Here is a 275,862-nt window from a genome sequence, read left to right on the forward strand (position 1 = left end):
CCTCCCTCCCTTCCCCTTCCCTCCCTCCCTTCCCCTTCCCCTCCCTCCCTTCCCTCCTCCCTCCCTTCCCTTCCCTTCCCCTCCCTCCCTTCCCCTTCCCCTCCCTCCCTTCCCCTTCCCCTTCCCCTCCCTCCCTCCCTCCCTTCCCCTTCCCTCCCTCCTCCCTTCCCCTTCCCCTCCCTCCTTCCCTTCCCCTTCCCTCCCTTCCCCTTCCCCTTTCCCTCCCTTCCCCTTTCCCCTCCCTCCCTTCCCCTCCCTCCCTCCCTTCCCTTCCCCTCCCTCCCTTCCCCTCCCTCCCTTCCTTCCCCTCCCTCCCTTCCCCTTCCCCTCCCTCCCTTCCCCTTCCCCTCCCTCCCTTCCCCTTCCCCTCCCTCCCTTCCGCTTCCCCTTCCCCTTCCCCTTCCCCTCCCTCCCTTCCCCTTCCCCTCCCTCCCTTCCCCTTCCCCTCCCTCCCTTCCCCTTCTCCTCCCTCCCTTCCCCTTCTCCTCCCTCCCTTCCCCTTCTCCTCCCTCCCTTCCCCTTCTCCTACCTCCCTTCCCCTTCTCCTCCCTCCCTTCCCCTTCTCCTCCCTCCCTTCCCCTTCTCCTCCCTCCCTTCCCCTTCTCCTCCCTCCCTTCCCCTTCTCCTCCCTCCCTTCCCCTTCTCCTCCCTCCCTTCCCCTTCTCCTCCCTCCCTTCCCCTTCTCCTCCCTCCCTTCCCCTTCTCCTCCCTCCCTTCCCCTTCTCCTCCCTCCCTTCCCCTTCTCCTCCCTCCCTTCCCCTTCTCCTCCCTCCCTTCCCCTTCTCCTCCCTCCCTTCCCCTTCTCCTCCCTCCCTTCCCCTTCTCCTCCCTCCCTTCCCCTTCTCCTCCCTCCCTTCCCCTTCTCCTCCCTCCCTTCCCCTTCTCCTCCCTCCCTTCCCCTTCTCCTCCCTCCCTTCCCCTTCTCCTCCCTCCCTTCCCCTTCTCCTCCCTCCCTTCCCCTTCTCCTCCCTCCCTTCCCCTTCTCCTCCCTCCCTTCCCCTTCCCCTTCTCCCTCCCCTTCTCTCTCCCCTTCTCTCCCTTTATCTCCCCCTTCCCTCTCTCCCCCTCTGCCTCCCTCCCTTCCCTTCCCCCTGCCCCCCTCTCTCCCTCTTCCCCCCCCCCCTCCCCTCGCTGTCAGAAACACAGACACTGACAGACAGAGAGTGAGGGACACACAGACATACAGAGAGATAGAGACACTGACAGAGACACACTGTGTGGGGCGGGGGCGGGGGGGGGGGGGGGAGGGTGCTGTTGGAGGGCTTCTTGTGCTGCAGTCGGTAAGTAGAAATTTTTTTATTTATTGATTTTTTAAAAATGATTTCTTAATTTTTTTTGATTGATTTATTGATGTTTTTATCATTTATTATTGATAATGGCTCTTTATTTGTAAAACTGAAGTGTTTAATGTTTGTAAACTTCCCTTTAACCCCCCTGCTCCCCATTCCCTACGCCTGATTTGTAACCTACGCCTGATTTTCTAAAGTGTAGACAAGGTTTTTTCGAGCGTACAAAAATCTTCACTTACTCCATTCTAAGTTAGTTTGGAGTAAGTTTTCACTGCCGAAACTTTGAAAACAGGCATAAGTGGCCGGACACGCCCCCTTTTGAAAAAAAAATTCTGTTCCAAAGTGAAACTGTTCTAACTGACTAGAACTGGAGCAAACTAAATGCCGAGAATTTGAATTTTTAAGATACTCCATTCTATACCAGTTGCTCCAAAAAATCAGGAGCAACTGAGGCTGAAACTTGGGCCCTATATCTTTTTTATAATATGGCCACCAGAACTGTACACAGTTTACTGTTTCCTTTTCTTTATTTAGGAGGTTAGTGTGATAGCTGGTGATAAGCTATTAATAATGTCTCCAGAAAAATCAATGGCTGCTCCATTTTTTGTGTAGCTGAAATTGTTAGTGTTCGGAGCTTACTCCGATGAGAGTATTTCCTGTGTATTCAATGCCATTTGTTTGGAGCTTGGAGTTTTCCTTTTAAGTGTTTTGTCTTCTAGTAATGGGCTTTTTTAATGGGTTGAATGAATATTTTGGTTAGTTTTTATATTGGCTGTTACTTAGTGAGGTGCGCTTTGGAGAGCAATTGCAACGCGCACAGTAGAAATGTGCAAATATGGCTGGCGGAATATGTGTGTTGCTTCCTTACAGATAGGAGAGAAGCAGTTTAATTTTCTGTGTCCTGTATCAGCTTGGATGCCCTGGTGCCCTTTAATAATTGATATCGATGGTTATGGCTGACTCAGCTTCAGGCTTCATAATGCTTAGCTGCAGATGCAACCCTGTTTTCCAAGTCCCATCAACCCTCGAAACTGGTTAATATTTTACAACTTGTAGATGTATTTATGGACATTTAAAATTTATGGAGCTGTGATAGTGGGTAAATTGCACAATGAAATAATGACAGTAAAGAGATCACGGTTAATCAGTGTGAGGGAGAATGGGAGGGAAAACGATCCATTGCTAATGTGGTACTGAAACCAAATGCAATCTCCAGCTGCATTTGTTCAATTTTTTTTAAAGAAACTAGTTTATTAAGAATGCTACATAACTGGAAAATATCAAGGAATATCCAGAAGATCAGACGCTGGATTTTCTGTTTCCACGATTTATATTGAAATGTCTTGAGTTGTAACTTTGGTCGGCGTTCTCTTGCAGTGACCATGCAAATCAGAAGTTTCTTGGATCTGTAAGCCAGGTAGCAATGCTAGAGCAGGCAGGTAACTCATGCTGAGGATTCTGCCTTTAGCATTTCTCCTTCTTCCTAATACTTCCTCAGTGATGCGGACCAGGATTGGGAACTAGTCCTGTGGTGTATCGTGTGCATCCTCACCTGTGACACACATTGGCACTTGATGCAGTGTGCCATCTCGGCAGCTGGCTTTTAATTCGGTTTTTAGGGATTCCATCCCACCTACAAATCTTACCCCTGTTAATTTTAATAGTGCTGTATTTCTGGTTACCTGCTGTATAAGTTTGGATATTTATTGGTATGAGCCCAAGAGACTTGTGTAATACTATTATTCATGTGCACAATTTAGGTCAGGCGAAAAAATTCAGGAAAGCTGCTGTTATCAGATAATCCTGGAGAAAGATGAGAAAGTGAAAGTGCCAACAGTCCAGTTGCTCCTGGAGAGATCGTTCCTCTCTTGTGACTTGAAATTTGAGGAGGTTGGTTACAGTCTCTTCAAAAACTGTTGAGACCTTTTTATTTACTTTTTGATCTCTTGGGTATTGAGGATATTCTTGTGTTACTTCACCAAGAAATGTAATGACAAACTGCATCGCAAATAAAAATCTTACCTATCTTAATTACACTTCATTATTGCTTAGTGAGATGCTTTCAACATGATGCAATTAACTTGTGTTTTGGAACTTAAAAACGCCCCCTCAAAGAAACCAAATACAGTCTACCTCGGATCATTTCTATTATCAGAAGTCCTATTATGTGCTGTCACGGGTGTGGTATTATAATGAAGTTCACTTGTGTTTATTGATATTAAACCATTTATGCGTTGCAATCAATTACCTTTGTCATGTTATCATTGAGGCTTGGGTTTGACTTATGCCCAGATTGATGGGATCAGTGCCTCTTTTCCCTGTTGACGGAGTTCAATTTAGGGCAGTCTCGTGCACCACCTTTCTCCACACCCCCCTTCCCCCAACCTAATAAGTTGGCAGTAACACTATGGCTGGTGTGGATAATATACATGTTGCACAGGTGTGGTAGGGTGAGGTTGAAGTGTCTCGAGGCTGGACTTGAGGCACATTGGCGCAATCTCCCCCCCCCCTCCCTCCCCCCACCCACCCTCACTAAAGTGTGCGGCTGCGTGGCCATGCAATGATCGCAAGGTCCCGCGCAGGCCGCTCATCAGCTGCCGCCGCTGGAAGAAATACCATGCACGCGGCCACGCAGCAAATTTAAAGAGCCCACATGGGGAAACAAAATTAGAGGGGACATAGGTAGAGAGGTTCTAACCTATATGATGTTGAGCTGAGAGTACTTGCTCTAATCCTCTTAAACTATTTTTGGCTTGGTCTGTTTCAGATCCCATCGTGCCTATTGCTTCAGATGCCACGGTTCGGAAAACAGTTTAAAATGTTCACACAAATCATGCCCTCGCTGGAAATAGATATCACAGATCTACTTAGTAACAGTAAGTATCTGCTCCATGTTGGTAATTCTGCCACTCGTATCACAAGGCAGCACAGTTTCCTTTTGCATGATGGCATGTAAATATAAAGTGGATGAACTAGCAGCAGATGTCTCTGTAAGCATGTCATTAGAACATAAGAAATAGGAGCAGGAGGAGGCCATATGGCCCCCTGAACCTGCTCGGTCATTCAATAAGATCGTGGCTGATCATCGACCTCAACTCCACTTTCCCGCCCGATCTCCATATCCCTTGATTCCCCTAGACTCCAAAAATCTATCTATCTCAACCTTGAATATATTCAAAGACTCAGCATCCACAGCCCTCTGTGGCAGAGAATTCCAAAGATTCACAACCCTCTGAGTGAAGAAATTCCACCTCACCTCTGTCTTAAAAGGCCGACCCCTTATCCTGAGACTGTGCCTCCTAGTTCTAGACACTCCAGCCAGGGGAAACAACCTCAGCAACTACCCTGTTAATCCCCTTCAGAATCTTGTATGTTTCAATGAGATCACCTCTCATTCTTCTAAACTCCAGAGAATATAGGTTCATTTTGCACAATCTCTCATCATAGGACAGCCCTCTCATCCCAGGAATCAATCTAGTGAACCTTTGTTGCACCGCCTCCAAGGCAAGTATATACAGTCCTCCAGGTGTGGTCTCACCAAGGCTCTGTACAATTGTAGCAAGACTTTACTCTTATACTTCAACCTCCTTGCGATAAAGGGCAACATGCCATTTGCCTTCCTTATTGCTTGCTGTACCTGCATGCTAGCTTTCTGTGTTTCTTGCCCAAATCTCTGAGCGCCAACATTTAAAAGTTTCTCACCATTTAAAAAATAGTCTGTTTTTCTATTCTTCCTACCAAATTGAATACCCTCACATTTCCCTACATTATACTCCATCTTACTGCCCACTCACTTAATCTGTCTATATCCCTTTGCAGACTGTGTGTGTTCTCCTCATAGCTTACTGTCCCACCTCGCTTTGTATCGTCAGTTAACTTGGATACATTACACTCTGTCCCTTCATCTAGGTCATTAATATAAATTGTAAATAACTGAGGCCCCAGCACTGATCCTTGTGGCACCCCACTAGTTACTGACTGCCAACTTAAAAAAGACCCGTTTATCCCTACTCTGTTTTCTGTCTGTTAGCCAATCCTCTATTCATGCTAATACATTACCTTATCTTGTGTAATAATCTTTTATGTGACTCCTTATCGAATGCTGTTTGGAAATTCAAATATACTACATTCACTAGTTCCCCATTATTTACCCTGCTAGTTACAGCTTCAAAAAACTCCCTAATAAATTTGTCAAATACGATTTCCCTTTCATATTACCATGTTGACTCTGCCTAATCATGTTATGATTTTCTAAGTGCCCTGGTACCACTTCCTTAACGATGGATTCCAGTATTTTCCCGATGACTGATGTCAGGCTAACTGGCCTGTAGTTCCCTGTTTTCTCTCTCCCTCCTTTATTGAATAGCGGCGTTACATTTTCTACCTTCCAATCCCCTGGGACTGTTCTAGAATCTAGGGAATTTTGGAAGATCAAAACCAATGCATCCACTATCTCTGCAGCTACCTCTTTTAGAACATGAGGATGTAGGCCGTCACGCTCAGGGGATTTGTCGGCTTTTAGTCCCATTAGTTTCTCTAGTACTTTTTCTCTACTTCTCTACATTAAGTTCCTCACCCTCATTAGACCCATGGTTCCCCACCATTTTAGGTATGCTTTTTGCATCTTGTACTGTGAAGACAGATACAAAATATTTGTTAAACGTTTCTGCCATTTCCTTATTCCCCATAATAATTTATCCTGTCTCAGCCTTAAGGGACCAACATTTACTTTTGCTACTTTCTTGCTTTTTTACGTACTTGTAGAAGGTCTTCCAACCTGTTTTTATATTTCTAGTTTTCTCTCATCTATTTTTTTCCCTTTTTTTCAATTTTCTCATCATCCTTTACTGCTTTCTGAAACTCCCAATCCTCAAATTCCTGTAATTAAACCCAGCTATCCGTATTAGTGCTGCACTAGAGAGAGAGCATCATTGTTGCATGACCAGTGTGCCAAGGCAGCTTCTGTCATAAATTATTGCTGTAAATGCAGATTTTGTATAGCTGCCACACACAGCATAGGGATTGAAATAACTTTCGTCGGCACGCATTTTATATTGTGAATACCATCAATTATTGCAGTTGATCTTGTAACCCACTCACCACCGATTGTTATGTACATCTATCAATCAGCCAATATCCCAGGCTGCTACACCATCATTGCTGGGTCTGTCCTGTCCCACTGGCAGGATAGACCCACCAGAGCGAGAAGCACGTACAGAAGATGTACAGTGGGGTGGGAGTGCCAGCAAACTTGCCAAAAGTTGTGATGGCAAATTATATGCTTTAATTTGTATAAAGAAAATGGCCATCTGGTTGTTTGCAGCTCTGAGACAATGCTTCATCTGTGGAGAAGTGGCAGGGTATGAATGTGTTCAGTGTCTTCTGGACCCAACTCTTAATCCAGGTGCTATAAAACAATACTGCGACATTTGCAATAGTCAGGTAAGAATATTATTTTTAAAAATACTAAAAGTGAATAGGTTGAATGCCAAGTCTGGTGGAGCATTTTCTTCAATTCTGGGACCTGGGTTTGAATCCAATCCATAATGAGGGGTGAATTTTTTTTGAATGCTCTCCTGTGAAGCGCCTTGAGACATTTTATTACGTTAAAGGTGCTATATAAATACAAGCGGGTTGTTGTTGAATATCTCTTCTCTGTAGGCTGAGAAATTGGCTAGTCCCAGTAGGCTCTGTTTCATAGCTGTCCAGTATTTGGCATTAATGTTAGTCTCACGTGGGCTTCAGGAATGGTTGGAGTGGTCGATGGAAAGTCCAGAGTCTGCGCTCATTGTTTGTAGGGAAGAGTGAGCTTTGTTTTGCATCTGACTTGTGCTGTACCTGACTTTGATCATGGATCCAGCCTTACTTTGAACACAACATAACCATTATATATATTTTTTTACATTTTTAAAAGTTTCACACCTCCTGTAGTAATCGTAGGGTTCACTTATACATTTTACATTGTTCACTAATAAAAGCTGTACATTTGTGCTGTGTAATCTGCTACCACTGTTACATCTTTTCTCTTGAAATTTCCCACAGGTTCATTCCCATAAGGACAGGAAGGATCACCAATCCCGAAAATTTCCATATCCAAGAGACATTCATGTCAGACCCCCTTTTCCACGACACAAGATGGAACTGTTTGCAGTGCTTTGTATTGAAACCAGCCATTATGTTTCTTTCGTGAAATATGGGCCCGGCAAAGATTCGTGGCTTTTCTTTGACAGCATGGCTGACCGAATTGGTAATTTCTATTGGTTGCACACACACAGCAAATTGAATAGGGATTTAAACAAAAGATTCTCCTTCTAAATTAGTCATTAACTGCCTATAATGGGAATAAAATGTGTTTTTGGGGGGAGAGCAAGAGCTACCTGATAGAACTGAAGCAACTCTAGTGCTCAGCAGCATTATCCACACGACCCTGTTAAGTGGGAGCTCTTTGTAAATTGCATAGTTTCTCATTTGGATTTTAGAATAATACCAAAGTATAGTTGATTTGGTGGACACTGGAAATTAGGTTAACATTCGCAACACCTCTTCCCAGCTTACCTTTTTCCTAAATCTATCTCTATTAGCTGCTGATTTAATTATCAGCTTAGTTTGGTGAAGTGAACTGTACATTTGACGGCATGTCAAATTTTGCTCTGGTAATGAAGCCTCTGTGGAGCCGAAGGCAGATCAATACACATGCTGAGCCAGGATCTCGAACTATCCCATTGGACCTGTTCTTGTGGACAGTATGTGATCTTTCCTATCTACAGCCCAAACCAGTTTCTCCTTCCTTTTTCTGACGTCTCTCTTAAAAATATGTCTTTTGGCCCGATGAGCCTGTCTTTGAAGTAAGGCACGTTGTTTCAGTATTAGTCAACTCCAATCTGACATCAGTCCTGAATCAGTCATCCCTTCCTACAACTCAACGTCTTCAGAACTGAAGCCATCCTGTTTGACTCTCAACAGCACCTACCTGCCTGTACTGTAAAGATGTTATGATAACACCATTGGGTCCCATAACTTCCCTAATATTTATGTTAAGTTACAGTTTGCCTCAATGGTAATGCTCTCATCTCAGAGTCAGAAGATTGTGGTTCAAACTAAACCCCAGGACTTGAGCATATAATTTTGGCTGACATTTCAATGCAATACTGGGGGAGTATTGCATTATCGGAGGTGACATCTTTCAGATGAGACGTTAACTCGAGACCTCCATCGGTCTGTTCAGGTCAACATTAAAGATTCCATGACACTAGTCACAGAGAGCAGGGAGTTCTTCCAGCGTCCTGACCAGCATTTAACACCACCAAAAACAAATTAACAGGTCACTGATCTCAAGTTTATGGGACCTTTTCTGTGTGCAAAGTGGCACAGTGAATTTCCCTACATTTCAAAAAGCAGTTTGTTGGTTCTAAAGCACTTTGGGATGTCCTAAGAACATGAAGGACACTTCATAAATCAAATTCTTTTTTAAAATAAGTAAAGCCTGGGACTGAGGCCATTTGACCCACTAACGCTTGCCTATTAATTTTTCTGCACTATGGCAGATTATTTCAAACACATTGCTCTGAAGTTCTTCCTAATTGTTGTTTTGAAACTCGCCTGTCACAAATTTAAATCCACTTTCTTGGCTTACTCTGAAGTAATCTGAGTTTGTCTTGTATATAAGTATGTTATGTGCTTTAATGACATGAGTGCAAAAATTCTATACATTTAAAAAGTACTGCTTTCCACAGTGCAAGCATCTATTCCTTGTGTACAGACTGATGCAAGGTTTTTCCACTGACCAACCTGTTCTCTTTTTAGGTGATGAGAATATTCCAGAGATAACAGATTGTCCACAAATAGGTGATTACCTGATGATGTCAGAGGACAAGCTAGCTTATATGGATCTGAAGCAGCTTAATGGATTTGCCAAAAGACTTTTCTGTGATGCCTATATGTGCATGTATCAGAGCCCAAGGATGTGCTTGTATAAATGACGCACAACAGTGCAAAAGGCTTAGTGAAACTGCACCTTCCCGTTAGTGAATGGAAATAGTCTTATATTCTACATTCTTGTGTGGAGCGGATCATTCAGCGGAAAATAATATTTGACAAATGATCGTATACTGTCTTTATCAAATTGTCTGCTGTGCATTATGAAATAACACGGTGAACAAGACCACCTGTTTGGACTTTCGAATTAAATCATATTTTGAATGAATGTTGGGATGCAATTAATTTTCACCTAGTGTTTGGCACATTAACCTTTAGTCTTTTAGGGAAGGAAATCTGCCACCCTTACCTGGTCTGGCCTCTGTGACTCCAGACCGACGGCAATATGGCTGACTCCTAACCCCTCTGAATGGCCTAGCAAGCTGCTCCGTTGTACCAAACCGCTACAAAAAGATCAGCGGGTCAAGAAGGCAGCTCACCACCTTCTCAAGGGCAATAAATGCCGGCTTTGCTGGCAACACCCACAAACGAATAAATGTTTAAAAAACACAAATGTAACACCGCTATTCAAGAAAGGAGGGAGAGAGAACACACGGAACTCCAGATCAGTTAACCTAACATCAGTTGTCAGGAAAACGCTGGAATCCATTGTTGAGAAAGTGGTATCAGAGCACTTAGAAAATCATAACATGATTAGGCAGCATCAACATGGTTTTATGAAAGGGAAATCGTGTTTGACAAATTTATTGAGTTTTTTGAGGATGTGACTAGCAGGGTAGATAAAGGGGAACCAATGGATGTAGTATATTTGGATTTCCAAAAGGCAGTTGATAAGGTTATTACACAAGATATGGGCTCGTGGGATTGGAGGTAATGTATTAGCATGGATAGAGGATTGGTTCATGGACAGAAAACTAGAGAGTAGGGATAAACAGATCTTATTTCAGGTTGGCAGTCTGTAACTAGTGGGGTGCCGCAAGGATCAGTGCTGGGGCCTCAGCTATTTACAATCTCTATTAATGATCTAGATGAAGGGACCGAGTGTAATTTTTCCAAGTCTGCTGATGATACAAAGCTAGGTGGGGACAGTAAGTTGTGAGGAGAGCACATCTGCAAAGAGATATAGATAGACTTAAGTGAGTGGGCAGTAAGGTGGCAGATGGAGTATAATGTAGGGAAATGTGAGGTTATTCACTTTGGTAAGAAGAATAGAAAAACGGAATATTTTTTTAAATAGTCAGAAACTTTTAAATGTTGGTGTTCAGAGAGAATTGGGTATCCTTGAGCAAGAAACACAGAAAGCTAGCATGTAGGTACAGCAAGCAATAAGGAAGGCAAATGGCATGTTGTCCTTTATTGTAGGGGGTTGGAGTATAAGAGTAAGGAAGTCTTGCTACAATTGTACAGAGCCTTGGTGAGACTACACCTGGATTACTGTGCACAGTTTTGGCCTCCTTATCTAAGGAAGGATATACTTGCCTTGGAGGCGGTGCAATAGAGGTTCACTAGATTGATTTCTGGGATGAGAGTGCTGTCTTATGAGATTTGGAAGAATGAGAGGTGATCTCATTGAAACATACAAGATTTTGAAGGGGATTGACAGGGTAGATGCTGAGATGTTGTTTGCCCTGGCTGGAGTGTCTAGAACTAGGGCACAGTCTCAGGATAAGGGGTCGGCCTTTTAAGACCGAGATGAGGAGGAATTTTTTCATTCAGAGGGTTGTGAATCTTTGGAATTCTCTGCCCCAGAGGCAGTGGATGCTGAGTCTCTGAATATATTCAAGGCTGAGATGGATAGATTTTTGGAGTCTAGGGGAATCAATGTATATAGAGCTCGGGCGGGCAAATGGAGTTGAGGTCGATGATCAGCCATGATCTTATTGAATGGTGGAGCAGCCTCGAGCCTACTCCTCCTTTTATGTTGTTAAAACACAGAAGTGTACAGTGAATTTTTTGACTCACAAAATAAACCAAAATGACGCTGCTATATTTTGCAAGGGCGACCTGGTGTAATTTTGATTCACAAGCAAACGAAATTGCAGACCATATAGTACTGACCAACAGAGTAACAGCTGGACTTGTGTAACAGCTTGCATATCAAGAAATCAGAGAATTTATAAAATCAGTGTGTGAATACTGTAGGAATATATAACATTAAAACAATGTTGGTATCAGTTGGACTGCACATATAATTGCTCCCATACATGCTTGCTCAACACACCATTGGCACACTGTCAGGCATAATTTTCTATCTGGATAAATTTACTTATATAGAAAATAATACAACTTGCTATAAATTTTATGAAATAGTACTTTTAGTTTTCTTTAGAAATAGACTTGCTGGTCGCCTTCCTGCTAAAATTGTGATGGGATACGATGGCTCATTCCACAGGCTCACAATACCCGATTTGTAGTTTATTAATTGAAATCGTTGGAAAATTGGACGGGAGAAGTAAATGCTTTTAAAAGGTGGATGGATGGCGATCTGAATTCAGTGATGGGAGTCACTGAGTTATGCTGACTGAGTCAGTCAAATTCGGGGGGAGTTTTACATTTAGATTTCAGAATTTTTACCAGTGTTTTAGGGGAATCATATTTCCAATTCCATCCATTCCTCTGTGAAAACCGAAAACTAATGGCCTTGCTGTTTCTAAAAGATTAGAGGGGAGTTGAGAACTTTTTTTCACCCAGAAGGTGGTGGGGGTCTTGAACTTACTGCCTAAAAGGGTGGTAGAAGCAGAAACCCTCATCACATTTTAAAAGTACTTGGACGTACACTTGAGGTGCGTAACCTACAGGGCTACGGACCAAGAGCTGGAAAGTGGGATTAGGTGGGATAGCTCTTTGTCGGCCAGCACGGACACGTGGACCGAATGGCCTCCTGTGCTGTAAATTTCTATGAAATCAGAGTCACTGATGACTAAATAAGTCAAATTTCTTTTGTGTTAAGTGGGATTCAGAGTTCAGAGATTCCTGTGTTTAGGGAATGGCATTTAATAATTTCATCTGCTTTCTGTGGAGTACTGTGTGCAGTTCTGGTCACCACATTACAGGAAAGATGTGATTGCATTGGAAAGGGTACAGAAGAGATTTACAAGAATGTTGCCTGGACTGGAGAATTTTGGCTCTGAGGAAAGATTGGAGATGCTGGGTCTGTTTTCTTGAACACAGGAGGCTGAGAGGAGACCTTATTGAGGTGTATAAAATTATGAGGGGAGTGGATAGGAAGGACCTGTTTCCCTTGGCAGAGGGGTCAATAACCAGGGGGCATAGATTTAAAGTAATTGGGGGGAGATTTAGAGGAGATATGAGGTGAAATTTCTTCACCCAGAAGGTAGTGGGGGTCTGGAACTCACTGCCTGAAAGGGTGATAGAAGCAGAAACCCTCAGCACATTTTTAAAAATACTTGGATATGCACTTAAAGTGCAGTAACCTACAGGGCTACGGACCAAAAGCTGGAAAGTGGGATTAGGCTGGATAGCTCTTGGTCGGCCGGCGCGGACATGATGGGCCGAAATGGCCTCCTTCCGTGCTATAAATTTCTGTGATTCTATGAAAACAAAAAGTAGTGTGGTTGCTTTGTTTTGTGCCTTGGTGATCTCACCAGTGCCAAGAAGCAATAGAATACTGATTTTCTATTCACTAATCTCCATGAGGAGCAAGGGAAAGCTAGAGGATACGACAGCCTGAGAAAGTTGGATAGATGCATACTGTATCTAACTTGTGCTGGGTTATATTTCACTCATGAGGATTTTTTTTTATTAAGCAATTTTTTGATGTAGATTCCAGGCACTGATTTTTTTTGTAATTTCATGTTCAGAGCAAGTTTAATTCATCATCTTTTATAATTGCTCAGAGCAGGCAGTGGCTGCTGTGCAGAAGTGTTCAGCAGCTTTGTGTCATTAGATTGTAATGTTAGATTTTTTTATAATCGCATATGAAGAAATAAAGGATGAAACGTGTTAATGGCTGCTATTTCTACAAAATCTGTAGATCACAAAGAAATATCATCAGGCCAGGAAATGACACCCTGCTTGAGGTAGCGACCTACACAATCACTATTACTGATCAGCCATGCTATAATTGAATGGTGGAGCAGGCCAGAGGAGCTGAATGGCCTACTCCTGTTCCTGATGTTCTTGTGCTAAAGCCATTAGTGGCTCCCTTGTAATATTCTTGTACTCGCTCATCTTTCACCCCCTTTAACAACCTGCAACTTTGGGCACTCCATTGCTCCCATTACATACCCTGCCCTGTTTTGATAATGGGTCTACACCTATCTGCGACAGCTACAGGAAAATTGCAGGGAACAGCACCAGCCCTTATACATGGCCTTCTTCGATCTTACAAAGGTCTTTGACACTGTCAACCGCGAGGGTCTATGAAGCGGCCTCCTCCGTTTCGGATGCCCCCAAAAGTTCGTTACCATATTCCGCCTGCTTCACGACCACATCCGGACCGGGGTCAAACAGGGCTGCGTCATCGCCCCAACCCCCTTCTCAATCATTCTCGCCATCATGCTCCACCTCACAGTCAACAAGCTCCCTGCTGGAATGGAATTAAACTACAGAACTAGTGGGAACCTGTTCAACCTGCGCCGTCTCCAGGCCAGGTCCATGGCCACCCCAACCTCTGTCGTCGAGCTACAGTACGTGGACGACGCCTGCATTTGTGCACATACAGAGGCTGAACTCCAAGACATAGTCGACGTATTTACTGAGGCATACGATAGCATAGGCCTTACGTTAAACATCCGTAAGACAAAGGTCGTCCACCAGCCTGTCCTCACCGCACAGCACTCCACCCGTGCCCTCCCCACCCCAGTCATCAAGATCCACGGCGCGGCCCTGGACACTGTGGACCACTTCCCATATCTCGGGAGCCTCCTATCAACAAAAGCAGGCATGGACGACGAGATCCAACATCGCTTCCAGTGCGCCAGCGCAGCCTTCGGCCGCCTGAGGAAAAGAGTGTTTGAAGATCAGGCCCTCAAAACTGCCACCAAGCTCATGGTCTACAGGGCTGTAGTAATACCTGCCCTCCTGAATGGCTCAGAGACATGGACCATGTACAGCAGACACCTCAAGTTGCTGGAGAAATATCACCAACGATGTCTCCGCAAGATCCTACAAATCTCCTGGGAGGACAGACGCACCAACATCAGCGTCCTCATCCAGACTAACATCCCCAGCATTGAAGCATTGACCACACTCGATCAGCTCTGCTGGGCAGGCCACATAGTTCGCATGCCAGACACAAGACTCCCAAATACAAGTTTTCCTCGATTCCGAGGGACTGCCTATGATGATGACACCTATCTGTTCTCTTCTCCGTTGTTGACTAATCTGTTAAGTATTTTCAGCAAATTTGTTTCCTTTCCTGAAGCAGCCTGTTAAATGTCCCAAGTGGACCTCCGCTCTGCAGATATTTTACATTGCTGCTATCATTTAAACTTTGGGAGAAATTACGAAGACTACAGGGAAATGTCAACGGGGCATCTGTGACCTCATGGATGTTAGTCCCAATGGTTGAAGGATAGAGAAAGAAACAAGAGCGAACAATGGAGATGGAAATGAGGTGAATTAGAGTCAAATTAGATACAGAAGGAGAAATGAAGAGAGGGAGAGAAAAAATTCATTCATGGCCTCGCCCCTCATCTCTGTAACACCATCCAGCCCTACAACCCTCCGAGAATTCTGTTCTTCCAATTCTGGCCTCATGTGCATCCCTAAAATAGATTATCTGGTCATTATCACCTTGCTTCACCCCACCATTGGAGGCCGTGCATTCACGTCTAGGCCCTAAGCTCTGGAATTCCCTCCCTAAACCACTCTGCCACTCCCCCTTTCCCATCTCCTTGAAACCCATCTCTTTGACCAAGCTTTTAGTCACCTGTCCTAATGTTTTTTCTTTGATTAAGGTTCTGTGAAGTGTTTTGCGACGTTTTACCACATTAAAGGCACTATATAAATGTAAGTTGTTATTAACTTGAAACTTAAAAGAACAAGCCAGGTTGCTTGTATATATATATATATATATATATGTTTTAATGACTATGTAATTAAATTAAAGGCATTCTTTTTCTTCCATGTGCATTTTTTACACTTTTGCTTTTTCAACATTTTTTGGAGAGCCTTTTATATAATAATTTTCAAAACAAGGTTTAAGGTGTGCAAGCAAATAAAACCATTATTAGGCTGCAAAAATGCTGAAACTTTCGGAGCAGCCGAGGACATTTGCCACTTGGGTATTTAACAATTGCAGAATGAATGTTTCGGTTCTGAAAGTGTGTTTATTTATTCAGCTAAAATCGCAGTGATGCAAATTGGAACGTTAAATATTTTTAAATCCCCGGTTGGGCTTCTTAGTTTACTTTTTATTGTAAATTCGTCAGAAATTATAGGATTGCTCGAAGGAACAGGGATAGCAGCACACAGACGAACGAACCTTTGTTGAAGCGTGTTTTTTTTGGCGGATATCGGTGGAATTAAAAAAATGGAAAAGGAGATGAATAATTTAAACCTTATCCGGTGCTCTGCATTTACTGAAACTATTAATGTTTTCTGTAGTAACTGAGCGAGTAACAACAAATATTAATTTCATCCAGTAATTAATACCCATAAATCTGTAGCGAATACACTTGTCAAGTCCAAAGAGGCAATGGAGTCTTTCTTTTGGAGCGCAAATGCTTCCATCAAAACTGTGGGATAGGTTAATGCACTCTGCTCTAAAATTGTTCCTGATTTCTGTGACATGTATGCACATTTCCTGTAGTAGTGCAGAATCTAATTATAGAAGAGCGAGGGAAAGAGTCTGAATCAAGGTTTTGACGTCTCTTTGTGAGATCAGTTGGCTCCATTGAATTTGAGTTCAGTGAACATTTATTTCTGTGCTTAAGATGTAGAGATCCAATGCCTGCACAAAATTCAGTCGGGATTTCAGGACGCTCTGACCAGAATCCAAGAATTTGTGTACAATCATAGTTTGGATTGTTGCAAAGGCAATCGGTCCTTTGCAACAACTGGTTCTCAGAAGCTCTCGCGCGACATCTGCTGGCGCAAAGACACTCAAATTACCAGTGAGCTAACTTTTCCAGCCAATGAAATACTTTTTGAAGTGTGGTCTCTGTTGAGGAAAGGCGGCAGTCAATTTGCGCACAGCAAGCCCCAACAGCAATGTGATAATGACCAGATAATCGATTTTAGCGATGTTGGTTGAGGGATGAATATTGGCCAGGACACGAGGGATACCCTGCTCTTCCAATAGTGCAATGAGATCTCTTACATTCACCTAAGAGAGCAAGCGGGCCCTCGGTTTAATATCTCATCTGAAAGACGACACCTCCGACACCACCTCAGCACTCCCTCAACACTGCACTGGGAATGGCAACCTAGATTTTTGTGCTCGAGTCTGTTGAGTGAGACGTGAATCCACAACCTTCTGTCTCAGAGGTGAGGGTGCTACCCACTGAGCCATTGCTGACACTATACGGTAACTGGAATAATATTTGCAAACTGCCGGTGAGTGTCTGTGATCAAACCTCCAGGAATACCTTCACCCAGAGTTAGCGACCCTAAACTTTCTGCTCCTAGAAAATACTGCTAGAAAATACCTGAACCAGTGGAGCACGCAGATGTTGTCTTGGTTTAACGTCCCATTCGAGCAGGAGGCCATTTAGTCCCTTGAGCCTGTTCCGCCATTCAGTGAGACCTAACTCCATATACCCACCTTTGGCCTATAATACCATGGGTTACCAAAAATCTATCAATCTCAGATTAACAAATGACCCAGCATTAACTGCCTTTTGCAGAAGACAGTTCCAAACTTTTACCACCCTTTGCATGCAGAAGTGTTTCTTAACTTCACTCCTGAAAGGCCTTTTGGCTATGTACCCCAGTTCTAGACTCCCCAACCAGCAGAAATAATTTCTCTCTATCTACCCCATCAGTTCCCTTTAATATCTGGAAACCATCGATCAAATCACCCCTTAACCATCTAATTTCCAAGACGATCCAATAAACAGCACTCCTCTGAAGTACTGCCTTAAATTATGTGTTTAAATCCTGGAGTGGGGTTTGAACTCATAACCATCGGAGTAGAGAGGAGAGTATTACCAACTGAAGCTGACAATTTACAAATGCAGCCAGAATGTCATCGCAGCCATCTGGAAACAACTGTGATGACATTCACATGATGGCCTGCCACAGTGAATCACACCGGGATACACTCATTATATAAATGGTGTATCATCATAATCATAGGCAGTCCCTCGAAATCGAGGAAGACTTGCTCCCACTCTAAAAGTGAGTTCTCAGGTAGCTGTACAGTCCAATGTGGGAATTACAGTCTCTGTCACAGGTGAGGCAGTGATTGAAGGAAAGGGTAGGTGGGGAGCCTGGTTTGCCGCATGCTCCTTCCGCTGTCTGCGCTTGATTGCTGCATGCATGCTCTTGGCGACGAGACTCGAGGTGCTCAGCGCCCTCCCGGATGATTTTCCCTCACTTTGGGCAGTCTTGGGCCAGGGATTCCCAGGTGCCAGTGGGAATGTTACACTTTATCAAGGAGGCTTTGAGGGTGTTCTTGAAGTGTTTCCTCTGCCCACTGGGGCTCGCTTACCATGTTGGAGTTCCCAGTAGAGCGCTTGCTTAGGGAGTCTCGTGCGGATGATGTGGCCTACCGAACGTAATTGGTCAAATGTGGTCACTGCTTCGATGCAGGGGATGTCGGACTGAGCAAGAACACTGACATTGGTGCGTCTATCCTCCCAGTGGATTTGCAGGATCTTGCGGCGGCAGCACTGGTGGTACTTCTCCAGCGCTTTAAGGTGTCTGCTGTATATAGTCCATGTCTGTGAGCCATATAGGGCAGGTATCACTACTGCCCTGTATACCATAAGCTTGGTGCCAGATTTGAAGTCCTGGTATTCATACACTCTCTTCCTCAGGTGACCGAAGGCTGCGCTGGCACACTGGAGGCAGTGTTGGACCTCGTCATCGATGTCTGCCCTTGCTGATAGTAGGCTCCCAAGGTATGGAAAATATGGTGCACAGTTTTGATCACTGTACCATCAAAAAGAAATTTGATCCATTAAAGGAGCCTCAGACTAATGTGACGGGGATGATTTTTGGACTTACGAATCATGGAGAGAGGCTCACAGAACTGAACTTGTTATGGTTAAAGAAGATTGAGAGGAAACAAGATTTTAAACTGCTAAAAGGACGTATTATGTAGACGCAAGTGGGCTATTTAACTTTGACTCTGAGCTGAGATTAGCAAGTCTTGTATTAACCAACTTCAAGCAAGACTAGAGATTAAAATCATGAGGGGTCTAGACAGAGTAGATAGAGAGAAACCGTTCTCATTGGCGGAAGGGTCGAGAACCAGAGGACTCAGATTAAAAGTGGCAAAAGAACCAAAGGCGACATGACGAAAACCTTTTTTATGCAGCGAGTGGTTAGGATCTGGAATGCACTGCCTGAAAGGGTGAAGGCAGCAGATTCAATCGTGGCTTTCAAAAGAAAATTGAATAACTACCTGAAGGGGAAAAAAAAAACTACGGGGAAAAGGGTGGGGAAGTGGGACTAGCTGAAGTGCTCTTGCAGAAAGCCGTAACCATTCTATAATTCTATAACGATCTCTTCCCCCAACTCCCACTAATGGATTTGGGGATATGTGGAACAGACTGCCAGATAACACAGCTAATGAGTATTTAGTAGAAATATGCTTCCTCTTTAAACTGGCAGCGCTAATTTCTGTTCTTGTTAACCAAAATGAAATTATCTATTCAAGCTCAAAATACAGATTTAAGACTGTAATCTTCAGAATCTGATTGGGTGAAAAGACTGACTCATGGGACCGTGGCACAAATGAATACATTTCAATCCACTTTTGCCTTCAGAGTAGATGGGTGGAAGAAGAAGAGGGGTAACCTTTGTTAAGTAACATGCAGCTGTTCAAAGTTCATTCATCAGCCTTTTGGGTAGGAGTTAGCGTCTAAGGCTGTATCAGCATTGCTCTGCAGCTAATCCCGAGACCAGGGTGTAGTCGCAATGGTCGAAAGGTTACTGAATTGGGTAACATTTTTAGCTTTAACAAAGAAATATTTTCATTACATATAATAAAAAGAACTCTTACGATGGCATTAGCGCACGTGTCAGATTTGGTTTTAATAGCCAATTCGCCATTTTACATATTTTCTTATTTTCATCCTGGATTAATATTGCTAGTGTTGTGACATTTCATTATACAGGTTGAACCTCCTTTATCCGGCACCCTTGGGACCTGACCTGTGCCGAATAAGGAATTTTGCCAGATGAGGGGAGGTCAGCGGCTCGAGGTTGGCGAATGGCGGTGGGGGAAGGTGGTTGGCGCCCCAGGCAGGCCTGAAGTGTTGGCGGGCACTTGGTGGCCCCAGTGACGGCACGGCCCCAAAGTCGGGGTGGAGGTCGGCCACGTTCTGTGCATGCGCCTCCGGCCGCCAGAATCATGCCGGACGAGGGGTGGTGCCGAATAAGGGAAATCCAACCTGTATCAAAATATTAGAATTGCTCTCCTGCTCCCTTTCTTTCCCTAGGGAACTATTATTCCCTCAAGCAACATTCCCCTTTATCAGCGCTGCCAGGACTGTTTTGGTGCATGAACAAAGCAATGCAATTTAGAACTGACCAGTCAATCGTTTCCTTAGAAGTGTAACAATGCGGAACAAACAAGAGAGAGATAAAGAAAGAGAAGAAAATATAGCACATTATCATGTCCTCGGGATGTCCCATATAACTTCACATCCAATTAGTTACTTAGAGTGCAGACAATGTTACATAGGCAATTGTAGCAACCAATTTGTACAAAGCAAGGTCCCACAAACAGCAAATGATATTTTGTTTGAAAGGTGTCCATCAGTTCTGGTGATGTTGGTTGAGGAAGGCATGTTGGTCTGGTCACCAGCAGAACTCCCTGCTCTTCAACAAACTGTGGCATTGGATCTTTTACATCAACCTGAACAGGCAGATTGGCCTTGTTTTCATAACTCATCTGAAGGATGGCCTCTTCAACAACGCAGCATTCTCTCTGTATTACATTGGTGCCAACCTAGATTATATAATTCACTTCTATAATGGTACGTGAACCTTCAAACTTCAAACAGAGGCAAGAATGGCACCAAACTAATGTGACACTTCATAGAAACATGGCCACAGAATAAAAAACATCACACGTAAGGAGGATCAGACAATCTTTGCATTCCGATCACGTCTTTGCTTACTTGCAATAATGCAAGATAATCAGTAGTTTCAGGCAGTAAAGCAGACTGTATCACCACCAGCTAAACATCTGTAAAATAGATTTTTCACAATAGAATCACGTAATCAAAGTAAATCGTATTTTTATTTTGATATGTACACTATGTTCATGCTTAAGACAGGATACAATGTGCAAGAACATCTTTAAATTGAATGGAATATTTCCACACTCGTTTTTGCAACGCCTCTACAGTAGTGATCAGCATGGTTCCACCACACTGAACCAGGGGCTAAGTTCTCCTTAAGGGATATGGCTGCCCTCCCCTCCCTAAAATGGCGCTCCCTAACACACACAGTGCCACACAGAATTGCTGAAATGTACCCAATGAGAGTAAGACAGCTCAGATGACTATTACAGCTCCAACTCCAACTCAACAGGAGTCTGCTTAAACTCAAATGCACAGTGAAACATCTACTTCCTGCACACTGCATTCAGCAGTGCCGCCACAGCAGAGATCAGTGGTGAACATGGACACCATTTACAGAGCACAACCCAGAAGAGTTTCCAGTTCTGCTGCCCAAACTAAATGTTTCCCTTCTTCACACGGTCAGTCCTCGAACATCCATCCACATCTTGTCCATCAGGCTAAAAAATATCTCTAGATCATTTTAAAATTACTAACTATTTTAGCTGTGCATCAAACTAAAAAAAACTAGAGGAAAGTTTTTTTAGTGACTGCTAGCAAAACCTAAAGTCAGTTTGAAACACAGCCTGGAGACCCACAGATTTTATAAAGGACAAAAATGGTCAGAGCAAGAGAATACTGACTGTAGTTAGACACCCAGGTGCTGAGCAGCATTTGAACATTTAGATACATAGCTGTGATTTTATAAGATTATTTAAATGACATTTTAATACTGCTAATTGAGGTCACTTCTATTTTCATATGCAGGTAGAGCACTTACTACACTGGCCTTCATCAAAAACACTATCTAGTAGATCACACACATTGCATACCTACTGGTCCCACTTCAGTGCCTCATTCCTAAAGTTTTGCAGTCCACTTAAACGTATTAAAAATATATTTAGTTATCGAGGTAAGCTTAAAGAACTGGGACTCTACACTTTAGAGAAGCACAGATGTCGGGGCCGATCTGATTGAGGTTTATAAGATGATGAAGGGAATAGATTGTGCAAGTCGAGAGTTTGTTCCAATGGGGAGGGACAAGGGGTCACAATGTTAAGTTGTGTAAGGCCAGGGGTCACAATGTTAAGTTGTGTAAGGCCAGGGGTCACAATGTTAAGTTGTGTAAGGCCAGATCTAGGTTAGATGTCAGGAAATGGTTCTTTCCCCAGAGAATAGCGGACCTCTGGAACAGGCTGCCGTCTCGTGCGGTGGACACCAATTCGCTGAATTCCTTCAAGCGAGAGCCAGACCGGTTTCTGGCTGGGGCAGAGATCACCTCTTACAAAAGGCAGGAACTGCAGGGAATTCTCAGGGCCAGAGTGATCTCCTGGGCTGGCTTCTAGCCTAGGAGGGGTCGGAAAGGAATTTCAGATTTTCCCCGCCCAAATTGGCCTGGGTTTTTAAAATCTGGTTTTCCCAAGAGGTCACAAGGTTTTTGGGTGTTGGGGAGGGGGGGGGGGGGGGGGGGGTTGTTGGAGGCGTATATATTGTGAGGCACAAGGCATCACAATTGTGTGGGACAGGCTGGATAGACCAGAGAGTCGGTCTTGCCCTGTCCGTCGATGTTCGCATATATTTTGGGAGCAGAGGTGGTCTCAAAGCTTTGGAAATACTGTACACCAGAGCATCAAAGTGTTTGACATCTATCCATGTAATCAGATACATATATCAGTACTAAAAGAATAAAAGGAGGAAGACAAGAGTAGGAGCCGGTACGAGAAACTGCGAACCTGGCAGTTCATCTGCGAAACATCGGAACCTTACCGGATGAGTGAAATTTTGAAACGCTGGCTGAAGCACTTCGACTTTTAAAGCAGGTACAAAACAGTCTTGGTTTGTAAGTTTAATGCTACCAAGGGTGCAATCATTTTCCATTATAAAGTCTGAAATACAAACTCTGAAAGATGTACAAGTCAAAAATCAACGTTTCATCTCCAATTCTACAGGTCATTTACATTAGTTAAATTAAAACAGATACTAACGACTAGAGTAGCGACATTACAGGGCATGACACTGGGAAGCTGCACTTTGATATGGTTGGTGTCAGACTTCAATGCTGCTGGAGCTCTTAAAACAGTCGCAGCCAAAGAGATCCATGTCTGGTAAGATTCCTGGGATGTTCCATATATTATTGCAGACATTAAAACCGCCTCAGTGGGAATACTGCTTCCAGCAAGATATCCCAAGGTTTCTTCACAGGTCCCGTAATTTGATGGTACAAAAGATTCTGAACTAGTTTTTTTAATAATGTAAACCCAGTAAAGTGTTTCGATTCCTCTCCTTTCGCAATTTAAAACTTGGCAGGAACGGACAGCAGTTCTCAACTTTTAATCAAAGTGAATTGCAGTGTAAAAGATTATCCAAACAACCTGGAATAAAATCAAAGGTGAAAATTAAACAAGCTACAGCTGAAAACAGAATAGTCAGTTAATGTAATCACTCACAAAAGCCTATGACAGACCTAGATAAAAGAAATTTACTCAGGTAGCACCAAGTTATTTTTACGTCAACATTTAGATATAATATGAACAAACAGCAATGGAGTTTTAGAATTTTTTTAAAAAAGCATTTTAACCTGCATTTGGGCGTTCCACCCTCTCATATCCTGAATGCGCCGACTCATGCTGGAGTGTAATTTTGCAAATGCCAACAACACTCCAGTATGTAACCTAGTCAAGCAATGCTTCATCTGTCAGCGAAGACAGTACAGTGAGTGTTAACAGGTTAACAGTGTCAGGCATGGCTCAGTGGGTAGCACTCTTGCCTCTGAGTCAGAAGGGTGTGGGTTCAAGTCCCACTCCAGGAACTTGAGCACATAAATCTAGGCTGAACTGTCGGAGGTGCTGTCTTTCGGATGAGACCTTAAACCGAGGCCCCGTCTGCCCTCTTCGGTCGATGTAAAAGATCCATGGCACTATTTCGAAGAAAAGCAGGGGAGTTATCCCCGATGTCTGGAAGAACTTGCATTATATAGCGTCTTTCATAGCCTCAGGATGGCGCAAAGCGCTTTACAGCCAATGCTTTTTTTGAAATGTAGTTCCTGTGGTTGGAAACTGCTCATTTTCACACTGCAAGCTTCCACAAACAGAAAATAAATAATGACCAGATTTTTTTTCATATTAGTTGAGTGGTAAATATTGGCCAGGGAGAACGCCCCTGCTCTTCTTTCAATAGTGCCATGGGACCTTATATGTACATCTAAAAGGCCTTGATTTAATGTCTCATCCAAAAGATAACAGCTCTGATAGTGCAGCACTCCCTCAGTACTGCACTGTAATGTCAACCTGGGTTATGTGCTTGGGTTTCTGGTGGGACTTGAGCCCTCAATCTTGGGACTCTGAGGCGAGAGTGCTAACACTGAGCCACAGAGGATCAAAGCAGGAATCATTTGGTGTCTATAATCAAGTGCTGCACTATGTGCCACTTTTCCTCACTAAGACAACAGGTGAGCTCTCAATCTTGAAGCTGACTTTTAAAGAAAACACTTCCTGGTAGGTGCCATTTCTATTTTGGCTGCTCCACATTTCTGTAACTGGAACATAACCAGATACTCCCACCATCCCTCGTGCCACCCTCCCCCCCCACTCCGCAACCACTCACTGCAGTCACACACAACTCCCCAGCTAATACATCCCACAGATAATCTGCTCCCAAGCCTCTCATAGAAACATAGAAAATAGGTGCAGGAGTAGCCCATTCGGCCCTTCGAGCCTGCACCACCATTCAATAAGGTCATGGCTGATCATTCAACCTCAGTACCCCTTTCCTGCTTTCTCTCCGTACCCCTTGATCCCTTTGGCCGTAAGGACCATATCTAACTCCCTCTTGAATATATCCAACGAACTGGCATCAACAACTCTCTGCGGTACAGAATTCCACAGGTTAACAACTCTGAGTGAAGAAGTTTCTCCTCATCTCGGTCCTAAATGGCTTACCCCTTATCCTTAGACTGTGTCCCCTGGTTCTAGACTTCCCAAACATCGGGAACATTCTTCCTGCATCTAACCTGTCCAGTCCTGTCAGAATTTTATATGTTTCTATGAGATCCCCTTTCATTCTTCTAAACTCCAGTGAATACAGGCCCAGTCGATGCCATTCTAAGCCAGCAAAAAGCAGGTATGCAGTTGCAGCCTTCCTTCCCATACCTAGGTGTGACTGGAAACCCAACCAATAGTTTAAACCAACTTACTTCAACTCTTTAGCACAGCTCAGTTTAAAAAAAAAAGTAAACACACTCTTCATCAATTCCTTTATTAGCTTCTCTGGCAAACCGCTCTTTTATGTACAGAAATAGAGTAATACATTAAGTGGATAGTTTTATAGCCCAATTAATTGTCAGTCTCTACCCTTCAAATGCTGATCTGTTATTTATCTACGTACTACAGTGCAGCCACCATGAATGACCTACTCAAAGCCCTTCCAGTAATATTGAGCTATTCGATTGTACACAGAAGATAGGGATTTCCCAAATAAATTGCACTTTTGAACCACAGTGCATCATACATCTATTTCCTTTCAGTGTATAAAGCCTAATGGATTTAGAAACTGCTCAACAGCCACTAATAGTCGCAGCGTGCCTTTTATACAAGTGAACGCAGGAGTCAAGCCGCTTGAGTCCATGTGTCATTCCACATGTGGGGAGGATACAACTGAAGTATTGAAATTTAGTTTTTCCAAAGTATAAAAGAAATCTGTTACCAAAAACAATGCAAAAGATGTCATGAATCCCTCTTTTGTTAGTTCCCATGTTCCGCCGTACTCCTCCTCGTCTACTTGCTGGAAGCTGCTAAAGTAGAGGTACAGGACCCCAGCATTGATCAGACAAAATCTGGAAACAGAAAACCCAGACAGCATTTACACAGCTGCCCAACACACAAAGACTATATAAACTAAACAACAAAGAAGCAGTTGTATTATTTAATAATCACAAATTAACTGTTTCTCTCACAAACTGATCCGTTAATGCACGGTCCCAATTAATGGGCGGTATAGACCATTCAAAATTTAGCACATGCGCAATGTCTCCCATTTGAAAAGCCAGTCCTCCGGACAGCTGAGCAACTTAGCAGGACCGTTGACCCCGCACCCCCCAACGCTACCCAAGCAGCCATTTTTCCATGTGTGAATCTAGACAACGAGTATCAAACTAATCTATCATGGGGGACACTACTTCCATTTGCAATCTTGTCCTCACCCATCCACAAACACTTCCCAGCAGTGGTTTTTGGATAGCAGTATGGCTGATTTTTCTCCCTCCTAGGCCAGGCATGCCAAGGACGATTCGAGTGCTCCTCTTTCCGCCCTCTCTGAGATTAGCGCTGAGAGGAAATCGACTGGCACCTTCAGAAACTGTACCAAATGAGCCATCAGAGCACTCAGATAATTTACTCCAAAACCGCATGCTTTTAGACAGAGAAAGCACAACACAGTAGCACCTATCATTGCAAAATTTATCATATTCCTGAAGACAATGCTACTCTCCTTGCAATTACACTCTGAACTGGAACTGAATGACTCAGAACAGCAGATTATTGGCAGACAAGTCAATACAGAAATATGTGTATCAAGCAGACTTCCTCTCAACAGTCTCGGTGTTCTTGACAACTGCTTTACTTGGCCTTCTGTTATAAAGCTGGGCTGAAACCCCGAAGACCACAATGCTCTTTGTGGATGGGCTTGAAATGAAGCCAGGACCACTGGATATATGTGTTTGTGTCTTTCTGCTGCGTGGAAATTAACTGGAATTATGTGAGCCTTGACTTCAGTTGACAAGTAAAACATAGGAAAGGCCAAAATATGGGTTTTTAATTGTTTACAATGTTGTCCGACCCGGTGTTTTATCTATTTCATGCGGCTAACACACAGACAGAACCATCCTCAGTTTGGATAGTACAACCCAATGTACAATGCACGAGAGAAATGGCATATTTTGTAGATAACGAGACCGATGCTGACCTGACTCAAAATCCTGACTGGGGATGGGAAAATGAAATGCCAGAAAATTGGGGTGCGGAGGATGGGAGGGGGACTGTTACTGATTCAAGACTTCCCCCAGTTCGTAGTGTTTGGCTTGAGCAGAATTGGTATAGCATCGTAGCCAATCACCAATTGGCTTCCTTCCCAATTGGTTGAGGACAACGTTCCTGTTCAGCTGGGCAGGGGTCTGGAGGCCCCGCGTAGGTTGCTCACCAGCTTTTCAATGCAAGAAACCGCACAGGCACAGTTAAAGGAACCACGCACGGAAAAAAATTAAAGCGAACAGTAGTTGGGGAATGTCACATGGAATTTTTTTTAAAAAGCTAGTACCATGGAACTACCGGATTGCCGTAAAAACCCATCTGCTTCACTAATGTCCTTCAGGGAAGGAAATCTGCCGTCCTTACCCGGTCTGGCCTATAATGTAACTCCAGACCCACAGCAATGTGGTTGACTCTTAACTGCCCTCGCAAGCCACTCAGTTGTATAAGGTGGCTCATCACCACCTTCTGAAGGACGATTAAGGCTGGGCAATAAATTCTGGCCTTGCCAGCGACGCTACATCCCGTGAATGAATAAATTAAAAATTAATTTCCGGGGGGGGGGTTGGAATAATTTACAGGATAATTTAAAAAAAAATCAAAAGCAAATCCCATTGAACTGAAATTAGTTAATAAGGATGGTGAATTGGAAATCCACAAAATAAATCTGACTCAATTGTAAATATTTGACTCCCATTTCATTAATAAAGGAACACAACATGAACAGCAACAAGACTTACATTGCTATTCCCAAGAATCCTTTAAGTGGAACAACTCCCCAGATAACACCTAAAATAATTGCAATTATTTGCCGAATCCAGTAGATCACATCTAGAAATTCATCCTGTAAAGAGGGAGAAAGAAAATTCAATTAACTTCTCTGCAATTCACAGTCCACCACTCTTATAAAGCAACTCGTAAAAGGATTATCATCAGCGAAGAATCCGTTAATTCCAATAAGCTTCACTTCAAGACCAACTTTTCAAAGGATATTTTGATAGAAATGTGCAACAAATCAGAAATTATATAGTAACGGAATCTTGTCTGAATGTACAGCACACACTTTTGTACCACAGTGAAAATGCACTTGTACAGCACACAGCTGGGTGGAAATCCTCGACAATTTAAACCTTGCAGCTGAACACAACCCTCCTGATTTATGCACATGGTCCTATTTCTCAAATTGATGTGCTAGCTTTTCAAGCAGTAATCTCTAATCTCAGGATTTAGTTGCTCAGTAGTATCCAACTCCCTAGTTAAAAGCAGTGCTGTGCATCCTATTACAAAAATATGCTGTACATCATGTACCGTGCATTAAAAAAAGATACATTTTACCTCATCTACATGGTTTAATATGTGTACAGTATTCAGCAAAGAACGTCCCTAACTGGTTTGCAGGCATCAGGAAACTCCTGCTCTCCAACAAACCCAGAGATGTGGAATCTGTGAGCCAAGACTAGGACATTTTAGAATTTATCTTCCAATTCCAAACTCATGTGCCAGCAATTTGGATTTCAATCTGTAGTCTGTGTAAAACACAAAAGGCTAAATAGATAATTACTGTCTGCACAAGTAGGGTTTTTCTTCAGCTCAATTTAAATTTCACAAGATTATTTTTATTCCAGGTGAGCATGAATACGTGTTACACAAAATACTTCTGTGACTTTTTGCATTTCGTTGGTTATGAGACATAGAAAAGAATTGAGTGATGTTGGTAAACCGTGCGATTTTCTGAGTGTCAGTTTTTGGGTGAAAGTCAAGGAAAACTGATTAGGTACGAAACCTGGGACTTATTAGTGGAAACCAATAAATCTGGGACAAATACTGCAATGATTAGGTCAACCTTTATATCGCTGGCTGGTCCAGGGAAATTTCTATCTCACTGGGTTTATTTTTTGAATATAAAGTTTCCAGCCTATTCTTCTCTTAGGCAATCTCTCGAATCGAGGATGATTTGTTTCGCCAAAAAGGGATGAGTTCAGTGAGTTCACAGGTGTTTCAATGAAGGACCTAATATTCCAGGTCCCGTGCTGCATACTGAAGGGTGGAAGATGCCTGTGCGTGGATTTTTTAGCGTGTGGCGGCCGTTGCACACCAACCACCACACGGGCTTGACAGGGCTTGACAGAGCTTGGTCTTGGCCCAGGGCAAGGGTTAACCAAGACGACTGGAGACCTGCTCTGCTGCATGGAGCTAGTGCGCACACGTATCACAATGTGGACTACATAGTAATGCTGACTCCAAGCCTATTACAGCAATAAAGCTAGCTCAGGTTTCACAACTGTCCTCTATTTGTAGCATTAACCCTTTACAATCCAATACATATTTAAATTACTTGCTCCTGTCTGCCGCTCCCCAGTGTTTTCTCTAGTTTAAACTTTATTTTATTTAATCTGTAACTAATAAAACCAAATCAATGCATTCAAATCTTTTTTTTAAACTTTAAACATGATTACTTAACTGTTTCCTTTGCTTCCCAGATCCCACTGACTATACTATCCAGTTCCCAAAAAGTTGTTTTTCTTCAAACTTGAAATCCTTGATGCCATTAGAGTTGCCAGAGTTAGGGTAGAAAACATGAAATACCTTGGTACCACCCCATGGATTGCTCTTTAACTATTACTAGATATCTTCAGCGCAGCCTCCCCATTTTTAAACAATACCTAAAAATCTGCCATGGTGTTGTTTACAACAACTTGCATTTATATAGCACTTTTAACAAACAACTTGCATTTATATAGTGCCTTTAACGTAGTAAAACATTGCAAGGCGCTTCACTGGAGTGTAATCAGACAACATTTTACAGCATGCCACATAAGGAGATAATGTCACAAGTGACCAAATGCCTGGTTAAAAAGATAGGTGTTTAAGGAGCGTCTTAAAGGAGCAGAGAGGTGGAGAGGTTTAGGGAGGGAACTCCAGCACTTAGGACTGAGGCAACGCATTGCACAGCCATAGGTGGAGTGATGAAAATCAGGGATGCAGAGTCTGAGGCCCAGAGAATGGTAAAAATATTTAGTTGGTAACCTGAACTATCTCTCCAAGAGTATTCCTCAGGTACTTAGAATCATAGAATGATACAGCACAGGAGGCCGCCATTCGGCCCATCGTGCCTGTGCCGGCTCTTTGAAAGAGCTACCCAATTAGTCCCACTCTGTTGCCGTAGCCCTAAAATTGAAAGTTATTATTGAATCTGCTTTCAGGCAGTGCATTCCAGATCATAACAACTCGCTGTGTAAAACAAAAAATCATCATGTTGCCTCTAGTTCTTTTGCCTATCACCTTAAAATCTGTGTCGTCTGGTTACCGACCTTTCTGCCACTGGAAACAGTTTCTCCTTATTTGTTCTATCAAACCGTTCATGATTTTGAACACCTCTATCAAATCTCATCTTAAACTTCTATGCCCCAAGGAGACCAACCTCAGTTTCTCCAGTCGCTTCACATAACTCAAGTCCCTCATCCATGGTACCATTCTAGTAAACCTCTTCTGCACCCTCTCTAAGGCCTTGACATCCCTCTTAAAGTGTGGTGCCCAGAATTGAACACAATACTTCAGCTGAGGTACTTTTTGTAGGGAAGTGGTGTAGATAGGTCCTTTGTCCAATGTTGTGGTCATTGAAAGCTCGTTTGGACCAACACACAAGTGACGGCACTTTACAAGTTGTCTTGGGTCTGGAGCAGGATTGTGGTTTTTGGTTGCTGAACTGCTGTGTCACTAAGATTACTGCTTTAAATAGGGAAATACAGCCAATTATAACTACTGGGAAACTGAGGTTAACCAGAGGGCAGTGTAAATTTCAGCAATTTGGCTTCCTCTCTGCAACCAAGTGTGATAACTACGCGTGAGGGATGGCACAAGACCTTTAGATAGATAAAGGCCGACGACAATAGGGTAACAATTAGTGTGTAATAGTAAAAATGCTAGCAAAGCTCAAACTTTTCTACAAAACAAGACTGGCTATACTAAATGGCAGGACACAGATGTGTAGAGGAATAAAAGGACCATGGAATGCATGTCCACAGATCCCTGAAAGTAGCAGGCCAGGTAGAGAAGGTGGTTAAGAAGGCAAACGGAATGCTTGCCTTTATTAGCTAAGGCATCGAATACAAGAGCGGGGGTGGGGGGGGGGGGGTTATGCTTGAACTGTATAAAACACTGGTTAGGCCACAGCTGGAGTACTGCAGCAGTTCTGGTCACCGCATTACAGGAAGGACGTGATTGCACTGGAGAGGGTACAGAGGAGACTTACAAGGATTTTGCCGGGAGTGGAGAATCTTAGCTTTGAGGAGAATCTTAGCTATGAGGACAGATTGGACAGGCTGGGTTTGTTTTCCTTGGGACAGAGGCGGCTGAGGGGAGATCTCATTGAGGTATATAAAATTATAAGGGGCCTAGATATAGTGGATAAAAAGGGCTTATCTCCCTTAGCAGAGGGGTCAACAACCAGGGGGCATAAATTTAAAGTAATTGTAGATGGTTTAGAGGGGATTTGAGGGGAAATGTTTTCACACAGAGTGTGGTGGGGGTCTGGAACTCACTGCCAGAAAGGGTGGTAGAGGCAGAAATCCTCCACATTTAAAAAGTGCTTGGATGTGCACTTGAAATGCCATAACCTGCAGGGTTACGGACCTAGAGCTGGATAGTCTCTTGTTGGCCGGCATGGACCGAAATGGCCTTCTACCGTGCTGTAAATTTCTATGGTTCAAGAGAGGACTCTTAAGACAAACATTGAGAGGCAGGTTCAGAAAACAGACATTTCAGAAATTCTTTCAATCTACTTGGAATTCTGAGACCTTTGGAAAAATAACTCGATGTCACTTGTAATATGTTGTAGAGTCAGGCAGTTTATGTAATCAAACCGGGCTTCTACCTAAATTTATCGCTTCTATTTAAATTAATGATCAGAAAATAACTTTCTCAAGTGTAAATGAGCTGATCTTGCATGACTATTTTTTATTGTACAGGAACTGTCACATTTATACAGATCTCTCATAATACTAAATCATAAGCTGCACTTGACTAAAATTCAGTCACACAATCTTAAAATCTTCTGTTGTCATAACAGCATAAAAGTAATTCTCAAGACTGCACCATTTATGTGATTTGTTTTACTCAGTTGTGTGACAAGTCACTTGCCTTTGTAGGCCCACACCCCTTCACAACACTCAATATCACGCGAAATAAATCAAGGCATCCATCTAGCATTCATGTCAGTAGTGGCTCAGTGGGTAGCACCCTCGCCTCCGAGTCAGAAGGTTGTGGGTTAAAGGCCCACTCCAGACTTGAGCATAAAAATCTAGGCGGATCTCCAGTGCAGTCCTGAGAGAGTGTTGCACTGTCAGAGATGATGTCTTTCGGATGAGACGTTAAACGTCTGCTCTCTCAGTTGGAAGTAAAAAATCACATGGCATTATTTTGAAGAAGAGCAGGTGAGTTATCCCAGTGTTGTGGCTAATATTTATCCCTCAATCAAAATCACTGAAAAACAGATTATCTGGTCATTATCACCTTGCTGTTTGTGTGAGCTTGCTGTGCGCAAATTGGCTGCCGCATTTCCTACATTACAACAGTGACGACACTTCAAAAGTACTTTATTGGCTGTAAAGCGCTTGAGGCGTTCAATGGTCGTGAAAGGTGCTATATAAACCCAAGTCTTTCTTTCATAAGTCATAGGCACGTTTAATTACTTGTGCATTATTTCACATGGAACGGCATTATTTCCTTAAAAATATTTCCCATTTCACTGAGATGGAATTGTATTTGAGAGTTGGCACAGTAAAAACATTTTTCTACAACAGTACTGAAACCAATGTTTGAATCACATCAATATAAATGCAAGTTCTTTCTATTCTTAGCATAGTTTGTATATAAAATAATCATCAATTCATTTGGTCATTTAATTACTTATAAAACATGGCGTAAACAGAATACATAATGAAAATTCATAGGATACACAGACACAATGGGTCAAATGGCCTCCTTCTATACTATAATTCTATGATAGAATTTATATTCCACAAGATGGATATAACGTACATCTTGTGGCTAATCAGCTACCTTTCATTTTCTATCATATCACAGTGTTTACATACACTCCTACTGTCTCAGACATAGTCTACCGACTGACATTTCAGAAGTACTGCAGTTGAAGCTTACAAATCTATAGTGGTTATCTCTTATCCCTGCTGCATCTAATTATTTTTAATAGTCACTTCAAATTTCTCATTTTTATGAAAGGACATGCAAAGGGGATGGAGTATAAAAGCAGGGAAGTCTTGCCACAGCTATATAAGGTATTGGTGAGGCCACACCTGGAATAATGCGTGCAGTTTTGGTTTCCATATTTACGAAAGGATATACTTGCTTTGGAGGCAGTTCAGAGAAGGTTCACTAGGTTGATTCCGGGGATGAGGGGGTTGACTTATGAGGAAAGATTGAGTAGGTTTGGGCCTCTACTCATTGGAGTTCAGAAGAATGAGAGGTGATCTTATCGAAACGTATAAGATTATGAGGGGGCTTAACAAGAGGATGTTTCCATTGATGGGGGGAGACTAGAGCTAGAGGACATGATCTTAGAATAAGGGGCCGCCCATTTAAAAGAGAGGTGAGGAGAAATTTCTTCTCTGAGGGTTGTAAATCTGTGGAATCCGCTGCCTCAGAGAGCTGTGGAAGGTGGGACATTGAATAAATTTAAGACAGAAATAGACAGTTTCTTAAACGATAAAGGGATAAGGGGTTATGGGGAGCGGGCGGGGAAGTGGAGCTGAATCCATGATCAGATCAGCCATCATCTTATTGAATGGCGGAGCAGGCTCGAGGGGCTGTATGGCCTACTCCTGCTCCTATTTCTTATGTTCTTATGACAGTTACACCACACTACTCAAAACCTTAATTCTAACTTATTAACTAACCACTTCCAATCAAATTCTGTTTCAATAAAAGATCTAAACTGAAATAACAATGTTGGAATAGCATCTGTAAAGAGAAGAGAGGTTTTGATTTTTCAGACGTGTACCCTTCATCAGAACTTTCATCGGGAGTCCTAAACTGTCCGCTCACTATGAGCAACATTGCTTAACAACCATCATTTTCACACTTGGGGTATCATCAGCGTTTGATGTGCATACTGATGCGTAAAGCTATATACACATATAGATTAAACGCTTCAATTTTTCATAATAGTCATTTCTTTGTGATAAGCTTCACGTCCTTATAAAAAATAATTCAGGTAAACCTTTACAGAACTACTACACTGTAGATTTAACACAAACCTTCTTTTCCTTTATTTGCAAATTGCTCTTTGGTTACAACACGTTGATAGTCCCTTTTAATCTCCAAATCTCTGAAATTTGAGGTACAGGGTATTTCAATTCCTGATCAACGTCCATTTATAAGGAAGCAACAGAACTTTACCAAATACATTTTCATGAAAATGGCAGCCATTTAACATGCTTCCCATTGTATTATAATTTATAAACCAATTGTATTATAATTTATGATTATTACAGACATTCTCAGCTTTGACAAAGTTGTTACTGGACACGTTCAGCCTATTGGTACCAATACACTACAAGAATAATTTGCACTTAAGCCAATACTCTTTAACTTGTGTGATGCTCTTGATTCAGTATCTCAAGTTGCTGTCACAAGTGACAGACCTGTAACTTGCAGTATCTCACCCGTGTGTCGTGTGGCTAAAAAAAAAAGGCTTTTTCCTAAACAGCTCAAGTTTGGAAGGGGATATCCTCCTGCAGTGTAGTTCTAGGAGGTTTTCCAAAGGCCATAGAATGAAAATTTATTTAAATTGAGGCAGATAGGGTAGTGTGAGGCTATTAAGAGATTTGAAAATGAGTACAAGGATCTGAATCAATTTTTTAGGACTAACCAAAAATAGTGCACACACGAAGGACAATGGGTATTTTTGCAGATTCCAAACTATGCCAATTAGATTTAGGAATGGTTCAATTACTGGTAAGTGTTGTCTTTTGTTCAGGCTGATGGGAGTAGCGGAATGCCTCCAGAACAATGTCATAAGAACATAAGAAATAGGAGTAGGCCATACAGCCCCTTGAGCCTGCTCCGCCATTCAATAAGATCATAGCTGATCTTCGACCTCAACAATTTCCCGCCCGATCCCCATAGAGTCCAAAAATCTATCTATCTCAGCCTCGACTTAACGATTCAGCAACCACAGCCCTCTAGGGTAGAGAATTCCAAAGATTCACAACCCTCTGAGTGAAAAAATTCCTCCTCATCTTGGCCCCAAATGGCCGATCCCTTATCCTGAGACAATGCCCCCTAGTTCTAGACTCTCCAGCCAGGGAAAACAATCTCTCAGCATCTATCCTGTCAATCCCCGTCAGAATCTTATATGCTTCATTGAGATCATCTCTCATTCTTCAAAACTACAGAGAGTATAGGTCCAACTTCAAGCACTTCTGTGCCCCCAGAAGGAGGACACTGCTGAAATGAGGATGACAGCATTGACTGCCCTCAAATAGAATCACAGAACAGCACAGAAGGCAGCCATTTGGCCTATCGAGCCCACACCGGCTCTATGCAAGAGCACCTTAGCTCGTCCCACTCCCACGTAGCCCTATCAATTTTTGTCCTTCAGGTACTTATCCAACTCCCTTTTGAAAGCCACGATTGAATCTGCCTCCATCACCCTCTCAGACAGTGCATTCTAGATCATAACCACGCGCTGCGTTAAAAAGTTTTTCCTCATGTCGCCTTTGGTTCTTCTGCCAATCACCTTAAACCCTTATCCTCTGGTTCTCGACCCTTCCACTAATGGGAACAGTTTCTCTCTATCTACTATGTCTAGATTTTGAACGTCTCTAGCAAATCTCCTCTCAATCTTCTCTGCTCCAAGGAGAACAGCCCCAGCTTCTCCAGTCTATCCATGTAACTGCAGTCAGGAGCCTACTAACAGCAAGGGCAGACATCGACGACGAGGTCCAACACTGCCTCCAGTGCGCCAACGCAGCCTTTGGTCGCCTGAGGAAGAGAGTGTTCGAAGACCAGGACCTCAAATCTGGCATCAAGTTTATGGTCTACAGGGCTGCAGTGATACCCGCCTTCCTATATGGCTCAGAGACGTGGACCATATACAGTAGACACCTCAAATCGCTGGAGAAATAACACCAACGCTGTTTTCGCAAGATCCTGCAAATCCCTTGGGAGGACAGACGCACCAACGTCAGTGTTCACGATCAGGCCAACATCCCCAGCATTGAAGCACTGACCACACTCGACCAGCTCTGTTGGGCGGGCCAATTCGTCGGCATGCCCGACACAAAACTCCCTAAGCAAGCGCTCTACTCAGAACTCCTACACGGCAAGTGATCCCCAGGTGGGCAGAGGAAACATTTCAAGAACACCCTCAAAGCCTTCTTGATAAAGTGCAACATCTCCACCGACACCTGGGAATCCCTGGCCAAAGACCACCCTAAGTGGAGGAAGAGCATCCGGAAGGGCGCTGAGCACCTCGAGTCTTGTTACCAAGAGCACGCAGAAAACAAGCACAGGCAGCGGAAGGAGCGTGCGGCAAACCAGACTCTCCACCACACCTTTTCCTTCAATGACTGTCTGTCCCACCTATGACAGAGACTGTAATTCCCGTATTGGACTGTACAGTCACCTGAGAACTCACTTTGAGTGTGGAAGCAGGTCTTCCTCGATTTCGAGGAACTGCCTATGATGATGAGTCCCTCATCCCTGGAACCATTCTCGCAAATGTGTGAATCGCGGCTCAGCGGGTCGGACCCTCACTTTTGAAGGTTGTGGGTTTATGTCCCCACTCCAGAGACTTGAGCACAAATATCCAGGCCGACACTCCAGTGTCATCTGGAGTCGGATGAGACGTTACACTGAGACTCTGTCTATCATCTCAGGTGAATATAAAAGATCCTATGGCACTATTTCAAAGAAGAGCAGGGAAGTTATCTCCGGTGTCCTAGCCAATGTTTATCCCTCAATCAACATCAGTAAAAAGAGATTATTTGGTCATTATCACATTGCTATTTGTGGGAACTTGCTGTGTGCTAAATTGGCTGCTGTGTTTCCTAAAAAGAAAAGTACTTAATTGGCTATAAAGTGCTTTGGGACATGCGGTGGTCGTGAAAAGAGCTATATAAATGTAAATATGTCTATTTTACATCTTTTCTGCACCCTCTCTAAGGCCTTGACATCCTTCTGAAAGTGCAGTGCACAGAACTGGACACACTACTCCAGCTGAGGCCGAAGCAGTGTTTTATAAAGGTTCATCATAACTTCAATGGTTGTTATGTGTCACTCACTCACACAGAGCGCTGCTGGCTCGGGCCTTCTCCTGCTCCAGGCCCGGACCCCTCTGCCTCACACACCCACCCACTCGGCTCTCACCTTATCCTCCCAGGCCGCGTTACTCTTCAGCACTTTGCTCCAGGTCGACACTTTCAAACCGCCGTTGGCCAGGAGGTGCTCTCTGGACTTGGCCCCACTCATTCTTTCCCGTCACCCCGGCTCCTCGCTCGTTCTGCCCGCCCGCGCGCTCGCTCGCTGACTCCGCTCCCGCTGCATCTGCGCATGCGCGCCCGCCGGGCCGGGCCGGCCCTGCCCTCCAGTATACCGGCGTGCACTGCGGCGCGGTGAGGCTGGCATAGCCGCCGCCATCTTCTCCCTTGCCAGGCCGGCTAGCCCCCTGGTCACGTGACGAGTGCCCCTTGGCTCTCTGTCAAGCAGCATCCAATGTCTTCATCTCCTCCTGTTTGAAAGTTACATGGTATGGAATAGCATTTTTTCTGAAGTCTTGATCAATGCAAAGTGTGATTAGAAAAAAAAGGTGAGTTAGTGGGTGAATGCATCCTATGGTTTGCCAATACAACAGAAGCAGGAAGACAGACTTGCATTTATATAGCGCCGTTCATGCCCACCAGACATCCCAAAGTGCTTTACAGCCAATTAAGTACTTTGTTTTTGACGTGTGGTAATGTAGCAAACGCAGCAGCCAATTTGCACACAGCAAGCTCCCACAAACAGCAATGTGATAATGCCCAGATAATCTGTTTGCTTAGGAATATTGATTGAGGGATAAATATTGAACAGGACACTGGGGATAACTCCCCTGCACTTTTTCGAAACGGTACCGTGGGATCTTTTACACCCACGAGAGAACAGACAGAGCCTCGATTTAACGTCTCATCTGAAAGACGGCACCTCCGACAGTGTAGCACTCCCTCAGCACTGCGTTTCCGACAGTGGAGGAGGAAGGTGAAGGTCTGGGACAATTATTAGTCTGTGTTTAGTTAAATAATCTCAGGGGAAAGTCTCTGTACCCTGGCCAGTGAGAGAAAATTTTACTCGTGTTTACAATATTTCTGTAGTACAGAGTACTTTACCAGACCAAGCAAACAGTGGACACTGACACAAAAGGAATGATAGAAATGTTGGGGGGGGGGGGGGGAAAAAAGAGAGGTTTTTAGGAAGCTTTTAAAATTGGTAGTGGGTTAACAAAGCAGAGGGAGTTACAGGGGAGTACTGGCTGAAAAGGTACCCAGTGACAGTAGAGCAGCATAGAATTATAGAATGGTTACAGTTAGAAGGCCATTTGTCAGTCGAGCCCATGCCAGCTCTCAGCTAGTCCCACTCTCCTGCTCTTTCCCCGTAGTCCTGCAAATATTTTTCCTACATATACTTATCCACTTTCCTTTTGAAAGATAAGATTGAGTCTGCCTCCACCACCCTTGCAGGCAGTGCATTCCAGATCCTAACCACTAGCTGTGTAAAAAGATTTTTTTTTGTCTTTGGTTCTTTTGCCACTCACCTTAAAAGCATCATCATGGGCAGTTCCTTGTATCGAGGATGACTTGTTTCCACGCCAAAAAGGGATGAGTTCACAGGTGTTTCAATGAAGGACCTAATATTCCAGGTCCTGAACTACATCCTGAAGGGTGGAAGATGCCTGTGCGTGGATTTTTTTAACGTGTGGTGGCCGTTCCACACCAGCCACCACACGGGCTTGACAGAGCTAGGTCTTGGTCCAGTGGTAAGGATTACCCAAGACGACTGGAGACCAGCTGTGCTGCACGGATCTAGTGCGTGCACAAATCACAGTGTGGGCTGGGTCCGTGCTGCCCCTGGACCCACGTATGAAAGCATAACCAGGGAACGAAGAGTAATATTTAAATGCAATTTCTTTCTTTCTTGAACCTAGTATCAGCTGATGCAGGTAGGGTGGTGTGAGGCTATTAAGAGATTTGAAAATTAGAACAAGGATCTTGAAATCAATTCTTTGGTTAGTCCTAAAGATATTGCACCCATGAAGGACAATGGGTATTTTTGCAGATTTCAAGCTGTATCAATAGGATGTAGGAATGGTTCAATTTAAGTGTTGTCTTTTGTTCAGGCTGGAAGAGGTAGCCCAATGCCGCCTCCAGCGCAACTTCAAGCACTTCCCTCCCCCCAGAAGGAAGGAGGACACTGCTAATAAATAATGAATATATTGTTTAAACTCAAAATGCATATCAGTGAAATCTTTTAAGCTGTAATTTTGTAATTTGAGTAGCTGAAACAATTGATAACCTTCAATGCTTACTGGTCATTGGAAGGCTTCAAGTAAACCAGCAGACACTTTGATCCTATTCCACAGTCACTTGATTTTCACGAAAAAAAAGATGTAAACATGTTACAGACGTCCTAAATGGGTGAACTATCAAGGGAGCTTTGTAGGAAAAGTTCAAAGCATGCATTGTTTAAACCATCAAGACCTGGGTTACAGCCAACTTGCTGATCAGCATGAAGTGCAAACGTCTCCTCGAATTATGTCTTTGAATTGGCAGCTCCTTATTCAGAGGCCTTCTGTTTGAAATATAAACTGCATTTCTGAATATCTTTAGTTCAGTTTCTAGAATTGGCGCACGGATTCCATGGGCCAAAATGCAAATCATGTCACCTACTTACAGCACTGAATCATTGAAGTTCTACAAAAGACTGGTTTCATTTAAAAACCTTATTGGGTAATAAACTGTGCAAGACGTACATTCTAGAAACCAGCATTTTAACTCCTTGTGAACTGATGCTATATATTTTAAAGATTTAGTATCTCCCTGTGTCGTACTGATCTGTATATTATCTTACTTGGAAATAAATATTCTAACAGTCTGACAATGTGATATTTACCGCTTTTAAAATAGAAAACATGGTGAGTATCCCATGTAGCCTGCAGTGTGACATACTGTAGGTAAGGATTAATAGTCGCCTGGAATGCTATCCTACTCATGGCATGTACAAGGTTGCTGGTTCAGTACATGGAAGGCTTGTGCTGTTTATAGAAACTATCTTTTTACGGTGAACCCAAACAACATTTTGGGAGAAATAAAATAAAACGTGCAACAGGTTTAGAATAGAACTGCCCCAGAGGCATTCCTGCCACACCACTACATTATCTCCGCTGTCATCCTTGCAGAAAGTGCGAGCGACCCTTGCAGAAAGTGCGAGCGACAAAGCCAATTTAAAGACAGATTATGGGCAGTTTTGGGCTTTGCGGAGTCTTGCTCACAACAAGCATCTTGGTTGAAACCCATCAAATTTCATGTAGATCTCTTACAGCTAGCGAAGACAGAAAGACTTTCACTACATATACAAATCCTGGTAAGATTTGAACTTATGTTGCAGAGGTGAAAGGATGGTGTACTTATGGCCATGGGAACAAATATAAGTGGTTCGGATGCAGAAATATCACTTCCTGCAAGAAATTACTTTAAAAAAATATTTATATAGCGTCTTTCATGACCACTGGACATCTCAGAGCACTTTACAGCCAACGAAGTACTTTCGAAGTGTAGTCACTGTTGTAATATGGGAAACGACAAACTTTTGGGGAGAGCCGAAATGGAGGATGCTCCATAGTCCCTCACGGTTGACAGTGGCAAAGGCCTTTGTGATGTCAAATGCGGCCATGTACAAGAGTTGATGGTGTTCCCTGCATTTCTCTTGTAGTTGTCGCACGATGAAGATCATGTCGTTGTACCCCTTAGTGGATGGAATCCGCATTGTGACTCTAGGAAGAGCTCTTCAGCCACACGATGACATGCAAGCCGTGATCCCGACCAACAGATCCACCGTAGACCCAATCCACGTCCAGACCGGAGTCAAGCGAGGCTGCATCATCACACCAACGTCCTTCTTAATCTTCCTTGCTGCAATGCTTCATCTCACTCTCAACAAGCTCCCCGCTGGAGTGGAACTAAACTATAGAACCAATGGGAACTTGTTTAACTTCCGCCGCCTCCAGGCTAGATCCTCTGTCATCGAGCTACAGTACACGGACGATGCTTGCATCGGCGCATACTCAGTGGCCAAACTCCAAAGGCCATCAACACCTTTATCGAGGCGTACAAAAGCATAGGCCTTAGACAAAACATCTGTAAGACAAAGGTCCTCCACCAACCTGATCCCGCCATACATCAAAATCCACGGCGCGGCCTTGGACAACGTGGACCATTTTCCATATCTCGGGAGTCTACTATCAGCAAAGGCAGACATCGATGACGAGGTCCAACACCGCCTCCAGTGTGCCAGCACAGCCTTCGGTCACCTGAGGAAGAGAATGTTTAAAGACCAGGACCTCAAATCTGGCACCAAGCTTATGGTCTACAGGGCAGTAGTGATACCCGCCCTCCTATAGGGCTCAGAGACGTGGACTATATACAGCAGATATCTCAAAGCGCTGGAGAAGTACCACCAGCACTGCCTCCGCAAGATCCTGCAAATCCACTGGGAGGATAGACACACCGTCAGTGTTCTTGCTCAGGCCAACATCCCCAGCATTGAAGCACTGACCACACTCGACCAGCTCTGTTGGGCGGGCCACATCATCCGCATGCCTGACACAAGACTCCCTAAGTAAGCGCTCTACTCAGAGCTCTGACACAGCAAGCGAGCCCAAGGTGGGCAGAGGAAACATTTCAAGGACACCCTCAATGCCTTCTTGATAAAAGTGCCACATCCCCACCGGCACTTGGGAATCCCTGGCCCAAGACCATCCCAAGTGGAGGAAGAGCATCCGGGAGGGCGCTGAGCATCTCGACTCTCGTCGCCGAGAGCATGCAGAAACCAAGCTTGTGGCAAACCAGGCTCCCCACTCACCCTTTCCTTCAACCACTGTCTGCCCCACCTGTGACAGAGAATGTAATTCCTGCATTGGACTGTACAGCCACCTGAAAACTCACTTTTAGAGTGGAAGCAAGTCTTCCTCAATTTCGAGGGACTGCCCATGATGATGATGGGAACTGCAGCAGCCAATTTGCGCACAGCTATCTCCCACAAACAGCAAATGGGATAATGACCAGATGAACTGTTTTGTTATGTTGATTGAGGGATAAATATGAACACAACCATTTGTACTAAGAAAATGGCCACTGTGTCTCTGATTGGCTCTCCATTATCACATGGCATATTGCTGATTGGTCCCCTTGGAGGATAAGCCACACCCTGAAGTTTTTCTGGAATATGTAAATGGAACTGCCCAGCCCAAGGTCTCACTGACTTTGCAAATTGTAATTTGATCCATTCTGACTTCTGAAGCCAGAGGGCAGATCTCAAACCCAGCAAAAGTCCCTTACCCCAGCGCAAGTGCTGCCTCTTCCAGCCGATCTCCCTTATCCCAGCACACCCCCAACCTCACCATAGATGGGGCACTGTGTGTGAGTCACAGCTTGTTAACAGATTTATTGGGTTTGAAGTGAATAGTGACAATGTCGTGACTTCTGGATATCATCCACTCCAACGATGTCCCTTGTAACACACGCACCACACTTTGAGAAATCGGGTGTAGGTGTAAAGGGGGTTGGAAGAACGTGATCCGTCTTCCCGGAGTTCTCTCTCTCCTGCCGGTCCGTCCGTCCGTGTCTCTCTCTCTTTTCTCCCCCCCCCTCCCTCCTTTCTCTCCCCCCCCCCCAATAAAAGGAATTAAAGAACATAACATTTCATTTTGATGCAACAAAGCTCAATTATTTTATACAAAAAGCAGCAGTCCATCTTTATTATGCAAAGCCAGTCAGAAGCAGAAAATATTGATATAGTGGTAACACAAAGTCCATTTGGTAGGCTATGCCAATCCCTCTATAGGATGGGAAGCAGAGGGAGAAAAAAAAACACAAGCTAATCCACATCAATTGGATGTGCTTTCTAAGGCTGATTTTTTTTTTTTAAAGTGTGAAGGGCCCTGAAGTGTAAAGCAGCTCTTCAGGAAGACTTTGAGCACAGTCCTAAAAATTCTTGAAGATTTTATTACAAAACAGATTATACACTGTCAATCACCAATTTGAAAAAGGGGAATTAAAAAGACAAAAATATGAAGACAGAATCTTAAAAGAATTAAAACTTGACATTACCCGGAGTGGTTAGAATGTGGAACCCCACCACAAGGAATAGTTGAGGCGAATACCATAGATGCCTTTAAGGAGCAGTTAGAGAGGTACATGAGGGAGAAAGGAATAGAATGATATGCAGATAGGGTGAGATGAAGTACGGTGGGAGGAGGCTCATGTGGGGTATAAACACCAGCACAGACCATTTGGGCCGAATGGCCTGTTTCTGTGCTGTAAATTCTACATAAACCAAAACAGCAGCCAGCCAGCTCTTGCAGCCCATCCGAGTAGAAGATGCTAAACTTCAACATAGCCACATTGATGCTACAGTTCAATTTGAATTGCATCAGAAACTAAGAGAAGCCATGGAAATCCAACATTTTGGTTAATTAATACCAAAGACAGATTTTTCATTCATGACATCTGAGTGCAATTGCAATTACCTGGACAACCGCTAAAGAGTTTGTTGGTTTGCAATCTTATTGCTGTTTTAGGAGCCCTGATTTTGTTTTGTCACTTCTGAAGACATCTGCAAAAACAGTAGATTTGAACTTTTCTTCAGAGATCCCTTTACATTCCTGCTTTTTCCAATAATTCTGAAGCCATAATTATGAAAGGTTTTGATGGAGTGGATAGAGAGAGAATGTTTCCACTTGTGGGGAAGAGCATAACTAGAGGCCATCAATAGAAGATAATCACCAAGAAATCCAATAGTGAATTTCTTTACCCAGAGAGTGGTGAGAATGTGGAACTCGCTACCACAAAGAATGGTTGAAGCGAATAGTATAGATGCATTTAAGGAGAGGCTAGATAAACATATGAGAAGGGAATAGGGGGTTATGCTGAGTTAGATGAGGAAAGACAGGAGAAAGCTCGAGTGGAGCATAAAAGCCAGCATGGACTGGTTGGGTGAATGAAAAAAAGACTTGCATTTATATAGCGCCTTTCACAACCACCGGACATCTCAAAGCTCTTTACAGCCAATGAAATACTTTTGGAGTGTAGTCACTGTTGTAACATGGGAATAATGGCCTGTTTCTGTGCTGTATACCCCATGTAATCCAGCAGCGTATAACCCGTTTTGATGTTTCTTTTGAACCCTTTCCTACAGATCTGTCCTCTTGCACAGAATGAACTATCGCAGATAAAGGGAGGGAAAATACAGAAAAGGACAAAAAGAAAAAAATCCACCCATCAGTAACTGTAATAAAATTCATTTAAAAAAAAAATTGAACTCACAAAAATACATGGAATCACACAAATTTAAACTTTATTTTGTTTTAGATTTTGATCATTATTGAATGATGGTGCAGGCTCGAAGGGCCAAATGGCCTACTCCTGCACCTATTTTCTATGACCAAGGCTTTGAAAATAAAAAAGTTAAAAGAACAAAATAAAACTTTTGTTTTAATTAAATAAAATCATTTTGACTATCCAACCATTGACCTCTTCCTCCCTCTCTGTCGAACTTCATCAAGTTTTTTAATCACGGGGCCTGACTTTTTAGAAGTGGTTGAATAGCTCCTCAGAATGACTTTGAACACGCTTTCTGTGTTGGGGTGACTGCTCAGGAAAGCTTTCTCCAAAACATAAAGGTCGACTCCTTTATCCTCTGGCAGAGCAGAGATAAAACTCAGGCCAAAATCTATCAGCACCAAACTCAACTCTTTCTCAGGCTGCCGTATCATCATGTTCGAGGTAGTGAGGTCCCCGTGAACGACATCCTCATCATGCGTTTTCGCCAGGATCTGCCCAATTCGTTCAGCCAAGGGAAAAAGCTCTGCTGTGTGCTTTGCAGACATCTGAGTGGAAGCTATATAATCACGGACAGTTACAGCCCCAACTAAATCTTCGAGGTAGATGCAATTTGCATTGTAGTCCACAAAATACACCACAGGAGTTGCAATACCTAAAAATAAAAAAAAAAGAGAAATTGACTTTCTACATATTTTATATGAACTCGGTCCATTTTCTTCCTCCTCGTCTGAAAGGATTGACTCCTGCTGAAATATGGTTTGAGCGTTATCGGGTCGCCGCCTTCTACTGTGCCCAAATGGCTAATGTAACTGTGCGAGGCCATACAGCGCGTGTTGACAGGCCGATTTGACTGTATGGGGTATCACAGCCGAGCCTAATATTGTCCCACCCAATATTTACACTTGTACATACTTTCCGTGAACCCTGGCTGATCTTGCCTTCGCTGGCCCAGCTCCAATGGTCGGTTCTTATGCCCCTGCTGCGACCTCAGCTGAGATCAACTGACACAGCACAGGCAGAGGATTGAATCCAGCCATTATGATCAGGATAGCTCAATTATACACACCTCTTACTAATTGAGTCATTGGGGGAGCCATAGATTCACCTCATGCAGAACTTTGAGATGGGATTTTAATTAGAAGGAAGAGATCCAATGTATTAAGTGTCAGCCATGGCTCAGTTTGTAGCACTCTCGCCTCTGAGCCAGGAGGTTATGGGTTCAAGTCTCACTCCAGGGACTTGAGCACAAACAAATCTGGGCTGACACTCCCTGTGTAGTACTGAGGGAGCGCTGCACTGTCGAAGGTGCGACTTTCGGATGAGACGTTAAATCGAGGCCCCGTCTGCTCTCAGGTGGACGTAAAAGATCCCATGGTTCTATTTCGAAGAAGATTAGGGGAGTGCTGTCCTGGCCAATATTTATCCCTCAAATCAACATAACAAAAAATAACAGATTATCTGGTCATTATCACTTTGCTGTTTGTGGGAGCTTGCTTGTGCGCAAATTGGCTGCTGCATTTCCTACATTATAAACAGTGGCAACACTCCAAAAAGTACTTCATTGGCTGTAAAGCGCTTTGAGACGTCAGGTGGTTATGAAAAATGCTATATAAATTTAAGTTTTTCTTTTTTTTCTCCCATATTATATATATTTACTATTACAGGTCACTGTGCTTTTAGTAAGTATTACCTCAGATCATATCTCCAAAGTATGGTAAAAGACACCCAAGCCTCAAAATTACTGTTGGCACATTAGCAGATGAACATTAACAGTAGTGATACCTACCCTCCTATATGGCTCAGAGACGTGGACCATATACAGCAAACATCTCAAAGAGCTGGAGAAGTACCACCAACACTGCCTCCGCAAGATCCTGCAAATCCACTGGGAGGACAGACGCACCAACGTCAGTGTTCTCGCTCAGGCCAGCATCGAATCACTGACCACACTCGACCAGCTCCGTTGGGCGGGCCACATCGTCCGCATGCCCGACACGAGACTCCCAAAGTAAGCGTTCTACTCGGAACTCCTACATGGCAAGCGAGCTCCAGGTGGGCAGAGGAAACGTTTCAAGGACATCCTCAAAGCCTCCTTGATAAAGTGTAACATCCCCACTGGCACCTGGGAGTCCCTGGCCAAAGACCACCCAAAATGGAGGAAAAGCATCCGGGAGGGCACAGAGCACCTCGAGTTTTGTCGCCGAGAGCGTGCAGAAAACAAGTGCAGACAGTGGAAGGAGCGTGCGGCAAACCAGACTCCCCACCCACCCTTTCCTTCAACCACTGTCTGCCCCACCTGTGACAGAAACTGTAATTCCCATATTAGACTGTTCAGCCACCGGAGAACTCACTTTTAGAGTGGAAGCAAGTCTTCCTCGATTCTGAGGGACTGCCTATAAATGATGAGATAAACACAGTGCTTTCATGCAAGACTTCTTTGTTCACTATTAAATATAGATGTTAATCACTTTATTTAAATAGATTAACATCGCTGCTAAAATAGCAAATTAATGTCAATAAGCGTATGTCCGCTAAAATCGGCTACAGAACTTTCTAGATCCTAGAGACAGAGGCTGAGATTGTCTATTTTGGTGTTGCTCAACCTGCAATTTTCTGCCCATTAACATGAATGGGTGGATGATCACTACATCATTACAATGTTAGAACAGTGACTGCACTTTGAAAAAAGTGCTTAATTGGCTGTAAAGCGCTTCTGGACATCCTGAGGTCATGATAAGAGTTATATAAATGGAAGTCTTCCTTTCTTTATTGCAGCTCATCCTATCTAAAATTGAATTCCCCAAAATGAAGACAAAAATCTGGATCCCAATTTCAGAATGTTCACTTGGGAGCAATAGGCAGCACACTGCACTTGGGGCAAAAAAAAAAGACCGGAGAAAGCACAACAAATTCATAAACTATGGCTTTTGTAATCATAGAATCATAGAAGTTCACAGCCCATCGTGTCCGCGCCAGCCAACAAGAGGCTATCCAGCCTAATCTCACTTTCCAGCTCTAAGTCCGTAACCCTGCAGGTTACGGTACTTCAGGTGCACATCCAAACACTTTTTAAAATGTGGTGAGGGTATCTGCCTCTACCACCCTTTGGGGCCAAGTTTCGGCCTGAGTTGCTCCTGTTTTTTTGGAGCAACTGGTTTAGAATGGAGTATCTTAGAAATTGCAATTCTTGTCATTTAGTTTGCTCCAGTTCTAGTCAGTTAGAACAGTTTCAGTTTGGCCTGCGGGGGGGGGGGGGGGGGAGAACGGGGATGGTGGTTGGGGGAGGGGGGGGGGGGGGGGAGGGACAGGAACATAAGAACATAAGAATTAGGAACAGGAGTAGGCCATCTAGCCCCTCGAGCCTGCTCCGCCATTCAACAAGATCATGGCTGATCTGGCCGTGGACTCAGCTCCACTTACCCGCCCGCTCCCCGTAACCCATAATTCCCTTATTGGTTAGAAATCTATCTGTGATTTGAATACATTCAATGAGCTAGCCTCAACTGCTTCCTTGGGCAGAAAATTCCACAGATTCACAACCCTCTGGGAGAAGAAATTCCTTCTCAACTTGGTTTTAAATTGGCTCCCCCGTATTTTGAGGCTGTGCCCCCTAGTTCTAGTCTCCCCGACCAATGGAAACAACCTCTCTGCCTCTATCTTGTCTATCCCTTTCATTATTTTAAATGTTTCTATAAGATCACCCCTCATCCTTCTGAACTCCAACGAGTAAAGACCCAGTCTACTCAATCTATCATCATAAGGTAACCCCCTCATCTCCGGAATCAGCCTAGTGAATCGTCTCTGTACCCCCTCCAAAGCTAATATATCCATCCTTAAGAAAGGTGACCAAAACAGCACGCAGTACTCCCAAGTGCGGCCTCACCAATACCCTGTACAGTTGCAGCAGGACCTCCCTGCTTTTGTACTCCATCCCTCTCGCAATGAAGGCCAACATTCCATTCGCCTTCCTGATTACCTGCTGCACCTGCAAACTAACTTTTTGGGATTCATGCACAAGGACCCCCAGGTCCCTCTGCACCTCAGCATGTTGTAATTTCTCCCCATTCAAATAATATTCCCTTTTACTGTTTTTTTTCCCCCCAAGGTGGATGACCTCACATTTTACGACATTGTATTCCATCTGCCAAACCTTAGCCCATTCGCTTAACCTATCTAAATCTCTTTGCAGCTTCTCTGTGTCCTCTCCACAACCCGCTTTCCCACTAATCTTTGTGTCATCTGCAAATTTTGTTACACTACACTCTGTCCCCTCTTCCAGGTCATCTATGTATATTGTAAACAGTTGTGGTCCCAGCACCGATCCCTGTGGCACACCATTAACCACCGATTTCCAACCCGAAAAGGACCCATTTATCCCGACACTCTGCTTTCTGTTAGCCAGCCAATTCTCGATCCATGCTAATACATTTCCTCTGACTCCACGTACCTTTATCTTCTGTAGTAACCTTTTGTGTGGCACCTTATCGAATGCCTTTTGGAAATCTAAATACACCACATCCATCGGTACACCTCTATCCACCATGCTCGTTATATCCTCAAAGAATTCCAGTAAATTAGTTAAACATGATTTCCCCTTCATGAATCCATGTTGCGTCTGATTGATTGCACTACTCCTATCTAGATGTCCCGCTATTTCTTCCTTAATGATAGGTTCAAGCATTTCCCCACTACAGATGTTAAACTAACCAGCCTATAGTTACCTGCCTTTTGTCTGCCCCCTTTTTTAAACAGAGGAGTTACATTAGCTGCTTTCCAATCCGATGGTACCTCCCCAGAGTCCAGAGAATTTTGGTAGATTATAACGAATGCATCTGCTATTAACTTCCGCCATCTCTTTTAATACTCTAGGATGCATTTCATCAGGACCAGGGGACTTGTCTACCTTGAGTCCCATTAGCCTGTCCAGCATTACCCCCCCTAGTGATAGTGATGATCTCAAAGTCTTCCTTTCCCACATTCCTGTGACCAGCAATTTTTGGCATGGTTTTTGTGTCTTCCACTGTGAAGACCGAAGCAAAATAATTGTTTACGGTCATGGTTAAATCATGGTTTAAAAACTAGCATTAAAACACTCTACCTAAACGCACGCAGCATTCGAAATAAAGTAAATGAGTTGACAGCACAAATCATTATAAATGGGTATGATTTGGTGGCCATTACAGAAACGTGGTTGCAGGGTGGCCAAGACTGGGAATTAAACATACAGGGGTATCTGACAATTCGGAAAGATAGACAAGAAGGGAAAGGAAGTGGGGTAGCTCTGTTAATAAAGGATGATATCAGGGCAGTTGTGAGAGACGATATTGGCTCTAATGAACAAAATGTTGAATCATTGTGGGTGGAGATTAGAGATAGTAAGGGGAAAAAGTCACTGGTGGGCGTGGTTTATAGGCCCCCAAATAATAACTTCACAGTGGGGCGGACAATAATCAAGGGAATAATGGAGGCATGTGAAAAAGGAACGGCAATAATCATGGGGGATTTTAACCTATATATCGATTGGTCAAACCAAATCGCACAGGATAGCCTTGAGGAGGAATTCATAGAATGCATACGGGATTGTTTCTTAGAACAGTATGTTACAGAACCTACAAGGGAGCAAGCTATCTTAGATCTGGTCCTGTGTAATGAGACAGGAATAATAAACGATCTCCTAGTAAAAGATCCTCTCGGAATGAGTGTACACAGTATGGTTGAATTTGTAATACAGATTGAGGGTGAGGAAGTAGTGTCTCAAACGAGCTTAAACAAAGGGGACTACAGTGGGATGAGGGCAGAGTTGGCTAAAGTAGACTGGAAACACAGACTAAACGGCACAATTGAGGAACAGTGGAGGACATTTAAGGAGCTCTTTCATAGTGCTCAATAAAAATATATTCCAGTGAAAAAGGGCGGTAAGAGAAGGGATAACCAGCCGTGGATAACCAAGGAAATAAAGGAGTGCATCAAATTTAAAAACCAATGCGTACAAGGTGGCCAAGGTTAGTGGGAAACTAAAAGATTGGGAAAATTTTAAGCGACAGCAAAGAATGACTAAGAAAGCAATAAAGAGAGGGCGCGGGGGCGAAGAGGGGGCGCGGGGGCGAAGAGGGGGCGCGGGGGCGAAGAGGGGGCGCGGGGGCGAAGAGGGGGCGCGGGGGCGAAGAGGGGGCGCGGGGGCGCGGGGGCGAAGAGGGGGCGCGGGGGCGAAGAGAGGGCGCGGGGGCGAAGAGAGGGCGCGGGGGCGAAGAGAGGGCGCGGGGGCGAAGAGAGGGCGCGGGGGCGAAGAGAGAGGGGAGAAAGAGAAAAGAGAGAGGGGAGAAAGAGAAGGGAGAGAGGGGGGGGGGGGAGAGGGGGTGGAGAGAGGGGGAGAGGGGGGGGAGAGAGGGGGGAGAGAAAGAAAGAAAGAAAAAGAAAGAGAGAGAGAGAGAGAAAGAGAGAGAGAAAGAGAGAGAGAAAAAGAGAGAGAGAGCGAGAAAAAGAGAGGGCTAGCGGCTGCGTGCTTCGGGCCCCTCCCACACAGTTTTGGGCGCCTGGAGCTACTGCACATGCGCGTCCACTGTAGCGCGCCTGTACAGAGGTCCCGGCACTGTGTTCAGCGCAGGGACCTGGCTCCGCCCCCACACAGCTCGTGCTGCGCCGTGCCCAGCTCCAGAGGACCTGCAGGGAGCCGGAGTATAGGTAAGTTTTTTTTAGGCGTACTTTGTGGCACGATAAACGGGCGACGCATCCCCGAGTTCCAGACCCCCATAACCCTCTGCGTGATGAAATTTCCCCTCAAATCCTCTCTAAATCTTCTACCAATTACTTTAAATTTATGCCCCCTGGCTGTTGACACCTCTGCTAAGGAAAATAGGCCCTTTCTATCCACTATATCTAGGCCCCTCATAATTTTAGACACAAAATTAAAAGTCTTCCCACAAAGGGTCTTCATTTGAAACGTTAACTGCTAGTTTCTTTTCAGATGACGATGGTCTTCCAGCATTTCATTTGGGAGAAAAATCCACTATTAGATACTCACCAGCTTTCCTGCACCGGAGGATAGATCGCACTTCCTGAGCCGTCCTGCGATGTGTGAGCTTCTTGTCCAGAGCAGAATGTCGGTACGATTTGGGGAATCTCTCCTTCACAACGGTTGGCTTCCCAAGAAAATCGCCCCTGTAGATTCTGGCTTCGGCACCTTGCTTGACCATCTGGAAATGCTGAAGGAATTCTTGGACTCGCAGCCTCCCGAGCACTTCCAGGTCATCCTGCTGCGGAGTTTCTGCCATTATTGTGTGAGAAGCGCAAAGGATTGTCTGCAATCAAAATCAGACCACAGCAAAACAGTGAATCAAAAGTACAATAGAAGGTGCTTTCTATTAAATGAATTAAATGAATTAAAAAAATTCATTCACGAGCCAGCATTTATTGCCCATTCCTAATTGCCCTCAACTGAGTGGCTTGCTGGGCCATTTCAGGGGGCTAAGAGTCAACTACATTGCTGTGGGTCACATATAGGCCAGACCTGGTAAGGGCAGCAGATTTCCTTCCCTAAAGGACATTAATGAACAGATGTTTTTCTTTTACAACAATCCGGTTGTTACTTGGTCACCATTACTGATACTAGCTTTTTATTCCAGATTAATTTATGAACTTCCCAATTTAAATTCCCCAGCTGTCTTGGCTCCGGATCATTAGTCCAGGCCTCTGGATTACTAGTCCAGTAACATAACCACTATGCTACCATTCCCTGCTGTGGTGTACTCTTGCTTATTATGCTACAAAATGGTGGGCCAAAGGTTTCCATCCAGAATTACTAACACAGCATGTTCAGCAAATTTATGTTTTAGGTTAATTTTTATGAGCATCAAAGTGAAGATGTGCAGTGCTGTAAAATGGAACATTTTTCCACTTTTGACACCAAGTATCGGCATTAAGCGTTCCCAAGTCAAATATAGCATATGTTCGATGCAGAGCAAAGCCTGCTTTGGTCTGGTTGAATGCCAACCTCAGACAAGTACCTCCTATTGCAGCAATGTGATTTTTTTTTGTTGCCTGTTCCCATATCTAAACATCTCCCAATAGTCACTACACCACTGGCCTGCACCAGCTCCTTGACGAACACTTCAAACAAACAATCCCTGCTTCCAGCTCCTTGACGAACACTTCAAACAAACAATCCCTGCTTCCCTGTACATCTCTCCCACTCCTTCCACGCTCAAATAAACTCAATCTGCCCGAAGACCAGCAATGATATATACATAGAATCTATGGTACAGAAACAGGCCATTCGGCCATGGGCAATTCCTATTTTTGTTTGGTGAGCCTGAAAAGAGATGCATTACTTTTGTTGGATGCTGCAATTCAGCACAATTGACATCATTGCATTTGTAAGTAAATTAAAAAATGGCTGCCAAACACTTTCACGAAGACAATGTGGCCCTATCAATTATATTCAAGGTATTTTAACCCTTGAGCTTTGCCTCCCTCTCCTACCTTCTCCTCATAGAATCTTTTGGCACAGAAGGGGGCCGTTCGGCCCATCGTGCCCGTGCCAGCACTTTGAAAGAGTTGTCCAATTAAGTCCCACAGCCCAGTTTTTTCCCATAACCCTGCAAGTTAGTTCTCTTCAAATAACATGTCCAATTGCCTTTTGAAAGTTCCTATGGAATCCAATTCCACCACCCTTTCGGGTAGTATGTTCTAGATCATAACAATACTCTCAGTCAAGTTAATTCTCCTCATTTCCCCTCTAGTTCCTTTGCCAATTATTTTAACTCTATGACCTTAGTTAATGGACTCACTTGTCAGAGAAACAGTTTATCCCTATGTGTTCCATCAAAACCCCTTATATTTTTGAATAGCTCCATTCGGTCTCCCTTAACCTTCTCCGCTCTAAGGAGCACAATCCCAGCTTCCCCAATCTCTCTACATAACTGAAGTCCCTCATCCCTGGTATCATCCTAGTAAATCTCCCTCTCCAACTCTCCTCCTCCTTCTCCCCCTTTTCTTCTCCTCTCCCCTTTCTCCTGCTCCAATCCCTCCCTTTTCTCCTCTCCTTTATTCTTCTTCTTCTCCCCTTTTCTATACTTCTTCTTCTTCTTCTCCACCTCCTCTCTTCCCCTGCTCCTCCTTTCTTTCTCTTCCCCTCCTCTCCCCATGCTGACCTGGGTTGTCCCCCTGGGTCGCTGAACCTCAGGCTCCGGCCTTTCCCCCTTGAGACCAAAAAGGGTTTTTACTCCCTCTCACAGACCTCACCCTCCTGGGCCTACCTCGGCCTTCCCCCTCTCACAGCCCCACAACTCTCACCTCACCCTCTCGGGCCTCGGCATTCGACGCCAATTTATTCCGAACCACAACTTTCCAACCCGCCAAGAGTGGGAGGACCAAAAAGCAAGCCGCCGATTCTGCGCATGCTCCCGTGTACCCACGGAGAGGAGAAAGATTCCGCGGCCGTCCTCCAGTATCCCGGCACCAACCGCGGCTGTCTGAAGCTGACATGGGAGCCGCCATCTTTAATCCTGGCATTTGGCAGCTGTCATTATTCTCGGAAGTTGCCTGTCCGATTACAATTAGGCAATTGTCTAAACTACTTAATTTGTGTTATATCCCAAATATCACGCAGTAAAACCAGGCCCTACTATTGAATTCCCCCTCAAACGTCTCCATATTCCTCTCCTCCTTTAAGAGCTTTATTAAAACTGAACCTCTTTGACCAAAATTCTAGTCACCCTTCCCAATATCTCCTTCTTTGGCTTGGAGTTTATTTTTATCGGATTTTTCTCTTGTGAGGCGCCTTGCGAGGTTGTTCCACGTTAAAGGCGCAATATAAATGCAAGTTATTGTTAAAAATGAGCATCTACAGAATACTTGTAAGCCCAATATATATATTTTCGAAATGAACTAAAAAGAACAGTTATATTTATTTTCAGCTTAACAACAATATTATATTTCTCGTCAGATCTCTTGAATGAAATCAGTTCATATCATTGATTCTCTCCTCTGAGTCCAAGATCCACTCCAGAGACTTGAGCACGTAATTTAGGCTGACACCTCAGTGCAGTACTGAGAGAGTGCTGCACTGTCGGAGGTGCCGTCTGTCAGATGAGACATAAACTGTCTGCCTGCTCAGGTGGACGTACATTCAATATCACAAAAGCAGATTATCAGGTCATTATCACTCTAAGGTCCTGTCCCCTCAGTACAGATTCACACGAGGCATGTAGTGAAGTCAAGGTCACTCTGGACCTGCACCTTTTATTTCACAGCTCTGGAATGCTGCACTTGCCTGAGACCTGTGCTTATATACCTGTCTCTTGCAAGTGCACCCCCGGTGGTAAGGTATGCTGGTGGTTACAGGTCATATTTTATTACAGTCATGTATAGCATGTTGGGATACAGTTTTATATAATAATGTAAGATACATGACATCACCCTCCCCCAAGGTCTTATTGCCTTTATAAGTTCAGTCTCTCAGGTGGTCTACGCTCTCGCGTCTGAGTTGTGGTTCAGTTGTTTGCCTTGGTGTCTGTTTTTCTTTGGGTGTGGTTGCTGGTATCTCACCTGGGCTGTCTGTTTCGATTGGTGTGATTGTTGTTGACTCGCCTGGGCTGTCTGTTGGGATTGCCCTTTCCTCAGGTTGTTCCCTCTGTCTGTCCACTAGGTGTGGTGCGAGTTCCACATTGTAGTCTGCCTCTGGTTCCGCAGTGTTGTTGGTAAATCTGCTTTTGACTTGGTCTACATGCCTCTGGCAGGTTTTGCCATTGTCCATTTGTACTACCAGTAGCCTGTTTCCTTCCTTGCCCATTACAGTCCCTGCAAGCCATTTGGTACCCCTGCCATGGTTTAGTACCAACACTTTGTCCCCTATCTCATTCCATCTCCCCCTCGAATTTCTGTCATGATAGTCAGTCAGCTTACGGCGCTTTACCTCAACGATTTTGTGCATGTCTGGGAGGATTAATGAGAGCCTTGTTTTTAAAGTCCTTTTCATCAACAGTTGCGAGGGGGGATCCCAGTCAGTGAGTGCGGACGAGATCTGTATGCCAACAGCAGTCGCGACAGGCGACCCTGCAGCGTGGGACCTTGGATTTTAAGCATGCCTTGTTTAACGATTTGCACTGCTCTCTCCGCCTGGCCGTTGGAGGCCGACTTGAACGGTGCCGTCTTGACGTAATTTATGCCGTGGTCAATTATAAAGTCTTGGAATTCTGCGCTGGTGAAGCACGGACCATTGTCACTGACTAATATGTCAGGGATTCCGTGCGTTGCAAACATGGTTGCGAGGCTCTCCACAGTGGTGGAGGTTGTGCTCGAGTTTAAAATGGTGCATTCGATCCACTTTGAAAATGCATCTACAACTATGAGGAACATTTTGCCCATGAATGGGCCCGCATAGTCTACATGCACCCGCGACCACGGTTTGGTAGGCCTGGGTCAGGGGCTCAGTGGAGCCTCCCTGGGGGCATTGCTGAGTTGGGCACAAATGGTGCACCTTCGGACGCAGAGCTCCAAGTCCGCGTCAATACCAGGCCACCAGACGTGGGATCTGGCTATGGCCTTCATGAGAACGATCCCCAGGTGCTCGCGGTGGAGCTCCCGGACAAATGCCTCTCTGCCTCGCAGAGGCATGACTACTCGGCCGTCCCACATCAGGCAGTCTGCTTGTAGTGATAGCTCATGCTTGCGCCTGTGAAAGGGTTTTAATTCCTCAGGGCAGGCATCGCGAGCCTCTGCCCAGTCACCGGTTAGGACACATCTTTTTACTAAGGATAACGTGGGGTTGCTGGCCGTTCAGGCTCTGATTTGGCGAGCCGTCATGGGCGACCCTGTGGACTCAAAGGCATTGATTGCCATGACTATCTCACAGTTCTGTTCATCAGACCCTTCCGTGGTCGCCAGGGGTAGCCTGCTGAGCGCGTCGGCACAGTTGTCTGTGCCTGGTCTGTGCCTTATGGTATAGTCGTAGGATGCCAGCATGAGTGCCCACCGTTGAATTCGCGCCGAGGCGTTGGCGTTTATTGCCTTGCTCTCGGTTAGGAGGGACGTGAGGGGCTTGTGGTCAGTTTCTAATGCGCACTTGGCCCCAAAAAGGTATTGGTGCATCTTTTTGACACCGTACACGCACGCGAGCGCCTCCTTCTCTACCATTCCGTACCCGCGAAAGTGACCTGGAGGCATAAGTTATGGGTTGTAATTTGCCCGCACTATTGACATGTTGCAAAACGCACCCGACCCCATACGCTGATGCATCGCATGTGAGAACTAGCTTTTTACCTGGGTCAAAGAAAGTCAAAAAACTGTTGGAACACAGAAGGTTGCGTGCCTTATTGAAGGCGCGTTCCTGGGCGTCCCCCCAAAACCAATCGGACCCCTTCCTGAGTAGCACGTGGAGAGGCTCCATCAGCGTGCTTAAGTTCTGCGTAAAGTTCCCAAAGTAATTGAGTAGCCCGAGAAAGGCGCGCAGTTCTGAGACATTCCATGGCCTGGGTGCCAGGCGAATTGCTTCTGTTTTGAACTCTGTTGGGCGGATTCCATCAGCGGCAATCCTTCTGCCCAAAAATTCAACCTCGGGTGCGAGAAACAGGCACTTGGATTTCTTGACTCGTAGGCCTACCCGATCCAACCGCTTTAGTACTTCCTCCAAATTATGGAGATGGGAGTCGGTGTCCCTGCCCGTGATAAGTATGTCGTCTTGAAATATAACCGTCCCCGGGATGGACTTGAGCAGATTCTCCATGTTGCACTGGAATATGGCAGCTGCCGACCTGATGCCGAATGGTCATCGATTGTACATGAAAAGGCCTCGATGTGTGTTGATGGTGGTGAGTAGCTTGGATTCCTCGGTCAATTCTTGCGTCATATACGCAGATGTGAGGTCTAATTTTGAGAAAAGTTTACCTCCAGCCAATGTGGCAAATAAGTCCTCCGCTCTGGGCAGCGGGTACTGGTTTATGGTTTATGGTAGATTTGTAGTCCTCACAGATTCGTACGGATCCATCAGGCTTCATGACTGGGACGATGGGACTTGCCCAGTCGCTAAATTTCACAGGGATATAATGCCTTCCCGCAGAAGCCTGTCTAGTTCGTGTTCAATCTTTTCCCTCATCACATAGGGTACAGCTCTGGCCTTTGTGATGGACCGTTCTAGCATCCTGTGTGATATAGATTTTGCCTTTGGCCCCTTTAAAAGTGCCCACACCTGGCTGAAAGAGATGTTCAAATTGCTTTATAACTGTTGAGCAGGAGGTCCGTTCCTCTAATGACATGGCATGGACATCATCCCATTTCCAGTTTAGTTTTGCCAGCCAGCTTCTCCCCAGCAGTGCTGGGGGGTCTCCGGGGACAATCCACAGGGGAAGTCGGTTCACTGTCCCTTTGTGTGTGACAGAGAGCATGGCGCTGCCGAGGACTGGTATGATTTCTTTGGTATAGGTCCTTCGTTTGGTGTCGACCTTTGTGAGTTTTGGTCTGTCTCTTTTATGCGGCCACAGTTGTTCAAATTGTTGAGCGCCCATGAGAGATTGACTCGCTCCTGTATCCAGCTCCGTGTTGACAGATATCCCGTTGAGTAGGACCCTCATCATTATAGGAGGCGTCCTGTTGTAGGAGCAGCGGCCATTGATCGTGTTGACCCGCTGTACATCGGTGTCCCGGGTACTGTCCCCACCGTCTTCTGGTCCGCTTTCTGACCCATCCGATTCGTATACCAGCCGAGCTGCCGGTGTTTTTTGCACATGCGGGCCAAATGCCCTGTATATTCACAGTTCCTGCAAACAGCCTGCTGAAATCGACATTCCCTTGACGAGTGCCCACCCCCACACCTCCAGCACAGACTGCTTGCAAAGAATGAGCTGCATCTGGCTGATCTCTCTTGAGCTTCTCTCAGTTTGTAGTTGATTGCTCTCATTGTGAGTTGATGAGGTGTGAACGGCCGTTCCTGTGGCCCTTGATGGCTTCTGTTGCCACTGCTTGCTGTCGAAAGCCTGTTCTGCTGGTTTTGTCTGTGTGTGGGGGTAGCAGCTTTTCTAATGCTGTGAACTCCTTGTTCCATTATTTTGTTAGTTGTTGTACCTGCATTGTAAATCAACCTCGTTTCTTCTTCCCCTACCAAGAATGTCTGTGCAACCAGTGCTGCTGCCTCTAAGGTCAGGTTCTTGGTCTCTATGAGCTTTCAGAATATGCCTGCGTGGCCTATTCCTTCAATGAAAAAGTCTCTCAGCATTTCTCTCCTCAGTTCATCGGAGAACTCACATAAACAAGCCAACCTCTGAAGTTCCGCCACGAAGTCGGGTATACTCTTGCCCACACAGCGTCTGTAGTTGTAGAACCTGTGTCTGGCCATGTATAGGCTGCTCGCTGGCTTCAGGTGGTCTCAATTCTTCAAACCACTTGCTTGCTGGTTTCTCAGGTGCCAACAGATCCTTCATTAAAGTGTATGTTTTCGAGCCACAGCTGGTCAAGAGATGGGCTCTTCTCTTGTCTGCCGTATCGTCGCCTAACCAGTCTTTGGTTACAAAGCTTTGCTGGAGCCTTTCTATAAAGTCCTCCCAATTGTCTCCCGCATTGACTTTTCATCCCATCCTCATTGCCACTGTAAAGTCCTGTCCCCTCAGTACAGATTCACACGAGGCATGTAGTGAAGTCAAGGTCACTCTGGACCTGCACCTTTTATTTCACAGCTCTGGAATGCTGCACTTGCCTGAGACCTGTGCTTATATACCTGTCTCTTGCAAGTGCACCCCTGGTGGTAAGGTATGCTGGTGGTTACAGGTCATATCTTATTACAGTCATGTATAGCATGTTGGGATACAGTTATATATAATAATGTAAGATACATGACAATCACGTTGCTGTTTGTGAGAGCTTGCTTTGTGCAAATTGGCTGCCACGTTTCCCTAAATTACAACAATGACTGCACTTCAAAAATACCTCATTGGCTCCAAGCGTTTGGGACGTCCTATTGTTGTGAAGGGTGTAATATAAGTTATTTCTTTACTATGTTTATCAATGAAATTGATCAATGCTTGATTTTGACTGGACAGTGTCTTTTTTGAGCAGGCTAACATTCCATTAGCCTTATTGATTAATTTTTTGTACCTGAACACTACATTTTAGTGATCTGTGTACATGAACCCCTAAATCTCTTTGGATGTACACTGTTCCTAGATTTTCATCATTTAAAAAATAATTTTCTGGTCCAAAATGGATGACCTCACACTTAATTGCACTGAAATCCATCTGCCACAGATTTGGCCACTCTCTTAACCCATCAAAGTCTCTTTGTAATTTTAAACTCCCATCTACACTATTTACTATGCCACCAATAATTGTATGATCGTGTATCTCTATTGTGTTATCTAAGTCATTAATAAATATAGTGGATAGATCAGGCCCCAGCACAGATCCTTGTGGGACACCACTAGTCACTTCCTTTCAATTTGAGTACATACTCATTAACTCACTGTCTTCTACCACCTAACCAAACTTCTAACCAGGCCAATACTTTGCCTTAAATTCCATGAGGTTTAATTTGAGCCAACAGTTCATTCCTGTTTGTGGATTCAGGTGGTCGATTTTTCAACATAACTGCTGCACATGCCTACGTAAGTGTTGCAGGAAGAAAGAGCCCTTGCCTACAGCTGTCACTCTGGAAATGCAATCAGCCCCATAGCGGGCACATCAGTTTGCCAAAGTCTTTCACATGAGAAGCTGGATAAAGCAGTCGGTGATGAGTAAACCTGATCGATGGTATTCGATTTCAATGTAGCTGACACTTCACAAGTTGTATTACGTAGGTCCTTTCACCACATTGAAGGCAGATATCTATTGTATGGCTTATGAGGAAACTCTGAGAAGAAAGAAAAACTTGCATTTATATACTGTAGCACCTTTCACGAGTCATGAAGTACTTTTGGAGTGTAGTCACTGTTGTAATGTGGGAAATGCAGCAGCCAATTTGCGTACAGCAAGCTCCCACAAACAGCAATGTGATAATGACCAGGTAATCTGTTTTTGTTATGTTGATTGAGGGATAAATATTGGCCAGTACATCAGGGAGAACTCCACTGCTCTTCTTCAAAATAGTGCCATGGGATCTTTGACATCCACCTCAGAGAGCAGACGGGACCTCAGTTTAACATCTCATCCAAAAGATGGCACCTCTAATAGTGCAGCACTCCCTTAGCACTGCCCTGGAGTGTCAGCCTAGATTTTTGTGCTCAAGTCCCTGGAGTGGGACTTGAACCCACAACTTTCTGACTCAGAGGCAAGAGTGCTAGCCACTGAACCACAGCTGACACTCGAAGACAGCTGCTGGGAGGTGTCACTGGATATGAGAATATGTGCTCATGTGTCAAGATTTTGATACCTACTGTAATTGAGTTGTAGACAGGCAAGCTGATGTTCTGCACCCTAAGTAGTAGAACCACCATGTGAATGGAGAATGTTGTGGTCAGGACAACAACTCGGTGCCTCATAATTCAGCATGTATCTACCGTTGCTTTTTGAGGTGGATCTATATATATTTATTTTAATTCTCCAGTTTTTCAATTATCATGCAATGGCTTTAAACTACCCATTCTCCAAATATTTGTGTTTTCAGCCTGGTAAATGGTATGTGTTCCTAATTTATCTAAAGCAAATGCCAGCTAAAGCATGTTAAATGTTTTAGGGACATAGGGACAGGTGTAAGTCATTCAGCCTTTTGAGCCTGTTCCACCATGCTAATAGATCATTGCTGATCTGTACTTCAACTCTATTTACCCGCCCCTTTCTCTGTATCCCTCGATACCCTTGATACGAATAAAAATCTATCAAACTCAGTCTTGAAAATTTCAATTGATCCAGAATCTTTTTTTTGGGGGGGGAAGAGAGTTTCAGATTTCTGTATGAAAAACTTTACATAACTTGCAGTTCCCTGTTTCAAAATAATAAGATATCTAAAAGCTCTACCTGATATCAATGCCAACTGGCCAAGCTCTAATTTTAAGATTATGCCCTCTTGTTCTGGATTCCCCCAGCAGAGGAAATAATTTTTCTGTATCTACCCCATCAAATCTTTTTATCATTTTGAACCCCTCAAATAGACCACCCCTCAAACGTCTAAACTCAATGGAAACTCATGCCTAGCACAAATACATCGTTCCCCACGTTAAAACATCTGCTTTTTGAAGTAAATATGTCCTTTTGCACACATTAATTTGAGATGGCACACTTCAGAGTAAACAATTATTCCTTTTAACAATGAGAACATAAAAATATAAGGAATAGGAGCAGGAGTAGGCCATTTGGCCCCTCGAGCCTGCTCCACCATTCAATAAGATGATCTTCGACCTCAACTCCATTTGCCTACACTATCCCCATATTCCTTGATTTCCTTAATATCCAAAAGTCTATCGATCTCGGTCTTGAATATACTCAATGACTGAGCATCCACAGCCTTCTGGGGTAGAGAATTCCAAAGATTCACAACCCTCTGAGTGAAGAGAGTTCTCATCTCAGTCCTAAATTGCCGACTTCTTATTCTGAGACTGTGATCCCTGGTCCCAGCCAGAGAAAACATCCTCCCTGAATCTACCTTGTTAAGCCCTGTAAGAATTTTGTATGTTTCAATGAGATCACCTCTCATTCTGCTAAACTGGAGAGAATATTGGCCTTGTCCATTCAATCTCTCTTAAAAGGATAATCCCCCCATCCCAGGAATCAGTCTGGTTAACCTTTGTTGCGCTCCCTCTATGGCAAGTATATCCTTCCTTAGGTAAGGAGACCAAAACTGTACACAATACTCCAGGTGTGGTTTCACCAGGGCCCTATATAATTGCAGTGCTTCGATGCTGGGGATGTTGGCCTGGTCGAGGACACGAACGTTGGTGCGTCTGTCCTCCCAGGGGATTTGCAGGATCTTGCGGAGACATTGTTGATGGTATTTTTCCAGCGATTTGAGGTGTCAAAACATTGACCACACTCGACCAGCTCCGCTGGACGGGCCACATTGTTCGCAAGCCCGACACGAGACTCCCAAAGCAAACGCTCTACTCGGAACTCCTACACGGCAAGCGAGCCCCAGGTGGGCAGAGGAAACTTTTTAAGGACGACCTCAAAGCCTCCTTGATTAAGTGCAACATCACCACCGACACCTGGGAGTCCCTGGCCAAAGACTGCCCGAAGTGGAAGAAGTGCATCCGGGAGGGCGCTGAGCACCTCGAGTCTCGTTGCCAAGTGCATGCAGAAACCAAGCGCAGGCAGCGGAAGGAGCATGCGGCAAACCAATCCCACCCACCCTTTCCTTCAACGACTGTCTGTCCCACCTGTGACAGAGACTGTAATTCCCGTATTGGACTGTTCAGTCACCTAAGAACTCATTTTTAGAGTGGAAGCAAGTCTTCCTCGATTTCGAGGGACTGCCTATGATGATGAAATAATTGCAGTAAGGCGTTTTTACTCTTATACTCAAATCCTCTTGTAATAAAGCCCAACATACCATTTTCTTTCTTGATTACTTGCTGTACCTACATGTTAACTTTCAGTGATTCGTGTACAAGTGTACAACTTTTCCCAATCTCTGTTATAATGAGATACTACCAATGTAGGCTCCGGGTCTCTCCAAAGGATCACTGAAGAACACTTTACAGACTGTATATGCCAGGCTACAATTGCACATCAGGTTTATTAAGAAGTAAAATTATACAGAAGCAAAATCAAACACAGCGGATTGCAGAACTTTACATAACTTGCAGTCCCCTGTCTCAAAATAATAAGATATCTAAAAGCTCTAGCTGTTCTTTGCAATATCACATTTCTACTTTGGGCCAGCGTCTGTGATGCAAAGTTTATATTTGAAATCGGATAATCACAAGGTGTTCTACTGGCCTCAGCTTGTTAGTTGCCTTGTAAGGAAAAGATTGTGCGACGATAGCTTCAAGAATTATAGCCCTGTTGGCTTTAACGTCCAAATTGGGACAAAGGAAGATAAAAAGGGTAACTGTCACAATTAAATCGAGCTGTCAATGTCAAACAGGTTTTAAAGGCACACAGTAACTGCCTGGCAGGTATTCCTGATATAATGTGTATGAAACAAAGCAATTCTTATTTTGAAAAAAATCATTGTCAGTATGTGGACATTGTTGTTATTTATTGACCATTCCTAGTTGTCCTGAGAATGTGTGACGGATCTTGGTGGCAGTTTGATAATGGGATGTGCTTGCTGGGCCACTTCAGAAGGCAGTTAAGCAGTGACAACTTTGCTGTGGGACTGGAGTCACACATAGACCAGACCAGCTAAGGGCATAAGAACTAGGAGCAGGAGTAGACTGTATGGCCCCTCGTGCCTGCTCGCCATTCAATAATATCATGGCTGATCTTCCCGCCCTATCCCCATATCCCTTGATGCCCAAAAGGACGGCAGGGTTCCTTTCCTGTGGACCAGTTGAGTTTTTACGACAATCCAACAGCTTCATGGTCCCTTTTACTGGTGCCCAATGTTCCCTCTAACTGCAGGTGCGATCTTTCCATTTAAAAGCCAGCGAGGCAGCTATGTAAGACCTCAAGACCCCTGCGTGGCCGTGCAGTTTGGAGAGAACATTGCTGGTGCCAGCTTTTTAACTCCATTTAAAAAAATTGAATTCACATGCTCAAACTGCCATGGTGGGATTTGAACTCACATCCTCTGCAAATATTAGTCCAGGCCTCTAGAGTACTAGTCTAGTAATGGGACCACTATGCTACAGTTCCCATTTTTATATAATGATAAAGTTCCTCGTTGGTAGCTGGCAATCCCTACTATTTACAGGACACACCCCTGGGACCCCTAATGAGATAGTTGGAAATGCTATCGACCAATGTAACCAAATAATAGGGGCGAAATTGCCCTGCGTCCCGTTTGGGGACGGTAACCCGCTGGGGTGGGGACTTCCTTCACCCGCTGCAGAAGTCCCGTCCCCGCTGCTAAATTGGGCTTACCACCCTTCAAAGGAATTGGAGCACGATCTTGTGCCCTCCACTTCCTTTAGGGGTGGGGGGGCGGGTGCCGGGGTAATGCTGGGGCAAGTAATGCAGCACTACGCAGATGCTCCACGTGGAGCTGACGCGCTTCATGTGCTTCAACGCCTCTCCCTTTCGCTTAAAGGGGAGGGCCGCTGTGCACTCTGCATGGACACTGATGGGCATCCACTCGGCCACCAGGTCAGCGTGGGACCAGGCCTGCAGCCCAACACCCAAAACGGAGGAACGGACCACGCTAGGGAGCAGTTCCTCGAGCCGACCCGATGGCGGTGCGGGGTCTTTAACTTCCGCCCCGTGAGCGGATGTCGGCCATCTTCACTACCCGCAAAATTGGTGTTGACAACTGCTCACACCAGCCTTGCAGGTCAAGGAGCAATTTCCCCCACAGGGCGGAAAGGGGTCAGCACGTGGCGCTGAGTGGTCAGCGCGCACAGTGGTGACATCATCACCGATTGCACATGGCCCGGGGCGCTAACTGGAGCGCCATGGCTATGCCTCCACAAACCCCCTGGGCGCAAAGTGTCTTCCGCTAACGGGCCTCTGAAAAAGGGACAATTTCTCCCTCAATAACTCAGTGATCAATTTCTAACACTTGGAATTAATTTCACATCTAGTTCTCATTAAATAGCTTGTCTGGACAAAGGTGACTTACCTGCTATTGACACAACACAGGCCATGTGTTTCCATGTACACACAGACAGGCTGCTTTCAGCAAGCGCTAATCAAATTAAAGTTCTACAGGAAGTCACAAACTACTCATAAAAAAACATAACGTAGGGATTCTTGTGATATTAAACAGTGCAGAACTTCAGTCAATCACACTGAGTCTGATGGAGCGTTTTTATACAAGAACATGACCTTGTTTTCTCTATTAGTTAGCTGTGGGCTTTCTGTTGTTATTTCAGATTGTACATCATCTAAACCCAACAGCACAGAAAACATTTTTGGTGTCTGCTGGGTTTTTTTTGGGCATCCAACCTACATTTTAAAAGCTTTGCGCTCCTAAAAAAATCGAATCTGATACCGGTGGAGCTATGATGTAGTCATTCAGGGTTGAATAATGCAGGTTGTGAATATTCTATTGTTAAATACTGGAGTTTTTCTCTCAATTGCCTTTAGGAATCAGCGGAGAAAGGCCACAAATTTTCTTGGAAATGTTACCAGTTGTGATATGTTTTATAAAGGAAATCAAATAAATTGGGAAGGCCAATGCTAGTGCACATTATCAATGGATGACTGAAAGGAGTAGGCTCCGTGGATTTCTCTTGTTTAACTGTTTTTTTATGAGAGCAGGGATGGTCTAGCTCCCCCCGAATGGCGCGAGATTCTTAGTAATTCTCACGGAAAAGTGGGGGGTGGGGGGAGGGGGCGCCAATAATTCACCGTTATGGTACCATTTATGGGGTACTCGGGATATCTCCTGATTTCCTATATGGTCAGTCCAGCCCAGAGTAATCATCAACAACAACAACTTGTATTTATATAGCGCCTTTAATGCAGTGAAACGTTCCATGACATTTCACAGGATTATTATGAGGTAAAAAATTTGACACAGAGCCACATAAGTAGAAATTAGCGTAGGTGACCGTCAAAGAAGTAGATTTTAAGGAGCGTCTTGAAGGAGGAAAGAAGACTAAAGAGGCAGAGAGGTTTAGGCAGGGAGTTCCAGACCTTGGTGCCTAGGCAACAGAAGGCACGGCCACCAATTGTTGAGCGATTATAATCAGGGAATGCTCAAGAGGGCAGAATTAGAGGAGCGCAGACATCTCGGGGGGGTTGTGGGGCTGGAGAATACAGAGATAGGGAAGGGATTTGAAAATAAGGATGAGAATTTTGAAATCGAGGCATTGCTTAACCAGAAGTCAATGTAGGTCAGCGAGCACAGAGATGGGAGAGCGGGACTAGGACACAAGCAGCTGAGTTTTGATTCACCTCTAGTTTACATAGGGTAGAATGTGGAAGGCCATCCAGGAGTGTGTGGAATAGTAAAATCTAGAGGTAACAAAGACACAGTAAGGGCTTCAGCAGTGGATGAAAAAAAACGTACCTAAAAATCGTAACTAATTGAGTTACTTTGGTGCAAATTGATCGGGGAAACTTGGATTTTTTAAACTTAGGCCAAAAAAAGGTGTCCTACTCTTTAAAAGAAAAAAGGCGCAAATCACTGGGGAAAATTGAGCCCTCATCTTCTGTAACCGCAAAGGCTACCACTCACTGACTGTCCAGTTGGTGTGCGATTGATATACGATTGATATACTGCAGGAGACCAACTTTATTAGTTTGTGAATCATAGTACAAAATGTATTTTTATTAATTGATGCATGTTATAAATTGTGTTATTGTGGTGATAATTGTGGAGAGTGTTTTTAGATGATTCCGGTGAGGAGAGGCTTGAGATGCTCAGACTTTTTTCACTGATGTAGGGAAGGATGTGAGATAGGCCACAAATGAGGCCAGGACCCAGATATGCTGAGTCTCGGCCTTATGGCTGAATTCCACAATAGTCTTTTGGAGACATAAACAAGGATTAAACAGGGTCACGGCTGGGGGCATGGACTCACTATGTTAAGGGACCTGGCATTGGGTAACCAGAGATACGCCTAGTGAGACATATCTTGCCAATACCTTTGAATGTGGGGCACATCTGGGGGTTCAAGGCTGTTATCGTGTTCTGAGTTCCTGAAGAGAAACCAAATTTTATTTTTAATTAAAGGCAGCCCCTTATAAATGGGACCACTGAGAGCCTTCTGTTTCCGAGGTGAAGACACCTCCCCCGGCCTGATACTTTCCGGCTACATCCATCCACCGTGGCTCCATATCCCTTAATACCTTTGTCTAGCAAAAATCTATTGATTTCAGATTTATAATTATTATTTGAGCTAACATCTACTGCTTTTTGTGTGAGAGAGTTCCACACTTCAAGCACCCTTTGTGTGACGGAGTATTTCCTAACCTCTTCTGGCTGGCCTGACTCTGATTTTAAGGTTATGTTCCCTTGTCCTAGGCTTCCCCACCAGCAGAAAAGGTTTTTTATCTACCGTAATAATTCCTCTCAAATCCTAAAAATCTCAATCAAGTCACCTTCTATATTCCAGGGAAAACAAGCCTAGTTTATGTAATCTCTCCTCATAATTTAACTGTTGGTGCCCTGGTAACATTCTGGTACAGCTATGGAGAGAACCCAAGCATGGGATTCATTTCGGATTGTTCGAGCAAATGCAATGTGCCGAATGGCTAACTTGTCTCAGGGACTGGAAAAGTTAGATGCGGGAAGAATGTTCCCGATGTTGGAGAAGTCCAGAACCAGGGGACACAGTCTTGGGATAAGGGGTAGGCCATTTAGAACTGAGATGGGGAGAAACTTCTTCACTCAAGAGAGTGGAATTCCCTGCCGCAGAGAGTTGATGATGCCAGTCCATTGGATATATTCAAGCGGGAGTTAGATATGGCCCTTACGGCTAAAGGGGTATGGAGAGAAAGCAGGAAAGGGGTACTGAGGGAATGATCAGCCATGATCTTATTGAATGGCGGTGCAGGCACGAAGGGCCGAATGGCCTACTCCTGCACCTATTTTCTATGTTTCTATGTTTCTATGAGCTGAGGCAAGGGCGAAGAAGGGCGAAGTTATGGAGGTGGAAATAGGCAGTCTTAGTTATGCTGCGGATATGTGGTCAAAAGCTCTTTTCAGGGTCAAATATGACACCAAGGTAGCGAACAGTCTGGTTTAGCCGCAGACAGAAGTTGGGGAGAGGGATGGAGTCAATGTCTAGGGAAGAGAGTTTGTGGCGGGGAGCAAAAACAATGGATTCGGTCTTCAAAATATTCAGTTGGCGAAAATTTCTGCTCAACCAGAATTAGATGTCGGACAAGCAGTCTGACAATTTAGAGACCGTGGAGGAGTCTAGAGAAGTGGTAGTGAGGTAGAACTGGGTGTCATCAGCGTACATGTAGAAACTGACGCTGTGTTTCCGGATGATGTCGTCAAGGAGCAACATGTAGATGAGATATAGGAGGGGGCCAAGGATCAATCCTTGGGGGACACCAGAGGTAATGATGCAAGGGCGAGAAGAGAAGCCATTGCAAGTGATTTTCTGGCTACGATTAAATAGATAAAAATGGAACCAGGCGAGTGCAGTCCCATCCAGCTCGACGATGGTGGATAGGTGTGGAGAGGGATAGAGTGGTCAACCGTGTCAAAGGCTGCAGACAGGTCGAGAAAGATGAGGAGGTATAGTTTGCCTTTGACACAGACACAAAGGTGTCATTTGTGACTTTGATGAGAGCCGTTTCGGTACTGTGACAGGGGTGGAAACCGGATTGGAGGGATTCAAACATGGAATTGTGGGAAAGCTGTGCACGGATTTGGGAGGTGACAACACATTGAAGGACTTTGGAGAGGAAAGGGGAGTTGGAGATGGGGCAGTATTTTCCAAGTACGGAGAGGTCGAGGATTGGTTTTTAGAGGAGAGGGGTGATGATGGCAGATTTGAGGGAGAGGAGGACAGTACCTGAGGAGAGAGAACCATTAACAATGTCAGCTAACATCGGTGCCAAAAAATTAAGTTGGGTGGTTGGCAGTTTGGTGAGAATAGGGTCAAAGCTGGAAGTGAGTCCCATGGACAGGATAAGCTCGGAAAGATCATGAGGAGAGATCAGAGAGAAAATGGAGAAAGATGTGAGGTCAGGGCTAGGGTAGAGGGGATCCTTATAGGAAGTTTGACCTGGAGGGCTAGGGGAAGGAAGGGAAGAGGCAAAGATGGCCGAACGGATGGTCTCAATCTTAGAGACAAAGAAATCCACGAGCTCCTCATTGAATAATGTGGAGTGAAAGAGTTGCTTTGTGTACAAGTTGAACCTATTTTTGTTTGTGTGTGTGATAGATGAGTCTGTGTTAAGTTTAGTGGCTCTCTTAAGTGACACCAACCAATGTAATTATCAAGATTTGTGATTGAATCTCCTGAAAGTGGAAGGACAATAATCACCCAACATTTTGCCTGGAATGTGTAATTTGATGTTGTGAACAGAACCGTGTGTGACTGTACAAGGGGTCCAACTCTGGGGCTGTCCCATTCCAATTCTGTGGGATGTTCCACATTGATGCAGAGTACATTGGTATAAAGTACAAAAGTTTGGAAATTATGATGAACCTGTATAAAACACTGGTTTGGCCCCAACTGGAGTACTGTGTCCAATTCTGGGCACCATACTTTAGGAAGGATGTGAAGGCCTTAGAGAGGGTACAGAAAAGATTTATGAAAATGATTCCAGGCATGAGGGACTTCAGTTACGTGGATAGACTGGAAAAGATGCGGTTGTTCTCCTTAGAGCAGAGAAGATTGAGAGGAGATTTGATAGAGGTGTTCAATATTATGAGGGGTCTGGACAGAGTAGATAGAGAGAAACCGTTCCCATTGGCAGGAGGGTCGAGAATCAGAGGACACAGATTTAAGGTGATTGGCAAAAGAATCAAAGGTGACATAAGAAAAAACTTTTTTATGCAGTGAGTGGTTAGGATCTGGAATGCACTGCCTGAAAGGGTGGTGGAGGCAGACTCAAATGTGGCTTTCAAAAAGGAAGTGGATAAGTATCTGAAGGAAAGATATTTGCAGGGCTACGGGGAAAGGGCGGGGGAGTGGGACTAGCAGAGAGTTGGCTCGACGGGCCAAATGGCCTTTTTCTGTGCTGTAACCATTCTATGATTCTATGATTATATGATGTACTCTTACTGCAATGAATAGTGCACTAACACTGGGGCCGGGCTTGAGTGACATCAAACATGCCGCGACATTGGCCTGGCGGCTGCGTCAATATTCACGCCAAATTTTTAAAATGTTATTTCTACTCCTCTGATGTTTTAATATGTATCCCAAAAAGCCAAGCCAGTAGATCAGAGTCACATGTTGCAGTGACTTTCAAAGGTCACATTGCACTGTTCTGACACAGTGAAAATGGCCATCTTGTTTGCGAATTGATCTTCTGAATCTTGCAGCATCTTTTGGTGGAGATAGTTGATCCTTTCATCCTCCCGTTGCTCAAAGAAGGTTGAGGAAATTTTCCTTCGTACACGCAAGGCATAGGTTTCCAAAAACACTGTTACATAAGCAATAAAGTACAGCAGGCTGACCACATAGATGATTTTGATGTTTGGGGGAGACGGCTGGAACATGCAATGATCGGACACAAAGATGAACTTCCAGTGGAAATCAACTTCCCGTGTTAGTAGGTTTTGTCTCTCGGGGATTACTTTAAAAATGTCAGCTATCAAAAACACCATATCTACCTGAAAAAGACCAATTCATGTTTAAAGTCCTGTCATAAATAAGAGCATCAACTATACAGAAACTAGATAAACTACAAAGAATATTTCAAGGTGATCTCTTTCCCAAGATAGCGTGTTGCAATTGTTACATTATATTATAGTGATAGGGAAGGATTAATTATATTAATGATTTAACAATCCCACTGACTGTAAATACCCACCATGCAAGCTTTATATGATTCAGTAGTCTTATTTGATGGCTAGCAGTATAATATATTGTGGTCAGTCTGGCTTCCCAGATGTCATGTATTCAACCAGCATTGTAACCTATGTATAATCTGACCTAAGTTGTACACTGTGAGAACACTGACCACTAGGTGGTGAACTTGTGGGAGACACTCCTAACCTAGACCTTCAGATATAAAAGGGGAAGCTCTGCCCACTTCCAGCACTTGAGTGCTATGAAATAAAGGACAGGTCACAGACTGACCTTCTCTCAAGCATGGGCCTCGTGTGCATTTATACTGTATAGTAAGGACGTATCAATGGCGACAAGAAACTGGGAATTAAACCACGCGAGAATGACCACTAGCAGAACAGACGAGAGGTACTGTGTTAAGGAATGGTTGGGACAGAGATTCAACATTGTTAAAACAGCACACAGTTCTCCAGGCAGACAAGGGCAGTCGGGCATGCCCCAACATGTAGTCGAACCCAGAGGGGGAGTTCGACAGAGACAATGGCAAGTTGAACGGCGATTCACGCCATTGCAAGGGACAATGCGGCCAGTAATGGGGCCATCAACACCTGTTAATGGCGCACTCAAGGACAGGGGCAGTCAGGGACGATCGACTGGCAAGGGACCTTTTGTTTCAAACATGCTGGAGGTGTGGAGGCACACACTCAGCCAGAGTTTGCAGAGGTGAGCAAAATACATGCAGAAATTGCAGAAATGAACACTGGGGGAAATCGCTGGAAGCTGAAGTTCAGCGAGTTCATGTGGAGCACGTATACAGTTCATACACCAGGACACCACCGATAATGATGAAAGTGCTCCTCAATGGCATCCCAGTATCAATGGAGCTAGACACGGGGGCCAGCCAGTCCCTGATGGGTATCAAACAGTTCGAAAAGTTGTGGGTGTCCAAGGCCAGGAGGCCAAAATTATCGCCGATTATGCCGGTGCTTAAGGCGGATGGGTCGGTCAGGATATGTGGCGATTACAAGGCCACCATCAATCGGGTGTCACTCCAAAACCAGTACCCGCTACTGAGAGCGGAGGACCTCTTTGCGACGCTATCCGGTGGCAAACTTTTTTCAAAATTGGACCTGACCTCAGCTTACATGACCCAGGAGCTGGCGAGTGAGTCGAAGAAGCTGACTACCATCACGACACACAAGGGGTTGTTTGAGTACAACAGATGTCCGTTCGGGATTCGCTCGGCCGCCGCGATCTTCCAACGAGATATGGAAAGCCTCCTCAAGTCGATTCCAGGGACGGTTATTTTTCAGGATGACATCCTCATTACGGGTTACGATACTGAAGAACACCTCCACAACCTGGAGGAGGTGCTATGCAGACTGGACCGGGTCGGGCTGTGACTGAAAAAGGTGAAGTGTGTCTTCCTAGCTCCAGAGGTAGAATTCCTGGGGATGAGAGTAGCAGCAGACGGGATCAGCTCCACTGCATCCAAGATGGAAGCGATCCAGAGAGCACCCAGACCCCGTAACACGACGGAGCTGCGTTCGTTCCTGGGGCTCCTGAACTATTTTGGTAACTTTCTTCCCAAATTGAGCACGCTGCTAGAGCCGCGACAAGTGCTCCTACGCAAAGGTCACGAATGGGTCTGGGGGGACAGCCAGGAAAGGGCTTTTAATAGAGCACGCAATTTGTTATGTTCCAACAATCTGTTAACGCTATATGACCCATGTAAGAAACTTGTGTTAACGTGCGATGCGTCGTCCTATGGTGTCGGGTGTGTGTTGCAGCATGTCAATGCCAAGGGTCAGTTACAGCCGGTAGCTTATGCCTCCAGAAGTCTATCCCAGGCAGAAAGGGGCTACGGGATGGTAGAAAAGGAGGCGCTCGCATGTGTATATGCGGTAAAGAAAATGCACCAATACCTGTTTGGCAGGAAATTTGAGCTGGAGACAGATCACAAACCCCTAACGTCCCTTTTGGCCGACAACAAGGCCATAAATGCAAATGCATCGGCCCGCATACAGAGGTGGGCACTCACGTTAGCCGCCTATGACTACACAATTCGGCACAGACCGGGCACCGAAAACTGCGCCGATGCACTCAGCAGGCTCCCACTAGCCACTACTGAGGGGGCTACCGAGCATGCTGCTGAGATGGTCATGGCTGTTGAAGCGTTCGGAAGCGAAGGCTCACCCGTGACAGCCCGTCAGATTAAAGTCTGGACAAATAGAGACCCGCTATTGTCTCTAGTCAAGAAATGTGTCCTGAATGGGGACTGGGCAGCCACGTACAGGGCATGCCCTGAGAAATTTAAACCATTTCACAGGCGCAAGGATGAACTCTCGATTCAGGCTGATTGCCTACTGTGGGGAAACCGCGTAGTCATGCCCCAGAGGGGCAGAGAGGTGTTCATCAGAGAACTCCACAATGGGCACCTGGGCATTGTCACGATGAAGGCAATTTCCAGGTCACACGTTTGGTGGCCAGGGATAGACGCAGATCTGGAACTTTGTGTTTGCAGGTGCAACACGTGTGCCCAGCTGGGCAATGCGCCCAAGGAAGTCCCCCTTAGCCCCTGGCCATGGCCCGCCAAGCCTTGGTCATGCATCCATGTGGACTACGCAGGTCCTTTCATGGGGAAAATGTTTTTGGTTGTAGTAGACGCCTACTCCAAATGGATCGAGTGTGACATTTTAAATTCAAGCACATCCTCTGCCACGGTAGAAAGTCTACGGGCAATGTTCGCCGCCCACGGTCTACCGGACATCTTGGTCAGCGACAATGGCTCGTGCTTCACAAGCACTGAATTCCAGGACTTCATGGCAGGCAATGGAATTAACCATGTCAGTGGTGCAGTCTTTCAGATGAGATGTTAAACCAAGTGCTCTCTCAGAGGGATGTAAAAAATCCCAAGGCACTATTTCGAAGAAGAGCAGGGGAGTTATCTCCATGTCCTATATTTATCCCTCCAATGGCCCCGGCCTACTGATGGCCATTGGAGAGAGCAGCGTGCGGTGGCTGGGCCCGGAAATCGGCATGGTCCTGGCCTGCAAGACCATCAGCAGGCCGGGGCCATTGGAGGGAGCAGCGTTAGGCGGTATACCACTGCAGGGAGCAGCGCGTGCTGCTGCAGGAGGGCGATGGCTACGAAGCCAGGTCGCTGATTGCAGTGCGGGCAGGCACAGCAGGAGGGACGAAGGAGCGGCAAGAGTCTGTAGAGGGAAGTGACCGGGGCCCAGGAGAGGCGTGAATCTGGGGCCCAGAGGAGGCGAAGGCCCAGGGGCAGCACGGGCCAGCCCACACTGCAATATATGTGCGCGCTCGGTCTGTGCAGCAGAGCTGGTCTCCAGTTAGTCTTGGGTAATCCTCACCACTGGACCAAGACCTAGCTCTGTCAAGCTCATGTGGTGGCTGGTGTGCAACAGCCACCACACGTTAAAAAAAATCCAAGCACAGGCATCTTCCTTCCTTCACAATGTAGTTCGGGATCTGGAATATTCGGTCCTTCATTGAAACACCTGTGAACTCATCCCTTTTTGGCGTGGAAGCAAGTCATCCTCGCTTCCAGGGACTGCCTATGATGATGATATTTAGCCCTCAATCAACATCTCAAAAACAGATTATCTGGTCATCATTACATTGCTGTTTGTGGGGAGCTTGCTGGGTGCAAATTGGCTGCTGCATTTCCTACATTACAACAGTGACTATACTTCAAACGTACTTCATTGGCTGTAAAGTGCTTCAATGATCACAGTGATAAAGAGTGATCAAGACTTGAATCGATGTTACTCATTTCCTTGAGAAAGATTACTTGTTTGTAATGATATGTATTAAATTAATTAAATACATAATTTACTGGAATAACATTACACTTGTCAGAATTTCTGGCCCCAAGTTTCCACACGCGGCAAAACAGGCGCCCCTCCGAGCTGGGCGCCCATTTTTCGCGCCGAAAACGGCGCCTGAAAAAAAACGGGCTATTCTCGAGCGCTTTGCAGCTCGATGTCTGCTTGGCGCGGCGCACAGGGGGCGGAGCCTACCACTCGCGCCGATTTTGTAAGTAGGAGGGGGCGGGTACAATTTAAATGAGTTTTTTTGGTGCCGGCAACCCTGCGCGTGCGCATTGGAGCGTTCGCGCACGCGCAGTGTGAAGGAAACATTGGCACTCGGCCATTTTAAAAAGTGCTGCAGAAAAAGTAAAAATTTGTTTTTTGAACCCTTGCAAAGGCTTGCATTTTAATTTTCTTGATATTTCTGTGTGTGAGGGTGAGGGAGTGCATTCTGTAATTAAAGATAGACTGTGATAAACGGGACACGTGCACTTGTTTGAGACTATTCAAATTCTTTGTAGCTGTTCAATTTTTAACATTTTTTAATAAAACCACATTGCCCTTCCATGATCAGCACTGAGGCTTCTTGCAGCTTTCTCCCCCTGCCGTCCGTCAGGCCCGACGGCAAATGGCTGCCTCAAGCACTGAGGCTTCCTGCAGCTTTCTCCCTGCCTCCCTCCCCCCCTGCCGTCGGGAACGGCTGCCTCAAGTGCTGAGGCTTCCTGCAGCTTTCTCCCTGCCTCCCTCCCCCCCTGCCGTCGGGAACGGCTGCCTCAAGTGCTGAGGCTTCCTGCAGCTTTCTCCCTCCCCCCGCCGTCGGTCGGTCCTGACGGCAAACCGCTGCCTGAAAGGCCTGCCCGAAGCACTTTCACACAGGTAGGAACATGGTTTATTTAATCTTTTCTTTGCTTATAAATTTTTATTCAGGTTGGATTTATTTGTACAATATTTGTATAAGTATAACTAAGGATTTATTGTAGAATTTAATGACTTCCCTTCCCCCCCACCTCGTTCCCGACGCCTAATTTGTAACCTGCGCCTGATTTTTTAATGTGTAGACAAGGTTTTTTCAAGCCTACAAAAATCTTCACTTGCTCCATTCTAAGTTAGTTTGGAGTACGTTTTCACTGTGGAAACTTTGAAATCAGGCGTCAGTGGCCGGACATGCCCCCTTTTGAAAAAAAAATTCTGTTCAAAAGTGAAACTGTTCTACCTGACTGGAACTGCAGAAAACTTAAATGTGGAGAATTCCGATTTCTAAGATACTCCGTTCTCCACCAGTTGCTCCTAAAAATCAGGAGCAAATCATGTGGAAACTTGGGGCCTCTATTTCTAAACAGATCCTCATTTCCTTTCAGTTCCAATCTTTAAAAGCTTTATTATTTGATATAGTTTGCCAGTGTTACTCCTCTATATGTCCAACGACCCTCTTCCGTTTTGACAACATAGCAGCATATTACTTCAAGCGCCTAGTATGCTGGTTATAGTATCAAGCTGAGAGGGAGTTTAATGAGAGAGAGAGATTGTTATTAGTGGTGGGAGGCATTTGAAATGGTTAAAAAATTTTGAAATGCAGAGAGCGGGATAGGGGGAGAAATTTGGGAGTGCCCCGTTTAGGGCACTAACTTTCAAAAGTTTGATAAATTAGCGCAGGTGCTAACGGTTTCAAAGTTATAATAAATTCGGCGTTGAGCTCCACTTCCTTCCCGGAGCGCAATGGGCAGTAGGCGAGGCAGTGAGTGGAGCAGCGTTACGCACTGGGCGTTGCAGCGCTACCGTGTGGAGAGGCTCCGTCCCTCCCTTAAAGGGAAAGGCCATCGCTGCAGGCTCTGCAAAGAAAAAAAACATACCTTCTCCACAACGGCAGCTGCGATCCCACTCGATCAGCCCGGCACTCAAGCAGAAGGAGATTGCGGGCGCAGTGCTGTACCGTCGCCGCAAAAACATCGCTGTTGGTGGGAGCTTGCTGTGCGCAAATTGGCTGCTGCGTTTCCTACATTACAACAGCGACTACACTAGCAGGAAAGGGGTACTGAGGTGATGATCAGCCATCATCTTATTGAATGGCGGTGCAGGCTCGAAGGGCTGACTGGTCTACTCCTGCACCTATTTTCTATGTTTCTTCCTTTTCTTTTTAAGTATTGCTTGGAGCAGAAGCTAAATAAAAAGGTGACACAGTGAGGCAAGCTGATAGTGCCAGGATGCAGCACAACAAGAAACAAGAATAGTAAATCATCCCAGAGTTGCAGAGGGCAAACGCACTTTTTCCTCAGGTAAAAATTGTACAGTTAAAGTAATCCCTTTTAACTTCACACATATTCCTAGCACAGCAGAAGCAGAGAGCCCTTGTGAAAATGTTATCTGCCCATCATCTCAATTTGGGCATGGGAGGGACCTGAGGAAACAAAGGAAATATAATTTACCAAATAAAAATTTGGGGAATGGTAAGAATTTTGCGTGATTAACGCGTGTAAACTATGGTAACTGCACTTGTGAACATTTTCTCTAGTCAGCATATCTAGCAAGATCATAAATGTGTTCTTTTAGAACTTATTTACAATTTCATTAGAACTAACAAACTCGGAAATCATCAATTTCCTTTCTCACTCATGTGTTTATCTAGCTTCCTCTTAAATTATGATGATGAAATGCATCGATACTAGTTATCTCAACTTCTCCTTGTGGTAGTGAATTCCACATTCTCACCACTCTCTGGGTAAAGAAGTTTCTCCTGAATTCCCCATTGGCTTTATTAGTGACTCTCTTATATTTATCGCCCTTAGTTCTGGTCTCCCCACAAGTGGAAACATCTTCTCTACGTCTACTCTATTGAACCCTTTCATAATCTTAAAGACCTCTATCAGGTCACGCCTCAGCCTTCTCTTTTTCTAGAGAAAGGAGCTCCGGCCTGTTCAATCCTGACAGGTATAACCTCTCAGTTCTGGTATCATTTCTAGTAAATCTTTTTTGCATCTTCTCCAGTGCCTCTATATCCTTTTTGTAATATAGAGACCAGAACTGTGCAAGTGTGGTCGAACCAAGGTTCAATATAAGTTTAACATAACTTCTCTGCTTTTCAATTCTATCCCTCTGGAAATGCACCCGAGTATTATGCTTGCTTTTTTTCATGGCCTTATTAACCTGAATGTCAACCAGAGTCTAATCTGGTCTCCGGGCGAGAAACAGAACCAAAAAATAAATATATAGTAAAGTCACGTTTACTTTGTATGTAAATCCCACGGTGATCGGTACAGGCGGAATATCACCGGTTAAATGCAGGACCTGTAAGGTGAGGCTGAAGACAACAAAATCTATTGTTATGACGATTGCAGACAGGGTTAAGTACGCTGTGCTGATCACCATTTGCTTCACACATCTGGCGATTTCATCGGAGGACATTTTCAACCCTGTGGATCTGATAAGCTTTTTACTGGCGGTCCGGCACAGTATGGGCTCCCCCTTGCTCATCTGTAGCCGCTGGGCCAGTCTGCTCGTTAGGTACATGTTGTCAAACTGCAAATTCGTCAGGTAGCCCTTGAGATACGAAGCTGACCTTATAATCAGGTAAAAGAAAACGAAGCCAGCAAGTGCTCTGTTGGTGTTCAGAGTGATCTCGCTGAGTATGGTCTGAATTGTAAAAAAGTTGCCTTGGATTTCTTTGCCAACAGTTTGTAGATGGGTCTTGATTGCTGACTGATTGATGTCCGAATTAAAATTCCATTTAGCTTTTGACGTAGCAACCTTGCTCTCTGCGATTTTATCTACGACCGTGATTAAATCTACATCCAGCACATCCTTAATCTCCCTCACAATGTTAGTCGAGTTCACAAGGCTTTCGGTCGAGGTCAGGGCGATGCACTCGAGCATTTGGAGAATCATCTTGATATTGTCCATAATATTGGGGATGATGTTGATGGCCACAAGCATGAAGCAGGTAGAAAGTAGCAGATCGCGGCCTTGCTTCGTGCCCAGCGTGGGGATCGCGATGGTGAACACGCAGCGCACGGGATGCACCAGGAAGAGAAGGAGGAACATGGTGCCCGCGAACAGGCAGGTTATCGTACTGCACACAACTACTGCGTACTTCAGGGACGAAGACATCCAGTTGTGGAGTAGGCCACTGGTGATTGCGCATATACTTGAACATGACAGAAAGAGGACCAGCAGCTCTCTCCAGCAGCCTGGAGTAGGCTTGCAGTAAGCAGCCCACAAGAACAGCATGATTTCCTTCATCTTCTCAGCCCATTTGTTCCCGCAAAAAAAGGAGGTCTTCGAATCACAGCATCTGTGGGGGAAAGAAACAAATCTTTAGGCAGCTAAAACGTGAGGGTGTTTATGCTGGAGCATTAAATATAAATCCATAATGATCATAAGTCACGAGACCACCTTCACTGTAGGCAGTACAGTTGGAATTATACACACACTCCTTCTAAACTCTGCTTCCGTCTCATAACACTCGCCTCTGAGTCAGAAGGTTATGGGTTAAGGCGAGGACCCAGGGGCAGCCCACACTGCGATATGTGTACACGCTAGATCCGTGCAGCAGAGCTGGTCTCCAGTCGTCCTGGGTAATCCTTGCCACTGGACCAAGACCTAGCTCTGTCAAGCCCTTTGCAACGGCCACCACACATTAAAAAAATCCACGCATAGGCATCTTCCACCCTTCAAGATGTAGTTCAGAATCTGGAATATTAGGTCCTTCATTGATACACCTGTGAATTCATCCCTTTTTGGCGTGGAAGCAAGTCATCCTCGCTTCGAGGGACTGCCTATGATGATGATGATATGGGTTCAAGTGCCACTCCAGGTACTTCGGCACATAAATCTAGGCCGACACTCCAGCGCAGTGCTGAGGGAGTGTTGCACTGTTGGAGGTGCCATCTTTCAGATGAGACGTTAAACCGAGGCTCCGTCTGCCCTTTCAGGTAGATGTGAAAGATCCCCATGACACTATTTCAAAGAAGAGCAGGGGAGTTATCCCCATGTCCTGGCCAGTATTTATCCCTCAATCAACATAACAAAAACAGATTATCTCATCATTATCACATTGCTGTTTGTGGGAGCTTGCTGTGCGCAAGTTGGCTGCCGCGTTTCCCACATTACAACAGTGACTACACCCCAAAAGTACTTCATTAGCTGTAAAGCGCTTTGAGACATCCGATGGTCGTGAAAGGTGCTATATAAATGCAAGTCTTTCTTTCTTTATAATTTGTGATATTCTACGGGGATCTTGAGAATTTTCCCTCATTAAATTTACATTTTGTAATTCAATAGTTTTCCCACAACCAACACCACCAAGAACAAATAATTTGGTTGTTTATTCGGTTGTTGTTTGTGGGATGGTGCTGTGTAAAATTGGCTGCTGCATTTGCCTAAACAGTGGCTGAACTTCCAAAGTAATCCATTGATTGTAAGGTGCATTGAGACCTCCTCCGAATGTGGAAGGCACTTCAGAAATGCAAGTTCTTTTTTTTAATATCACACCTCCTTGTTGATTTTAAATACTTTCTACTTCACGAGAGAGGCAGCGGCCTATAAAAGGCTCAGCAGTCCGGGGAGCGTCGAGAGAGGCGGGAGTCGAGAGAGGCAGCGGCCTATAAAAGGCTCAGCAGTCCGGGGAGCGTCGAGAGAGGTGGGAGTCGAGAGAGGCGGGACTTGTGCAGCTCCAGCTGAGAGAGAAGGCAAAAAAGAAGTAGAAAGAAATCAAAAGGTGACGTCACAGCCAACGTGGTAAGTGATTGGCTGCTGATTGGTGAGTAGTTTTTCTTTTTCTTTATTAGTCAGTAACTTTTAACATTGTTGTCGGCAATTTAAGTGTATCTAAGGGTTAAGTCATGGCAGGACAGCTCGGTCACGTGATATGCTCCTCCTGTACCATGTGGGAACACAGGGACAACACCAGTGTCCCTGACGACTACATGTGCGGGAAGTGTGTCCAACTCCGGCTACTGATGGTCCGCGTTGCGGAGTTGGAGCTGAAGGTGGATTCACTCTGGAGCATCCACGATGCTGAGAATGACGTGAGTATCACGTGTAGCGAGTTGGTCTTACTGCAGGAGAAGGGTCCACAGCCAGCGAGGGAATGGAAGACCAGCAGGAAGAGTAGTGCAAGGAAGGTAGTGCAGGGGTCCCCTGTGGTCATCCCCCTGCAAAACAGATACACCGCTTTGAGTACTGTTGAGGGGGATGACTCATCAGGGGAGGGCAGCAGCAGCCAAGTTCATGGCACCGTGGCTGGCTCTGTTGCACAGGAGGGCAGGAAAAAGAGTGGAAGAGCGATAGTGATAGGGGATTCAATTGTAAGGGGAATAGATAGGCGTTTCTGCGGCCGCAACCGAGACTCCAGGATGGTATGTTGCCTCCCTGGTGCAAGGGTCAAGGATGTCTCGGAGCGGGTGGAGGACATTCTAAAAAGGGAGGGAGAACAGCCAGTTGTCGTGGTGCACGTTGGTACCAATGACATAGGTAAAAAAAAGGGATGAGTTCCTACGAAATGAATTTAAGGAGCTAGGAGCTAAATTAAAAAGTAGGACCTCAAAAGTAGTAATCTCGGGATTGCTATCAGTGCCACGTGCTAGTCAGAGTAGGAATCGCAGGATAGCTCAGATGAATACGTGGCTTGAGCAATGGTGCAGCAGGGAGGGATTCAAATTCCTGGGGCATTGGAACCGGTTCTGGGGGAGGTGGGACCAGTACAATCCGGACGGTCTGCACCTGGGCAGAATCGGAACCAATGTCCTCGGGGGAGTGTTTGCTAGTGCTGTTGGGGAGGAGTTAAACTAATATGGCAGGGGGATGGGAACCAATGCAGGGAGATAGAGGGAAACAAAAAGGAGGCAAAAACAAAAGACAGAAAGGAGATGAGGAAAAGTGGAGGGCAGAGAAACCCAAGGCAAAGAACAAAAAGGGCCATTGTACAGCAAAATTCTAAAAGGACAGAGGGTGTTAAAAAAACAAGCCTAAAGGCTTTGTGTCTTAATGCAAGGAGTATCCGCAATAAGGTGGATGAATTAACTGTGCAAATAGATGTTAACAAATATGATGTGATTGGGATTACGGAGACGTGGCTCCAGGATGAGCAGGGCTGGGAACTCAACATCCAGGGGTATTCAACATTCAGGAAGGATAGAATAAAAGGAAAAGGAGGTGGGGTAGCATTGCTGGTTAAGGAGGAGATTAAGGCAATAGTTAGGAAGGACATTAGCTTGGATGATGTGGAATCTATATGGGTAGAGCTGCAGAACACCAAAGGGCAAAAAACGTTAGTGGGAGTTGTGTACAGACCTCCAAACAGTAGTAGTGATGTTGGGGAGGGCATCAAACAGGAAATTAGGGGTGCGTGCAATAAAGGTGCAGCAGTTATAATGGGTGACTTTAATATGCACATAGATTGGGCTAACCAAACTGGAAGCAATACGGTGGAGGAGGATTTTCTGGAGTGCATAAGGGATGGTTTTTTAGACCAATATGTCGAGGAACCAACTAGGGGGGAGGCCATCTTAGACTGGGTGTTATGTAATGAGAAAGGATTAATTAGCAATCTCGTTGTGCGAGGCCCCTTGGGGAAGAGTGACCATAATATGGTGGAATTCTGCATTAGGATGGAGAATGAAACAGTTAATTCAGAGACCATGGTCCAGAACTTAAAGAAGGCTAACTTTGAAGGTATGAGGCGTGAATTGGCTGAGATGGATTGGCGAATGATACTTCAGGGGTTGACTGTGGATGGGCAATGGCAGACATTTAGAGACCGCATGGATGAACTACAACAATTGTACATTCCTGTCTGGCATAGAAATAAAAAAGGGAAGGTGGCTCAACCGTGGCTATCAAAGGAAATCAGGGATAGTATTAAAGCCAAGGAAGTGTCATACAAATTGGCCAGAAATAGCAGCGAACCTGGGGACTGGGAGAAATTTAGAACTCAGCAGAGGAGGACAAAGGGTTTGATTAGGGCAGGGAAAATGGAGTATGAGAAGAAGCTTGCAGGGAACATTAAGACGGATTGCAAAAGTTTCTATAGATATGTAAAGAGAAAAAGGTTAGTAAAGACAAACGTAGGTCCCCTGCAGTCAGAATCAGGGGAAGTCATAACGGGGAACAAAGAAATGGCGGACCAATTGAACAAGTACTTTGGTTCGGTATTCACGAAGGAGGACACGAACAACCTTCCGGTTATAAAAGGGGTCGGGGGGTCTAGTAAGGAGGAGGAACTGAGGGAAATCCTTATTAGCCGGGAAATTGTGTTGGGGAAATTGATGGGATTGAAGGCCGATAAATCCCCAGGGCCTGATGGACTGCATCCCAGAGTACTTAAGGAGGTGGCCTTGGAAATAGTGGATGCGTTGACAGTCATTTTCCAACATTCCATTGACTCTGGATCAGTTCCTATGGAGTGGAGGGTAGCCAATGTAACCCCACTTTTTAAAAAAGGAGGGAGAGAGAAAACAGGGAATTATAGACCGGTCAGCCTGACATCGGTAGTGGGTAAAATGATGGAATCAATTATTAAGGATGTCATAGCAGTGCATTTGGAAAGAGGTGACATGATAGGTCCAAGTCAGCATGGATTTGTGAAAGGGAAATCATGCTTGACAAATCTTCTGGAATTTTTTGAGGATGTTTCCAGTAGAGTGGATAAGGGAGAATCAGTTGATGTGGTATATTTGGACTTTCAGAAGGCGTTCGACAAGGTCCCACACAAGAGATTGATGTGCAAAGTTAGAGCACATGGGATTGGGGGTAGTGTACTGACATGGATTGAGAACTGGTTGTCAGACAGGAAGCAAAGAGTAGGAGTAAATGGGTACTTTTCAGAATGGCAGGCAGTGACTAGTGGGGTACCGCAAGGTTCTGTGCTGGGGCCCCAGCTGTTTACACTGTACATTAATGATTTAGATGAGGGGATTAAATGTAGTATCTCCAAATTTGCGGATGACACTAAGTTGGGTGGCAGTGTGAGCTGCGAGGAGGATGCTGTGAGGCTGCAGAGCGACTTGGATAGGTTAGGTGAGTGGGCAAATGCATGGCAGATGAAGTATAATGTGGATAAATGTGAGGTTATCCACTTTGGTGGTAAAAACAGAGAGACAGACTATTATCTGAATGGTGACAGATTAGGAAAAGGGGAGGTGCAAAGAGACCTGGGTGTCATGGTACATCAATCATTGAAGGTTGGCATGCAGGTGCAGCAGGCGGTTAAGAAAGCAAATGGCATGTTGGCCTTCATAGCAAGGGGATTTGAGTACAGGGGCAGGGAGGTGTTGCTACAGTTGTACAGGGCATTGGTGAGGCCACACCTGGAGTATTGTGTACAGTTTTGGTCTCCTAACCTGAGGAAGGACATTCTTGCTATTGAGGGAGTGCAGCGAAGGTTCACCAGACTGATTCCCGGGATGGCGGGACTGACCTATCAAGAAAGACTGGATCAACTGGGCTTGTATTCACTGGAGTTCAGAAGAATGAGAGGGGACCTCATAGAAACATATCAAATTCTGACAGGGTTAGACAGGTTAGATGCAGAAAGAATGTTCCCAATGTTGGGGAAGTCCAGAACCAGGGGTCACAGTCTAAGGATAAGGGGTAAGCAATTTAGGACCGAGATGCGGAGGAACTTCTTCACCCAGAGAGTGGTGAACCTGTGGAATTCTCTACCACAGAAAGTTGTTGAGGCCAATTCACTAAATATATTCAAAAAGGAGTTAGATGAGGTCCTTACTGCTAGGGGGATCAAGGGGTATGGCGAGAAAGCAGGAATGGGGTACTGAAGTTGAATGTTCAGCCATGAACTCATTGAATGGCGGTGCAGGCTAGAAGGGCCGAATGGCCTACTCCTGCACCTATTTTCTATGTTTCTATGTTTCTATGTTTATAATTTATTAATTTATAATAATTTACAAGAAAATTAAATCACCTTTAGGTTTATCCATAATAAGCAGACTACATGCTGAGAGGTTGTTTCTCCTAGCTGGAGAGTCTAGAACTAAAGGGCATAGTCTCATGATAAGGGATCGGCCATTTAGGACTGAGATGAGGAGGAATTTCTTCACTGTGAAGGTTGTGAATCTTTGGAATTCTCTACGCCAGAGGGCTGTGGATGCTCAGTCTATGAGTATATTCAAGTATATTCAAGGCTGAGATAGATAGATTTTTGGACTCTAGGAGAATCAAGGGATATGAGGATCGGGTGGGAAAGTGGAATTGAGGTCAAAAATCAGCCATGATCTTATTGAATGGTGGAGCAGGCTCGAGGAGTCATAGGGCCTACTCCTGCTCCTATTTCTTATGTTCTTATCTTATGTGACTGATCATCTTTCCCCTAAAAACCACTTGGATAATCATCAAGTGGGACTGAGAAAGTTATTTTCTTCAAGATTAATCAGAAAGCTGGCTCTTGCTCCTTATTCCTGATATGTTATCAAATCTTTAGCACTTTACCCTGTGTTTCTATTTAGGTCCCTTCTCTTTCCCTTCCTCTGCCCCCTCCTAATTCCCTTCCATCTCTCTCTTCCATAGGTGCAGTTTCTCCCTCCTGCCTTCTTCATTTTTTTTTCATTCACGGGATGTGGGCGTGGCTGCAAGACCAGCATTTATTGCCCATCCCTAATTGCCCTTGTGAAGGTGGTGGTGAGCCGCCTCCATGAACCGCTGCATTCCGTGAGGGGAAGATTCTCCCACAGTGCTGTTAGGGAGGGAGTTCAAGGATTTTGGACCCAGCAATGATGAAGGAATGGTGATATGTTTCCAAGTCAGGGGTGTGTGACTTACAGGGGAACTTGTGGTGTTCCCATGCGCCTGCTGCCCTTGTCCTTCTAGGTACTAAAGTTCACGGGTTTGGGAGGTGCTGTCGAAGAAGCATTGGCGAGTTGCTGCAGTGCATCTTGCAAATGGTACACATTGCAGCCATGGTGCGCGTTGGTAGAGGGAGTGAATGTTGAAGGTGGTGGATGGGGTGCCAATTAAGCGGGCTGCTTTGTCCAGAATGGTGTCGAGCTTCATGGAGACACTTGTCTCCCATCCCCTGTCCGCAGAGGCACATTGATTGTTGATGGGCTCCTCACTGCCAGCATTGGCTCCAGCTCCCACCCGATGCTGCTGCCTTGTTTTAGGAGAGGAGTATTTCGCTGCAGACAGGATCTGGCCAAACCTATTGCCATACCGGAACTTCCCAACCGGAATTTGCAGTAGATACCTCTTCGGGGGTGAAGCAACAGCGTCAGGAAGGAGCTGGGGCCAACAATGGCCAATAAAAAGGAAAAGAGTGGCTAAAGTAAATGTTGGTCCCGGGGAATTAGTAATGGGGAAAATGGAGATGGCAGAAACTCTGAACAAATATTTTGTATCAGTCTTTACGGTAGAGGACACTAATAATATTCCAACAGTGGATAATCAAGGGGCTATAGGGGAGGAGGAACTTAACACAATCACAATCATTAAGGAGGTGGTACTCAGTAAGATAATGGGACTAAAGGCGGATAAATCCCCTGGACCCGATGGCTTGCATCCTAGGGTCTTAAGAGAAGTAGATGCATTGGTTGTAATTTACCAAAATTCCCTGGATTCTGGGGCGATCCCAGCAGATTGGAAAACTGCAAATGTAACTGCAAATGTAACGCCCCTATTTAAAAAAGGAGGCAGACAAAAAGCAGGAAACTATGGACCAGTTAGCCTAATATCTGTGGTTGGGAAGATATTGGAGTCCATTATTAAAGAAGCAGTAGCAGGACATTTGGAAAAGCAAAAGTCGGCCAGGCAGGGTCAGCATGGATTTATGAAGGGGAAGTCATGTTTGACAAATTTGCTAGAATTCTTTGAAGATGTAACAAACAGGGTGGATAAAGTAGAACCAGTGGATGTGGTGTATTTGGACTTCCAGAAGGCATTTGACAAGGTGCCACATAAAAGGTTACTGCACAAGATAAAAGTTCACGGGGTTGGGGGTAATATATTAGCATGGATAGAGGATTGGCTAACTAACAGAAAACAGAGAGTTGGAATAAATGGGTCATTCTCTGGTTGGTAACTAGTAACTAGTGGGGTGCCGCAGGAATCAGTGCTGGGACCCCAACTATTTACAATCTATATTAACGACTTGGAAAAAGGGACTGAGTGTAACGTAGCCAAGTTTGCTGACGATAAAAGCTGTGAGGAAAAGCAATGTGTGAGGAAGACACAAACAATCTGCAAAAGGACATAGACAGGCTAAGTGAGTGAGCAAAAATTTGGCAGATGGAGTATAATGTTGGAAAGTGTGAGGTCATACACTTTGGCAGGAAAAAATCAAGAGCAAGGTATTATTTAAATGGAGAAAGATTGCAAAGTGCTGCAGTACAGTGGGACCTGGGGGTACCTGTGCATGAAACACAAAAGGAAAGTATGCAGGTACAGCAAGTGATCAGGAAGGCCAATGGAATCTTGGCCTTTATTACAAAGGGGATGGAGTATAAAAGCAGGGAAGTCTTGCTATAGCTATACAGGGTATTGGTGAGGCCACACCTGGAATACTGCGTGCAGTTTTGGTTTCCATATTTACGAAAGAATATACTTGCTTTGGAGGCAGTTCAGAAAAGGTTCACTAGGTTGATTGGGGGATGAGGGGGTTGACTTATGAGGAAAGGTTGAGTAGGTTGGGCCTCTACTCATTGGAATTCAGAAGAATGAGAGGTGATCTTATCAAAACATATAAGATTATGAGGGGGCTTGACAAGGTGGATGCAGAGAGGATGTTTCCACTGATGGGGGAGACTAGAATTAGAGGGCATGATCTTAGAATAAGGGGCCGCCCATTTAAAACCGATTTGAGGAGAAATTTCTTCTCTCAGAGGGTTGTAAATCTGTGGAATTCACTGCCTCAGAGAGCTGAGGAAGCTGGAACATTGAATAAATTTAAGACAGCAATAAACAGTTTCTTAAACGATAAGGGGATAGGGGGTTATGGGGAGTGGGCAGGGAAGTGAAGCTGAGTCCATGATCGGATCAGCCATGATCTTATTAAATGGCAGAACAGGCTCGAGGGGCCGTATGGCCTACTCCTGTTCCTATTTCTTATGTTCTTATGTTCTAACAATGAGGAGTGCATCAGAGAGTGGAGCTTAGGCAGTCCCCTGGGATATGGACCTGACCACAGGTTATGAGGTCAGGTGTGGCAACTCAATTAATATCATGGGATGTCCAATGATCACACAGTTTCCAATTTTCCAGTAGACAAGGTATATTGGTACTCCACATTGGTGCAAAGCAAGGTCAAAATATGGGCAAGCTGGTAGCGAGACCTTGCTCATTGTTCTTACACACCTTTGACTGTGTCTAATGGAAGATATAGAATTATTCTCCTCCCCCTACCCGGTGTCTGGGCACTGGTCAGGCAGAGTATATCCAAAGTGCATCCTGCCTGATGTGCCTTGCATTTGCAGGTTTTGATCATTAATCTAGGCACAACACAGCCCAGTTCCAGGCCTGCCCCTTGGCAAGGCCTTACGTTTGGAAACGGGTCTGGAGATGGAACTGCCAGCGTCGGCCTGAGATTTGGTAAAAGAGTCAGAAGACCTCAGCTATGATTCCCTCCCCTGTAGTCCATGAAAGAAAAAAGGACATTTGTGAACTTTTCACATTCAGGACTTTTTTGTTCATTCACGGGACGTGGGCGCCACTGGCAAGGCCAACATTGATTGCCCATCCCTAATTGCCCTTGAGAAAGTGGTGGTGACCTGCCTTATTCAACTGAGTGGCTTGGCTAGGCCATTTCAGAGGGCAGTGAAGAGTCAACCACAGTGCTGTGGGTCTGGAGTCACATATAGGCCAGACCGGGTAAGGACGGCAGATTTCCTTCCCTAATGCACACTAGTGAACCAGATGTTTTTTTAATGAGAATCTGGTTGTTTCATGCTCACCATTACTGACACTAGCTATTTATTCCAGATTTATTAAATTAACTGAATTTAAATTATCCCAGTTGCAGTGGTGGGAATGAATGCAAGCAATCCATATCTCCTCGGGAGAACTCCCTGAACAACTTTAACTGGGTTGTAATGTATTTGCTTCATGGGTTCTTTGCTTAAGAATTCATAGCAACACATTGCTATTCAGAACTAGTTACTTTATTCGCAAAGATTTAACAATCACACTACACATTACCAGTTCATCCACCAGGCTCACAACCACCTGCCTCATCGTGGATCCCCCAAACCCAACTGGCTGGGGTTTTATTGAGTCTTGTGAACATCAAGAGACTGGCTAAGCCACTCACAATGCAACAGCTCTACAGATATATATTTTTTTTTAGTGGGGGGGGGGGTGAAAATTGTACAATATGCACAGTAACTCACACAATCAAAACTACACCCGGTTAAAGAAACAAGGAGGTAGGAAAACATTTATTTCTCTCCAGCTTTTTAATAAATATATATGAGGCAATAAGACATCCAATGGTGTGTGATTCATTAAATTTAACACAGGCTGATCATCTTTGTATAAAAAGACTGAGGTGAAGGAGAGGCCAGTGTTACGGTCCTGGTTCACAAGAACCGCAAGACTCCACCGGATCAAACACATCAACAACCAGGAAGACGTCTTGGTAGTGAAAGGATGCACCACCATTTTAATTTGCCTATTCTCTGCACCACCCAGTCCTGCTGATAAAGTGGGCAGCGGCTGTGGAAGGAGTGGTTGCATTCAATGTGTAGAGGCCCAACCTGCTCAACCTGTCTTCATAAGTCGGCCCCCTCATCTCCGGAATCAATCTCGTGAACCTTCTCTGAACAGCCTCCAATGCAAGTATATCCTTCCTGAACATCGTGGGCCGCCCCGACCTGTGTGAGAACACCACCGCAGGTCGGGGCTATAAATAGAGCTGGAGCGCCGGGCCCTGGAACATCGTGGGCGGAGGTGCGGTGAATGAGGGTACGGGGCCCAGAAGAGCCGAGGGCCCAGGGGCAGCACGGGCCGGCCCACACTGCGATATGTGTGCACACTAGGTCCGTGCAGCACAGCAGGTCTCCAGTCGTCCTGGTTAACCTTTGCCACTGGTTAAAGACCTAGCTCTGTCAAGCCCGTGTGGTGGCTTATGTGCAACGGCCACCACACATTAAAAAAAATTCATGCACAGGCATTCTTCCTCCTCCTCAGGACTGGAACATCAGGTCCTTCATTGAAACATCTGTGAACTCTCGTGGAAACAAGACATCCTCGTTCGAGGGACCGCCTATGATGATGATGGGTTGCATTCTCCCCAAACCACAACACGGTCGTCTTGTTTATTTTTAGCTTGACACCGAAGGCAGGCATCCATCACCTGCACCCTGCAGATGGCGCAGGTGTCGCACTCCACGTCCCAGCTCCACATGGCTACGGCGTTCCACTTCTTCAGGATGAACATCTTGTCTCCGGATCTAGCGGCGTGTCCCACCACATTGTGAAGCAAAGCCGATTTCTCCACCTCCTTGTCTGCCATCAGCGACACCTGTGAGCATAGGGGTGGAGACCCATTGACAAGGGTATGGTGGCATATTGGCTACATATTGGTGAGACCACCATCACCACAAGTACTGCAGTGATTCAAGGTGAAGAGCCATCATCATCTTCTCATGCCAAATAGGGCTGGGCAACAAATAGGATCTTGCTGGTGTTGCCCAGGTCCTGAGAATAGATGAAAAATACTTTTTGATCAAAATTGATTCAAATAGCACGTGAATGAATTAATGTTGAATACCACTTCCTCTTTAAAAGAATGTCCCAATTAAACCACATCCCCATTAAGTCGTACCAACAGTATCAGTTGCAAACTGGCACCACACCAAAGACGATGAACTTCCAGAATCTGTAACTTTCTAGACGACAGATTGTTTTTGTTGATTCATAAGGTAGCCCAGACATTATTATTTTCTCTTACATTGTGAGGGTATGTTTTTGTGCTTTTTGACGTCAGTAAAACGAGCAGGGGGAAATGAAAAACCTTCCACTTTTGTTCTTAAACCTCAGCAACTCAAATTTAACACGAATAGATGAAAAGCAGAACCTCATCTACTCTGTCCCGGCAATAGGCTTTAATCACAAGGCCATTTGTGTCCAGGCAATATAGAAAGAAAAAAAAGCATCTTTCACAACCTCAGGACATCCCAAGGCCAATGAAGCACATTTGAAGTGTAGGGATATGCAGCAGCCAATTTGTACATAGCAAGGTCCCATAAACAACAGTGGGATAAATGACCTGATAATCTGCTTCAGTCATGGAGACTGAGGGATAAAATTTGGTCGGGACACTAGGAGAACGCCCATGCTCTTCAAACAGTAACATGCAATCTATTATGTCGACCTATGAGGGCAGGACGGAGCTTGATTTTACACTTCACTTGAAAGGCAGCACCTCCGACAGTCCCTTTGTACTGCACTGAAATGATTCAAGTCTGGAGTGGAGCTTGAGCCTTCTGACTCAGAGGCAAGAGTGTGACCACTGAGCGAAGGCTGACGCCTAATATATCTTAATCACAAGGCATTCTGCACCAATAATATATCTTAAATCCAACACACTCTGATCCAGCAATATGCCATGATCTCAATCTCAAACAAGTGTTCCCTACTGCTCTAAACTTGTTTAGATATTGGAGCGTGAAATGGTATTCAGCGGTCGCGCAAAATAGATGATAGCGAATCAGCAGCCCGTTTTACGCCACACCCAAATTACATTTCCACAGTGACTACTATCTAAGACCAATTTCACCCATATTATGTTTTGCTAAGGACTGGTGCAAATTGCTATTAATAAGCATCTGCATATGAATTAATTTTTCAGATTAGACAAGAAGGGGAAGTTATAGAACAATTAATGCAGTGGGCAGAATTAGTAGTCATGAAGTGGTTTTGTTTATTTGTTCTTGGAATGTGAACAAAATTGGCAAGACAGCATTTATCACCTTGTAGGTATGTGGAGTCAACCATATAGTGTGAGAGAGTAGGCCAGATCAGACAGAGATGGCATGTTCCATTCACTAAAGGACACTAGTGAATTATTTGATTGTTACAGCAATTTTCTTAGCTTTATGCTGGTGTTACAAATTCTCAGAGTTATTGAATTCAATTTCTCAACTTGATGTGATAGGATTTGAAGTCACAACCTCGAGATTGCTAGTTCAGTACCACTAGGTTACTGCATCCATATCAGATTGGCTACTGACAAAGGGTTCTGATTGGCATGCTCTTCACGCTAAAGAAGAGTGTTGTTCTTGGCTGCCTTATGGCCTTGATGGTGGTTAAGATACCTTTGCTGGGACACCTTCCTTTTTCTTCTCCACGTGGAGGCCTTATTGTAAGGTGACGATGCGCAGCATGTAGCACAATAGCATCAACATTCTCTCTAAGCTGCGTGCATGCGGGGCCGCGCAAGCCGCTCACAAGCTTTTCCATTGGAAATACCACGCATGCGCAGACATTTAAAGGGACCGCACATTGAAATAAACAATCCTGCACAACAAAGCATAGCTTAAAAGGGAACATTGACTACCATGATCCCCGATACTCTAGCAATGGTTTACTATCTTATCCAGGAGACATAACCTCCAACAATGCAACGCTCCCTCAGTGCCGCACTGAAGTGTCAGTCTAGACGCGAATGGGACTTGAAACCACAATTTTCTGACTCAGAGGCAGGACTGCTGACCACTGAGCCAAGTGGACACTTGACGCATTAGTAAGAATCTCGTGCTCCAGTTTTCTGTATATTATTCATTCGAACAGAAGCTTCACAGAAGTACGAAGCGTTTCACATGGTTATTATTTTTAAGTGACTGTACTTTGGTAGATTGGGGAAATAACAAGCACCATGCAACACAGAATGCGATGGCTGGAACCGAGCGAAACCATAATGGAGCAAAAACTATAGAATTAAAGAGAAAGATAACTTTTTGATTCAAGGTACTAACTTTATACCGGGGAAATATTATCATAGGATTACATAGGATCCAGTCACTGGAGGACCTCTTCCAGGTTTTGTTGGTGCTCGACGGTGTCCCGACCCGTGACCAATATGTCGTCCTGAAAAACCACCGTGCGTGGTACCAATTTGAGTAGGCTCTCCATGTTTCTCTGAAAGTTCGCTGCAGCCAACCGAATTCCAAACACGTATCTTCCCGTTTCATTCATCGACTGGATCGCGTAGGGCTGCGGCTGAAGAGGTCGAAATGCATCTTCATGGCAACAGAATTGGAGTTTTTGGGGAGAAAGATCGCGGCGGACGGCATTCGGCCCACAGACATCAAGACAAAGGCTATCAGGATCGCGCCCAGGCCACAGAATGTCATGGAGCTGCGATCGTTCCTGGGACTCCTCAACTATTTTGGTAACTTCCTACCGGGGTTAAGCACCCTCTTAGAGCCCCTTGTGTGTGTTGATGCAGGTGAGGTCCTTCGAAGACTCTTCCAGCTCCTACGTCATATAGGCCGAAGTCAGGTCGAGCTTGGTGAATGTCTTGCCTCCTGCCAGCGTCGCAAATAGGTCTTCTGCCTTAGGTAGCGGGTATTGGTCCTGTAGCGAGAAACTATTAATAGTTACTTTATAATCGCCGCAAGTCCTGACCGTGCCATCACTTTTGAGTACTGGAACAATCGGGCTGGCCTACTCGCTGAATTCCACTGGGGAGATGATGCCCTTGCGTTGCAGCTTGTCCAGCTCAATTTCCACTCTCTCCCTCATCATGTGAGCTACTGCTCGCACCTTGTGGTGAATGGGTCGTGCCTCTGGGACCAAGTGGATCCGCACCTTCACCCTGGAAAAGTTTCCATTGCCTGGTTCAAAAAGGGAAGGAAATTTGTTAAGAACCTGGGTACATGAGGCCGCATCGACATGTGATAGTGCTTGGATGTCATCCCAGTTCCAGCGGATTCTGCCCAGCCAGCTCCTTCCAAGCAGTGTGGGGCCATCGCCCGGGACAATCCAGAGTGGCAGTTCATGCAGCGTGCCCTCGTCGGTGACCTTGACCATGGCGCTGCCCAGGACAGCGATAAGCTCTTTGATGTACGTTCTCAGTTTGGATGGAGCTCAGGGCTGGTCTGAATGCTTTGTTGCACCACAGTCTCTCAAACATCTTTTTACTCATGTTGGATTGGCTAGCGCCAGTGTCCAGTTCCATGGCTACGGGTAAGCCATTCAATTTTACATTTAGCATTATAGGTGGACATTTCGTCGAAAATGTGTGCATCCCGTGTACTTCAGCATCTGCCTCCTCTCTCTGAGGCTCGAAATTGCTTTGATCCACCATGGACTGATCTTCCTCTGCCACATGGTGGTTAGCAGGTTTTGTAGAGCTTGCAGCTCATCTGCAAGCTCGTTGGAGGTGCCCCATTGTTCCACAGCTCTTGCAAACATACCCTTTGAAGCGGCATGAATAGGCTGAATGGAAGCCTCCATAACGCCAACAAGTGTGAATTGCCTTGCATTCATCCTTTGTTGGGGACTCTGACTCATCTGGGTCACCTGAGGCCTGCTGGCAGTTGCAGACTCGTGGGTTCTGCCCTGTGCATTTCTGCTCGCAAACACAGTTCCAGTTAATTTATGAACATTGCTAGCACTTGTGTGCTGAGAGATTTGTTTGGTGTTATCACTGGTGGACATGAACGCTTGTGCAATCGCAATGGCCTTACTGAGGGTCGGTGTCTCTACAGTCAAAAGTTTTCGTAGGATGGTCTCGTGGCCAATGCCCAGTACAAAAAAGTCTCTGAGCATTTGCTCCAGGCAGCCATCAACCTCACATTGTCCTGCAAGTCACCTTAGCTCGGCGATGTAGCTCGCCACTTCCTGACCTTCAGATCGCTGGCACTTGTAGAACCGATACCTCGCCATCAGCACGCTCTCCCTCGGGTTAAGGTGCTCCTGAACCAGTGTACACAGCTCCTCATACGACTTATCTGTGGGTTTCACCAGAGCCAGAAGATTCTTCATGAGGCTGTAGGTCGGTGCCCTGCAGACCGTGAGGAGGACCACTCTCCTTTTTGCAGCGCTTCCTTCTCCATCCAGCTCGTTGGCTACAAAGTACTGGTCTAGCCGTTCGACATAGGCTTCCCAGTCCTCACCCTCCGAGACCTTCTCCAGGATGTCCAAAGTTTTCTGCATCTATGCGTTGGATTCGTATACTTGTTGCCAGTTATTGTGTTCCTAACACAGATGAGACTGCACACAGGGAGGTTCAAGTAACAGTGACCTTAGTCTTTATTAAGACACTCCAGAGTGAGGAATAGGCCTGAGGACCCGGCTTATATACAGTGCTCCCAAGGGATGCTGGTGGCAGAACATGGGAGTGCATGCTTTACAGATACACAATATTTCCCACAAGTGCAAACATTCTCTCTGTATCCACTCTATCAAAGCCTTTCATAATTTTAAAGACCTCTATTGGGTCACCCCTCAGCTTTCTTTTTAGAAGCAAAAAGAGACCAAGCCTGTTCATCTTTTCCTGATATGTATACCCTCGCGTTTCTGGTATCATCCTTGTAAATCTTTTTTGCACTCTCTCCAGTGCCTCTATATCCTTTTTATAATACACCGACCAGAACTGTACACAGTACTCGAAGTGTGGTCTAACTAAGGTTCGATACAAGTTTAGCAAACTTCCCTACTTTTCAATTCTATCCCTCTTGAAATAAACACTAGTGCTTGGTTTGCTTTTTTACAGCCTTGCTAACCTGTGTTGCAACTTTTAGTGATTTCTGTATTTGTACTCCGAGATCCCTTTGCTCCACTATCCCACTCAGACTAGCACCCTCCAAGTATTGTTTGGATAGTTTTCAAAAATGACCTGATGCAAAGCACGCAGTTATATATCCCACTGCAACAGGAGCAGCTCCAGAGAATATGACTGAGGCTGAAATTTCAGACCGCTGATCTGGAGCTATCATTTGGGTATGCAAAGTATCCAGCCAATAGCATAATTTCCCCAAGATTTCACTTCAGGACCCCTTTAGAAATAAATATTTTTTAAAATTCCTTTGACAGGCAACAGCAATGGCACTGGCGAAGTGGCAGTGGTGGGAGGACGAATCATCATCAGGCATCCCTCGAAATCGAGGAAGACTTGCTTCCACTCTAAAAGTGAGTTCTCAGGTGACTGTACAGTCCAATACGAGAATTACAGTCTCTGTCACAGGTGGGACAGACAGTGGTTGAAGGAACGGGTGGGTGGGGAGTCTGGTTTGCCGCACGCTCCTTCCGCTGCCTGCGCTTGCTTTCTGCATGCTCTCGGCGACAAGACTCGAGGTGCTCAGCGCCCTCCCGGATGCTCTTCCTCCATTTAGGGCGGTCTTTGGCCAGGGACTCCCAGGTGTCGGTGGGCATGCTGCACTTTATCAAGGAGGCTTTGAGGGTGCCCTTGAAACATTTCCTCTGCCCACCTGGGGCTCGTTTGCCATGTAGGAGTTCCGAGTAGAGCGCTTGCTTTGGGAGTCTCGTGTCGGGCATGCGGACAGTGTGGCACGCCCAACGGAGCTGGTCGAGTGTGGTCAGTGCTTCGATGCTGGGGATGTTGGCCTGGTCGAGAACATTGATGTTGGACGAATGCAGTCACCCTGAAAGGGGATAGCTGGGTCAGCCTCCACAGCCTCCATTGCCACTCCCCCGGGGCATTGTGCAGCATTCAGCACACGACCATGATCCCCAACACCCTAGCATTGGTTTTATGCAGGAGACAGTACCTCCAACAATGTATCTTCTGTACATTTCTGTCACTTTTAATTAAGATACAGCCATTCACCCATGGATGCTCAGTATCAGCTGTATGTTGATTCAGGTCCTTGATAGACTTGAGTATCAGTCTAACCCAGTATCCCATCAGCATTCACTGTTCATTTATTTACATTTTCTCCCTCTGGATGCCTTAGAAATCCTGTCTCCTGGTGTAACATTACAGACAGCAGCACCTGTTACTGGCATAATATTTGACCATGGACAGTATCTAGTCATTATCACATTGCTGTTTGTGGGAGCTTGCTGTGTGCAATTTGGCTGCTGCGTTTCCTACATTACAACAGTGACTACACTCCAAAAAGTACTTAATTGCCTGTCAAGTGCTTTGAGACGTCCGGTGGTCGTGAAAGACGCTATATAAATGCAAGTCTTTCTTTTCTTTTTCCCCTTTTTCATGCAGGGCTAACACCTAGTCTATCCTCTCATACATGCAGACAGCAATAGATTGCAATCAGAACTCAGTCCGATTGTTATCTTGTCGCTAGCCCAGATACATGGGGCCATTTGTAGTCCTGCAACAGACCAGGAATTGAACCTGAGGGTTTATGATTAGCAGAGCGTAGTACGAGAGCAGACGGAACCGTTATCCACCAGGCCACATTTTAATTTTTTTTTTCCTCTAAAACTGCCAAAGGGGTCATGAGATTTTGTTAGATTAAGGATAATTCTTTGTGTAGCTGTTCCATTCTGCTAGTGACCCTTCTTTCCTCTCATTTTCTTTCTTGATTCTTTCACCTACATCTTCTGCTGAAAATGCTGGTGATAGAAAGAAGAACTTACATTTTTATATAGCACCTTTCCCAACTTTAGGAAGCTGTTGCAATGTGGGAAATGCAGCAGCCAATTTGCACACAGCAAACCTCCACAGACAACAATGTGACAATGACCAGATAATCTATTTTTGTTATGTTGATTGAAGGATAACTATTGGCCCAGGACAACTCCCCTGCTCTTCTTTGAAATAGTGCCATGGGATCTTTAACGTCTACCCGAGAGAGAGCAGACAGGACCTCAGTTTAACACCTCATCCGAAAGACGGCACACCTCCAACAGTGCAGCACTCCCTCAGTACTGCACTGTGTTAGTGTCAGCCTAGATTTATGTGCTCAAGTCCCTGGAGTGGGACTTGAACCCACAACCGTCTGACTCAGAGGCGAGAGTGCTACCGACTGAGCCACGGCTGACACTGATCGTGACGGAGGATGGGGAGATATGGTGCACTCCAGTTCCTCACTCAAGTAGTCATGTTTCATATGTGAGCCTAGACAGAATGCCGTCCAGTTATTCCACCATGGGGAGCATTGGAGCTCAACCTGTTCCTTCCTGAGTCGAATTTGCAGGCACTGCTAGTGCCTGGTCTCCAGTCGTCTTGGACCTCCTTGCCACTGGACCAAGACCTTGCTCAGCTCAGCCCGTGTGGTAGCTGGTGTGCAACGGCCACCCCACGTTAAAAGAACTCACGCACAGGCATCTTCCATCCTTCAAAATGAAGTTCGGGACATGGAATGTCAGGACCCTCATAGACAACTTTGCAACAGCCACCGAATAGTGATCAGGAGCAGGAGGCCTGCTAATTTGCCCCATACTCGGAAACAGGCCAATTACAGTTCCGCCTACTGTTCTGTCTGAGATGACCTACCTTAGCACGAACCAGGTGTTGGATGTGGTGATATTCTGGTCTCTACGACTGTATAACACCCAGTGAAATGCCCAACAAAGCCATCAGTAAACGCTGCAAAAGGTTATTTTTTGAATGGAGATGCCAACAGTAGTTGCTAATCAAAATCACTTTTACCCAATCTACATTTGTTTAGCATTGAAACTGAACCACAAAATAAACAAAAAGATTTACTTACTTAGATGTGTTACAGCCAATACAGCCACACTGTTTCTTGTCCTGTGTCACCATGTCGGATGTCATTCTTATCTGTTGCATAGTTATTGCACCCCCAATTTCATGAATAAATGCAAAAGAAAGAGAAGTGAATTATAAACTGTGTTTCCAGTTTTACACTCCACCTTAACAATCGCGCACACAGCTTGGCGCGATGAGTGTCATAAAGCAAACAACTTCACAGCTTCCTGATTTACATAATATTTTGATCATTTTGACATTTCATAGTTCCTCTTTTAAAAAATAGATATTTTTGAATTTGCTACCTTATATGGATTCAGTTCGTAATTAAAAACACTGAAAATCAAGACTAAACAGCTGGCGGATGTTTGTGTCATCAAATTAAGAGACATCTATATTGTGAAATAGAACTATTTTGCCAGCATCGAGCCCTTGCATGTAAGCATAAATCATCTTCGACAGCCATATCAGCCTCAATGAGCCAGGAGCCTCACATACAGCTATATACAGCAGACACCTCAAAATGTTGGAGACCATCACCAGCGCTGCCTCCGCAAGATCCTGCAAATCCATTGGGAGGACAGACGCACCAACATCAGTGTTTTCGCACAAGCCAACATCCCCAGCATCGAAGCACTGACCACGCTCGATCAGCTCCAGTCGGCGGGCCACATCGTCCGCATGCCCGACACGAGACTCCCAAAGCAAGTGCTCTACGTGGAGCTTCGACATGGCAGGCGAGCCCAAGGTGGGCAGAGGAAACGCTTCAAGGACACCCTCAAAGCCTCCTTGACAAAGTGCAACATCCCCACCGCCACCTGGGAATCCCTGGCCCACGACTGCCCAAAGTGCAGGAAGAGCATCCGGGAGGACGCTGAACACTTTGAGTCCCATCGCCGAGAGCATGCAGAAACCAAGCGCAGACAGCGGAAGGAGCGTGTGTCAATCCGGGCTCTCCACCCACCCTTTCCTTCAACCACCGTCTGCCCCACCTGTGACAGAGACTGTAGGTCCCGCATTGGACACCTCTGTCACCTGAGATCTCACTTTTAGAGTGGAAGCAAGTCATCCTCGACTCCAAGGGACTACCTATGATGATGATGATACCCTCGTCACTGAGGTAGAACAGAGACTATCTGCTAGACAAGGTTTAAGAGACCATACATCACACACCATTGTGGCAGCAAACTCTAGGGATTCACATAAGACATGTTTGGTCATTAGAAATATAGTTGTACGAAGATTGTTGTATTTGCTGACAGTTTCAGAAAACAACATGGATGGGAAATGTGTGATTTGTACAGCAGGCTTAAGGCACTGTAGGTGGTCATTTTATGTGGCCATGAGAAAGCTGTAGATAGGACTATTGATGCAGTAGGCACATAACCAAGAACCTGATGAATGGCACTCTCTCAACAAGCATTGATAGATTTTACAGAGACCTTCAAAATCAGGAGGGATTTAGACAGAGTAGATGGAGAGAAACTGTTCCCATTGCCGGAAGGATCGAGAACCAGAGGACACAGATTTGGGCAGTCGTGGGCCAGGGATTCCCAGGTGGCGGTGGGGATGTTGCACTTTTTCAAGGAGGCTTTGAGGGTGTCCTTGAAATGTTTCCTCTGCCCACCTGGGGCTCGCCTGCTATGTCGAAGCTCCACGTAGAGCGCTTGCTTTAGGAGTCTCGTGTCGGGCACACAGACGATGTGGCCCACCCAATGGAGCTGATCGAGCGTGGTCAATGCTTCGATGCTGGGGATGTTGGCCTGAGCGAGAACACTGATGTTGGTGCGTTTGTCCTGCCAATGGATTTGCAGGATTTTGCGGAGGCAGTGCTGGTGGTGGTTTCCAGCATTTTGAGGTGTCTGCTGTATTTAGCTGTATGTGAGGCTCCTGGCTCATTGAGGTTGATATGGAGGCATATAATTGCAGGCTGTCGAAGATGGTTTATGCTTACATGCAAGGGCGCAATGCTGGCAAAATAGTTCTATTTCACAATATAGATGTCTCTTACTTTAAGGTGATTGACAGAAGAACCAAAGGCAACATGAGGAATAATGTTTTTATGCAGCGAATGGTTAGGATCTAGAATACACTGCCTGAGAGGCTGGTGAACACAGATTCAATCGTGGCTTTCAAATGGGAATTGGATAAGTATCTGAAGGAAAGAAAATTGCAGGACAAAGGGGAAAGGGAGGGTGGGAGCGGGGGAGTGGGACTAGCAGAGGTGCTCTTGCAGAGACATAGGCTCAACGGCCGAATGGCCTCCTTCTGTGCTGTAACCATTCTATGATTCTATAATTCTAAGCAATTGATTATCTGTTGCTGTTTTGGTCCCTTTGATGAACCTAAGGCTTTCCTGCTGCGGGGCTTCCAAGGTGAGGCTTCTTTCCCCTCTGAGTCAGAAGGTCGTGAGTTCAAGTCCCACTCCAGAGACTTTAGCACAAAGATCTAGGCTGACACTCCCAGTACCGTGCTGAGGGAGTGCTGCACTGTCGGAGGTGGCGTCATCTCGGATGAGATCTTAAACCGAGGCCCCGTCTGCTCTTTCAGGTGGATGTAAAAGATCCCATGGCACTATTTAGAAGAACAGAAGAGTTATCCCCGGTGTCCTGGCCAATATTTATCCCTCAATTAACACAACAAAAACAGATTATCTGGTCATTATCACATTGTGGGAATTGCTGAGCGTAAATTGGCTGCCGCGTTTCCCACATTGCAACAGTGACTACACTCCAAAAGTACTTCATTGGCTGTAAAGTGCTTTGGGGTGTCCGGTGGTCATGAAAAGCTCTATATAAATGCAGGTCTTTCTTTCTTTCTTTTTTTTTGCAGGGTCAAATTGTATAGCAATGGGTTGCCAGTCTCTAGAAATTAAAGATTAATACACTGCTGTGAGCAACTCCAGGAGAAAAATCAAAGTGGCATGAAAAAAATTGTGTTTTATTAATTTCCTTGGAACTCTTTATTTATTGGTTTTCAAATATTGGAGGTGGAGAAAAATGGCTGTTTGACCGGTTGAGGTTGTTGGTGGTGGAAGGTCATGTGATGAAGCCTCCAGGAATACATTCAGTCAGAGTTGGCGACCTTAGCAGACCGTTTGCAACTTTGGCCCCCTATTTGACCCTGAGCTGAGTTGCCGACCCCACATCCGCTCCATCCCCATCACCGCCTACTTCCGTAGCATCGCACGTCTACACCCTTGCCTCAGCTCATCTGCTGCTGAAGCCCTCATCCATGACATTGTTACCTCTAGACTCGACTATTCCAATGCTCTCCTGGTTGGCCTCCCACCTTGCACTGTTTGTAAACTTCAGCTCATTCAAAATCCTTCTGCCCGTGTCCTAACTCACACCAAGTCCCGTTCACCCATCAACTCTATACTTGCTGACTTACACTGGCTCCCTGTCTGGCAATACCTCGATTTTAAAATTCTCATCTTTGTTTTCAAATCCCTAAACGGCCCTTACCTATCTCTGTAACCTCTTCCAGACCTACAACCCTTCGAGATTTTTACGCTCGTCCAATTTATTATAATCTACCAAAATTCTCTGGACTCTGGGGAGGTACCAGCAGATTGGAAAGCAGCTAATGTAACGCCTCTGTTTAAAAAAGGGGGCAGACAAAAGGCAGGTAACTATAGGCCGGTTAGTTTAACATCTGTAGTGGGGAAAATGCTTGAAACTATCATTAAGGAAGAAATAGCGGGACATCTAGATAGGAATAGTGCAATCAAGCAGATGCAACATGGATTCATGAAAGGGAAATCATGTTTAACTAATTTACTGGAATTCTTTGAGGATATAACGAGCATGGTGGATAGAGGTGTATTTAGATTTCCAAAAGGCATTCGATAAGGTGCCACACAAAAGGTTACTACAGAAGATAAAGGTACGTGGAGTCAGAGGAAATGTATTAGCATGGATCGAGAATAGGCTGGCTAACAGAAAGCAGAGAGTCGGGATAAATGGGTCCTTTTCGGGTTGGAAATCGGTGGTTAGTGGTGTGTCACAGGGATCGGTGCTGGGACCACAACTGTTTACAATATACATAGATGACCTGGAAGAGGGGACTGAGCGTAGTGTAACAAAATTTGCAGATGACACAAAGATTAGTGGGAAAGCCGGTTGTGTAGAGGCAGTTGGTGAGAGGGGAGCGACCTATAAAAGGCCCAGCAGAAGATCGAGAGCCAGCAGCAGTTGGTGAGAGGGGAGCGACCTATCAAAAGCCCAGCGGGTGATCGAGAGCCAGCGGCAGTTGGTGAGACGCGGGAGCAGCCTATAAAAAGCCCAGCGGGAGATCGAGAGCCAGCGGCAGTTGGTGAGACGCGGGAGCAGCCTATAAAAAGCCCAGCGGGAGATCGAGAGCCAGCGGCAGTTGGTGAGACGCGGGAGCAGCCTATCAAAAGGCAGCTACAGCGGGAGAGAAAGCAAAATAGAAGTAGAAAGTAATCAAAAAGTGACGTCACAGCCAATGAGGTAAGTGATTGGCTGGTGATTGGTGAGTAGCTTTTCTTTTCTTTTTTATATCAGTAAGTGAACTGTAACATTGTTATTACCAATTTAAGGGTATCTAAGGTTAAGACATGGCAGGAGAGCTCGGCCATGTGATATGCTCCTCCTGTACCATGTGGGAACTCGGGGACACTTCCGGTGTCCCTGGGCGCTACGTGTGTGGGAAGTGTATCCGCCTCGAGCTCTTGACGCGTTGCGGAATTGGAGCTGAGGGTGGATTCACTCTGGAGCATCCACGATGCTGAGAATGATGTGAGTATCACGTGTAGTGAGTTGGTCTTACCGCAGGAGAAGGGTCCACAGCCAGATAGGGAATGGAAGACCAGCAGGAAGAGCAGTGCAAGAAAGATAGTGCAGGGGTTCCCTGTGGTCATCCCCCTGCAAAACAGATACACCGCTTTGGGTACTGTTGGGGAGGATGACTCATCAGGGGAGGGCAGCAGCAGCCAAGTTCATGGCACCGTAGGTGGCTCTGCTGCACAGGAGGGCAGGAAAAAGATTGGGAGAGCAATAGTGATAGGGGATTCGATGGTCAGGGGAATAGATAGGCGTTTCTGCGGACGCAACCGAAACTCCAGGATGGTATGTTGCCTCCCTGGTGCAAGGGTCAAGGATGTCTCGGAGCGGGTGCAGGACATTCTGAAATGGGAGGGAGAACAGCCAGTTGTCGTGGTGCACATTGGTACCAACGACATAGGTAAAAAAAGGGATGAGGTCCTACGAAAAGAATTTAAGGAGCTAGGAGCTAAATTAAAAAGTAGGACCTCAAAAGTAGTAATCTCGGGATTGCTACCAGTGCCACGTGCTAGTCAGAGTAGGAATCGCAGGATAGCGCAGATGAATACATGGCTTGAGCAGTGGTGCAGCAGGGAGGGATTCAAATTCTTGGGGCATTGGAACCGGTTCTGGGGGAGGTGGGACCAGTACAAACCGGACGGTCTGCACCTGGGCAGGACCGGAACCAATGTCCTAGGGGGAGTGTTTGCTAGTGCTGTTGGGGAGGAGTTAAACTAATATTGCAGGGGGATGGGAACCTATGCAGGAAGACAGAGGGAGACAAAAATGAGGCAAAAGCAAAAGACAGAAAGGAGATGAGGAAAAGTGGAGGGCAGAGAAACCCAAGGCAAAGAACAAAAAGGGCCACTGTACAGCAAAATTCTAAAAGGACAAAGGGTGTTAAAAAAGCAAGCCTGAAGGCTTTGTGTCTTAATGCAAGGAGTATCCGCAATAAGGTGGATGAATTAACTGTGCAAATAGATGTTAACAAATATGATGTGATTGGGATTACAGAGTCGTGGCTCCAGGATGATCAGGGCTGGGAACTCAACATCCAGGGGTATTCAACATTCAGGAAGGATAGAATAAAAGGAAAAGGAGGTGGGGTAGCATTGCTGGTTAAAGAGGAGATTAATGCAATAGTTAGGAAAGACATCAGCTTGGATGATGTGGAATCTATATGGGTAGAGCTGCAGAACACTAAAGGGCAAAAATCGTTAGTGGGAGTTGTGTACAGACCTCCAAACAGTAGTAGTGATGTTGGGGAGGGCATCAAACAGGAAATTAGGAGTGCATGCAATAAAGGTGCAGCAGTTATAATGGGTGACTTTAATATGCACATAGATTGGGCCAGGCAAACTGGAAGCAATACGATGGAGGAGGATTTCCTGGAGTGCATAAGGGATGGTTTTCTAGACCAATATGTCGAGGAACCAACTAGGGGGGAGGCCATCTTAGACTGGGTGTTGTGTAATGAGAGAGGATTAATTAGCAATCTCATTGTGCGAGGCCCCTTGGGGAAGAGTGACCATAATATGGTGGAATTCTGCATTAGGATGGAGAATGAAACAGTTAATTCAGAGACCATGGTCCAGAACTTAAAGAAGGGCAACTTTGAAGGTATGAGGCATGAATTGGCTAAGATAGATTGGCTAATGATACTTAAGGGGTTGACTGTGGATGGGCAATGGCAGACATTTAGAGACCGCATGGATGAATTACAACAATTGTACATTCCTGTCTGGCGTAAAAATAAAAAAGGGAAGGTGGCTCAACCGTGTCTATCTAGGGAAATCAGGGATAGTATTAAAGCCAAGGAAATGGCATACAAATTGGCCAGAAATAGCAGCGAACCTGGGGACTGGGAGAAATTTAGAACTCAGCAGAGGAGGACAAAGGGTTTGATTAGGGCAGGGAAAATGGAGTATGAGAAGAAGCTTGCAGGGAACATTAAGGCGGATTGCAAAAGTTTCTATAGGTATGTAAAGAGAAAAAGGTTAGTAAAGACAAACGTAGGTCCCCTGCAGTCAGAATCAGGGGAAGTCATAACGGGGAACAAAGAAATGGCAGACCAATTGAACAAGTACTTTGGTTCAGTATTCACTAAGGAGGACACAAACAACCTTCCGGATATAAAAGTGGTCAGAGGGTCTAGTAAGGAGGAGGAACTAAGGGAAATCTTTATTAGTCGGGAAATTGTGTTGGGGAAATTGATGGGATTGAAGGCCGATAAATCCCCAGGGCCTGATGGACTGCATCCCAGAGTACTTAAGGAGGTGGCCTTGGAAATAGCGGATGCATTGACAGTCATTTTCCAACATTCCATTGACTCTGGATCAGTTCCTATCGAGTGGAGGGTAGCCAATGTAACCCCACTTTTTAAAAAAGGAGGGAGAGAGAAAGCAGGGAATTATAGACCGGTCAGCCTGACCTCAGTAGTGGGTAAAATGATGGAATCAATTATTAAGGATGTCATAGCAGCGCATTTGGAAAATGGTGACATGATAGGTCCAAGTCAGCATGGATTTGTAAAAGGGAGATCATGCTTGACAAATCTTCTGGAATTTTTTGAGGATGTTTCCAATAAAGTGGACAAAGGAGTACCAGTTGATGTGGTATATTTGGACTTTCAGAAGGCTTTCGACAAGGTCCCACACAGGAGATTAATGTGCAAAGTTAAAGCACATGGGATTGGGGGTAGTGTGCTGACGTGGATTGAGAACTGGTTGTCAGACAGGAAGCAAAGAGTAGGAGTAAATGGGTACTTTTCGGAATGGCAGGCAGTGACTAGTGGGGTACCGCAGGGTTCTGTGCTGGGGCCCCAGTTGTTTACATTGTACATTAATGATTTAGACGAGGGGATTAAATGTAGTATCTCCAAATTTGCGGATGACACTAAGTTGGGTGGCAGTGTGAGCTGCGAGGAGGATGCTATGAGGCTGCAGAGTGACTTGGATAGGTTAGGTGAATGGGCAAATGCGTGGCAGATGAAGTATAATGTGGATAAATGTGAGGTTATCCACTTTGGTGGTAAAAACAGAGAGACAGACTATTATCTGAATGGTGACAGATTAGGAAAAGGGAAGGTGCAACGAGACCTGGGTGTCATGGTACATCAGTCATTGAAGGTTGGCATGCAGGTACAGCAGGCGGTTAAGAAAGCAAATGGCATGTTGGCCTTCATAGCGAGGGGATTTGAGTACAGGGGCAGGGAGGTGTTGCTACAGTTGTACAGGGCCTTGGTGAGGCCACACCTGGAGTATTGTGTACAGTTTTGGTCTCCTAACTTGAGGGAGTGCAGCGAAGATTCACCAGACTGATTCCCGGGATGGTGGGACTGACCTATCAAGAAAGACTGGATCAACTGGGCTTGTATTCACTGGAGTTCAGAAGAATGAGAGGGGACCTCATAGAAACGTTTAAAATTCTGACGGGTTTGGACAGGTTGGATGCAGGAAGAATGTTCCCAATGTTGGGGAAGTCCAGAACCAGAGGTCACAGTCTAAGGATAAGGGGTAAGCCATTTAGGACCGAGATAAGGAGAAACTTCTTCACCCAGAGAGTGGTGAACCTGTGGAATTCTCTACCACAGAAAGTAGTTGAGCCAATTCACTAAATATATTCAAAAGGGAGTTAGATGAAGTCCTTACTACTCGGGGGATCAAGGGGTATGGCGTGAAAGCAGGAAGGGGGTACTGAAGTTTCATGTTCAGCCATGAACTCATTGAATGGCGGTGCAGGCTAGAAGGGCTGAATGGCCTGCTCCTGCACCTATTTTCTATGTTTCTATGACACAGAGAGGCTGCAAAGAGATTGAGATAGGTTAAGCGAATGAGCTAAGGTTTGGCAGATGGAATACAATGTCGGAAAGTGTGAGGTCATCCACCTTGGGAAAAAAAAACAGTAAAAGGGAATATTATTTGAATGGGGAGAAATTACAACATGCTGAGGTGCAGAGGGACCTGGGGGTCCTTGTGCATGAATCCCAAAAAGTTAGTTTGCAGGTGCAGCAGGTAATCAGGAAGGCGAATGGAATGTTGGCCTTCATTGCGAGAGGGATGGAGTACAAAAGCAGGGAGGTCCTGCTGCAACTGTACAGGGTATTGGTGAGGCTGCACCTGGAGTACTGCATGCCGTTTTGGTCACCTTACTTAAGGAAGGATATACTAGCTTTGGAGGGGGTACAGAGGCGATTCATTAGGCTGATTCCGGAGATGAGGGGGTTACCTTATGATAATAGATTGAGTAGACTGGGTCTTTACTCGTTGGAGTTCAGAAGGATGAGGGGTGATCTTATAGAAACATTTAAAATAATGGAAGGGATAGACAAGATAGAGGCAGAGAGGTTGTTTCCATTGGTCGGGAAGACTAGAACTAGGGGGCACAGCCTCAAAATACGGGGGAGCCAATTTAAAACCGAGTTGAGAAGGAATTTCTTCTCCCAGAGGGTTGTGAATCTGTGGAATTCTCTGCCCATGGAAGCAGTTGAGGCTAGCTCATTGAATGTATACAAATCACAGATAGATAGATTTTTAACCAATAAGGGAATTAAGGGTTACGGGGAGCGGGCGGGTAAGTGGAGCTGAGTCCACGGCCAGATCAGCCATGATCTTGTTGAATGGCGGAGCAGGCTCGAGGGGCTAGATGGCCTACTCCTGTTCCTAATTCTTATGTTCTTATTCTGGCCCCTTGCACGTCCCCAATTTTAATCGTTCCTCTGTGCCTTCAGCTGCCTAGGCCCTTAGCTCTGGAATTGACTCCCTAAACCTCTTTCCTTCTGTATCTCTCTCTCCTACTTTAAGACGCTCCTTAAAACCTACCTCTTTGACCGAGCTTTTGGTCACCTGTCCTAATATCTCATGTGGCTCGGTGTCAAATTTTGCCTGATAATGCTCCTGCGAAGCGCCTTGGAATGTTTTACCAATTTAAAGGTGCTATATAAATGCAAGTTGTTTTTGTTGCAGTGTTGCATGCAACTGGCTACCATGATTCTTGCAACCTTAGCGGTGATCTTTGGGAGCTGATTCAACTCTTCTGGAACTGTCGGTCAGGTTTTCTTTCCTTTCCTATTCCATCTAGCCTGGATTCATGGTTTCACCTGAAATAGTACATCAGCTTAAACCTTTTCACTCCAATTGGCATCATATATATCTCCATCCCGTTCCTGTTTATTTACCACCTTTCAAAGCTGGAGTGTAGATTTTTCTAACCTTTTATCATAAATCAACAACAACTTGCATTTATATTGCACCTTTAGCACAGGAAAATGTCCTAAAGTGTATCATAGTTAGGTTTAAGGCAAACAGATGCCATGCTGAAAGGGAGAGAATAGGAGGGGTGAACAATATCTTAGTGAAAATGCTGGGTGTTGAGCAGATTTTTAAATGTGGAGAGAGAGAGGGGAGAGAGGATGAGACATGTAGGTACGGAGTTCCAAAGCTGGTGGAGCTCATTGGTCTCCCACCAAGGGCGGGGCGAAGAAGAGGGCTTTGCACAGAAAGCTGGACTGAATAATTGGGATGGGATATAGAGCTGTAGGAGATTGCAGATGGAGGAATCTATAGATGAGGGTAAAGTATTAAATGTGATATATTGGGGGGACAGGGTGCCAGTGTAGGTCAGTGGGGATGGGCAAGCGGGGCTTAGTGAGTGATAAGACACATGCAGTAGCAATTTGGACAAGTCAATGTTTATGGAGGATGGAGGTTGGGAGGCTGGCAAGGAAATTGTTCCTCTGACTCAAGAGATCGGCCTTATGACCCTTTTCTGCATATCTTCCAGGACTTGGATTCACTTAAGAACAGAAGAAATAGGAGCAGGAGTAGGCCATTCGGCCCCGCGATCCTGCTCTGCCATTCAATAAGATCATGGCTGATCTTCTAACTCATCTCCAATTTCCTGCACTGTCCCCAAATCCCTTCATTCCCTTAACATCTAAAAATCTATCAATCTCTGTCCTGAATATACTCAACGACTGAGCCTCCACAGCCTTCTGGGGTAGAGAATTCCAAAGACTCACCACTTGTGACTTGGTGAGCAGAACTGAAGACAACTCCCAATGTGCGGACTGACTCCAGCACCGTAAAGCTTCTTCAGCTTTACGGATTTCAACACATTCGCTGCTGATGTGGCAATGCAACATTCTGTTTGTTTTCGAAATTGCTGCCCCACAATGACTTGACACAGTGTGTGTTGAGTCTATTATCACTTCCAGTTCTCCTTCGCCTCTCTCCTGAACAATTTAGTGTTATTCATTAAGTAAGTACTGTTGTGTATGGAGAAAGAGTCAGACTGAACACTGTGAGCTCAAAGTAAAATGTGACCTAAGTCTTTTATTGCAGGTCTCCAGAGTGCCTCTCCAACCTGTGAAGCCTCCTTAAATACCTGTGCTCCCAAGAGATTATGGGATCCCTTGGGACTCCGGGGGATGAGCCCTCTGGTGGCTGTACAGAGTAAATACAAGTCCACATATATAACAAGTACATCCTCCATTTTCTTTTCTTCCAATGTGTAGCAGCTTACAGTGTGTTGAATTTCTATCACAGTCCTGCTGCCCCTTTGCACCGAGGTGGTGAACAGACACGACTTGGACAGGTAATCTTCACAGTGTTTGCTGTTATATTCTTTTCTATCCCATTCAGCACGGTGGTAGTGCCACGTAACACGATGGAGGGTGTGCTCAGTGTGACGACATGACTTCGTCTCCGCACGGCCTGCGCGTGGTCACTCCGAACAATACTGTCATGGACAGTTGCATCTGCGACAGGTGGATTGGCGATGTCGAGGTCGGTAGGATTTTCCTTGTGTTGATTCTCTCACCACCTGCCATAAGCCCAGTCTGACAGTTACATCCTTCAGGACTCGGCCAGCTCAGTCAGTAGTGGTGCTAGCGAGTCACTCTTGGTGATGGACATTGAAGTCCCCCACCCAGAGGGCATTCTGGACTCTTTATGGTATTCCATTTGGGAGGAGGAAGGGAATTCTGCCTTCTATTTGGTTCAACAGAAAGTCCAGAGTTTCTCAAATTTCACTCCCACACAAGTCTTTCTACAAATTTTAACACTAAGAGCAGTTTATTTTTAACAATGCCTTAAATTTAGAAAAAAAAACCACATTTTCAAAAGGCGATTAAGTGCCAAGTCCCCTCACTCCCACACAAACACAGAAAAATAAATCTAAATCATGTGTTTCACTTTCCACTGCCATCGGGTTACAATGGAATGTTCCAATCATTCTTAAACAAGAGTGTTCGGTACCTGATCCAAAATGGTCTATAGTGACCTCTAATCTTTAGAAATCAAGGCCATTAAAAACTCTAGAAGTTAAGGTATGCTGTGAAGCGTGCTGATTTGAGTTTGTAAAGGAATAGAGAGTTTTACCAGAGAAATACTCACTGAGATATGGCTGAGTGGGTGTAAGGAACTCAGTCTTAGAAGATAAGAAATAGGAACAGGAGTAGGCCATTTGACCCCTTGAACCTGCTCCACCATTTAATAAGATCATGGCTGATCTGATCATGGACTCAGCTCCACTTCCCTGCCCGCTCCCCATAACCCTTTATTCCCTTATCGCTCAAAAATCTGTCTATCTCCACCTTAAATATATTCAATGACCCAGCCTCCACATCTCTCTGGGGCACAGAATTCCACAGATTTACAACCCACTGAGAGAAGAAATTCTCATCTCAGTTTTAAATGGGCAAGCCCTTATTCTGAGACTATGTCCCCTAGTTTTAGATTCCCCTATGAGTGGAAACATCCTCTCTGCATCCACCTTGTCGAGCACCTTCATTATCTAATATGTTTCGATAAGATCACCTCCCATTCTTCTGAACTCCAATGAGTATTGGCCCAACCTACTCAACCTATCTTCAGAAGTCAACCCCCTCATCTTTGGAATCAACCTAGTGAACCTTCTCTGAACAGCCTCCAATGCAAGTATATTCTTCCTTAAATACGGAGACCAAAACTGCATGCAGTACTCTAGGTGTGGCCTCACCAATACCCTGTACAGTTGTAGCAGGACTTCTCTGCTTTTATACTCTATCCCCCTTGCAATAAAGGCCAACATTCCATTTGTCTTCCTGATCATTTGCTGTACCTGCATACTAACATTTTGTGTTTCATGCACAAGGACCCCCAGGTCCCTCTGTACTGCAGCACTTTGCAATTTTTCTTCAATTAAATAATAATTTGCTTTTTTATTTTTTCTGCCAAAATGGATAACCTCACATTTTCCCACTTTGTACTCCATCTGCCAAATTTTTGCCTTCAGGACTCACGCTCTCAGCTGCAGAGAACAGTATCAACCCCGAATGATACTGTCCCCTACCACTACAACTGCTGCACTGAACTGACAAATCGCCATGGTTTCACTGGGAAGAAAATCTATTGTTGAATTCTGATGAAATTCTAATTAAAGACGACTAAAGGCAAGCTGTTACTGCACTGTTACAGTTTTAAGGCAGATTTATAATGGCCCAAAAATTCCGATGTCCAGGCCTGTACAATGTTTCTACGGACCCGGGAAGGCATCGGAAAAGCCAGTTTTCAGCGTACAATGCGCATGCTCTGATCTGTCAAGCGGCAAGATTGTGGGATTTAAGCACATCTTGCCCAGCAAATGTCCTCAAAAATCTTGCGCTTGAAAAAGCTGGCGCATAGCCTTCTTTTACAGGCGCAAATGTTTAAAAACACACATAAACACAATAAAATTAAATAACATAAATACAGTGTATTGTTAAAAACTCTGCCCACTAAGATAAGTTTATTTTTAACCCGAATAACAAAACTTTTAAAAAATCGGAAATATATTGTTTTTTTCTAAAGCATTTATTAACTTTAATTTCAATTAATTTTAATTATGTGAGGTCTGCTTTTTATTTTTTTATTAGTGTGTGTTTGATTTTTTTCCCCACTAATAGCACCAAGAACTCGTAGTTACGCGAGTCTAAGTGCTATTAATGGGAACCTGTGAACTACCTACCTGATTGGCTGAGCAGTCACACGTGACTGCATCTTCTGCGTCGGAACCCTCTGGATGGGAGTGCGCTTCACAGCACGGGAGGAGAAGGCCTCCCGATCGGAATTCAGGGCGCCTCCTAGACCACCAGGTAGATTCATAAAAAATCTCCGGCAAGGAGGCAATTGCCCGCGGGAAGACCCCCCAATGGAATTTCTGGCCCATCCTGTTTAGAATTATGTTTAAACTCAATAGAAAGTTCTGGGGAACAGGTTGGGGAATGGAACTAAATGGACAGCTCCTTCTATAAGAAAATACAAATCTGCCAAACCAAATAGGATTGCAATGCAATCCGTTTATTGTGCTTGACCACATCTTTGATACACGCAATGGGTCCGACTTTCATCGATATACTGCCCGCAGCCGCCGAGGTTCCGCTGGAAATGGCCGTTTTCGGGGCGATTCCTCTGGAATGGTCCATCTCCCGTTGAGGATCCATCCGCCCGACGGAAGATTGGTGGGGAAGGGTTCTGCCCACGTCGCAGTGTCCTGCCCGCCCCTGCCGGAAGTCAGATAATCCCCATTTTGATCACTTTTGCTGCACTCCCGCTGACCTGCCGCCCGCCAGAAGGACCGCTCCGGAAAAGCAGGTCTGAGCTGGGCGGCAGTGGGCCAGCAATCGCACATCGGGCAGGAGGCAGCACTGTTAGCAGCTTGAATCGGGAGGGCGGGAGCAGTGCGAGTGGCGTTAATCGAGAGGGAGGGAGGCAGCAGTGTGAGCGGCCAGCAATCGCACATCGGCTGGGAGGGAGGGAGGGAGGGAGAGGTGGAGGCATTGGGGCAGCAATCGCACATCGGCCGGGAGGGAGTGTGGTGCCCATCACATCACAGCAGCCAGTTGGATATCAGTGAGATTGCTGGAAAGAAGTTAGGTCAATGTTGCATTACTTTCTTGCTGATGGTGATGTTTAAATTGGATGTGATAAAACCGACTGAAATGTGTGCAAGCTAATGGAGGCTTTTTTGTTGCACCTTGTTGAAAGAAGGCCAATGGCAAAGGGAAAATTGTTATGAGTGACTGACAAGTGTTCAGCATCTCACATGTTGTACATCCAAGCTAATTCAAAAAGCAGCTCCCGACAGGACTCAGTGCCAGCGGGCGGCAAAAACGGACCTACCGCCCAGTAGCCACCGAGAAATGGGTGGCCACCAAAGTCGGCCCCAATGTCTCTAAGCGGTAGACTACAGGGAACTAAGTGCAATTACCCCATTTTTTTCCTGGGCAGAGAGGTAACATTCATTGATCATTTCGATCCTGACTCTATAAATTGTTAAGGAAAGCTCAAGCTCTTTATAGGCCTCTAGTCACGCACACTGTCCTTGCTGATTGATTATGGCATGACAAGTGCTACTGTGAACAAGCCTCCCAGAAATTAGAGAGTTCCTAGAACAAAACAGATGCAAACCTGTTTATCATGCTGGCCTATTGTTCCACTTCCTATCTCAAGGCTGTCTTGAATATCTCGTTTCACAATGTGGCCACAAAACTAAGTCATGCATCCTGCAACCCACATCCTTCACCTCAGCAGAAGCTAAACAGCAATCAGCTGCAATATAAATCCACTAGCTATTTATAACTAAAAAGAAAACAAAAACTTTAATCATATGAGATTAAAGCAAATCATAAGAACGTAAGAATTAGGAGCAGGAGTAAGCCATTCAGCCCCTTGAACCTGCTCCGCCATTCAATGAATCATGGCTGATCTTCTACCTCAACTCCACTTTCCTGCTCTATCCCCATATCCCTTGATTCCCTTAATATCCAAAAATCTATCGCTCTCAGTCTTGAATATATTCAAATACTAACCCTACATACATATGTACAGACTACTATGGTATCTTGCACTTCAGAGAGCTGGCACAAGTGTGGGGCTGAATGACCTCTTTATACGTTGTAAAATTGTATAATTCTCTGCTTCCCATTGTATTTTTCTTCGAATTTTTAGTCCCTCTTTCCTGAAGGCACCTTTATCTGCTGGAATAGGTTTCCCACACAACTGCACCCCCCCCCCCCCCCCCCCCCCACCACCACCACATCCCCACCCCTCCGCCCCTCTGAGGGTCTGAGAGGCCAGGGAAACCTAAAAAAGGTAAGCCAAACTTCTTTACGAGGTTCCTAAGGAGTGTTTGGGCTGACAACAACGTGTTGTCACCTCCCAAATCCGTGCCCAGCTTTGCACAACTCCATGTTTGAATCTCTCCAATCCAGTTCCCATGCCTGCTGCAGCACTAAAGCAGCCCTGTATCAAAGTCACAAATGACAACCGATGTGACTGTGACCGCGATAACCTATCTCTCCTCATCCTTCTCCGTCTGCAGCCTGTGATATGGTTGACCACTCCATCCGCCTCCTTCGCCTCTCCTGTATCATCCAACTGAGTGGGAATGGTCTTGCCCGGTTCCATTCCTATCTAGCCAGTCGTAGCCAGAGAATCATCTGCAATGGCCTCTCTTCCCGCTCCTGCACTGATACTCCTAGCGGCCTCCTATTTTCCATCCCTCATAAACTTGAGCTCATCCAAAACTCAGCAGCCTATGTCCTAACTCGCACCAAGTCCCGTTCACCCATTGCCCCTGTGCTCACTGACATACATTGGCTCCTGATCCGCCAACGCCTCGATTCTAAAATTCTCATCCTTGTTTTCAAATCCCTCCCTGGCCTCACCCCTTCCTATCTCTGTAATCTCCTCCAGCCCTACAATCCTCTGAGATCACTATGGTCATCCATTTCTGGTCTCTTGACCATCCCCAATTTTAATCACTCCACCATTGGCGGCCATGTCTTCAGTTGCCTAGACCCTAAGCTCTGGAATTCTTTCCTGTACTGATTTTTCTTCATGGGTTCTTTGCTTCAGAATTCATAGCAACACATTGCTATTAAGAACTAGTTGGTTTACTATCACAAGGTTTAACAATCACACTACACATTACCATTTCATCCACCAGCTCACAACCACCTGCCTCATCGTGCATCCACTGAACCCAACTGGCTGGGGTTTTATTGAGTCTTATGTTAATTCACGTGACTGGCTAAGCCACTCCCAACTCAACAGTTCTACAAACCTGTTAGCATACTCACAGGTGCATACATTACACTTCTCTGAACCTCTCCTCCTCTCTAGTTCTCTCTTCTCCTTTAAGACACTCCTTAAAATCTACCTCTTTGACCTTGTCCTAATATCTCCCTGCAAATATAATGGCTCCGTGGCAAATTGTTTTATAACGCTCCTGTGAAGCACATTGGAACACTATATAAATGCAAGTTGTTATTATTGTCAGCCCAAATACTTCTTAGGGACCTCGTAAAGAAGTTTGGCTTACCTTTTATTGGCTTCCCTGGCCTCTCAGACCCTCAGAGGGACGGAGAAGGTCGGGTGGGGGCATCGGGAGCATGGTAAACATATCCCAGCAGAAATCAGTGCCTTTAGGAAAGAGGGATGCAAATTCGAAGAAAAATACAAAGAATTATACAATTTTACAGTCTATAAAGAGGTATTTCAGCCCCATACTTGTGCCAGCTCTCTGACGTGTAAGATACCCTAGTTGTGTATACATATATACGTAGGGTTAGGCTTTGGTTTAATCTCGAATGATTAAGGTTTTTGTTTACTTTTTACTTATATATGGCTAGTGGATTTATACTGTAGCTAGAAATAATGAAATGATAAAAGATGTTCATTCCCGGGATACTGTAGGGTTTAATGTGTCATGGTACAATTTAGCTCTTTAGCTTCTGCTGAGGGGAAGGATGTGGGTTGCAGAACTCATTTTTGTGACCACTTTGTGAAACGAGATAGTCAAGACAGTCTTGAGATAGGCCAGCATGATAAACAGTTTTGCATCTGTTTTTTTTCTAGGAACTCTCTCATTTCTGGGGGTCTTGTTCATAATAACACTTGTCATGCCATAATGAATCAGCAAGGGCAGTGTGCATGACTAGAGGCCTATAAAGATCTTGAGCTTTCCTTAACAGGATCGATGAATGTTACCTCTCTGCGCAGGGAAAAATAGGACAATTGCATTTATTTCTCTGTATGACTACTGCTTAGAGACATCGTGGATGTCAAAGATATGGTCAAACACAATAAACAGATTGCATTCCAACCATATTTGGTTTGTCAGATTCGTATTTTCTTATAGAAGGAGCTGTCCCTTTAGTTCCATTCCCCAATCTGTTCCCCAGAACATTCTATTGCATTTAAACACAATTCCAAACAGAATATAAATCTGCCCTAAAACTCCCCAGTGCTGCCTTTATCAGTCTTCAATTAGAATTTTATCAGAATTCAACAATAAATTTTCTTCCCAGTGAAACGTTGGCGATTAGTCAGTTCAGTGCAGCTAAGACTGAGTTCCTTACACCCACTCAGCCATACCTCAGTGAGTATTTCTCTGGTAAAACTCTATTCCTTTACAAACTCAAATCAGCACGCTTCACAGCATTCCTTAACTTCTAGAGTTTTTAATGGCCTTGATTTCTGAGGATTAGAGGTCACTGTAGACCATTTTGGATCAGGTACCGAACACTCTTGTTTAAGAATGATTGGAACATTCCATTGTAACCCGATGGCAGTGGAAAGTGAAACACATGATTTAGATTTATTTTTCTGTGTTTGTGTGAGAGTGAGGGGACTTGGCACTTAATCGCCTTTTGAAAATGTGGGTTTTTTTTCTAAATTTAAGGCATTGTTAAAAATAAACTGCTCTTAGTGTTAAAATTTGTAGAAAGACTTGTGTGGGAGTGAAATTTGAGAAACTCTGGACTTTCTGTTGAACCAAATAGAAGGCAGAATTCCCTTCCTCCTCCCAAATGGAATACCATAAAGAGTCCAGAATGCCCTCTGGGTGGGGGACTTCAATGTCCATCACCAAGAGTGACTCGCTAGCACCACTACTGACTGAGCTGGCCGAGTCCTGAAGGATGTAACTGTCAGACTGGGCTTATGGCAGGTGGCGAGAGAATCAAGGAAAATCCTACCGACCTCGACATCACCAATCCACCTGTCGCAGATGAAACTGTCCATGACAGTATTGTTCGGAGTGACCACGCGCAGGCCGTGCGGAGACGAAGTCATGTCGTCACACTGAGCACACCCTCCATCGTGATACGTGGCACTACCACCGTGCTGAATGGGATAGAAAAGAATATAACAGCAAACACTGTGAAGATTACCTGTCCAAGTCGTGACTGTTCACCACCTCGGTGAAAAGGGGCAGCAGGACTGTGATAGAAATTCAACACACTGTAAGCTGCTACACATTGGAAGAAAAGAAAATGGAGGAAAAACTTAATTAATGAATAACACTAAATTGTTCAGGAGAGAGGCGAAGGAGAACTGGAAGTGACAATAGACTCAACACATACCGTGTCAAGTCATTGTGGGGCAGCAATTACGAAAACAAACAGAATGTTGAGTTGCATTGCCACATCAGCAGCGTATGTGTTGAAATCCATAAAGCTGAAGGGTACGATGCTGGAGTCAGTCCGCACATTGGGAGTTGTCTTCAGTTCTGCTCACCAAGGCACAAGTGGTGAACCTTTGGAATTCTCTAACCCAGAAGGCGTTGAGTATATTCAAGACCGAGATCAATAGATTTTTGGATGTTCATGAAATCAAGGGCTATGGGGACAGGGCAGGAAAGTGGAATTGAGTTAGAAGATCAGTCATGATGTATTTGAATGGCAGAGCAGGCTCACGGGGCCGAATGCCCTACTCCTGCTCCTATTTCTAATGTTCTTAAGTGAATCTAAGTCCTGGAAGATATGCAGAGAAGAGTCACAAGGTTGATCTCTTGAGTCGGAGGAACAATTTCCTTGCCAGCCTCCCAACCTCCACAAACATTGACTTGTCCAAATTACTACACCACATGTGTCTTATCACTCACTAAGCCCCGATTATCCATCCCCACTGACCTACACTGGCACCCTGTCCCCCTAATATATCACATTTAATACTTTACCCTAATCTATAAATTCCTCCATCTGCAATCTCCTACAGCTTTATATCCCATCCCAAATACTCAGTTCAGCTTTCTGTGCAATGTGCTCCCTCTTCGCCCCACCCTTGGTGGGAGACCAATGAGCTCCACCAGCTTTGGAACTCCGTACCTAAACGTCTCAGCCTCTCCCCCCTATCTCTCTCCATATTTAAAAATCTGCTCAACACCCAGCATTTTCACTAAGATATTGTTCACCCCTCCTATTCTCTCCCTTTTAGCTTGGCATCTGTTTACCTTAAACCTAAAAACACTTTTCACGACCATCGGACGTCTCAAAGCGTTTTACAGCGAATGAAGTACTTTTGGAGTGTAGTCACTGTTGTAATGTGGGTAACACGGCAGGCAATTTGTACACAGCAAGCTCCCACAAACAGTAATATCCAGATATTTCTGTTTTTGTTATGTTTGAGGGATAAATATTGATCAGGACACCGCGGATAACTCCGCTGCTCTTCTTCGAAGTAGTGCCATAGGATCTTTTAGATCCACCTGTGAGAGCAGGCGGGGCCTCGGTTTAACATCTCATCCGAAAGACGACGCCTCCAACAGTGCAGCACTCCCTCAGCATGGCACTGGAGTGTCAGCCTAGATTTTTGTGCTCAAGTCCTTGGAGTGGGAGTATGAAGACGTGTTTCATAATTTCACTCCTGAAAGGTCTGGCTCTAATATTTAGACTATGCTCCCTATTCCTAGCATCCTAACCAGACAAAATAATTTCTCTCTATCTACCCTATCTGTTTCCATTAATCCTGAAAACCTCAATCAGATCACCCCTTAACCTTTTAAATTTTAGGGAATACAGCCCTAATTTGGTTAATCACCGCTTCCCGTCACCCTGACATCACTTGCTTAACAAGCACCTACTGTATCCTTCCCATGAGCAAATTCGTTACTCACAGTTGGGTTTTTATTTGAATTCCCACTGCCTTGGTTTCAATTCCTGCCTTTTATGACAAACGATATAGTCAGCTTTTATTGAAAATCTAAGCGCACTGCGTCATATGGGTTTTCACTGGGAATTCACTTGCTGGCAAAAGTCAAGTAAATTAGTCAGAAAGCATCTTCTTTTAAAGTCATGTTGGCTGTTATTTACAAGATTATTCTAATCATAGAATCAAACAGCACAGAAGGTAGCCATTCGGCTCATCGTGCCTGTGCCAGCTCCAGGAAAGAGCGATCAAGTGAATCCCACTCCCCCTGCTCTTTCCCCATGGCCCTGCAAATTTTCCCTTTTCAGGTTGAACAGGTTAAACCTTCCTTAACAGGAACCCTCGGGACCTGGCCTGTTCTGGATAACGGATTTTCCGGATGAGGGGTGGTCATGTTAAATTGGATGGTACAGGTACTGAGCAAGGGTATATCGGGGCTGGCTGGCTTGGGGCTGGGAGTGCGGCAGAGAGAACATGGGGGCGGGGGTGGGGGGGGGGCGCGGTGGATCGCGGGGTTAGGTCAGCGATTGCGAGAGTTGGCAGCGAGGAAGGACTTCAATTTGTTCGTGTCGGAGTTCTGTGCATGCACCACCTGGTGGCCGGGAATGGTTCTGGACGAGGGGTGGTTCCGGATAAGGGAGTTCTGGATAAGGGAGGTTCAACCTGTACATATCCACTTCCCTTTTGAAGGTTACCATTGAATCACTTTAAGCACATGATTCTCCTCCCATGGTGGATTCTGTTGCGCGACCCACGCTGAAGTGAAAATTAAGAAAACAGAACTGAAGGCCTTTTTAATATTTGAGCAAAATGATGGTTTTGCTTTGGCACGGCACTTAAAACACAATGCAATGTATTGTCATAGAATCATAGACTGGCACAGCACAGAACAGAAGGCGGACATTCGGCCGGTCGTGTCTGTGAAAGAGCTATCCAATTAGTCCCACTCCCCCTGCTCTTTCCTCATACCCTTGAAAATTTTCCCTTTCAAGTATTTATCCAATTCCCCATTGAAAGTTATTATTGAATCTGCTTCCACCACCATTTCAGGCAGTGCATTCCAGACCATTAACAAGCGCTGCGTAATTAAAACATTTTTTTTGCCACTACATTGGCCCTGAAATCCCAGTCCTCTGCTTCCCGTGGGCGGTCGACAGAAAAAAGTTTAAAAAAGATGTGCGCTGACCTTATCCTGCTGTGCCCACCAGCGATCCCGATCCTGAGGCCTCCTCTCCCTGCGCATCAGAGCACGTGCATTCGGGACGTCCGTATGCTGGAGCTGGAGTCACATGGCATTGGTTAGCCAATCCAGGTACAGTATTTTCTCATTCATAATAATGGGAACTCCGTAAGTAGGAGGTCCCATTATTATGATTGAGAGACACCCCCCCAAACACAAATAAAAAATAGAAAAAATACATCACATATTTAAGACTAATTTAAATTAAAGTTAATAAATGTCTTATAAAAAATATATATTTTTCCAATTAAAAAAAAAAGTTTTTTAATTATGATTTAAAATAAACTTACCTTAGTGGGCATGATTTTAAACATTAAAATGTGTTTCTTAAATTTTATTTTACTACGTTTTAGTATGTTTTAAAACTCTTACACCTGTAAAAGTGGGCTATGCGCCTGCTTTTACTAGGCGCAAGTGTTTTCACTCACCAGAGCTTGACAGATTGAAAAAGTTGGTTTTTGCCGCATGCGCCATTGTGCATCGAAAACCTGCTTTTGCAATGCCTTCCCAGGTCCGTACACACTCGGTACACACTCTGTACGGACCTGGGGAGGCTGGAATTTCTGCCCCAATGAGTTTAAGTGCTTGTAAAGATTTCTTGTTCAACAATTAACTGGTGGCATATTGGGCAACTACAGGGCAGGTGAGAAGAGGTGGGAGGAGTCTCAGAAATGGGCAAAGGGGTCCCAGGCTCGGTGTCTTATGTGAACAACTATATATTTTTTTTGAAGCACACTCCCCCAACTGCGCACTGTGGCTGCAGAACCATCTACAAGATGCACAGCAGCAACTCGCCAAGGCGTCTTCGGCAGCAGGCGCATGGGAGTACTATCCCCACCGAGTTTCCCTCCAAGTCACACACCATCCTGACTTGGAAATATATCGCCCGTTCCTTCATCGTCGCTGAGTCAAAATCCTGGAACTCCCTCCCTAACAGCACTGTGGGAGCACCTTCACCACACGGACTGCAGCGGTTCAAGAAGGCAGCTCATCACCATCTTCTCAAGGGCAATTAGGGATGGGCAATAAATGCCGGCCTTGTCAGCGATGTCCACATCCCAGGAACAAATAATAAAAACACAATTAAACAGGCAAAGCGCATCCAGAAATTGTGTGAAAAATAAACTGGTAGGAGGGTGACTCTTGTCACAGCACTTAGTGGTGATATGCTTATAATTACAGCATGATAGGCAGATAGGCTTCACATTATGAATTGTTGACATAACTGACTGGATTCTACATTGTGAAAGACTTGCATTTATATAGCACCTTTCATGACCAACGGACGTCTCAAAGCGCTTTACAGTCAATTAAGTACTTTTGGAGTGCAGTCACTGTTGTAATGTGGGAAATACGGCAAACAACTTGCGCACAGCAAGCTCCCACAAACAGCAATATGATAATGACCAGAAAATCAATTTTGTTATGTTGATTGAGGGATAAATACTGGCCAGGACACCAGGGATAATTCCCCTGCTATTCTTCAAAATAGTGCCATGGGATCTTTTATGTGCACCTGAGAGGGCAGACAGGGCCTCGGTTTAATGTCTCACCAGAAAGACTGCACCTCTGACAGTGCAGTGCTCCCTCAGCACTGCACTGGAGTGTCAGCCTAGATATATGTGTTCAAGTCCCTGGAGTGGGACTTGAACCCACAACTGTCGAACTCAGAGGTGATTGTGCTACCCACTGAGCCACAGCTAATGGCTTCTTGTCTGAAACCAGATGGGATAGTGGCAGGGAATGATAGAAGATTTGACTGGTGCCCAACCTGCCGTTCCCTCTGCCGCTCCCCTCTGACGGCCTCTGGCCGCTACTTCCCCATTCACCGCGTGCGAATGGTAGTGGGGAGAGGGCAGAACTCAGGTCGCTGGTTGAGTCCTTCCTGTCTGCCTGTGTTACTGACACCCAGGTGTTAGCCGTGGTTTGAATAAAGTATATTTTTTGGGGAACAAAGTGGCTTAGTAGGTAGCACTCTCGCCTCTGAGTTGGAAGGTTGTGGGTTCAAGTCCCAGTCCAGAGTCTGGGGTAGTGCTGTCTTTTGAATGAGATGTTAAACCGAGGTCCCGTCTGCCCTTTCAATTGGATGTAAAAGATCCCATGGCATTATTTTGAAGAAAAGCAGAGGCGTTCTCCCCGGTGTCCTGGCCAATATTTGTCCCTCAATCAACATCACTAAATTATCGGATCTTTATCACATTACTATTTGTGGGAGCTTGTTGTGTGCACATTTCATATATTACAACAGTGACTACACTTGAAAAGTACTTTATTGGCTGTAAAGCGCTTTGGGACGTCCTGAGGTCATAAACAGTTGCTATATAAATGCAAGTCTATCTTTCTTTCTTAATTGAGAGTCTGAGGTTTCTGCCCACATTTTTGCACATTAACCCCATATTAAACAGATTCTACCCGACATAAACTAGAGGTGATCCAAAACACGGCTGCCCGTGTCCTAACTCACACCAATACCCGCTCACCCATCACCCCTGTGCTCGCTGACCTACATTGGTTTCTGCCTCCATTACAACATTTTCATCCTTATTTTCAAATCCTTCCATGGCCTCGCCCCTCCCTATCTCTAATTTCCTCCAGCTCCACAACCCCCCCTCCCCGCTGCCGAGATGACTGTGCTCCTCTAATTCTGCCCTCTTGAGCATCCCAGATTATAATCGCTCAACAATTGGTGGCCGTGCCTTCTGTTGCCTCGGCCCTAAGCTTTGGAACTCCCTGACTAAACCTCTCCGCCTTTCTGTCCTCCTTCAAGAAGCTCCTTAAAACCTACCTTTATGACCCTCACCTGCGCTAATTTCTACTTATGCGGCTCGGTATCAAATTTTTAAATTTCATAATATTGCTGTGAAGCACCTTGGGACATTTCACTAGTTAAAGGCGCTTATATAAACATAAGTTGTTGTTCTTCTTCTCTGTTCTTAAAACACTGCGGAACTGCAGTAAAAGATTATAAATTAAAAGTATGTTAAGATTTTACTCAAATGTTTTTAGCAATTCACATGTTTTATACATGCATTTATTCCCTCCCTGAACTTCTCCTGCCTCCCGCTTCTCATTTAAGACTCTTTGACCAAGCTTTTGGTCACTTAATATCTCCTTATGTGGCTAGATGTCAAATGTTGTTTGGTATTCGCTCCTGTGAAGCACCTTGGGACATTTTACTACTCAAGTTGTAAAATGCAAGTTCTATGCTCCCTTCCTTTTCCAAATAGGTACCATTTGGCGTTTATCTACGCTTATCTGCCCTTGCCATATATTTGCCGGAGGTTCTGCTTATTACAAGGCCCTACGGGAACTCCCAGTATGCGTCAGAACCTGGGCGTGCCTGGGACCCGGCCTAGTTTGCCGTTCATCCGCTGCACAAGTGCAACAGAAGGGCTAAGGACCTTTGACCACTGTGTGTTAGAACATGAGAGGCTGACTGCGGCAATCAACATTGAATCCGACCATCGGCCATAAAATGATACAGTACAGGAGGAGGCCATTCGGCCCATCGTGCCTGTGCCAACTCGCTTTGAAAAAGCAATCCAATTAATCCCACTTCCCTTGCTCTTTCACCATAGCCCGGCATATTTTTCTCCTTCAAGTATTTATCCAATTCTCTTTTGAATTTTACTGTTTGAATCTGCTTCCCCCGCCCCTTCAGGTAATGCATTCCAGATCACGACAACTCGCTGTGTAAAAAAAAATGTTTTTCCTCATGTCGCCTCTGGTTCTTTTGCCAATCACCTTAAATCTGCGTCCTCTGGTTACCGACCCTTCTGCCAATGGAAACACCTCTATCAGAACCATTCACAATTTTGAATATCTCGATCAAGTCCCCTCATAACCGCCTCTACTCTAAGGAGGATCCTGGATTCACTTTTTTCTGACACTTCACATAAAACTTTACAGCACATTTTTATTTTCTCAGGAATTAATGGGAGCACTAGGCTTAAAAAACATTTAATACATCTTTTTTTTTTAAACAAATCTTGATGTCAATAAAGAAAAGCGAATGCCTATTATGTGTAACAACTTGAGGAGAAATATTTACAAGAGTCCACTGTGTTACTTTGGAGCGGTTTCATCTGTGAGTGGGCCCAGCATCAAGGAGGATATTCGCAGGGTTCAACTCTAAATGCAAATTATTTCGCACTTAAGAAATAGTTTTGTTATATATTTGAACTGAATTGCTGATTCAAGAGGAGTCACGTGTGAGGAACTTTTTTATTTAAAAAAAAATTATTCCTTTTATAGTTCACAGGATGTGGGTGTTACCATCAAGGCCAGCATTTATTGCCCATCCCTAATTGCTGAGGAGGTGGTGAGCCACCATGACAAAGGGCAGTTAAGAGTCAACCATATTGCTGTGGGTCTGGAGTCACATATAGGCCAGACCTGGTTAGGATGGCAGATTTCCTTCTGTGGTCACCATTACTGGCACTGGCTTTTTATTCCCGATTTATTTAATGAATAGAATTTAAATTCCCCAGCTGCCATGCCATGGTGGGATTTTAACTCTTGGCTCCAGAATCATTAGTCCAGGCCTCTGGATTATAAGCTCAGAAACATAAGCACAATGCTACCATTCCCCTTTTCATTGTTGCTTACCGGTTGTTGTCAGGTTACAATAATCTGTAAAGAAGGACAGAAGCCGGCAGTATAAAGGAGATTCGATGCCAATGGCTCACCGATGTCACCAAGTGCAGATCGCGGCCTAGAAATTCAGGCATGCCCACTTTAGCCTTGTTGGTTGTTGGCCTAACAGACATTCCCTTTAAGGACCGCCTGTTAGGCCACAGGTAGACCTGATTTTCCTGAGTGCAGCTGGGACTTTGTTTAACGTGGCACCCGTTAACAAAAGAATGGCGTGACTCTGGGAAAAAATGCCAGGAAAGTAATTACATTTACTTTTAAGAAAAAAAACGTAACAACAAAGTATCTTAACTATTCCTGGGATGAGAGGACTGTCTTATGATTAGAGATTGTGTAGAATGGGCCGACACTCTCTGGAGTTTAGAAGAATGAGAGGTAATCTCATTGAAACATACAAGATTCTGAAGGGGATTAACAGAGTAGATGCTGAGAGGATGTTCCATCAGGATAAGGAGTAGGCTATTTAAGACAGAGTTAAGGAGGAATTTCTTCACTCAGAGGGTTGTGAATCTTTGGAATTCTCTGCCCCAGAGGGCTGTGGACGCAGAGTCTCTGGGCCCAAGTTTCGGGCCGCGCCTAGAACGGAGCAGCCCCGACCTGGACGCCCGTTTTTCGCGCCACAAAGTGCGCCTGAAAAATACTTACCGATTCTCCGGCTCTCTGCAGGTCCTCTGGAGCTGGGCGCGGCGCAGCACGAGCTGTGGGGGGCAGAGCCAGGTCCCTGCGCTGAAAACAGTGCCGGGACCTCTGCACATGTGCGCTACAGTGGGCGCGCATGTGCAGTAGCTCCAGGCGCCCAAAACTGTGTGGGAGGGGCCCGACGCACGCAGCCCCTAGCCCTAACCGAATGGCCTCACCGGGGCTGCGTGCATAAGGCTGCCTCCCACGCCCAGCTCCTGCTTCCTCCCGACCCGAATCCCCGGACCCGGACCCGACCCGACTCGACTCCCGCTCCCCCCACCCCCCAACCCGGACCCGACCCGCCCCCCCGGACCCGACCCGACTCGACTCACGCTCCCCCCGCTGCCCCTGGACCCGATCCGACACGACTACCCCCCCACTTCTTTCCCCCCTCCCTTCTCTCCCCCCTCCCTTCTCTTCCCCGCTCCCTTCTCTCCCTCCCTCCCTTCTTCCCCCCCTCCCTTCTCTCCCTCCCTCCCTTCTCTCCCTCCCTCCCTCCCTTCTCCCTCCTCCCTTCCTCCTCCCTGCTCCCTTCCTCCTCTCCCTCCCCTCCCTCCCTCTCCCCCTCCTCTCCATCTCTCCTCTCCCCACCCTTCCTCCCCCTCCCTCCCCACTCCTCCCCCTCCCCTCCACTCCTCCCCCTCCCCTCGCTGTCAGAAACAGACACTGACAGACAGAGAGTGAGAGACACACACACAGACAGACAGAGAGGTAGAGACACTGACAGACACACTGTTGGGAGGGGGGGGGGGGGGGGGTGTGTCCCAGCACGCTGTTGGAGGGCTCCCGGTGCTGCAGTCGATAAGTAGAAAATGTTTTATTTATTGATTTTTCAATTTTTTTTATTTTTTATTAATTTTTTTGATTGATTTATTGGTTGATTTGTTGATGTATTTATCATTTATTATTGATGATGGATCTTTATTTGTAAAACTGAAGTGTTTAATGTTTGGAAACTTCTCTTTAAACCCCCTCCCCCCCATTCCCTGCGCCTGATTTGTAACCTACGCCTGATTTTCTAAGTGTAGGCAAGGTTTTTCTGAGCGTACAAAAATCTACACTTACTCCATTCTAAGTTAGTTTGGAGTAAGTTTTCACTGCCTAAACTTTCAAAATGGGCATAAGTGGCCGGACACGCCCCCTTTTGAAAAAAAAAATCTGTTCCAAACTGAAACTGTTCTAACTGACTAGAACTGGAGCAAACCAAATGCCGAGAATTGCAATTTCTAAGATACTCCATTCTAAACCAGTTGCTCCAAAAAAACAGGAGCAACTCAGGCCGAAACTTGGCCGCTCTGAATTTATTCAATGCTGAGATAAATAGATTTTTGGAGTCTAGGGGAATCAAGGGACATGGAGATTGGGCGGGAAAGTGGAGTTGAGGTCGATGATCAGCCATGATTGTATTAAATGGCGGAGCAGGCGCGAGGGGCCGTATGGCCTACTCCTGCTCCTATTTCTTATGTTCTTATCTTAACCAGAAACGATGGTAAAAGTGAAAATAAAAATTGGAGATCGGCAAAGAGGAAGGAAAAAGGAGACGGGGCAAACAGAAGTGAATTATTTACTAAACATTGTTTTTCAAATGTGATTATTTTTGTACTATTGCATTAACTTAGAGCAATATAGCTATCCCTGACATTGGAATAACTTCATTACTGAAATATTAGACTTTGTTTCAGTGGCACAGATAAGTCGGAGGGCAGGTAAACTGCTCTGCCATAATTCTTAGGGGCTTGTCAATTATCGCAGAGCGGAATTGTGAGAAAGCAGGCCAGGTGCTGAAATGTAGTGCATGACCAGGAAGTGGTTGGGGCGGGGCGGGGGGGGAGACACAGAGGGGCAATGCGGAAGAAATAGCTTTCACAAAACAAATGACCGCAGGTGTGAAATAATGTCCTCAAACGCTTGGGTTCACACTCTCATTGGCTTCTTACCCTTGGATGAGTGACCCCTCAACAATTGGAATACTCAAGTCCCTTGCTAAATACTCGTTGCATCTCTCCTCGTCAACTACACCCATGCAAATTGGTTACAGAAACATCGGCATTTAAGGGTGTGGCCCTGTGGAGCTGGGTTCTCGTTGCTGACCTGAGCAGTGCTTGAAGTCCAGCTGGTAAAAGGGCAGCGAGCGTGCCGAGGGAGCCCGTGGACCCGATCAGTCCGTTGTATTCGGATACGGCGGATTGACGTTCACTGCAGCCCTGGTCAGATTAACGGACACCTCCGCCCATTTAGGGAAGGTCGTAAAGTGGAAGATGAGGTTGCCCCAGGTGTGGACGGCCAGGTTAACAGCGAGGATTCCCAGGATGTTCATCAGTATTCCCGCCTTCACCTGGTGAGAGTAAAGCCGGCGTTTAGTTTCCCTCCAGAGGGTTGGCACTTCTGCGAAGTGCGCAGACTGGCCACGGTTTCCCACCCACCTGAACTTCTGTTACACTCCCAGTGGGAAGCTTTGCCCGCTGAATGCGTGGATTTGTAAAATTATCGCATGGATTTTTTTTTTTAAAACCACAAACTTTTTTCTGATGCATTTTTATTGCTCATCGAGGTGAGGGAACATCAGAAAGAAAGAAAGACTTGCATACAGCGCTTTTCACGACCACCGGATGTCTCAAAACGCTTTACAGCCAGTGATGTACTTTTGGAGTGTAGTCACTGTTGTAATGTGGGAAACGCGGCAGCGAACTTGTGCACAGTAAGCTCCCACAAATAGCAATGTGATACTGATCTAGCCAAACTGTTTTTTGTTATGTTGATTGAGGGATAAATATTGGCCAGGACACCAGGGATAACTCCCCTGCTCTTCTTCAAAATAGTGCCACATGGTCTTTTACGTCGGCCTGAGAGTTTAATGTCTCATCCGAAAGACGGCACCTCCGACAGTGCAGTGCTCCTTCAGCACTGCACTGGAGTGTTGGTTTAGATTTGCCCCTGGAGTGGGACTTGAACCCACAACCTTCTGACTCAGAGGCAAAGGTGTGACCCACTGAGCCACAGCTGACACTGCCGTCAGTCATCACACGTGAAGTGCTTTCCCACGTTTGGCTCCCAGCATCAAATAATCCCACGTCAGGTGTATCATGGGCCAGAGGCAAGGTAACATTTCACTCTGCCTCTGGCCTGGTAGCCTGCCGACGGCATCCAGGAGAGGACCTGATGAGGAGACCAGCACTCACCCCATAGGTCGAGAAAGAAACCCAGAGGCTGTGGCTCTCCACCCCTTGCCATGTGACCAGAAAAGTTTCTACTGAAAATACATTCAATGTCTTATTGAATTTTTTTTATTTGTATAGAAACATATAATGGGATTGGACAGGTTAGATGCAGGAAGAATGTTCCCAATGTTAGGGAAGTCCAGGTGTCACAGTCTAAGGATAAGGGATAAGCCATTTAGGACCGAGATGAGGAGAAACTTCTTCACTCAGAGAATTGTGAACCTGTGGAATTCTCTACCACAGAAAGTTGTTGAGGCCAGTTCGTTAAGATATATTCAAAAGGGTTAGATGTGGCCCTTATAGCTAAAGGGATCAAGGGGTATGGAGAGAAAGCAGGAATGGGGTACTGAAGTTGCATGATCAGCCATGATCATATTGCATGGTTGTGCAGACTCAAAGGGCCGAATGGCCTGCTCCTGCACCTATTTTCTATGTTTCTATGTTTCATGGGAATGTGGGTGGCGCTGGCAAGGCCAGCATTTAGTGCCCATCCCTAATTGCCCATGGGAAGGTGGCGGTGAGCCGCTTTCTTGAACTGCTGTCTTATTGAATTATAATCAAGTTTTTAGTTATGATTACCAAAAGGAATCAAAATCAGGCCAAAGAGCTGGGATTTTATGATTTTATTATAGGGATCTGTGGAATATAATCCTCAAAACACTGACCAGAATCCCTGAATCTCATAATAAAAAGAGAATTTGACTTTGTATATTGTAGGTGATGCCATTTGTTTTCCATTTCCACGGAAAAATGGAGGGAACGACGGAATGGAATGGGCAAAACACTGGTACAAATCCCGGAATCCCTCAAAATAAAAATAAATTTAGTCACAATGAGCCACTTAGTCCTGCTTATAATTGTGAGGTACCTGCAGCGCTTTACACCCTTAACCATCTTGGTAAAGACAACAAATGTTGTAAACATCGATATGCACGTACCATATCCTTGACCTTTAAGTGCCCCAAAGTGAAGGCAATGGCGTTCGGAGCTGTTGCGACTGGCATCATGAAGGCAAGGGAGCAGCTCACCGCCCCTGGAACCATTATGTATAAAGGATTCACCTTCGCAGATTTGGCCTACTGGAAAGGATTACAGGTTACAAGAGTTATTAATCGCAAAACTTTCGACGTAAAGTGGCAGTGTTGCAGTCGAGCGAAACTGCCTCCTTTTTTAAAAAAAGCAGTAAAATAGTTATTCACGTCTACCTAAGTCACTTTTTAAGTGTTGAAAAATTATATTTTTTCTAACCTTTTACAAAGTGTTTCTTCCCTCTCTCATGTTCAAAGAGATAGGAGGCGTAGAATATGTCTGCCCTGTGTTGGACATCCTGGAGAGATGTATGTTGAACATCTTGGGGAGTTAAGGGCTAACAGTCAAACTTCTTTGTATCTTAAAGCAACAGGCTTTCCAAGATATAAACAAGATGACTTTGAAGTGTCGTAAAACATTGCTTGTTTTCTGAGATGTAAATTGCGTGTGTAAGGGAATAAGGCGGAGAAATTGACTGATGCCCCGTTTGTGGGCGGTAACTTTTAAGAGGCAGGAAATTGAGCGCTAGGCGCAAAAGTTTCCCCCATCTTAAAAGTTTCGCTTTAGCACTCCCGGAAGGAAGTGGAGCACTAAATCAAGCACTCCACATCCTTCTTGGAGCGCAGACGGGGTGCAAACTTCAGCAGCGCGGCACACTGGGCCATGCAACGCTGCCACGTACAAAGGGCCCTTCCCTCCCTTGAAGGGAAGGGCCATTGCAGCAGGCTCTGCAATTAAAAAAGCACCACCAAGGGAGCAGGGGAGCCGCATAATCAGCCCAGCATTCAAGCAGAGCCGGCTGAGCGATCGCAGGCAGGACCCCGCGAAGAAAACGGAGGAACACAATGAAAACAAAGGGAAGTTTATTTTTTTACTGATCTCAGCTACCTCGCCTTTACTTTTCGCCCCACCCGATCCACGCCTCCTGCAGCTGCCAGTGTTTTCGCTGTGGGGAAAACTAACACTGCGTGGGCGCTAAATCCACCCGAGAGGGCAGGCGGGGCCTTAGTTTAACATCTCATCCGACAGTGTAGTGTTCCCTCAGCACTGCACAGGAGCGTCAGCCTAGAGTTATGTGCTCAAGTTCCTGAAGTGGGACTTAAACCCACAACCTTCTGACTCAGTGGCGAGGGTGATACCCGCTGAGCCACAGCTGACACTAAAGCTGTTGTGTTCAGCAGACCTAGGCTTCATTTTGCAATCTGTCTGAAAGAAGAATTCTTATCACAAGCAGACATTCGATACAACATGAGGAAAAACCTCAAGAAAGTGAGTAACAAAGTTGGAGTCGCTTATTAAACTGTTGGCACCTTTAAAACTAAGAGAAAATTTTCCAACTGGAGACGCTGATGAGGTTTAGGGCTCTTGAAAAATATTTTTTTGTTAAGGTATAGATTTCAAATATTAACTTGTTTCTAAACTTCTGTATATCTTTTGTTTTCATTCTGTATAAACCTGACCTGTATAGTGATATTCGACAATCAAAGTGATTGGGAGAAGCACAAGGTTGTGTAGAGATCATTAGGTAATCTCCCACAGTAGGATTCATTGTTACACCCACGCTGTGTGATCTATGTAAGAGCAGAGTCCTGGTTAACCCTTGCCACTGGATAAAGGCCTAGCCCTGTCAAGCCCATGTGGTGGCTGATGTGCAACGGTCACTACACATTAAAAAAATCCACACACAGGCATCTTTCACCCCCTCAATTGGAGTTCAGGACTGGAACATCGGGTCCTTCATTGAAACATCTGTGAACTCTCGTGGAAGCAAGTCATCCTCGTTCGAGGGACCGCCTATGATGATGATGATAACTAAGAAGTTACAGGTTAAAAAAAATTACAGGATCCTGGAACTGAACTGTAACAACTTCTGTTGCGGCTCAAGTTTTCTTCAATGTGTTTCCCGCACATTATCCTAGGGTGTAACAGCAGGTTTCATTGGGGGAAACATAGAAATTAGGAGCAGTAGTAGGCCATTCGGCTCTTCGAGTCTACACCGCCATTCAATATGATCATGGCTGATCCTCTATCTCAACACCATATTCCCGCTTTCTCCCCATACCCCTTGATGCCTTTTTTGTCTAGAAATCTATCTATCTCCTTCTTAAATATATTCAGTGACTTGGCCTCCACAGCCTTCTGTGGTAGAGAATTCCACAGGTTCACCACCCTCTGAGTGAAGGAATTTCTCCTCATCTCAGTCCTAAATTTCCTACCCCGTATCCTGAGACTGTGATCCCTTGTTCTAGACTTCCCAGCCAGGGGAAACATCCCCCATCCAGTCTGTCCAACCGTGTCAGAATTTTATATGTTTCAATGAGATCCCCTCTCATTCTTCTAAACTCTAGTGAATACAGGCCTAGTCGACCCAATCTCTCCTCATACGACAGTCCTGCCATCCCAGGAATCAGTCTGGTGAACCTTCGCTGCACTCCCTCCATGGCAAGTATATCCTTTCTTAGGTAAGGAGACCAAAACTGCATACAATACTCCAGGTGCGGTCTCACCAAGACCCTGTATAACTGTAGCAAGACATCCTTGCTCCTGTACTCAAATCCTCTTGCAATGAAGGCCAACATACCATTTGCCTTCCTAACTGCTTGCTGCACCTGCATGTTTGCTTTCAATGATTGGTGTACAAGGACACACAGGCCCCTCTGTACATCGACATTTCCCAAGCTATCACCATTTAAATAATACTTTGTCCTTATGTTTTTCCTACCAAAGTGGATAACTTCACATTTATCCATGTTATACTGCATCTGCGTGTGCCCACTCACTCAACCTATCTAAATCGCCTTGCAGCATCTTTGCATCCTCCTCACAACTCACAATCCCACCTAGTTTTGTTTCATCAGCAAACTTGGAAATATTACATTTGGTTCCCTCATCCAAATCATTTATATATATTGTGAATAACTGGTGCCCAAGCACTGATCCCTGTGGTACCCCACTAGTCACTGCCTGCCACCCCGAAAAAGACCCGTTTATTCCTATTCTCTGTTTCCTGTCAGTTAACCAATTTTCAATCCATGCCATATATTACCCCCAATCCAATGTGCTTTAATTTTGCACACTAACCTCTTATGTGGGACTTTATCAAAGGCCTTCTGAAAATCCAAATACACTACATCCACTGGTTCTCCCTTATCTATTCTATCAATTACAGCCTCAAAAAACTCCAGTAGGTTTGTCAAACACGATTTTCTTTCATAAATCCATGTTGACTTTGTCTAATCCCGTTGATATTATCCAAGTGTCCCATTATCACATCCTATATAATAGACTCCAGCATTTTTCCCACTACTGATGTTAGGCTAACCGGTCTGTAGTTCCCTTTTTTCTCTCTCCCTCCTTTTTTAAATAGTGGGGTTACATTTGCCAGCCTCTAATCTGCAGGAACTGACCCATAATCTATAGAATTTTGGAAGATGACAACCAATGCATCCACTATTTCCATGGCTATCTCTTTTAGTACTCTGGGATGCAGATTATCAGGCCTTGGGGATTTATTGGCTTCCATTAGTTTCTCCAGCACTATTTTCTTACGAATAATAATTTCCTTTCATTCCTTTTGCTCACTAGACCCTTGGTTCCCTTGCATTTCTGGGATGTTTTTTGTGTCCTCTTCCATGAAAGTATTTATTTAATTGTTCTGCCATTTCCTTGTTCCCCATTATAAATTCTCCCGTTTCTGACTGTAAAGGACCTACATTTGTCTTCACTATTCTTTTTCTTTTTACATACATGTAGAAACTTTTACAACCCGTTTTTATGTTCCTTGCAAATTTACTCTCATACTCTATTTTTCCCCTCTTAATCAATCTCTTGGTCCTTTTTTGCTGAATCCTAAATTGCTCCCAATCCTCAGGCTTGCTACTTTTTCTGGCAACTTTGTATGACTCCTCTTTGGATTTAATACTATCCTTAACTTCTTTTATTAGCCATGGTTGGGCCACTTTTCTTTTTGTGTTTTTGTGCCAGATGTATAACTGTTGCAATTCCTGCATTCGTTCCTTAAATGTTAGCCATTACCTATCCACCGTCATGCCTTTTAATGAATCTTCCCAATCTATCATAGCCAATTCATTCCTCATAACTTCGTAGTTTCCTTTGTTTAGGACCCTAGTTTCGGATTGGATTACTTCACTTTCCATCTTAATAAAGAATTCAACCATGTTATGGTCACTCTTCCCTAAAGGACCCCGCACAACAAGACTGTATATAACCCCTTCTCATTGCACAATGCCCAATATGGGATAGCTTGTTACCTAATAGGCTCCTCAATGTACTGGTCTAAAAAAAATCTCGTACACACTCCAGGAATTCCACAGTATTATTACTAATTTGGTTTGGCCAGTCTAAATGTAGATTAAAGTCACCGACGATTACTGTAGTACCCGGGTAGAAGTGGGTGGAAGAAGGAAGAAAAACAAAAGACAGCAAAGTAGGAAGATTTAAAGCAGATAAAATGAGCAAGTATGGGAAGTAAAGTGACCAACATAGAGCTTCATGTTCCGGGACCATATATTAGGATTTTGCGAGCATCTGTCCCATGATTTTCCATTCACTGTGGACCTTATCAAGGAGAGCACGCACCCAGGTTCCTGATATGTGCACCTGACAGGCAAAGCTATGTGACGGGAGCACAAATTTGTAAAATTAACCGTAGTAAGATTATATCGTAGATTCAAAGAACTTCTTTGAGATGGGTATTTCTCAGAATGTGACTGGTGTACTATGGACCGGTTTTGGGACCCCCCTCGTTCTCCATATAAAGAAAGCCTTAAGATTTATATAGTGCCTTTCACAACCACCTGACGTCTCAAAGCGCTTTACAGCCAATGAAGTACTTTTGGAGTGCAGTCACTGTTGTAGTGTGAGAAACTTTCCATACTTCGGGAGCCTACTATCAGCAAGGGCAGATATCGACGACGAGGTTCAACACCGCCTCCAGTGCGCCAGCGCAGCCTTCGGCCGCCTGAGGAAGAGTGTGTTCGAGGATCAGGCCCTCAAATCTGGCACCAAGCTCATGGTCTACAGGGCTGTAGTAATACCCGCCCTCCTATATGGCTCAGAGTCGTGGACCATATACAGTAGACACCTCAAATCACTGGAGAAATACCACCAACGATGCCTCCACAAGATCCTGCAAATCCCCTGGGAGGACAGACGCACCAATGTTAGCGTCCTCGATCAGGCCAACACCCTCAGCATCGAAGCACTGACCACACTCGACCAGCTCCGTTGGGCGGGCCACACTGTTCGCATACCTGATACAAGACTCCCAAAGCAAGCGCTCTACTCGGAACTCCTACACGGCAAGCGAGCCCCAGGTGGGCCATGAGCTTGGTGCCAGATTTGAGGGCCTGATCTTCGAACACTCTCTTCCTCAGAAGGCCAAAGGCTGCGCTGGCGCACTGAAGATGGTGTTGAGGAAACGTTTCAAGGACACCCTCAAAGCCTCCTTGATAAAATGCAACATCCCCACTGATAGCTGGGAGTCCCTGGCCAAAGACTGCCCTAAGTGGAGGAACAGCATCCGGGAGGACACTGAGCACCTCGAGTCTCGTCGCCGAGAGCGTGCAGAAAGCAAGCGCAGGCAGCGGAAGGAGCATGTGGCAAACCAGACTCCCCACCCACCCTTTCCTTTAACCACTATCTGCCCCACCTGTGACAGAGACTGTAATTCCCGTATTGAACTGTACAGTCACCTAAGAACTCACTTTTAGAGTGGAAGCAAGTCTTCCTCGATTTCGAGGGACGGCCTGATGTTGAGTGGGAAATACGGCAACCAATTTGCATGCAAGCAAGCTCCCACAAACAGCAATGTGATAATGACCAGATAATCTGTTTTGGTCAGGACACCGGGAATGACTCCCCTGCCCTTCTTCAAGATAGTGCCATGGGATCTTTTATGTCCATTTGAGAGAGCAGACGGGGCTTCATCTGAAAAATGGCACTTCCGACAGCACAGCACTCCCTCAGCACTGCACTGGAGTGTCAGCCTAGATTTTTTTATGCTCAAGTTCCTGGAGTTGGTCTTGAACCCACGACCTTCTAACTCAGGGGCAAGAGTGCTACCCACTTAAAAAAAAAATATTAATATTATTGAATATTAGGAGCATTTACAACATCATTCCATTGTATCATACAAATCCATTTCGCCCCTCTGCACAGCTGTTCCTCCGACACATTTTAATATCAAAATCTGAAATTTAATTTGTCTCCTGAAACATATAATAATCTATTGTACTTTACAAATTGATCATAAAATACTATCTTTAAATTATTTTCTGAATAAAACATCCACAGAGCCTTATAATGATCTTTTAGTTTATATTTAAAATTCTCCTTTAAGTTTATTCTCCTCCCCTTAAAAAATAGAGCATTCCTTCTTTGCATAATCACAAATCTGGCCAAACTGAACATTACATTAATTGCCGCTCCGCTAGACTCAGGCAAACTCTCTTGCAATCCCCATCTCAAAATTGAGTCCCATGGGATTCCCATTCTTGCTCTTTGGTCCTCACTCAGCAAGAAAACCTCACACATCTGTAAAACATACTATTAAAATCCTTTAACTGCGGACATAACACCAGCAAATGGGACAGAGTCTCATCCCGTGTCCCACACACTGGGCAAGTTGCCACCTCTACTCGCCTAATCTTACATAAGACTATCATGGTAAAAATCTGGTTATGAGCCAATTTGAGATCCAGTTCAATCCACTCTGGACATTTAAAATTCGCCCACACGCCCTTCCAAATCCTGTAAGTCCAGCTGTGGGTATATATTCTGCCAAAACTCCTGACCAGAAGGTTACTTAGATCTCCATTCTCTAAATATCCCCTAGAAATCTCGAGTATTACAGTTGTCAACTTGGACCAATTTCTCCCCTTTCTCCAGCAGAAAGCTTGGAAAAGCGGGGCGCATTATACCTCCTTTGGAGATTTGGGTATATATTTCTACCATACAATCCTGTGGCATTGCCCTCACAATCTTCTCATACATGATCTTAATTGCTTTTTCCTCAACCTCCTGATCCTCCTCCCAAACCATGTCCCTCACTACCGCTTCCGGCAACCAACCTGGAATTACCTCATATAATACATCTTTCACATATATAATACCAGCTTTTATAAAAGCTTGATTAAATAATACATCTCCTTCAATGTTGATCCACCTGTTCAAAAATAAGGACTGTTTTAAAAATTCATCAGCACCTTTGGGCATAAACAGCACACTTTCAAAAAATTGGGCCCAAGTATCTACAACCCCCTTATAAATCCTAGGGAGAGGTTCAATCGGTTTCAAAAACATATTGTTGTATTCCATATAAACTATTCCCTGTCTTCCTATCCCACGTAATTAAAAAAAAATGCTGGAAACAACTCTTCCAAAAACTTGTATTTGACTTCTGAAGAAATCTCTTCACCCATTTAATTCTAAAGGATTTTTTCTTCAAATTAATATCTGGGAAATTGATTCCTCCCCAATTTTGCTGTCCAATGATGGTATTGTAAGCAACCAAGGCTGGTTTCCCTTCCCATAAAAACTTTACACAAGCCTCTTGGATAGACTTTTCCATCCACTCAGGAATATCCTCCACCGTCAATAAGTACCAAAGTTTAGATAGCAGGAGAGCTGACAGCACTGTCGCTCTTCCTTGCACTTTCAACCATCTTCTTTCCCACCTTCCCAAAATCTTGTTAATTTTCATAACCTTCGGTTCCTAATTTAGTCGATCCACTTCATCCCTATCCTTCTTGCACCCCATATGCACCCCAGAACTTCTAAAACCTCCACCACCTTAAAAGGGCTTTCCTCCAATCACTCCCCCCACAACCAGGCCTTGGGACTTACTACAATTCACTCTGGTTCTTGAAGCTCTACAATACTCCTCCACTACTCCCACAGCTTTCCTCATTGACTCCCCATCTCTCAACGTTAAGGTCATATCATCTGCATATTGGTGCATCACCGACACCTGCCCGGAACTGGGAACCGCAATCGCCTTGTTCCTTTCGTATCATGTAACCTAATAGTTCTGCTACCAATGTGTACAACAATGGGGACAGGGGACAATCCTATCTCACTGATCTCTGTATTGGAAAATACTTGGATAAAAAAAAAAACATTACATTTAACACAGCCAAATGTGTTTGAATAAAAAAAATCCTTATCCACTCAATGAAATTTTTCCCAAAACCAAATGCTTCCAAAATCATCAATAAAAACTCATGGGACTCTATCAAAGGCTTTCTCTTGATCCATCTTTAGCGCATAAGCTTCCCTCTCACACTCTCCCATGAATTCTATCACATATTGGATTGAGACCACAGAGTCAGTGATATCCCGGCCTATAACTCTATAGGACTGAAAGGGCGAAACTATCTGTGGCATCACCTCCTTCATATGATTTGCCATAACCCTCGCCAAGATCTTATAATCCACATTTAATAATGTGATGGGCCTCCAATTCTTCAGATCCCTTCTATCCCTATTTTTATAAGCTAAGCTTATGATACCTCTCCTCATAAATGGGGCCAAGCTTCCCTCAGTTTTAATCTTAAAAACCTCTAAGACCAATGGACTTAAAATCTCTAAAAATTCTTTATAAAATTCTGCACTTAGTCCATCGGATCCTGGGTTATTCCCACCCACTTCATTCCACTTATTGCTACTTTTATTTCCGCTAATCCTACTTCTTTGTCACACATGCTTCTCTCATCCTCCTTTAAATCCTCTTCAATAAAAGCTCTAATCTTCTCCATTGGCAATTTGGAAATGTCTTCTTTTATATATAACTCTTAATAAAAGCTACTAGCCGCCTCCATAATCTCCCCACTTTCATTAATGATCTTTTCCCCAACCTTTAACTCTCCAATTAATGATAACCTTTGTCGTAACTTCTCTTGCTCTAGAAAATATCCTGTGCATTTTTCTCCTTCCAATACATCTTTAGCCTTTGCGCTCCCTTGCATTTTTCAGCTTGCAATAATTCCCACTCTTCCTTTACATAGAAACATAGAAAATAGGTGCAGGAGTAGGCCATTCGGCCCTTCGAGCCTGCACCACCATTCAATAAAATCATGGCTGATCCTTCACCTCAGTACCCCTTTCCCGCTTTCTCTCCATACCCCTTGATCCCTTTAGCCGTAAGGGCCATATCTAACTCCCTCTTGAATACATCCAATGAACTGGCATCAACAACTCTCTGCGGCAGGGAATTCCACAGGTTAACAACTCTGAGTGAAGAAGTTTCTCCTCATCTCAGTCCTAAATGGCCTACCCCTTATCCTAAGACTGTGTCCCCTGGTTCTGGACTTCCCCAACATCGGGAACATTCTTCCCACATCTAACCTGTCCCGTCCTGTCAGAATCTTATACGTTTCTATGAGATCCCCTCTCATCCTTCTAAACTCCCAGTATAAAGGCCCAGTTGATCCAGTCTCTCCTCATAATGTCAGTCCAGCCATCCCTGAAATCTGTCTGGTGAACCTTCGCTGCAGTCCCTCAATAGCAAGAACGTCCTTCCTCAGATTAGGTGACCAAAACTGAACACAATATTCCAGGTGAGGCCTCACCAAGGCCCTGTACAATTACAGTAAGATCTCCCTGCTCCTATACTCAAATCCCCTAGCTATGAAGGCCAACATGCCATTTGCCTTCTTTACCGCCTGCTGTACCTGCATGCCAACTTTCAATGACTGATGAACCATGACACCCAGGACTCGTTGCACCTCCCCTTTTCCTAATCTGCCGCTATTCAGATAATATTCTGCCTTTGTGTTTTTGCCACCAAAATGGATAACCTCACATTTATCCACATTATACTGCATCTGCCATGCATTTGCCCATTCACCTAACCTGTCCAAGTCACCCTGCAGCCTCTTAGCATCCTCCTCACAGCTCACACCGTCACCCAGTTTAGTGTCATCTGCAAACTTGGAGATATTACACTCAATTCCTCATCCAAATCATTGATGTATATTGTAAGGAGCTGGAGTCCCAGCACTGAGCCCTGCGGCACTCCACTAGTCACTGCCTCCCATTCCGAAAAGGACCCGTTTATCCCGACCCTCTGCTTCCTGTCTGCCAACCAATTCTCTATCCACGCCAGTACATTACCGCCAATACCATGTGCTTTGATTTTGCACACCAATCTCTTATGTGGGACCTTGTCAAAGGCCTTTTGAAAGTCCAAATACACCGCATCCACTGGTTCTCCCTTGTCCGCTCTACTAGTCATAGCCTCAAAAAATTCCAGAAGATTTGTCAAGCATGATTTCCCTTTCATAAATCCATGCTGACTTGGACCGATCCTGTTACTGCTTTCCAACTGCGCTGCTATTTCATCCTTAATAATTGATTCCAATTTTCCCCACTACTTTAAAACCTTCCACTTAGTCTCTGCTCCCTTATCCCCTCTGTCAACTGCTTTACAGATATCTGTAAACCTTCTCTTTATATTCCTTTCTTGACGCCGGTTAGCTGTTGCTCTTTCTTTCCCATAATGTACCGAAAAAACTTTTACCTCATTTTTGAAACTGTCCCACCAAACACTTTTTTCTTTCAAGAATAAAAGTTCTTTCCGAGCATTCTTTATTATATTTAAAATCCCTTCTTTAAAAGCAATTTCTTTCAGGTACTGATTGTTTAAAATCCATACCCTGGACCGATCTTAACTCTGCTGTTCCTAATTTTAACAACTAAAGCCGAGTGGTTACTACAAAATTCTTTTTTTATAATAAATCTCCATCACCTCAGAATTTAACCCTTCCCGCATTAACACAAAATCTATTCGGCTCTGTTTTAAAACATCACTCACATAACCGCTTCTGGAGAACTCCTTTTTTATGGGGGTCCGATCCCTCCATAAGTTTCTCAAATTTAAATTTGCCATCATTTTTACAATCATCTCTCTGGAGTTATCATCTTTAAAGGTCATCCGGGCTGAAATGTCCATCCGAGATAAAAATACATTAAAATCCCCCACTATACAAGGGTTTTCTGCCTCTACTTCTGTGAATAACCATCGAAAAAAACTCACGACGCTTGCAATGGTCATTCGGCGCATAGATATTAAAGCGGTCACAATTCAATTCATCCATTTGTACCTTTAGCTGTAAAAATCTCCCCTCAGTGGCCTTGTCCACCAATGCAACGTTCTCTTTTATGGACAAACTCATTAAACAGCCACCCCTCTACAGTTATTATTTGCGCAACTTGCAAACACTTCTCCCTTCAAAACCATCCAAACTCTTTCTAGGATATCCTCATCCCAAAAGGTTTCTTGCAGACACAACAGGTCCGTGCCTTTAAAACACTGCAACAACTGCTGCAATTTATTCTCCCCCCTCAGTCCGTTCACATTAATCGAGACCAATGTAATCATTGCTCCTAATAAAAGAAGTGTGCCTGATAATCCCCCCATCATCATTTAATCTTTGGCCGTTCCCTGCTCTCATCCTCCTTCCCAACCTTTTGGGCAGCTGTTGATTTCTCCTGCAGCCTCCGGCTCTTTTTCACCTCCTGTTTGAACTTTCCCTGCAGTTTCAGTATCTTCCTTACATTAAATTTAGGTCGTGGAACTGCCCCTTCTCCCTCCTTCTGCCCCTCACTAACCTTTCCCTTTCCACATGATGCCCCCCTACCCCTCAATTCCATGTCTTCATCCTCCTCTGACTCCTCATTCTCAAGCTCTTCTGTAATCTCCCGTCCCTGTTCCCTGTCAGATACAACATTTCCCTGAGAGAGTCCTCCTCCTAACATGTTTTCTCCAACAGTGCCACTCCCTTCGACCTCATCTCCACCGCTGATCCTTGCTCCCCGTTTCTTCTCTCTCCGGGACAATGGTGCATCTCCACCCATCTTGCTCCCCTTTGGCATCTTTGTCTCCCCGCTCCCGTCCTGCTGCCCCTTTAAGGCTCCTGCCTCTTGCACCCTCTCGCGGTCTTGCCCCCTCCTGCTCCCCGAGAAGTACAACTCCCCGTCTCTCTTTGGAGTACTTACACTTACCCCGCAACCGCCTCTGCACTCCCCACGGACACCTGAAAGCGAGCCATATTATGGCTTGACTCTGTCCCTGACTCGCGATGTCCTCCGCTGACTTTGTCCTTTTCCACCGTACTTGGTATGTTTTCCACCATCTCCATCCTGTTTTCTGCTCTGCAATTTTCTGCCCCTTTTTGCGCTCGTTCCTCATTCCGTTCGGCGGCTGTGTCCTCCGCCTGCTCCGCTCTTCTGGCCACTCCCCTCACACCTCCTGCTCCTTCTCCCATCTCCTCGTCGCTCAAGGGGCTTCCTTCTGCCTCACACTCACAGCGGGTGGGGCCTTTGCGACAAACCGCGCAGCTCTCTGCCCTGCAGTTCCGAGCAATGTGTCCAGACTTGCTACAGTTATATCAGTACAGATCTGGACAGCTTCTTACTAGATGGTCGTGTCCAAGACAGTAATAGCAAACCTTCACCTGGTTATCATGCAGAACCCGGAAGTACTGCACTCCTTCCATTGTCTCGAATTTCATGCTGTAGGGTAATGACTTCACCCCCTCTGGGAACTGCACTTTTACAGAACGGGTTCCATCGGCTACCCGTGTTCCAGGATAGTATCTCCTCTTTATTACTGAGCAAAGTTTAATGTCCCAAGACTCCAACTTTTTTATCAGCACTTTGTCCTCAACATAAACTGTCAGGTTTAAGAATGAAACTACCACCTCTTCGGAATGCAGCAAAGATACATCCAAGTACTTCTCACCACCCTTCAGGCTCAGTAAAAGTCTTTCCACCTCCTCTCGGCCACTGACCCTCACTTCAAATCCAACATTCGGCTTTGGTCGGCAAGCAAAGCAACTTCCTTCTCCGCAGTCCTCATGTACCACCTGGATAATATCCCGAGCTCGCATCTCCTTATCCTGGCAGTGAACCACCACTGTGTTTTCTTTTCCAAACCTCCTGGGGTCCCAAATCTTTAGCCCTTTCATTCTCGCTTCTCAAGACATTCTCTCCCCTGATTAAATTCGCACTGGGAGCATTGTCCTCTGAGGGGCCCTGCACTCCAGGCCCCTCAGCAGCCTTTGGCTGATGTTTATGGGCCAAAAAGGCTCTAGAATTTGAAAAAAAAAACACCAACTTTTTACAAACTCACTCCAACTCTTGCAGTAATCAGCAGCACCTGCTCACTCTTGGCCCCTCCCACCTCGAGAGTGCTACGCACTGAGCCACAGCTGGCACATATACGCAAATGATTCTTGTGAGAACACGCAAATAACAAACATGGGAAAAACTAAACTGTTTCTATCCTTTTTCTTAGTGCTTGCAGCCATGGGGATAAAAAAAAACCAAAGCGTGTAGAAGAGTCGCCTTGTTTATTCTGCAGCTTGACCAGTCGATCAGGAAAGATAAGCGGGGAGCTCACCAGTTCAGCCAGAACGCGCAGAAATATCACGCTTGTGGCACTGTTGCTGGTACATTCAGTAAACAATGCGATGATCACGCTGAGAACCAGGACAGCTAAACTGGGTGGGATATCTTTCAAGACGTCCAGACGTGCCCCGATCCACAGAGACAACCCCAACTCCTAGCAACAACAAAAAAACAACAGGGAAAAGAAAATCCAAAAATCGCTTTTAAATACACAAGCACTCGAATTAGCATTTTGATATCGCATTAGATCAGGGTTTTTTCAAATGGTACTGCAATAAATGCTGACTGAGAAGGAGATGCAGACAGGAGGGACCAAGAGATGAGGACTGAAGGAGTTCAGTTATCGGGAGAGGCTAGAGAAACATGGGATTGTTCTCCTCCTTAGAAATAAGAAAGATTTGCATTTATAGAGCGCCTTTCACAGCCTCAGGACATCCCAAAGCGCTTTACAACCAATGAAGCACTTTTGGAGTGTAGTCACTGTTGTAACGTAGGAAACGCGGCAGCCAATTTGCACACAGCAAGCTCCCACAAACAGCGATGCAATAATGACCAGATAATCTGTTTTTTTAGGTGTTGGTTGAGGGCTAAATATTGGCCATAACACTGGGGATAACTCCCCTGCTCTTCTTTGAATTAATGTCATAGGATATTTTATATCGACCTGAATGGGCAGGTTTAATGTCTCACCTGAAAGACAACACTTCCGACAGTGCAGTGTGCGCTCAGTACTGAAATGTCAGCTTAGATTATGGGCTCAAGTTTCTGTAGTGGGGCTATGAACCCACAACCTTCTGACTCAGAGGGTTGGATTGTCCAGCCCTTTTGTGCTCCAGATTTCCCCCCGGAGTGGCGTGAAAGGCGGCGTTCAGGTCTCCTGCGCCCCGTCGCGATCCTCTGGTTGGGTTTTGTGGCAGCGCTGAGCAGCACCACTGGAAAGAGCTGCTCCCAGTGTGCAACCGCCTCTGGTTGCGACACCGGCAGGAGTTTTGACTTTTGCCCGATCCGTCCGGCCGCAATGACCGTCTGGGAAATCAGAGCGGTCCAGCACAGCCGGCGGCGCAGAGGAAGATAAAGCACTCTGAAGGTAAGTGCGAGTGTTTGTTCTTTTCATTTTTTCAGCGATTTGTGTTGTGGTGGCGTGGGCAATGTTTTGGGAATGGTTTTGTGCGTTTTTTTTGGGGGTTTCCCCCCCCGGCCTCTCTCGGAGCACACACGGCACGACTCTTTAGTTCACCAGTTTCCCATCCTTGCGCCATGAAAAGTGTACAACGCCTCCCTTAGCGCGGGCCCAGGTGCCCAAACTTACCGACTAAGGCCCAAGCTATTCCCAGCCGGTAACTTTCCCGCCCCGCCGCCGTTATCACCCCGAAAACAGAAACTCTTAAAATCCAGCCCCGAAAGTGCTACCAGCTGACACCTAAAGAGCAGAGATGGTTAAGGGGAAATTTAATAGCGTTGTTTAAAATTCTCAAGGGTTTTGATAGCGTAGATAGGGAGGAACTGTTTCCACAGTTGCACGGCAGCTGGGGAATTTAAATTCAGTTAATTAAATAAATCCGGAATAAAAAGCTAGTATCGGTCACGGTGACCATGTAACTAGCGGAGTGTCATTAAAACAAAACCCATCTGGTTCACTAATGTCCTTTAGGGAAGGAAATCCAATGACCTTACCCGGTCTGGCCTATATGTGACTCCAGAACCACAGCAATGTTGTTGACTCTTAAAGCCCTCTGAAATGGCCCAGCAAGCCACTCAGTTAAGGGCAATTACGGATGGGCAATAAATGCTGGCCTTGCCAGCGATGCTCACATCCCGTGAATAAATTTAAAAAACCTGGCAGGAGGGTCAGTAACCAGAGGATACAGATTTAGGATAATTGGAAGAATAGTGCTGCTTTAAAGGGGGCAAGGGAGGCAATCCGGGGAGGAAAGGGGGTGCGGGAGACAGAGGGAAGATCTTTGTGCATTAACGTTCCTCCTGGCTCCGCAAAAATCTTTTTAAAGACATTGGTCTAGAAATTCGGTAGGTTAGCACCTCCCGTTAGCCCGCGACTTTCAGTGGCGAAATAGCGCTGTGGCTAATTGTTAGTGCCTGGGCCTCTAGCCCCTCTCACATGATGACATCATTGCGCGTGCATCGCCCAGTTAACGGCCCTGATGCCAAATTGACTTTCGCCTCCTGCTTTACCACCTCGCGGCGTCAACATCAGTAAGAGGAGGCATTGTGCACTGGGAATAGAAACATAGAAATTAGGTGCAGGAGTAGGCCATTCGGCCCTTCGAGCCTGCACCGCTATTCAATAAGGTCATGGCTGATCATTCAACCTCAGTACCCCTTTCCTGCTTTCTCTCCATATCCCTTGATCCGTTTTAGTCGTAAGGGCCATATCCAACTCCCTCTTGAATATATCTAATGAACTGGCCTCAACAACTTTCTGCGGTAGAGAATTCCACAGGTCAACCACTCTCTGAGTGAAGAAGTTTCTCCTCATCTCGATCCTAAATGGCTTACCCCTCATTCTTAGACTGTGACTCCTGGTTCTGGAACTCCCCAGCAACGGGAACATTCTTCCTGCCTCTAACCTGTCCAGTCCCATCAGAATTTTATATGTTTCTATGAGATCCCCTCTCATTCTTTTAAACTGCAGTGGATACAAGCCCAGGTGATCCAGTCTCTCCTCGTATATCAGTCCTGCCATCCCGGGAATCAATCTGGTGAACCTTCGCTGTACTCCCTCAATAGCAAGAATGTCCTTCCTCAGATTAGGAAACCAAAATTGAACACAATATTCCAGGTGTGGCTTCACCAAGGCTCTGTACAACTGCAGTAAGACATCCCTGCTCCTATATGCAAATACTCTAGCTATGAAGGCCAACATGCCATTTGCCTTCTTCACCGCCTGCTGTACCTGCATGCCAAACTTCAATAACTGATGTACCATGACACCCAGGTCTCGTTGCACCTCCCCTTTTCCTAATCTGTCACCATTCAGATAACATTCTGTCTTCCTGTTTTGGCCACCAAAGTGGATAACCTCACATTTATCCACATTATACTGCATCCTCCATGCATTTGCTCACTCACCTAACCTGTTCAAGTCACCCTGCAACCTTTTAGCGTCCTCCTCATAGCTCACACCGCCACCCAGCTTAGTGTCATCTGCAAACTTGGAGATATTACATTCAATTCCTTCATCTAAATCATTGATGTATATTGTAAACAGCTGGGGTCCCAGCACTGAACCTTGCAGCACCCCACTGGTCACTGCCTGCCATTCTGAAAAGGACCCGTTTATTCCGACTCTCTGCTTCCTGTCTGCCAACCAGTTTTCTATCCACATCAGTACATTACCCCCAATACCATGTGCTTTAATTTTGCACACTAATCTCTTGTGTTGGACCTTGTCAAAAGCCTTTTGAAAGTCCAAATACACCACATCCACTGGTTCTCCCTTGTCCACTCGACTAGTTACATCCTCAAAAAATTATAGGAGATTTGTCAAGCATGATTTCCCTTTCATAAATCCATGCTGACTTGGACCGATCCTGTCACTGCTTTCCAAATGCACTGCTATTTCGTCTTTAATAATTGATTCCAACATTTTCCCCACCACCGATGTCAGGCTGACCGGTCTATAATTCCCTGTTTTCTCTCTCCCTCCTTTTTTAAAAAGTGGTGTTACATTAGCTACCCTCCAGTCCATAGGAACTGATCCAGAGTCAATAGACTGTTGGAAAATGATCACCAATGCATCCACTATTTCTAGGGCCACTTCCTTAAGTACTCTGGGATGCAGACTATCAGGCCCCGGGGATTTATCGGCCTTCAATCCCATCAATTTCCCTAGCACAATTTCCTGACTAATAAAGATTTCCTTCAGTTCCTCCTTTTCGCTAGACCCTCGAACCCCTAGTATTTCTGGAAGGTTATTTGTGTCTTCCTTCGTGCGCTGCAGGAGTAGTAATTAAAAGGGAATGCTTCCGTGTCGCTTGAACATTGTGAAAAAGGCGCTTTCAGTGATCGCACTGTTTATTACTTGCACCTTTCTGCTGCCTGCGCAAAACTTGTTACAGCTGTTCCTCACACATCTCCAAATGCTGCACATTGTGAAGTGATGGGGACTGCAATGGCAGTCGTCCAGGTCACATTGATAAACACCACTGATGACCAGGAGGTTATACCTTCCCTTCAAGAGATGGAAGCAGCCTGCGTGATGAAAGAGTGCCGTTTGGACTGCGCATAACCGTTATCGCTCTGCCAGTAGCGCCCTGCTCCGAGGTTCGCGCCCTAAGTTAGGAGTGTAGTGCTTGATTTAGCGCTCCACTTTCCTCTTGGAGCGCTAACAATGAATTTTGCGAGAATCGACAAAGTTTAGCCCCTGCCACTAATTCTTCAACTTTTAACGTTTTAACGCTCCAAATGGTGCCATACCGAATTTCTCCCCGTTCATTTTTATTTGCTGTGTTTTAAGGTGCCCTCCTGCAGTGGTCTCTTTAAGAGCTGCTGGTTTTGCTGCTCCACACCAAGTAAAAATGGTGGGGCAATCGCAGCGCACACTTCGTTCATTGGCCCCTGATAATCGCATTGGGGACCTCTACCATGGCCGCCCACTTTCAGAACTGGATGGAAACGGCAGCAGGTGAACCGGCAGTGGATGGGTTAGCAGCGGGGACGAGGACAGTAAGTCGCTCGTGGCCATTTCCCTGCCCTGCTACCCCTCTAACTATCTGAAAATGGGGACGGGAATCAGCCCTCTTGTCTGGTTAAAAATAAAAAAAGCAAGGGAAATTTGCAACTTGCGGTTAGATTCTTCAAAGAAATTAAGAAAGGTAACACAATGGATGTGTTCGTCTTTCAAAAAAACACTTGATAAAGTGCCAAAAAGGAAACTTTGAAGAGTAAGTCCCAGGCTATTAGAACGAAAGAGAACAGAGGTGTGGCTGAAGGATAGAAAACAGAAAATAGGAGTCAATGGGTATAACAGAAAGACTTGCATTTATATAGAGCCTTTCACAACCACTAGATGTCCCAAATCGCTTTATATCCAATGAAGTACTTTTGAAATGTAGTCACTATTGTAATGCAGGAAACACAGCAGCCAATTCACACACAGCAAGCTCCCACAAACAGCAATGTGATAACACCCAGATAATCTGTTTCAGTGATATTGATTGAAGGATAAATATTGGCCAGGACACCGGGGATAATTCCCCTGCTCTTCTTCAAAATAGTGCCACGGGATCCACCTGAGAGGGAAGACAGGGTCTCGGTTTAACGTCTCACCTGAAAGATGGCACCTCTAACAGTGCAGCACTCTCTCAGCACTGCACTGGAGTGCCAGCCTAGAATTTGGTGCTCAAGTCTCTGGAGTGGGACTTTCACCCACAACCTTCTGACTCAGAGGCGAGGGTGTTACTCACTGAGCCATGGCTGACATGATAGCTCCGGGCGCCTCAAGATAGAAAGGATATTGAAATAACTCGAGTGTGGAGCTAGCAATGAGTGGCTGAAATGGCCTTCTCTTGGGCTTAAATTTCTATGATCTTGCAGCAATTACCTGACATCCCCTTCCAATCACGAATCCTCCTCCCAGCAGTAATAATATATTCCAGGCTATGTTGGTTTGAACCGCCTTCCAATTCAACAATGGCGGGTTTGGACTAACTTGCTCTGGTAATGAGAATGGGAGAATGAAAACAGTTCATTCACTTGAGGATTAATGTTCAGTTCTGATGATTGCACCAAACCCACGAACCCCATCAACTGGAAGGACAAGGGCAAGGACAAGGGACCACCACCAGTTCTCTTTTTTTTATTTTACCAGTACAATGAGGTTAAGTGCTTGTAAAGATTTCTTGTTCAACGTTCACTGGTGGCATATTGGGCAACTACAGAGCAGGTGGAAGGAGGCTCAGAAATGGGCACATGGATCCCAGGAGCTCAGTTTCAATCGTGAAAAATTCTGAAATCTTTTTATAAACACCCTTCACCACCGGCGTACCGTGGCTGCAGTGTGTACCATCTACAAGATGCACTGCAGCAACTCGCCAAGGCTTCTTCGACAGCACCTCCCAAACCTGCGACCTCTACCACCTAGAAGGACAAGGGCAGCAGGCGCATGGGAACACCACCACCTTCACGTTCCCCTCCAAGTCACACACCATCCTGACTTGGAAATATAGTGGCCGTTCCTACATCGTCGCTGGGTCAAAATCCTGGAACTCCCTCCCTAACAGCACTGTGGGAGCACCTTCACCACACGGACTGCAGCGGTTCAAGAAGGCGGCTCACCACCACCTTCTCAAGGGCAATTAGGAATGTCAGCGATGCTCAGATGCCGTGAATGAATAAAAAATGCCTTGTGACTGATACGTTTATGACAAGTTCCAGGCTAATATTTTTCATAAAGTTTAATTGCCATCAGCACCAGCAACAACTTGTATTGAGATAGCATTTTTAACTTGGAAAAGGCACTTCACAGAAGTGTAAGGGATTAAAATGGGTACCGAGCAATGTTCCTCCTAAATCGCCTTTGTTGTGCACAGCCTTTTATTTCAATGTGCGGTCCCTTTAAATACTTTGCGCGTGCACGGTATTTCAGATGGAAAGGCTTGCGAGCAGCCTGCATGGTGCCTTGAGATTACTACGCGGCTGCACATGCGCGCAGCTTAGAGGGAACATTGGTGCTGAGCCAAAGAAGGAGAGATTAAGTGGGATGGCAAAAGGTTTGGTCAAAGACAGGCTGGTGGAATGGGCAGACATGTGGCAGATGAAATTTAACGCAGAAAAGTGTGAAGTGATACATTTTGGTAGAAAGAATGAGGAAAGGACATATAAACTAAAGGGTTCAAGCCTAACGGGGGTGCATGAACAAAGAGACCTAGGGGCACAAAAGCAAAATACTGTGGATGCTGGAATCTGAAATAAAAACAGAAAAAGCTGGAAATCTCAGCAGGTCAGGTAGCATCTGTGGAGAGAGAAACAGAGTTAATGTTTCAGGTCGAAGACCCTTCGTCAGAGACCTGGGGGTATATGTGCGCAAAATAGTTATAAAGGCTTCCGGGATCCTGGGCTTCATCAATAGAGATATAGAGTGCCAAGCGTGGAAATGATGATGAACCTGTATAAAACACTGGTTCGGCCTCAACTGGAGTATTGTGTCCAATTCTGGGCACCGCACTTCAAGAAGGATGTGAAGGCCTTAGAGAGGGTGCAGAAAAGATTTATGAGAATTATTCCAGGGATGAGGGACTTCAGTTACGTGGATAGACTGGAGAACCTGGGGTTGTTCTCCTTAGAGCAGAGAAGATTGAGAGTAAATTTGACAGAGGTGTTCAAATTCATGAGAGGTTTGGACAGAATAGATGGAGAGAAACTGTTCCCATTGGCGGAAGGGTCGAGAACCAGAGGACACAGATTTAAAGTGATTGGCAGAAGAACCAAAGGCAACAGGAGGGAAAACTTTTTTACGCAACGAGTAGTTAGCATCTGGAATGCGCTGCCTGAAGCATAGAAAATAGGAGCAGTAGTAGGCCATTCGGCCCTTTGAGTCTGCACCGCCATTCAACATGATCATGACTGATCCTCCATCTCAACACCATATTCCCACTTTTGCCCTATACCCCTGAAAGGGTGGTGGAGGCAGATTCAATCACTGCTTTCAAAAGGGAGTTGGATAATGTCATGTATGTAGGCTTGGGTTTACTAGCCATCAGGTGGTGCCACTGTCGGAGGTCATTGGGCTGTGCGCACGTGTGTGCGGCCCAGGTATAAAAGGCCAGCCATCTTGTAATATAATCGCTTTGGGCCCTAATAAAGTAGAGTCAGGTTTGTACCTGTTCAGAGTTTACAGTATTCAGTCTATTGAGTTATTGCATACACAACATTTGGCAACAAGTTAACAAGAAACTTTGCATGCAAAAATGAGCACAATTGGAATTCTGGAGCGATTCGTGGAGGGAGAAGATTGGACAGACTTTGTAGCCAACGAATGGGCCAGCCCCATTGTTCCCGTGTTGAAAAGTGATGGCACTGTCAGGATTTGTGGAGCCTACAAGGTTACGATCAACCGAGTTTCGAAACAGGATCAATACCCGTTACCAAAGTTTGCAACGCTAGCCGGGATCTGACATCAGCCTACATGACACAGAAGCTGGTCGACATGTCAAAGAAACTTACGTGCATCAACACTCATAAAGGACTGTTTATCTACAACAGGTCCTTTTGGAATTCGCTCGGCTGCAGTCATATTTCAGAGGAACATGGAGAGTCTATTGAAGTCCGTCCCCAGAACCGTCGTGTTACAAGATGACATACTGGTCACAGGTTGTGACTCCGCTGAACATCTGAACAACCTGGAAGAGGTTCTACATCTACTGGACAAAGTGGGACTCAGACTCAAACGCTTGAAGTGAGTCTTCATGGTACCGAAAGTCAAATTCCTGGGGAGGAAAATTGCTGCTGATGGTATCAGGCCTATGGACTCGAAAATCAAGGCCATCAAAGATGCACACAAGCCTCAGAATGTGACGGAGCTGCATTCGTTCCTTGGGCTACTCAACTACTTCGGTAATTTCTTACCTATTTTGAGCACCTTATTAGAGCCACTGCACATGCTGCTAAGAAAAGGCGCCAACTGGATTTGGGGTGCGTCTCAAGATAGAGCTTTTGAGAAAGCTACTAATCTGCTTTGCTCTAACAAGCTGCTGGTACATTATGATCCGGGTAAGCGTCTAGTATTGGCCTGTGATGCTTCGTCATATGGAGTTGGTTGCGTGCTCCAACAAGCTAAGGAGTCGGGCAAATTACAACCTGTTGCAAATGCTTCAAAAAGTTTGTCAAAGGTGGAAAGAGCCTACAGCATGGTAGAGAAAGAGGCATTAGCCTGTGTGTATGGGGTTAAAAGGATGCATCAGTACCTGTTTGGTCTTCGGTTTGAACTGGAAACAGATCACAAGCCACTCATTTCATTGTTTTCGGAAAACAAAGGTATCAATACCAAAGCATCGTCCCACATCCAGAGATGGGCGCTGACATTATCTGCCTATGATTATGTCATTCGCCATAGACCTGGCACTGAGAATTGTGCGATGCATTGAGCCGTCTGACTTTGCCCACACCGGAGGTGGAAACGCCACAACCGGCAGACCTACTGTTAGTTATGGATGCTTTTGAAACTGAAGGAACCCCTGTCACGGCTCAACAAGTTAAGACCTCGATCAGCCAGGACCTGATATTATTGATTGTGAAACGCTGTATCCCTTAGTGGTGATTGGTCTGCCATACCCAAGTAAATGTGTGAGGAGACCAAACCTTACATCCATCGCAAAGACGAACTATCCATTCAATCAGATTGTATACTGTGGGGTAATCATGTTGTTATGTCCAAGAAAGGCAGAGAGAAATTTGTGCGTGATCTACATAGCACGCATCCCAGTATTGTCATGATGAAAGCTATTGCCTGGTCTCATGTATGGTGGCCTGGAATTGACTCTGATCTGGAATCATGTGTGCATCAGTGCAACACTTGCATGAGGCTTAGTAAAGCACCAGCGGAATCGCCGCTGAGTCTGTGGTCATGGCCATCTAAACCATGGTCCAGGATCCACATCAACTTTGCAGGTCCCTTCCTGGGAAAGATGTTCTTAGTTGTGGTGGATGCTATTTGCAAGTGGATAGCGTGTACAATCATGTCATCCAGCACATCCACAGTTACCATTGAGAGCCTTCATGTCATGTTTGCTACGCATGGTCTGCCTGACATTGTTGTAAGCGACACAGGTCTTGCTTCATCAGTATGGAGTTTCAAGAGTTTGTGAAACTCAATGGTATCAAACATGTGAGGTCAGCACCATTCAAACCCGCATCCAATGGACAAGCAGAGCGTGCGGTCCAAACCATCAAGCAGAGTATGAAAAGTGTAACTCAAGGTTCACTGCAAACTCGCTTGTCACGCATATTGCTTAGTTACAGGACAAGAACCCATATGCCTACTGGGGTCTCCCCTGCTGAACTATTGTTAAAGAGATATCTCAAGACTAGGCTCTCTCTTGTTCACCCTGACTTGAATAATCGTGTCGAATATAGATGTCAAAGTCAGCAGGGGTATCATGATCGTGCTACTGTGTCACACGATATTTCTATAAATGATCCTGTGTATGTACTGAATTATGGTCAAGGTCTCAAATGGATCGTCGGCACTGTTGCAGCCAAGCAGGGTAACAGTGTTTATCGCTAAGTTCAAGAATGGGCAGACATGCAGGAAACATGTCGATCAGATAAAGCTGCGGTACATGGATGAACCGGAACAGTCTGAGGAAGACACAATCAGTGATCAACCAACCTACCCTCAGTCATCAGAGGACTCCGCTGTCATCAATGAATATGGACTTTCAATCACTGACATGGTCAATGAATCTGGACTTTCAATCCCTGACGTGGTCATTGCCAATCCCATCAGATCGGCTACCCAGCCCCCAGTCATAACAGACTCAGAACACTCGCCCAAGGCTGGAGTTAAACTGAGACGTTCAACTCGGGAGCAGAAAGCCCCGGACCGTCTCAATTTGTAAAAAGACTGTTACTAATATCTTAAAGGGGGATATTGTCATATATGTAGCCACCAGGTGGCGCCATTGTCAGAGGTCATTGGGCTGAACGCACGTGTGAGCAGCCCAGGTATAAAAGGCCAGCCGTCTTGTAATGTAATCACTTTGGGCCCTAATAAAGTAGAGCCAGGTCTGTACCTGTTCGGAATTTATAGTATTCAGCCTATTGAGTTATTGCATACACAACAAATAAATACCTGAAAGAAAATAAATTGCAGGGCTACAGGGAAAGGGCGGGGGAGTGGGACTAGCTGAGGTGCTCTTGCAGAGAGCCGGCACGGGCTCGATGGGCTGAATGGCCTTCCATGCTGTAACTGTTCTATGATTCTATGAAAGAGGTGGGCTTTAAGCAGGATCTTAAAGGAGGAGAGGGAGTTAGAGGGATTGAGGGAGAGAATTTCAGAGTGTGGACGGCTTGGACAGCTGATGGCCAATGGTAGGGTGAAAGGGATGTAAAATAAGGTAGCTAGATCTGACAAGGTGTGACAGAGTAATGATACATCGACAGGCTCACACCACCTTGCATCCTATTCTTCTCTTCTGGTTTAGAACATCATGGAACTTTTGAGATGGTTTATTATCTTGTTGTTCTATTATCAAAACCAACTGCAATTTAAAAGTATATTTGATATTTATAAGCGTGACAAAAATGAAATCTTTTTTTCTTGGGTTTATTTATCTTTATGTTTGGCATGTGGCTTGGTCACTTAGTTGCGGGTTTTTTTCACGTACACATGTATTATCCATAAAACGATCAGGAGCAGAACCCTCGATTACTCTTCTTCTGATTGAGCAAATAGGAATCGATTGAACCTCTCTAAGAAGCTGGTACAATATGTTAGTGCCTCACATTATCAATAAGTGAACTGGACATACTTTGGGATTAATTTTCCACTTGAACGAAGGTTTCCGTGAGGGGAAGATGAACATTAAAATAACGATTGCTATTCCAATCACAGCATCTGAGACATAACTAGGAGCTAATAGAAGAAAAATAAGCTTGCTTTATAATTTCACATTCTTAAGATTTTACAGGAGTCTTTGAACTTTTATCTGCTTTTATTAGACAGGAAAGAAATATAACTATAGAAGATGAAATGAGCAGCGAATGGTCATGAGGGTAAGGGGCACATTTTAGGAAGACACTGATATTAAGGGGAATCAACGGATATGGGGATAGTGCAGGCAAGTGGAGTTGAGGTAGAAGATCAGCCATGATCTTATTGAATGGCTGAGCAGGCTTGAGGGGCCAAATGACCTACGCCTGCTCCTATTTCTTATGATCTTAAAATTGTGCTTAAATAATGTAAACTAACCACAATGGCTCTCATCCAGACCCCACACTATTACCTTCATAGTTCTCCATAGATTTGTTTTCATTTGTTGCTGGGATTTGGGTGTTGCTGGCAAGGCCGGCATTTATTGCCCATTCCTAATTTCCCTTGAGAAGGTGGTGGTGAGCCACCTTCTTGAATTGCTGTGTTCCATGTGGTGAAGGTGCTCCCACAGTGCTGTTAGGGAGGGAGTTCCAGGATTTTGACCCAGCAACGATCAAGGAACAGCGATATATTTCCAAGTCAGGATGGTGTGTAACGTGAAGAGAAACTTGGAGATGATGGTGCTCTCATGCGCCTGCTGCCCTTGTCCTTCTAGGTGGTAGAGATCGCGGGTTTGGGAGGTGCTGCCGAAGAAGCCTTGGTGAGTTGCAGCAGTGCCCCTTGTAGATGGTACACATGCAGCCACGGTGCGCCGGTGGTGGAGGGAGTGAATGTTTATGGTGGTAGATGGGGTGCCAATCAAGCGGGCTGCTTGTCCTGGAATGTGTTGAGCTTCTTGAGTGCTGTTCGAGCTGCACTCATCCAGGCAAGTGGAGAGTATTCCATCACACTCCTGCCTTGTGGAGAGTATAAAAGCAGAGAAGTTCTGCTACAACTGTACAGGGTATTGGTAAGGCCACACCTAGAATACTGCGTACAGTTTTGGTCTCCGTATTTAAGGAAGGACACACTTGCATTGGAGGCTGTTCAGAGAAGGTTCACTGGGTTGACTCTGGAGACGAGGGGGTTGACATAAAGATAGGTTGAGTAGGTTGGGCCTATGCACATTGGAGTTCAGAAGAATGATCTTATCGAAACATATAACATAATGAGGGGGCTCGACAAGGTGGAAGCAGAAAGGATATTTCCACTCATAGTGGAAACTAAAACTAGGGGACATGGTTTCAGAATAAGGGGCCGCCCATTTAAAACTGAGATGAGGTGGAATTTCTTCTCTTGGTTGTAAATCTATGGAATTCTCTGCCCCAGAGAGCTGTGGAGGCTGGATCTTTGAATATATTTAAGGTGGAGATAGACAGGTTTTTGAGCGATAGAGAGTAAAGGGCTATGGGGAGCGGGCAGGGAAGTGGAGCTGAGTCCATGATCAGATCAGCCATGATCTTATTGAATAGTGGAGCAGGCTCAAGGGGCCAAATGGCCTACTTCTGTTCCTATTTCTTATGTGCTTTGTAGATGGTGGAAAGGCTTTGGGGAGTCAGGAGGTGAGACACTCGTCACAGAATACCCAGCCTCTGACCGGCTTCTATTCTCTTTCTCTGACTCGAGCAATTTCTGCAACTTCTCCATTCATCTCACCATTGGTTGCTGTGACCTCAGCTGCCCGAGGCCCCACACTCTGGAAATTCCTCCCTAAATGCCTCTGTCTCTCCAACTCCCTCAACTTCTTTGACCCTGTTGAAAAGCCTCCTCTTCGATTACCCCCTAATATTTCCTTCTTTGGGTCAGCATATAGTTTATTGATTTGGCTCTTCAAAGTGCCTTTGGAAATTTCTCTACGCTCTCGTAAAAACATTTTAAATTCATTAATAGGATGTGGCAAGGCCGACATTTATTGCTCATCCCTAACTGCCCTTGAAAACGTGGTGGTGAGCCGCCATTTCAGAAGGCAGATAAGAATCGGGGTTTTTCCTCTATTGCCCATGACTTTCCATCCACTCATTCTTTTTATAATTTATTTGTTCACAGGATGTGGGTGTGTGTGTCACTGGCAAGGCTGGCATTTATTGCCCATGAGAGGGTGGTGGTGAGTTGCTTTCTTTAACCGCAGCCATCCATGTGGTGTAGGTACTCCTACAGTGCTGACTTTGTCGTAGAGGCTTGGTTGGCCATGTCAGAGGGCAATTAAGAATCAACCACATTGCTGTGGGTCTGGAGTCACTTATAGGCCAGATTGGGTAAGGACGGCAGATTTCCTTCCCTAAAGGACACGAGTGAACCAGATGGGTTTTTACGACAATATGGCAGTTTCACGGTCACCATTACTGATACTAGCTTTTCTTTTTAAATTCCAGATTTATTTAATTAAATTCCCCCAGCTGCTGTGGTGGGATTTGAACTCATGTCGCTGGATCATTAGTCCAAACCTCTGGATTACTAGTCCAGTGACATAACCACTATCCTGCTGTACCCTGTAAGTTATTGCTATGTAAACCTATGGAGATTCCAGAGACTCCTGCATGGCCCATCTGAAGGGCAGTTTTCTGGTCGTCAGACAGAAAAATAGCCATGCATCACCACTCTCCACCTCCTATCCCTTAGCCAATTACATACCCAAGTTACTACCGTTCCTTTAATCCCATGTGTTTCTATTTTCCAAATAAGTCTGCTATGAGATATTTTATCAAACGCTTTTTGAAAGTCCATATATACAACATCCATTGCACTACCTTGATCAACCCTCTCTGTTGCTTCATCAAAGTAATCAATCCGGTTCATCGGACACGATTTGACTTTACCAAATCCATGCTTCCCCTCCAAGTGAGTATTAATTTTATCCTTGGTGTTAGTTGTAATGTACGCACCTGTGAGTATGTTCACAGGTTTGCATTGTGAGTGGCTTAGCTAGTCACGTGACGTTCACAAGACTCAATAAAACCCCAGTCAGTTGGGTCGAGGTCATCCACGATGAGGTATGCAGTTGTGAGCCTGGTGGATGAACTGGTAATGTGCAGTGTGATTGCTAAACCTTTGTCAGTAAAGCAACTAATAGCAATGTGTTGCTATGAGTTCTTAAGCAAAGAACCCAAGAAGCAAATACATTACAATGGTCTCTAGTGGTTTTCCCACCACTGCTCCTAGCAGTTTTACAATAAAGATGAAAAAAATATTTTTTCATCAAACAATGAGGATGCTATGAAAAGCGAGGTTGGAGAAATGATGGGGGAAACCCAGTTAGGTTGTGGAAAAGCACCTGAAGGAAGTGCCTCAGAGGAACACTGAGAATATTCGGATAATAAGGCAGTGGATGGAACAATGGGTTTGTGCATTGCAGTTCACTGGGGCTTACATTCAAATTCAGTCCACGTGTGGTTTTCTGTTTACCTGAGAGCTGGCATCTCCCTCACTGGGAGCCTCTGTGCCGGAAACTGCCATAAAATTCAACTTCTGTAAGTGCTAACAAAGACAGAGCATGGCCCAGAGCTTACTTGGGTTCAAAGACTGTGTCCCAACTGTCTTTGATTTTGTGTCAATAGCAAAATCACAAACAGGCCGAAGAAGACGGATACAGCAACCTTGGCAAACCTGCAGAGACAACCAGAGGCAGTGAGTGGTGTAGTCAGGAGGAAAGCGCCAGTGGCCAGCAGGGAACGCGAGAAGTTGACATGTGACTCAACCACATGGCGTGGCAACAGTCCCAAATAGCTGGTCACCATTTTGTGACGTTCTAGGGCTGCCTACCCACATGAGGCCATTAACTTTTTATTAGAAAGAAGACTTGCATTTACATAGCACCTTTCACAACCACCGGACACCTCAAAGAGCTTTACAGCCAGTGAAGTACTTTTGAAGTGCAGTCACGGTTGTAATGTGGGAAATGCGACAGCCAATCTGCGCACAGCAAGCTCCCACACACCACAATGCAACAATGGCCAGATAATCTGCTTTTGTTATGTTGAGGGATAAATATTGGCCTGGGACACTGGGGATAACTCCCCTGCTCTTCTTCAAAATAGTACCATGGTATCTTTTACGTCCGTAAGAACATAAGAATTAGGAACAGGAGGAGGCCATCTAGCCCCTCGAGCCTGCTCCGCCATTCAACAAGATCATGGCTGATCTGGCCGTGGACTCAGCTCCACTTACCCGCCCTCTCCCCGTAACCCTTAATTCCCTTATTGGTTAAAAATCTATCTATCTGTGACTTGAATACACTCAATGAGCTAGCCTCAACTGCTTCCTTGGGCAGAGAATTCCACAGATTCACAACCTTCTGGGAGAAGAAATTCCTTCTCAACTCGGTTTTAAATTGGCTCCCCCGTATTTTGAGGCTGTGCCCCCTAGTTCTAGTCTCCCCAACCAGTGGAAACAACCTCTCTGCCTCTATCTTGTCTATCCCTTTCATGATTTTAAATGTTTCTATAAGATCATCCCTCATCCTTCTGAACTCCAACGAGTAAAGACCCAGTCTGCTCAGTCTATCATCATAAGGTAACCCTCGCATCTCCGGAATCAGCCTAGTGAATCGTCTATGTACCCCCTCCAAAGCCAGTATATCCTTCCTTAAGTAAGGTGACCAAAACTGCACACCAGGTTCGGCCTCACCAATACCCTGTACAGTTGCAGCAGGACCTCCCTGCTTTTGTACTCCATCCACCTGAGAGCAGACAGGGCCTCTGTTTAATGTCTCTTCTGAAAGACAGCACCTCTGGCAGTGCAGCACTGCACTGGAGTGTCAGCCTAGATTTATATTCTCAAGTCCCTACAGTGGGTTTTAGAACCCACAACCTTCTGACTCAGAGGCAAGTGTGCTGCCCACTGAGCCACAGCTGACAACAAATAGCTTGGGTGGTTTTTTTTAACCACCAATTCTCAGCCTGACTGAGCGTTACATGTTAGTTCACGCTCCATTGTGGCAAAGATGAGGGGAAGGGTACGGGGTGGAGGGATAAAATCAGAGATTGCAATTTTTCAATGATCAGGTTTGGCTTTACAACTTTCTCCATTGTCCGCTCCCTGGATGGCATAAGCTTAAGCCAGTGAGTAACTGAGCTAGGCATACCTGGATAGAACCAAGCTTGAGTGCTCGTCTGTGCTGAGCTAGATAATCTCAGCTGGGACGATGGCAGCAGTGCTATAATTGGTTTCTACATCCCTAAGTTGGGAGGAGGGAATCGGCTCGGGTTCCCGTTCCCGATTGTGATTTAGCTAATCCCTGCAGAAAGTGTGTGTGTGTGGATGCTGGTGAGAGCGGGCTCCGGCTTGGTTTTGACTCCATCCCACAACTGAATAGCTGCCTTACAGTCTGCCTGGTTATTCGATGACGAATGGCCACTTGTGACCATAGATGACGGATGCCCAGGAAATTGCTCCATGAAGGGAGTCAACAGCCTCAGCAGAGGAGGAGGGGGGATATTTGGGGGAAAAAGTGGAGATAGGGGCAAAAAAAGTTCTCCCTGTTGGAGTACAGTTCCACAGGTACCAGCAGGCCTTCTAGTTCCAGTTGGCTATGAGGAAAGATTGGAGATGCTGGTTCTGTTTTCTTTGGAACAGAGGAGGTTGAGGGGAGACTTGATTGAGGTGTATAAAATTATGAGGGGCCTAGATAGAGTGGATAGGAAGAACTTGTTTCCCTTGGTGGAGAGGTCAACAACCAGGGGGCATACATTCAAAGTAAATGGAGGGAGGTTTAGAGGAGAAATGAGGGGAAACTTCTTCACCTAGAGGGTGGTGGGGGTCTGGAACTCACTGCCTGAAAGGGTGGTAGAGACAAAAAGCCTCACATTTAACAAATACTTGGATATGCACTTGAAGTGCCGTAACCTACAGGGCTACGGACCAAGAGCTGGAAAGTGGGATTAGGCTGGCTAGCTCTTGGTCGGCCGGCACGGATACAATGGGCCGAAATGGTCTCCTTCCGTGCTGTAAATTTCTATGATTATACCTCACCCAAGGCTATTCAACATGTGTGAGGCTAGATAGTGCGAGTTTCCCAGACATGAATATTCAGACATCCAATCTAAGCATAATCATATCTTCACATAACTTGCACATACAACCAACATGACTAAAATAAATTATCTAGTCATTATCACGTTGATGTTTGTGGGAGCTTGCTGTGCGCAGATTACAACAGTGACTACACTTCAAAAGTACTTCATTGGCTATAAAGCGGTTTGGGACATCCTGTGTTCATGAAAGGCGCTATATAAATGCAAGTCTTTCTTCTTCTTTCTAAGGAGAAGAACAACCCCAGTTTCTCTAGCCCTCTCTCAGGTGGATGTAAAAGATCCCATGGCACTATTTTCGAAGAAGAGCAGGGGAGTTATCCCCGGCGTCCTGGCCAATATTTATGGTTACAGCACAGAAGGAAGCCATTCAGCCCATCGAGCCCGTGCTGGCTCTCTGCAAAAATACCTCAGCTAGTCCCACTCCCCCGTCCTTTCCCTGTAGCCTTGCAAAAACATTTTCAGGTACATATCCCTCAATTAACCTAACAAAAAAATGATTATCTGGTCATTATCGCATTGCTGTTTGTGAGAGTTTGCTGAGCGCAAACTGGCTGTCACATTTCCTACATTACAACAGTGACTACACCTCAAATGTACTTCATTGGCTGTGAAGCGGTTTGGGACGTCTTGAGGTCATGAAAGGCGCTGTATTAAATTGCAAGTCCTTTCTTTCTTTCAAAGTCCAGGAAGGACAGTGATCGGAAGCAGGGACACGATACATTTTTTCCCTACCTAAGATCTGGGACACTGTGGTCAATTGTCACACCTCACAGAGCTCTGGCTAGTATCAACAAAGTCAATGCACACAAGAGGTCAACCTGGAAGGTTCCTCATATGTATGGTTTAGTACAATTTGGGCACTTGCCATACAAGCCATCTTGTCAGATTATTCTTGGAGGATGCTAAGACCATGGGAATGTGAATAGTCCATGCAACTCGGTTCACTATCCAGCACTTTCAAAGAGACCTACAAAGACCGGCTTGAAATCCAAAGACCCGATAGTCTTTACTTGACACGTCTGCTGCCATTTCTTCTACAAATTAATTTGTTTCACTGGCTCAGGACTTCCTGACACGCCAAAAAAAGGAAACGGATTTGGGTCAACCAGCATCCAGTTCCGAGTAACCGGGAGTTAACTGTCCCAATTTGGCACTAGGTCAGCAGTCTTACGCAGATAGACAACTAGGCTGTCTGATGTCGGAGGGATTATTAGGGAGTGCTCTTTTGAAATTGGGTTTAAAGCGCATTGAATGGGTTCCAAGTTACGCAGTCCGAGATCCAAAAGGCCTGTAGAATTTCCCAGCCGCGGGCTCACTTCTACATCTTTGTTTTATTCCAAAAGCAAAATGCTGCGGATGCTGGAATTAAAACAGAACATGCTGGTCAGGCAGCATCTGTGGAGGGACAGCAGCTCTGCCAGTGCAGCACTCCCTTTAGTGTCTTATCTGTGGAGGGACAGCACCTCCAACAGTGCAGCACCCCCTCTAGTTCCTATCTATGGAGGGACAGCACCTCTGTCAGTGCAGCACTCCCTCTAGTGCCTTCCTCAAGTCCCTGGGATGGGATTTGAACCCACAACTTTCCATGATTGCAGAGGCAAGGGGTGGTACCCACTGCACCAGCAGTTGATTGTACATTACTAGGATCTGGAATCCACTACTTGAAAGGGCGGTGAGAGCAGATGCAATCATATCTGTCAATAGGGAATGGGCTACATACTTGAAAAAGATAAATTTGCTGGGCTACGGGGAGTAGGACTAATTGGACAGCTCTACCAAAGAGCCGGCACAGGCACGATGGGCCGAATGGCCTCCTTCTGTGCTGTATCATTCTATGAAACAGAGTTAAAGTTTCAGGTCGATGACCTTCTGGCAAAGGGTCACAGACCTGAAATGTGAACTCTGTTTCTCACTCCACAGACGCTGCCTGAGCTGCTGAGTATTTCCAGCATTTTCTGCTTTTTATTTCTTTGTTTTATCACCGCACACAACTACAGCCAAGGCTGAAAGCACATTCACTGCAGTATATACGCACGTTATTGGCCCCAGCAGTGCGTATTCTGCCTTGATTAAAGCATGTGCTCTGCATTCTGAGTCTGTGCGTTTTCCCCACAATGATCTAAGAAACGAAAAAAAAATTAAATCTGAGAATAATGTTGCAAATTCAGGAAATCCAAAACGAAAATAGAAAACACTGGAAACATACAAGGGAAAAGATCGAGTAATATTTCAGTTGTGTAGCTTTCATTAGAACTCCAGATTCCAAAACGCTAACTGATATGTTTCCTTTTTTTCAGGCGATGAAAGGTCTATCGTGTATTTCGAGAAATTTCTATCATTAAAAGGCTCTCTGATGAGTTCCCGTTCAGGATGTGCACATTTTCCATACTTTTATTTTGTGTTCCACAGTTTTGCTATTTTGCCTATTGTGCAATGAGTTAGTTGGATTCCAGAGCATGCTGACTCTCTATCAGCCAGTGGCTCAGTGGGTAGCACCCTTGCCTCGAGGATCATGGAAGGTTGTGGGTTCAAGTCCCACCCCAGAGACTTAAGCAGAAAAATCTAGGCTGACACGAGAGGGAGTGCTGCACTGTTGGAGGTCATCTTTTGGATGAGATGTCTGCTCTCTCATGTGGACTTAAGAGAGCCCATGGCACTATTTTGAAGACGAGCAGAGGAGTTATCCCCAGTGTCCTGGCCAATGTTTATCCCTCAATCAACATAAGAAAAAACTGAATGTGTGATCATTACCACCTTGCTATTCGTGGGAGCTTGCTGTGCGCAAATTGGCTGCCGTGTTGCCTACATTACAATAGTGACTACACTTCAAAAAGTACTTCATTGGCTGTAAAGTGCTTTGGGCATCCAGTGGTCGTGAAAAGCGCTTTGAAAATGCAAGCCTTTCTTTTCACTGCGCAAAAAAAAATTATCTTCATCTCGTCTCTGGTTCTTTTGCCAATTATTTTAAATTTGTGTCTTCTGATTATCGTCCCTCCTGCCATTGGAATCAGTTTCTCCTTATTTAATCTATCAAAACCCACCAGATTTTGAACACCTCGTAATAAATCCCCCCTTAACTTTCTCTGCTCTCAGGAGAACCAGCCCAGTTTTTCTAGTCTCTCCACATAACTGAAGTCTTTCATCCCAGGTACCATTCTCGCAAATCTTCTCTGCACCCTTTCCAAGGCCTTGACATCCTTCCTAAAATGTGGTGCCCAGAATTGGCCACAATACGACAGCTGGAGCCTAATCTGCATCTTATAAAGGTTTAGCATAACTTCCTTGCTTTTGTACTCTATGCCTCTATTTATGAAGCCAAGGATCACGTGTGCCTTTTTAAACAGCATTATCGACTTGTCCTGCCAGCAAGTAGGTTGTTGTCATTGATCATTCTGGAAACCTCTAACAAATCCCGTTGCTTAACTCTGATTATTGGTTCATTGCAATAACAATTTGCAGTTAAAGTACAAGGCAAATTTTGCATTAACTGAAATGATGCAATAATCCTCAGAGTTAATAAGCAGTGTTAAGAGGAAGTAAAGGTTGAAACTCCCTTATCCGGAACTCTCGGGACCTGGCCTGTTCTGGATAAGGGATTTTTCCGGACGAGAGGTGGTCACGTTAAATGGTACAGGTGCTGAGCAAGAGGATATCGGGCTGGCTGGCTTAGGGCTGGGAGTGCAGCAGAGAAATCATGGCGGGCAGGAGGGGGGGGGGGGGGGCAGTGGATCGCGGGATCAGGCCAGCGATTACGGGAGTCGGCAGCGAGGAAGTACTTCAATTTGCTCATGTCGGTGTTACCGCGAATGGTTCTGGACGAGGGGTGGTTCCGAATCGGCAGTTCTGGATTTAGGAAGTTCAACTTGTACTTTTGTGCTGCCATGTTGAATATTGAGCTCTGCTGTTCAATGGTTGATGTTAAGAATTCCTACCCAAAGAGTAACAACTTGTCATAGTCCCAGGGCTCCCTGTGGCTGAGATTCACTTGGCTCTCCTCCTCCCATTCAGGATGTGGTGCAAAGCTGCATTATGTGACGAGACTAATCTGCATTGTCAGGTGTTATAATTCCACATCACGACAGTGTTTGATGTGCTAACCAATGGACACCAATCTTCTTGCTTTGGAACCCAGCCCTGTTGTGGCTCAATACAGAGTCCAATCAATCCCAGTCTGAGACTGGCCTATAGACAGCTGGCTGCAACAGAGGTGAGCCAGGAAATGCCAGTCCGCCCTCCCTCCAGGTAACTCCACCAGGCTTGCCTGGGAACTAACGAACATCATTGCAACAATGCCAGGTAGTGGGAAGGAGCCTTTAATCCACAATGACTTAATGGGGGAAGGGAACAGTGCATCTTCACTGTGGCAGGAGTGGGGGGAGGTGACTTAGAGTAGACCTCATCATCATCATAGGCAGTCCCTCAAAAACGAGGAAGACTTGCTTGCACTCTAAAGATGAGTTCTTAGGTGACTGAACAGTCCAATACGGGAATTACAGTCTCTGTCACAGGTGAGATAGACAGTTGTTGAAGGAACGGGTGGATGGGGAGTCTGGTTTGCCGCACGCTCCTTCCGCTGCCTGCGCTTGTTTTCTGCACGCTCTCGGCGACGAGACTCGAGGTGCTCAGCGCCCTCCCGGATGCACTTCCTCCACTTAGGGCGGTTTTTGGCCAGGGACTCCCAGGTGTCGGTGGGGATGTTGCATTTTATCAAGGAGGCTTGGAGGGTGTCCTTGAAACGTTTCCTCTGCCCACCTGGGGCTTGCTTGCCGTGTAGGAGTTCCGAGCAGAGCGCTTGCTTGGGGACCTCATAGCATTGAGGGGCCACATACTTCACCCTCGTTGAGAACTGTCAATTAACTTGCATTGTGACACAGTTTGCAGGCAAGTTAAAAATGTTGTAAACTAACAAGGACCACCGCCAGCTCAACCAATTACAATACACACAAGGTGGAATCAAACATGGTGTGCACATGGGCCCTGAAAACTCAACAGTCCTTCCGACGAGGATTCCTGCTGGTAGGCTCTCAGTCGGGACGCGGGGTACATATGATACTTCCGGTCTTGCCAGGAGTACCTGGCCAAAAGGTATAGTAGTCAGACCCGTCTGAGGGTGGCGGGGGGGGGGGCGCCCCGTCCAGGCTGGAGTCGATGCCTGGAGCCCCGAGGATGAGGGACGCAGAATTTCCTTTGGAGGGTAAAGTGGCCACTCGGGGAATGCTTTTCAGGGCGGATTCCCGGAACCCCCTCATTCCAGCTGCTGCCGGCGTCCGTCCGGGTGAAGGGGCCACCACTGTTGCGTTTCCACCCCCCCCCCCCCACCCCCGCCCACGAACACTGCCAAAGGCCTGGTTCTCCCAGCCTTGCTCCCTGACCCCATGAGCTTCAGCTGGGGTCGGTGGCCATCTCTGCACTGCGGCGCCTCCTGGCTGGAATGTACCTTCGGGCTGCTGTCTACTCCCTATTGTTCACACGGTAGCTTCACACCAATTTTACTGATAAACTCCATTTGAGGGAAAACATTTATATTGTCCATTTACTGCCTATGTGTGATGCTATGCAAAAATATGGTGGGCAATTTTGACTTTGGACGAAACGATATCGTGCGTTGTCAGCCCGGGCACCTCTCTTAATTTTCATTTCTATTGAAGATCAGGAGAGGCATTTAACAAGTGACCGAGTCGACCGTCGCATGTTTTACACTTACTGTCTCAAGTCAAAATGACTCCCCTTGAATCCCTGCAGCACCACCTTGTGTTGGGCTCCTTTCTTGTTTTTTTTCGTTTTGTTGCTTTAAACGTCAGATTACACACACACACACACACACACACACACACTCAGTTGTAGTAATGGCAGGCTCAGGTCTGTATTGGAACTTCATACCACACAAAACAAGTACGAGAGCTACTAAGACACACACACTTCACAAAACCGGTGACTGCCTGCTGCTTTTGAGATGCACACTAATCATGATTCCAGTGTATGCTGCACAACAGTATTTCTTTATATTTCTCATACTAAATTTGCCTTTGATCACTACATTCCATACACGCTACAAATAAATCCTGGTACATCAAAGGTACACACAAATGCGAACAACAACTCAAACTAAACAATCAGGCACCCAACTCTTCTAATTATTTTACTACACGCAATAAAACCGAAACAGAGTTATCAAGTTAACACTTTCAGATATGCACGCCACACAAATGCCAGGCAATGACTATCTCTAACAAGCGAGAGTCTAACCATCGCCCCTTGACATTCAACAGCATTACCATTGCTGAATTCCCCACTATCAACATCCTAGGGGTCATCATTGTCCAGAAACTTAACTGGACCAGCCACATAAATACCGTGGCAACAGGAGCAGGTCAGAGGCTGGGTATGTTGCAGCGAATGTCTCACCTCCTGACTCCCCAAAGCCGTTCCACCATCTACAAGGAACAAGTCAGGAGTGTGATGGAATACTCTCCACTTGCCTGGATGAGTGCAGCTCCAACAACACTCAAGAAGCTCGACACCATCCAGGACAAAGCAGTCCATTCACCACCTTCAACATTCACTCCCTCCACCACCGGCGCACCGTGGCTGCAGTGTGCACCATCTACAAGATGCACTGCAGCAACTCGCCAAGGCTTCTTCGGCAGCACCTCCCAAACCCGCGACCTCTACCACCTAGAAGGACAAGGGCAGCAGGCGCATGGGAACACCACCATCTCCACGTTCCCCTCCACATCACACATCATCCTGTCTTGGAAATATATCGCCGTTCCTTCATCGTCGCTGGGTCAAAATCCTGGAACACCCTCCCTAACAGCCCTGAGGGAGTACCTTCACCACGTGGACTGCAGCGGTTCAAGAAGGCGACTCATCACCACCTTCTCAAGGGTAATTAGGAATGGGCAGTAAATACAGCCCTTGCCAGTGATGCCCACACCGCAGGAACAATTTTTTTTTAAATGGCTGAATGACTCTTACATATCCTACCATTATCGTTCCCCTGAAGACATCCTTTCCCCAAAATCCTCTTAGCAAATATACAAACCATGCTCATCAGAATGCTGTTTGAACTTTTAACCCAGCTGATCTCACCGTCTGCGCAGAGTGAACAGCAAGTTATTCGGGTAATACGGACTTTCACTCCCACATCCTGCAGGTGAACAATTACTTGGTTTACATCGTCAAGCCTATAGAAGCCGATACTGATATAATGCCTTTCACGACCACCGGACGTCTCAAAGCGCTTTACAGCTTTCCTAATCTGTATTAATGGCTTGGATGCAGAATCCAATGCAAACTGCTTACTATTGCAGATGGTACTAAGCTAGTGGAAGGTGGGTTGGGCTATCAAGAATTAAAGACTTCCAGTTATATAGCATCTTTCATCACCTCAGGAAGTCGCAAAGCACTTTACAGCCAACAAAGGACATTTGAAGTGTAGTCGCTGTTGTAATGTAGGAAACGCGACAGCCAATTTGCGCATAAGCAAGCTTCCACAAACAGCAATTTGATAATGACCAGATAATCTGTTTTTGTTACGTTGATTGAACGATACATATTGGCCAGAACACCCTGCTTTTCTTCGAAATAGTGCCATGGGATCTTTTACATCCACCTGAGAGAGCAGACAGGGCCTCGGTTTAACTTCTCATACGAAAGACGGCGGCTCCGACAGTGCAGCACTCCCTCAGCACAGTACTGGGCGTGTCAGCCTAGATTTTTGTGCTCAACAGTCTCAGGACTGGGAGTGTGTACCCACAACCTCCTGACACAGAGGCGAGGGTGCTGCCCACTGAGCCATGGCTGACACTGCGCAGAGACATGCCTGCGCTGTACTGAAACATGACATCAGCTTTTTACCTGGCAATTACTACATTTATGTTCGGTACCCACGATGCCACTTTGTACCTTAGGTTGAGTCCTCCATGGTAGAGTGAGAGCCAAAGCCACCCGCATATCAGCAAAACTGCAGCGAGAGGGAATGAAAACAGGAACCAGGAGCCGAAAGTCCACTCATACGACTGAGGGTAAAGGCTGACATGACAAAAGAACTCAAATTATAAACGCTTCAACAGTAGATTGATATAATTATTAAGAATTAATGACAGATATTACATTGAATGTACAGCACAGAAACAGGCCATTTGGCCCAACTGGTCCGTGCCGGTGTTTATGCTCCACACGAACCGCCTCCCACCCCTCTTCATCTCACCCCACCAGCATAACCGTCTATTCATTTCTGTCTCATGTGCTTATCCATCTTTCCCTTAAATGCATCTATGCTATTCGCCTCAACTACTCCCTGTGGTAGCAAGTTCCACATTCTAATCATTCTCTGGGTAAGGAAATTTCTCCTGAATTCCTTATTGGATTTATTTGTTGACTATTTCATATCGGTAACCACTAGTTTTGGACTCCCCATAAGTGTAAATGAAGGTGCGCTTTCTGGAAATCAGTTTTTTCAGTTCCTCCTAGTGTTGCCAGCCCTTTGACCCCCATCTTCTTCCAGCCCGTTGCTTGCCCTCAGGTTAGGGAGGCAACGTGATCTCGTGCCTCTGAGATTGCCGATCTAGATTTGCAAACATACAAAAATTAAGAACAAGGTACCACTCTAGCCCCTGAGTCAGAAGGTTGTGGGATCAAGTCCCACTGCAGAGACTTGAGCGCAAAAAATCTAGGTTGCCACTAGAGGGAGTGTAGTGCTGAGGGAACGCTGCGCTGTCGGAGGTGCCGTCTTTCAGATGAGACGATCAAACCGAGGCCTTGTCTGCCCTCTCAGGTGGACGTAAAAGATCTCTTGGGACGAAGAGCAGGGGAGCTATCCCCAGTGTCCTGGCCAATATTTATCCCTCAACCAACATCTAAAACAGATTATCTGGTCATTATCACATTGCTGTGGGAGCTTGCTGTGTGAAAATTGGCTGCTGAGTTTCCTACATTACAACAGTGGCTGCACTTTTGACTTCATTGGCTGCAATGCGCTTTGGGATGGGAGTCGGCAGCCTGTTTTACATCTCTACCGATTCTTATTTCAATTGGCTTTAATGGTGTAAATGTAGAATGATCGGGCTTCTCTGAATAGGAGTTGGATGAGGCAGCAGGAGCTAGAGGGTAGCTAGATGTTATCTGCCATTTTATGCAGTAAAATAATACAGTATACTTCAATGAGTTTCTCCTCCACTCCCTCAATTCTTCCCCTTCTCTTCCATCATTTCCTGAACTGACAGAACCATGCTGCTCTTCCATAAATGTCAGCAAACTACATGGTCGGTTCCGAGGGACTGCCTATGATGATGATTACTGAAACTAGCTTTTTAAAAAATTACAGATTTATTTAATTGAATTTAAATACCCCAGCTGCCGTGGTGGGATGAGGAGGGCATCACAGTAAACCCATATCCCGCCCTCACAATGTCGCCTCGCATGTACATTTTCCAGCATCTCATCATTTCCCCCCTCCTTCTGCTCACCTCAGCTGAGCTTAGTTTACTCAACACAAACCAGGTATCAAACCTGGGATCTTCCTGGTCCCGGCTGGTGCACTTGTAGCTGCGTGTATCTCTGTTTTCGTGGCACTAACGCTTAAAACTTTGAACAACTTTGTTTCTTTTTGAACCCGAGCATTAGAAATCTATTACCACCTTTTCAGCTGACCAGTAAGGGTGAGGTTCGGTGGTGTTCCTGTCAAAGTGCCGATTCCTCCGATAGACGCTGCATATGGGATGCAAAGAAGTATACCCTTCGTTATCTTTTTGCTCTGCTTCATCTCAGGGTTGTCTCCAGTTAGCTGAATTGGATCTTCAATTTCAAGTACCTGTTCCACATCCTTCCTGAAAAAATACAGTAAATATTGTCACCTTTTCTTGCAGAGATCAAGGGCTCTATTGGTACTGATGACAAGTCCTTGGTTAGAATACTGCCTTGGTTATACACCCCCATCCTTCTGGTCCAAGTTTTACACCCCACCCCCAGTACAAGTGTCTAGATATAAAGCGGACTAAATTGCCCACCGCCCGAAACGAGGCGCACCTACCTGTTTCGGTATGGGGGGGGGCCTAACCGTCGAAGTGGCCTCATCATGGGGAGCGGAAGTGGGGGGCGGGGTGGATTAGCCGAGGCTGTCTGTCAGCAGCGCTGGCGCGATGATGTGCTAATGACATCATCGCGCTGGCGCGTCACAACGTCGCTCTCCTTCAGTTAAAGGGGAGGGCCGTTGCGAACTCTGCAGCCACTTTAGTGGCAAACACTCGGCCATCAGAGAGGGTTTCGGCCAGGGCCAGCGGCCTAGCAACCAAGAGGGGGTGCCATGCTGCCTTTGGTGGCCGGGCCGAACCCGCGGCCATAATTGTTGGTCCGACCTAGCAGTCGGCTGACAAAAAAAATAACATGGCGGCCACGGCAGTGCGCCCTCCCCTTTAAGGTCGGCCAGAGGCCTTATCGGAAGGGGCAATTTCGGTCCCAAACTGTCTCAGTTTTATATCTCACTCCAGTATCGGGCTGTCAGTTATAACATTATCGTGGTTATATAGTCCACCCCCCAGTATAAAGCACTCAGTTTATAACACTGTTTCAGCTATACCCTCCACCCACCAACAACAACAACCTACATTTATATAGCGCCTTTTAATGTGGTCAAACATCCCAAGGCGCTTCACAGGAGCGTTATCAAATAAAATTTGACACCGAGCCACATAACAGTATAAGACACCCGGGTTAAAACACTGCCTCAGTTATACACGTCAGCCCTAGTATAGGGTACTTGGGTTATAAAGCTTTCAGTCATTATCAAGGTCTCAGCTGTGTACCTCATCCTTAGTATAATGTTCTTGGTTAGAACACTCAGAGTCCCACCCTCTGAATTCTAACTCGTGATAATATGTAGAATTTCCCTTGATGCGGAGGAATTCAGCAGCTATTACAAGTTTTCTGCTGAAACCTTAAATTACAAAGTCAGACCCGCGAGCAGGAGCGGGAAATTAGGAGGGAGAATTTTTTTTGCGTAAAAACGGATTGATTGAATAAGTTACTTGTGAGGGCCACCGAAATGGGAGATATACAGGACTTCCCCATGCAATTAGATGTGTTTTTCGTGAGGGATATGGAGGATGTGAAAGTCAGTCAAAAAGGAATCAGGTTGTTTAGCCCAACAGCCGTTTCCTCTCCCTAAAAATTCTTGGAGACGTTACAGATTGCCCAACAAGCCTATCATTTGAATCCAGCTCCCAGGGGTTAAATGCCAGTGTTTAGTCCACCGCACCGCCTCGGATTGATTTAAGAGGTAATTAAGTACCTGGGACCGACAAAGTTCTAAAGTTCCCCTATCTCAGACATTAGAAAAAGAAAAAGAGAGGCAGAGACTTTAATATCATTTCCAATAGAATGGGATAGGTGTTTGAAAAGAACTAGGGAAAGTTTGAGAACTGAATTTATGTGATGGGCTGAATGGCCTCTTTTTAATTTTGATGTTTTTACAAAAGGTTTGGATGCTTGAAATAAAGCCGTAAAAGAAAGACTTGCACTTATATAGCACCTGTTGCGACTATGGTATATTCTTTGCGACCTCACAAACACACAGGACTTCACAAGGTTGTTTCAACTCAGGAACTTGTCAAGTGACCTGTCACCTGGTGCCTTTATTGCATTTACAGCCATGGCTGCATTGCCACAGTAGTCCACTAGGTGGAGCAATATATTACGGATGCGCTTATTTGTACTGCAAAAATGGCCACCAGGCTCCACCCTTTGTCTATGATTGGTCCCCTTGGAGGATAAGCCACACCCTGAAGTTTCACAGGAATGTGCAACTGGAACCGCCCATCCCAAGGTCTCACTGACTTTGCAAATTGTAACTCGATCCACTTTGACTTTCTGAAGTGACAGAGGACAGAGCTCCCCAGAAGACAGCAAGGGCCAGCCAAAGTGGCTTACCCTAGTCCGAGTACATCCCTCCCCCAGCCAAAGTATATTACCCCAGCGCAAGTACATCCTCCCCCCCCGCCCCCGCCCCCCCGCACCATAGATGGGGCAGGTATTGTGTACGGATTGTTAACAGGTTTATTGGGTAAGAAGTGTATAGTGACAGTGTCGTGAGTTCTGGATATCATCCACTCCAACGATGTCCTTTGTAGGGGGTTTGAAGAACATGATCCGTCTTCCCCGAGTTCCCTCTCTCCCCTCCGATCCTCCCCCTATCCCTGTCTCTCTCCCACCCGTGTCTCTCCCCCCTCAGCCTCTCTCTCCCCCAGTCTCTCCATTTCCACCAGTCTCTCTCTCTCCCCCAGCCTCTCTCTCTCTCTCTCCCCCAGCCTCTTTCACTCTTTCCCCTAGTCTCTTTCTCTCTCCCCCAGCCTCTCTTTCCCCTAGCCTCTCTCTCTCTCTCCCCCAGTCTCTCTCTCTCTCTCCCCCAGTCTCTCTCTCTCTCTCTCTCGCTCTCTCCCGCAGCCTCTCTCTCTCTCCCCCAATCTCTCTCTCTTCTCTACTCCTCAGTCTCTCTCTCTCTCCCCCAGCCTCTCTCTCCCCCAGCCTCTCTCTCTCTCTCCCCCCCAGCCTCTCTCTCTCTCTCTCAGTCTCTCTCTCTCCCCCAGCCTCTCTCTCTCTCTCTCTCCCCAAGCCGCTCTCTCTCTCCTCCCAGTCTCTCTTTCTCTTCCATTCCACTCTCGGCCCCCGGCCACTTCTCTGCCACCGCCGCCCCCACCCCCCGCCACCGCTCTCGGACGCCCATGGGCCCTCTTGGCCCCCCCAAGAGGAGTCGGGGTTGGAACGGAGGGTCCAAGCATGACTTGGACGCCTCAGCTAGTTCAAGTTGTAAAGCATTTGTAAGATCCAACTTTGAGAAGATCTGATCACCTGTCAGTGTTGTGAACAAATCTTCTACTTTAGGCAATGTATTGGGGAGATTACCCTCTAGAATCTGGTTTACGGTTATTTTATAATCATCACACAACCTTACCTTACCATCTGACTAAGGTATAACAACAATGGGTGTAGCCCAATTACATAGATCTATCTTAGAGATAATGTTCTCAGTCTCTAGTCTTTTGAGTTCTTGCTCAACTTTCTCCTTGAGTGCATATGGTATGGGACATGGCTTGTAGTAACCTGGACTAGGGCCGTTCTGTACCCTGACACTCGCCTTGAAGCTTTGGATCGGACTGCCTGTTTCACAGAACACCTTCGGATACTTCTTGATGACATCATCCTAAGATGAAAATCTTATTTCAACACGAAAAATCTCACTCCAATCTAGCTTCAGTGATCCTAACCAATTTCTTCCTCGTCATCATAGGCAGTCCCTCGGAATCGAGGAAGACTTGCTTCCAATCTAAAAGTGAGTCCTTAGGTGAATGAACAGTCCAATACGAGAACCACAATCCCTGTCACAGGTGGGACAGACAATCGTTGAGGAAACGGGTGGGTGGGACTGGTTTGTAGCACGCTCTTTCCACTGCCTGCGCTTGATTTCTGCATGCTCTTGGCAATGACACTCCCGGATGCACTTCCTCCACTTAGGGCGGTCTTTGGCCAGGGTCTCCCAGGTGTCGGTGGGGATGTTGCACTTTATCAAGGAGGCTTTGAGGGTGTCCTTGAAACGTTTCCGCTACCTACCTTTGGCTCGTTTGCCAAGAAGGAGTTCCGAGTAGATCGCTTGCTTTAGAAGTCTCGTGTCAGGCATGCGAACTATGTGGCCTGCTGAGCGGAGCTGATCAAGTGTGGTCAGTGCTTCAATGCTGGGAATGTTGGCCTGGTCGAGGACGCTAATGTTGGTGCATCTGTCCTCCCAGTGGACTTGCAGGATCTTGCGGAGACATCACTGGTGGTATTTCTCCAGCGACTTGAGGAGTCTGCTGTACATGGTCCATGTTTCTGAGCCATACAGGAGGGCAGGTATTACTACAGCCCTGTAGACCATGAGCTTGGTGGCAGATTGAGGGCTGGTCTTCGAACATTCCTTTTCTCAGGCGGCTGAAGGCTGCACTGGCGCACTGGAGGCGGTGTTGAATCTCATCGTCAATGTCTTCCCTTGTTGATAAGAGGCTCCCAAGGTATGGGAAATGGTCCACATTGTCCAGGGCTGCGCAGCAGGGACAGGTTGGTGGAGGACCTTTGTCTTATGGATGTTTAGTGTAAGGCCCATGCTTTAGTATGCCTCAGTGAATAAGGTGACTATGTCCTGGAGTTCAGCCTCTGTATGTGTGCAGACCCATGCGTCGTCTGCGTACTGTAACTCGACGACAGATGTTGGGGTCGTCTTGGATCTGGCCTGGGGACGACGAAGGTTGAACAGGTTCCCACTAGTTCTGTAGTTTAGTTCTACTCCAGCGGGGAGCTTGTTGAATTTGCTGAGCGCAACGGTCACCACATGTTAAAAAGATCCACGCACAGGCATCTTCCACCCTTCAGGACGTAGTTCAGGATCTGGAATATTAGGTCCTTCATTGAAACAACTGTGAACTCATCCTTTTTTGGCGTGGAAGCAAGTCATCCTCGTTTTGAGGGACTGCCTATGATGTTGAGTGTGAGGTGGAGCATGGTAGCGAGGAAGATTGAGAAGAGAGTTGGCGCGATGACGCAGCCCTGTTTGACCCCGGTCCGGACGTGGATTGGGTCTGTAATGGATCTGTTGGTAAGGATCACGGCCTGCATGTCATTGTGGAGCAGGCGGAGGAAGGTGACGAACTTTTGGGGGCAGCCGAAACGGAGGAGGATGCTCCATAGACCCTCGCAGTTGACAGTGTCAAAGACTTTTGTACGGTCAAAGAAGGCCATGTACAATGGTTGGTGCTGTTCCCTGCATTTTTCTTGCAGCTATCGCGCTGTAAAAGTCATGTCCGTTGTACCCCGTAGGAGTTCCTCAGCCACAGGGAGAAGACGGTTGAGGAGGACTCTAGCAATGGCTTTCCCAGTGGCCGATTATAGGGAGATTCCTCTGTAGTTGCCACAGTCGGACTTGTCCCCTTTTTAAAAGATGGTCACGATCACTGCATCTAAGATCTCCCGGCATGCTCTCCTCCCTCCAGATGAGAGAGATGATGTCATGCATTCGCGCCAACAGTGCCTCTCCGCCATACTTCAGTGCCTCAGCAGAGATTCCATCCGCTCCTGTTGCCTTGTTGTTCTTAAGCTGTCTTATGGCTTTGTCTACCTCGTGCAGGGCTGCGGTTTTACTGAGGTGGTGGCGGGTAGCATGCTGCGGGATGGAGTTGAGGACACTCGAATCAAAGGCAGTCTCGGTTGAGGAGATCTTCGAAGTGCTCCTTCCAGCGGGCCCTGACTGCCTCGATGTCCTTGATGAGTGTTTCCCTGTTCTTGACCAGCAGTGGGGTGGGGCCTTGGGTGTTCGGGCCATAGGTTGCCTTGACTGCGATGAAGAATCCTCGCACATCATGGCTGTCGACCAGCTGCTGTATCTCCTGTGCTTTCTGCATCCACCATCTGTTCTTTAGGTTCCGAGTTTTTTGTTGGACCTCGGCCTTAAGCCGTCTGTAATGCTGCCTTGCTGCCCCCGAGTTGGGCTGTTGTTTAAGGCTCAGAAATGCCCTGCGCTTGTGATCTATTAGCTCCTGGATCTCCTGGTCATTCTCATCATACCAGTCCTGATGTTTCCTGGTTGAGTGCCCGAGCGTCTCTTCGCAGGCACTGGTTATTGAGGTCTAGTAAGGCAGGCTTGTCTCCTGCCACTACTAAGAGAGGCAAGCTCTGACATTGATCCGGTGATACGACCTACCACAGGAATTTGCTCTCCTGAGTAGTCTCGCAGCTCTACCTTGGATTTCTCCAATGGGAAATCACAGAATTTGCCGAGGTATATCGATTCCAATACTACGCTCACGGATATACCAATGTCAATTTCCATGGGTATCTTGGTTACTGCAGCATCTACTTGGATGATGATACTTTTCGAATTACTGTTAGATACCCTCGTGCTCCTGATGATGCGTATCTCTTTATCCTGTTGCTTTTCTTCCATGCTATGTACTCTCTGGGGATTTCTACTTATAGCCTTGAAAGTTGGTTTACTCTTCAGTCGGCATGCCTTTGCAAGATGCCCAGTTTTCATGCTGAAGAAACACTCTGCCTTCATATATGGACAACTTTGAGCAATGTGTTGTCCCAGACACCGATAGCATGACTTCAATGTATTGTTCCCGTGGACAGTTACTGAGGCCTTGGGGCCCAACTGCCTTTTACTTTTCATCATCATAGGCAGTCCCTTGAAATCAAGGAAGACTTGCTTCTACTCTAAAAGTGAGTTCTCAGGTGACTGTACAGTCCAATACGGGAATTACAGTCTCTGTCACAGGTGGGACAGACAGTGGTTGAAGGAAAGGGTGGGTGGGGAGTCTGGTTTGCCGCACGCTCCTTCCGTTGTCTGTGCTTGCTTTCTGCATGCTCTCGGCGACGAGACTCGAGGTGCTCAGCGCCCTCCCGGATGCTCTTCCTCCACTTAGGGCGGTCTAGGGCCAGGGATTCCCAGGTGTCGGTGGGGATGTTGCACTTAATCAAGGAGGCTGTGAAGGTGTCCTTGAAACGTTTCCTCTGCCCACCTGGGGATCGCTTGCCATGTAGGAGTTCTGAGTAGAGCGCTTGCTTTGGGAGTCTCGTGTCGGGCATGTGGACAACATGGCCCGCCCAACGGAGCTGGTCGCGTGTGGTCAGTGCTTCTATGCTGGGGATGTTAGCCTGATCGAGAACACTCCAAGCGAGTTCACCGAGGCATACAAAAGCATGGGCCTCACACTAAACATCCGTAAGACAAAGGTCCTCCACCAACCTGATCCCGCCACACAGCACTGCCCCCTTTTACTTTTAACCTGCAGGCAATTCACCTCGGTTATCTGTCGACTGGAAATGGTATGAAATTCTCGGGACTATTGGTCGGCCATATCCATTGACATAGCTGGCTGACAAGCTAAATCAAAAGTCAAGTCGGGGTTGTCAATAACTTTCTTCTGATCGCTTCATTTTTCATCCCACAAACAAAGTGGTCACGCAATGCTCGGTCCTGAAAGTTTCCGAAATGACAGTGAATGAATAGCTTTTTTAATGCTACAATGTACTCACTGATACTTTCGGCAGTTAAATGATCTCGTATTCCAAAACGATAACTTTCAGCAATTTCCAGGGGCTCAGGACTGTAGTGCTATTCTAACTTCCTTAGAATCTCCATAAGTGATACATCCTTAGGCTTGATGGGAACAAGCAAACCTTTCAGGATTTCATACTCCTCGGGGCCTTCTTCAATAGGAAAATAACCGATTTTCTTTTGAACACCACCCGGTTACGGTTTTCATCATCGGGGACTTCAATGATACTATTCGCGGTGAAAAACATTTCTAGCCACTCCACATACGCTGCAAAAGTCTCACGGTCACGATGGAATTCACCCAAGCGCCCTATTATTCCCATAGGCACGGTCATTTGGACTCTGGCAGTTCAGCCAAGTGTGCTTGCAATTTACCTTGGATTCTTAGATGTTCTGCAAACAAAGGACCTCTCTAGTCTCTCTGTTGTTTGGCTGGAATCATCCACAAACAAAAATTTCAACTTGGGAATCCGATTATCCTATCCTTCATCGCCAATGTGATATATTCTTTATGACCTCAGAAACACACATAACGTCACAAGATGGCGTCAACTCAGGAACTTGTCAGGTGACCTGTCACCTGATGTCTTTATTGCATTTACAGCAATGGCCGCATTACCGCAGTAGTCCACTAGGTGGAACTATATATTACAGCGACAACCGGATATCCCCAAGCGCTTTACAGCCAATGAAATACTTTTTGATGTGTAGTCACAGTTATAAAGTAGGAAATGCGCGCAGCAATCTCCCACAAACACCAATGTGATAATGACCAGTTAATCTGATTTATAGTGATGTTGATTGAAGGATAAATATTGGCCAGGACACCGGGGATAACTCCCCTACTCTTCTTTGAAATAGTGCTATGGGAGCTTTTATGTCCACTTGAAAGAGCAGACGAGGCCTCAATTTTACATCTCATCCAAAAGACGGCACCTCCGACAGTGCAGCACTCCGTCAGCACTGCACTGGAGTGTCAGCCTAGATTTATGTGCTCAAGACCCTGGAGTGGGACTCAAACCCACAACCTGCTGACTTGGAGGCGAGGTATACCACCAACTGAGCCACTGGCTAACACACATATTGAGGTTACCATATGTTTCGGATAGGTTTGTGCAAGTTCTTCCTCGCCGTTATAACAAGTCTTGCTCCATCATTTCCTGCTGTAAACCTGCTGAACCACTTCTCCCACTCATTTCATTTCTTCCTATCACTGCACCATATTCACTTTTGTATGCAGGAGGCTCACAGTCTGTTTCAGTTCAGGCTGAAGACGTTTTGTCCTTCTGTCTGTTGCTAATGCAATCAAGGAGGACCATGTGCTTTTTTGGGGGCGGGTGTGGGGAGGGGTGCATTTAGATTTTATCCCTTCTTGCACAAGGTGGATCTATCTACAATCATAAGGCATTCGGCCCAGAGGTGCGACGTGGAGGAGCTGGGATACGAGATGCCTTTACAACATGGCTGGCAGATTCAAACGAGAGCTAAGTCAGGTAAGCAAGGCATGCTACCTGAGGTTTGTAGAGCTGTTGAGCTGGGAGTGGCTTAGCCAGTCACGTGATGTTCACAAGACTCAATAAAACTTCAGCCAGTTGAGTTTGGGGGATCCACAACGAGGCAGGTGGTTGTGAGCCTGGTGGATGAATTGGTAATGTGCATTGTGATTGTTAAACCTTTTGCTAATAAACCAACTAGTTCTTAATAGCAATTCTTAAGCAACAAACCCATGAAGCAAATACATTACAATAATGGAAAAAAAACATGCAGTCACGGTAATTTCAATAAAGTCGCAGTGCAGCCCCTTAAAGTGGCCATGCATCCAAAAAAAATTAGCAGGAACATTGGTTACCAACCCATCGGAATGCCCTGGAGTCTCCAGCAATTAAAGACTAATCTCTGGGAGAAACACAGGTGAAAAATTAGACGGAAATAAAAGATTGCGAAAAATAAATTTCAACACTTTGGTTAACTAGTTCTAAAAGTATTGGAAATGGGGGGAGAAAAGACTTTTGACTGACAGTCAAGAATAATCCAACTGGGTAATGAATAGTCTATTTGCTTCCCGACTGGCCGTGGATAGGGGGACGGGGGTGCACCTTGAGGATGGACATGTTGGGGGACTGATGGCGAGAATGTGGGGGCGGGGTGTTTAGAGGCAGGAGGTCATGTGATGAAACCTCCAGGAATACGTCCAACCAAAGTAGGCAACCCGAATGCTATTAGTCCTTGGTAGGAGTACAGTTATATTTCTTCAGGTTTGTAAGGAGCCTTCAGGATACAGTCTTAGTTCCCGACACACACTGTCGCACCACACATCAGAGAGGGCACATTATAACCGTGTAAAATAATTTGCCTTTCTCTCCCCCACTTAAATATACATTTTACAGAGAATAAATTAACAATTATTAAAATTCAAATTTTAAAATAAAAAGCTGCCAAGAGATGCAAAGGTGTAAAATGGCAGGGCCATCGAGAGTTGGAATGATTTCTGCTGAATGCTCAATCTCATCCTGCTGCCCACTGATTTTATTCCCCCTGAACTTTTTCTTATTGCTGCATTTAGTCCTTTGGTAAATAAGTTGTCCTTCACCAAACGTTCTGACAACCCGTTCCAGCTGTTGATTGCAACCTTGACATTTGCCTTAAGCTTGTCCTTCACAATGCTGACCTCTTGTCTCAGTGCCATGGGATGTCAGAAAGTATTGCTATATCTGGCCAAGCATTTCATTAACCAATAGCAAACAGAGGAAATCTTCAGAAATACACTTGCAACACACTGTGACCAAAGAAACTTTGATCCGTTTGTAAGCACTACTTATTGACCACCTTATAGCACCCCGAAAAGCCCTTCTTATTTCCTACCTTCCACCTTCTGTATCTTGATATTCATCACTCTTCATATCTTGATATTTATCACTCCTCTCAGCAGCTGGTTCAGTCTCCTGTGATTCATCTAAGAGAGGAAGAAACCCTCATGAGTATTTATTTCTTTGCTTTAACTCACCACCTCTTTAATGACAGATACAACTTACTGAAGAAAGCAAAACTTTCATTTATATAACGCCCTTCACGATCTCAGGACGTCCCAAAGTGCTTTACAGCCAATTAAGTACTTCTGAAGTGTGGTCACTGATTTTGCGATGTCGGAAACATGGCAGCTAACTTGTGCACAGCAAAGGTCCCACAAACAGCAATGAAATAAGTGACCAAATTATTTGTTTTAGGTTTTGGTTGAAGGATAAATGTTAACTAGGACACCGGGAGAACTCCCCTGTTTTTCCTAGATTAGTGGACGTATGGGGCAATGGTTTAGCATATCATCCAGAAGATGGCACCTCCAAAAGTGCAGCACTCTCTCCCTTGGTAGTTCTTCAGAAAGAAGAACATCAAAGACAAGAACAGCTCACTTGGCCCATCAACACTCATGCCTCTAGTAGCTTAATTTTTCCAGCCTAGCATTCAGTTGCTTTTGAGTACTGCAACCCTAAACTCAAATATTCGCATTAGTGTTATTGCCATGTTGGCGGTAATCCATTAAAGTAAGTTTGATTGGAAAATCTCTACTCACTTGTCTGGTGGATTATTCTAAACATTTCTCACTCATTCCTAATATCTGTTATCAATGGTATGTGCAGGTGACGACACTGGCAGTGGCTCAATGGGAAAGATCAAGAGGAAGGGATGGGTATTAAGTCTGGCAAATTACCTGACTTGCTTTTAAGCAATATTCTGTCACACTTCTCCTGAGCGTCTACAAAACTAATCTGTAACTGACCAAGAATGTGGCACTGCAAGGTGACCCAGATCTCACCATCGACTTTTCTAATTCTGGGGTCGAGAGCCTCATCTCTGATCAAACCCGCTCCAGATAATTGGAGGTTGATACCTGGACACAAACCAATTTTTATATGGTTCTATGAAACAAAACACTGGCACGCTGAAACACCATGCCTTGAATCATTGTGATGTTAAATTTGCTAGGTGTAATGTATTTGCTTCATGGGTTCTTTGCTTAAGAACTCATAGCAACACATTGCCATTAAGAACTAGTTGGTTTATTAACAAAGAAAGAAAGACTTGGATTTACATAGCGCCTTTCACCACCACCGGATGTCTCAAAGTGCTTTACAGGAAGGGACCGAGTGTAATGTAGCCAACTTTGCTGATGTTACAAAGATAGGTGGGAAAGTTGTGAGGAGGACGCAAAGAATCTGCAAAGGGATATAGACAGGCTCAGTTAGTGGTCAAAAATTTGGCAGATGGAGTATAATGTGGGAAAATGTGAGGTTATCCACTTTGGTAGGAAAAATAAAAAAGCTAATTGTTATTTAAATGGGAAGAGCTTACAAAATGCTGAGGTACAGAGGGACATGGGGATCCTTGTACACGAAACTCAAAAAGTTAGCATGCAGGTACAGCAAGTAATCAGGAAGGCAAATGAAATGCTGGCCTTTATTGCAAGGGGGATAGAGTATAAAAGCAGAGAAGTCCTGCTACAACTGTACAGGGTACTGGTAAGGCCGCACCTAGAGTACTGCGTACAGTTTTGGTCTCCGTATTTAAGGAGGGATATACTTGCATTGGAGGTAGTTCAGAGAAGGTTCACGAGGTTGATTCCTGAGATGAAAGGGTTGTTATATGAAGAAAGGTTGAGTAGGTTGGGCCTATACTCATTGGAATTTAGAAGAATGAAAGGTGATATTGAAATGTATAAGATTGTGAGGGGGCTTGACAGGGTAGATGCAGAGAGGATGTTTCCCCTCATGGGAGTATGAGGGATCATCCATTTTAAATGGAAACGATGAAGAATTTCTTCTCTTAGAGAGTTTGAATCTTTGGAATTCTCTATCCCAAAGAGCTGTGGAGGCTGGATCATTGAATGTATCTAAGGTGGAGATAAATATATTTTTAAAAGATAAGGGAGTCGAGGGTTATGGGCAGAGGGCAGGGAAGTGGAGTTCAGGCCAAGATCAGATCAGCCATGATCTTATTGAATGGCGGTGCAGGCTTGAGGGGTCAGATGGCCTACTCCTGTTCCTATTTCTGATGTTCTTTTGGGCAAGAAATTCCACAAAATCCGCCACAGCTGGATTGCCCTCCAAATAACCGCTAAGATTAAATTAACGCTGGCGAAGAATTGGTGAAAAAAAGGAAAAAATTCCGCCCGGCGGGAAAAATGGATCTTTCACGTGGATTCTCGGCGGTAAACATGATCCTGGGCAAATTGGGCAGTACTTACTCAAAGTTTAGTCCGAGGCTACGGGTTGGGCCTAGGGAAGGGGGAAGAACACAAAAAATATTTTTCCAAAAAACAAAAAAATCGGAAAACATTCTCAGGTCCTTTTTTTCACTGAATCGCTGTAAAATAATTTTTTTTTAAACTTTCACTTACCTTTTTTTGCAGGGTTTCATACCTACTGCCCAGTTCCGGCTGCTTTCTCGTGAGCGTTTTTTTTCTACTCACCTATGGGTCACCGCTGTGACCAAACTTGGGCAGAGGTGGGTTTTTTCGGCGGTGCACGCCGGCGGTCCGCTCCCCAGCGGTATTTCGAGACCGCCGGCGGAACTCTTGGAGGAAATTCCCGCCGGGTGGTTTTCCGCCGAAAACGAAGAATACCGGCGAGAAACCGGACGGAAATGGTGATGAATTTCGAGCCCATTATGTAAGTACTTTTGGAGTGTAGTCACTGTTGTAATGTAATCACACTACACATTACCAGTTTATCCACTGGGCTCACAACTGCATACCTCATCGTGGATGACCCAGACCCAACGGACTGGGGCTTTATTGAGTCTTGTGAACATCACGTGACTGGCTAAGCCACTCACAGTGCAACAGCTCCACAAACCTGTGAGCATAGTCACAGGTGCATACATTACACCAGGTTTATTACTCGTCTCTTGATCTTTCACATAGTATCAAGTCAGTTCATGCCATCATCTGTACATAGGCAGCTCGGAGCAATGAACTAAGCCCAAATTTGGAACTCATCAGGAAATTGGGAGCTCGGTCAAATGGAGTCGAAACAAAAGGAAAAGGAGCTTAAATCTTACAAACCACACATGCAAAACACTGGGCTTGTATAGTTGCATTTATTTTTAGGGGATGGTGTGAGAAATCAGAAGTAACCATTTTAGTTTGAGGTCAGCCAAACTAAATAAAAATCAAGCAATACATTCCTATGGTCCCAAAATCAGTAAACATCTGGAGGGTTCGGTAGTTCTTTAAAGAGCTGTATTTTTTTCCCAGGCTGTAATATGTTGTGAGGATGCCAAACTCCCTTCAGGAATTTTCTCCTGTTATTTGCTCTGTTACTAGTCACCCACAACCTTAGATGCTAAGCATAAAGATGAACCAGGTAGGAAGCAAACACGATTTAATAACTTTAAGAAATTAGGTGGGGGATCTTTAAATTGTTTTTATGTAAATGTAAGGAGTGTTGGAAGCAAATTGCTATAATTGCAAATCCTATGCTGTGTTGGAGAATTTAGAAGCACTGTGTATTTCTGAGACATGGCTAGAAGACAATGATGGCACAGAAATTCACCTAAAGGGCTATAACGGTTTGAGAAAGGATAGGGTAGGTCAAAGCAGAGCTACTTTTATCAGTGAGAATCTAACAGCTCGAGAGAGACTTGATATTACCTCAACAGGTACAGCTGGAGCTATCTGGGTTCAAGTGGACCAAGCTCACGGGCAGGGATTAATTATCGGTAATTGTTATAGGCCCCCGGGTCAGACATTTGAACGTGAGAGTTATTATATAAACAAATCACTGATGCTTTCAATATAAAATGCCACCTTTGTTTGGTGGGTGATTTTAATTTTCCTGGCATTCAGTGGCATGATGGTTTATCTGCTGTTGTGGTGGCAAATGCAGCTGAAAAATGTATTGAAAATATACAAGACTGTTTCCTGACTCAACATGTTAACGAAGTAACTAGGGAAAATCAAAGATTGGATTTGATGTTTAGATGTGAGCCTGACCTCGTATCAGGCCTCCATGTGGGGGAACATCTGGGCAACAGCGATCACAACATTATACAATTACAATTGGCTAGTAGAACAAAAGGTACTTAGAACCTGCAACTCTTACTGGATTTCAGAAGAGCAAAGTTCTCCGAAATGGCAGATGATTTGGAACGGGTCAATTAGCTAACGTTCTTCGCTGTTGAATCTAAATGGAAAGTTTTTAAGAATAAGATTAAAAATGTGGAAACATGGAAACATAGAAAATAGGTGCAGGAGTAGGCCATTTGGCCCTTCGAGCCTGCACCACCATTCAATAAGATCATGGCTGATCATTCACCTCAGTTCCCCTTTCCTGCTTTCTCTCCATATCCCTTGATCCCTTTAGTCGTAAGGGCCATATCTAACTCTCTCTTGAATATCTCCAATGAACTGGCATCAACAACTCTCTGCAGTAGGGAATTCCACAGGTTAACAACTCTCATCTCAGTCCTTACCCCTTATCCTTAGACTGTGTCCCCTGGTTCTGGACTTCCCCTACATCAGGAACATTCTTCCTGCATCTAACCTGTCCAGTCCCGTCAGAATTTTATATGTTTCTATGAGATCCTCTCTCATCCTTCTAAACTCCAGTGAATACAGGCCCAGTCGATCCAGTCTCTCCTCATATGTAAGTCCTGCCATCCCGGGAATCAGTCTGGTGAACTGTCGCTGCACTCCCTCAATAGCAAGAACGTCCTTCCTCAGATTAGGAGATTAAAACTGAACACAGTTTTCCAGGTGAGGCCTCAACAAGGCCCTGTACAACTGCAGTAAGACCTCCCCGCTCCTATTCTCAAATCCCCTAGCTATGAAGGCCAACATACCATTTGCCTTCTTCACCGCCTGCTGTACCTGCATGCCAACTTTCAATAACTGATGTACCATGACACCCAGGTCTCGTTGCACCTCCCCTTTTCTTAATCTGCCGCCATTCAGATAATATTCTGTCTTCGTGTTTTTTAAAAACGTGTGATTGTTAAACCTTTGTTAATAAACCAACTAGTTCTTAATAGCAATGTGTTGCTATGAATTCTTAAGCAAAGAACCCATGAAGCAAATACACTGCACAAGGAGGCTCCCCTGCTCAGGTTCAGTGCCATTGGGAACCTATCGAAATAACGGGACCCCAATTTGTCACAAATTGATCAGGCCTCCACCTGCTTTGGGCGGGGCACGTCATTTTCCCACCGATACCCTGCAGGTTATGGGTGTCAAGGGTTATGGGGAGCGGGCAGGGAAGTAGCATTGAGCCCATGATTACATCAGGCATGATCTTATTAAAAGGCAGAGCAGGCTCGAGGGGCCAAACGGCCTACTCCTGCTCCAATTTCTTATGTAATGCGATGTTGGGGAAAAGGAGTGAGTTCCGAGCAACGAAGTAACCTGCTCATTTTACACTGTTCACCTGCCTGATTTCAACCCAGGTGATGGGTTAGGGTTACAATTGACCCCCAGGATAGCAGACTGACTCCCAGATGGTCGGCTTGGTTGTTTTTATATTGCTTTAGATTTCCTGCAACGCGGCCTTGTTTTCTCCTTTTCAATGTGCGGAACAGGAAAGAACATCTGAATTTAAATGGGGGTTTTACTTCAGCGTACCTGTGGCAACAGAAGGCCTATTGCGCTGCACTACCTCCAAGGTACCGTGCAGGGTACGAAGGACAGAATTGGCCATAGGTATCATCATGGCTGTAGTGGCTGTGTTACTCAGCCACATGGACAGCAGGGCCGTGGTCACCATAAAACCCAATATGAGCCTAAAAAGCACAACACAATATTAGGATTAGAATCATAGCACGATACAGCATGGAAGGAGGCAATTCAGCCCACCATGCCTGTGCCAGCTCTTTGAAATCGCTATCCAATGAATCCCACTCCCCCTGCTCTTTCCCCATAGCCCTTCAGATTTTCCCCCTTCAAGTATTTATCCAATTTCCTTTTGAAAGTTACTATTGAATCTGCTTCTGCTGCCCTTTCATACAGTGCTTTCCAGATCATAACAACTCGCTTATGTGAGTTTATTTTTCCCTCATGTCGCCTCTGGTTCTTTTGCCAATAAGCTTTGGTTACCGACACTTCTGCCACTGGAAACACTTTCTCCTGATTGACTCTATCAAAACCACTTCATCTATCAAATCTCCCCTTAACCGAGCAAGTGGCTGCATATAAAGGTAGACAGGGAGTGGTAGCTACGAGCCCACCCACTGCCTTGCCCCTCCCTACCCCTGCAATCTCGTTTACCCACTACGTGCCAGCGAGCACAGCCCATGCTTCTGACTTCTCTGCACCCTCCTCTTCCCGTTCCACCTCCAGTTGCAAAGCTTTCAGCTGCCGTGATCACTGCTCATGATCCCCTTTCCTGACTCCCTCTGCCTTGCTACCTCTCTGTCCGTCTTCAAAAGACTACTTTAGAACTTTGTTATATGAAGGTGTCGCCAGCAAGGCCAGCATTTATTGCCCATACCTAATTGCCCCTAGAGAAGGAAGTGGTGAGCCGTCTCAGGCACCACAGGCTTGTTGTCTATTTCAGAGGGGCAGTTAAAAGTCAACTGCATTGCTGTGGGTCTGGAGTCACATATAGGCTCAGACCAGGTAAGGACAGCAGATTTCCTCCCCTAAAGCACATTAGTGAACCTGATGGGTTTTTACAACCACCCAGTTGTTCCATGGATCATCATTACTGACATTAGCTTTTCATTCCAGATTTAAGTAATTAACTGAATATAAATTCCCCCAGCTGCCATGGTGGGATCTGAACTCATGTCTCCAGATCATTAGTCCAGGCCTGTGGATTACTAGTCCAATGACAGAACCGCTATGCTACCATATCAGATGACTACTTCTTTAAGCATCTCCCCATGACTCTTCTGCCTGGACTGATCCAGATTTATCCTCCGTGCAGTTCTTCGGGGCATGTCGCGTTAAATGCCAAGTTGTTATTGCTGTTGAAGGCCTTTTAGAGACTGAAACCTCGTACTGTAGAATGGTAACTCGCTAACAGGCATTACCTTGTAAAGCAACAGAGGACCATTTCAAGATGGCCAAGTCCAGATCCCGTTAGGGGATATGGTAGCATAGTGGTTATGTTACGGGACGAGTAATCCAGAGGTCTGTACTTATGATCTGGAGACGCGAGTTCAAATTCTCAGCAGCTGGGGGAATTTAAATTCAGTTAATTAAATAAATATGGAACTGAAAAACTAGTATTAAGTAATGATGAACATAAAACTACTGGATTGTTGTAAAAAAAAAACATCTGGTGCACTAATGTCCTTTAGGGAAGGAAATCTGCCCGATCTGGCCTATATGTGACTCCAGATGCACAGCAATGTGATTGACTCTTAAATGGACAAGCAAACCACTCAATAGCAAACTGATATGACAAAGTCAGCACTGTGGGAGCACGGACTGCAGTGATTCAAGAAGGCGACTCACCACCACCTTCTCAAGGGGCAGTTCGGGATGGGTGATAAATGTCGATCTTGCCAGCAAATGAATAGAAAGAAATTGTGGTTTATTCCCTGTGGACCAATTCCCAGCCCCACCAGTAAGTCGCTGTACTCACAGGTAAGGGCTAAACCCCAAACACCAGACGATGCGGAGCGCCGCTCTACGGTGCAGGTTGTAATCTTCATTCGCAAAGGCTACGATCAGACCGCTAAAGTAGAGGACGATGGTGTCTACAAAATACAGGCGGCAGACATCCGACGAAGGCGTGATTCCAAAAAGGGGGAAGAGGCAGATGGGGAGCAGCGCGATCACTGTGAGAGGCAACGCATCAGTGCACCAGAACGTAACTATGAGCAGAATTACATAGAGGCATCTCCCCGCCTGCTGGGAACAAAAAATATTTAATTAGAAAGCACATGCCAATTGGGGAACATCATCATCATAGGCAGTCCCTTGGAATCGAGGAAGATTTGCTTCCACTCAAAAAGTAAGTCCTCAGGTGACTGTACAGTCCAATGCAGGAATTACAGTCTCTGCTGTAAGTGGGACAGACAGTGGTTGAAGGAAAGGGTGATTGGGGAGTCTGGTTTGCCGCACACTCCTTTCACTGCCTGCACTTGTTTTCTGCATGCTCTCAGCAATGAGACTCGAGGTGCTCAGTGCCCTCCCAGATGCTCTTCCTCCACTTTGGGCCGGTCTTGGGCCAGGGAATCCCAGGTGTCGGTGGGGATGTTGCACTTTATCAAGGAGGCTTTGAGGGTGTCCTTGTAACGTTTCCTCTGCCCACCTGGGGCTCGTTTGCCGTGTAGAAGTTCCGAGTAGAGCGCTTGCTTTGGGAGTCTTGTGTCAGGCATGCGGACAATGTGGCCCGCCCAACGGAGCTGGTCGAGTGTGGTCAGTGCTTCGAGGCTGGGGATGTTGGGCTGATCGAGAACACGGACGTTGGCGCGTCTATCCTCCCAGGGGATTTGCAGGATCTTGCGGAGACATCGTTGGTGGTATTTCTCCAGCGATTTGAGGTGTCTGCTGTATATGGTCCACGTCTCTGAGCTATACAGGAGGGCGGATATCACTACAGCCCTGTTGACCATAATTGGGGAACAGAAGTGACAATGATCGCAAAGGATTACTTCACCACTGGTGACCATTGTACTTCCTGACTCTGAAATCTTGCACACTGGAGAGCTGATGCCTTATCGCTCAGTATTCCAATGTGCTGTGCCAACACACTTATCTTCTTTTCTTTCTAATCTTCTCTCCATTTTTCTTCCCTCACCTCCTCTTCGAAAGGCATCGACCGTAATACTGGGATACAGTTTCATAGCTGAGGGAGTGGGGTTTGCCCTCCATTAGCAACCATTGTACAAGTATGAGAACATAAATTAAGAACATAAGAAATAGGAGCAGGAGTAGGCCATTTGGCCCATCGAGCCTGCTCCACCATTCAATAAGATCATGGCTGATCTGATCATGGACTCAGCTCCACTTCCCCACCCGCTCCCCATAACCCTTGACTCCCTTACCGTTCAAAAATCTGTCTATCTCCACCTTAAATATATTCAATGACCCAGCCTCCACAGCTCTCTGGGGCAGAGAATTCCAAAGATTCATGACCCTCTGAGAGAAGAAATTCCTCCTCATCTCCATTTTAAATGGGTGGCCCCCTATTCTGAAACCATGCCCCCTAGTTCTAGATTCCCCCACAAGGGGGAACGTCCTCTTAGCATCTACCCTGTCGAGCCCCCTCAGAATCGTAAACTCCAATGAGTATAGAAGTGAAGGTCAAGAGTCTTTCTGACAGTGGATGACATCACGATTTTGTACTACTCGCAGGGGGCTTTACTCAACGGAAGTGCCGATCAAAGAGATTTGCGGTCATGCAGTGTGTGAATTCTGGCCGTAGTCACAGAGTATTCCAACTATTATAGAATTACGACTAGTTACAGGTACGATGTCGGGATGTTACACCTATTACCATCAGTTACATATAGATTGACAGTTCATCATCATCATAGGCAGTCCCACGAAGTGAGGATGACTTGCTTCCACGCCAAAAACGGATGAGTTCACAGGTGTTTCAATGAAGGACCTAATATTCCAGATCCCGAACTACATGTTGAAGGGTGGAAGATGCCTGTGCGTGGATTTTTTTAACGTGTGGTGGCCATTGCACACCAGCCACCACACAGGCTTGACAGAGCTAGGTCTTGGTCCAGTGGCAAGGGTTAACCAAGACGACTGGAGACCAGCTCTGCTGCACAGACCGAGCGCGCACACATATCGCAGTGTGGGCTGGCCCGTGCTGCCCCTGGACCCTCGCCCCCTCTGGGCCCCAGATTCACGCCTCTCCTGGGCCCCGGTCACTTCCCTCTACGGACTCTTGCCGCTCCTTCGCCCCTCCTGCTGTGCCTGCCCGCACTGCAATCAGCGACCTGGCTTCGTAGCCGTCGCCCTCCTGCAGCAGCAGTGCTGCTCCCTGCAGTGGTATGCCGCCGCACGCTGCTCCCTCCAATGGCCCCGGCCTGCTGATGGTCTTGCAGGCCGGGACCACGCCGATTTCCGGGCCCAGCCACCGTACACACACACACAGAAACACACACACATACACAGAGACTGTCAGTTATTGTATGACTGTTGATTATGAGGGGAATCTGCGTGTTACCAGTATTTATTATGTGTTATCATTGTGATTTCAGTGAGTTACTGTTAGTTACTGGTGCAATCAAAGTTCCTCCCACCTCTGGTTCCCCCTTGCGATTTGCTTCCCTCACCTTTAGTTTCCCCGCTTCCCTCACCTTCGCCCCCCCCCCCCTTCTATGCCCGCTCACGGGTGGCCCCCTGGATGTCAGAACAGCTGCTGGCTCAAAACGACGAGCAAAGATACTCAGCTGCAGGGGACCCAACCTTTTTCATAGAATCATAGAATAGTTACAGCACAGAAGGAGGCCATTCAACCCGCCGAGCCCGTGCCGGCTCTCTGCAAGAAGTGGGAGGAACTTTCATTGCACCAGTAACTAACAGTAACTCACTGAAATCGCAATAATAAATACTGGTAACACGCAGATTCCCCTCATAATCCACAGTCATACAATAACTAACAGTCTGTATGTAACTGATGGTAATAGGTGTAACGTCCCGATATCGTACCTGTAACTAGTCGTAATTCTATAACCACTGTCCCACTCCCCTCGCCCTTTCCCTGTAGCCTTGCAATTGTCTCCCCCCCTTCAGGCACTTATCTTTATAAGGTCAATGCAATAATATGTGCAGAGATGAACGGGGTGGGGGGAGGGGGCAGCAGGAGCTGAAAGATTCCATCATGAGCTGAAGGAAGGGATAGAGGAGATGCCGACATGAACTGAAAAAGAGGTGAAAGGTAGGAACTTCATTGTCCATATTCCCACTCGGAATGGTCTGGAGCAGTCACCTTTTATGTAGCTTGGCTTGGAGTGGGGCTCCACACATGTGGGTCAACACTCTCCTGATGGGCACAGCACAGTGGCTACCGCCTCCAGTGTAACTCGGATCCCACCAGCTACCTTCCCACTCACCAGCCACCAGTCTAAGGCCAGCGGTGCGAGATAACTGCAGCCTTTACTGTGTCATAAGGTCCATCCAACAACAATAAAAACTTGCATTTATATTTAACGCAGTAAAACACCCCAAAATGGTCCACAGGTGCGTTATCAGACAAAATTTGACATCGAGCCACATTTTTAAAAAAGACTTGCATTTATATACCGCCTTTCACGACCACCAGACATATCAAAACACTGTACAGCCAATGAAGTATCATCACTGTTGTAATGTGGAAAACGCGGCAGCCAATTTGCGCACAGCAAGCTCCCACAAACAGCAATATGATAATGACCAGATAATCTGTTTTTGTTATGTTGATTAAGGGATAAATATTGGCCAGGACACCGGGGATAACTCCCCTGCTCTTCGAAATAGTGCCATGGGATCTTTTACGTCCACCTGAGAGAGCAGATGGGGCACAGATCTCGGAGCCATGGGCGGAGGGAGACAAGAAGGTAAGATCCAAACCTGAGGATGTTCAGCACAGAATCCGCACTCAAGGGGAGACAGAGAGGTAGAGAGAGGGAGAAGGAGAGAGAGAGAGAGAGAGAGAGAGAGAGAGAGAAAGGGAGGGAGGGAGATGGAAAGCGGGAGGGAGAGGGAGAGAGGGAGTGAGATGGAAAGAGAGAGGGAGGGAGAGCGAGAGAGGGAGTGAAAGAGAGAGGGAAAGAGAGAGAGGGAGGAAGGGTGTGAGAGAGGGAGGGAGGGGGAGGGAGGGAGAGAGAGTAAGAGAGAGGGAGGGAGAGAGCGAGGGAGGGAGGGAGCGAGAGAGAAGGGGAGGGGGAGAGAGGGAGGGGGAGATAAGGGAGAGAAGGAGAGAGAGGGAGGGAGAGAGAGGGAGAGAGAGGGAGAGAGGATGCAAGAGAGGGAGGGAGAGGGAGAGAGGGTGGGAGAGAGAGAGTGAGAAATGGAGGAAAAGAGAAAGAGAGAAGGTGAGAGAGGGAGAGAGAGGGAAATGAGAAAAGAGAAAGGAGTAAGAGATGAAAGTGAGGAAAGATAATGAGAAACAGAATGAGAAAATTTGGGAGAGAAAGAGAGAAAGAGAAAAAGGGGAAAAAACTAGAGAGAAATAGAGATCCCGAGATTCACAGAGAGAAAACAGAAATCTCAATCCAGGGGCTCAGACTGGAAACGTCACCCTAGCATTCCGAGCGGTAACAAATGGGAATCTGTTCCACCTCCGCCTCCTCCAGGCTAGATCCATGGTCGTCCCATCCTCTGTTATTGAATTACAGTTCGCAGACGACGCTTGTGTACAGTATAGAGCACATCCATGGCACTGTGAGGAAAATGACTGATAAAGTGCAACATCCCCACCGACACAGGGGAATCCCTGGCCAAGGACCGCCCAAAGTGGAGGAAGAGCATCCGGGAGGGCGCTGAGCACCTCGAGTCTCGTCACCGAGAGCATGCAGAAACCAAGCGCAGACAGCGGAAGGAGCGCGCGGCAAACCAGGCTCCCCGCCCACCCGTTCCTTCAAACACTGTCTGCCCACCTGTGACAGAGACTATAAGTCCTGCATTGGACTGTTCAGCCACCTGAGAACTCACTTTTAGAGTGGAAGCAAGTCATCCTCGACTTCGATGATCTTGCGCGTCCCTAACCTGCGACTTTGCCTCAGTGTCTTCCCTGTGGCTGCCTCATGGGTCTGGGAAGGCTGCTGTGTTCCCTGTCTGGAAGCTGACACCCTCGAGGAACTTTGGGCCTGGAAGGGCCGGCTGGAGACTGGGCAACAGCCTCCTGGGAGGGTTCAGTCTGGCTTGGCTCAGGCGAGGTCATGCGTGGAGGCACTGGCGGAGTGACAGGGCCAGGGCCAGGAATGCTGCGAGCCGGAGGGAGCGCATCATCAGTATCCTGGCCCGAGGAGCCTGAATAACTCACCGGGGGCGGCACAATACCACCACCACCAATCTGAGGGAGCTCAGGTCGGGGCTGTGGCACCACACCAGAAGGTCCCCCGTGGCCCATGGTGGACCCAGCCGCGAAAGCAACACTGAGGTCTCGGGGGGGGGGGGGGGGGGGATCCAGCTGAGACTGCATGCGAGCAACAGTCTGAAAGCCACCAGATATGACAGCACTTAGATGCTCGGTCAACTCTTGCAGAGCCACGGCCATCCTCTCCAAAGCAGCACCGATACGCTCATTCCCTCGCTCCTGTGCTGCAATGGCAGCTGCCACATCATCATAAGGGTGGATTTCCCTTGGGAATAATGCCCCAATTAAGACTGCAAACTTTCAGATTTGAAGGACCAATAAGACTGGAACACTTTTTTGTGGTCAAAAAGCTGAATTTGGATCCAATGGCCATCGCAAACTTTGCGGCGCTCTTCGGGGGAAAAAAGGACAACACCACCAGCTTTCTGGATTTCGGTCCCATTCTTTCACGAGAAGGTTGTGTCCTTTCTGTTTTGGATGGCTTTAAACTTCAACAGAAGTTGTGGAGTTTTGTTTCTGCTTAAGTCTAACTCTGCAGCCAAGGGGGTCGAATGATCAGCAAACATTCCTGAAGTTATAGAACTAAGGGAATGGGTCCTACCTTCGGAGGTAACAGAAATATAACTGGTAGAAACAGGAGCGATGCTAAGAGCAAGATAAGATGATCCCGACTGCCCCACAGCCTTTGGAGAGGCCTAGGCATGGTTGATCACTGAAAATAGCAGCCGGGCATGTCCCCTCAAACACTCCTGCATCAACAAGTCTCTCTCCACAAGCGGGCGGATCCCATTGCAAATACAAACACGCCTTCCTAGTCCTAATATGGCAGGGCAGTCTTGCTCTTTCTGATACAAAGTTGTTACTTCAACTTGGCTGCTGCAAAAAAACAAGCTGAGCAAGGCCAGTGGTCTTTTGGATTTTCTGAGCGTTCCATCTCACTTTCACCTACACAGAATAAAAGATGCATTCACCGGCTGCCAATCTGCAGCTGATTTGGCTGCATGGATTACTTCATGTTATGGGATTGAAAGTTGCACTGTGCCAGGGAGAATATTCTGTGAGAGAATGTTACTTTTATTTAATGTCCCATCTACTCAACTCAATTAAGGTTCTTGAACTTTGAAGTCAGGGCTCATAGTGTATTAAGCATATAGCACATGCAATAGTATTTAACAGATAGTATTTACAACCGCACCAGGGCATGGATAGGTTACATAGAATTATGCAGAAATTACAGCACAGAAGCGAGCCATTCGACCCAACTGGTCTATGCTGGTGTTTATACTCCAGGTGAACCTCCTCCAACCCGACGACTTTTAACCCTATCAGCATATACTTTTAAAAAATTCATTCCCGGGATGTGGGCATCGCTGGCAAGGCCGGCATTTATTGCCCATCTCTAATTGCCCTTGAGAAGGTGGTGGTGAGCCACCTTCTTGAACCACTGCAGTCCGTGTGGTGAAGATACTCCCACAGTGCTGTTAGGGAGTTCCAGGATTTTAACCCAGCGACAATGAAGGAACGGCGATATATTTCCAAGTCAGGATGGTGTGTAACTTGGAGGGGAACGTAAGCTGATGGTGTTCCCAAGCGCCTGCTGCCCTTGCCCTTCTAGGTGGTGGAGGTGGCAGGTTTTGGAGGTGCTGTCGAAGAAGCCTTGGAGAGTTGCTATAGTGCATTTTATAGATAGTACACACTGCAGCCACTGTGTGCCGGTGGTGGAGGGAGTGAATGTTTAAGGTGGTGGATAGGGTGCCATCAAGCGGGCTGCTTTGTCCTGGATGGTGTCAAGCTTCTTGAGTGTTGTTGGAGCCGCACTCATCCAGGCAAGTGGAGAGTATTCCATCACACTCCTGACTTGTGCCTTGTAGATGGTGGAAAGGCTTTGGGGAGTCAGGAGGTGAGACACTCGCTGCAGAATACATAGCCTCTGATCTGCTCTTGTAGCCACAGTATTTATGTGGCTGGTCCAGTTAAGTTTCTGGTCAATGGTGACCCCTCAGGATATTGATGGTGGGGGATTCGGCGATGGTAATGCATTGAATGTCAACGGGCGATGATTAGATTTCTATTCCTTTCTTCCTCATCCCCTTAAATGCATCTACGCTATTCACCACAACTACTCCATGTGGTAGTGAGTTCCACAATCTGACCACTCTCTGGGTAATCTCAGGTTGGGGTCTCAAATGCTTTACAGTTCCGAGCTTGGTATTTTGGTTGATCTGACCTTTTTCAAATCCAAGATATCTGTGCAAACTGCTACTTTTTGTACATTTCTGTCAGCCCCCTCTACGTGACAATCCACACATTTCTGCATTATATGATTATAGAAAAGGTAAAATACAACGTGATATGCTAACTATAAAGAACCACTGGGATGAGATTTATTCCATGTATATCAAAGTCATAAAATGTGTAAATTAGAAACGGGTTTAGGATTTTGTTGTACAGAAATGCACGGAAGAACTCGACCCCCTTGCACTGGCTTCACAGGATATTATAAAGAACATCGTAAAATTAACGATCAGATTTTCAAAGCACGTCCCATACAAAAACAGAAAATGCTGAAAGCACTCAGCAGGTCAGGCAGAATCTGTGGGGAGAGAAACAGAGTTAACGTTTCAGGTCTATGACCCTTCGTCAGAACTGGAAAAAGTTAGAGATGTAACAGATTTTAACCAGGGGCAGAGGCAGGGAAAGGGGGAGGGGAAAGAACAAAATGGAGGGTCTGTGATAGGGTGGGAGGCTGAAGAGATTAAACGTTGCAAACGGGGATGGCAGAATCCTAAACAGCTGCTGCCTGAAAAAATATGGGCAGAGGTTAAGGTCTGAAATTGTTGAACTCGATGTTGAGTCCAGAAGGCTGTAAATGGTCTAATCGAAAGATGAGGTGCTGTTTCTCGAGCTTACATTCAGCTCTGTTGTAACATTGTAAGAGACCGAGGATGGAGGGGTCAGAGTGGGAGTGGAGCGGGCATTTAAAGTGACAGGTGCCCGAAGCTCAGGGTCACCCTTACAGACTGAACGGAGGTCACCCAATCAGCCATACAGGAGGGCGGTTATCACTACAGCCCTGTAGACCATAAGCTTGGTGCCAGATTTGAGAGCCTGATCCTCGAACACTCTCTTCCTCAGATGTCTGAAAGCTGTGCTAGTGCACTGGAGGCGGTGTTGGACCTTGTCTATATCTGCCCTTGCCGAGGTATGGAAAATGGTCCATGTTGTCCAAGGCCGCGCAGTGGATTTTGATGACCAGGGGGGCAGTGCTGTGTGACGGGGTCAGGTTGGTGGAGGACCTTTGTCTTATGGATGCCCAACCTGCATTTGGGTATAGAACGATAGAACCAGTGGGAACCTGTTCAACCTTTGTCGCCTCCAGGTTAGATACAAGACCATCCCATCCTCTGTCGTTGAACTACAGTACGCGGACGACGCTTGTGTCTGCGCACATTCAGAGGCCGAACTCTCACCCATCGCCAACATCTTCACTGAGGCATACGAAAGCATAGGCCTTACACTAAACATCCATAAGACAAAGGTCCTCCACCAACCTGACCCCGTCACACAGCACTGCCCCCCTGGTCATCAAAATCCACTGCGCGGCCTTGGAAAACATGGACCATTTTCCATACCTCGGCAAGGGCAGATATAGACAAGGTCCAACACCGCCTCCAGTGCACTAGCACAGCTTTCAGACATCTGAGGAAGAGAGTGTTCAAGGATCAGGCCCTCAAATCTGGCACCAAGCTTATGGTCTACAGGGCTGTAGTGATAACCGCCCTCCTGTATGGCTCAGAGACATGGACCATGTACAGCGGACACCTCAAATCGCTGGAGAAATACCACCAACGATGTCTCCGCAAGATCCTGCAAATCCCCTGGGAGGATAGACGCGCCAACGTCAGTGTTCTCGATCGGGCCAGCATCCCCAGCATCGAAGCACTGACCACACTCGACCAGCTCCGTTGGGCGGGCCACATTGTCCGCATGACCGACACAAGACTCCCAATGCAAGCGCTCTACTCGGAACTCCTACACGGGAAGCGAGCCCCAGGTGGGCAGAGGAAACGTTTCAAGGGCACCCGCAAAGCCTCCTTGATAAAATGCAACATCCCCACCGACACCTGCGAGTCCCTGGCCAAAGACCGCCCTAAGTGGAGGAAGAGCATCCGGGAGGGCGCTGAGCACCTCGAGTCTCGACGCCGAGAACATGCAGAAAACAAGCGCCAGCAACGGAAGGAGCGTGCGGCAAACCAGACTCCCCACTCACCCTTTCCTCCAACCACTGTCTGTCCCACCTGTGACAGAGACTGTAATTCCCGTATTGAACTGTACAGTCACCTGAGAACTCACTTTTAGAGTGGAAGCAAGTCTTCCTCAATTTCGAAGGACTGCCTATGATGATGAAAGGTCTCCCCAATGTAAAGGAGTCCAAATCTTGAGCAGCGAATACAGTATACTAAATTGCAAGAAGTACAAGTAAATCGCTGCTTCACCTGGAAGAATGTTTGGGGCCCTGACAGTGGGAAGGGAGGAGGTAGGAGCAGGATTAGGCCATTTGGCCTCTCGAGCTTGCTCTGATCATGGACTCAGCTCCACTTCCCTGCCCACTCCCCATAACCCTTTATTCCCTTATCGCTCAAAAATCTGTCTATCTCCGCCTTAAATATATTCAATGACCCAGCCTCCACAGCTCTCTGGGGCAGAGTGCGCCACAGATTTACAACCCTCTAAGAGAAGAAATCCCTCCTCATCTCAGTTTTAAATGGGCGGCCCCTTATTCTGAGACTATGTCCCCTAATTTTAGTTTCCCATGTGTGGAAATATCCTCTCTGCATCCACCTTGTCGAGCCCCCTCATTATCTTATATGTTTCGATAAGATCACCTCTCATTCTTCTGAACTCCAGTGAGTAGAGGCCCAACCTACTCAACCTATCTTCATAAGTCAACCCCCTCCAGAATCAACCTAGTGAACCTTCTCTGAACAGCCTCCAATGCAAGTATATCCTTCCTTAAATATGGAGACCAAAACTGCACGCAGTACTCCAAGTGTGGCCTCACCAACACCCAGGTGTTGCACGGGAAGGTGCCGTGGGGATGGGAGGGGTTGTTGGGGGTGATTGAGGAGTGGACCAGGGTGTCGTGGGGGGAGGGGAAGATGTGATAGGTGGTGGGATCACGCTGGCGGTGGCGGAAATGGCAGAGGATGATACATTGAACCTGGAAGCTGGTGGGTGACAGATGAGGGCAAGAGAAACCCTCTCATGCTTCTGGAAGGGAGGAAAAGGGGTGAGAGCAGAGGTACGGGAAATAGAACAGAAATGGTCGAGGGCCATGTCAACTAAGCTGGACCCATATTTAGGATGTGAATTCTCCCATCATGACGTCTGATTGTATTTTGTATGTTTTGCTACTTAGCTTATTCCAGATCTTTAGCGCTTTTTGTGTGAAGTTTTTCTTTAAAAGCCTCACAAAAATCCTGGGGCAGATTTTGTCCTTTCCATCTTGGATCACCTAGGTGCAGCGCACGTTAGAAAGTCAAGCGGGGAAGGCCACACAGTGGATTCAGAGCCCACCCAATTTTCCACCCGTTTAAATGAAGGGAAGGCAATACCGGCTCGGCTCTATTATGGGCATGTGATTCTCCCTTGCCTGATTTTCCTCTATCCCCTGTGCCCAGGTGGTCCAGTGAGCCCAAGCACAACAAGAGGCCCAATTGCCCCGTCTCACCTGCTAGGCTTTCAGTTCTCCCCTTTTCCCCTCCTTGACCCCCCTGCTTAGTGTCCACTTCTGCACGTTGCAAAGCACTTTGAGACCTCCGGAGCACTAACTCAGTGCAAGTTGTTCTTGATACCTGTTTTATCTTTACTTTTCGCTTATTTCCATCTTTGTCCTTTGGTCCCATTTTCTTGAAGGAATAATTTGGTTTAATTTTGTAGCATTTTTATATTTTGATGACTTTCTTCCTCAATCACCTTCTTTCCATTAAACTTGCTGTCAAATTTTCTTCGATAACGCTCCTGTGAAGCACCTTGGGACGTTTTACTACGTTAAAGACCTATATAAATGCAAGTTGTTTGTTGCTAAAGGTGCTATATAAATGAAGTTGTTGTAAGCAAGACCAAGGCAGATTTTCAAGTATTGTTTAAAAGGGTGGGGGGGCGGGGGGAAGCTGCACTGAGGTTGTTGTTGTTGATGAAAATGATAAAAATAGTGGCTATTTGGAAGTGACAAGCTGTAATCTCATGTCGGGTCTTAGATAGTTTATATTAAAGGGTGGTGAAACCAGAAACCATCATCGCATTTAAAAAGTACTTCGATACGCACTTAAAAAAAGAAAAGAAAGACTTGCATTTATATTGCGCCTTTCACGACCACCGGACGTCTCAAAGCACTTTACAACCAATAAAGTACTTTTGGAGTGTCATCTTCATCTTAGGTGTTCCCTCGTATTGAGGATGACTTGCTTCCATGCCAAAAAGGGATGAGTTCACAGGTGTTTCAATGTTCCAGATCCCGAACTAATATTCCAGATCTCGACCTACATGTGGAAGGGTGGAAGATGCCTGTGCGTGGATTTTATTAACATGTGGTGACCGTTGCACACCAGCCACCACACGGGCTTGACAGAGCTAGGTCTTGGTCCAGTGGCAAGGATTACCCAAGATGACTGGAGACCAGCTCTGCTGCACGGACCTAGTGCACACACATATCGCAGTGTGGGCTGGCCCGTGCTGCCCCTGAGCCCACGCCTCTTCTGGGCCCCAAACTCACGCCTCTCCTGGGCCCCGGTCATTTCCATCTACAAACTCTTGCCGCTCCTTCGCCCCTCCTGCTGTGCCTACCCGCACTGCAATCAGCGACCTGGCTTCGCAGCACGTGCTGCTCCCTGCAGTGGCCGCGGCCTGCTGATGGTCTTGCAGGCTGGGACCGCACCGATTTCCGGGCCGTGTTGTAATGTGGGAAGTGCTGTAACCTACCAGGCTACGGACCGAGAGCTGGAAAGTGGGAGTAGGCTGTGTTGTGTCCTTGCACACTACAGCAAATCAACACGAGGCACATACTGGAGACAAGGTCACTCTGTGACCTTTACTTTTATTCACAGGACCAAGAAGTGATGACCCTGCGTGGGACCTCCCTTTATATACCTGGATGACCAGGTGAGGAGTGTCTCCCACAAGTTCACCCCCTGTGGTCAAGGTGTGCATTTCTCAGATGTATACAATGTACAGTGTTGTTACATAAAGGTTACAGTTATGTGAAGGTTACAAACATGACAACACCTCCCCCCAACGTCTTTGGGTCAAAGATTGAGTCTATCAGGCGGTCGACACTCTCTCGTGGAACGCCGCAATTGGGACTCTGGTTGTTGAGCCTTGGCATGCGTGTTTGTCACCTGTGGTGATTCCGGCTCGCCCGGGCTGACCGTAGGGACTGTGCATGCTGCTGATGATTCTTGTTGTTTGTTCACTGGCAGTGGTATGGGCAGCACCTCAAGATTTTCCTCAGGTTCCTCAGTGTCCATGCTGAACCTTTTTTTTACTTGGTCCAGATGCTTGCGGCATATCTGCCCATTGTTGAGTCTGACCACTATGACCCTATTCCCCTCTTTACCAATTACAGTACCCTCGAGCCACTTGGGCCCCAAAGCGTGATTAAGAACAAATACAGGGTCATTGATTTCTATCCATCTCCCCTTTGAGTTATGGTCGTGGCACTCATTTTGGGACTGGCGCTTGCCCTCAACAATGTCTGACAAGACTGGATGAATGAGGGACAGCCGAGTTTTTAGTGTACATTTCATGAGTAATTCCGCTGGCGGGACTCCCGTGAGCGAGTGCAGTCGGGACCTGTAGGCCAGTAGGAGGCGATAGACGGTATTGAAGGGAGGGTCCTTGAATCCGGAGCATGCCTTGCTTTATGATTTGGACCGCACGTTCCACCTGGCCATTAGAAGCCGGCTTGAACGGCGCTATCCTGACATGTTTGATGCCATTACCCGACATGAACTCCCGAAATTCATAGCTAGTGAAACACGGGCCGTTGTCGCTAACTAGGATGTCTGGCAAGCCGTGGGTCGCAAAGACCACACGCAGACTCTCCACTGTGGTGGATGTCGTGCACGAATTCAATATGATGCACTCAATCCATTTCGAGTACGCATCAACAACAATGAGGAACATTTTTCCCATGAAGAGGCCCGCGTAGTCTACGTGGATATGTGACCATGGCTTTGTGGGCCAGGGCCACAGGCTGAGTGGGGCCTCCCTGGGGGCATTGCCCAGCTGGGCACACGTCGTGCACCTGCGAACACAATGTTCCAGGTCTGCATCAATTCCCGCCACCATACATGTGACCGGGCAATGGCCTTCATAAGCACGATGCCTGGGTGCTCGCTGCGGAGTTCCCTGATGAATGCTTCCCTACCCCTCTGGAGCATGACTACCCGGCTGCCCCATAGTAGGCAGTCGGCTTGGATGGAGAGTTCATCCATTCGTCTGTGAAACTCTTCAGGGCATGCTCTGTGTGCGGGCGCCCAATCCCCAGTCAGGACACATTTCTTAATCAGAGATAGGAGGGGATCCCTGTTTGCCCAGGTTTTGATCTGGCGGGCTGTGATGGGGGAACCTGCCTGTCAAAGGCATCGACAGCCATGACCTTCTCCGCGCTTTGCTCCACTGCCCCCTCAGTGGTGGCCAGTGGAAGCCTGCTGAGTGCGTCAGCACAATTTTCGGTGCCTGGCCGGTGCCATATGGTGTCGTCATATGCAGCCAGCATGAGAGCCCATCGCTGTATGCGAACTGACGCATTGGCATTGACAGCTTTGCTGTCAGACAACAGGGATGTTAACGGCTCGTGGTCCATTTCTAACTCAAACCTTCTGCCAGAAAGGTACTGATGCAACTTTTTCACTCCGTAGACACATGCGAGTGCTTCCTTTTCAACCATCCCATACCCCCTTTCTGCTTGGGAGAGCGACCTAGAGGCATAAGCCATAGGTTGGAGTTGGCCCTCATTATTACTCTGCTGCAACATGCACCCAACCCCATAGGATGATGCATCGCATGTCAAAACCAATTTCTTACAGAGGTCGTACAGGGTCAATAACTTATTAGAACAAAGCAGGTTCCACGCCCGATTGAAAGCCCGTTCCTGACAGTCCCCCCAAAACCAATCGCAACCCTTACGCAGGAGCACGTGTAGCGGCTCCAGCAATGTACTTAAGTTCGGCAGAAAGTTCCCGAAATAGTTCAATAGTCCCAGAAATGAACGTAACTCTGATGTGTTCCCGGGCCTGGGCACGCGACGGATCGCTTCCATTTTGGATTCGGTGGGCCGGATCCCGTCTGCGGCAACTCTTCTGCCCAAAAACTCGACCACTGGGGCCAAAAACACATACTTGGACTTCTTTAGTCGCAGGCCTACCCGGTCCAGTCGGCGTAGCACCTCCTCCAGGTTGTGGAGGTGTTCCTCGGTGTCTCGACCCGTGATAAGGATGTCGTCCTGAAATACGATTATTCTGGGGATGGATTTGAGCAGGCTTTCCATGTTCCTCTGAAAGATAGCGGCTGCTGAACGAATGCCAAACGGACACCTGTTGTAGACAAACAGCCCCTTGTGCGTGGTGATGGTGGTCAGTAGCTTGGATTCTTCGGCCAGTTCCTGGGTCATGTAGGCTGAAGTGAGGTTCAACTTGGTGAACAGCTTGCCACCTGCCAGCGTGGCAAAAAGATCCTCCGCTCTCGGAAGCGGGTATTGGTTGATGGTGGCTTTGTAGTCGCCACAGATTCTGACCAAGCCATCCATTTTTAGAACAGGGACGATGGGGCTTGCCCAGTCGCTGAATTCAACGGGCGAAATTATGCCCTCTCTTAGCAGCCTGTCCAACTCACTCTCAACTTTCTCCCGCATCACATACGGCACAGCTCTGGCTTTGTGGTGCACTGGTGTGGCATCCGGGGTGATGCGTATCCTTACTTTGGTGCCTTTGAAAGTCCCAACGCCAGGTTGGAATAATGACTCGAACTTTTGTAGGACCTGTGAGCATGAACTTCGCTCCACAGATGAAATGGCGTGCACATCCCCCCATTTCCAGTTCATCTCGGCTAGCCAGCTCCTTCCCAAAAGCGCAGGACCATTTCCCAGGATAATCCAGAGTGGCAGCCGGTTCTGAGATCCATTATGTGTGACCGCCAACATTGCACTGCCTAGCACTGGGATGATCTCTTTGGTGTACGTCCATAATTGCGTGTCAATGCGTTCTAGTTTGGGTCTGCTAGCTCTGAGTGGCCACAGTTTCTCGAATTGTTGGACACTCATGAGTGACTGGCTGGCTCCTGTGTCCAGCTCCATGCGTACCGGGATGCCGTTTAACAGTACTCTCATCATCATAGGTGGCGTTTCTGTGTTTGAGCTGTGGATGTTTGCCACCTGGATCCGCTGAACTTCAGCGTCCATTGCTGTGTCCCAGGCATAGCCCTGCCTTGCAGACCCCTCATGTGGTTCATCCACTTCGTAAGCCAGCCTTGCTGCGGGCTTCCTGCACATCCTGGCTAAATGTCCACTCAAGTTACAATTTCTGCAGATGAATTGTTGAAACCAGCAGGTCTTTGCAGCATGTTTGCCCCTGCACCTCCAGCATGAGCTGAGATTGTTGTGAACGAAGGAGCTGTTACCAGGCATTCCTCTCTGATTGTCTCTTTGATTACTCTTGAGCACTCTGTTTGTGGGTGTCAATGGTCCCATCCTGTGACGTATTGTCCCTTGTGATGGTGTAAATGTCCATTCAACCTGCCATTGTCTCTGTTGAAGACCCACCCTAGAATCTGTTACTGTCTGGTTGGTGTCGAATTGCCCTTGCCTGCCTGTGGGGTTCTGAGTCGCATTTACACTGTTAACTCCCTGCTCCATCGCCACGTTGGGAGCAGAATTGCGCGTGTATATGATCTTAGTTTCCTCCTCCCCCGCCATGAAGGTTTGAGCCATCAACGCCGCTGCTTCCAAGGTCAAGTCCTTGGTCTCAATTAGCTTCCTAAAGATCCCGGCATGACCAATGCCCTCAATGAAGAAATCCCGTAACATCTCCCCCCTGCAGGCATCTGTGAACTTACAGAGGCTGGTCAAGCGGCGAAGGTCCGCAACGAAGTCCGGTATGCTCTGCCCTTCCCGACGTCGGTCTGTATAGATCGGTGTCGGGCTATGTGTATACTGCTCGCCGGTTTGAGGTGCTTACCGATCAGTTTGCTGAGCTCCTCGAAGGTCTTGTCCGCCGGCTTCTCGGGTGCGAGCAGGTCTTTCATCAACGCGTACGTCTTAGGTCCACAGCTGGTCAGTAGATGCGCCCTTCGCTTGTCAGCCGCTGCCGCTCCCAGCCACTCCTTCGTGACAAAGCTCTGCTGGAGCCTCTCAACAAAATCGTCCCAGTCCTCACCAACACAGTACTGTTCCTCCGTGCTACCGGTGGCCATTCTCTTGAGTCGTTGATTCCCGTTTCTCGTCGCCAAATGTTGTGTCCTTACACACTACAGCAAATCAACACGAGGCACATCCTGGAGACAAGGTCACTCTGTGACCTGTACCTTTATTCACAGGACCAAGAAGTGATGATCGTACGTGGGACCTCCCTTTATATACCTGAATGACCAGATGAGGAGTATCTCCCACAAGTTCACCCCCTGTGGTCAAGGATTGCATTTCTCAGGTGTATACAGTGTACAGTGTTGTTACATAAAGGTTACAGTTATGTGAAGGTTACAAACATGACAGGCTGGATAACTTTTTTTTGGCCCACATGAGGTATGGCCTCCTTCCGTGCTGTAAAGTTCGATAATTCTATGAAATCATAGAATCATAGAATGATAGAGCACAGAAGGAGGCCATTCAGCCCATCGTGCCTGTGCCTGCTCTTTGATAGAGCTGTCCAATTAGTGCCACTCCCCCGCTCTTTCCCCATATCTCTACAATTTTTTTCCTTCAAGTATTTATCCAAATCCCTTTTTAAAGTTAATATTAAATCTGCTTCCACCATCCTTTCAGGCAGTGCGTTCCAGATCACAAAAAACTCGTTGCGTGAATTTTTTTTCTCTCATGTCGCCTCTGGTTCTTTTGGAGGATATCATCATGTACTTTTACATTGGCTCTTGTTAAGTTTGGGTTACAGGAGAGCGGGATGCCTGCACATCACGAAAACCAAAGGCTTTTCTGCTCCAGGCTGCCTCTGTTTTCGCCCCGTGGCGGGGTTTTTGGGGCCGGTTTCGGCGGGGGGGGCAGAGCATTACCACCCGGAAGGTGCGAGCCGGTGTGCAATGCCCCTGGTTGCGACACCGGCTCGATTTTTGGTCCCTGCCTGATCTATAGCGCTCCGTAGAGCGCCCTGCTGGGACCGCCTGTGAAAGCTGTGTGATCCGAGCTGTAACGGCTCAGTGAGGTAACTAATGTCCACCTTAGGTAAGTGTGATTGGTTTTTATTTTGCGATTCTGGTTGTGGTGGCGAGAGTTATTTATTGGGAATGATTTTGGTGGGGGGGTTTTCAGGTTTTTCTTTCTCCCCAGGCCTCTTTTAGAGCACTCCCGGACCGGCTGTTTAGCTGGGGATTTTTGCCTGCTCAGTCGGCCTAGCACCCTAAAAGAGTTGTACGAACGCCTCCCTTAGCGCCCCGCCCCACACTCAGGGCCCAGCTGCCCAAGTTTGCTGACTGAGGCGCAAACTGTTCCCAGGCGCAAACTTTACCACCCCGAAATCAACAAAGCCAAAAATCCAACCGACGCTTTAATGTGTCTGGGATAAGGGAGCTGTTTTTTGCAGTGCACATACATAGAGCTGGAGCATAACTGATGCTCTCCCATAGGCAGTAAACACAACAGAAGGAAAAAAGAGCAACCTGTGGCTCTGAGTCAGAAGTTTGTGGGTTCAAGTTCCACTCCAGACTTGAGCACAAAAATCTATGCTGACCCTTCAGTGCAGTGCTGAGGGACTGCTGCACTGTCGGAGGTGCCGTCTTTCGGATGAGGCCCCGTCTGCTCTCAGAGACGTTATCTCCACTTTGGCCAATATTTATCCCTCAATCAATATAACAAAACAGATTATCTGGTCATTATCACTTTGCTGTTTGTGGGAGCTTGCTGTGCCGCGTTTCCCACATTGCAACAGTGACTACATGCCAAAAGTACTTAATTGACTGTAAAGCGCTTTGGGACGTCCGGTGGTCATGAAAGGCGCTATATAAATGCAAGTCCTTCTTTCTTTCTTTTTTTCCCTCTCATGCTTGAGGTGTCACTCCTTTTATTGGTTCTTGTATCCCTGTGTATCCACTGTGGCTTCTGTTCCTCTTCCTCATCTTTGTGTCATTGTTTCTTCTCATCTGTTGCCAGTCTACACAGCTTAGTTTCAAGTTGGTGCTGGCTTTCCCTACTGCCAGATGAGCCCAATCCAACTTTCTGTCCACATCATTCTAGTTTCCTGCTTTTGTTGTGACTGCTGCTAACTTCTAGTCCTTAAGTTTCACCTTTAGGTCGGGAATAATATTTGTCCCACTTTAGCTGCCAGAATTTGGAATAACTCCCTTCTTCCTTCCTTCCTCCCTCCTTCATCTTTAACATCCTTGCTCTCTACTGCCCACCGAAGCCCCATCCCAGGTTTCTCACCGAGGTATCCTCACTCATTTCCTCCCCCAGTTTCTGCACTGTGCGACTTATCCTCAGTAATCTCAACCTTCATCTCAACTCACCTTGCCCTCTCTCCTCTGAGATCACCGCCCTCCTGTCCCTCCATATAAACTCTCATACCCATATTCATGGCAACCCCTTGACCTTGCCATCTCACGTGGTCTCTCTATTCCCATTGTCTCAATCGCAGTCAAGGCCGTCTCTGATCACTTCCTTGTATCCCTCCCCACTCACAGCCCCCTGACCTCATGATTTAACCCTTTAAGGCCGGTATCATTCTGGTGAATCAGCTATGCACCCCCTCCAAGGTCAACATTCCCTTCCACAGTTCCTGAGATGCGGTGCCCAAAACCGAATGCACGGTGCCAGTTCCCCACTAGTCCAAAATTCCATCCCATTATATCAAGGAGTGAACTTTCATGGGAGCTCTCCTGCTCCTCTGTCGTTTTCTTCCGGGATTTCCACGGCCTTTCTGCTGAAGTTGTGGGGTGCTGGTTAAGAGAACCATCGTGGAAATTTGCTCAACACAAATCAGGAGAATGGACTGAAACATTTTATAATCATCTGAACCAAATACAGTTTAATTTTATTCATCACTTTGGAGCTAATTCATTGGAAATTCTCAGTTGGGGTACATTATGGTGCCCAGTTTTTCAGTGCTGACAAAAAGAGAGGGTTTATAGAGAAATCCTGTTTCTCAGAAGTGTAATGTTCCTGTAAAATATTTTCCTCCTCCGTAGTTATTCTGGGGTTCACATCTGACTTTGGCCACCCTCGGCTGCCTCACCCAACTGGACATTCTTAATGTGCGTATCTCGACATTGCAGCTGGCTCTTCAATCATGGGAAAGAGGAGGGGGCATCACAAAAGAACCCAATCCCATAGAGGCGCTTTAAGATTATGCAAGAGTTTGATAGGCTAGCCGTAGGGAAGCTGTTTCTTTCCACTTCTCTTTTTCTTCTTCTTAGACAGTCCCCCGGAGCTGAGGATGTCTTGCTTCCACACCAAAATGAGTTCTAAGGTAACTGGTGAGACCACCGCGGGCCAAGTCCCGAACTTTATTTTAAAGGGTGGAAGATGCCAGTGCGTGAATTATTTTAATGTGGGGTGGACGTTGCACACCAGCCACCACACGGACTTAACAGGGCAAGGTCTTGGTCCAATGGCAAGGGGATCCAAGACGATTGGAGACCAGGCTCTGCTGATTGGGCCCAGCACAGACAAATATTCCTACTGACCCCCTCACTCTCTCCCTCAGGTCCTCTCTCCCTGGTTTTCAGAGATCGCTGTGTAGGTGAGTGCATTGATCTTGCCAATTACAGAGGAGACCAGAACTAGGGGCCACAAATGTAAGATTGCCACTAATAAATCCAATGGGGAATTCAGGAGAAACTTCTTTACCCAGAGAGTGGTTAGAATGTGGAACTTGCTACCACAGGGAGTAGTTAAAGGCAATTAGCATTGCTGCATTTAAGAGGAAGCCAGATAAACACATGAGGGAGCAAAGAATAGAAGGATATACTGATGGGGTTAGATGAAGAGGGGTCGGAGCAAGCTCATGCGGAGCAGAAAGACCAGCATGGATATGTTGGGCCGAATGACCTGTTTCTGTGCTGTAAATACTATAGAATTATAGAATCAGAGATTGGTTACAACACTGAAGGCCATTCAGCCCATTGAGCCCGTGCCAGCTTCCTGCAACAGCACTTCAGCCAGTCCCACTCCCCCTCCCTTTCCCGGTAGCCCTGCAAAATGTTTTCCTTCAGGTACTTATCAAATTCCATTTTGAAAGCCACGATTGAGCCTGTCTCCACCACCCTTTCAGGCAGTGCATTCCAGATCCTAAAAAGTTTTTCCTCATGTCGCCTTTGGATCTTCTGCCAATCACCTTAAATCTGTGTCCTCTGGTTCTCGACCCTTCAGCCAATGGGAACAGTTTCTCTCTATCTACTCTGTATAGACCCCTCCTGATTTTGAACACCTCTATCAAATCTCCTCTCAATCGTCTCTGCTCTAACGAGAACAACCCCAGCTTCTCCAGTTTATCCACGTAACTAAAGTACCTCATCCCTGGAACCATTCTCGTAAATCTTTTCTGCACCCTCTCTCAAGTCTTCACATCCTTCCTAAAGTGCAGTGCCCAGAATTGGACACAGTACTCCCGTTGTGTCCAAAATATGTAAACAAAGGGGTTAAGGTGTCAGGAACTTTTATTTTCATTATCCTCTGGAACAGCTAACCAAAGTGTGTAGTATGGATTCCCTTCCCACCTTCAAAAGGGAAGCTGGACAAATTACTGAGGGAGAAGGACATCTCGAGTTATAAAAGGTAGCTAACGAAGTAGCTGGGAATGAGGAGACTCGGACATTACCACAGTCTCCTGGAGCGAGCTTTACTGGGGTGGAGAATGGAAAGGAAGTTATCGATTTGCTTTCTTACATTGGCCACAAGTCTTTTCATCTTCTCCCAGAAGATTCTGCGGCCAAAGGATTGGGTGTAAAGAAAGACTTGGATTTCTTTAGCGCCTTTCACGACCACCGGACATCTCAAAGCGCTTCACAGCCAATGAAGTACGTTTGGAGTGTAGTCGCTGTTGTAATGTGGGAAATGCAGCAGCCAATTTGCACACAAGCAAGCTCCCACAATCAGCAATGTGATAATGACTAGATAATCTGTTTCTTTGTTATGTTGATTGAGGGATAAATATTGGCCAGGACACCGGGGATAACTCTCCTGCTCTTCTTCAAAATAGTGCCAGGGGATCTTTTACGTCCACCTGAGAGAGCAGGTTGGGCCTCAGTTTAACCTCTCATCCAAAAGATGGCACCTCCGACAGTGCAGCACTCCCTCAGCACAGCACTGGAGGTTCAAACTAGATTTTTGTGCTCAAGTCCCTGGAATGGGTCTTGAACCCACAACTTTCTGACTCAGCGGCCAGAGTGCTACCGACTGAGCTACAGCTGACACAGCTCTGTGTTCCTTTCTTGGGAGTTGTCAAAAGTTGGTGTCCAATTTATTCCATAAGAGTGAGCACTGATAGACGCGCCGTTATTCATAACATACAATCCGGGTCACTGCTGGAGATTTTGTTACCACTGTCTCTTTAAAATGCACACCCTACCCTCAGCACAAAAGGAATTAGGGACTGAAACCTGTTAAATGCATCAGTTATTACTGCGGTTCCTAGGGTCATGTTGAAACACTTTGACTAACATTCAGGTTGACAATTATTCGACAAGTTCTACCATTCGCAGCAATCATTTATGAAAGATTTTCCAAAAAGTTTCTGATCCGTGGAATCACAGGGCAGCACTTGTTGAGTAACTGCTGTACAGTCAAAGTGCACCATGTTCAGAAGTCATGTCGAGCCTTGTTATTCCTTGTGAGGACCAGCAAGATCAGAACTTCTTAGAACTGTCATCAACATTTGAGTTTCCTTATTAAGAGGGAGCAGGGATGTTTGCAGTCCTGGTCAGAAACTCCCATAAACAGTTTGATCCCTGTTTTTTTAAAATTTGTTCATGGGATGTGGACGTCGCTGGCAAGGCCGGCATTTATTGCCCATCCGTAATAGCCCTTGAGAAGGTGGTGGTGAGCCGCCTTCTTGAACCACTGCAGTCCATGTTTTTAAAAAAATTTTTTTTATCCAATTTCGTTCCAGATCAACTCTAACGCCAAAGATCACTCTGCGCCAATGTGTTTGATCTTAGGCCAAAAGGCCGAGCGGCGAAGTTGCACCATTCCTGGAAATATTGCAATACCAGGTCGGTGCATGGAGTGGACGGGGCATGCCCCTGATCCCTGTCCAAAAATCAATTCAATATCATGTCCCCATAGGGGATATTAAACTGATAAGAACAGATACTACACTTGATCTTAGCCAAAAGGCCTTGAACCGCTGCAGTCCATGTGATGAAGATGCTCCCACAGCAATGTTAGGGAGGGAGTTCCAGGATTTTGACCCAGCGACGATGAAGGAATGGCGATATATTTCCAAGTCAGGATGGTGTGTGACTCAGAGGGGAACGTGGAGGTGGTGGTGTTCCCATGCGCCTGCTGCCCTTGTCCTTCTAGGTGGTAGAGGTTGCGGGTTTGGGAGGTGCTGCCGAAGAAGCCTTGGCGAGTTGCTGCAGTGCATCTTGTAGATGGTACACACTGAAGCCACGGTGCACCGGTGGTGGAGGGAGTGAATGTTGAAGCTGGTGGATGGGGCGCCAATCAAGCGGACTGCTTTGTCCTGGATGGTGTCGAGCTTCTTGAGTGTTGTTGGAACTGCATTCATCCAGGAAAGTGGAGAATATTCCGTCACACTCCTGACTTGTGCCTTGTAGATGGTGGAAAGGCTTTGGGGAGTCAGGAGGTGCGACACTTGCTGCAGACCTGATGTATGCACGTTAGCTGATCTCAGTCAGGGGTAAAGAAGAGTCGCTACAATTGGTCTTACTGTCCTGACATGGGAGGGGGAAAGTTAGCGCTGGTTTTTCACTCCTATTTGCTGGAAAGTGCGTCCATGCCAGCATCAGGTGAGGACAGTATTAGGGTCAGCCTTGGTGCTCTCCCTGGTCGTAATGTTGTGTGGTACTCGCTACCTTGGCTCTCGCAGGAAGAATGGCTCGGCAAGGTACTAGAGGTACTGAAACCTGGCCAAAGTGACTTGGATCTGATCTATAGGCCTAACTTGTGGGGTCTGGACAGAGCAGATAGAGAGAAACTGTTCCCATTGGCAGAAGGGTTGAGAACCAGAGGACACAGATTTCAGGTGATTGGCCAAAAGAACCAAAGTCGACGTACAAAAAAAATATTTTTACGCAGCGAGTGGTTAGGATCTGGAATGCACTGCCTGAGAGGGTGGTGGAGGCTGACTCAATCACGGCTTTCAAAAGGGAGTTGGATAAGTACCTGAAGGAAAAAATTTGTTGGGCTATGGGGAAAGGGCGGGGGGAGTGGGACTTGCTGAGAGTCGGCATGGGCTCGATGGGCCGAATGGACTTCTTCTGTGCTGTAACCATTCTATGATTCTAACTTGTGATGGCCTGAATTTTGGACCTAGGGAGCTGAAGCCAGAGAAACCGCAATCTCACAGGTGGCATCAATTCAGCACTGTGGTGAAACACACAGAAGGTAGTCATGAGTGTCTTCTCTGAATGATGGACTGGTCACTTTAGAGTGATGCCCGAGGGCTCATGTCAGTCAAGAATAGGGTCAGAAGCAAGGATCTCTTGGTTTGGCAACTGTGGAAATGGCCATTAACACTAACCTGTGCCTGGAGATTAAGGTATCACAGGGGCTGGCAAAGTGCATCAGCTGTGCCTAAGTCAGTAGCACTCTCACCTCTGAGTCAGAAAGTCGTGCACTCAAGTCCCACACCAGAGATTTGAACACATAGTCTAGGCTAGCACTCCAGTGAAATGCTGAGGGAGCACTGCACTGTCGGAGGAGCTTATCTTTCGAATGGGAGGTTAAACCGAGGCCCTGCCTGCTCTCTAAGGTGGAGATAAAAGGTTTCATGGCACATTTTGTAGAAGAGCAGGGGCCCTGGCCAATATTTATCCCTCAACTAACATAATTAAAAGATTATCTGGTCATTTATCTCATTGCAGTTTGTGGGAGCCTGCTGTGCACAAATTGACTGTCGTATTTCCAACATTACAACAGTGACTGCACTTCAAAAAGAAACTTAATTGGCTGTAAAGCATTTCGAGACATCCTATGGTTGTGAAAGTTATTTCTTTCTTTATCCTGATTGACTTGAATGTACTTCATAGGACAGTGTAGGGAGTGCATTACCCTGCTCCAGCATTACTGCTCTTGGGTTAACCTCATTCATATGCATCTGGAATCAATAACTAGTTCGTGGTTTTTGCTCTCTGACTGTAGCAGAAAAAGACTTTTCAAATGTCTCCTTTGTGCTATTACCAGTGTTACATTAACAAGCATTTTGCATTGCCAAAAAAAAATAAACATTTCCATCATTACAAAAGCAGTACATGATAGTTCTGCAATGTCACATGCCTCAATAACACTGGGTATTACGCAAAGCAGCTTTAACCTCATTTAGTACAGAGCTGGAACACGCAGGGTCAGGGGCAAGGAGTTCAACGGCTGCAGTAACTGATGGATCTTATTCACAGCTCAAACATAACCAAAGTAAACGTGCTTCCAGGGTCCAGGGAAGCCTTCTGTGTCGGTGCTTAGAAATCTAAGGGAATTCCTGTACTGCACAAGTGTAAGAAAAGTAGCACACTGCAGGAAATTATGACGGTCAGAGAGAGACGGAGAGAGACAGAGACAGTGGTACAATCAGAGGCTCCAGTCATACTTGCTTTGACAATGTTATTTCGGAGAATTTGTACCAAGGGGCAAAGAAGCTTAATGTTCTGCATGGCGATAATGTGATGCTAGCAGTTCAGTATCTGAACACAACCCAAAATATGAGCGTGTCTCTCTTGTCTAGAATGTTTTAACTTCAATTCACCCTGTAAAGTACATTTTAACAATTATCAGTGAAGGCAAAAACTCACTTAAAATAATAGTTTAAAACTATTATGGCTTTATATGCAACATAATAATTAATGGTTAATTTAATATTCAACTATTTTTTTTAAATCAAGTGTAAATTCTTCAGGTCTTTTTCTCATTTGTGCAGTTGGACCCAATTTATCCTGGACCTTTGACTGACCCCGCTATTGTGCCAGGTTTTAATCAGAGGGAACTACAGCAGTTGCATCTCAACACTTTGTTCACTCCAGCAACGTTGTACCATTGACCCTTGGTGGGTTTGTAACTTGATGTCTCACGGTGCCATGTCTTATACAGTGCCATTCAGGGAGATCACGGTGATGTTCTGGATGCCCTGCGTGTGGACCCTGGCACAGTCAGGATAAGTGGACAGATCGAACACGTACTGACCCCACGTGTTTATGGCGAGCAACATTAGGAGGATGCCCAAAATGTTCATAACGATCCCAGATTTTACCTGCATAGACAAATTCAATCTGTTAATACCACATTCAGCAGGTTAAGAAAAGATAAAAGCAGTGTGGGTTGCTGATAAGATTCTTCAAAATGAAAGCAGAAGAGGGAAGAGTGATCTCAAATTTCTGCAGGTCTTTCTGGCTCACTTCTGGGTGTTATGGTGTTTAAAACTAGGGGTCACGGTCCAGGATAAGGGGAAGGCCATTTGAGATGAGGAGGAATTTCTTCACTCAGAATCTTTGGAATTCTCTGCCCCAGAGAGCTGTGGATGCCGAGTCTCTGAATATATTCAAGGCCGAGATAGATAGGTTGCTGGACGCGAGGAGAATCAAGGGATATTGAGATCGTGAAGGAAAGTGGAGATGAGGTCGATGATCAGCCATGATCTTATTGAATGGCGGAGCAGGCTCGAGGGGTCATAGGGCCTACTCCTGCTCCTAATTCTTATGTTCTTATTACGGATCCCAGTCTCATCAGCGAGTGCCTGGTTGGGTGATAAGTGAAGAGTTATCCAGGGCTTGCAGGCTTCCCGTGTGCCTTGGTGACCAGAACGGAATGCAGTGCTCAAGGTGTGGCCTGACCACAGTACTGTACCATCTCATCATTACAGCCCCAGATTTACAGGGGTACATTCACCAATAAGGAGATGCTCTGGAAGGGGGTGTGGATTGCAGATAGGGTGACAATATTAGGCACAAATCCCCTCCTGGCCGAGCAGGATTGTTAATTCTACTCCGCCTTTCGGACTAGACATTAAACTGAGGTCCCATCTGCCCTCTCAGGTGGCTATAAAAGAACCCATGGTGGTACTTGAGGAAGAGCAGGGGAGTTCTCCCTGATGTCCTGGCCAACATTTATCCCAATTTGGTTCTTTATCTCATTGCTGTTTGTAGGGTCCCACTAAGCGTAAATTGGCTGCCGCATTTCGTACATTACAACATTCATTACACTACAAAAATAAGTACTTAATTTGTTGTGAAGCACTATGAGACATCTTGAGGTCATGAGACTCGCAATATAAATATAATTTCTCCCTTTCTTTATTGTGAACTAATCAAGCAGTACAGTTCAGCATTCTGATAGCTTTGCTGATTATTGCACGGCAAGGACTGGACTCGGTTCAGTATTGCGTTTGTTATCATTCGTGGACTCCTTTTTCATCCTTTACATAAGAACATAGGAAATAGGAGCAGGAGTAAGCCATTTGGCCCCTCGAGCCTGCTCCGCCATTTATTAAGATCATGACTGATCTGATCATGGACTCAGCTCCACTTCCCTGCCCATTCCCCATAACCCTTTATTCCCTTATCGCTCAAAAATCTATCTCCACCTTAAATATATTCAATGACCCAGCCTCCACAGCTCTCTAGGGCAGAGAATTCTACAGATGTACAACCCTCTAAGAGGAAATTCCTCCTCTTCTCAGTTTTAAATGGGCGGCCCCTTATTCTGAGGCTATTCCCACTGGTTTTAGTTTCCCCTATAAGTATCCACCTTGTTGAGCCCCCTCATTATCTTATATGTTTCTTCTGAACTCCAATGAGTATAGGCCCAACCTACTCAACCTATCTTCATAAGTCAACCCCCTCAACCTTGTGAACCTTCTCTGAACAGTCTCCAATGCAAGTATATCCTTCCTTAAATACGAAGACCAAAACTGTACGCAGTACTCTAGGTGTGGCCTCACCAATACCCTGTACAGTTGTAGCAGGACTTCTCTGCTTTTATACTCTATCCCCCTTGCAATAAAGGCCAACATTCAATTTGCCTTCCTGATTACTTGCTGTACCTGCATACTAACTTGTGTTTCATGCACAAGGACCCCCAGCTCCCTCTGTATTGCAGCATTTTGCAATTTTTCTCCATTTAAATTATTCCATTTGCTTTTCTATTTTTCCTGCCAAAGTGGATAAACTCACATTTTCCCACATTATACTCCATCTGCCAAATGTTTGCCCACTCACTTAGCCTGTCTATATCCCTTTGCAGATTTTTAATGTCCTCCTCGCAACTTGCTTTCCCACCCATCTTTGTATCATTAGCAAACTTGGCTACATTACACTCAGTCCCTTCATCCAAGTCATTAATATAGATTGTAAATAGTTGAGGCCCCAGCACCGATCCCTACAGCACCCCACTAGTTACTGTTTGCCAACTGGAAAATGACCCATTTATCCCGACTCTCTGTTTTCTGTTCATTAGCCAATCCTCTATCCATGCTAATATATTACCCCTAAACCCATGAACTTCTATCTTGTGCAGTAACCTTTTATGTGGCACCTTACTGAATGCCTTCTGGAAATCCAAATACACCACATCCACTGGTTCCCTCTTATTCACACTGCTCGTTACATCCTCAAAGAACTCCAGTAAATTTGTCAAACATGATTTCCCTTTCATAAATTCATGCTGACTGCTTGATTGAATCATGCTTTTCCAAATGTCTTGCTACTGCTTCCTTAATAATGGACTCCAGCATTTTCCCAACAACAGATGTTAGGCTAACTGGTCTATAGTTTTCTGCTTTCTGTCTGCCTCCTTTTTTAAATAGGGGCTTTACATTTGCCGTTTTCCAATCTGCTGGAACCTCCACAGAATCCAGGGAATTTTGGTAGATTACAACCAATGCATCCACAATCCTTGCATCCACTTCTTTTAAGACCCTAGGATGCATGCCATCAGGTCTAGGGGACTTGTCCACCTTTAGTCCCATTATTTTACCGAATACTACTTCTTTAGTGATAGTGATTGTATTAAGTTCCTCTCTCCCTATAGCCCCTTGATTATCCATTATTGGGATGTTTTTAGTGTCTTCTACCGTGAAGACCAATACAAAATATTTATTCAAAGTCTCTGCCATTTCCCTGTTCCCCATTATTAATTCCTCAGTCTCATCCTATAAGGGACCAACATTTACTTTAGCCACTCTTTTCCTCTTTATGTACCTGTAGAAACGCTTACTATCTGTTTTTATATTCCCCTAGCTAGTTCAACACCATTCATTGAGTCAGTGTTTATTTTCATAAGAAATTTGGTTAACCAAAATGGATGTCACTCAACAACAATTTTCCATCTGATTTTAGTACAGGAAAACAACACTACCATCTTATGCCCAGACCAATACCAATAGGGGGTGGGAGAGCAGGCTGGGCCCTGGGTGTAATAGGGAATGATTTATAGAAAGAAAGAAAGACTTGAATTTATATAGCGTCTTTCACGACCACCGGACATCTCAAAGTGCTGTGCAGCCAATGAAATACTTTTGAAGTGTAGTCACTGTTGTAATGTAGGAAATCCGACAGCCAATTTGCGCACAGCAAGCTTCCACAACCAGCAATGTGATAACGACCAGATAATCTGTTTTTTTTGTTATGTTGATTGAGGGATAAATATTGGCCAGGACACCGGCGATAACTCCCCTGCTCTTCTTCGAACTAGTGCCATGTGATCTTTACGTCCACATAAAAGGGGATACGAGGCCTCGGTTTAACATCTCATCCAAAAGACAGCAGCTCCAACAGTGCAGAGCTCCCTCAGCACTGCAGTGTCAGCCTAGATGTTAAAGTTCCTGGAGTGGGACTTGAACCCATAATCCTCTGACTCACAAGCAAGCGTGCTACCCATTGAGCCACAGTTGACACTTATATAGGTGATTACCACAATATGTACATGTACACAGTAGGGGCCCAAGTTTCGAGCCACGCTCAGAACCGCGCAGTCCCGACCTGGACGCCTGTTATTCGCGCCACAAAGTGCGCCTAAAAAAAACCCTCCGTATTCTCCACCTCCCTGCAGGTCCTCTGGCCCTCGGCGCAGCGCAGCAGGAGCTGTAGGGGGCGGTGCCAAGTCCCTGCGCTGAAAACAGTGCCGGGACCTCTGCACATGCGCGCTACAGTGGGCACGCAAGTGCAGTAGCTCCAGGCGCCCGAAACTGTGTGGGAGGGGCCCGAAGCACGCAGCCCCTAGCCCTGGCCGAATGGCCTCACTGGGGCTGCGTGAATAAGGCTCCTCCCACGGCCAGCTCCTGGTTCCTCCCGACCCGACTCGACTCCCGCTTCCCGCCCCCCGCCCCCGGACCGGACCAGACACCCGCTCCCCCCCTCCCCCGCCCCCGGACCGGACCTGACACCCGCTCCCCCCCCACCCCCCCCGCCTCCGGACTGGATCCGACCTGACCTCCCTCCCCCCCCGACCTGACCTCCCTCTCCCCCCTTCCTCCCTCCCCCCGACCCGAACCGACCTCCCTCCCTCCCACCACCCCCCCAACCCGACCCAATGCCACCTACCTGTAAATCTGGTGCTGGGGACGGGCCCTGCCCGAAGTCTTGGGCCCGGCCCGTTCAGCCTCCCTCCCCCTTCTCCTTCCCCCCTACCCCCCAATCTCCTTCCCCCCCACCCCTCCCAATCTCCTTCCCCCCATCTCTTTTCTCCCCTTTATCCCCTTCTCCCCCCCTCCCCATTCTCCCCCCCTCCCCCCATCCCTCCCCCTTCTCTCCCATCCCTCCCCCTTCTCTCCCATCCCTCCCTCTACCCCCCTCCCCTCGCTGACAGAAACACATACACTGACAGACAGAGAATGAGAGACGCACAGACAGAGAGACAGAGACACTGACAGAGACACACTGAGGGGAGCATCCCAGCACGCTGTTGGAGGGCTCCCGGTGCTGCAGTCGGTAAGTAGAAAATGTTTTATTTATTGATTTAAAAAAAATATATATTTCTTATTAATTTTTTTTGATTGATTTATTGGTTGATTTATAGATGTATTTATCATTTATTACTGATGATGGCTCTTTATTTGTAAAACAAGTGTCTAATGTTTATAAACTTCCCTTTAAACACCCCGCCCCCACCATTCCCTACGCCTGATTTGTAACCTACGCCTGATTTTCTAAAGTGTAGACAATGTTTTTTCGAGCGTACAAAAATCTTCACTTACTCCATTCTAAGTTAGTTTGGAGTAAGTTTTCACTCACGAAACTTTGAAATCAGGCGTAAGTGGCCGGACACGCCCCCTTTTGAAAAAAAAATTCTGTTCCAAAGTGAAACTGTTCTAACTGACTAGAACTGGAGCAAACTAAATGACGAGAATTCCGATTTCTAAGATACTCCGTTCTACACCAGTTGCTCCTAAAAATCAGGAGCAAATCATGTGGAAACTTGGGGCCTAGATCTGCGCATTCGTGTATGAACCTTAAGTGGGTCAGTTCACACAAATGTGCATCTGCCCCCATCTGTGCTCCCTTTTTAAAAAAAAAATCACCAATCTCATGCTATGAATCTTTGCTGTCTGAATTTTTAGTTAAGAAAATTACAACAGGTGTTTTACCCCAAAGCTGTTCTTTCTAGTTCAAAAGTGAATGCCCTACTGCAACCGAAGACATTTTATTTAGCAAAAATCATTCAAGCATGGCCTGGACATTAAATCACAGGACTTTGAGTGTTTGGGGTGTGTCATGCGGCACTTTTAAAGGTCATTCGATTCCTTGTGAACACAAGTCTGTTAATTGTTCATCTGCTGAGTAAAGTTTAGCCAGTGTTAATACCGGCCACTAAAGTGGCTAAACACATCCATAAAGGAATAATTTGAGACTGAGATAGCAGTTTGTTAAACATTTTTTAAACTGCAGTCTCTTAATAAAGTTGCTTACATCTGTCGTGTACATAAAGTATTTCATCCATATTGTGATTGTTGAGTCCATTATATGCACTGTGACTGTTGACCCAGTACAGCAAGAACAACTTGCATTTATATAGTGTCTTTAGCATCGTAAAATGTCCCAGGGCGCCTCACAGGAGCATTATCAAACAAAATTTGGCATTTCATTGGGGCTAGATTTTTTAACTATTGTCTATAAGTTGTCAGAAATCTATTGTTAAGTGTTCTTATCCCAACGATCAGGTGCACTAGCTTTCAGGAAGTTGGGATGAGGGAAAGGCATGGAGACCGATATCCCAGCTCCCGTCCCTTTGTACTTGATATGTCTTTGCCTGGTGTGCGTAGGAATTAAATCCAAAATAGATGATGAATCATTGCATGATTCTGAGTAATCACCATAGATTTTAGGACACGTGTGCACAGTTCCACTCGTTTTTTGGTTGCGCTCATTGGACTTCCCAGATTGGTGAGAGAGAAAAGAGGGGAGGGGCTGGGGAAAAAAGATCGCTGCTGCCGAACTGAAGGAATTAAAAATTAAAAGATTGATCACTGCTGGTGGCCTGAACCGCGTCCGGAGAAGAAAATAAAAATTTAAAGTTGAATTAACAACAACTTTTATTTATATAGCGCCTTTAATATAGTAAAATGTCCCAAGGTGCTTCACAGCAGTGTTATAAGACAAAACAGATAAATTTGACACCGAGCCGCATAAGGAGAAATTAGGGTAGATGACCAAAAGCTTGGTTAAAGAGGTAGGGTTTTAAGGAGCATCTTAAAGGAGGAAAGAGAGGTAGAGAGGTGGAGAGGTTTAGGGAGGGAGTTCCAGAGCTTGGGGCCCAGGCAGCTGAAGGCACGGCCACCGATGGTTGAGTGATTATAATCAGAGATGCTCAAGACAGAATTTGAGGAACACAGCTGCGCAGACATCTCGTGGGGTTGTGAAGATGAAAGAGATTGCAGAGATAGGGAGGGCCGAAGCCATGAAGGGAGTGCATTGGAGTAGTCAAGTCTAGAGGTAACAAAGGCATGGATGATGGTTTCAGCAGCAGAAGAGCTGAGGCAGGAGCAGAGGCGGGCAATGTTACGGACGTGGAAAAAGGTGCTTTTAGTTACGCTGCGGATATGTGGCCGGAAGCTCATTTCCGGGTCAAATACGACACCTAGGTGGGGAACATAAATTTACATTTATGCGCTGCCGAACTGAACTGAGAAAGGAGGGGAGGGAGTGGGGAACTGAACTGAGAAAGGAGGGGAGGGGCTGGGGAACTGAGCTGAGAGAGAAAGGAGGGGAGGGGCTGGGGAACTGAGCTGAGAGAGAAAGGAGGGGAGGGGCTGGGGAACTGAGCTGAGAGAGAAAGGAGGGGAGGGGCTGGGGAACTGAGCTGAGAGAGAAAGGAGGGGAGGGGCTGGGGAACTGAGCTGAGAGAGAAAGGAGGGGAGGGGCTGGGGAACTGAGCTGAGAGAGAAAGGAGGGGAGGGGCTGGGGAACTGAGCTGAGAGAGAAAGGAGGGGAGGGGCTTGGGAACTGAGCTGAGAGAGAAAGGAGGGGAGGGGCTGGGGAACTGAGCTGAGAGAGAAAGGAGGGGAGGGGCTGGGGAACTGAGCTGAGAGAGAAAGGAGGGGAGGGGCTGGGGAACTGAGCTGAGAGAGAAAGGAGGGGAGGGGCTGGGAAACTGAGCTGAGAGAGAAAGGAGGGGAGGGGCTGGGGAACTGAGCTGAGAGAGAAAGCTAATATTTATGCGTTGGGGAAAAGTGATCTGCTGCTGAACTGCAGAAAATAAAGTTGAATTGTGTATTTAACATTTATGCACAGAATTCTTCCGGTTCGTTGGCAGCAGTCACTCTAGATTTTAACCCAAGTACCAATTGAATGCTTCAATGGAGCTGTTCCATCAAACCTTATGTGCTGGCGACAGAATCACTAACACACCAATTCAACCAATGACATAGGCTTAGGTATTCCACTAAAAAAAGTTATAATAATTCAGACAGCTACTTTCCCCAACAAAAGGCACCGACATCTGTAAACTGAAGCACATTTGGACTGCATGGGATATACTGACTTCTCCACCAACATCTGCAACATACACCCCTCGCTGCCCTACCCTCCACAACTTGACCAGTTTCTAGTGCAGCGAAACAGTTCCAGACCCCAGTGAACTATAGGAACTGGAAGGATTAGCTATTCTGGGTGAAATGCCTTAAATGACTCCTACAAAAGAAAAAACAAAGTTTTTGCGTAAACTTAGGAGGCCAACAGCTGGTAACTCACCATTTTCCAAGCTCTGTCCAAGTGCCACTGTTCAAAAATAAGCTTTGATGCTGAAAATCCTAATTCATAACATCTGTTGTGCAAGTGAGGAAAGGGTGAGAAGGTGCAGAAAAGATTTACGAGAATTATTCCAGGGATGAGGGACTTCAGTTACGTGGATAGACTGGAGAAGCTGGGGTTGTTCTCCTTGGAGCAGAGAAGGTTGAGGGGAGATTTGACAGAAGTGTTCATAATCATGAGGGGTCTGGGCAGAGTAGATAGAAACTGTTCCCATTGGCGGAAGGGCCGAGAACCAGATTTAACACAGATTTAAGGTGATTGGCAGAAGAACCAAAGACAATGTGAGAAAAAACTTTTTTTACGCAGTGAGTGGTTAGGATCTGGAATGCACTGCCTGAAAGGGTGGTGGAGGCAGTTTCAATTGTGGCTTTCAAAAGGGAGTTGGATACGTACCTCAAGGGCTGCAAAGAAAGGGTAGGGGACTAGCTGAGGTGCTCTTGCAGAGAGCCGGCATGGGCTCGATGGGCCCAATGGCCTCCTTCTGGGCTGTTACCATTGTATGATTCTATGAAATGAAGAGGGGTTTAGCATTGCTGAAGTAAAGGACCTACAATGTAATGAAATGATGGCTTCTCCAAATAAAAACAAAGACATAGAATGCAGACAACTATCAATTGTCCCAACCATCAAGTTTTCTCCAGCTAATTACATAGGATTACACAGCACAGCACAGCCATTCGGCCCAACCAGTCCATGCCTGCGTTTATGCTCCACACAAGCCTCCTCCCGTCTTTCCTCATCTAAATCTATCAGCATAACCCCCTATTCCCTTCTCCCTCATGTGCTTGGTAGCCTCCCCTTAAATGCATCTATACTATTCGCTTCAACCACTCCGTGGTAGCGAGTTCCACATTCTCACCACTCTTTGGGTAAAGAAGTTTCTTCTGAATTCCCTATTTGATTTTTTGGTGACTATCTTGTATTGATGGCCTCTAGTTCTGCTCTTCTCCACAAGTGGAAACATTCTCTCTGTATCCACTCGAACAAAACCTTTCATAATTTTAAAGCTTTCTTTTTTCAAGAGAACAGAGACCCGGCCTGTACATCCTTTCCTGATAGCTATACCTTCGCATTTCTGGTATCATCCTTGTAAATTTTCTCTGCACCCTCTCTAGCGCCTCTATATCCATTTTATAATATGGCGACCAGAACTGACCAGAATTGACTATTGTTGGTACCAAAAGTGCAGTTATTTCTATGGAGATATAGATCTAAATTTTCCGGTTGAGTTATACCTATCTCCTCACATCTCCCAACCACAGGTTAGGTGTAACTCACTTTTGTCAGTCACTGGAAGCATCCCCAAAAAATGAGCAGGTGTTACCAAATAAGGGGTTCACGATGAGGTGAGAACAATGCACATTCACCCTGTAGCGTACCAGTACAGCACGTTAATATTCCTTGTAAGTTTGCCTTGTAAGTCTTCGAGATATATGGGGACAACTTCTATTTAAATGCAAGCCATTCTTTCATTATCCGACATCATCCTCCTTGGATTTTTCAAACTCCTGGCATTACCATTTCAATTTGGGCCATCAGCCCTGTTGTCTCTCTAATCTCTCCTGCCTTCCACCCTATCACAGACCTTCCCTTTTGTTCTTTCTTCCCCTCCCCCTTTCAGTGCTTGTTAAGAATCTGCTCTTTCCGAACACTCTCCAGTTCTGACAAAGGGTCATCGACCCGAAACGTTAACTCTGCTTCCTCTCCACAGTTGCTGCCTGACCCGCTGAGATTTCCAGCATTTTCTGTTTTTATTTCATCCTTCTTGGACTGTCTTCACATCGACAGTTCATAACAGGGGCTGCACTCATTGTAGGAAAGGGCAGCTGTATAGTTTCGGCAGCACCTTCCAAACCCGCGACCTCTACCACCTAGAAGGACAAGAGCAGCAGGCGCATAGGAGCAAGTTCCCCTCCAAGTTACACACCATATTCGAAAAGGAGTTAGATGAAGTCCTTACTACTAGGGGGATCAAGGGGTATGGTGAGAAAGCAGGAATGGGGTACTGAAGTTGCATGTTCAGCCATGAACTCATTGAATGGCGGTGCAGGCTAGAAGGGCCGAATGGCCTACTCCTGCACCTATTTTCTATGTTTCTATCCTGATTTGGAAATATATCGTCGTTCCTTCATCGTCGCTGGGTCAAAATCCTGGAACTCCCTCCGTAACAGCACTGTGGGAGCACCTTCACCACACGGACTGCAGCGGTTCAAGGCGGTGGCTCACCACCACCTTCTCAAGGGCAATTAAGGATGGGCAATAAATGCCGGCCTTTGGCAGCGACGCCCACATTCCGCTAAATGATGGCTGTTCAATCACACATCACTGATCTCAATTTCATACATTTAAGTGCAAGACCACGGGGGAGAAATTCGGTGGGATAGCACCCCTCATGAAGGGAGCTACGGGGCGCCAAAGGGTTGGGTGCCGGCATTTGCGCCGCTCGGCAAATTCAGTGTGCCAGCACCGGTGGCGCTAAGGAGTATTGGCTGGGAGCGTCGCGCCGGTGTGCAACGTCCCCGATATCGACACGGAAGCAAGATTTGGTTTGCGCTGCACCCGTAGCGCCCCCTAGTGCCCCCACCAGAAAAAGCTGGCGTGCAGAGCTGTCCCGGGGTGTTATAGAAAGGAATGACTGCTTGTGGTAAGTGTGATTGTATTTTTTTTTTCTTTTACGATTTAACTTTATTTGGGGTGAGTAATGTATAGGGGATGTTTTTTGTGTTTTTTTGTTCCGATTTTATTTGTTGCAGGGAGGCCTCTCTTGGGGCGCTATGAAGCCGGCTCTTTAGCTTGAGATATTCGCTTGCTCACCTGGCCAAGTGCTCCAGGATAAGCGTGGAACGCTTCGCTTAGTGCTCCACTCCACTGTCAGGATGCAACCACTGAATTTTGTGGCTGCCGTCGCTAACCATTTCCCGGCACTAAATTTAGCAACTGCCTGACATCAGCGCCTTAAAAAAACCTCCAATTGAATTTCCAGCCCCATGTATTTCAAACCCCGCCTTCAACTCAGCATCCATACAAAGAATGCTACATACCATGTCCTTGACCTTTAGATGTCCCGTAGCAAAAGCAATGGAGTTCGGAGGTGTTGATATCGGCAGCATGAAAGCATAGGAGGATACAATGGTTGCTGGGAGCATCATATAGAGAGGGTTCACCTTCAAGTGTGTAGCCTGGAATAAACGGTAAGTAAATGGGATGAGATGCTGTCCTTGTAACCGAGAACTTTCCACTAGATATCAGTTCTACTGGTGCTGGAGAGACCACATTACTGGTGGATAAAAATGCAGCTTCTGCTAACTGATAGCAGGTGCTAAAGATACAATGTGAGCATCATGTTCAAGATTCAACAACAACAACAACAACTTGCATTTATATAGTGCCTTTAATGTATTAAAACACCCTAAGGCATTTCACAAGACCGTTAGCAAACAAAATGTGACAGTCACATAAGGAGACATTAGGGCAGGTGACCAAAAGCTTGGTCGAAGAGGAAGGTTTCAAAGGAGCACGTGATATTCAGTTGCTCGATAATGCCCACACTGCGATATGTGTGCGCACTAGGTTTGTGCAGCAGAGCAGGCCTCCAGTCGTCCTGGTTAACCCTTGCCACTGGATAAAGGCCTAGCTCTGTCGAGCCCGTGTGGTGGCTGGTGTGCAACGGCCACCACATGTTAAAAAAATCCACGCACAGGCATCTTCCACCACCCACCCCCGCTCCCGCCAATTGGAGTTCAGGACTGGAACATCGAGTCCTTCACTGAAACATCTGTGAACTCTCGTGGAAGCAAGTCATCCTCGTTCGAGGGACCGCCTATGATAATGAAAGCAGTTGGTTTATTCGCAAAAGGTTTGACAATCACACTGTACGTTACACATTACCATTTCATCCAGCAGGCTCACAACTACCTGCTACATCGTGGATTCCTCGATCCCGACTGGCTGGGGTTTTATTGAGTCTCATGAACATCACGGGACTGGCTAAGCCACTCCCAACTCAACAGCTCTACAAAGGAGGTTCTAACGAAAGGTCATCGACCTGAAACGTCAACTCTGTTTTCCTCTCCACAGATGCTGCCTGACCCGCTGAATATTTCCAGCATTTTCCATTTTTATTTCAGGTTCCAGCGTCGCGGTATTTTGCTTTTGTTTAAAAGGAGCGCTGCTCACATCCCGAGAGCAAGAAACGGCGGGGTAGGAATGTGTCTGGACCCATTTTCGGATCCAGACTCGACACTGCACGACCAGCATGCCCATCGAAGCAAGAGGCTTGAGAATCAATAGAGAGCGTTCCTCAGCAGCCTCCGCAGGGATCTCTCCCGAGCGAAGACTTCAACGTCGGGACGCCTGCCTCGCTGGCAGCTGCGCACAGCTAAGTCCCGGGAGGGGTAGATGCAGCGGACCACGGAGTGGGTGGGGGGTGTGGTGGCTCCTGTGGAGTCAGAGTGGGGAGGGTGTGGGGGCGGGGGGGCTGTACTCTTGTGCCATCGGCTCCACAGGAACATTAAAAACAAAACCTTCTTCAAAGCCTACCTTTCTTTGCCGGCTGCTGAGGCCCACTGAAGATGCTCGAGCGAGCCAGGTATCGGGACCCTGCCTCGCTCATCGGAGACATGTTACAAAAAGAGGTCCTCAACAGGCGTTACGCCCCTCATAAACATCATGAGAAATTGCACCACGCCACCAGTGTGGGTCTCCGCTGTGAGGAGGTCAGGCGGGTAAAAAGCTAGAGAGGGCAATACCTTCCCTTCACAACTAAAAGACTTGGATTTATATAGCGCCTTTCACGACCACCAGATCGCTCAAAGCGCTTTACACCCAATGAAGTACTTTTTGAAGTGTAGTCACTGTTGTAATGTGGGAAACGCGGCAGACAATTTGCGCACAGCAAGCTCCCATAAACAGCAATGTGATAATGACCAGATAATCTGTTTTTTTTGTTATGTTGATTGAGGAATAAATATTGGCCAGGACAACGGGGATAACTCCCCTGCTCTTCTTCGAAATAATGCAATGGGATCTTTTACGTCCACCGAAAAGGGCAGACAGGGCCTCGGTTTAACATCGCATCCAAAAGACAGCACCTCCGACAGTGTAGCACTCCCTCGGAGTGACAGCCTAGATTTTTTTGTACTCAAGTCCCCAGCATGGGATTTGAACCTACAACCTTTTGACTTAGAGGTGAGAGCAGTAACCACTGAGCCACAGCTTTCATAGAAACATAGAAACATAGAAAATAGGTGCAGGAGTAGGCCATTCGGCCCTTCTAGCCTGCACCGCCATTCAATGAGTTCATGGCTGAACATTCAACTTCAGTACCCCATTCCTGCTTTCTCGCCATACCCCTTGATCCCCCTAGTAGTAAGGACCTCATCTAACTCCTTTTTGAATATATTTAGTGAATTGGCCTCAACAACTTTCTGTGGTAGAGAATTCCACAGGTTCACCACTCTCTGGGTGAAGAAGTTCCTCCGCATCTCGGTCCTAAATGGCTTACCCCTTATCCTTAGACTGTGACCTCTGGTTCTGGACTTCCCCAACATTGGGAACATTCTTCCTGCATCTAACCTGTCTAACCCCGTCAGAATTTTATATGTTTCTATGAGGTCCCCTCTCATTCTTCTGAACTCCAGTGAATACAAGCCCAGTTGATCCAGTCTTTCTTGATAGGTCAGTCCCGCCATCCCGGGAATCAGTCTGGTGAACCTTCGCTGCACTCCCTCAATAGCAAGAATGTCCTTCCTCAGGTTAGGAGACCAAAACTGTACACAATACTCCAGGTGTGGCCTCACCAATGCCCTGTACAACTGTAGCAACACCTCCCTGCCCCTGTACTCAAATCCCCTTGCTATGAAGGCCAACATGCCATTTGCTTTCTTAACTGCCTGCTGCACCTGCATGCCAACCTTCAATGACTGATGTACCATGACACCCAGGTCTCTTTGCACCTCCCCTTTTCCTAATCTGTCACCATTCAGATAATAGTCTGTCTCTCTGTTTTTACCACCAAAGTGGATAACCTCACATTTATCCACATTATACTTCATCTGCCATGCATTTGCCCACTCACCTAACCTATCCAAGTCGCTCTGCAGCCTCACAGCATCCTCCTCGCAGCTCACACTGCCACCCAACTTAGTGTCATCCGCAAATTTGGAGATACTACATTTAATCCCCTCATCTAAATCATTAATGTACAGTGTAAACAGCTGGGGCCCCAGCACAGAACCTTGCAGTACCCCACTAGTCACTGCCTGCCATTCTGAAAAGTATCCATTTACTCCTACTCTTTGCTTCCTGTCTGACAACCAGTTCTCAATCCATGTCAGTACACTACCCCCAATCCCATGTGCTCTAACTTTGCACATCAATCTCTTGTGTGGGACCTTGTCGAACGCCTTCTGAAAGTCCAAATATACCACATCAACTGGTTCTCCCTTATCCACTCTACTGGAAACATCCTCAAAAAATTCCAGAAGATTTGTCAAGCATGATTTCCCTTTCACAAATCCATGCTGACTTGGACCTATCATGTCACCTCTTTCCAAATGCACTGCTATGACATCCTTAATAATTGATTCCATCATTTTACCCACTACCGATGTCAGGCTGACCGGTCTATAATTCCCTGTTTTCTCTCTCCCTCCTTTTTTAAAAAGTGGGGTTACATTGGCTACCCTCCACTCGATAGGAACTGATCCAGAGTCAATGGAATGTTGGAAAATGACTGTCAACGCATCCACTATTTCCAAGGCCACCTCCTTAAGTACTCTGGGATGCAGTCCATCAGGCCCTGGGGATTTATCGGCCTTCAATCCCATCAATTTCCCCAACACAATTTCCCGGCTAATAAGGATTTCCCTCAGTTCCTCCTCCTTACTAGACTCCCCGACCCCTTTTATAACCGGAAGGTTGTTCGTGTCCTCCTTCGTGAATACCGAACCAAAGTACTTGTTCAATTGGTCCGCCATTTCTTTGTTCCCCGTTATGACTTCCCCTGATTCTGACTGCAGAGGACCTACGTTTGTCTTTACTAACCTTTTTCTCTTTACATATCTATAGAAACTTTTGCAATCCGTCTTAATGTTCCCTGCAAGCTTCTTCTCATACTCCATTTTCCCTGCCCTAATCAAACCCTTTGTCCTCCTCTGCTGAGTTCTAAATTTCTCCCAGTCCCCAGGTTCGCTGCTATTTCTGGCCAATTTGTATGCCACTTCCTTGGCTTTAATACTATCCCTGATTTCCCTTGATAGCCACGGTTGAGCCACCTTCCCTTTTTTATTTTTATGCCAGACAGGAATGTACAATTGTTGTAGTTCATCCATGCGGTCTCTAAATGTCTGCCATTGCCCATCCACAGTCAACCCCTTAAGTATCATTCGCCAATCCATCCCAGCCAATTCACGCCTCATACCTTCAAAGTTAGCCTTCTTTAATGACATCTGAGCATTATGTAAAAACATAAACTAAACACTTGCAACAATGGTCTAAGTCATGTGATATTATACAACTGTTTATTGGGAGGCACTACATAATTGCAAGTTTCCCTTTCTTTCTTCTTCCTGCTCTGTCTAGTCAAGAAACTCACCAATTCCCTCACAATCGGTAACATTATTACAATTGTGGCAGTGTTGCTGGCAAATTCGGTAAAGCACGTCACCATGAAGGAGATCACCACGATAGCTATGGTTGGCTCGAGGTTTTCCAGCGGCCGAAGCTGGCTGCTGAACCAGATGGACAGCCCCGAGGCCTGGAAAGCAAAGACGGCAGACACTGTAAAGCCAGACAAGCAAGGTTTAAGTGCTGTTCTGTAAGGTTCACTCGACTAATCCCTAGGATGAGAGGGTTGTCTTATGAGGAGAGATTGAGTAGATTTGGCCTGTACTCTTTGGAGATTAGAAGAATGAGAAGAGATCTCTTTGAAACATATAAGATTCTGAGGGGGATTGACAGGATAGATGTTGAGGGATTTGTTTCCCCTGGCTGGATAGTCTAGAACTAGGGGGCATAGTCTCAGGATAAGGAGTCGGCCTTTAAGACTGAGATGAGAAGAAATTTCTTCAGAGGGATGTGAATCTTTGGAATTCTCTGCCCCAAAGGGCTATGGATGCTCAGTCATTGAGTATATTCAAGGTTGAGATGGATAGATTATTGAACTCTAGGGGAATCAAGGGATTATGGAGATCGAGCGGGAAAGTGGTGTTGAGCTCGTAGATCAGCCATGATCTATTGAATGACGGAGCAGGTTCGAGGGGGCCGTATGGCCTACTTCTGTTCTTAATTCTTATGTTGTTATGCACTAATTTCAAGTGGAATTGGACATCCTGGAAAAACACAGAATACGAAATTGTGAAATCATAACGGTTGAAAAAAAAAGACGCACAAATGCACTGCTAATTGGCCATTCAGAACTCCATGTTCAATTCTGCAATCTACACTCCCATTGAGCAAGGTTCTGCACTGGGAGGTCATCTTATAATTTAGGGTTTAGTATTTCTGTCCCTCCCTTATACAGCAGGAAAACACTTTATGGAACAAACACCCCGCCTTTAAACGAGTGTAAGTTCCTCCGGTTAAAATAAAGAGGCAAATGTTTGTGCCCTCAGCACAGAGGTTCACATGATGGGGGCGTAGATCAGGAATTCAGGCAGAGGTCAGCGAGTCCTAGCCACAACCTGTAGAATGTTACATCCATTCAAATTATGCAGCTTGAAAATTGGCCGTGCTGACCTTTGTGCCCCACACAAACGGGGAGCGGCTGATTGTAAAATAGCACATGCTATCCTGGGAAAGGTTCAGTGTGCATCATAAATACACTGGAGCTCCGTTACCCCCAAATATCTATGTTGATGACTGATTGGCCAACCAGGCTCATTGCATAATATTTAAAGCACAGCAACAGGCCACTTAGCCCAACAGGTCTACGCTGGTGTTTATGCTCCACACGTGCCTCCGCCCACCTAACTTCATCTCACCTCATCAACATATTCCTTTCTCCCTCATGTGATAATCCAACTTTCCCTTAAATGCATCCAAGCTATTCGCTTCATCTACTCCTTGTGGGAGCGAGTTCCACATTCTCACCACTCTCTGGGTGAAGAAGTTTCTCCTGAATTCACTCTTGGAGTGACTATCTTGTATTTATGGCCCCTAGTTCTGGTCTCCCCCAGAAGTGGAAACACCTTCTCTACGTTTACCCTATCAAACCCTTTCATCATCCTAAAGACCTCTATTAGGTCACCCCCTCAGCCTTCTCTTTTCTAGAGAAAAGAGCCCCGGCCTGTTCAGTCTTTCCTGACAGGTATAATCTCTCAGTTCTGGTATCATACTAATAAATCATTTTTGCACCTTCTCCAGTGCCTCGATATCATTTTTGTAATGGAGGCAAGAACTGTTCACAGTACTCCAAGTGCGGACTAACTAAAGTTCTATATATTTAACATAACTTCTCTGCTTTTCAATTCTATCCCTCTAAAAATGAACCTGAGTGAAATAGGGAATTCAGAAGAAACTTCTTTACCCAAAGGATGGTAAGAATGTGGAACTTGCTGCCACAGGGAGTGGTTGAAGCGAATAGCATAGATGCATTTAAGGTTGGATAAGCATATGAGGGAGAAAGGAATAGAGGGTTATACTGATAGAGTTAGATGAGGAAAGACGGGAGGAGGCTCGAGTGGAGCATAAACGCCAGCATGGACTGGTTGGGACGAATGGCCTGTTTCTGTGCCGTATATCCGATGTAATCCTATGTAAAGTGATGAATATTTTCTTTATAAATTTGAAACAGACTTCCAATGCTATGAGGAATTTAGGGTTTCAGAAGTTAAGTTGTTAAATTGGTACCTCGCGTTCATTTAAACACCCCTTCTAGGTAAAATACAGAGGATACTGTGCATCTGATAAGAAGTACCTCACACCCTTTTGCCATTGCATACCCTCCTCCGAGCAGTAGGACCACATTCCAGGGTAAATCTGCCTGGATTTTCTTCCAGCTAAGCAGGGATGGATTCATTTTTTCCGAGGCTGGGGAAGAAGAAGAACAGAGAAAAAAATAAAAGGTTGAAGTGCGTTAAGTGTCTAGTTATTGCAAAAGCCAAGTAATCACCAAGTTTGGAAAGGAAAGTCAGTGGTTACAATGTCAGGCAGTCACAGTCTTGATGGTCTCCAAAACGATAGTCATGTACAACAATCTTCACAGTAAAAGAGGCTTAGTTTTAATTGGGCAAACGATTCAGCATTTACAGAAACGTAAATGTTTTACTCTTTCAAACAAAGCGACAAATCAGCCATTTAATGAATAACTATAACTTTGGTAATGCAAGTAAACAGTTACTCAAACTTTGTTACCACATTCGTGAGTTTGCCAGCATAGTCTTCGCTGCAAACGTTGCTGATTAAACTGTTCGTGATTAGAGCAAATTATAAACCTGTTTGGATAGTGCGTCACCCCACACACAATGTACCATTCCAGACCGGCTCCTCTGTTGTAAAGGTTTCACTATGTACAACTCGCAGCTCCAGACTCTGCCATCTAACGAGCCGGAATTTCCTCAGGGGTTCCTGCTGGACTTCGGGCGCTTCCGGAATTTTACGCTCAGCCTTGTAAGGAGTGAACGTGGGAGTGGTTTGGCCCCCAAAGACTGGTACATTTAGCCTTGTGTGTAAGGGGGCCAAGGGCACCTCATTGAGGCCGGAGGTGGGGGCCTGGGGCCTGGAACCACCTCACAACACCCCCCCCCCCGCCGCACACCCTCCTCCCAGGATTGCAGGCAAAATATGGATTTTCTGGCTGCATAGGGCCGGTAAGCTTAGGAAATGTGCCTGTAATGGTGCGGGTGTTTGCCAGCCCCGTTGAAATGAGGTGCCCTCCCACTGACCTCACAAACTCTGGTAGGATCAGCACTGGAGCGCACTGGTGGGCGTGATCCTGACATAACCACTGGGATCGAGACCCATCACTTTTCAGGACTACAGTTACTCTCTATATAGACAATGCAGTGCTCCACACTGTGCTGTCTGACAGTTTCTCTTCATATTGCACAGAATATACAGCACAGAAACAGGCCATTCAGCCCAACTAGTCTGTGCTGGTGTTTAAACTCCACAGGAGGCTCTTCCCATTCCATCTGCCTCATCTCAGCCTTTCAGCATATCGTTCTATTCCCTTTTCTCTCATGTACCCATCTAGTTTCCTTTTGAAAGCATCAAAGCTATTTGCCTCAATCGCTTCCTGTGGTAACAAGTTCCACATTCCAACCACTCTCTGAGTAAAGACTTTTCTCTTTATTTCCCTATTGGATTCATTAGTAACTATCATATATTTATGGCTCCGAGTTTTGTTACATTACAATAGTGACTACACTCCAAAAGTACTTCATTCGCTGTGAAGCACTTTGAGACAGTGGTCGTGAAAGGCGCTATATAAATGCAAGTCTTTCTTTCTATAGGTATTTCTATATGTATATATATATTATATAGCTCACAGACTCTGCTGTCTAACAGCTACTCTCTCTCTCATATATATATGTAAAACTGTTTATCTCTATATAGAGCTCCATACTGTGCTGTCTTATAGTTTTTCACCATATATATTTATCTATCTATAAAGATATATACAGCTCACAAACTCTGCTGTCTACCAGTCGCACTCTATAAATGATATATATACAGCTTATAGCTTAACAGTGCCTCTTTCCATATATAAAGAACAGCTCCAGTCTGAAAGGCACAGCTCCTGACTCTGCTCCCTTTACAGCTCCTCTTCTCCATCCATAAACTGGTTAAACTGATTCACGTACCTTTTGGATTAAACCACCACCTCCATGAAGGCTTTTGAGATGGAAAGAAGCACAATGTAATGACAAATGATATTCCAGTCGTCGCATCTGACACATATCTGAAAAAGAGTGTGTTAGAACAAAAAATCAGGAAAGTGGGCTGATAGTCATTGATGACTTCACCTCCGAGGAGGGAGTGTGCAGTTACATTCGACCACAGAACATTGTGGAGTCTCAGGCACTGAGTATACACAAGACAGAGAGCGATAGATCTTTTGGACATGAAGGGAACCAGGGGATGTGGGGATGGTGCGGGAAGGTGGAGTTGAGGTAGCAGATCAGCCATAGTCTTACTGAATGGTGGAGCAGACTCGAAGGGCTGAAAGGCCTACTCCTGCTCCTAATTCTTATATTCTGCCACTTTTATGTGCAGGTCTCCCTTTTTAATGAGGTAAATGCATCAGTATAACTCAGATCTCTAACCTAATTCCATAACACACTGAAGCAGAAACAGTGAAACTCGCTCCACTTCATTTTTTTTTCATCCCTAGATCATGTGATACAGAAATGACCTTCGGCTCATTGAATCTCATCGTTTAGGAACACCAACCCTACAGTCTTTCCATTGTAGGATCTAGCTGTTCCTTAAACTGGACTCAATTTGCATGTCCTGTTATTCCATTCCAGCTGTTGATGTAAAGATATATTCCCTGTTGCCTATTCTAAATACGCAAACTTGAGCTCTATCTTGTTGTGTTGCTACCCTGGTGTATCTGAAAGTATAAGTTTTGGGCTTACTTTCTCTGTCCAATAAAGCATCCTATACGTTCCTCTAATAGGTTCACTCAGAGGTGTCTCGTTACAAGGATAAACCTTCGTTATCAACTTGTTGCTCATAACTCCTGTCTATGATGCCAAAACTTTACAATCCTGTGTGCGAAACCTTTTCAAATGCCTTCTGAAATCACAGTAAATTATATCTACTGATAGAGAGATAAAGAAAGACTTGGATTTATATAGCGCCTTTCACGACCACCAGAGTTCTTAAAAGCACTTTAAAGCCAATTAAATACTTTTGGAGTATCGTCACTGTTGTAATGTGGGGAACGCAGCAGCCAATTTGTGCACAACAAGCTCCCACAAACAGCAATGTGATAATGACCAGATTACCTGTTTTTGTTATGTTGATTGAGAGATAAATATTGGCCAGGACACCAGGGATATCTTCCCTGCACTGCTTCAAAATAGTGCCACGGGATCTTTTATGTCCACCTGAGAGGGCAAATTGGGGTCCCTCTTTAACATCTCATCCAACAGACAGCACCTCTGACAGTACAGCACTGCACTGGAGAGTCAGCCTAGATTTGTGTGCTCAAGTCCTTGCAGTGAGACTTGAACCCACAACCGTCTGACTCAGAGGTGAGAATGCTATCACTGAGCCACAACTGACCTCAATAAATGCAATGGGCTCGGGTCTGGAGCAATAGTCCTCCTAATTTTTTTTTGGGTGTGCGCTCCCTTTAACAGGCTGCACAAAATTTCACATTGGAAAAGCTGGTCCCGGGGTGTGCAGGACTGGCAGAGAGCTGCACAACTTAGAGGGAATGTTGGTCTGGAGCAGAAGCCAAAATATGCACATGAATGGACTTAAAGAGGATTTAGGTTATGAAAGCACGGCAAAGATTAATAGAGACTTATAGCCCTTGTAAACAGAGGATAGAAATGAGACAATATGATGCAATATGCAGTTAAAATATGTTCGCTCCCTTCTGAATGTGTCTCCTATCTGGTTAGGCGTTCTGTAGATAGTGCAGCCTTTGAGTTTCTTCGTAACACCTGTTTTAGTGACTTAGATTCCTGATCCAAAATGACTAGATCAGGAATTAATTTGTGAATTCAGACATGAAGAATCTGTATAACCTGTCTGCCATTGCCTGATCTTTTATCTTTAATATTTCTTTTGAACACATTCATTAAAGGACCAACATACACTTACAAACAATTTGCATTTCTCTTGCTCTGTTCATAACCTGCTCTTTTCATCTCTTTTTGTATCCATCAAGGTGAGGGATATTAATAATGGAAAACAGAACATGGATTCCCACTGTCAGCATCAAGCACTCCCAGATCAAGATTAAATGCAGAGCAAAGCTCACTCTATTCTTCTCCAACAACATTCCTAAACCAATCTCACGGTGACATTTTTCCCGTTGTGACCTCTGTGAGTCAGATTGCTAATTTGGGCTGAATTTTTGGGCAGTTTCAAGTTGTGGATCCTTGCCCACTAGGATCTGAGTGGAATTCGCCCAAGCTCATTCGGACCCTTGGAGTGAGCAGACAGAGGAAACATTCAAACAAAAGCAAAATATTGCGGATGCTGGAATCTGATTTACTTGTACTTCTTTCAATTTAGTATACTGTATTCGCTGCTCACGTTGTGGTCTCCTCTACATTGGGGAGACCAAACGTAGATTCCGTGACTGCTTTGCAGAACACATCCGTTCAGTCCGTGAGTGTGACCCTGAGCTTCTGGTCGCCTGTCACTTTAATTCCCCGTTCCACTCCCACTCTGATCTCTCCGTCCTCTTGCACTGTACCAATGAAGTTCAACACGAGCTCGAGGAACAGCACCTCATCTTTCGATTAGGCACTTTACAGCCGTCTGGACTCAACATCGAGTTCAACAATTTCAGACCTTAACCTCTGCCCATATTTTGTTCCTTTTTTTTTTAACAAACCCTCCTCTTATTTTCTCTTTCCCACGGCAGCTGGTGATGACTCTGCCATTTACACCCCATCTATTGTTTCTTATCTTGTTCCATTACAATCTCATTTTTGCCCATAATTCCTTTTGTCTCATCTCTCCTGCCTTCCACTCTATCACAGACCTTCCCTTTTGTTCTTTCCTCCCCTCCCCCTTTCACTGTCCCTGCACTTCCTTAAGAATCTGTTACATCTCAAACTTTTCCAGTTCTGACGAAGGGTCACAGACCTGAAACGTTAACTCTTATTTCTCTCTCCACAGATGCTGCCTGACCTGCTGAGTATTTCCAGCATTTTTTGTTTTTATAAAAGGGGAGAGAAGGGGAGGGAGGGGGAGAGCGTGGGAGAGAGAGAAAGAGAGGGTGAGAGGGAGAGAATGGGAGGGAGGGAGAGGGTGAGAGGAAGAGGATTGGAGGGAGGGAGAGGGTGAAAGGGAGAGGATGGGAGGGAGAAAGAAGGTGGGAGGGAGGGAGAGGGTGGGAGGGAGAGGGTGGGAGGGAGAGGGAGGGAGAGAGGGAGAGGGAGGGAGAGAGGGAGGGAGAGAGGAAGGGAGTGAGAGAGGAGAGGGAGGACAACAGCGTTGATTCTATAGACAAAAAAGATGATAACAGTCTAAACAAGTAGTGTTGCATTAAAGATACTAATTTGACCGCAAATGTTTTGCGGGTATCTTCCATTGTATAATAATGCATTGCAGCACCCAATCCCCCTAAAATACAGTGTCCTATGACCTTGTTTTGATGCTCCTTTTAATTACTCTCCACTGAATTTTTTTTGGTTCCCAGTCCTTTCTGCTCTTTGTTTCCTCATATGTATCTTTCAAAATATTTTAACATGACCAGTTTATTTAAAAAAAAATCTTCTTACCCTTTTGGGAAAAAACTGGCCCATCCAGAAATGATTTTTGGATCTCTTGTGAAAAGTAGAACCACGAAGAAGCAGAAGAATACTAAAACAGCGCCCTCCGCAAACCTGCAAGGTCATTAAAAGAAAAGAAAGAAGTGGAATTTATATAGCGCCTTTCACGATCTTAGGACATTCCAAAGCACTTTTCAGCCAATTAAGTGTATTTAAATACTTTCCAAAATGATTTACCGACAATTAAGTACATTTTAAGTGTTTGTAATGTAGGAAACACGGCAGCCAACTTGCACACAGAAAGCTCCCACATACAGCAATGAGATAAATGACCAGATAATCTGTTTTTCGTGATGTTCTCTATGTCTATCCTATCCTAAGTCTATCCTAGTAATACAGAGGCCTGGGCTGTTGATCCGGAGACATGAGTTCATATATCACCATGGCAGCTGAGGAATTTAAATTCAGTTAATTAAATAAATCTGGAGTATCAGTAATGGTGACCGTGAAACTACTGTATTATTGTTAAAAACCCTTATGGTTCACTACTGTCCTTTAGGGAAGGAAGTCTGCCGTCCTTACCTGGTCTGGGCCTATATGTGACTCCAGACCCACAGCAATGTGGTTGACTCTTAACTGCCCTGAAATGCCCAGCAAGCCACTCAGTGTATCAAACTGCTACAAAGAATAGCGGTTCAAGAAGGCGGCTGACCACCACCTTCTCAAGGGCAATTAGGGATGGGCAATAAATGCCAGCTTTGTCAGTGATGCCGACATTCCCATGAACAAATACATAAAAAAAAAACGTTTTGATCTCTGGGATTGAATGCTTGCAAGGCTCTGTACCAGGGATAGAGCGGTTTCTCTGCCACTAAGGATGCTGGGTAAAGAACTCCCCATTCTATTGAAATATTTTCCAGTTTGTACAATGACCATTTTGAAACCAGCAAATAAAAGTGCAGCAGATGCAGGTCCTTAAGTTTTTTGTAACATTAATATTTCACTATTATTCTACATGCTACCGGCTCCTCAAATCTTTTAATGATACTTGCATATTTAACAATAGGAGTGTCACCTATTGTGAAATAGACCACTGAGAAACATAGCAAAGCTGTAAGGACTAATAAACCTGACTCATAGGTTAGTTTATTCTGCAATTCCGATTGCGTGTTATATTTATATTAGAAATATGAACAGTACACATTGCTTTTCTATTTTTCTAAACACTGGTCAATTTTCTGTTGAACGATTAAAAAAAGAGATCATTTGTGTTGGGCACGGTATTACATCATCTTGCACATATAAAGACCGCCTATTTCCACCTCCGTAACATTGTCCGTCTCCACCCTTGCCTCAGCTCATCCGCTGCTGAAGCTCTTATCCATGCCTTTGTTATCTCTAGGCTTGACTATTCCAACAGAACACCTGGCTGGCCTCCCACATTCGACCCTACTGTTTTCGAAGTGTTCTGGCCACCTCAATGCATGGGGTGGCTATTCTGTAGAAATTCAGCACTTCGAGGTTTTTTTGGAGCGAGGCGGAAGTGACCTCATCATCGGGGTGGAAGTGGGGGCGGGGCGGAGCGACCGACGCTGCAAGGCATCCGTGCCGCGCTGATGACATCATCATGCTGGCGCATCACAACGTTTTTCCCCCTTCAGTTAAAGGAGAGGACCGCTGCAAACTCTGCAGCCACTTTAGTGGCAAACACTGGGACACCAGGGAGGGATTGGGCTGGGCCAGCAGCCTGGCACCCAAGAGGGGGTGCCAGACTGCCAACCCCTGGCCATAACTGTCGGCCCGGCCTGGCAATCGGCCGACAAAAAAAAAAACAACATGGTGTCGCCGGCAGCACGACCTCCCCTTTAAGGGCGGCCGGGCCACCAAGCCACAGAGAGTGTACCAACAGCAAAAGCTGTCAGTGGCACCGACCAGTGGCGGGGCAATTCCGGGAAAGGGGCAATTTTCCGAGGGGCAATTTCCGGAAGGAGACCCCGCCAGTCGGTAAGGGGTCAGCGTGTGCATGCCGCAGCGGGAAAAGGGGCGGAACGGTCCCTTGCAGGGGCTGAGCAGGGGCAATTTTCAAAATGGCGGCACCTCCGTGGATATTCAGCGGCCATTCCGCACTGATGCATGGCCACCGCTTTCAGGCGGCCAGAGGCCTTATAGAAAGGGGCAATTTCAGCCCCAAGGTGTCTTACTGCAATTAAAAAGGGCCCTGTTGAGACTGCACCTGGAGTAGTGTGTACAGTTTTGGTCTCCTTACCGAAGGAAGGATATACTTGCCACAGAGGGAGTGCAACGAAGGTTCACCAGACTGATTCCTGGGATGGGGGGATTGTCCCATGAGGAGAGATTTAGCAGACTAGGCCTATATTCTCTACAGTTTAGAAGAATGAGAGGTGATCTCATTGAAACATACAAAATTCTCCCAGGGCTTGACAGGGTAGACGCAAGGAGGCTGTTTCCCCTGGCTGGGGAGTCTAGAACCAGGGGTCACAGTCTCAGAATAAGGGGTCAGCCATTCAGGACTGAGATAAGGAGAAATTTCTTCACACGGGATGCTGAATCTTTGGAACTCCCAGAGGGTTGTGGAGGCTCGATCGTTCAGTATATTCAAGACATAGATTGGTCGATTTTTCAATATTAAGGGAATCAAGGGATATTGGGATAGTGCAGGAAAGTGGAGTTGAAGTAGAAGATCAGCCGTGATCTTATTGAATGGCAGAGCATGCTCGAGGGGCCAAATGGCCTACTCCTGCTCCTAATTCTTATGTTCTTACACTCCGTATGCTGCACCGTTGTCGGGGAGTGGGAGGGGAGGAAACAAATACAAATCTGTGTCAGACAATACACTTCAAAACATATCAGCACTTTAACTCCATCCATACTTACGTTACTGGCCCCAATTTATCGTAATCATTCTTTATTGCAGTCCTCACTCTGACTTGAGACTCAAGGTCAGTGCTTTTCTTCTTGCCCCACAACCTAAAGGTAAGACGGAAAAAGAAACTCCCAAATTATCACTTCAATATAAGTTTCAATGCAACTTTGCCTCTCTGTTTCTTTTGAATTTGAAGTGCTTTTCATATTAATAAATCTAGTGTAGTGTGTGTCTGGATAGAACTGGAGTTTAACAGACCTTCAATAAGACATTGCAACAGTTCTATACAGAGAGAATGGGAACCCCAGGCAAACAACAACAACTTGTATTTATATAGCGCCTTTAACATAGTGAAACATCCCAAGGCGCTTCACAGGAGCTTTATGCGATAAAAAATTTGACACCAAGCCATATAAGTAGCAATTAGCAATGGTGACCAAAATTGGTCAAAGAGGTAGGTTTTAAGGAGTGTCTTGAAGGAGGAAAGAGAGGTGGAGAGGTTTAGGAAGGGAATTCCAGAGCTTGGAGCCAAGGCAACAGAAGGCACGGCTACCGATGGTTCAGCGATTATAATCGGGGATGCTCAGGAGGGAAGAATTAAAGGAGTGCAGACATCTCGGGAGGGGGTTGTGGGGCTGGAGGAGATTACAGAGATAGGGAGGGGCGAGGCCATGGAGTGATTTGAAAATAAGGGTGAGAATTTTGAAATCGAGGCGTTGCTTAACCGGGAGCCAATGTAGGTCAGTGAGCACAGGGGTGATGGGTGAGCGGGACTTGGTGCGAGTTAGGACACAGGCAGCCGAGTTTTAGACCACTACCAGTTTACCTAGGTTAGAATGTGGGAGGCCAGCCAGGAGAGCATTGGAATAGTAAAGTCTAGAGGTAACCAAGGCCTGGATGAGGGTTTTAGCAGCGCATGAGCTGAGGCAGGGGCGGAGACAGGCAATGTTATGGAGGTGGAAATAGGCAGAAATAGGTGGAAACAGTCCATAAAGAATTCAAGTTTACTTATAACTTCTACTGGAAAGCATAATATACGTATATTTTAAAACCATCAATATCTTGTGTAGGAAGTATACTTTTAGACCATAACAAGCAACATTATAGGAAAGATGTGATTGCACAGAGGAGATTTATGAGGATGTTGCCTGGACTGGAGAATTTTAGCTATGAGGAAAGATTGGATAGGCTGGGGTTGTTTTCTTTGGAACAGAGGAGGCTGAGGGGAGACGTGATTGAGGTGTATAACATTATGAGGGGCCTAGACAGAGTGGATGGGAAGGACTTGTTTCCCTTAGCAGAGAGGTCAATAACCAGAGGGCATAGATTTAAAGTAATTGGTAAAAGGATTAAAGGGAAGTTGTAGAGAACTAAATTCACCCAGAGGGTGGTGGGGGCCTAAAAGGACGATATAGGTTGAAATCCTCATCGCATTTAAAACATACTTGGATGTGCACTTGAAGTGCTGTAACCTACAGGGCTACGGACCAAGAGGTGGGAAGTACGATTAAGCTGGATATCTCTTTTTCAGCCGGTGCAGACGTGATGGCCCAAATGTGTTGTAAATTTCTATGATTCTATGAAGCACGTTCCTCCTTCATATGAAAACAGCCATAGTGTGATTAACTACCATCAGTGATATATCTGTACATATATATTTCTTCTATTATATTTATAAATATATTTTGATACATTCTGCATCCTTGTCCTATTAACAGAATAATTTACAAGGGTAGGCATTATTACAGGCTGTAACTTTTTAGCCACCTCTTGTGGTTGAAATTAATCTTGTGCAGTTACGCTAAACAGGCTATTGCCCATTATATGTCCCGCTCGATCTTCAATTCTATTGAAGTTAATGGAACTGATTATCGGGCTGGGAGTATAATGGGCAGCAGATACAGTACCACCTGTTTAGCATTACCGCCCAGACGGATTTCTACCCTATTATTTCTACCCACTTTGTAACATCAACAACAACAACAACAACCTGTATTGATATAGTGCCTTTAACGTAGTCAAACATCCCAAGGCGCTTCACAGGAGTATTATGAGATAAAAAATTTGACACCGAGCAGCATTAGTAGAAATTAGCAATGGGGACCAAGGGTCAAAGAGGTAGGTTTTAAGGAGCGTCTTGAAGGAGGATAGAGAGGTTGAGAGGCGGAGAGGTTTAGGCAAGCAGTTTCAGAGCTTGGGGCCTAGGCAACAGAAGGAACGGCCACCAATGATTGAGCGATTATAATTAGGGATGCTCAAGAGGGCAGAATTAGAGGAGTGCAGACATCTCGGGGGATTGTGGGGCTGGAGGAGATTACAAAAATAGGGAGGGGCGAAGTCATAGAGGGATTTGAAAACAAGGATGAGAATTTTGAAATCGAGGTGTTGCTTAACCGGGAGCAAAGGGTTGATGGGTGAACGGGACTTGGTGCGAGTTAGGACACAGTTTTGGATCACCTAGTTTACGTAGGGTAGAATGTGGGAGGCTAGCCAGGAGTGCATTGGAATAGTCAAGTCTAGAGTTAACAATGACATGGATGAGGGTTTCAGCAGCGGATGAGCTGCTCCAAATCTCATTCACCCCTCACCCCTGTGCTCGTTGACCTTCACGCCTCAGTTTCAAAATGCTCATCCTTGTTTTCAAATCTGTCCATGGCCTCGGTCCTCCCTATCTCTGTATCCTCCTCTAGCCTTCGCAATCTCTGCACTGCTCCAATTCTGGCCTCTTGTGCATCCCCGATTTCACTCGCTCCACCATCAGCAGCCATGCTTTCAGCTGTCTAGGCCCCAAGCTCTCCTCCTCTCTACCTCTCTCTCCTCTTTTAAGCTGCTCCTTAAGATTTACCTCTTTGGCCAAGCTTTTGGTCATCTGTCCTGATATCTCCTTCTGTGGCTCGGTGTCAAAAATGTTTTTGATTAATATCATTCTTGTTAAGCGTCTCGGGACATTTTACTATGTTAAATGCACCATATAAAAGTAAGCTGTTGTTATTATCTTATGATTTAAAAGCACGTTGGGACATTTGTCCTTTCCTTCAGAGTGTAAGTGGTCAATGATCAATAAGAGTCAGTCAGTGAACCGCAGCAATGGCGACTGAGGATTGAAGATTTCCATTGACACAGGTTGCCAATAGGACCCACAAGTCTGCCAGCTGTAGTTTCCACCCACGTTTTGTTCAACGTCTGCAGGGATACAGTTCAGGGAAGCGGGAGATGGGCTTGCCGAGGCTTAGACCAAAAGTACATGAGGAAGATTTCAGCTCAGAATGGGACATATTTTGTTTTCTCCTTTTTTGTTACCTTGGGTTGAGCCCTCCGTAGAGGAAAGAGATCCACAACCAGCCAATGGCCAGAAACAGAATGCAAAGCGGACAGGAAAACATAAACCAGGATGAAAAGTTCACCATGTCGCAATTGGGGTAATAGCTGAAACAAAGCAACAAGAACAAAGTCTATTAACAGGGAGAGAACAATACGAAATCCCATCGCACCATTTGTAAATTCTCAACATATCGACCTCCTTACCCAAGAAGCTGAGAAGAACATGGCCAAGTTGTGAGGAGGTATGATTAACTCCCCCCCCATCCCCCGCCGCCCCCCCCCCATCCCCCGCCGCCCCCCCCCCCCCCTCCCAAAAGGCAAGTAGGTGTTAAGTGTCTCTGGCTGCATGGATTCGGGTAGTACCGGAGATGCAACTATCCTGGCATTTGTGCACGCCTGCCCTATGCTAATTAGGTGCCCGCTCACTGACCCCGCAATCTCCGTTGGGGTCATCGCCAATGGTTTTGTGGTGCCCTGCGCGGCCCCTTTGCGCGGACCATTCAAAATACCGCGCATGCGCGTTTTTTGTATTGAAAAGCTGGCAACGCAGATTCCCTGGAGCGATGCATGGCCGCGCAACTTACAAGAAACATTAGTCAATGCCTAGGCACCATCGCAATGTAACCACCAGGATCATGGCCCAAGAAATTTCAACGCCTGTAGCAACTTAATTATTAAGCCAGAATTTACTGTAACTGGCAAACAAACAGCGCCCACTGTTAGTTAGACCCACCCTTGCCTGTTAAATTTCCTCTACAGGGCATCTAGGACCTGTGTGAACAGGGCAAGCAACTGCGTACCTCCATAACCAATCTGATTGAAGTATTGTTAATGACCATCGCTGTGTCTGAACCAGGAAGTGTCAGTTAAAATAGTGAATTCAATATCAAATCGGATACAGAAAGTGAAATGAAGAGAGGGAAGGAAAGATTGGATTCAGAAAGAATAAAAGAGACAGAAAGAAAAAGTTTTTTTAAAATAACTTAAAAAAATCTCTAACAACAATTAATAGCTGAAGGAATGAGACTGCACATTTGTAAAAGTTAATTTTCAGTGTTACACCACATTCACTTCCTGGCTACAAAACTTAACTTCTTGTTGTCATGTTTTTTTTGTCGTGCTTTTGGATCAACTTTTTACCATTAGTAATTTCTATGTCCATATATATATATATGTATACTGGAAACAGCCTTTGTAAATGCTTCACCCTGTGATTGCACAATCTAGCCAGAAAGTTCTGAAAATTTTTCAATTGCCTTTTTATTTCTCAGTGACTAAAATTGCTAATGAATTTAAACAAAATAAGAATTTCATAACTGATGGAATATTTTTATTTATCTTCTAGAATTTCTGGTCCATTGCTGTTCAAAGTTATTTGAAGAAAATCTAGAGGACAAATTTTGCATTTGTGTGTATTTTGTCTCAGTTTTAGAGTTTAAGAAAAATTATTAATGTACTGATTATACATCTTCTGTAGCTTTTGTTTTATGTTCTATAATGATCAGAAAGTATTTTCAGCTGTTTCTTTCCTCTTGCTAAAGTTATTGTCATAAAAAATACGATTTGAATTTTGAAGCAAACTAATTTTCCACCTGTGGTTCAGAGATTTTAATTTCTAAGACCTATGATTGATAGAGAGAAAGAGAAAGACAGAGACAGAAAGATATTGATAGAAATAAAAGCTGACATAAAGGGTGTATTTCCTCATTGTAGTTTGATTTTTTTTTAATGGTGTAAATTTAATTTTGAAAGTAAACAAAGCCTCTTGGAAAGAAATAGTTAGGAAGAGAGGTTAGGAGGGAAATAGCTTGAAGGATGAGAGTCTGGTCTCTACCCTTGAGGGGAGTAAGTGGAAGGGAGTGACAGTTGAACAAAGAGCAGGGGAGGAAACGGGTTAAATGGATAGTTCAGAAGGGATCATAGAATCACAGAATGGCCTATTTCTGTGCAGTAAAATTCTGTCATTCTATGTAAATTCTATTATACATTGAGCATTGCATTTCAAACATAATTCATGCTGTAGACAAATTATGTGCAACATTCTTACAGCTGATTGGTTGCATTTTATATTCATAAATCGGCAACAAATGAGAAATCAATAACTATGGCTGGTGAGAAAAAGCTGACAATTAACAAAAATAGAAACTGAGCCAATTAAATTGTATAGACAAGTTTTAAAATTATTTTCTTGAGATAAATCAGAACTCAGTAACTAAGATCTGCCAATAAACAAAAGATACACTGAACAAATCAAATTGCTCAAAAGGTCAAAATCTTTTTGCTGTCATTTTCTGCAGTAACTGAAATTTCTAATGTCAAAAATAAGGCTTGTGACATAATGAAATTACTTCTACACCCCAGCATCACCTCTCTGTTTTGCTTCCGGGAAACAGGCTGAGATTGGCTGTATTAGAGAGACAGGCAGACAGAGAGAGACAGGAGGGATAATACAGCACATTTACGAACAATAGGAAGAGACAAGAAGACCTGTAACTGACCCGAGCATTGATTTTAAGAATGCAGAACAATTAAACCTAGCTTTAAAGGGACCCACGCCTACACTTTAGCAGATTGGGACTGAAAATCTATGGGAGGATCGCCACTGCTGATGCCACCAAAGACTGCAGAGCGATGGGGAGGTCCATTCATGTTAATGCCACTAGGAGTGCATCTAGGGCACCCGCCTTGTGCCACTGGCCATAAGTTAACATCGTGAACATTCTTCCTGCATATATTTTTAAAACCTTTATCTTTGACAATCTAGGCCATGATCCCAGGGTCATTGGATAGCAATAAGGTGTGGTGTTCCCACGCCAATTTCCCCTTCCTAACTTGGGAGGCCAATTGCTAATCTCACTGTCTCCTCTCCGGGTGAGGCCACCTAACTTAACTCTGGTTTCTGGTTGAGGATTCAACTTGGGAGCTTTTATGGTCCGTGTGCCTCAGCTACTCCTTGTTTTAACCAGCTGTGGCCATTAGGGTGCTTGCTACTTTAGCTCTTTGTTAAAATTCCATTCTTTTGCGAAATTCTAAAGAGGAATTTCAGTGATAGGGAGTGGATCATTTTCTTCCCCACACTTCTTACACCCAGTGTCAGAAAGTATTTCCAGGTCAAGTAGAATACAAGTTAGATACAAGCCTGGGTAAAGCGTCTGCTCTGCCTTAACAATTTGCCTCAAGCCCAACCTCAGATGAGCGTCTCCTACTGCACCGGGGCGGTACTTCCACTTCTCCCACCAGCCGTCTTTGCAGCTTCTCTGAGCAAAAGTGACAATTATTGTTCTGTTTTTAAATCGAAAGTTCCTTATGATCATTTTACGTTTTCAGCTGCCCAAGTAGAATCAGGTTTGGTGCTGTTCCAGTCAGTGTGGCAGTGCCTCCGATACTGGCAGCGTACGGTATGGAAATAAGGAAACCCTTCCAGAGTCTCTTCTCCTTCTCCTTCTGTTGGACTAATGTAAAGTTAACATCAGTCTCAGGCTTCTGTGGATGGCTACCGCTGGAGAAAGGAAGCAAAAAGATGAGTGTCAGACAGTGGCTATAATGAGCTTATTTAATGCTCAGACAAGAATTACAGGAGGCAGTAGCAACAAGTTAACAGAAATTATTAGCCAGAGCAGTGTTACACATGAGCATCAATGGACGCCTCAAAAAAGTAGCAATTCGATGAATTTGCGAAATTGGACGTGCAGTTACATAGAAAACATAGAAACATAGAAAATAGGTGCAGGAGTAGGCCATTTGGCCCTTCAAGCCTGCACCGCCATTCAATAAGATCATGGCTGATCATTCACCTCAGTACCCCTTTCTTGCTTTCTCTCCATACCCCTTGATCCCTTTAGCCGTAAGGACCATATCTAACTGCCCCTTGAATATATCCAATGAACTGGCATCAACAACTCTCTGCGGTAAGGAATTCCACAGGTTAACAACTCTCTGAGTGAAGAAGTTTCTCCTCATCTCAGTCATAAATGGCTTACCCCTTATCCTTAGACTATGTCTCCTGGTTCTGGACTTCCTCAACATCGGGAACATTCTTCTTGCATTTAACCTGTCCAGTCCAGTCAGAATTTTATATGTTTCTATGAGATCCCCTCTCATCCTTCTAAACTCCAGTGAATACAGTCCCAGTCGATCCAGTCACTCCTCATATGTCAGTCCTGCCATCCCAGGAATCAGTCTGGTAAACCTTCGCTGCACTCTCTCAATAGCAAGAACATCCTTCCTCAGATTAGGAGACCAAAACTGAACACAATATTCCAGGTGAGGCCTCACCAAGGCTCTGTACAACTGCAGTAAGACTTCCCTGCTCCTATACTCAAATCCACTAGCTATGAAGGTAAACATACCATTTGCCTTCTTCACTGCCTGCTGTACCTGCATGCTAACTTTCAATGACTGATGTACCATGACACCCAGGTCTCGTTGCACCTCCCTTTTCCTAATCTGCTGCCATTCAGATAATATTCTGCCTTCGCGTTTTTGCCGCCAAAGTGGATAACCTCACATCTGCCATGTGTTTGCCCACTCACCTAACCTGTCCAAGACACCCTGCAGCCTTTTAGTGTCCTCCTCACAGCTCACACCACCACCCAGCTTAGTGTCATTTGCAAACTTGGAGGCTTTTACACTCAATTCATCTCAATCATTAATGTATATTGTAAATAGCTGGGGTCCCTGCACTGAGCCCTGCGGCACCCCACTAGTCACTGCCTGCCATTCTGAAAAGGACCCGTTTATCCCTACTCTCTGCTTCCTGTCTGCCAACCAGTTCTCTATCCACATCAGTAGATTACCCCCAATACCATGTGCTTTGATTTTGCACACCAATCTCTTGCGTGGGACCTTGTCAAAAGCCTTTTGAAAGTCCAAATACACCAAACCCACCGGTTCTCCCTTGTCCACTCCACCAGTTACATCCTCAAAAAATTCTAGAAGATTTGTCAAACAGGATTTCCCTTTCATAAATCTATGCTGACTTGGACCGATCCCATCACTGCTTTCCAAATGTGCTGCTATTTCATCTTTAATAATTGATTCCAACATTTTCCCCACTACTGATGTCAGGTAAACCGGTCTATAATTACCGTATATACTCGCGTATCATGCGACCCCTAAATTTTCGCCCCCAAAACATGATTTTACCATATATCTCATGTATCATGCGAGTCACTTTTTTGAGATCGAATACAGACCTTAACATGAAACATCGAGTGGATTCTGCTCTCTCTCCGTGCTCTCTCCCCGTACTCTCTCCCCCCCCCGATCTCCGCGACTCTCTCTCCCCCCCCCCGACCTCCGCGACTCTCTCTCCCCCCCCCCCGACCTCCGCGACTCTCTCTCCCCCCCCCCCGACCTCCGCGACTCTCTCTCCCCCCCCGACCTCCCCGACTCTCTCTCCCCCCCCGACCTCCGTGACTCTCTCTCCCCCCCCGACCTCCGCGACTCTCTCCCCCCCCCACGACCTCCGTGACTCTCTCTCCCCCCCGACCTCCCCGACTCTCTCTCCCCCCCGACCTCCGCGACTCTCTCTCCCCCCCCCGACCTCCGCGACTCTCTCTCCCCCTGAAGAGAAGAATTTCAGCAGGAGTCAAATGGATTTTTGTTTGCATTGGGAGGATGTAGTTAGTGGTGTGCTGCAGGAACTTGGCTTGTTTTCCACATAAACTAATGATTTGGTCATGAGTATCGAGGAACTAATATCAACCAGGGATATTCGATTTACAACCATCATGGAGAGTGAGAGGAGAAACCAAGAGAAATGTCTTTACATAGAGGATTGTTGGAGCATGCCGAGATTCAGCGTGGATACGGTCTGCTTAACAGCCAAACAGCCTAATCTTGGCCAGCACTTCACACCCGCAAATTTTGTATCTCGTGTATCATGCGGCCCCCCCAAATTTAGGTTACAATTTAGGTCTTCAAAAGTCGCATGATACGCGAGTATATACGGTACCCGCCTTCTCTCTCCCTCCCTTCTTAAAAAGTGGTGTTACATTAGCTACCCTCCAGTCCATAGGAACTGATCCAGAGTCGATAGACTGTTGGAAAATGATCACCAATGCATCTACTATTTCTAGGGCCACTTCCTTAAGTATTCTGGGATGCAGACTATCAGGCCCTGGGGATTTATCTGCCTTCAATCTCATCAATTTCCCTAACACAATTTCCCGCCAAATAAGGATTTCCTTCAGTTCCTCCTTCTCACTAGACCCTCGGTCCTTTAGTATTTCCGGAAGGTTATTTGTGTCTTCCTTCTTGAAGACAGAACCAAAGTATTTGTTTAACTGGTCCGCCATTTCTTTGTTCCCCATTATAAATTCACCTGAATCTGACTGCAAGGGACCTACGTTTGTCTTCACTAATCTTTTTCTCTTCACATTTCTATAGAAACTTTTGCAGTCAATGTTTATGTTCCCTGCAAGCTTACTCTCATACTTTATTTTCCCCCTCCTAATTAAACCCTTTGTCCTCCTCTTCTGAATTATAAAATTCTCCCAGTCCTCAGGTTTGCTGCTTTTTCTGGCCAATTTATATGCCTCTTCCTTGGATTTAACACTATCCTTAATTTCCCTTGTTAGCCACGGTTGAGCCACCGTCCCCATTTTATTTTTACTCCAGACAGGAATGTACAATTGTTGAAGTTCATCCATGTGATCTTTAAATGTTTGCCATTGCCTATCCACCATCAACTCTTTAAGTATCACTCGTCAGTCTATTCTAGCCAATTCACGTCTCATACCATTGAAGTTACCTTTCCTTAAGTTCAGGACCCCAGTCTCTGAATTAACTGTGTCACTCTCCATCTTAATAAAGAATGCTACCATATTATGGTCACCTTTCCCCAAGGTGCCTCGCACAATAAGATTGTTAATTAGTCCTTTCTCATCACACATCACCCAGTCTAGGATGGCCAGCCCTCTAGTTGGCTCCTCGACATATTGGTCTAGAAAATCATCCCTAATACACTCCAGGAAATCCTCCTCCACCGCATTGCTACCAGTTTGGTTAGCCCAATCAATATGTAGATTAAAGTCGCCCATGATAACTGCTGTACCTTTATTGCACGCATCCCTAATTTCTTGTTTGATACTGTCCCCAACATCACAACTACTGTTTGGTGGTCTGTACACAACTCCCACTAGCGTTTTCTGCCCTTTGGTATTCCGTAGCTCCACCCATACCGATTCCACATCATCCAAGCTAATGTCCTTCCTTACTATTGCATTAATTTCCTCTTTAATCAGCAATACCACCCCACCTCCTTTTCCTTTCTATCTATCCTTCCTAAATGTTGAATACCCCTGGATGTTGAGTTCCCAGCCTTGGCCACCCTGGAGCCATGTCTCCGTGATGCCAATTACATCATATCCGTTAACTGCTATCTGCGCAGTTATACTCCTCGCATTGAGGCACAGAGTCTTCAGGCTTATCTTTTTAACACCCTTTGCCCCTTTAGAATTTTGCTATAATGTGGCAAAAAAGAAGCCAGACTATGTAAGATACATAAAATTTACAGTAAATGCGATGCCAACAGGACAGATTGGAGTCAAACAACTGTAAGAACTGGACAGAATTTCAGTGAGGTGTTACATAAGTTTACAATATTCAAAACTGCATTTTCAAGATCAGAGTTATACTGAACTAGTCAATAACCAATAGGTGAGATTCAGAGTGTTGGTGTTGCGGTGTGAAATAGAATATTCCCTGCTGGGAGAGAGTGAGAGAGAGAACGGCACAAGATGAAGGTAAGCATTAGAAATAAGATAACAGGGCTGGAGGCTGTTGTGGCAGTAGGGAACCCAGATGTGGTGGGAATTTCAGGAACATGGCTAATTCCAGATGAGAGAACTGAATGGAAGATTTAATTGTTATAGAGTGTTCAGAAAGGACAAACGGGACAGAAAAGAAACAGGTGTAGCCATGTATGTTCGGGACAACTAGGGAGTAAATTAAACTAATCTTGCAGAAGGGGGTAAGCTACATAAAGAGCTATTCTTGATAGAAATCTGTAAGTGTGAAAAATTCAATGCCAACGCTAAAGGTTTGCCATTGAATACAAGGTCAACTCAAGGAGGAGGACAGTGTGCTGATTACATAGGATATACAGCACAGAAACAGGCCATTCAGCCTAACCAATCCATGCCGGCTCTTCTGCTAGAATCGAGCCTCCTCCTGTCTTTCCTCATCTAAATCTTTCAGCATAACCCTCTATTCCCTTCTCCCTCATGTGCTTGTCTAGCCTCCCCTTAAATGCATCTATACTATTCACCAACCACTCCCTGTGGTAGCGAGTTCCACATTCTCACCACTCTCTGGGGAAAGAAGTTTCTTCTGAATTCCCTATTGGATTTCTTGATGACTATCTTATATTGATGGCCTCTAGTTATGTTCTTCCCCACAAGTGAAAACATTCTCTTTGTATCCACTCCATCAAAACCTTTCATAATTTTAAAGACCCCTATTAGGTCACCCCTCAGCTTTCTTTTTTCAAAAGAAAAGACCCAGCCTGCTTATCCTTTCCTGATAGGTATACACTCGCATTTCTGGTATCATCCTTGTAAATCTTCTCTGCACCCTCTCCAGTGCCTCTATATCCTTTTTATAATATGGCGACCAGAACTGTACACGGTACTCCAAGTGTGATCTAACCAAGGTTTGATACAGGTTTAGCATAACTTCCCTACTTTTCAATTCTATACCTCTAGAAATAAACCATAGTACTTGATTGATGAAGTGTAAAGTTCTGCACAAAGGAAGGAAATGTGGGTGATATACATATTCCTTGAACGGTGCTGAAATAGTTAAGGGTGAAGATGAAAGAGACCTAGAACATTCAACGTGCCCAACCAATGCAGAGCAATAATCAACACTGCTGATGAAAGGTGAAACAGCCAAAACAGTAGAATGTTAATAGTAGGATATGATGATCAAACTGTATGTGACTTGGAGGGGAACTTGGAGGTGGTGGTGTTCCCATGGGCCTGCTGCCCTTGTCCTTCTAGGTGGTAGAGGTTGTGGGTTTGGGAGGTGCTGTCGAAGAAGCCTTGGATAAATGTAATACATTTTCCCAACACTCAGCTTAAAGTGCATTCAATCTCCACAAGCGTTTCATACAGAATAATTTTTACGCAGTACCTGTCATCAGAAATAAAACATGAATCCTCATTGGGTACAGGGTCCTTCGAAGTATTGTCTTGAGAATTGGAAAAGAAAGGTGGCAGAGAAATGAAAGAATGAGTACAAAATCTATTTTATTCAACTTTATAAAGCAGGTATTAATATAAAACGGTTTGACAATTTTAAACTTTCAAAATAAAAATGTCAGGTTATGTAACAAGCAGTTTTTGGATGTTCTAGGAACAAAGCGCACTGAGGTATCCATGCCTTTGTTACCTCTAGACTTGATTATGCCAACGCACTGCTGGCCAGCCTCCCACATTCTACCCTACGTAAACTAGAGGTGATCGAAAACTCGGCAGCCCGTGTCCAAACTCGCACCAAATCCCACTGACCCGACATTGGCTCCCGATTAGGCAACGCCTCAATTTCAAAATTCTCATCCTTATTTTCAAATCCCTCCATGGCCTCGCCCCTCCCTATCTCTGTAATCCCCTCCAGCCCCACAACCCCCCCACCCCCGAGATGTCTGCACTCCTCTAATTCTGCCCTCCTGAGCATTCCTGATTATAATGGTTCAACCACTGGCGGCTGTGCCTTTTGTTGCCTAGGCTCCAAGCTCTGGAACTCCCTGCCTAAACCTCTCCGCCACGCTGCCTCTCTTTCCTCCTTCAAGACGCTCCTTAAAACATACCTCTTTGACCAAGCTTTTCTACTTATGCGGCTTGTATCAAATTTTTTATTTTATTTTTTTATCTCATAATACTCCTGTGAAACGCCTTGGGACATTTCACTACTACGTAAAAGGCGCTATATAAATACAAGTGGTTGTTGTTGTTAATTAATGTTCTTTAATGGCTGATCTAAAAAAAAGCACAACTATCGTTAGATGCTGAGGTAATTTACTCATACAGATAACTGTCCAAAAGACTAAATCTGGTCATTCACTGTTAAATTCTTGGGTGACTGGTTAACTACTGAACCTTTGGGCTGGATTTTCCCAAAACTGCCAGTTTGGGCAGTTTTGAGGTGGTATAACGGGGGAAAATGGAAGAGCTTTTCTTGTCAGCTGTGGCTCAGTGGGTAGCGCTCTCACTTCTGAGTCAGAAGGTTGTGGGTTCAAGTCCCACTCCAGGAACTTGGGCACAAAAATCTGAGCTGACACTCCAGTGCAGTACTGAGGGAGTGCTACACTGTCGGAGCTGCCATCTTTTGGATGAGACATTAAACCGAGGTCCCGTCTGCTCTCTCAGGTGGACGTTAAAGATCTCATGGCACTATTTCGAAGAAGAGCAGGGGAGTTATCCTCGGTGTCCTAACGGGACTAGACAGGTTAGATGCAGGCCTCACCTGGAATATTGTGTTCAGTTTTGGTCTCCTAATCTGAGGAAGGACGTTCTTGCTATTGAGGGAGTGCAGCGAAGGTTCACCAGATTGATTCCCGGGATGGCAGGACTGACATATGAGGAGAGACTGGATCGACTGGGCCTGTATTCACTGGAGTTTAGAAGGATGAGAGAGGATCTCATAGAAACATATAAAATTCTGACGGGACTGGACGGGTTAGATGCAGGAAGAATGTTCCCGATGTTGGGGAAGTCCAGAATCAGGGGGCATAGTCTAAGGATAAGGGTTAAGCCATTTAGGACTGAGATCAGGAGAAACTTCCTCACTCAGAGAGTTGTTAACCTGTGGAATTCTCTACCGCAGAGAGTTGTTGATACCAGTTCATTGGAGATATTCACGAGAGAGTTAGATATGGCCCTTACGACTAAAGGGATCAAGAGGTATGGAGAGAAAGCAGGAAAGGGGTACTGAGGTGAATGATCAGCCATGATCTTATTGAATGGTGGTGCAGGCTCGAAAGACCAAATGGCCTACTCCTGCACCTATTTTCTATGTTTCTATATTTCTAATACTAAACTGACTGGCGCATTTTCTACATTACAACAGTGACTACACTTCAAAAATTACTTAATTGGCTGTAAAGCAATTTGGTACGTCCGGTGGTCGTGAAAGGCGCTATATAAATACAATTCTTTCTTTCTTTATCATCCCAATCCCACATCAAAAAATGGTGACTAAATTTATCCTATTAAAAACCTGCCTGTTGCTATTACTGTCCGCCATGAACTGCCTCCCTGCATGTTAATAGGGGCATGTAACACATTACTGCTTTGTGTACTAAAGTATGATATGAGAGTTCCATACTATTGATAAGACATCAGTAAGACAGTTTGACACTGGTGACCACCTCAAGGAGAAATACTAAATTAAGACAGAAATGCATCCCTCCCTAGCCAGTTCTTCCTCCCTCTTGTCTTCTCTTCTCCACTCAATTCAGTTAAAATATATAAAGGGGAGTGAGGACAGCCCTATTTCTAAATTCGGTCTGGATATGGAGTATAAGTCAAGTGTTCCATTTGGAAGTTCCAATGCACTAACATTGTAAATATCAATGCTGTCCAGTTTATTAGTGGTACCTTTATGGTCCGAACCATCTATGCCATCTTTAAGAATAATTGACTCGCGAGTGGCTTCCATGCTGCCAAATAAGCTTCGGTTCACTGCACTGGCTATCGGCATCATCATGGCAGTACTGGCAGTGTTACTAAGCCACATTGACAGACAAGCTGTGGTTATCATCATTCCCAGGATAAGCCTACAAAACACAACAACAACTAAATCTTTGCTGCAATACTAAAGGGGCCGAAATTCAGGTATGCCAGAGAGCTGGCGCACCGATGAGTTTTTACCTGGTTTTACCGCTAGGATCCATGAGGCGGTCATATGATTGATTTTCAGGTTCCACAGGATTTTTTCAAAGTCCCACCAGAAGTCGGTCGTAGTGGGGTGGGGGGGTAGACAGGAAAGCAGGCTGAGGGGCTGAATTTGGGTCGGGTCTGGGATTCCGCCGTTGCCAATCAGCGGTGGAGTGGTGGTGACGTCACAGCATGTGTGCGTCACCACACTCTCTCCCCTCCATTAAAGGGGAGAGAATCAGTCATTTTTTTTATCTTTGGCTACTGGGCCTACCAGAGAGGGTTTCGGCCAGACCAGTGGCCTGGCACCCAACAGGGGGTGCCAAGTTGCCCATTGGCGGCCCGGCTGAACCTGTGGACACTATCTTGCCGGCCAATTGGGAAGTCGGCCGGCAAAAAAAAATACATGGCGGCCGAGGCAATGGGCCCTCCCCTTGAAGGGCCGCCATGCTGCCAAGCTGCATACAGTGAGGATAAGGTGCCCTGACAGAAAAGGCTGTCGTGGGCACCGCGTGGCAGGGGTCGATTTGTTTTGGTGAATTATGCTCGGCTTAGGAGAGCGGCGATGCGCATTTTGATGATGCGCTTGCGTCGGTCATCACCATTGGGGCGGAATTGGGTCCAGGCCGAAAAATCCCTGACCTGAATTTGGGTCGGGGCGGCCATTTGATCACAAAGCGGTGGCCACGGGATTCCGCCGCATGGCCGCCGCAAACAGGCAGTAACGGGTCACTCTGAGACCCTGAATTTCGGCCCCCAAGTCTCTTAGTTTCAGAAATCATGCTCAAGAACAGTAAAGAACTGTCATGAAAATGGAAAAATGCTGACAATACACACTGCATAATACAGATTCTGAGGGAGAAAGAGACTTTGGGATTAGATCTACATCTTGCCACCCTGGCATAAAACTGGCATTGCAAATCGGCCGCCTGTTATTGAAACTATCGGGAGGATTCTATAACGGGAGGCAGATCTGTATCGACAGTTTTGCATTGTGTAGCAAGTTGTAAATCTGACCTATTAGGTAAGACTTTACTGTAATCATATAACATAGGTATCACCATGATTCTTAATGGAAAAATATAGAGTACTTTTTGTCATTCTAATTCGATTATGTTAATTGGTGCAGGAGACCTGAGTGTAACTGTCCAGGTGACATTGAAATGTCCCTAATTTTTCAATTTTGCCTACAGGTAGCAGTACGGGAAATAGAAATGTCACGTTGGTGCGGTAGGAGATGCCATTCTAAGGCACACTACTTGGGCAGCGTCAAGGGAGCTTCACTCTTCAGTTGTTGTGCAATACAGACCCTGGGTGCCTGAATGGGAATGTATCCCATTCACCAGCATCAATCTCACCTTAGTCAGCACCAAATTTCAGCATATTTTTTTTAAAGAGGTTCCAGAGACTGTTACAAGACTCTTGTGTCCAGTAAGAGCAATCATTACAATACTCCCAGTAGACCAGAAGAGAAAATAGTGGCTGCTTCTTTGATTGGCCATTCCTGGTGAGGAACCACACTCAAACTGGTCGGGAATTCACAGGCATGTAATCTTCGATTTTCCAACCATTCATTTTAATGGATCGGATATCAAGGGAGCCCATCATTTCTCGTCCAGTGATCTCTGCGAGTACCACTCCTTGCTGGGAGAGCCCAATCAGAGAATCTACCTGATAGAGCCAATATATTATTACCATGATGATGACCATGTAGGAAAGTTATTATCAGATATAGTTAAAAAAGTTAAGTGCATTGTCACACAATAAAACATTGCTATCAGTAATGTCAGTGTCTTAATGCAAATAAAACCCACACGGTTACTAAAAGAACAGAAGAAATATGATGTTAAAACTCTCATTGGCTTAAGATTGGGATGAGAGTTTCTTCAATGAAGGATACTGAATATCTTACAATTTACTTATGGAGAAAAAAATTAAACCTGAGATCCCTCCCTTTCTCCCATTCTTTATAAATGTTAATATCTATCTAGTGTACATTTCTTCAAATGTATGATTCCGTTTAAATTATATATTACTTTGACTCAAAGGTCAAACTGTCTTTAGATCAAAAGATCAAATGGGGACGTTTCCTCAATTTAATTAGCAATATTGTTCTTTTGATATAAAATTTTACATGTACTTTTACACATTTGAGGCCGATATGGCAAAATACCCACATCTTCCAGGATACTCAACATTTTATTTTACGACATCTGAGCCAATTGGATTTTTTTTTTTTAATGCTGACACTAACCCATTTAAAATGAATGGATTAACGTCAGCGTTAAAATAAGGGCCATTAGAAAATCTAAGCCGTATTCTAAACTATGTATGTGCGAAATATTATTAAGCTTGTCTGAGAACCTCTAAATTTATGGCGGCAATGTTCACCATCACAACTTGGGCAGTGCGTGGAGCAGGTTACCCGCCCATTATAGAACGTGCCCAATTTTAATTTTCAGTGTCTTGCCAGTTTACAACCCAGGTGGTGATGGTGAAAATTATTGCCGAAGAGTTAATGTAACGTTAGTTTTGGCATGAGAGTTGGTACAGGTTTGTAAAAACTTGAAACCAGGCTGAATTTGCTGTTCAGATCCTAGTTCAACATTTTTTTTTCAGAGATTCTGATACTTAACATTCTTATGAAGGGTAATTGAACCGTCATATTCTTCCCCATTTGTATGATACTCCTCCGTCCATTATTGCCACACCAATTATTAACTAATTTATTTCAAATGGATTAACAGCTCCCTTAGTGGACAGAGCAGTGTCACGTGAACAAAAGGTATAATACGGCACTTCAAATGCCGGAAATCTGAAATAAAAACAGAAAATGCTGCAAAAACTCAGCAAGTCGGGCAGCATCTGTGGAAAGAGAAACATAGGGTTAACGTTTCAGGTTACTGAATACCAGACCCTGAACTGTTAACCCTACCACCTCCTCTCCACAGATGGTGTCAGACCTGCTGAGCGACTCGAGGGTTTTCAGTTTCAATGTCACATGAGCACTAAGGCACGTTTACGTATATTATTGCACTGTTTGGGTATTCTCTGGCCTCTCTGTGCTTCATTTATCATTAAAAATATCATCAACTTTCGTCTGTAACAGTTTGGCGATATAGACCGGGAGTTTCCTCGAGGCTATTCTCGCTCCGCTGCCGTAACTTCAGTGGAAGACCGGCAGAAATCCTGGTTTACACGGTTTATGCGGGGTTTCCGCTGCTCTTCTGCCTAGGTTTTTTGGTGACCGATCAGGAAAACCCCGAAGGGGAATCCCGCCAATAGTGTGAGACTAAGTACACTGATTAAGCAGAATGTGGCAAGTTGATAATTGTTAGGCTCTGAGGTACGCACTTCTTCAAGGACATATAGGAAAAGTATGGGATTGTAGGGGACAAGAACTACCATTGGGCCATTGAGGGATAAATGACGGTTCTATAAAAAGCATTTAATTGTAACACTGTCCTAGATTTTACTCTTAACTGGGGTAATAAGAGCATGCTTTCTCTCCTAAGTTTGCTCAACAAATTAAAACATTTGTATTACCATTACTTACATGGTCGGAGACGATCCTATAAATAAGAGGACAGTCAATGCTATTCGGCGATGCAGGTTCCACTCCTCAATCGCCAATGCCATGATCAGGCCACTCAAGAAGAGAGCATTGGTGTCAAGAAAGTACTGAGGACAGACCTTGGCAGATGACAAGATACCAAGGAGAGGAAAGAGACAGATGGGAAGCAGGGATGTCACAGCGATTGGCAAAGCTTCCGTGCACCAGTACATGGCCATGAGGAGAATCACATAGAGACATCTTCCCTCCTAGAAAAGATATATATATTTTTTAATACAGAGGTTATTTTTTTTATATGGGAAAACATTTTTTAGAATTATTGAAGAATCATAGAATAATACAGCTTAGGAGGCCATTCGGCCATTCATGCCTGTGATGGCTCTTTGGTGGAGCTATCCAATTAATCCCATTCTTTTCCCATAGGCCTAAATATTCTTTCCCTTCAAGTATTTATCTAATTCTCTTTTCAATGTTATTCTTTGAATTTTCCACTGCTCTTTCAGGATACCCTTAGGATATCAGTGTTAGGAAAGAACATTTTGCAGGCAGTATTGGCTTCTTCTCTCCAGATTTAACCTTTGTTGTTTCTTCAAACACAATGCATAGGACTATAGGGAAACTTCCCTTACATAGGAAAGTCTAAGTGGGGGTACACACTAATCGAAGCCAGAGACCGCCACTGCCTTGCGAGTTGGGACTCCTACATCTTAATAGATAATGATGCTAAGCGCTACTTACTTAATCTGGTGTCAAATCCGCACAGGCACGATAGAATCACAGAATCAAAGAAAGGTTACAGCACGGAAGAAGGCCATTCGGCCCGTCGAGCCCATGCCGACTCTCAGCTAGTCCCACTCCCCCGCCCTTTCCCCGTAGCCCTGTAAATTTATTTCCTCCAGAAACCTATCTAACTCCCCTTTGAAAGATAAAATTGAGTCTGCCTCCACCACCCTTTCACGCATTGCATTCCAGATTTTAACCACTCGCTGCGTAAAAAAGTTTTTCTTACGTCGCCTCTGGTTCTTTTGCCAATCATCTTAAATCTGTGTCCTCTGGTTCTCAACTCTTCTGACAAAAGGAACAGTTTCTCTCTATATACTCTGTCCAGACCCCTCTTGATGTTTTGCAATAATAACATAAAAATAGTTGGCAAATGATAAGCGATAGGTAATACAAGAGTAAATGACATTGAACGATTAAAAGGTCTTAAATCACCGATGTTATTTCAGCAAATGAGGCGTGTGACAACTCAGAAACTAGACTTTCATACTTAAGTAACCTCAGCTTGGAATATATTACAGACAGAACATTCCCAGAAACTGGTTGGATTATTTCAGCACTAGATCAGGAAACGGAGAATCAAAATTGAAGAATTATTTTGCAAGTTGTTTAATTTTTGTTAATTAGTCGAACATTTAATCTACTGAGAGATATAACATGTAGAGCATTATGAAGTGGAAATTAATGCAGCTTAAAATTGGCCAGATATAAACCGCTTTATAAAACACTGGTTTGGCCACAACTGGAGTATTGTGCCCAATTCTGGGCACCACAATTTAGGAAGGATGTGAAGGCCTTAGAAAGGGTGGAGAAAAGATTTACAAGAATGGTTCCAGGCATGAGGGACTTCAGTTACGTGCATGGACTGGAGAAACTGGGGTTGTTCTCCTTACAGCAAAGATTGAGAGGAGATTTGATAGAGGTGTTCAAAATCATGAGGGGTCTGGACAGAGTAGATAGAGAGAAACGGTTTCCATTGGCGGAGGGGTCGAGAACCAGAGGACACAGATTTAAGATAATTGGCAGACGGTCCAAAGGTGACATGAGGAAAAACTTTTTTGTGCAGCGAGAGGTTAGGATCTGGAATGCACTGCTTGAGAGAGTGGTGGAGGCAGATTCAATTACGGCTTTTAAACACGAATTAGATAAGTGCCTGAAAGGAAAAAATTGCAGGGCTACGGGAAAAGGGCGGGGGAATTCAACTAGCTGAAGTGCTCTTGCAGAGAGCTGGCACATGCCATTGGGTCAAATGGCCCCCTACTGTGTTGTAACCGTTCTGTGATTCGATATACTTTTTGTGTTGCAAACCGGGTCTTCTGAAGTTGTTTCGCAAGTTTATTGCAGTAGTTGGAGAAATAAGACACAGAGAGAAACACACAGGCGAGGGCAGGTAAACATCAGGATTCCACAATTTGCTAGTTTAGAATTCCTACATTTGGAAACGTAAGGGCTGTGCCCTCAGGAATGAGCCAGACTTTAAGTCTGAGCTTTATTCTTGTCTGAAACGTGGCTCCGTTATCGAACAAATGGGACACATTCTTGTTGTGTGGTGATAACATTGATGGGCAGGAATTGCCGTGGTAATTGGAACAAAATGGCACACCTATTCAGAAAGAATAAGTTTACAACTCTTTTAAATACCGGCAATTGCCAATTAAGTCAACAGCCAATAAAGCTGTAAATTAACAAAAAAAAGCATTTAAAGGAACCTTAATAAATCAAATTAAAATGCTATTTCCAGGGGTGATGATGCACTCCAGTCCCTCCGGTGTCCACCTGTCGCGGAAGGTCTTGAGCTCCATCGAACACAGTGTGTTCCATCTCCAGGGACACCCTGGCGCGAATGTATCCGTGGAAGAGAGGCAAGCAGTCGGACTGAATGACCCCCTCGACCGCCCACTGCCTGGTCCTGTTAATGACCACCTTGGCCAGGCCCAGGAGCAGTCGCACAAGGAGGACCTCCGACCTGCATTGAATATATTTAAGGTGGAGATGGACAGATTTTTGAATGATAAGGGAGTTAAGGGTTATGGGGCGTGGGCAGGGAAGTGGAGTTGAGACCAGGATCAGATCAGCCATGATCTTATTGAAAGGCGGAGCAGGCTCGGGGGGCTAAATGGCCGACTCCTGCTCCTAATTCTTATGTTCTTATGGTCTGCCCGCTGGAGCGAGTTTGCAATGAGTACCAACAGTGGCGACAACTCTCCCTCTTAACATTATTACAAGCTGCATGTAAAAGGCGGATAAACATTTCAGTTCAAGTGTAAATTCTACTGCTAGTTTACAACAAGATTAAATAAATCAATTTGCATATCCATTCGTGGAATAATAGCAGGTAGGTACTGAGTGCAATTTGATGTTCTCAAATTCTAATATGAATTGGTTCTGGATCAATGATCCCATTGGGCTAAGATTTAATGCAGTTGTTGACTGCCCCATCTATTTACATATTTCCCCCCCCCCCCCCCCCTCCACAATAACGGGCACTGTGCTCTGTTGGAACAAACCGCCTCCAATTTACCCACAGCAGGTCTCACGTAGGAGTCTTTACCTTCGGAGGCGCGGTGAATAGAATCGGGGAGAGTACCAGAGGTCCCAAGCAGACTACGATGCTTTTTCGAAGGCTCCACGCCTTCTTGGCGATCACCGCGATCTTGACCATGTCTTCTGTCGTTGGGGTTTGGCGAACTCTCTCGCACTTCAACAGCAAACACCCAACACGTGAAGCACGCGTGACCTCCCAGTCCAAAGGCTTTGGTGATCACCCATCTGTGAGGGAGTTGTGGCCCCCACCGGGTTTTAACTAGTGGCTCACCGGAGGAGATGGTGCAAGTGAAATATGCAGGTATGTTGCAAAGAATACTCAACGGATTTGCACATGGATCGACGCCAATGCTGTGCTCCAGCATATGCAAATCTGCAGAGAAAGAACGACTTGCATTTATATCTTTGCATTTGTATATGCGTTTATACTTGCACTTAGCAAAGAGGCGACAAAGTGAGTTGGATAATCATGTGTGAGCAGGCACTGCAGCAGCTGATGAAATGTAATGCTGTAAAGTACTACTCATAGGATGAAAAAGTATAAATGTACACATAGGAATTTATAACGGAACAAAGTTGATAGAAAAGGTGACAAGAGGCAACAACATTGTGTAGACAGAAAGTTCAATCTGACTTGTCATTTTAATAAGACTCTAATCAATGGTGTTGCAGACGGGGAATCAAGAACAAGTACACACGCAAAATACTGCAGAGTTCTGAGGACGGCTCGTCGACCTGACACTATGTTAACTCTTGTTTCTCTCTCCACAATGCTGCCTGAGCCGCTGAGATTTCCAGTATTTTCTGCTTTTAATCCAGAACAAGTGTGGTGTTCAGGTGAAGCGGGGTGAGAGGACAGTAGATAATTGGAACAATGCTGAGCTTGTGGACGGGACATCCGGGAATGGTTGTAAAGGCAAAATTCATGGAATCATTTCTAAAATGTGGTTGGATGGTATGCTGGGGACTGTAAGGTCTTTCCGGATTAATGGGCTAAAATTGGTCAAATGGCCTTCCTTCATAATCTATCTTGTAGTTTGTCACCAGGTTGAGCATTGAGCCCAATTTCACAGCAAAAGCAAACTTAAAAATAAACATGAAACTGGATACCCCAAACAGTGAGAATGTGTTTATACACGGGTATGTCTCAAGAAATGCAGGCCAGCATATCTGAGTTACACTGCTAGTTCCCACATAGCTCTTTTCCCAATTAGAATTAACATTACTGGCATTCAGTTGCGACTTGAATTTTATTGTTAGGAAAGAACAAATGGTATCATTAAACACATTAAAATGAAGTTTGTAAAGTTCCCAAATTGAGCTACTGGCTAACCGGTTTTAAAGGAAGTCTCAGGGTTTTAAAGGAAGTCGGGAAGAACATTGCAGATGCCCTAACTATAATCTTCCAAAGTTCTCTCAATCCAGGAACCGTTCCTATAGATTGGAAAATTGCAGATGTCACTCCGCTATTTAAGAAAGGTGAGCGAGGGAAACTAGGGAATTATAGACCAGTTAGCCTAACATCTGTTGTCGGGAAATGAAGGATAGTGTGATTGAACACCGTGAAATTTTTCAGCTGATCAGAGAGAGCCAGCATGGATTTATAAAGGGTAGGTCATTCTTGACAAACTTAATCGATTTTTTTTTTTTTTTGAAGAGTTGACTAAAGTAGTGGACGGGAATGTCTATGGATGTTATTGAAATGGACTTTTAGAAGACATTCAATAAGGTCCCACATAAGAGATTGTTAGCTAAAGTTGAAGCTCATGGAATTGAAGGCAAATTATTGACCTGGTTTAGAAAATTGGCTGAGCGGCAGGAGACCGAGTGTAGGGATAAAGGAACTCTGATTGGCAGGGTGTGACTAGTGGCGTCCCACAGGGACCTGTGTTAGGGCATCAACTATTCACTGTATTTATTAACGACTTAGCTGATGGGATAGAAAGGCACATATCCAAGTTTGCCAACGACACAAAGATAGGCGGCATCGTAAGCATAAAATTACAAGGAGATATTAATAGATTAAGTGAATGGGGAAAAACTCTGGCATATGTATTTCAATTTTGGCAAGTGTGAGATCATCCACTCTTGGACTTAAAAAGAATAAACAGAGTACTTTCTAAATGGTGAAAAGCTAGAAATAATGGACTTTGGGGTCCATGCCTAAAGATCGTTAAAAGGAACAGGTACAGAAAATAATCAAAAAGGTGAATGGAATGCTGGCCTTTAAAACTAGAGAAATAGAGCACAAGGGGGCAGAAGTTATGCTGCAGCTATACAAAACCCTGGTTAGACCACACCTGGAGTACTGTGTTCAGTGCTGGTCACCACACCTTAGAAAGGATATATTGTCCTTGGAGGGAGTGCAGCGTAGATTTACCAGAATGATACCCAGACTTCAAGAGTTAAATTACGAGGAGAGATTACACAAACTAGGGTTGTATTCCCTGGAATTTAGGTCAAGGGGTGAGTTGATAAACATTTTCAAGATAATAGGGTAGATAGAGAGGAACTATTTCTGCTGGTTGGGGAGTCCACGACTAGGGGACACAGACTAAAAGTTAGAGCCAAACCTTTCAGGAGTGGTTAGGAAACACTTCTACACACAAAGGGTGGTAGAGGTTTAGAACTCTCTTCCGCAAATAGCAGTTGAGGCGAGGTTAATTGTTAATTTTAAATCTGAGCTTGATAGATTTTTGTTAACCAAAGGTGTTAAGGGATATGGGCCAAAAGCGGGTATATGGAGTTCGGTCGCAGATCAGCCTTGATCCCATTGAATAGCGGAACAGGCTCGAGGGGCTAAATGGCCTCCTCCTGCTCCTATGTTTCTGCGAAAATGTGAAAATTGGCTTTCCAGCTGGCAATGCATATACTCCACCCAGTCTGTAGTTTTCATCAAAGGCAGTCCCTCGAAATCGAGGAAGACTTGCTTCCACTCTAAAAGTGAGTTCTCAGGTAACCGTACAGTCCAATACGGGAATTACAGTCTCTGTCACAGGTGGGACAGACAGTCGTTGAAGGAAAGGGTGGGTGGGACTGGTTTGCCGCACGCTCCTTCCACTGCCTGCGCTTGCTTTCTGCATGCTGTCGGCGAAGAGATGCGAGGTGCTCAGCGCTCTCCTGGATGCTCTTCCTCCACTTGGGGCGGCCTTTACTCCATCCACTCTGTAGCTTTAGCAGTGAGCAAACTCCAGGTAATCTCCACACTGTGTAATCTGTAGTGACAAAAAAGCAATAGGACAATGAAAGTAACAGCAGGAAATGCTGGAAGTACTCATCAGGTCTGTAAGCATTTGAAAAAACAAAAGATAGGTTAATTAATTGGATGTAATTCTTTACAGGACTGAAGAGGTGACAACAGGTTAAGTGTAAGAGGTCCAATCACAATGATCACAAAGAATGAGCATGCTTTTGAACAGACATTTCTAAAAGCTGAACAGACATTTCTAAAAGCTGAACAGTGATGATAAACTGTTGGCTGATATAGAAAATTCATCTCGGTTGGGTGGTAAAAATGTATTAGAAAGAGGAAAAAAAATGCTGTAAAATTGAAGGGCACAAAGTGGATGGTGAATGGAAGAAACAGGCAGGGAAACGGGAGAGGCAGCTCAGTTACTAAAGTCAGTGTTCATACCAGTGAGCTTAAAAAGTGCCAAGGATAAAAAAGAAAATTCTGTTCCTGAAGTTTACATTGAACTAGCCTGCAAGATTCTGAGAGAACTTACATGGCAAGATCTTCAAATAGCAAAAAATAAAACAAAAACAAGACATATGAGACTTACTAAGGTGTAAGAAAGGAAGAGTTGCATTTATGGAGCGCTTTTTACAACCTTGGGCCATCCCAAAGCACTTTACAGCGAATAAAGTACTGTCACTGTAACGTGGCAACCAATTTGCACACAGCAAACAGCAATGTGATGATGACAATGTAATAATGAAGAGCAACAAACTCTCCAACTCTTCTTTGAAATAGTGCCATGGGATATTTTATGTCCAGCTAAAAGGGCAGGCAAGGCCTTGGTTTAATGTTTCATCTGAAAGACAGCATCTCCAATAGTGCAGCACTCACTCAGCACTGCAGTGTCACTAGATCATATGGATATGTTTCTGCAGTGGGAATTGAACCCATAACCTTCTGACTCACAAGCAAGAGTGCTTCCACTGAGCCACAACTGGTATTTACTTACCACCAAGCACTTGGATACTACCGGAGTTCAATGGTTCATAGACAATCTGAGCCTGTATACAAAATCAGTAGTCAGAGTTACAGAGCCTGGCTGATAGTGTTGCGCTGAAGTAATAATGAAAGATCTACAACATTGTGAAGGAGCTGTGGGGTCAGTTAGACTCAAGATTCCAACTGCTTTCAGCTATCTCGGAATTCACGAGCATGTTTCTGTGTAGATGTTGGGCTAGGATAGGGCTTGGCTCTGACAATTTCCCTGGTAAAATAGCGCCTCAATATTTATCATGGCAGTAATCATGGGGGATTTTAACCTACATCGATTGGTCAACTCAAATCGCACTGGGTAGCCTGGAGGAGGAATTCATAGAATGCATACGGGATTGTTTCTTAGAACAGTATGTTACAGAACCTACAAGGGAGCAAGCTATCTTAGATCTGGTCCTGTGTAATGAGACAGAATAATAAACGATCTCCTAGTAAAAGATCCTCTCGGAATGAGTGATCACAGTACGGTTGAGTTTGTAATACAGATTGAGGGTGAGGAAGTAGTGTCTCAAACGAGCATACTATGCTTAAACAAAGGGGACTACAGTGGGATGAGGGCAGAGTTGGCTAAAGTAGACTGGGAACACAGACTAAACGGTGGCACAATTGAGGAACAGTGGAGGACTTTTAAGGAGCTCTTTCATAGTGCTCAACAAAAATATATTGCAGTGAAAAAGAAGGGCGGTAAGAGAAGGGATAACCAGCCGTGGATAACCAGGGAAATTAAGGAGAGTATCAAATTAAAAACCAATGTGTATAAGGTGGCGAAGGTTAGTGGGAAAATAGAAGATTGGGAAAATTTTAAACGACAGCAAAGGATGACTAAGAAAGCAATAAAGAAAGGAAAGATAGATTACGAAGGTAAACTTGCGCAAAACATAAAAACGGATAGTAAAAGCTTTTACAGATATATAAAACGGAAAAGAGTGACTAAAGTAAATGTTGGTCCCTTAGAAGATGAGAAGGGGGATTTAATAATGGGAAATGTGGAAATGGCTGAGACCTTAAACAATTATTTTGCTTCGGTCTTCACAGTGGACGACACAGAAACCATGTCAGAAATTGCTGGTCACAGGAATGTGGGAAGGGAGGACCTGGAGACAATCACTATCACTAGGCGGGTAGTGCTGGACAGGCTAATGGGACTCAAGGTAGACAAGTCCCCTGGTCCTGATGAAATGCATCCCAGGGTATTAAAAGAGATGGCGGAAGTTATAGCAGATGCATTCGTTATAATCTACCAAATTTCTCTGGACTCTGGGAAGGTACCAGCAGATTGGAAAGCAGCTAATGTAACGCCTCTGTTTAAAAAAGGGGGCAGACAAAAGGCAGGTAACTATAGGCCGGTTAGTTTAACATCTGTAGTGGGGAAAATGCTTGAAGCTATCATTAAGGAAGAAATAGCAGGACATCTAGATAGGAATAGTGCAATCAATCAGACGCAGCATGGATTCATGAAGGGGAAATCATGTTTAACTAATTTACTGGAATTATTTGAGGATATAACGAGCATGGTGGATAGAGGTGTACCGATGGATGTGGTGTGTTTAGATTTTCAAAAGGCATTCGATAAGGTGGCACACAAGGTTACTGCAGAAGATAAAGGTACGCAGGGTCAGTGGAAATGTATTGGCATGGATAGAGAATTGGCTGGCTGACAGAAAGCAGAGAGTCGGGATAAATGGGTCCTTTTCGGGTTGGAAATCGGTGGTTAGTGGTGTGCCACAGGGATCGGTGCTGGGACCATAACTGTTTACAATATACATAGATGACCTGGAAGAGGGGACAGAGTGTAGTGCAACAAAATTTGCAGATGACACAAAGATTAGTGGGAAAGCGGGTTGTGTAGAGGACACAGAGAGGCTGCAAAGAGATTTAGATAGGTTAAGCAAATGGGCTAAGGTTTGGCAGATGGAATACAATGTCGGAAAGTGTGAGATCATCCACCTTGGGAGAAAAAAAACAAAAAAAGGGAATACTATTTGAATGGGGAGAAATTACAACATGCTGCGGTGCAGAGGGACCTGGGGGTCCTGGTGCATGAATCCCAAAAAGTTAGTTTGCAGCTGCAGCAGGTAATCAGGAAGGCGAATGGAATGTTGGCCTTCATTGCGAGAGGGATGGAGTACAAAAGCAGGGAGGTCCTTCTGCAACTGTATAGGGTATTGGTGAGGCCGCACCTGGAGTACTGCGTGCAGTTTTGGTCACCTTACTTAAGTAAGGATATACTGGCTTTGGAGGGGGTACAGGGACGATTCACTAGGTTGATTCTGGAGATGAGGGGGTTACCTTATGATGATAGATTGAGTAGACTGGGTCTTTACTCGTTGGAGTTCAGAAGGATGATGGGTGATCTTATAGAAACATTTAAAATAATGAAAGGGATAGACAAGATAGAGGCGGAGAGGTTGTTTCCACTGGTCGGGGAGACTAGAACTAGGGGGCACAGCCTCAAAATACAGGGGAGCCAATTTAAAACCCAGTTGAGAAGGAAGTTCTTCTCCCAGAGAGTTGTGAATCTGTGGAATTCTCTGCCCAAGGAAGCAGTTGAGGCTAGCTCATTGAATGTATTCAAGTCACAGATAGATAGATTTTTAACTAATAAGGGAATTAAGGGTTATGGGGAGCGGGCGGGTAAGTGGAGCTGAGTCCACGGCCAGATCAGCCATGATCTTGTTGAATGGCGGAGCAGGCTCGAGGGGCTAGATGGCCTACTCCTGTTCCTAATTCTTATGTTCTTATGTTCTTATCATCAAGCTCGCAGCAGGCTTGAAGGGCCGTATGGCCTACTCCTGCTCCTAGGTCATGTTCTTATCAGGCCTCATACATGCAGAATGAACGTTTGGATGAGCTACAGAGGGTTGCTGGTACTTGTGGCTTGTCCCTCAGCTTACATCAATGCCTTAGGGTAAGGGTAAGTTGGGAGAAAAGAAATGAATAGCCAGGAGCCTCAACTTCAAGAAAAACTGCACAGAATAAGTAGCACTCCATGACTGTAAAATGCTAAAGATTTAATCCACATTTTTTAATGGCTTTGTGTGTCGCATAAAGTTAAGTATTACTGCAATTCATTTTGCAGTAAATATATTTGTTAGAAAGCATTGCAAGAAAACATATAGGGCTCGACTTTCCACTTAGACCGCTAGGGCCCAAAAAATGGGTGATGTTCCAGCGATCATCAGGGGAAAGTCTAGCCCATAATCAAACTACTTTAAAAGTAGTGTTGTAACTAACTATAGTGCTTTGTAAAATTGTTGGGGTTAAATGAAGACTTCTTTCCTTAAAGGTGGACTCCCTGATATAAGGAATCGACACCCCCCGCACATGTAACGACCACGGAATCAGTCAAACGAAACCTTCGGTACAACTAGTTTATTTCGAGCAAATGCAAGGGGAAGTTCAAACATGGAATCTTCAAGTACAAGAGGTTTCAATTACAATTATACAGTTTTTCGAGGGGTGATACCCTCCTACAATTGGTCTACTGCTATCAGCGCAGTTATATTGATTTGTTGGTTCTTATCAGACTAGTTGTGAGTGGTTCGATCCCACCTGTCATCTCTCATCACATGTCAATCATGCTGTTCAGTGATGTGAACTTTACCATAGTCCCTATGACTATGTGAAGTAACTTTTGTTCCAAAATACTGGCTGGATAGGAATAGTGCAATCAAGCAGACGCAACATGGATTCATGAAGGGGAAATCATGTTTAACTAATTTACTGGAATTCTTTGAGGATATAACGAGCATGGTGGATAGAGGTGTACCGATGGATGTGGTGTATTTCGATTTCCAAAAGGCATTCGATAAGGTGCCACACAAAAGGTTACTGCAGAAGAGAGAGGTACGTGGAGTCAGAGGAAAAGTATTAGCACGGATAGAGAATTGGCTGGCGAACAGAAAGCAGAGAGTCGGGATAAATGGCTCCTTTTCGGGGTGGAAATCGGTGGTTAGTGGTGTGCCACAGGGATCGGTGCTGGGACCACAACTGTTTACAATATACATAGATGACCTGGAAGAGGGGACAGAATGTAGTGTAACAAAATTTGCAGATGACACAAAGATTAGTGGGAAAGCGGGTTGTGTAGAGGACACAGAGAGGCTGCAAAGAGATTTGGATAGGTTAAACGAATGGGCTAAGATTTGGCAGATGGAATACAATGTCGGAAAGTGTGAGGTCATCCACCTTGGTGGGGGGGGGAAAACAGTAAAAGGGAATATTATTTGAATGGGGAGAAAGTACAACATGCTGAGGTGCAGAGGGACCTGGGGAAATCCCAAAAAGTTAGTTTGCAGGTGCAGCAGGTAATCAGGAAGGCAAATGGAATGTTGACTTCATTGCGAGAGGGATGGAGTACAAAAGCAGGGAGGTCCTGCTGCAACTGTATAGGGTATTGGTGAGGCCGCACCTGGAGTACTGCGTGCAGTTTTGGTCACCTTACTTAAGGAAGGATATACTGGCTTTGGAGGGGGTACAGAGACGATTCACTAGGCTGATTCCGGAGATGAGGGGGTTACCTTATGATGATAGATTGAGTAGACTGGGTCTTTACTCGTTGGAGTTCAGAAGGATGAGGGGTGATCTTATAGAAACATTTAAAATAATGAAAGGGATAGACAAGATAGAGGCGGAGAGGTTGTTTCCACTGGTCGGGGAGACTAGAACTAGGGGGCACAGCCTCAAAATATGGGGGAGCCAATTTAAAACCCAGTTGAGAAGGAATTTCTTCTCCCAGAGGGTTGTGAATCTGTGGAATTCTCTGCCCAAGGAAGCAGTTGAGGCTAGCTCATTGAATGTATTCAAGTCACAGATAGATTTTTAACCAATAAGGGAATTAAGGGTTACGGGGAGCGGGCGGGTAAGTGGAGCTGAGTCCACGGCCAGATCAGCCATGATCTTATTGAATGGCGGAGCAGGCTCGAGGAGCTAGATGGCCTACTCCTGTTCCTAATTCTTATGTTCTTGTGTTCTTATGTTCTTATGTTCCTTATCTCTTCCCGAGAGTCCCGAACTAGTCTAATATTTTTTCATGAGAGTCACATATTGTTTACAGTCTATGTTCCAGACTGTTGCCCTTGGTGGATTTGCTTCTGTAAATCAATACTAAAGTTCACACCACGGATGGTTCATTACCTATCAGGCTTCGCTATTCCCTTCTTACTAGCCCAATGTAAGCGAGTGTATAAGCGTGCTTTACATAAGCGGGTTATACATAACCGGTCAATATTACAATCCACACCGTAAGACAGAAGAACTCCCGATTCTTCAGAACCTCCTAATTCCCTTTAACCTTCTTGCTCAAATGTACTTCCCCCCCCCCCCCCCCCCCCACCCCTTACAAATATAATGTACTGTTTTCGAACACGATATGACATCAAAAACTACATAGCCGCCTGTCTCGGTAAAATTATTTTTTAATAATATTTTGGAGAAAAAGTTGAATAAATCCAGACATGTCACAGATATTTCAGATGGTGTCCGTTTGTGGGTCAATGCCTTCATCTTACATACTTTGGGTGGACATTTGGCGAGCTGAAACCCCAGCACCTAATCCATTCTTACTTGCCAGCTTTTACGACATAATCTTGCATTGGCTCCTGCCAGAGGAGTGAGGACCTTCCATGGCTTGCCAGCACAGTTTACGGTGTAGCTTGCACCCCTCGTCAGTTGATTCAACCTGTTTCTTTCATCTTTACTCTCCTCTTCTGAGTGATGATGAGGACTTTCAGTGACTCCCATATAGAAAGAAAGACTTGCATTTATATAGCACCATTCATGACCACTGGACGTCTCAAAGTGCTTTACAGACAATTTTGATGTGTAGTCACTGTTGTAATGTCGGAAACGCGGCAGCCAATTTGCACACATCAAGCTCCCACAAACAGCAATGTGATAATGACCTGATAATCTGGTTTTTTTATGTTGATTGAGGGATAAATATTGGCCAGAACACCGGGGATAACTCCCCTGCTCTTCGAATTAGAGCCATGGGATCTTTTACTTCCATCTGAGAGAGAGTAGGCAGAGCATCAGTTTAACCATCGCATCCAAAAGACAGCACCTCCAACAGTGCAGCACTCACTCAACACTGCACTGGGGTGTCAGCCTTGATTTGTGTGTCCAAGTCTCTGGAGTGGGAGTTGAACTCTCAATCTTCTGACCCAGAGGTGAGAGTGCTACCCACTGAGCCACAGCTGACATATATATGAATACAGAAATTTTATTGTGGAAATATGAAAGAATATTTTTACTTATTGATTCTGGATTGTCTGAATTTTTTAACAATTTTCAGAAGACAGAGAATCATGGAGGGTTAAATTGGACTTTGGCAGTCGTGCAAAATGAGCTATAACGAATCATCAGCACGTACATCATGCCTGATTTTCTTTTCCATTGAAGTTACTGGAAAGAAAAATCAGGCAGGGTGTAAAATGGGCCTCTGATTCTTTATCGCCCATTTTGTGGCACTGTCAAAGACCAATTCCACCCCCATTAATTCATGTATTTACTTTGCACAGAGAGAAACAATTATGGGCAAAGAAAGATCTCCAGGAAATATCCAAGAGTTCAGTAAAAATGTAATAAATGGCTCCAATTTTACTAAAATAGCAAAAATTATGATTGAATTTGAAAGAGAGAAATGTCAGGATTGCAGCCTGAAACCTGAAAATCAATTCAACTCTGACCTCACCCAATGCTTACTTAACAGCAGCAACAACTACTTGCATTTATATAGCATCTTTAATGTAGAAAAACATCCCAAAGTACTTTATAGAGGTAAACTCAAAAAATGGATGCCAAGCCAAAGGAAGATATACTAGGAAGGCTGGCAAAAAGCTTGGTCAGAAAGATCAGTTTAAGGATAGTCTGAATGGATAGGGAAGGGGAGAGTTGCGTGGGTTTAGGTGGCTGTTATATTTGGAACCTCAATGAGACAAAGCTTCGTTTTAGCTGCAGAATAAAATGACATGGTCCTTATAAACAGCGTTACCTCTGACTTACCGTGAACCATGCCATGGGACATCCACTTGTATAGGCTTCTTTGAGCTTAGCATGTCCATCATTCCTCAAAGTCACACTGAAAGGTGTCACACTTAAAAAATATCAACAATACAAAGTGCAAAACATAACTGACTCGAGTGACTCAAATATCATCTTTATAAAACAATGACAAATCACAAATGAACAATCTGAACAAAAAGTATAAAAAGGCACTAAGTAGTTTCCTGCGGGTTTCTTCTGAGCTCAATAATCTCACTCCTCCCCAAGGAGGGAAACATAGGAATTGCGAGACCAAAAAAGACCAAGTTCTATCTCGTTTGTCTTCTCCCATCCTGGTAGTTGCATGATTCAATAATACATAGCACTGTCGACTAATCCCAGCAATCAATCTCTCTCAATTAATCTACAACAGACCCAGAAATGACACACAAGGAAAACTCCAGTGTTGGAGAGCTTTGGGAAACTTGGGTGCAGAGTTCATGTTTTTTCCTCCCAAGCATGCTACAATCACATGTGAGACTCAAATTACTCATATACTGTATCCCAAATGTTATTTTCTGAGGAACTGAGGATTTACAAGCATCTGGCCATCCAGGGCTCGTACACCGGTGGCAAAAGGGTTTAACGGGTGACCTGATCCAGGGCTTCTGCCAATGAATTACATTCTGCAAGGTGTACAAGAGCAGCAAGGGAGACACCCCTGATCATTTTCCAGCTGGTGCCAGACATGTACTCCACCACCGACGTTAAACTGACTGGCCTGCATTGCCAAGTTTATTCTTCGCCACTTTTTGAACAAGTCGGGAACATTTGCAATCCTCCAGTCCTTTGCACCACCCCTTTATCCAAGGAGGATTGGAAGTTTGTAGTCAGCATCTCTACAATTTCTACCCTTCTCTCAGCAACTTAGGATACATCCCATCTGGACCGGGATTTATCCACTTTAAGTGCTGCCAGTCTTTCTTGTACCTCCTCTTTATCTAATTTTTATTGCAACCAGTGTCTCGGCAACCTCCTCGTTTATCACAGCTTTGGCAATGTCCTCTTCCTTGGTAAACACCGATGCAACGTACTGATTTAGTACCTCAGCCATGTCATCTGCCTCCACCAACAGATCTTGCGGAGCAGGCTCGAGGGGGCAAATGGCTTACTTCTGCTCCTATTTCTTATGTATCTTCATTTTGGTCGTAAATCAGCCCCACCGCACCTCTGACAACTCTTTGATTATTAATATACCTCTCGAAGACCTTTGGATTCCCTTTTATATAAGCCACCAATCTATTGTTGTTTTGTCTCTTTGCCCCTCTTATTTTCTTTTTCACTTCTCCTCTGTACTTTTTATATTCAGCCTGATTCGCCCTTGTATTATCAAGCTGACATCTGTCATACACCCACTTTTTCTGCTTCATCCTACTCTCCAACTCCTTCGTCACCCAGGGAGTTCTGGCTTTCGTTGCCCTATCTGTATTTATATCCAGTGTAACTATTTGTACTGCACTTTTTTTGACAGACATGCGTCTGTGAAGCCCCGCCCCCTGTCAAGCTCCGCTCCACCCCTTCCCGGCCCAGGATCATTCCCACCACGTGGTGCCGAGAAGCAGGACCTGAGGCCCGAGACTCTGCTTAGGCTCCGGCCCTGACTCTCTCACCCCTGCCGAGTCTCTTCCACCCCGACACTCTCTCTCTCTCTCTCTCTCTCTCTCCCCCCGACACTCTCTCTCTCTCTCCTCCCGACACTCTCTCTCTCTCTCTCTCCCCCCGACACTCTCTCTCTCTCTCTCTCCCCCCGACACTCTCTCTCTCTCTCTCCCC

At 45.5% G+C, this 275,862-nt stretch overlaps 6 protein-coding genes, 1 long non-coding RNA gene and 2 pseudogenes across 9 annotated transcripts in view; 1 reads left to right on the plus strand and 8 right to left on the minus strand.

Moving 5' to 3' along the window:
- The window catches only part of cyld2 (cylindromatosis (turban tumor syndrome) 2), a 39,948-nt gene extending 30,456 nt beyond the window's left edge, over positions 1 to 9,492 (plus strand). Inside the window, exons 11-15 of one of the 2 annotated variants that reach the window (XM_070896315.1) lie at positions 3,050 to 3,179; positions 4,057 to 4,165; positions 6,613 to 6,731; positions 7,332 to 7,536; positions 9,093 to 9,492. In XM_070896315.1, the coding sequence (XP_070752416.1) occupies positions 3,050 to 3,179; positions 4,057 to 4,165; positions 6,613 to 6,731; positions 7,332 to 7,536; positions 9,093 to 9,268 (739 nt within the window). In that variant the 3' untranslated portion in view covers positions 9,269 to 9,492. Of the gene's footprint in view, positions 1 to 3,049; positions 3,180 to 4,056; positions 4,166 to 6,612; positions 6,732 to 7,331; positions 7,537 to 9,092 lie in introns of those variants that run through there. The other variant, XM_070896317.1, reaches the window with a different exon arrangement.
- Positions 9,493 to 20,585: 11,093 nt separating this feature from the next.
- rab5if (RAB5 interacting factor) lies at positions 20,586 to 37,243 on the minus strand. The gene is made up of 4 exons (XM_070896320.1): positions 37,054 to 37,243; positions 27,405 to 27,508; positions 25,346 to 25,475; positions 20,586 to 23,016 (listed from the first exon to the last, which is right to left on the minus strand). Exons 1-4 carry the CDS (start codon positions 37,153 to 37,155, stop codon positions 22,975 to 22,977), a joined length of 378 nt encoding a protein of 125 aa, XP_070752421.1. The 5' UTR covers positions 37,156 to 37,243; the 3' UTR covers positions 20,586 to 22,974.
- A 7,024-nt stretch (positions 37,244 to 44,267) lies between these two features.
- On the minus strand, positions 44,268 to 53,695 carry tp53rk (TP53 regulating kinase). 2 transcript variants are annotated; one of them, XM_070896318.1, is made up of 3 exons: positions 53,573 to 53,695; positions 51,298 to 51,574; positions 44,268 to 44,928 (listed from the first exon to the last, which is right to left on the minus strand). In XM_070896318.1, the coding sequence occupies exons 1-3, from the start codon at positions 53,588 to 53,590 to the stop codon at positions 44,450 to 44,452; spliced, it is 774 nt and encodes a 257-aa protein (XP_070752419.1). In that variant the 5' UTR covers positions 53,591 to 53,695; the 3' UTR covers positions 44,268 to 44,449. The 2 variants fall into 2 exon arrangements, with proteins under 2 accessions (XP_070752419.1, XP_070752420.1); XM_070896319.1 differs by having other exon boundaries at positions 53,568 to 53,676.
- Positions 53,696 to 70,152: 16,457 nt separating this feature from the next.
- On the minus strand, positions 70,153 to 120,140 carry ocstamp (osteoclast stimulatory transmembrane protein). The gene is made up of 5 exons (XM_070894894.1): positions 120,052 to 120,140; positions 98,130 to 98,200; positions 77,740 to 78,835; positions 72,122 to 72,148; positions 70,153 to 70,491 (listed from the first exon to the last, which is right to left on the minus strand). The coding sequence occupies exons 1-5, from the start codon at positions 120,106 to 120,108 to the stop codon at positions 70,153 to 70,155; spliced, it is 1,590 nt and encodes a 529-aa protein (XP_070750995.1). The 5' UTR covers positions 120,109 to 120,140.
- Positions 78,859 to 89,998, minus strand: LOC139277696 (RING-box protein 2 pseudogene; annotated as a pseudogene).
- Positions 120,103 to 194,496, minus strand: LOC139276899 (Na(+)/dicarboxylate cotransporter 3-like). Its single transcript, XM_070894895.1, has 11 exons — positions 194,395 to 194,496; positions 188,394 to 188,659; positions 186,418 to 186,585; positions 170,472 to 170,563; positions 154,604 to 154,707; positions 149,747 to 149,753; positions 148,678 to 148,784; positions 143,110 to 143,271; positions 129,596 to 129,733; positions 127,531 to 127,774; positions 120,103 to 120,144 (listed from the first exon to the last, which is right to left on the minus strand). The coding sequence occupies exons 1-10, from the start codon at positions 194,494 to 194,496 to the stop codon at positions 127,598 to 127,600; spliced, it is 1,323 nt and encodes a 440-aa protein (XP_070750996.1). The 3' UTR covers positions 120,103 to 120,144; positions 127,531 to 127,597.
- LOC139277616 (uncharacterized) lies at positions 179,352 to 184,994 on the minus strand. The gene is made up of 3 exons (XR_011596120.1): positions 184,914 to 184,994; positions 180,679 to 180,769; positions 179,352 to 179,449 (listed from the first exon to the last, which is right to left on the minus strand). It is a non-coding gene; the product is annotated as an uncharacterized lncRNA (long non-coding RNA).
- Positions 194,497 to 211,186: 16,690 nt separating the features above from the next.
- LOC139277888 (U2 spliceosomal RNA) lies at positions 211,187 to 211,359 on the minus strand (annotated as a pseudogene).
- A 2,908-nt stretch (positions 211,360 to 214,267) lies between these two features.
- On the minus strand, positions 214,268 to 262,932 carry LOC139277092 (Na(+)/dicarboxylate cotransporter 3-like). Its single transcript, XM_070895105.1, has 13 exons — positions 262,822 to 262,932; positions 259,473 to 259,738; positions 255,638 to 255,816; positions 253,173 to 253,230; positions 247,354 to 247,533; positions 244,014 to 244,139; positions 240,725 to 240,817; positions 237,839 to 237,943; positions 234,230 to 234,327; positions 232,342 to 232,454; positions 230,020 to 230,181; positions 225,467 to 225,604; positions 214,268 to 214,435 (listed from the first exon to the last, which is right to left on the minus strand). Exons 1-13 carry the CDS (start codon positions 262,930 to 262,932, stop codon positions 214,268 to 214,270), a joined length of 1,797 nt encoding a protein of 598 aa, XP_070751206.1.
- Between the last annotated feature and the right edge of the window lie 12,930 nt (positions 262,933 to 275,862).

Source organism: Pristiophorus japonicus, chromosome 12, assembly GCF_044704955.1.
Source record: "Pristiophorus japonicus isolate sPriJap1 chromosome 12, sPriJap1.hap1, whole genome shotgun sequence".
Taxonomy (NCBI): Eukaryota; Metazoa; Chordata; class Chondrichthyes; family Pristiophoridae; genus Pristiophorus; species Pristiophorus japonicus.

Coding starts and splice junctions, on each gene's coding strand:
- rab5if (XM_070896320.1), bottom strand. CDS start 37,155: ATGAGTGGGGCCAAGTCCAGAGAGCACCTCCTGGCCAACGGCGGTTTG. Junction 27,509..37,053: donor ACGCGGCCTGGGAGGATAAG/GTGAGAGCCGAG, acceptor CCCTCTTTACAG/GATGAATTTCTAGATGTGAT. Junction 23,017..25,345: donor CATCTTTTGCATTGTTTTTG/GTAACAGATTTC, acceptor ATTTTATTCCAG/GTTGTTTGGATAATCTTTTA.
- tp53rk (XM_070896318.1), bottom strand. Junction 44,929..51,297: donor CCTCCGGTGCAGGAAAGCTG/GTGAGTATCTAA, acceptor TTTTATTTTTAG/GTATTGCAACTCCTGTGGTG.
- ocstamp (XM_070894894.1), bottom strand. CDS start 120,108: ATGCGCAGGGAGAGGAGGCCTCAGGATCGGGATCGCTGGTGGGCACAG. Junction 72,149..77,739: donor TACTATATATTTATTTTTTG/GTTCTGTTTCTC, acceptor CTACCTCTGGAG/CTAGGAAGACACACTTCACC. Junction 70,492..72,121: donor GACACACTTCACCTTTTTCA/GTCACAGCCCGA, acceptor GTAATCCCCGAG/AGACAAAACCTACTAACACG.
- LOC139276899 (XM_070894895.1), bottom strand. CDS start 194,496: ATGCCTAGGCCTCTCCAAAGGCTGTGGGGCAGTCGGGATCATCTTATC. Junction 188,660..194,394: donor TATTTCTGTTACCTCCGAAG/GTAGGACCCATT, acceptor TGTTCCCAGCAG/GCGGGGAGATGCCTCTATGT. Junction 170,564..186,417: donor GTTGCCACAGGTACGCTGAA/GTAAAACCCCCA, acceptor GTATTTTTTCAG/GAAGGATGTGGAACAGGTAC.
- LOC139277092 (XM_070895105.1), bottom strand. CDS start 262,932: ATGGTCAAGATCGCGGTGATCGCCAAGAAGGCGTGGAGCCTTCGAAAA. Junction 244,140..247,353: donor CTACTTGGGCAGCTGAAAAC/GTAAAATGATCA, acceptor GCTTTGTTTCAG/CTATTACCCCAATTGCGACA. Junction 225,605..230,019: donor TACCGATTGTGAGGGAATTG/GTGAGTTTCTTG, acceptor CGTTTATTCCAG/GCTACACACTTGAAGGTGAA.